At 43.6% G+C, this 288,358-nt stretch overlaps 4 protein-coding genes and 1 pseudogene across 10 annotated transcripts; 4 read left to right on the top strand and 1 right to left on the bottom strand.

The window, feature by feature from the left end:
* The first annotated feature begins 6,128 nt into the window (after positions 1–6,128).
* Positions 6,129–24,385, top strand: LOC139392400 (Src like adaptor 1a). 2 transcript variants are annotated; one of them, XM_071140363.1, is made up of 8 exons: positions 6,129–6,295; positions 9,217–9,307; positions 9,593–9,692; positions 11,097–11,183; positions 11,325–11,428; positions 14,647–14,778; positions 19,898–20,030; positions 20,216–24,385. In XM_071140363.1, the coding sequence occupies exons 2-8, from the start codon at positions 9,235–9,237 to the stop codon at positions 20,430–20,432; spliced, it is 846 nt and encodes a 281-aa protein (XP_070996464.1). In that variant the 5' UTR covers positions 6,129–6,295; positions 9,217–9,234; the 3' UTR covers positions 20,433–24,385. The 2 variants fall into 2 exon arrangements, with proteins under 2 accessions (XP_070996464.1, XP_070996465.1); XM_071140364.1 differs by having other exon boundaries at positions 6,156–6,295; positions 9,596–9,692; positions 20,216–23,724.
* Positions 24,386–55,540: 31,155 nt separating this feature from the next.
* LOC139392056 (actin binding transcription modulator) lies at positions 55,541–58,979 on the top strand. The gene is made up of 6 exons (XM_071139723.1): positions 55,541–55,734; positions 56,029–56,080; positions 56,303–56,432; positions 57,839–57,915; positions 58,051–58,120; positions 58,273–58,979. The coding sequence occupies exons 1-6, from the start codon at positions 55,665–55,667 to the stop codon at positions 58,441–58,443; spliced, it is 570 nt and encodes a 189-aa protein (XP_070995824.1). The 5' UTR covers positions 55,541–55,664; the 3' UTR covers positions 58,444–58,979.
* On the bottom strand, positions 58,968–198,383 carry LOC139392055 (catenin (cadherin-associated protein), alpha-like 1). 6 transcript variants are annotated; one of them, XM_071139716.1, is made up of 19 exons: positions 198,084–198,383; positions 126,166–126,355; positions 116,655–116,842; positions 114,710–114,829; positions 111,145–111,234; positions 109,070–109,240; positions 108,275–108,475; positions 102,693–102,782; positions 91,464–91,622; positions 91,060–91,152; positions 86,063–86,228; positions 81,901–81,938; positions 81,728–81,778; positions 77,460–77,614; positions 75,604–75,652; positions 74,956–75,012; positions 66,133–66,252; positions 61,619–61,702; positions 58,968–61,443 (listed from the first exon to the last, which is right to left on the bottom strand). In XM_071139716.1, the coding sequence occupies exons 1-19, from the start codon at positions 198,177–198,179 to the stop codon at positions 61,279–61,281; spliced, it is 2,283 nt and encodes a 760-aa protein (XP_070995817.1). In that variant the 5' UTR covers positions 198,180–198,383; the 3' UTR covers positions 58,968–61,278. The 6 variants fall into 6 exon arrangements, with proteins under 6 accessions (XP_070995817.1, XP_070995821.1, XP_070995819.1 ...); XM_071139720.1 differs by having other exon boundaries at positions 86,078–86,228; XM_071139718.1 differs by having other exon boundaries at positions 102,693–102,779.
* Positions 97,820–101,548, top strand: LOC139391590 (octapeptide-repeat protein T2-like; the record flags this gene model as incomplete). The annotated part of the gene is made up of 2 exons (XM_071138968.1): positions 97,820–97,942; positions 101,486–101,548. Coding segments are annotated over 2 exons (186 nt in total), but the record flags the coding sequence as incomplete, so codon positions are not given.
* Positions 198,384–218,419: 20,036 nt separating the features above from the next.
* Positions 218,420–255,876, top strand: LOC139391912 (elongator complex protein 2-like; annotated as a pseudogene).
* The last annotated feature ends 32,482 nt before the right edge of the window (positions 255,877–288,358 follow it).

Below are 288,358 nucleotides of genomic sequence, written 5' to 3'. Positions count from 1 at the left end.
AATACCCGTAAGCGGCTACATTGTGTAAGTGGTCACCTGATGGCTCTGAGAGTGATTCTCGCGTAAAATACAGAGGTAGCCATTTTTCCAATCGGTCCTACTGAAAAACCAATTGTCCCGGTGGATATATTATCGAATAGATATTTGAAAAACACCTTGAGGATTGATTATTAACAACGCTTGCCATGTTTCTGTCGATATTATATAGCTAATTTGGAATATTTTTCGGCGTTGTTGTGACCGAAATTTCCAGTCGATTTCTCAGCCAAATGTGAAGAACAAACTGAGCTAATTCGCCTACAAAAACAATATTTTTGGAAAAAAAGAACATTGGCTATCTAACTGGGAGTCTCGTGAGTGAAAACATCCGAAGCTCATCAAAGGTAAACTATTTAATTTGATTGCTTTTCTGATTTTCGTGACCAAGTTACCTGCTGCTAGCTGGACATAATGCTATGCTAGGCTATCGATAAACTTACACAAATGCTTGTCTTGCTTTGGCTGTAAAGCATATTTTGAAAATCTGAGATGACAGGGTGATTAACAAAAGGCTAAGCTGTGTCTCAATATGTTTCACTTGTGATTTTCATGAGGAATATTTTCTAGTAATATTTATGTCCGTTGCCTTATGCTAATTAGTGTCAGTCGATGATTACGCTCCCTGATCCGGGATGGGGTGTCACTAGAGGTTAAATCTCCATCTTGTGTAACACGTGTCATATTGTGTTGGTCCGCTAGGGACCAATAACCTAGATTGTTTGTATATGTGTATCTTATGTTATCATTTGGCTTGTTAGTAAATAAATAATCAACTAAATTTGTGTGGTACGAAATTATTAGTGAGACCCGGGTTTGTGCACATTTACGAATTATGTTACGTTCAGAATGAGACTGATGAGGAAATTAATTAATTAGTGACTGCTTTGAAATTGATATATTCTGATATTCTTTGAGTTAAACAAACTTTTCACGTGGTGCCCCAGCTTACTGAGTTAATTGTTACATGATTAATTTAATCACATAATAATAATAATAATAATTAATAATTATTCAATAAATAGCATGTCATCACATTAACGATAGCAATTTCACGACAACGTCATCATAGCTGAAGGCTTGGATACAAACAGCAATACAAAAATAAAGCTACGTAAACCCTCTCTATTTAACATGTCTTGCTGGTAGTGATGGCAGAGGCCGATGATGCAGCTAGCCAATTAACCACATTGCTAACGCAAGAATAGCTCATCTCCATAGGGCCTACAGTATATGTGTCTGAGAGCGAGACAGTAGGAGTGTCACACCCTGATCTCTTTCACCAGTCTTTGTGCTTGTCTCCACCCCCCTCCAGGTGTTGCCCATCTTCCCGTGTGTATTTATGCCTGTGTTCTCTGTTTGTCTGTTGCCAGTTCGTCTTGTCTTGTCTTATCAGCGTTCTTTCCCGCCTTCCTTTTTCCTAGTTTTTCCCGGTTCTGACCATTCTGCATGCCCTGACACTGAGCCTGCCTGCCGTCCTGTCCTGTACCTGCCTGACTCTGACTTGATCACAAACCTTTCACGAACAAAATCATCTGAGAACTGTACTATCCGCATCCCGTTTCTGCATCTGGGTCATATCCTGAGTCGTGATAAAGAGAGAGAGAGAGAGAGAGAGAGAGATGAAAGCAGGGTCTAACATAAAATAGCTAAAAAGGAAGACAAATAAAAACAAAAAATAAAAACAGTGAATAATTAATAAAAATAACATGGCTATATATAGGGAGTACCAGAACTGAGTCGACATGCAGGGGTACGAGGTAATTGAGATAGCTATGTGTAACAGTATAACTTTAGACCGTCCCCTCGCCCATACCCGGGCACGAACCAGGGACCCTCTGCACACATCAACAACAGTCACCCACGAAGCATCGTTACCCATCGCTCCGCAAAGGCCGCGGCCCTTGCAGAGCAAGGGGAACCACTACTTCAAGGTCTCAGAGCAAGTGACGTCACCAATTGAAACGCTATTTAGCGCGCACCGCTAACTAAGCTAGCCGTTTCACATCCGTTACATATGTACTGTACATAAATGTAGGGGTCAAGTGACTTGGCAACAGGATAGATAATAGACAGTAGCAGCAGCGTGTGTGGTAAATGCGAGTGTGGGTGTGCGGCGTCAGTATGCATGTGTGTGCATGTTATGTTTGTGTGGGCTTACGTAGAGTGAGTGTGTGTGTGTGTTGGGGTGTCAGTGCAAGTACTGTATATTTGAGTGTGTGGCAGTGGAGGCTCCTCAAAGGAGGAAGGAGAGGACCATCCTCAGTGAATTTCTTAAAAATAAAAACATCATTTTTTACATAGAACTATACTAAATATATTCATGTCACCAAATAATTAATTAAAACACACAGTAGCCTCAGCAGCACTCTGTAGGGTAGAACCATGGTGTAGCTGGAGCTAGCTTCTGTCCTATGCTTATATTAACTTAAATACAAAACCTAGGAGGCTCATGGTTCTCACCCCCTTCCACCCCTAGCTAGCACAGCAGTGCATAAAATGTTGTGAGTAGTTGACTCAAAGAGAGAGAAAGACAATAGTTTAACAGTTTTGAACAAATATATTTCTTCCAAAATTAAGGAGAAGCAAAAGAGAGAGAGCTAGCTTTATTTCGTAGTATATATTTTTTTACTTTTACTTTCACTTACTTAGCTAGCATCAAATGCAGCTAGCTAGTTTAGCCTACTCAAACACCAGGCTCAAACAGAGAGGGATGCTATGTTAGCTAGCCTGTTGAGTGTAGGGGGCAGTATTTTGATGTTTGGATGAAAAACGTACCCAAATGAAACTGCCTATTTCTCAGGCCCAGAATCTAGAATATGCATATAATTGTCAGATTATGATAGGAAACACTCTAAAGTTTCCAAAACTGTCCAAATATTGTCTGTGAGTATAACAGAACTGATATTGCAGGCGAAAACCTGAGGAAAATGCAACAAGGAAGTGCCTAAGAGAAACAAATCGCCCTGCTCCATTGCATGCCTTCCCTTCATTTAAAGGGATATCAACCAGATTCATTTCTCTGTGGCTTACACATGGTGTGAACAGTCTTTAGACATAGTTTCAGGCTTTTATTCTGAAAAATGAGCAAGAATTATCACATCGCGTCAGTGGATGGCTGGGTGAGAGCAGAGTTTTGCATGCGCAACAGCTTGGAGCAGACATTTTCTCTCTCTCTCCTATTGAAAAAGCTACGGTCCGGTTGAAATATTATCGATTATTTATTGTAGAAACAACCTGACGATTGATAATAAAAAACGTTTGACATGTTTCTACGAACTTTACGGATACTATTTGGAATTTTGGTCTGCCCGTCATGACCTGCACGAGCCTGTGGATTTCTGAACAAAACGCACCAACCAAATGGAGGTTTTTGAATATAAAAATAATCTTTATTGAACAAAAGGAATATTTCTTGTGTAACTGGGAGTCTCGTGAGTGCAAACTTCCGAAGATCATCAAAGGTAAGCGATTCATTTTATTGCTTTTTTGACTTTCGTGACCAATCTACTTTGCTGCTAGCTGTTTTGTCTGCTGAGAGAGATGTCCTAACATAAACGCTTGGATAGCTTTTGCTGTCAACCTTTTTTGAAATCTGACATGCCAGGTGGATTAACAACAAGCTAAGCTGTGTTTTGCTATATTGCACTTGTGATTTCATGAAAATTTTATATTTTAAATATTAAATATTGACAAATGATCCCGCTAATGGGATGGGTGCACCAAGAAGCTAGCTGACTATGGCTATCAAACACTTGAACTCTTCCAAGTCAAGGTAAGCTTTTGGATTTATAAATGTACTGCCACCGGGGCGCGCCAATGTATCTGCTAAACTGCTTGCTGCTGACTGTACACTGTACTGCATGATTGTAGCGGGTTTACTAACGCGTTAGTTATAGTAGAGCTATGGTGAATGACTGTTATGTGACAATGATGTGTAGCTCTTAGTGGTCATGATATGAAGGTTTCGTAAATCTGAGCGTTGTCAGATTGTCTGTTCATAAATTCAGAGCGTGTCGCTTTCGGGAGCGTTCAGTAGGGTTGATCCGAGCATTTGGACCTCATAAACTACAGTCAAGCACCAAAGCTAACTGGCTAAAGTTGGCTAGCTACTTCCAGACACAAACCTCAATCTGACCTTTTTACTCGCCCTAACAGAGCTGGTTAGGCTGTTATCATGTTATCTAGAGTGTTAGTGACTTTAACTGTGCAGCTAGCAACAATGTAATTATATATTTTTTGCCAACGTTTACTGACACCAGTTAAATTCAACGGGTGTTGCGCATTCATAAATTCATCAGTTATTCTGCACTCAAGCACACAGACGAGAGTGCTCTGAAATCGAAGTAGATAGCCGGAGTGAATTTACAAATGCACCTCTTGATTAGTCTAATATTTCTCTCGACCTTTGCACCTACATTGTAAACTTTCTTTCATAGGCTAGGTTGTAGGTATAGGGAAAATTCTAGTATCATATAGTAGCCTAAACCTGGCGATGTTACATTGAGCTGGGTGAATGGAATATGAATGACTGTCATCGAATATGCTGTAATAGAAATAAGGCCATGCTCAAAAATAATCGTCCTCCCTCATCTTAAACGTCTCCGACCGCCACTGGTGTGTGGGTAGAGTTCAGTGTGTGTGCATAGTCAGTGCAAGAGAGTTAGTGCAAAAAAGGGCCGATGCAGGAAGACCGGGTAGCCATTTTATTAACTATTTATCAATCTTGTAGGAGTCTGTTGGCTTGGGGGTAGAAGCTGTTAATGGTCCCGTTGGTTCCAGACTTGATGCATTGGTACCGCATGCCGTGCGGTAACAGAGAGAACAGTCTGTGGCTTGGGTGGCCGGAGTCTTTGACAATATTTTGGGCCTTCCTCTGACACCGTCTGGTATAGAGGTCCTGGATGGCAGGGAGCTCGGCCACAGTGATGTACTGGGCCGTACTCACTACCCTTTGTAGCGCCTTGCGGTCGGCTGCCAAGCAGTTGCCATACCAATCGGTTATGCAGCCAGTCAAGATGCTCTTGATGGTGCAGCTGTAGAACTTTTAGAGGATCTGAGGGCCCAGGCCAAATATTTTCAGCCTCCTGAGGGGGAAGAGGTGTTGTCGTGCCCTCTTCACACCTGTGTTGGTGTGAATGGACCATGATAGGTCCTTAGTGATGTCTACACCGAGGAATGTGAAGATCTCAACCCACTCCACCACAACCCCGTAAATGTGAATGGGCCGTGCTCGGCCCTCTGTTTCCTGTAGTCCACGATCAGCTCCATTGACTTACTGACATTGAGGAAGAGGTTGTTGTTTTGGCACCACACTGACAGGTCTCTGACCTCCTCCCTATAAGCTGTCTCATCGTGGTCGGTGATCAGCCCTACCACCGTCGTGACGTCAGCAAATGTAATAATGGTGTTGGAGTTGTTAGAGGCCACGCAGTCAAAATTAAATTTTTATGGGTAGTGCAAGTGTGTTGCCTAATGTGAAAACAGTGTATTTACAGTACTATACCATATTACATTCAAAGGGCAATGTTGAAACATGTATTGTATCTTACATTTTCTGCTATTCGATTAACTGGTAGTTAAAATAACTAAATTGAGAAGATGTAATTGTAATGTGTTTTGGTGATTAAACCAATGTATTCATTGTATTGTACAGTAAACATATATTTTGGAACAATGTTTGTGTGGTAAAAAATGACTACAAACAAAATGACTGGCTGTGTTACAATTGTTTCGAACATTCACCACATAAAAAACTGTAACTGATCAATTTTAGTAAGGAAATTACTATCTATGTAGTTCAAATTTAATCTATGTATGTGATGCGTACAGCATACATATTCGCATGGAAATAACCTTGCTCTTTTGTGTCATTTCTGAAAGCTAAAACCAGTATGTACTTTTAGCATTCTCATTGGTCTCTTGTTCTGGTTCTCTTCCCCTTCCTCATTTCTTCATAGGAAGTGTGTGTGTGTGTGTGTGTGTGTGTGTGTGTGTGTGTGTGTGTGTGTGTGTGTGTGTGTGTGTGTGTGTGCGCGCGTGTGTGCGCAAATGTTTGGCCAGAGGAAGTGCTCTCGCCTCACTATGCATGCATCAGTTGAGGGTGTGAACTGTGGAACTCTTACGGTCATTAGTAATAGTGTAGCTGACATGCTTCCTCTGGCTGATCTTCAACACACAGAGCCAAACACCACACTCAACTAGAATCCCCTGCTACTGGCCTTCCAAGCCTGACGACTCCACACGACTCAGCAGCTAGGTGAGTTTTCGAGGCTGTCATACATTTATTGCAGTATGTGTCTGGTAAAAGTGCAATAAGCCTATATATAAATGCAAAATGCAACAATTTCAAAGATTTTACCGAGTTACAGTTCTTAGAATGAAATCAGTCAATTGAAATAAATTCATTAGGCCCTAATCTATGGATTTCACGACTGGGCAGGAGAGCAGACATGGGTGGGCCTGGGAGGGCATAGGCCCAGTCAATCAGAATGAGTTTTATTAGAGACATAACAAGGGCTTTATTACAGACATAAATACTCCTCAGCACCCACTTTCAAGGAGCGGGACACTAATCCGGACACTTATAAGAAATCCCGCTATGCCATCAGACAAACCATCAAACAAGCAAAGTGCCAATACAGGATTAAGATTGAGTCCCACTACACCGATTCTGACACTCGTCGGATGTGGCAGGGCTTGAAAACTATTACGGACAACAAAGGGAAACTCAGATGTGAGCTGCCCAGTGATGCAAGCCTACCAGACGAGCTAAAAGCCTTTCATGCTCGATTTGAGGCTAGCAACACTGAAGCGTGCATGAGAGCACCAGCTGTTCTGGATGACTGTGTGATAACGCTCTTGGTAACCGATGTGAGCAAGACCTTTAAACAAGTCAACATTCACAAAGCCACGGGCCCAGACGAACTACTAGGACGTGTACTCAAAGCATGCGCTGACCAATTGGTAAGTGTCTTCACTGACATTTTCAACCTCTCCCTGACCGAGTCTGTAATATCTACATGTTTCAAGCAGACTACCATAGTCCCTGTGCCCAAGAAAGCAAAGGTAACCTGCCCAAACGACTACCACTCCGTAGCACTCACATCAGTACCCATGAAGTGCTTTGAAAGGCTGGTCATGACATCAACAGCATCCACCCGGAAACCCTAGACTCACTCCAATTCGCATACCGCCCCAACAGATCCACAGATGACGCAATCTCAATCACACTCCACATTGCCCTTTCCCACCTGGACAAAAGGGACACCTATGTGAGAATGCTGTTCATTGACTACAGCTCAGTGTTCAACACCATAGTACCCACAAAGCTCATCACTAAGCTAAGGACCCTGGGAATAAACAGCTCCCTCTGCAATTTGATCCTAGACTTTCTGATGGGCCGTCCCCAGGTGGTACGGGTAGGCAACACAGGTGTCCCTCAGGGGTGTGTGCTCAGTCCCCTCCTGTACTCCCTGTTCACCCACAACTGCGTTGCCAAACATGACTCTAACACCATCATTAAGTTTGCTGACGACACAACAGTGTTCACCTGATCACCGACCACGATGAGACAGCCTGAGGAAGTCCGAGACCTGGCAGTGTGGTGCCAGGACAACAACTTCTTCCTCAATGTGAACAAGACAAAGGAGCTGATCGTGGACTATAGGGAAAGGCGGCCCGATCAGGCCCCTATTAACATCAACGGGGCTGTAGTTGGGCGAGTCCAGAATTTCAAGTTCCTTGGTGTCCACATCACCAGCGAACTATCATGGTCCGAACACAGCAAGCCAGTCGTGAAGAGGGCACGACAACACCTTTTCCGCCTCAGAAGACTGAAAAGATTTGGCATGGGTCCACAGATCCTCAGAAAGTTCTACAGCTGCACCATTGAGAGCATCTTGACCGATTGCATCACCGTCTGGTATGGCAGCTACTTGGCATCTGACCGTAAGGTGCTGCAGAGGGTAGTGTGTACGGCCCAGTACATCACTGGGGCCAAGCTTCCTGCAATCCAGGACCTATTTAACAGGTGGTGTCAGAGGAAAGCCCAAAAAATAGTCAAAGACCCCAGTCACCTAAGTCATAGACTGTTTTCACTACGACCGCACAGAATGCGGTACCGGAGTGCCAAGTCTAGGACCAAAAGTCTCCTTAACAGCTTCTCCCCCCAAGCCATAAGACTGCTGAACAATTCATCAAATGGCCACCTGACTATTTACATTGAACCCCCCCCCCCCCCCCCACCCTCCATTTGTTTTTGTACACTGTTGCTACGCTGTATATTATCTATGCATTTTCATTTCACCCCGACCTACATGCACAAATGACTTAGACTAACCTGTAACCCTGCACATTGACTCGGTACAGGCATCCCCTGTATATATCCTTGTTGTTGTTATTTTATTGTGTTACTTTTGATAATTTTTTTACTTTAGATTATTTAGTGAATATTTTCTTGAACTGTGCTGTTGGTTAAGTAAGCATTTCACAGTAAGGTCTACACATGTATTCAGCGCATGTGACATAACATTTGATTTGATTTGCTGGTCACATTTGGTCAAATCAACATTTTTACTCTGACTATAAGTAGCATTAACACACAGCATGATAAATATTTGCCGACATATTATGCAAATTAACCACAATATTATCTTCTGATTGTTTCCACTGTGTCACTGTTTCCTGTGTTCTCTTATTAGTTCAGCAGAGTGACAATTGGACACTACAGTTTTAATGTAGCATCTACTCCAGAAAACTAGATAGAAACCTGGAAATGCTGAATTTAATCAGGATTCGACAAAACATTTGGAAAACCAGGAGTTTTCACTGTGCGTTATGGTTGAGGTAAAAACATAGGCTACACAATATAGCCAACTGCTGTACACACAAATGGACCTTCCAATTAATTAACACATTTTGCAACTTGAGTTATACAGTCTTTTCATTATTTACAGAGCCACCTCTCAGGTTTTGCAGTCTACTGCGTGTCCTGGTCGAGATAGCACTCTGGCTGTTAATAGAGAAGTTACAACATGCACACATGCACATGCATGACAGGGACGCAGGTGCTGGATGGGGCCTTCACTGGCCAGCCAGATTACTCTCTGTCTACTATCGGAAGTTTGTGTTGATGACTAGTTTGAGGACCAGCTATACCGTATGTTCGTCTGTCCTCAGACCCATTAGAGTGCCGCTATGGGGAATGTGATGTGGGGACAGGGAGCTGGGAACAAAACAAATTCAAACTGCCATGAGAGTGCATTAAAGGGTAAGACTTCAATATTTTTTGAGATATTGAGCAGTTATTTGCCGTTTCTTTGTGATACTGCAGTTTTTGACACTGTTTCGGCTTTACAAAATATATGATGTTCACACAGCTTTGAAAGATGACTCAGGACTTTTTAGATGACATACTGTTTACCCATTTGTCCAAGTGTTTCATATAATTCATTGGAATTAGAAGTTACAATGAGACAATTATTTCCTATATTTCTGGCAAATTGTGTCTCTGTGTTAACGTCTATCTAATTGTGTAACATTGGCGGTTCCTCAGCAGGAGAAGACGAGACGCTTGTCGTTCTCCATGACTATCCTTCTCCAGACATCAGTGAGCCGATCTTTAGGATGGGAGAGAAGCTGAGGGTCTTGTCTCAGTAAGTAGAGTCAGTACTTTGTCTGTCAGAACAATTATAAACCCAGTCTCTGCACTAGGATTGCAAAGGGAGGGTATATTAGAGGGAATGATATATATATATATTTCTATTATATATATATATATATATATTATATATATTATATTATTATATATATATATATGTATATATATTATAACTTTCAAAGTTATACCAGAATTTCTGAAACTTTCAAGGTCTTTGAAGAATTTTATCACATGACCTCTAGTAGCCTTTTTGGGTAATTCAGATTATCCCAGGTGTCTGTAATTATATCTGGCCCTCTGTGTGCCCTTATCACATGTAACATGTCTAAAATGATCAAATAAGATGATTTTGAAACACAAAATAGAATGACAAACCTGGAAAACGTTACCCGAAATATAAACCATACAACTTAGTGAATACCATTGGTGATTTAATATGAAGGTTTCAGCATGAAATATCCTTTATTTATTTTTTGATGTCAATATGTCTTTCTTGTAAAAGTTTTGCCACCAAACTGAGGGCAATTGTGAAAAAAGCTGCAGAGTTTATTTTACAAATGTCATTGTTGTCACGTTCTGACCTTAGTTCCTTTGTTTTGTCTTTGTTTTAGTATGGTCAGGGCGTGAGTTGGGGTGGGCAGTCTATGTTCTTTTTTACTTAGGTAGCCTGTTTTCACCCTTGAGTTGTGGATGATTATTTTCTGTTCTGTGTTTTGCTTCACCGTTCAGGACTGTTCGTTTTTGTCGTTTTATTGTTTTTGTTCAAGTGTTCAGTATTCATATTAAATACAATATGGACACCTACAATATGGACACCTACAATATGGACAACAATGGACACCTATTTCTTACTCCTCGTCAGAGGAGGACGAAGACAAGCGTTACAATTGTTGATTAGATGCTTTCCTCATTAATTATGATATTTGAACCATATGGCCTATCTATCCACTAGAAACTCATGGACACATATATAAAAAAGCAATATAGTGTGCATATATTTTTTGTAAAGTTATTTGAGTAAAAATTACCATAGATTACAGTAACTTTGGTAAATTACCGGTAGTTTTGCAACCCTACTCTGTACTAAAAGCTTCCTAGGGCAGAAATTGATAGATGCAGTTACAGATATAGATACCGAGACAACAAAAGAGGACAGATACAGTCCTTTCCAAAACAAAATGGAACACTCTGCATACAAGTATAACTACTAAGCATGCAATAATACAAAACAACAGTACACAATCAATAACATTTTGCACACAACAAAGAATGAACACATTGGGGGAAATCTGATGCATAACACTTAACACTTATACAAATAGGGGAGAACTACAATTTCAGATTTTGTTTCCGTTACAGTGTAGCCTATTGAAGTTCTCCTTTAATCTGTGTTCTTCAGGGAAGGCAACTGGTGGAGAGTTCGGTCTGTCCAATCAGGAAGTGAAAACTACATCCCTAACAACCATATTGCCAAAGTCTACCATGGGTAAGCAATGTTAAAATTATGTTCTGTATTGTCATAAATAAAGCCTGTGTTGACTTGATTCTGTACAGTGATATAATGTATACCGTGTGTGTGTGTGTGTGTGTGTGTGTGTGTGTGTGTGTGTGTGTGTGTTGTTTTAAGATGGCTGTTTGAGGGAGTAATGAGGCAGAAGGCAGAGGAACTACTTAGTCTCCCTGAAAACAGAGTGGGTTCCTTCATGATCAGAGAGAGCACCCAGCAGAGAGGTGAGTCCATGAACATTTAATGCCCTACCAAGTTATTCCATAAGAGTCTAAGCCGGGTGGGTATTTTTTTGATGCCTCTAAGTATAAAACAAATATATATATACAAATTATTGGATGAAACATTTAATTTGGCCTTACTACTATTAGCCCATAGAAACGTGTTAAATACCAGATTCATACACGGAAAAGCAGATAGAAAAATATTTTATCAAAAGGAAGATTGTTTTAAAATTATTTAAAACAATCTTCCTTTTGATAAAATATTTTTCTATCTGCTTTTCCGTGTATGAATCTGGTATTTAACACGTATATATATATATATGTACACACACACACAGTTGAAGTCGGAAGTTTACATACACCTTAGCCAAATACGTTTAAACTCAGTTTTTCACAATTGCTGACATTTAATACTAGATAAATATTCTCTGTCTTAGGTCAGTTAGGATTACCACTTAATTTTAAGAATGTGAAATGTCAGAATAATAGTAGAGAGAATGATTTATATCAGATTTTATTTCTTTCATCACATTCCCAGTTGGTCAGAAGTTTACATACACTCAATTAGTATTTGGTAGCATTGCCTTTAAATTGTTGTGTGAATTGTGGCCCATTCCTCCTGACAGTGCTGGTGTTACTGAGTCAGGTTTGTAGGCCTCCTTGCTCGCTCACGCTTTTTCAGTTCTGTCCACAAATTTTCTATAGGATTGAGGTCAGGACTTTGTGATGGCGACTCCAATACCTTGACTTTGTTTTCCTTAAGCCATTTTGCCACAACTTTGCCATCTATTTTGTGAAGTGCACCAGTCCCTACTGCAGCTAAGCACCCCCAGAACATGATGCTGCCACCTCCGTGCTTCACGGTTGGGATGGTGTTCTTCGGCTTGCAAGCCTCCCCCTTTCTCCTCCAAACACAACAATGGTCGTTATGGCCAAACAGTTATATTTCTGCTTCATCAGACCAGAGGATATTTCTCCAAAAAGTACGATCTTTGTCCTCATGTGCAGTTGCAAACCATAGTCTGGCTTTTTTATGGCGGTTTTGGAGCAGTGGCTTCTTCTTTGTATATACTTTTGTACCTGTTTCCTCCAGCATCTTCACAGGGTCCTTTGATGTTGTTCTGGGATTGATTTGCACTTTTCACACCAAAGTACGTTCATCTCTAGGGAATGCGTGTCCTTCAAATCAAATCAAAGTTTATTTGTCACGTGCGCCGAATACAACAGTGAAATGCTTACTTACAGGCTCTAACCAATAGTGCGGTTAGCGGTATGACGGCTGCGTGGTCCCATGGTGTTTAAACTTGCGTACTATTGTTTGTACAGATGAACATGGCACCTTCAGGCATTTTGAAATTGCTCCCAAGGATGAACCAGACTTGGGAAGGTCTACAATTGTTTTCTGAGGTCTTGGATGATTTATTTTGATTTTCCCATGATGTCAAGCAAAGAGGCACTGAGATTGAAGGAAGGCCTTGAAATACATCCACAGGTACACCTCCAATTGACTCAAATTATATCAATTAGATAATCAGAAGCTTCAAAAGCCATGACATAATTTTCTGGAATTTTCAAAGCTGGTTAAAGGCACAGTCAATGTAGTATATGTAAACTTCTGACACATTGGAATTACAGTGAATTATATGTGAAAAAATCTGTCTGTAAACAATCATTGGAAAAATGTATTGTCATGCACAAAGTAGATGTCCTAACCGACTTGCCAAAACTATAGTTTTTTAACAAGAAATTTGTGGAGTCGTTGAAAAATGAGTTTTAATGACTCCAACCTAAGTGTATGTAAACTTCCGTTTTCAACTGTATATATCTAAATATCCGCTACCGTTCAAAAGTATGGGGTCACTTAGGAATTTCCTTGTTTTTGAAAGAAAAGCTAATATTTTGGTCCATTAAAATAACATCAAATACAGTGTAGACATTGTTAATGTTGTAAATTACTATTGTAGCTGGAAATGGCTGATTTTTTAATGGAATATCTACATAGGCATACAAAGGCCCATTATCAGCAACCATCACTCCTTCTGGGCAGAGTTGCAAAGAAAAAGCCATATCTCAGACTGAACAATAAAAAGAAAATATTAAGTTGGGCAAAAAAAGACAGACACTGGACAGAGGAACTCTGCCTAGTAGGCCAACATCCCTGAGCCGCCTCTTCACTGTTGACGTTACTATTTAATGTTGACGGTACTATTTAATGAAGCTGCCAGTTGAGGACTTGTGAGGCGTCTATTTCTCAAACTAGACACTCTAATGTACTTGTCCTCTTGCTCAGTTGTGCACCGGGGCCTCCCACTCTTCTTTCTATTCTGGTTAGAGCCAGTTTGCACTGTTCTGTGAAGGGAGTAGTACACAGCGTTGTGCGAGATCTTCGGTTTCTTGGCAATTTCTCGCATGGAATAGCCTTCATTTCTCAGAACAAGAATAGACAGACGAGTTTCATAAGACATTTCTTTATTTCTGGCCATTTTGAGCCTGTAATCGAACCCCCAAATGCTGATGCTCCAGATACTCAACTAGTCTAGAGAAGGTCAGTTTTATTGCTTCTTTAAATAGGACAACAGTTTTCAGCTGTGCTAACATAATTGCAAAAGAGTTTTCTAATGATCAATTAGCCTTTTAAAATTATAAAAACATAATTCCACTTTGACATTATGGGGTATTGCGTGTAGGCCAGTGACACTAATATAAATGTAATACATTTTAAATTCACACTGTAACACAACAAAATGTCAAGGGGGGTGAATAATTTATGAAGGTACTGTTCTTACATTCATTTTTTAACTGGTACATAGCTACCTGCAGACACGTAAGTCTTGTGATGGTCAAAACGGAGTACAGCATCGTGAGAGTCTCATCTTTGGTCCCATCATAGAATGCCAATTATTATTAGTTTGTAGGCAAACCATTCGGAAGCTACAAACGTTTTAGTGAGAAGACCAATTTTCGGGATGTCCCATGTTCTGACAAACATTACTGTAGCTCAGCCACCTTCCACCTCAGATGTAGAAGGCCGCCATTGGTGGAGGATTGAATAGACAGGTCTTTTTTTAAATGTATTATGCTAATTCGATTTTCTGGGTGCAGACATCAACTCAAGGGGGTTATTAAACTGGACGTCAGTAGGATGATAGGAGATGGGTATCTATTAAGATCTATCTAGGCCTATACCTAATGCCTTTTATGTTATATTATATTTGCAGGTGTCTACTCCATGTCTGTAAAGCACAGGTCCATCCAGCACTATAAAATATTTCGCCTGGAGAACAGCTGGTATTATATCTCTCCTCGTCTGACTTTCCAGTGCTTGGAAGAGATGGTAAACCACTACTCTGGTGAGTCCAAGACAGACACACACACACTGAAAATAACCTCAAGCATTTTTAAATAGCTTTGTTCTTATCAGATGCTAACCATCTTTCCACTGTGTGTTGGCCTAGCTCTGAGAGTACACACACTAAGAACAAAACAGGAAGTAATTATTGTTGTCCATTTTAACATATTTGTGCTGAGACTATGACTTTCATATTGACTGTCACACTGTTTTACTTTTGTTTATTTTCTCAAACAATAACCATACAAAAGACAAACAAACACACACACATTTCTCACAATCCCACTCCCTCTCATCCTTCATCCCCTGGAACATTCCAGTGCTTGTAGCACTCTATGCCATATGGCCTCAAATTGCATCGTTCTTTTTTTTCCTGTAGCCCACACTCAATATTCAATATTTAAATAATAATACATAATAATAATAAATAATAATACTTTGGAGTCATCCACTGTCGTAGTGATGAAGGATCATTTGATTTCCAGTTTTTGAGAAGAGATTTTTTTTCAAAATAATTGACGATTAAAGTATGGTCCACCCCATTGGTTCTCTCACTACACCCCCATATGTCATGTCTTGAAATATGCAGATAGATTGTTTAAAAGTAAGTTTACATTGGAATACTTCTGACAGCCAACTTTCCAACTCCGCCCACAACTTCCAGACTTCATAGCATTCCAAGAAAGCATGGATTTGAGTCATTAGTTATACACTTAAGACATGACTCTGCCATTGTGCTGTAGAATATTTTTTATTTTGTATAATAAATTCTAGACATTAGTTTATACTGGATTAAGCATACATTTGTTACCTGTAATTTCGTTAGTTATGTTCCAACACTCCCTCCATCTTGTGTCTATCAGTTACTTTTAAGTCTTGATTGCAATAGTTCATATTTTTTTCGAAGAGATTGTCAGTTAGATGGGCTTTCTCCATGGTTTTGTATATATTACCTATCATATAAGTTTCCTTTTCTGATTCAAATAGGATTCCCTCAACATTGCTCGGATGTCCAAAAGACAAACTTTTCAGTTACATATATTTGAGTTTTCAATATTGGAGACGGTGCCAAGAATGTGCAAATCTGTCATCAAGGCAAAGCGTGAAGGATCTGAAATATATTTTTGTAATAATGGAGCTGTGAGTCAGGAAGCAGGTGCAAGTGAAAAGTTCAATAAAACAACAAAAACGAGAGAATTTCATGATGCAACACGCTGTTAACTTTTTATGGCTGCAGGGGCAGTATTGAGTAGCTTGGATGAAAAGGTGCCCATTGTAAATGGCCAGCTCTTCAGTCTCAGTTGCTAATATATGCATATTATTATTAGTATTGGATAGAAAACACTCTAAAGTTTCCAAATCTGTCAAAATATTGTCTGTGAGTATGACAGAACTGATATTGCAGGCGAAACCCTGAGGAAAATCAAAGCAGGAAGTGGCTTCTATTTTGAAAACTCCATGTTCCATAGCCTCCCTTTGCTCCATTTAAAGGGATATGAACCAGATTCCTTTTCCTATCGCTTCCTCAAGGTGTCAACAGTCTTCAGACATAGTTTCAGGCTTTTATTTTGAAAAATGGTTCAGAACGATAACATCGCATTAGGTGGTCACATGAGTTTTGCTTGCACAACAGAGTTTGGATAGGTATTGCTTTTCACTCTCCCACTGTGAAAGACATTTGCGGTTGATATATTATCGAGGATTGATTATAAAAAACGTTTGACATGTTTCTGTGGACATTATGGAAACTATTTGGAATTTGTCTACGTTGTCGTGACCGCTCTTTCCTGAACATAATGCGATAAACAAACGGAGGTATTTTGGATCTAAAAAATAATCTTTATGGAACAAAGGGAACATTTGTTGTGTAACTGGGAGTCTCGTGAGTGAAAACATCTGAAGATCATCAAAGGTAAACGATTAATTTGATTGCTTTTCTGATTTTCGTGACTGAGCTACCTGATGCTAAGTGTACTTAATGTTTTATCGTGCGATCGATAAACTTACACAAACGCTTGGATTGCTTTCGCTGTAAAGCATAATTTCAAAATCTGACACGACAGGTGGATTAACAAAAGGCTAAACTGTGTTTTCCTACATTGCACTTGTGATTTCATGAATATAAATATTTATAGTAATATTTATTGTATGTAGCACTATGCTATTCAGCGGTTGTTGATGACACTTATCCCGATATCGGGATTGCAGCCATAACAAGTTAAACAAGAACAATACCAACTGGTGAGTGAAGATAAGAGAGTGACATAAAGGGGAGGAAATGATGAAGGTAATGAAGCCCAGGTGTGAATTATAATGATTAACAGGTGTGCATAATGATGAATCCCAGGACCTCCACCCCCCTCGATGTCCAGGGGGGGTGGAGGTGTGTCATGGGGGACAGTATCAGCTAGGGGACCTGGAACCACTGGCCTGAGAAGGGAGACGTGAAAAGAGGGTGAGATATGATAGTAACTGGGTAGTTGTAACCTGTACGTCACCTCGTTGACCCTCCGGAGAACCTTGAATGGCCCCACAAACAAGGGGATTCAGATTCTTGCAGGGCTTGTGGAGTGGGAGGTTCCTGGTAGAGAGCCAGACGCAGTCCTCAGAATGGAACACAGGGGTCTCACTGCAGTGGCGGTCTGCCTGTTCCTTCTGACGATGGACGGCGCCCTGGAGTCTCACGTGCGTGTCGCTCCACACCTCCTCAGCACACCGGAACCACTCATCTACCGCAGGAGCTGCGATCTGGCCCGGGGTCCAAGGCCAGCTGGAAACCTAAAACACACTGGAAGGGGATCAACTCAGTGGAGGAGTGAAGTAGGGAGTTCGGAGTTCCTTCCCAGGGAAGGAATTGTGCCCACTCACCCTACCGGTCCTGACAGTGACTCCTCAGGAACATCCCCAGCTCCTGGTTCATCCTCTCCACCTACCCGTTGGACTGAGGCCGATACCCAGAAGTGAGGCTGACCGTGAGGCTGACCCCAAGCTTCTCCAAGAAGGCCCTCCAAACTCGTGATGTGAATTGGGGGCTACGGTCGGAGGAGCTTCCCTGCTGGAGCATTCCGGGGGGACTTGGTTTGAGCACATACGTGCCCAGGTCAGCAGCCTATCCCTTATCCCTGTGGGAATGTAGATGCGCTCGGGAGGACAATTCCGGGGTGCAGGCTCCCTCTCCAGAGCCTGTCGGATGTCCACGTCGACGTCCCAAACCACTGGTCTCCTCACTGTCCGTATGTACTCTAGGTTCCAATGGTCGGTGAGGATGACGAATGGTTCCTCTGCGCCCTCAAGCTAATGTCTCCACTCCTCTAATGCTAACTTCACTGCCAGGAGCTCTCAATTGCCAATGTCGTAATTCCTCTGCGGAGGACAGTTTCTTGGAGGAAAAAGCACAAGGATACCATTTCAATGGGTTACCCTGTCTTTGTGACAAAACTGTCCCCACGCCCATCTCAGATGCGTCTAACTCAACCACAAAAGGTAGCATGGGATCTGGGTGTTTTAGCAAGGGAGCAGAGCTTGTGCCCTCCTTGCCCACAGTAGAGACATAGCCCCAGCTGTATCCATCTGTGTCGTTCTGCCGTGAAATGGCGTGTGACTCATACCTCCATGGGTTCAGGCTCTGATCCCGAGTACTTGCAGAAGGAAAGAGAGAAGCGATGAGAATGCAAACGCTCCTATAGAAGGTTATCCAGTCGGATGGCCATCGCAATGAGTGCGTCCAGGATAAGGTTGTCATCCCGACAGGTCAATTCCGTCTGGACCTTCTCGCAACCTCTCCTAAATAGCGTGCGAAGCGCCGGCTCATTCCATCCACTGGAAGCTGCTACTGTCCGGAAGGTGAGCGGATACTCAGCAGCCGTCTGATTCCCCTGCTGTAGCTGAAGCAGACACTCAACTTCCTCTCTGCCCTCCGCGGGATGATCAAAAATGCATTTAAACAGAGCCATGAAACCATCATAAGAATCTAGCTCCTCCTCTCCTATCCTCTCTCCCAGACGGATGTAACACATTCCAATGCCAGCCCGGTCAGCAGAGATATAATCATGGCAACCTTAGACCTCTTGGTGGTGGGGGCTCCCAACTGGTGTGAAAAATTGAGGGAGCACTGAAAGAGGAAGCCACGGCATTTGGATGGTGTACCGTCGTATTTCTCTGGGAGGGAAAGACGAGCTTCGCTGTCCTGAGCGGGTTGCTGAATGGGCCGTTTTGCTGGCTCGCTGGGTAGACTGGCTCTAGAGTATCCTCTGCTGCTGGTCTGCAACGTCTCTCGAGACGCTGCAAACTTTGGAGAACCTCTTCCATGGCCATCCCCAGTTGAGCCAGCTGGTGATGGTGTTGACGTAGAAGGTACCCTTGCTCGATGACCATCTAAAAGATATCCGATTTACCTGCTGCTTCCATAGTTTGAGTTGGTATTCTGTAATAACAGAGCTGAGTCGGGAAGCAGAAAAGTTGAATAAAACAACAAAAACAGGAACAAGATAATTCTATGAGGCAACATGCCGTTAAACAAGAACAATACCAACTGATGAGTGAACATAAGACAGTGACATATAAAGGGGAGGAAATTATGAAGGGGTTGAGGGTAGCTGAAGGATAGGACTAAAAACAAACAAAAGATAACTAATGTACAATATACTGTGTCCGTAAAATGTATATAGTATGTATAAGCTGGAAGTAGAAGCCCAAGTGTTGTTGTCCATTATTTTACTCCAATTAGGGGAGGGGTGGTAGGGTTAGGCGAAAATAAAAAACTGATTGGTTTGTTGTTGTACATAACTGACCGCTCACTCTCTCCCAGTTGCTTTGGGATATATTGATATATGGATTTTAAAGGTTTAATTGTCTGGCTTTTACCTATAACCACAGTTTTGTCAGTACAAAACGGAGCGACTCACACCCAATGCTTCTTATTGGTATGCGCATGCACCTCCTAACTACACCATATGAATGTTTTAGAAGGCAGAGGTTTGTGTGTATGTGTGTGTTTGTGCTTGTAAGGTAAAATTCATGTCATGAGCGCTTGTGAAAATACAGTATGTGTTTGTTTTTGATTACATACAGTGTATGTGCATGTGTCTTGTTTCTAACCCAGTCCATCTCTGGTCTCCAAGACTCTGCAGATGGTCTGTGTTGTGTTCTCACTGGCCCGTGTCTGTCTGGGACTATCAGCCCCATAGACATCACCTCTCAGCCACCCCCTGTAAGGATGCGACACAACAACTTTGACTGGAAAAAAATAGACAGGTATAGACACCCATAGTTTAGTATCATTCGTTGCAGCTCTCATATCTCTGCAATCAAATTGTAGTCCTGCTTTTTGGCCAATGGAAAACATGGCTTGTTGGAAAACTGGGAAGATGTGACTCTGCATGATTGGCTCAAACATGTTCTAATCACCCCTCTCTCTATATATATGAACCAATCAACAGGAACGATCTGATCAGTGCAGGGGCTGCCCAGGGCCAGGAGAACAGGAATGCCATGGTGAGCTACGGTGTCAGAAACAGCATGGCCTCTTACCTCTCTCTGGTCGGGGATCATGACCCAGGACAGCAGAAGAAGAACCGCAAGAAGAAGAGCAAATCTGTCTGTGTGACAGACCACAGCTTCAGCCATATGGACTTGGATGAGGACTATGATACGTAGTAGCCTGGATGGTGCAACACTTAGTTCTGCGAACCCCAGTACACATATATAGCCTAGGCTAGTGGTTCCCTTTCAGTCAGTCTTCGGTACAACATATTACAGGGGAGTTGCACTCTCGCTTCTTCGGCTGAAGGATGTACAATCACGCCGGACAAGGCCAATGAAATCCACACCTCACTGGAAGTCCCATCTTCCACAGGTGATAAACGTGAGGCTCAGATTCATTCCTTCAATTCAATACCATTCTTCACCGAGCCCAGGAACAGGCGGTGCGGGGCCAAACAGGTGTTGTACCTCATTTCCCTCCTTCGGGGAACAGTAGTTATAGTCATAATGTTACATTTTCTTTCAGTCAGTCAACATACTATGGGGAAATATTATTACACCCCAAGCCGAGACGAGCTAGCTATTACTAGCTATTCCTGCCTCCCCACGATGGAGTTGCTGGGGTAGCTCTCTATTGTATGGTATATATACTGTTAAGTTGCTTGGTGATTCTAAATGGACTCGCTGCTATCAAAGAGGCTAGCTAACTTGGCTTAAGCTAAGTCTCTGTCCACAAGGGGGTGCCCCTCCCCTCATTACCGAGATGCATTACTGATTCCTGCCTGAAGCTCACTAGTCCCTATGAGGTGTCTAGTAGAGGTGCAGATCTTTTATCCAGGTGGGGCCCTCTCTCTCAGGAGTGGAGGGTACACCCCTGGGTGGTCTCCCTAATATGGGAAATGTTCGGTAGGGCCGACATAGATCTTTAAGCATCACGAGAAAATGATGAGGGATCCGAGTGACCTGTTGGAAACGGGCGCTCTGGCACACCAGTGGTCTTAGATCCTGGCCACTGAGAGGGCTGATCTGATGGCTAGAAGTTTACCTCTGAATGTTATTGCTACCATTCAGTCAGCAAGTGCTCCCTTCATGAGAGGCTGTATGAGTATAAGTGGCAAGTGTTTGAGCTCTGGTGCCAAGATAAAGGGCTGGTTCATTTTCAGTGCTCTGGGAAATACTTGTTTCTACAGGAGCTTTAAAAGCATTCTCCACTTTAAAATGATATATGGACGCTATCTCAGCATGTGGGAAGTGACTGAGCCTCCAGGGGCTCACCCACTGGTGTTGCAGTTACTGAAAGGTGTACACCCTTCCTGTACTCAGTTCGCCCCGGGCGACTCTAAGGTGACTTTGTGTCCAAATGTGGCCTTTGCCCCAAAAGTAATGGCCATGCCCTACAAGTCCTTAGCTTTTGAGTTGTTTCCCTTTTTGCCTCCTCCATTTGCTTCTGAAGAGCAACAGAGGTTACATGCCCTGTGTCTGGTGCAAGCTCTACGCACATACATTGAACAACCTGGGTTTTCCGGTTGTGTGACCAGCTTTTTGTCTGTTTTGCTAATCCAGCTCAGTTTCAGGGCACTTTGAGCAGTGTCTCTCCCACTGGATTGTGGAGGCTATCTCCTGCCATAAAACAGCAAGGGACAAGGGTTACCTAGTGGAGTATGCACCCACTCCACCAGGGGGCTGGCAGCATTTTGGCCGTTGTTTAAAGGGTTGACTATAGGAGATATTTGTGCTGCGGCGAGTTGGGCATCAGCACACACTTTTGTAAGGTTTTATCACTTGGATGTCACTTCTCCCAGTGTAGCCCACAGGGTGCTTACAGCTGGGACAGGGGAAAGTCACTAAGCGGGTCTTCCAGCGAGGTGCAGATTTCATTGGCCTTGTCCGGTGCAATTGTCTATACGTCAACCAATGTCGAGAGAGTGAGACTCCCCCTTGTATGTTGTACCTTGTTTCCCTCCTTCAGGGAACAGTAGTTATAGTCATAACGTTACACTCTCAAACTTCTCCTCAGGGACCCCCAGACTTTCCATGTATTTGATCTATTCTAGATGTCATGACTGTCCTGATCAGGTCAGGTTACAGGAGACCACAACCCTACAGATTATCTCTCAACCCCAACAGAGGAGGAGAGATCTAGAGGTCTGAAGATGGGGGAGTTTTATGACCCTCACACCCCTGGTAAATCTCAGGTCACAGACAAATTCCTTTGTCCTGTTACTATGGAGAACCAGCCTCATTAAACATGAAATAAAGGGACTTTGGAACAATGGTTTCCGTCAGGCACAATGGTGGTCATGACGATAGATGGAATATGAAAATGTATGTCATTTTTGTTTTGTTATTAAAGGTTAATAAATTACGTTATTACGAAAACATTGTAACGTGAAGACTTTTCCTAGTATATGTTTGATGTTTATACATTGTACGTTGTATGGAAAATATCAAAATCAAAGAGAATGTTTTGGGGAAGATGAACTGTGAAGTTAGTTGTCTAAAATTGTGTTTAAGTAAAATCTAGACCTTGCCTCATTAACTTGGTACGCCCAGAGAATTGCCCTAAAGGCGGTTACGCCCACTTCTGACCCAAGGGTATAAAACCTGTGAGTTTAGAATTTACGGGAGACTATGTGACCCAAGCTGCAGCCAAGGTCTAAAACGTCAACAAACCCAGAACGCAACACAAGTTTGAAGACAAAGAAATCCTTTTCTACCCAAGCTACGGATGAGTAGCTGTGTCTAAGGGGGTGAATTCAAGCCGGACCCCCTTAGCATCCAATCCCAGCTAATCATGGTACCTAAAGGGTTTCATTTCTATGCTGTGAGCTCTGAGCTGCATAGCTGTCTGTCCTCAGAAGACGCCTTCCAGGGTGAGGGAACAGACTCCTAAGCCAAAAGGACACTGACATCGGGAGGACAATCAGAGAGGTGCGCAGGAGAAGTGCGTCATCGAGCAGCTGAACGGTCCCCTGAACGGTCCACGCAGAGAATCCTCGGAGATCTACCCCACATAATTACATCATTATATTCTGACCTATAAGAGCGGCAGTTTGGGGCAAGGCTAAGGTTAGAATAAGCATAGCTGACAAATTCACCCAAATGTATATTTCTCTCGTGTACTTTCTCTTTTTCTCTCTCTTTGAAATCCCCATTTTGGGTAACACGCGCCATAGTGTGTTGGCCCGTTATACTAAGTTCTAATCAATAGCCTATAATGTGTTTTGTCTATGTGTATCTTTTATCATCATTTTAGCTTTTTAGTAAATAAATATTCAACTAAGATTGGTGTGGTACGAACTCATTGGTGAGACCCGGGTCCGTGCAGATTCACGGGCTATACGACGTTCAGAACGAGATTGTAAGAGGTAACTGGTTAATTAGCGGCTGTTGTAAAATCGATATTCTGATATTCTTTGAGTTAATTTGGGAAATAGAAACTCAATAAAAACTAGTTTTCCCATGGTGCCCCAGGTTGATTCAGTTAATCACGCAATTAGAAACTTGTAATCATTCGATGAGCAACAGTCGTCACATTAACTAATACAACGTCACGACATAGAGCTAGCACACCTGATTAAACGTTTTAACTTATCAACATGCCCTTGACTAGGTGAATCATGTGAGTTAGTTCAGGGCTACAACTAAATTGTGAAACATCTGGGGGTCCCAGAGGAGAGATTTGAGAAGTGCCAGCTACTCTATTTAGGATATTAACATCTGTTACGAGATATTATTTTTCCTCCAAAGCCCACATTGGTTCTCATCATCTGTTACGAGATACTATTTTTTCCTCCAAAGCACACATTTGCCCTTTGGGATTGATCTGAGAAGGAATTTCCCGTGGGGTAAATCAACAGTGAATTTGAAGTCCGTCTGGAATCCAGAGCCCTGACCGAGTGTCATGCCAGAGTACAAAACATGTTAGCGCCATGACAGTTGATCGATGTAAGACTTGAATGCTATGTTATGGATGTTTACTGTGTGTTAATGTGTAATTTGTGGATGTGTGTGTCTGTCAGCATGTCAATGTCAATTATTACAGTTTCAGAACCTTTAGCCTAACCCTTGCAAACTGATTTCAGTTGAGTGTACAAGTTGCTCATATAAATAAAAGTTAACTATCATATAATCTCGGCACCCAGAACCAAATATTGTGTGGGCGCTGGTCGGGCGCTGGTCGGGCCATCTCGTCTGTCACGAGAGACTAGCCATAACATAAGGTTCATTCTGGAAGGGATATGGGGAGTTATGTCCAGAGAAGCCATAATAAGTTGATAAAACATCACGTTAGAAGATGACTGCTGAGAATAATTTGTCCTCTTGAATGTATCCCAGGGCTTCAAGTATGCACCAAATTGAATAGGAATCAACATAGCATTCCTGAATCCTAGCAAACATTGGGGAAAACAGCACAGTGAAAATACTCTGGTCTACCTCATGAGTCTCAGTGTATTGTGTCATGTGCTGTTGTCTCGCCAATGCCTCATGGCGGCCATATGCGAGGCTGATAGGTTCATTGTGACTGTGAAAGCTGCCCACTGGGTACACTACATATTTTCAACGTGGATAATTGGATAATAATTTGTTAGAGACGTTGATCAATGAGATTACAACCTATATTCACCCACTTAAAAAGACAACCAAAGGTTAGTTGAATTTCCAATGTGTTATCACTCTGATTTCAACCATCTAAAAGCACAACCAAATTCCAATGGAAAAACAACATCTGATTTTTGGTTTAGTTTCACCCGAATGTCTATCAAAGCACATTCAACCATTTAAAATCACAGCAAAATTCAAATGGGAATACAATGTCAGATATTTTGTTTATTTATACAACAGATTACTGTGATATCACTGTACTTCATCCACAGTAATAGCAGAACCACATGTCCTTGATTGCAGTAGAGATTACATTAAAAGTGCATGCTGCAAGTGATCAATGCCGTTCGAGATTCTGCGCAGATTTTTACAGCAATTGTGAAGATCTCCACAGATCTGCGATGACCTCTGCATGCTATCGTGAAGATGCACGCTTTTTATGGTTACGTAAGAAGAAATGTATAGTTATAGTAACCTCCAAATGTGGCCATGGATGTGTTACTCACCCAAACATCAACATTTAAAGGAGATGTATCTACTGCTTGGATAGTTACATTTGAGCCCCTGGCTTAATCCCATAATTTAACTTTTATTTTTGGTTGAGTTGGAGACGTTGATGCACTTTAAATAAAGTTTGACTTGAATTTGCCCAATTCTTTAACTTAGATTTTTGGTGGAGATGGAAACGTGAATCCAACATACGCATTTTTAATTTGTAGACAAACTGGAATTAAAGCCAGACTAAGTCAGTGGCACAGATGGAACTATCCAAGCAGAAGATACATCTCCTTCAAATGTTGATATTTGGTTGCGTTGACAACCAAACACAATTCAATATCACTTAATATCATTACATTTCAAATCAACCATAGCTTCAAATCCTAGGTATATTGTATTGTCTATTATTTAGTTGAATTCTGGTTTGAATTCTAACAATTGCTGTTGATAACGTTGCAAATGTTATATAGGCCTAAATATCATAGTTAATCAGGGCTGGGTTTGGTTAAAACCTTGAATTGGGAGACCAAAGGGTAGCTGTACATAGATCAATTCTCTAGCTGAAGGTCCTGCACAGAAAACAGTTTTTTTTTTATCTGATAGTGGATATAAAAAAGCCGGATGTTGGCTTGTCTATGTTGACATTTGGTTACCATGATGACATAATCCTCTGGTTGAAATTTCAAGCTCAAAACAACAGTTTACGTTGATTACTTAAAATATATATATATATATTTTCCAAACAGATTCTATGTCACAATATGTTGACAAATTACATTGAAACAATGTTGATTCAACCAGTTGTGCCCAGTGGGTGCTGTCTGATATCTGAAGATGTTATCTAATCAATTCTCTGATGCAATTATCTTACATACAATGTTGTGATCTCTATACATTTCTATCTGTCTCAATGGCACTGCCCGTGCATTCACTCACAGATACAACGGTGCGATCTCGACAACTGGACAGAACGAGGAAGTGGATTGAATCTTGATTCTTATGATTATCAGTCAAATTAACAAATGTATAAGGATTGATTACTATGTATAGCTTTGTAAAACTATAAATGACCATCCACTCAGCTTTCAAGTAGTTAAAAGGTTTATTTCCCTGATTTTGAAAGGGGAGCTGGCTATTGTACTGGGAGACAACCAGCAATTACAATAGATTTACGATATGCTAACTTCAATCATCTCCAAACTGCGCGCAGAGACATCAAAATGGTATCTGAAAAAAACGGGTATCTCAAAATCTCGCAATATCCCTTTAAGTACTTCCTGTATGGCTCTATCTCTGTGTGTAACTATAGAAGACAGCAATGATAACCATGTCTGACAATGCAAACTGTGTAGTCATGTAATTCTCTAAGGAACCTTATCCATGCTGATCAGATTGCTAAAAATGACTAAATAAAGTTTGTACAGTGAACTTTTCCAGTATAACCCAAAATAGTTGATATTTTAGACATTGTTAAAAAGTTTACCAGCAACCTTATGACTGTTCGTTTTTCCACTTTCCTCAAGACAATCACCAGTGAAAGCCAGAAAAGACCAAAAGCTTGGCAGGCTGCAAATGTTGTTTCTGGAGCACGTTGGTGTAACAAAGTCAGCAACATGGCCCATATGATTAATTACATTTCATGAGATGTTTTAGTCACCTGTAGGAACTCTGACTCCTTGAGACAAACTAAGCACATTTTCATTATTGAATTCATAACAGGATCAAATATTTGTTTTCTCTGCTTTTAATATCCCCATTAAACATCTGCAAGGCAAATAAATTCAGCTTATTTTGTGTGTGTGTGTGTGTGTGTGTGTGTGTGTGTGTGTCCATCAGCGGCTGTACTTTGCATTATGAGCGAGGCATAAAACACAATGCATTAGCTAGCGTCACTGCTAAAGCATCGTCTGCCTCGTGATGCAGACTCAAGCTGATCTCTGAACCTTGAAATACAGGCTTGATTTCATATAAACTTCCAATATGAGTTTATAGGTGTGGTAGCACCCAGAGTAAATAGACTTATATTTATTACATTTATACTTGGAGTTATTTAGAAACAAATGTCCTTGTAATGTGCAAATAGGCCAAGCCCTTTCCCATGGATTTCACATTTTCACAAGCAAACATCTAACAAGAAATTACTGCATTTCCCAGAAATCACGGAAGTGTTGAAGTGTTTAACAAATGCAGATTTGTAAAGGAATACCTCGCTACTCTGCCAACGATCACACGGCCTTGAGAATGTGTCAACCAAAACAAAGGCACACAACGGGGAAGAGAGCGGAAGAGAATCAGTTCAACATTAACAAACTGAAGAACTGGACACCCTCACAGGAGAACACGTTCTCTTCTATCCCGGAAAAACCGCAAGGTCGACCCTGTTTCAGATGTGACTAGAAAGGCTGTGGAGACATAACAAACTACACTCTCTCCTGTCTTACAGTTCTGATTCCACCGTTCCATTCCTGAGGTCTGTTTTATGTTACACTGGATCTAAGGCACCAAGGAAAACATGGTGGAACAATACACGACGGATTTTCCCTGAATGAGAAGGAAAACAAAATAGTGCTGATGGAGCCAGTGTCACACCATAAATCTCCATCTTTACCCCCCCCCCCCCCCTCTTTCTCATCTCTTTAGACCCTCTCTCTTCCAGAGGCAGTGAGAGCTGTGTTGAGCTTGCAACAGTTATCGTTATATAATCAGACCTTTCTAATCTAGCCACATCATCAGCTCAAAAGCCCCAGAGCAGAGCAGAGCCAGAGCAGAGCCAGAGCAGAGCCAGAGCAGAGCCAGCTGTCCAAACGTCTGACAACATCAGGCTCTGGATGCTCAACCCTGACGTCCCTTGACAAAATCCGGATAAATGTTTGCTTTCCTCAATCATGAAGAGGGGCGCTGTGTTTCCTCTTTTCTTAATTACATCAGGTCCTATACTGTGACACAAATGGCACCCTGTACCCTACATGCACTACTTTGACCGAAGCCCTAATGTGTGGGCCATGGTTAAAAGATAGGGTGCCATTTGGGACTTTTCCTTTTCACATGAGAAAGGTACGCAACAAATTGGTTTAGACATACCCTGGCTGAGCATATACAGAAAGGTGGTGGCTGCTATTGCCCTGGAAGAGGGGGTCTTCACTGATATGTCCCTTAAACAATTTCAATTTGCCGCAAAATTGAAAAACAATGTAACTGGGAATAAAAATGGCACGACCATACTCCAATATTTCACAATAATGCCTTGCGATCTGGAAGGCGGCCTTTTGCATCACCCCAATGCTCCAGATGTGGAATCCGTACCCTTACCGATATCCTGGACAGCAATGGTTTGAGAACATTCCAAAATCTAAAGATGCAAACACATTACCAGGCAACTCCTTTTTTCTATATTTACAATTTAGAACAGCTATGCTGGTCTATGGAGTCCCCTGGGACACCCAATTACTGAAACATCCAATGATGGGATTTATAAATTAACTATCTGGGCTCCTAAAACACTGATCACTATAATATATAAACCTCTTTCGGAAAACTCATATTTTGAACTAGCCATTAAAAAAGTGTGGTCCACAGATATAATTGAATCTGAACCTTGCTTTAACTGGAACAGAATATGGAAAAATATGACCTTGGCATCCCGAACCAACAATTTATACATTTTAAGTTTGTTCACAGATTGTATTTAAGACAAAGGAAATGTTTTACGATTAAATTGGCCCCAACTCCAAACGGTTCACTGTGCCTAAATCAGTCAGACACATTCCTTCATATTATGTGGGAGTGCACTGCAGTTAAATGCTTCTGGGGCAAAGTTACAAAATTAATCTAAATATTCAATGCTTTTCATCTATTTTGTCACATAACAATAACAGCCCCTTGAATCTCTCAATCAATCAGAGAAGATTACTGCTGGCAGACAGCACTGCTATTAACTCTCTCCCATTTAACCAGTAGATGCAGTTACTATTAGAAGTTATACCATTAGATGTAGCGACAGAGAGAATTAATGGTGCTAGTCAAGGAACAATTGAGGCCTGGACAAATATACTTGACTCTGTAAAGAACAATCTCAGCTGAAGTCCTGCATGTACAAAACAATGATATATATATATATACATACAGTGGGGCAAAAAAGTATTTAGTCAGCCACCAATTGTGCCAGTTCTCCCACTTAAAAAGATGAGAGAGGCCTGTAATTTTCATCATAGGTACACTTCAAATTTGACAGACAAAACGAGAAAAAAAATCCAGAAAATCACATTGTAGGATTTTGTATTAATTTATTTGCAAATTATGGTGGAAAATAAGTCACCTACAAACAAGCAAGATTTCTGGCTCTCACAAACCTGTAACTTCTTCTTTAAGAGGCTCCTCTGTCCTCCACTCGTTACCTGTATTAATGGCACCTGTTTGAACTTGTTATCAGTATAAAATACACCTGTCCACAACCTCAAACAGTCACACTCCAAACTCCACTATGGCCAAGACCAAAGAGCTGTCAAAGGACACCAGAAACAAAATTGTAGACCTGCACCAGGCTGGGAAGACTGAATCTGCAATAGGTAAGCAGCTTGGTTTGAAAAAGACCAAGTCCATATTATTGCAAGAACATCTCAAATAAGCAAAGAGAAACAACAGTCCATCATTACTTTAAGACATGAAAGTCAGTCAGTCCAGAAAATGTCAAGAACTTTGAAAGTTTCTTCATGTGCAGTTGCAAAAACAATCAAGCGCTATGATGAAACTGTCTCTCATGAGGACCGCCATGGGAAAGGAAGACCCAGAGTTACCTCTGCTGCAGAGGAACAGTTCATTAGCCTTAGAAATTGAAGCCCAAATAAATGCTTCACATAGTTCAAGTACAGACACATCTCAACATCAACTGTTCAGAGGAGACTGCATGAATCAGGCCTTCGTGGTCGAATTGCTGCAAAGAAACCACTACTAAAGGACACCAATAACAAGAAGAGACTTGCTTGGGCCAGGAAACACGAAAAATGGACATTAGACCAACCGCCGTATCTTTGTGAGACGCAGAGTTGGTGAACGGATGATCTCTGCATGTGTGGTTCCCACCGTGAAGCATGGAGGAGGAGGTGTGATGGTGCTTTGCTGGTGACACTGTTGGTGATTTATATAGAATTCAAGGCACACTTAACCAGCATTGCTACCACAGCATTCTGCAACAATCGCCATCCCATCTGGTTTACGCTTAGTGGGACTATCATTTGTTTTTCAACAGGACAATAACCCAACACACCTCCAGGCTGTGTAAGGGCTATTTGATCAAGAAGGAGAGTGATGGAGTGCTGCATCAGATGAACTGGTCTTTACAATCACCCGACCCCAACCCAACTGAGATGGTTTGAGATGAATTGGACCGCAGAGTGAAGGAAAAGCAGCCAAGTGCTCAGCATTTGTGGGAACTCCTTCAAGACCATTGGAAAAGCATTCCAGGTGAAGCTGGTTGAGACAATGCCAAGAGTGTGCAAAGCTGTCACCAAGGCCTATTTGGAGTTGGTGGCTACTTTGAAGAATATAAAATATACCTTTTTTGGTTACTATATGATTCTATATGTTATTTCATAGTTTTGATGTCTTCAGTATTATTCTACAATGTAGAAAATAGTAAAAAAAAAAAAAGAAAAAGCCTGGAATGAGGAGGTGTGTCCAAAGTTTTGACTGGTACTGGTTATATATATACAGTGGGGAGAACAAGTATTTGATTCACTGCCGATTTTGCAGGTTTTCCTACTTACAAAGCATGTAGAGCCTGTCATTTTTATCATAGGTACACTTCAACTGTGAGAGACGGAATCTAAAACAAAAATCCAGAAAATCACATTGTATGATCTTTAAGTAATTAATTAGCAAATATACAGTACCATATATACAGTACCATATATACAGTGCCTTGCGAAAGTATTCGGCCCCCTTGAACTTTGCGACCTTTTGCCACATTTCAGGCTTCAAACATAAAGATATAAAACTGTGTTTTTTTGTGAAGAATCAACAACAAGTGGGACACAATCATGAAGTGGAACGACATTTATTGGATATTTCAAACTTTTTTAACAAAGCAAAAACTGAAAAATTGGGCGTGCAAAATTATTCAGCCCCCTTAAGTTAATACTTTGTAGCGCCACCTTTCGCTGCGATTACAGCTGTAAGTCGCTTGGGGTATGTCTCTATCAGTTTTGCACATCAAGAGACTGACATTTTTTCCCATTCCTCCTTGCAAAACAGCTTGAGCTCAGTGAGGTTGGATGGAGAGCATTTGTGAACAGCAGTTTTCAGTTCTTTCCACAGATTCTCGATTGGATTCAGGTCTGGACTTTGACTTGGCCATTCTAACACCTGGATATGTTTATTTTTGAACCATTCCATTGTAGATTTTGCTTTATGTTTTGGATCATTGTCTTGTTGGAAGACAAATCTCCGTCCGAGTCTCAGGTCTTTTGCAGACTCCATCAGGTTTTCTTCCAGAATGGTCCTGTATTTGGCTCCATCTATCTTCCCATCAATTTTAACCATCTGCCCTGTCCCTGCTGAAGAAAAGCAGGCCCAAACCATGATGCTGCCACCACCATGTTTGACAGTGGGGATGGTGTGTTCAGGGTGATGAGCTGTGTTGCTTTTACGCCAAACATAACGTTTTGCATTGTTGCCAAAAAGTTCAATTTTGGTTTCATCTGACCAGAGCACCTTCTTCCACATGTTTGGTGTGTCTCCCAGGTGGCTTGTGGCAAACTTTAAACAACACTTTTTATGGATATCTTTAAGAAATGGCTTTCTTCTTGCCACTCTTCCATAAAGGCCAGATTTGTGCAATATACGACTGATTGTTGTCCTATGGACAGAGTCTCCCACCTCAGCTGTAGATCTCTGCAGTTCATCCAGAGTATCATGGGCCTCTTGGCTGCATCTCTGATCAGTCTTCTTCTTGTATGAGCTGAAAGTTTAGAGGGACGGCCAGGTCTTGGTAGATTTGCAGTGGTCTGATACTCCTTCCATTTCAATATTATCGCTTGCACAGTGCTCCTTGGGATGTTTAAAGCTTGGGAAATATTTTTTGTATCCAAATCCGGCTTTAAACTTCTTCACAACAGTATCTCGGACCTGCCTGGTGTGTTCCTTGTTCTTCATGATGCTCTCTGCGCTTTTGACGGACCTCTGAGACTATCACAGTGCAGGTGCATTTATACGGAGACTTGATTACACACAGGTGGATTGTATTTATCATCATTAGTCATTTAGGTCAACATTGGATCATTCAGAGATCCTCACTGAACTTCTGGAGAGAGTTTGCTGCACTGAAAGTAAAGGGGCTGAATAATTTTGCACGCCCAATTTTTCAGTTTTTGATTTGTTAAAAAAGTTTGAAATATCCAATAAATGTCATTCCACGTCATGATTGTGTCCCACTTGTTGTTGATTCTTCACAAAAAAATACAGTTTTATATCTTTATGTTTGAAGCCTGAAATGTGGCAAAAGGTCGCAAAGTTCAAGGGGGCCGAGTACTTTCGCAAGGCACTGTATATATACCAGAACCCTATAGCTATAGCCTCACTAGCTAAATAAGCATTAAGTGTTTTTTTCCAATCTTAATTTAAACCTCACCACTTCCTCTCTGCTGAACTGGTTGAATCAACATTGTTTTCGAATAATTTCAACAACAAAAATGATATGTGACGATGTTGAGTCAAAGTCATCAGCGTAAGGGAATTTCATATTGTTTTCATGCAATGACATGATTTCACGTTGAATTGACATTTGTTGATAACTCAAACAAATGTAAATCAAAACTAGAAGTTGAAATGGCGTCTATGTCCAGTAAGTAGGGCTAATTGGAAGTCAACATACTTCCTGTCCTCTACTCTTGACATTGAAAGGAATAATATTGACAAACAAACAGAATAAACTCTCAGTGTGGAAGGCTATTGACTGTTAGCTGACCTAAGATATACTGTACATAGCAACCTTAGAATAATCTTCAACATTCATCAACAGTATGTATTTGGAACTTGCAGCTGCTAGTGAGTTCAAATATAGTTCATTGTTCAATCATTGCCCAATACAGATGTAGGATCTTAATTCGATCAACCTGTTGCAGGATGACTTTCCTGCAATGTACAACATTTTAAACTCTTTCAGCAACACATGACAAGCTGTATTTTCAAATCAAACAAAAAGCTTTAGCCAACACATACAACCATGTCCAACTCTGTCAAGAGAGTCAGAGGAAAACTAACAAAAAAATTCCAGACACCAGAAGAGCCGTTGTAATTCCAGAACCTCAACAGAGTTTGGGGAGTTCTAAACGAAACCCCTGGGTGTCTTTTCTCATTCCATTAAACATGTAAGGATCACCCTGAAGCGTGGGCTACATATGTAAAAGTTCAGTTTCTATTCATGTGACTGTTACTTATGTAGTGAGAACACCTTTAGCTCTACACAGAGAACTAATAGCCATCAGCTCAGCGTGGTCAGTGGAAGTCAGCCTGCTGTCTCTTATTGGGTTTCTATGGCCCTTTGTAGTGTCGCCTGAGATGTCTCAAAAACAGGCCCGTTCTGTAGTGCTGAATACACACACACACAATTGACAAGACAGTGAATGCATTTACACCCCAGCCATCTACAAAACAGTGATATCACACTCTCCGAAAGAAAATAATCAAATAAATAATCAAATCAATCAAATGTATTTATAAAGTCCTTTTTACATCAGCAGATGTCACAAAGTGCTTATACAGAAACCCAGCCTAAAACCTGCAAAAATTAACAATGCAGATGTAGAAGCACTATTAAGAATACAGATTTGTACCTAAAGGAATACGCCAACGCTCGTCACTGGGGAGAATGTCAATAAGGTTTCCTGTAAACGGCTCAGTTCACACTCAGAGAGAGAAGGAAATTAGATGCAAATGATCCTGCGGTGTGGTTTAAATGTTGCAGCATACTCCCGGCAATGAAATTGCTTGCAGGTTCTGCTTTCAAGTTCCACTTATGTAAGAAAATAAACCAAAAAATAAAAATAAACCAAGATAACTACCAAGAACTACAAACACCACGTAAAAATAAACTCAAAGGGGACAAACAATGAGTCATTCCTTTAATTGTTTTAATTGTTCCTCACTGAGAGAAATAAACTATTTAAATGTGCTTTATATTGTGTGACCATGACATCACTCACCATATGTTTGGTCACAACAGTTCAAAATATAGAAGGCCTATTCGACTATTTGTATCGAGCTAAGTGCATTCAATATGGAAGAAAAATAATTCAACTAAAAGACAAAAGAGAGACCATGTCAAAAAGAGACCATTTAAACATGGAATACGTTTCCACAGGGAAAGTCAAGACATATGCAGGTTTCTAAGAACATCTGAGATGGGCTGATTACGGGAGGATGTTTTAGGTTCCAACGAACCAGAATGACCTGTCTGGGTCGGATAGTACGTGGTACCGTCATTCAAACGGCACTAGAGTTATGACCTGTAACATCCCAGACAGCACGCAGACTACAGGTTATCAAGAAGATGGAGTCTCCTGGAGACACTCACTCTTTCCATAAAGAGTACATAAACAGCTGTGCTCCAGATGGGTTGCAAATGAAGAAAGAGATAAATGAACATGAGCAGAACATGTGGCCAGCTAATTCATTGTTTAGCTTGTACCTACTGTATATGAATACACACATACTGAACATTCTGTACTAAGCATAATGTTTTATAGTTTATATAAAGCATACTCAAGGATCAGATGTTAGGTTTGTGTTTGTAGATACACTCTTAGAGAAAATGGTTGCAAAATAGTTATTTGGCTGTCCCCATAGAATAACCTTTTTAGGTTCCAGGTAGCTTTACCAAAAGGGTTCTACCTACAACCAAAAATGTTTTTTCAAAGGATTCTTCTATGGGGACAGCCGAATAACCTTTTACGGTTCTAGATAGCAACTTTTTCTAAGTGTGTACATGATGATCCCAGCAGGTAGTTTGTGCCTTATGGTACCTGGTACATACTGTTAGTTTTCATAGCCCACATCCCATTTATCTTCACAAAATACGGCAGAAAGATAGGATTGACTTGAAGCTTTTCAGATAATGCAAAGAACGGATGGAGCGTCAAAGCAGTGAGCCTACCTCAGATCAGATTGGGTGAAAATCAGTGAAGATATCGTCATAGGATGCCACCTGTTATCGAATCTGAGAATTAATGCATCTGCATCCAAATCTTAGGCGCTGGGGTTAGTGTGTGGTGTCTGTGTGTGTGTGTCCCACCAGCGACAGATAAGCACATTGACTGACAAACAGATCTTTCTTCTTGATGAAAACCAGGTGTGAAGAGGAATAAAATGGCGCCGGAGAAGAAGGCAGACGTTTTACGTGCCCCCAACCAATTGTTTTTTTGTTTGCTTATTTGCGTTGTTTGTAACTTCTTTTTTTACTTATTTTGTACATAATGTTGCCGCTACCGTCTCTTATGACCGAAAATAACTTCTGGACATCAGGACTGCGATTACTCACCACGGACTGGCAGAATAATTATTTTCCTTTAACGAGTCTGACGAGCCCGATGCGAACAATATGCTGCTTTCCCGGGAACAGGCCCAGATCCCTGTGATTTGAATGAAGAGGAGGCAGAGAAAAGGGGATCGGAGGGTAGGCTGCCTTCTGAGAATTCGAAGGCAATCGAATAAACCCCGCTTCCTTCCATTCTGCTAGCAAACATGCAATCTTTGGTCAATAAAATAGACGACCTACGCGGAAGATTAAACTACAAACGGGACATTCAAAACTGTAAAATCTTATGCTTCACGGAGTAGTGGCTCAACGTCAACACTATCAACATACAGCTGGCTGGATATACGTTATACGCAGGATAGAACAGGTAAGGTAGGAGAGGGGCTCTTTTACTTTCTTTGCTTTGGTTCCGTCCAGCCCCCTTTTCCCCAAATTACTGTGTGAAGGAATAAATTCACTGTTAACAGTAAAATTCTCTGCCTCTGGCATCCTTACCCGCACCTACAGTCACATACCTCTTTCACTCCACCGGGAGTTGAGTGTAGCAGGGTGTTGCGTTCCCTCCTCCAAGAGGTGTGCGTAACAAACACCAACATAATTTAAGCAGACCAGCATAGTGCCTGTGCCCAAGAGCACTAAGGTAATCTGCCTAAATGACTACTGGCACCCATAGCGCTTTGAAAGGCTGGTCATGGCTCACATCAACACCATTATCCCAGGAACCCTAGACACACTCCAATTTGCATACCGTCCCAACAGATCCACAGATGATGCAATCTCTAATGCACTCTACACTGCCCTTTCCCACCTGGACAAAAGGTACACTTATGTGAGAATGCTATTCACTGACTACAGCTCAGCGTTCAACACTGCTCATCATTATGCTAAGGACCCTGGGACTAAACACCTCCCTCTGCAACTGGATCCTGGACTATCTGACGGGCCGCCCCCAGGTGGTAAAGGTAGGTAAAAACACATCCGCCACACTGATTCTCAACACAGGGGCCCTTCAGGGGTGAGTGCTCAGTCCCCTCCTGTAGTCCCTGTTCACTCATGACTGCACGACTCCAACACCAGTTTGCCAATGACACAATAGTGGTAGGCCTGATCACCGACAATGACGAGACAGCTTATAGGGAGGAGGTGAGAGACCTGGCCGTGTGGAGCCAGAACAACAACCTTTCCCTCAACATTATCAAGACAAAGGAGATGATTGTGGACTACAGGAAAAAGAGGACAGAGCACTCCCCCATTCTCATCGACAGGGCTGCAGTGGAGCAGGTTGAGTGATTCAAATTCCTTGGTGTCCACATCACCAACAAACTAACATGGTCCAAGCACACCAAGACAGTCATGAAAAGGGCACAACAAAAACTATTCCCCCTCAGGAGATCCTGACTGGTATAGCATCACTGCCTGGTATAGCAAATGCTCGGCCTCCGACCGCAAGGAGCTACAGAAGGTAGTGCAAATGGCACAGTACATCATCGGGGCAACGCTTCCTGCCATCCAGCACCTCTATACCAGGCGGTGTCAGAGGAAGGAGACACAGGCCAGAGGAGGATGGATGAGATACAGACCAGAGGAACATAGAGAGGATACAGAATAGGACAGATGAGGATATAGGGGACACAGACCAGGACAGAGGAGGATAGAGGAGATACAGATTAGAGGAGGATAGAGAGGATACAGACCAGGACCGAGGAGGATATAGGGGATACAGACCAGGACAGAGGAGGATCTAGGGGACACAGACCAGGACAGAGGAGGATATAGGAGATACAGACCAGGACAGAGGAGGATATAGGGGACACAGACCAGGACAAAGGAGGATATAGGGGACACAGTCCATGACAGAGGAGGATAGAGAGGATACAGACCAGAGGAGGATAGAGAGGATACAGACCAGAGGAGGATAGAGGGGTTACAGACCAGGACAGAGGAGGATAGAGGGGATACAGACCAGGACAGAGGAGGATAGAGGGGATACAGACCAGGACAGAGGAGGATAGAGGTGATACAGAACAGGACAAGAGGAGGATAGAGGGGATACAGACCAGGACAGAGGAGGATAGAGGTGATACAGAACAGGACAGAGGAGGATGGAGGGGTTACAGACCAGGACAGAGGAGGATAGAGGGGATACAGACCAGGACAGAGGAGGATAGAGGGGACACAGACCAGGACAGAGGAGGATAGAGGGGTTACAGACCAGGACAGAGGAGGATAGAGGGGATACAGACCAGGACAGAGGAGGATAGAGGGGACACAGACCAGGACAGAGGAGGATAGAGGGGTTACAGAACAGGACAGAGGAGGATAGAGGGGATACAGACCAGGACAGAGGAGGATAGAGGGGATACAGACCAGGACAGAGGAGGATAGAGGGGATACAGACCAGAGGAGGATAGAGAGGATACAGACCAGAGGAGGATAGAGGGGTTACAGAACAGGACAGAGGAGGATAGAGGGGATACAGACCAGGACAGAGGAGGATAGAGGGGATACAGACCAGGACAAAGGAGGATAGAGGAGATACAGACCAGAGGAGGATAGAGGGGATACAGACCAGGACAGAGGAGGATAGAGGGGATACAGACCAGGATAGAGGAGGATATAGGGGATACAGACCAGGACAGAGGAGGATAGAGGGGATACAGACCAGGACAGAGGAGGATAGAGGGGATACAGACCAGGACAGAGGAGGATGGAGGTGATACAGACCAGAGGAGGATAGAGGGGTTACAGACCAGGACAGAGGAGGCTATAGGGGACACAGACCAGGACAAAGGAGGATAGAGGAGATACAGACCAGAGGAGGATAGAGGGGATACAGACCAGGACAGAGGAGGATAGAGGTGATACAGACCAGAGGAGGATAGAGAGGATACAGACCAGAGGAGGATAGAGAGGATACAGACCAGAGGAGGATAGAGGATCTACAGACCAGAGGAGGATATAGGAGATACAGACCAGGACAGAAGAGGCTATAGGGGACACAGACCAGGACAAAGGAGGATAGAGGAGATACAGACCAGAGGAGGATAGAGGGGATACAGACCAGGACAGAGGAGGATAGAGGTGATACAGACCAGGACAGAGGAGGATAGAGGGGATACAGACCAGGACAGAGGAGGATAGAGGAGATACAGACCAGAGGAGGATAGAAGGGATACAGACCAGGACAGAGGAGGATAGAGGGGATACAGACCAGGACAGAGGAGGATAGAGGAGATACAGACCAGAGGAGGATAGAGGGGATACAGACCAGGACAGAGGAGGATAGAGGTGATACAGAACAGGACAGAGGAAAAATCCACAATTTATGGTTTATCTTGAACTATCAGACTGGGGTTCCCATTCTATAAAAACTGGTAACCAGGTTTTCACCAAACTTTAGAGAAAGTCTTTAGACCAGGGCTTTCTACCCTGTTCCTGGAGAGCTACTGTCCTGTATGTTTTAACTCCAACCCTGTTCCCAGAGAGCTACCATCCTGTAGGTTAACTCCAACCCTGTTCCTGGAGAGCTACCATCCTGTAGGTTAACTCCAACCCTGTTTCTGTAGAGAAGCCGTCCTGTAGGTTAACCCATATCCTGTTCCTGGAAAGAAACCGTCCTGTAGGTTTTCGCTCCAACCCTAATCTAGCGCTCCTGATTCTAATAATATCTGGTTGATAAACTTAATCAGGTTAGTTACAATTGGGGTTGGAGTGAAAACCTGCAGGGTTGGAGAGCCCTGCTCTAGATTCTAGAATCAGTACTAACATGACTAGAGCTTTTGTAGCATCACACACAGAAGCACTAGGTTTTTGGCTTTTTCTGTCACAATAGATGTGTGATTATCTGTTTTAAGGTCATCAACAGAGCCATAGATTTAGATACATGGCTCTGGTCATCAGAGACGTGTGGCAGCTGTCTCATGCTGCTGTCTGATGTGTGAACGAGTCACACTGTCATTTTCAGGAAAATGCACTTTTGATAGTGGAACATACACTACATGACCATAAGTATGTGGACACCTGCTCGTTGCACATCTCAGTCCAAAATCATGTCAATAATATGGAGTTGGTCCCCCCTGTCACGACTCCCACCGAAGGTGGCTCCTCTTCCTGTTCGGGCGGCGCTCGGCGGTCGTCGTCACCGGTCTACTAGCTGCCACCGATCCCCTTTTCCTTTTCTGTTGGTTTTGTCTTATTGGCTACACCTGTTTCTTGTTTAGGTTTTGGTTAGGGCTATTTAAGCCGGTTATGCCCGCCTGCTTTTGTGTGGGATTGTTCCTCTGTTAGTTTTGTGGATGTGCATTTTTATCGTATTTTCTCCGGACTGTTTGGGTCCTGTTTTTGGGCCGGTCAGTTGTTGCGCCTGGTGTTTTTGGCGTGACCGTTTCTGTACCGGAATAAATACGATTGTCCTAAACCCTCTGCTCTCTGCGCCTGACTCCACACCCACTACTCCTAGAAGTCCTGACACCCCCATTGCAGCTATGACAGCCTCTGCTCTTCTGGTAAGGCTTTCCACTAGATGTTGGAACATTGCTGCGGGGAATTGATTCCATTAACCATAAGAGCATTAGTGAGATCGGGCACTGATGTTTGGAGATTAGGCCTGGCTCGCAGTCGGAATTCCAATTCATCCCAAAGTTGTTCGATGGGGTTGAGGTCAGGGCTCTGTGCAGGCCAGTCAAGTTCTTCCACACCGATCTCAACAAACCATTTCTGTATGGACCTTGCTTTTCCATGCTGAAACAGGAAAGGGCCTTCCCCAAACTGTTGCCACAAAGTTGGAAGCACAGAATCATCTAGAATGTCATTGTATGCTGTAGCGGCGCATGTGACAAATAAACTTTGATATGATTTGAGCATTAAAATTTCCCTTCAGTGGAACTAAGGGGCCTAGCCAAAACCATGAAAAACAGCCCCAGACCATTATTCCTCCTCCACCAAACTTTACAGTTGCCACTATGCATTGGGGCAGGTAGTGTTTCCCTGGCATCCGCCAAACCCAGATTTGTCAGTCGGACTGCCAGATGGTGAAGCGGAATTCGTCAATCCAGAGAATGCGTTTCCACTGCTCCAGAGTCCAATGGCGGCGAGATTTACATCACTCCAGCCAACGCTTGGCAGTGCGCATGGTGATCTTAGGCTTGTGTGCGGCTGCTCGGGCCACGGAAACCCATTTCAAGAAGCTCCCGACAAAAAGTTATTGTGCTGTCGTTGCTTCTGGAGGAAGTTTGGAACTTGCGCTTCAGCATTCAGCGGTGCCATTCTGTGAGCTTGTGTGGCCTACCACTTCGTGGCTGAGCCGTTGTTGCTCCTAGACTTTTCCACTTCACAATAACAGCACTTCCAGTTGACCAGGGCTGGGCAGAAATCTGTTGGAAAGGTGGCATCCCATGAAGGTGCAATGTTGAAAGTCACTGAGCTCTTCAGTGAGCCATTCTACTGCCAATGTTTGTCTATGGAGATTGCATGGCTGTGTGCTCAATTTTGTACACCTGTCAGCAACAGTTGTGGCTGGAATTGAAGAATCCACTCATTTGAAGGGGTGTCCACATACTGTTGTATATATAGTGTATTTTTGTGACACTGACAACAGAACAAGAGCGAAGTGTGGCTTGTTTGTTCACACTTCAGTAGTGCTTTCCTCCTGTGATGTCATCAGAGAGAGACATTCTTGATCTGGTTTGTTTGGAGCTTAATCAACCCAGAGATCAGAACCCTAATGTCCCCATAATGTTTCCACATGGTCTGAGCACACACTGAGCCAATACAACATTGACACGGACACATCTCTACAACCAACCACCAACCTCAATCATATGAGACAATCTCCAACTTCATTGTGTGAGCAGACGTCACACAACTGTAGTCGTTCTCATTTTATACCGTATGTTTTCATGGGAACTGGACTAAACAGACGTGCCCAATCATTCACATAAGTGCTTAAGGTTGTGAGAACTGAGGTTGAATCCACTCCTGAGATATGAGTGGTCTATCAATCTACTTAGTATAACATCTTGACTTGTGGAATGTAAAGTGGAACCTCTAGCTGGCAGTGAGAATGTTTAATGTGTTCCTTTCTATCAACCCAAATACAACATGACAATTCCCCATGGTTGTTCTTGGTGCCCCAGGCAACCATGGTTGGTAGCAACTTGTTTCAGGTGTTCCTTTGGAGAGGATCCAGAAATAAGGCCCATGAAAGAGAGAGTGGTGCTTGAACGGCCTAGACCGGTATTAACGCATCATTTTATAATACCGGCACCACATCAATTTGAGCATTTAATAGTATAAATATTGTTGAAAGAGGAAAGAAATATCCTGGATTCTCTCAATAGTGGATTTTCCCATCTGGGAATAACAATCTTTTGGTGATCAAATGATGTCTTCCCGTAACTCTATGTAATGGAATAACTCTACGTAATGGAATAACTCTACGTAATGGAATAACTCTACGTAATGGAATAACTCTACGTAATGGAATAACTCTACGTAATGGAATAAGCTCCTACATGCACAGAGATGTGCAGGTGCCAACATGAAATAATCCAAAAGCTTTAACTGAAATATTCAAGTGAATAAAGCGTCTCTTAACTTTGAATGTACACCTTAGCATAGTAACTATATTGTCCTTTTGTTAGAGTCTATATGCAGGCGTCTCTCTTTTCTTTTCCAACAAGAAAAGTCAATAAAAAACAGAGTTGTTCTTCTGGAAGGATGAAAAATCTATTTTCTCAGGTTTCAAAGAATGTTTGGGGGTCTAGAACTTCGGAATGTTGACCTTTCAAGATACTGATTGTTATTTATGTATAGTACAACAAGTAGGGACACACCGGCCATATCAAACACATAGAAGTCCAACAATTGACTTTATGTTCCAGCAGTTCTCAATTGCCTTTCCTGGTAAAGAATAGAAAAATAAATAAAATAACTATAATAATAAATTGATCAAATCAGTGCCTGATGACCGGGCGACAGGTCTTCTACTCGCAAATAACTCCTCAGAGACTTCTGATCTAAACCATATTTCAGATGATTACTGACTAAGATTAGGAAAGGATTGTTTTCCACTGAGCAGCTTTATTGAATTAACCAGACCGTGAAAAGACTCTGCGACCAGCTGGTTATGATCATCATATTGATTACTACATTGTTGGACTTAGAGCTTGCGAGAAAGGCATTTCACTGTACTTGTGCACGTTACATTAAAACTTGACAACCACAGAAACTGTACTCTGTTCCCTTGATGATAAAGCTCTGCTGATCCCTTATCAGGCAAGTGTTTAGCTGGGTGTATGAGGTATGTACACTAGAGTACTGGCTGGCTTATAAAGAGCCAGGGAATATCACTCCATCTAGGGAACAAGGCAAACAAGGAGACAACCATGTTGCAACAGTAGCTGACGTGGAGCTGGAGGAAGAAGCCTTGCCGGCTGCTGCAAGTCTGCAGCTGCAGCCGCTTGAGGTTTGAGTCAACTCATCATCATCATCATCATTATCATCAGTCGATTACACATTTGAGTGATTGGTGTGTGTGTAAATATATATAGTACCTGTCACGTTTTGACCTTAGTTCCTTTGTTTTATCTTTGTTTTAGTATGGTCAGGGCGTGAGTTGGGGTGGGCAGTCTATGTTCCTTTTTCTATAATTTGGGATTTATGTGTTTGGTCTTGTATGGTTCTCAATCAGAGGCAGCTGTCAATCATTGTCCCTGATTGAGAACCATACTTAGGTAGCCTGGTTTCACTTTTGAGTTGTGGGTGATTATTTTCCGTGTCAGTGGTTGTGCCACACGGGACTGTTTCGTTTGTTCACGTTGTTATTTTGTACTTTTCAATGTTCTATTAAAAGTAAGCAATATGAACACGCGCTGCGCATTGGTCCTCCGATCCTTCCTACTACTCCTCCTCGTCAGAGAAACAATCGTTACAGTACCAGTCAAAAGTTTGGACACACCTACTCATTCAAGGGTTTTTCTTTATTTTTAACATGAAATAACACATGGAATCATGTAGTAACCAAAAAAGTGTTAAACAAATCAAAATATATTTATATTTGAGATTCTTCAAAGTAGCCACCCTTTGCCTTAATGACAGCTTTGCACACTCTTGGTATTCTCTCAACCAGCTTCACCTGGAATGCTTTTCCAACAGTCTTGAAGGAGTTCACACAAATGCTGAGCACTTGTTGGCTGCTTTTCCTTCACTCTGCGGTCCAACTCATTCCAAACCATGTCAATTGGGTTGAGGTCAGGTGATTCTGGAGTCCAGGTCATCTGATGCAGCACTCCATCACTCTCCTTCTTGGTCAAATAGCCCTTGTACAGCCTGGAGGTGTGTTGGGTCATTGTCCTGTTGAAAACAAATGATAATCACACTAAGCGTAAACCAGATGGAATGGCGTATGGCTGCAGAATGCTGTGGTAGCCATGCTCATTAAGTGTGCTTTGAATTCTAAATAAATCACTGACAGTGTCACCAGCAAAGCAACCCCTCTTCCTCCATGCTTCTCGTGGGAACCACACATGCGGAGATCATCTGTTCACCAACTCTGCGTCTCACAAAGACGTGGCGGTTGGAACCAATGTTTTAAAATTTGGACTCATCAATCAAAACAGATTTCCACTGGTCAAATGTTCATTGCTCATGTTTCTTGGCCCAAGCAAGTCTCTTCTTATTATTGGTGTCCGTTAGTAGTGGTTTCTTTGCAGCAAATCGACCATGAAGGCCTGATTCACACAGTCTTCTTTGAACAGTTGATGTTGAGATGTGTCGGTTTCTTGAACTCTGTGAAGCATTTATTTGGGCTTCAATTTCTGAGGCTGGTAACTCTAATGAACGTATCCTCTGCAGCAGAGGTAACTCTGGGTCTTCCTTTCCTGTGGCGGTCTTCATGAGAGTCAGTTTCATCATAGCGCTTGATGGTTTTGCGACTGCACTTGAAGAAACTTTTAAGGTTGGTGAAATTTTACGAACTGACTGACATTTATGTCTTAAAGTAATGATGGACTGTCGTTTCTCAATGCCTATTTGAGCTGTTCTTGCCATAATATGGTATTTTACCAAATAGGACTATCTTCTGTATACCACCTCTACTTTATCACAACTCAACTGATTGGCTCAAACACATTAAGAGGGAAAGAAATTCCACAAATTAACTTTAAACAAGGCACATCTGTTAATTGAAATGCATTCCAGGTAACTACCTCATGAAGCTGGTTGAGAGAATGGCAAGAGTGTGCAAAGCTTCCATCCAGGCAAAGGGTGGCTACTTTGAAGATATAAAATATATTTGGATTTGTTTAACACTTTTTTGGTTACTACATGATTCCATGTGTTATTTCATAGTTTTGAAGTCTTCACTATTATTCTACAATGTAGAAAATAGTAACAATAAAGAAAAACCCTGGAATGAGTAGGTGTGTCCAAACTTTTGACTTGACCTTTTCCACATTTTGTTAGGTTACAGCCTTATTCTTTATTTATTTTTGAAATGTTTATCTTTTTTTAACTAGGCATGATAGATTGTTATTTACAAAGACGGCCTACCACAGCCAAACCCTAACCCGGGACGACGCTGGGCCAATGGTGCGCCGCACTATGGGACTCCCAATCACGGCCTGTCGTGATACAGCCTGGAATCTAACTAGGGTCTGTAGTCAATCAATCAAATGTATTCATAAAGCCCTTTTTACATCAGCCAATGTCACAAAGTGCTGTACAGAAACACAGCCTAAAACCCCAAACAGCAAGCAAAGCAGATATTTAGGCACGGTGGCTAGGAAAAACTCCCTAAAAAGGCAGGAACCTAGGAAGAAACCTAGAGAGGAACCAGGCTCTGAGGGGTGGCCAGTCCTCTTCTGACTGTGCTGGGTTGAGATTTTTACAGAACATGGCCAAGATGTTCAAATGTTCATAGATGACCAGCAGGGTCAAAGAATAATAATCACAGTGGTTGTAGAGGGTGCAACAGGTCAGCACCTCATGAGTAAGTGTCAGTTGGCTTTACATAGCATAGGTAGAGAGAGAGATCCGAAAACAGCAGGTCCGGGACAAGGTAGCACGTCCAGTGAACAGGTCAGGGTAGTGACGTCTCTAGCACTGAGATGCAGTGCCTTAGACTGCAGCGCCACTCGGGAGCAATTGTTTTTTTTTACCTCATTAATCTACAGACAATACCCCATAATGACAAAGCAAAAACAGGTTTTTATATATATTTTTGCTAATTTATTACAAATAAAAACCTAAAATATCACATTTACATAAGTATTCAGACCTGCAGATCCTCTCAAGCTCGGTCAGGTTGAATGGGGAGCATTGCTGCATAGCCATTTTCAGGTCTCTCCATAGATGTTAGGTCAGGTTCAAGTCCGGGCTCTGGCTGGTCCACTCCAGGACATTCAGAGACTTGTCCTGAAGCCATTCCTGCATTGGCTTGGCTTAGGATTGTTGTTGGAAGGTGAACCTTCACCCCAGTGTGAGGTCCTGAGCGCTCTGGAGCAGGTTTTCATCAGGGATATCTCTGTACTTTTCTCCGTTCATCTATCCTTCGATCCTAACTAGTCTCCCAGTCCCTGCCGCTGAAAAACACCACCATGTTTCACCGTAGGGATGGTGCCAGGTTTCCTCCAGATGTGACTCTTGGCATTCAGGCCAAAGAGTTGAATGTTGGTTTACTCAGGTCTGCGAGTCTTTAGGTGCCTTTTGGCAAACTCCACGCAGGCTTTCATGTGCCTTTTACTGAGGAGTGGCTTCCGTCTGGCCCCTCTACCATGAAGGCCTGATTGGTGGAGTGCTGCAGAGATGGGAAAACCTTACAGAAGGACAACCATGTCCACAGAGGAACTCTAGAGCTCTGTCAGAGTGACCCTCGTGTTCTTGGTCACCTCCCTGACCAAGGCCCTTTCCCTTGATTGATCAGTTTGTCCGGGTGGCCATCTCTAGGAAGAGTCTTGGTGGTTCCAAACTTCTTCCATTTAAGAATGATGGAGGCCACTATGTTCTTGGGGACCTTCAATGCTGCAGAAATGTTTTGGTACCCTTCCCCCGATCTGTGCCTCGACACAATCCTGTCTTGGAGATCTACGGACAATTCCTTCGACCTCATGGCTTGGTTTTTGCTCTGACATGCACTGTCAACTGTGAGACCTTACATAGACAGGTGTGAGCCTATCCAAATCATGTCCAATCAATTGAATTTACCACAGGTAGACTCCAATCAAGTTGTAGAAACATCTCAAGGATGATAAATGGAAACAGGATGCACCTGAGCATAATTTCGAGTCTCAAAGCAAAGTATCTGAATATTTATGTAAATAAGGTATTTCTGTATTATATTTTTTATAAATTAGCTAAAATGTCGAAAAACAGTTATCTCTTTTTCATTATGGGGTATTGTGTGTAGACTGGTGAGGATTTATTTTATTTGATCAATTTTAGAATAAGGCTGTAACGTGACAAAATGTGGAAAAATTCAAGGGGTCAGAATACTTTCCGAAGGAACTATATACACTGAGTATACAAAACATTAGGAACCCCTTCCTAATATTGAGTTACACCCCCGTTTGACCTCAATTTGTCGGGACATGGACTCTACAAGGTGTTGAAAGCGTTCTACGTGGATGCCGACCCATGTTGACTCCAATGCTTCCCACAGTTTTGTCAAGTTGGCTGGGTGTCCTTTGGGTGGTGGACCATTCTTGATACAAATGGGAAACTTTTGAATGTCAAAAACGCATCAATGTTGCAGTTCTTGACACAAACCGGTGCACCTGGCACCTAATACCATACCCCGTTCAAAGGCACTTAAAAATGTTATCTTGCCCTTTCACCCTCTGCATGGCACACAAACACAATGCATGTCTCAATTGTCTCAATGCTTAAACATTCTTATTTAACCTGTTTCCTCCCCTCCCCTACAGTGATGGAAGTGGATTTAACAAGTAACATCAATAAAGGATCATAGCTTTCACCTGGATTTACATGGTCAGTCTGTCATGGAAAGTTTTGTACTGTCGGTGTATATACATGTGTGTTTGTGTGTGTGTGTGTGTGTGTGTGTGTGTGTGCGTGTGTGTGTGTGTGTGTGTGCATGTGCTGAGATGTCTCAGGAATTCTCCAATGCTCCAAGCACCATGTCGGCACCTGCCAGTTAGGATAACAAACACACGCACTTCAACTTATTTTTCAGTGTGTAAAACTAAGCAACTCAATCCGTTCAGGAACTTTTGTCAGGCTGTGGCTTCATCCCCATCGTCCCCCTAGACAGTGCGAATGTAAGAGGTGACTAAACTATGCCTTCTCAATACAGGATTCTCTAGGACCTAAGCACTTCCACAGAGCACTCGAAGACAATAATCGTTGTTCCTGTAGTGACAGATGTCTTTGTAACGCACCTTGTTGAGCAATTGACTTACAGCCAGTCGAGAGATGAGCATCATCATCCTCTCACAGAGACTAAATACAGTCCTATTTCTGTAACACCAACCCAGACTAGGAGACTTGGAGGGAAGTATTGTAGAATTTCAGTCTTTGGATGTAACCGTTTTTTGTTATTGTTTTTTAAACCAGATCCAATGCATTATTTATATTTATGTCCACTGTCTCAACTGCAGTTTTGTATTTTTTTTCTGAATAAATTATAGACTACACACTACCACAGGGAAGAGTAATGGAAAAGTGTATTAGTAGGCACTTTTCAGCCACAGTTTCCTGTTAGCCGATACATGGAAAAACTATATGTACTGTACCTCTCTTCCTCTCTCTCTATTCTCCACCCCCCCCCCCCCCCTCTCTCTTGTGGCCAAAGTGAGTACATTTCACTTAAGCTGCATTGTGCAAGAAAAAAAACAACTGTTCCCTCCAAATGGTCCACATAGCCAAACAGCCACGTCCGATATGCCTGGAATCTCAATTTCTCAAAGTCAGGAAGGGTTCATTCCCATGGTCCCTCTGTCCCACCCCTAGCCCTTAGAAATCATTACGGAATCGCTGACAATCATTTGCATGGAGGAATATTTATACGAGGCCTGTGAGAAACATTAAAGCTGAGTATAAAAAGTTTTATTGGTATTGATAAGAACGTCCAGGAAATAAAACAGATTGAGATCCAACATTTTTATTGTAATACCGTTAACAGGATCAGAGCAAAACACATCATTCAGTAGGAGCCTGATCAGGAAGATTAGCCGGGATGAATCATCAATTACAACTGTAGAGACTGCGATTAACTAGCATGTGCATGGCTTGTGTTACCCTGATGGATTTGCCATGAACTAACCTCTCCAAGGTTGTACTACAGTGACATCTAGTGGCATTATAACAGAGAGTAAAAGTCACAATAATTATCCAAGCACACTTTGCTGGAGGAGAGAGGTCAGGGGTTGCACAAGTTGAAAGCTATCCTTTCAGACATCTCCGGAAACGTCAATCAAACGGCTGGCTGCCCTTATGGGCTATTACACAGTAGACCTACTCTACAACAAAACCAGCTGAATGTACAGAAAACTTTACCAGAAAATTAGAAAAGTGTGAGTGTTCGCTCAGATAGAACATTCTAAAGAGCTTGACATTGATTTGAGAAAAGAGGTGAAATTGCAAAACCTTAATTACCTAACTGTCCATGTGGGATCTGGCATCCTCATTTATCATGATGTAAAATGGATGGACCTTGGAAGTTTTAAAAGGTTGTTCTATACTGTATCTTCTCAGGAGAATACTGATGGAGATTTGAAATAGAGTCAGCAGTTTTACCCTCTGCTAAGATTCTCTGCATCAGCCTTCCCTAGGGAAGAAGTGAAGAAAAAGTTGTAGATATATGTTGAAATATATTATGTAATAGCCACTGATTGATAACTATTGGGAAGTGTTGATTGTGAAGGAATGTATTAATTGATGAAACACCTGTATAGGTGCATTTTGGATTTAACCCAGTTTTAGGGGTTGGATTCATTAGCAAGCACATCAAGTTGAGCTTGAAGGGCATGAGAAACTGACAGCTTGTTTGAGGGATCATGTAGGAAACTGCACTGCAGCAACATCGAACCTAAGGGTGTTTTCACACGGTCCCTTTCAGGTAATTTTTATGAATTTAGTGCGGTTCGGTTCATCTTGAGAGGTGGTCTGTGTTCGGTTCGCTTGAATTCCACGGTCTGTTTGCCTTTTTTAGGTCAATTCGAACACAAAGCTCCCAGGATCGCTGTAGGTGTCTCTTGTGTGTGTTCGCACGTGGCAAGCATTTATACATTCACTCTGCCAAAACAGCACACAGCTACAGTCACTCACCCTTCTAGAAAACTTGAAACAGTCCAACCAGGTCTTGTGCCTTGAAGTCGCCCAGGCTAGCTGTTGCTAGCCAACTTCTTTCACCAATTTGCTTCAGCTGGCTGGTGTGCGACTGTGGCAAAATTGGTTTGACATTTGATAGCCTGTCTCTGGGGCTAGTTAGGGACCATCAATAAATTACACAATGCAAATCAAATCAAACGTATTTATAAAGCCCTTCTTACATCAGCTGATATCTCAAAGTGCTGTACAGAAACTCAGCCTAAAACCCCAAACAGCAAGCAATGCAGGTGTAGAAAGCACGGTGGCTAGGAAAAACTCCCCAAAAAGGCCAAAACCTAGGAAGAAACCTAGAGAGGAACCAGGCTATGAGGGGTGGCCAGCCCTCTTCTGGCTGTGCCAGGTGGCGATTATAACAGAACATGGCCAAGATGTTCAAATGTTCTTAAATGACCAGCATGGTCAAATAATAATAATCACAGTAGTTGTCGAGGGTGCAACAGGTCAGCAACTCAGGATTAAATGTCAGTTGGCTTTTCATAGCCGATCATTCAGAGTATATCTACCGCTCCTGCTGTCTCTAGTGAATTGAAAACAGCAGGTCTGGGACAGGTAGCATGTCCGGTGAACAGGTCAGGGTTCCATAGCCGCAGGCAGAACAGTTGAAACTGGAGCAGCAGCACTGCCAGGTGGACTGGGGACAGCAAGGAATCATCATGCCAGGTAGTCCTGAGGCATGGTCCTAGGGCTCAGGTTCTCTGAGAGAGAGAAAGAAAGAGAGAAAGAGAGAATTAGAGAGCGCACACTTAAATTCACACAGGACACCGGATAAGACTGAAGAAAAACTCCAGATATAACAGACTGACCCTAGCCCCCCGACACATAAACTACTGCAGCATAAATACCGGAGGCTGAGACAGGAGGGGTCAGGAGACACTGTGGCCCCATCCGATGATACCCCCGGACAGGGCCAAACAGGCAGGATATAACCCCACCCACTTTGCCAAAGCACAACCCCCACACCACTATAGGCATATCTTCAACCACCAACTTACCATCCTGAGACAAGGCCGAGTATAGCCCACAAAGCCACGAAACACAACCCAAGCGGGGGCGCCAACCCAGACAGGAAGACCAAGTCAGTGACTCAACCCACTCAGGTGACGTACCCCTCCTAGGGACGACATGGAAGAGCACCAGTAAGCCAGTGACTCAGCCCCTGTAATAGGGTTAGAAGTAGAGAATCCCAGTGGAGATGTAAATGCGACAATATTTTCATGTTGCAAATCTTTTAGTTGTCTTATTTAATGCTTTCAATATTTGTACGTGAATTTCTGCCATTTATAGTTGGTTTGAGGTTTTTTAAGTCATTGAAATTTGGAGCTATTGACATTTAAAAATATTGTCCCATGTACATCGGTGGGCTTGTGAGCAGGATTGGAAGTAAACCCAACCCAATGAATGTTACGGTAGCCTACCCTTCATTCCGTGACATACTATTTTTTTCCTATCATCTCGCAAATCTCAGTTTTTGATGAGACTGACTTTATGACCAAAATTATCCCATTTACACGTTGTAGTCAATTTTTACAGTAGAATAAATGTTTCTGACTCATTTCAATGCCACATAGGCTGATTTCAAAACGAGAAGTTGCTTTTAAGGGGCAGTCGATCTTTAAGATTATAACAGGTAACATCAAGATAACACCTGTTGACATCAATGATGTATATAAATAAACCCTGGATTGCTGATGTTATGTATTGTCCAATGAGAGGCTTTGAAGCCACCGGTCGGCCATATTGGCACTCCCCAGAAAAAGCAGTCATCCATACGAATGAATGGAATTGTACAATATTTCAATTAAATGTTTCAAGGACAAATTACATGTATTTAAGTATGTTTTGTTGTAGTGGGGACTGTAAAATTAACTTTCAAAAAAATATACATTAAGGAAAATGTTTTCAGATATTTTTATGTTTAGCTCACATAATATAATTTAAAAGTATGCATTTAAGTGTCTGTAATAGAATAAAAGTGGCAAAAACAAATGTAGACATTAATAAATGCATTTCCATAACTTCCTAAATATTTTTTACAACGGTGGGGGAGTGCCAAGATGGGAGCGCAGTGGCTTCAAAACAGCTCCCCTGTTAGTCATCTAGGGCAGGTATTCCCAAACTGGCAATGCCGTCGGGGATACGCCAAATAAAAATGTGATTCAAAAACATTTTTATATATGTATTTTTTATTTTATTTTAAACTTTTTTTTCCTTCACATTTTCAAACAGTCCATTTATATTTTCCAACGGGGCTACACATTTGGGTGAGGTTTTTTTCTCGCCTGAGTATCCTTGTTTCAATGCCATAAACAAAATCTAGTGTTCAGCGAAATAACAACACAATGTCAAATACAGGTAGCCTTGTCAAATAATTAACATCCAATCACATTAACCGTTACTTGGTCACGGGAATTTCACTAACGTTCTGTTTGTAGCCAAACGTAGCTGCTGCTCATGTTGGTATCTGTACTGATGGCGCAAAAGCCATGACAGGGAGACATAGTGGAGTGGTAACGCACGTGCAAGCAGTTGCTCCCGACGCCACAGATGATTTTATTTTATTTTTGGCAGTGAAACGAGGCTACGAGGCGAGAGAAAACAAGAGAACCTCATCGAAATTGCAACAAGTAGTTCTGTGAAAATGTAATTTAATCAGAAGCCACTGACAGATTTATTGTATTGTATAGTGTGTGTGTGTGGCAGGCTTACAATGATGGCAAAAAAACAACATTTGAGAGTGCGCTGACCCTGGTGCTAGAGGGGATACGCAGCTAGAGGTTGAACGTTTGAAGGGGTATGGAACTATAAAAAGTTTGGGAACCACTGAGCTAGGGTATATATGGGGAGTAACATATTACATGTAATCAGTTACATGTAACAGATTACAAAAAAACTGTAACTCTAATCCATTACTTACCAGCAAAAATATTGTAATCATATTACAGATACTTTTGAAAAAATTGATGATTACCTTTAGGATTACTTTTAAATTAAAAAACAATGTTTGCAAACAAATTATTTGACACTTTTCTGTTTTCTCAAAAAAATCCAAATCAGCATTGAAAAAAGTTTACATTTGTTCAGCCTGAGCAAGTCTGGCCGCAAGTCAGAGACCACTATGATAACACACCAAAATAGTTTGATGGATTGCGGGAAAAGAGCAGGAATAGGCTTTTGTAGGCTACAGTCCAAGTCATGTCTTCCAACGGTGCGACTGCTGTCAGTATCCAAAGATTATCCAACATGAATAAACACTTGGAGGTAAGGAAGACAGCAGTGGTGTAGCCTACGGGCGATACGGATATCACTTACTGATATCTATTGCACTCCACACTGCCCTTTCCCACCTGGACAAAAGGAACACCTATGTGAGAATGCTATTCATTGACTACAGCTCAGCGTTCAACACCATAGTGCCCTCAAAACTTATCAATAAGCTAAGGACCCTGGGACTAAACACCTCTCTGTGCAACTAGATCCTGGACTTCCTGACGGACCGACCCCATGTGGTAAGGGTAGGTAAAAACACATCCGCCATGCTGATTCTGAACACAGGGGCCCCTCAGGGGCACTACAGAGGGTAGTGCGAATGGCCCAGTACAACACTGGGGCCAAGCTTCCTGCCATCCAGGACCTCTATACCAGGCGGTGTCAGAGGAAGGCCCTAAAAATTGTCAAAGACTCCAGCCACCCTAGTTTAAGACTGTTCTCTCTGCTACAGCACGGCAAGTGGTACCGGAGCGCCAAGTCTAGGTCCAAGAGGCTTCTAAACAGCTTCTACCCCCAAGCCATAAGACTCCTGAACACCTAATCAAATGGCTACCCAGACTATTTTCATTGCCCCCCCCCCCCCCTTTTACACTGCTGCTACTCTCTGTTGTTATCATATATGCATAGTCACTTTAAGAACTCTACCTACATGTACATATTACCCCAATTAACCGGTGCCCCCGGACATTGACTTGTACCCTGTATATAATCTCACTATTGTTGTTTTACTGCTGCTCTTCAATTACGTAGTTGTTACTTTTATTTCTTATTTTTATCAGTATTTTTTAACTGCATTGTTGGTTAGGGGCTAGTAAGTAAGTATTTCACTGTAAGGTGTAACCCGTAGTATTTGGAGCATGTGACTAATACAATTTGATTTGATGTCTACATAACGCATTGAGGTGAATCACACTGCTGCTCTCTCATTTAGCTATTTACGCCTTACAGATTGTGGTTGTTGTGGATGGCTGTTCACAAATGTAGGCTATATGAGTATTTTAACCCAATAATGGTTGAATTGAACAAGTTTAAACTGCCTATCTAGCATTGTTTTTGCAACCAGTAGACAGCCAGTGAAAAATGCGCTCTCGCAACAGCTGCATAGTGCAGATCCCATCCTTTGGAATACAATTTTGACAGAGGTTCTCCCAACTCCTCCATGGTATTGTTCTCCATACTGTGGGGCTTTTATTGCTCATTCTAATTCGTGCTGATTCAAAAACGTAAGTCCATAGGCCTTAACGGACACATCCTCAAACTCGCGCCCTTTTTATAGACACATTTCTGCAAATTATTGAGTATTCAAAGTGTCACCAACAAACAATATAAACAATAGGCCTATAGCAGATGCAGACTATGGCATACATGTTTCACATGCAAATAGCACTTTTCAGTAGTGCTCAAAGCATGCCATTCTATAAGAGCAGTATTTCTCTAAACAATGACCCCAATCAACAAAATCAAAATCATAAACAACAGAGGAGGCTAATTACAATTTGGCTAATCTATATTTCCATATTTCCAAGTGCTATTCTTGAATATAAAGGGGTAATAAATTAATTGTAATTAATGGAAATCTGACCGAGTTTGGTTTTTAATGTAAAGATATAGCCAAATCATATTAATATCTGTAGTAAAAAAAGATGACTTAGAAGAAGCCTACATAACCATAAAGTAAAATGCAACATACGTTTATGACAAGCTATGTACACTCTAACATTGACTTATTCTACAATAGATGTCGTTCAATTGGTAATATTAATTTTTGTCTTCTAATGCATTTTACGGGGAAAGTAATCTAAAAGTAACTGAAAGTAATCCGATTACGTTACCGAGTTTGGGTAATCCCAAAGTTACTTTACTGATTACAGTTTTGGACAGGTAACTAGTAATTGTAACGGATTACATTTAGAAAGCAACCTACCCAACCCTGGGTATATATAAATATTTGGTTGACATCAAGTAATTTCATAACTGATTAAAAGGTTCTCGGAACGTTTGAAATTTCAATTTGAAAGTCTTCCGGATTTTTGAAAGGGACGGACCCGAAGTGTGTAACAGTGTTTACACTCCGTCACGAAATCGAAGCATTTGTATATTTATCTGTCAAACATTTGTCTTTTATTTAGCTAGCTAGCTAATGCCCTTTAGTACTTGTATCAATGGAAGACATGGAGCATAATAAGGCACCCTCTGTCATCGATCGGTATTACACTCGATGGTATAAAACAGGTAACTTATTAGCTAACTAGACATATTTTAGCTAACGTAACCAGTGTTCACCACTGACACTGGGTGTCGACATGAGACCAACACGTGTGTTTTGGCTTTGGGTATGGTAGCTAGCCTGACAGCTTTTGCGATGTATTTTCATAGAATTTGCAGTTGACTAATTTCTTTAAGAACTGGCTGGTCCCAAAAACCTCAAATCCGTATCCCTCCTTGTTCATGGTTGCGGACCACTGGCGTATTTTTTTTATGAATGAATAAAGTTGTAACGAACGATGTATTCTTCTTTGTGCTTAGATATCAAGGGCAAGGATTGTGAAGACCAGTGCGTTCTTCAGCATTCCAACAGGTAGCTGGCTAAGATAATGTGTTCATTTCCTACTTAAAATTGCCAATGTGCAGCTCATAAACAAAACTGCAGCTCATCAACGCGTTACTTTGGGACACAACACTCCCGATGTTGTCCCAAAGCTAATCAACAATTTGCTTTACTACCTCCACAGACAACATTATTTATTTTCTGTAAATTTAAACATGGCGCTAATGTCTTCCTGTGGATCTCTTTTGACAGAATCTGTGTCATCACCCTGGCAGAGAGTCACCCTATCCTTCAGAACGGGAGGTCAATCAAGAGCATCAACTATCAGATCAGCGCTGGCTGCAGTCGCCTGCATAACAGAGTGTCTGGAAAGTCAAAGAGAGTATGTACCAATGTTTATAAATCCTGGTTTTGAAGATGCTGTGTTTTGGCCATGGAGAGGTTTTGAATCAATGGGTTGGCCATATTGGCACTCTTCAGAAAAGTAGTCTTCTATATTTCATTAAAATGTAGGCTATTTAATGTATTTATTTATTTTTATAGTGGGGAGGGTAACATTAGTACCAAAAAAAAAAACTTTAAGGAAAGTGTTTTAATATACACTTTCATTTAGCATTTAAAAAAAATGTTTAGCTCACCTATAATTTAAAAGTATGCAATAGAATAAACCAGGCCCCAAAAAGTGCTGAGCGATTAGTGCTTCTTGAGGTCTGTTCGGTTTTGATTATTTAGGTTGAATGCTGTAACAATACAGAGTAAAACAATTAACCAACAATTAACTGCTTATCACTTATTCACCATAAATATTTTAAAGTAAAGTAATGTAAATAAATTAAGTTGTGTATATTACATTTTTTATTTTATAACTTTATTTAATTCCAAGTCATCATCTCATCTCTATAGAGCTGCTGCCTGACAAAATCAACATTTTTGTAGTTCTTCAAAGGTAATAAGGCATACTTTTATGACTGCTGAATACCAACTGTTATTCACTTAGATCATGTATTTTCAGGTAGAGGTGCCTTGCGAAGCAACAGCTGCTCTCTATATCCCCTCACAATTGCCATTCTGCTCTCCAGGCTGCAGCACACTAACCTAATGTAGCAGGCCGGACAAGTAGATGCACAATGGATTATGGGTATTGTAGTTAATTACCAAGTTATGTGCGTTAATATTGGCCTGTTGGAAACTACAACTCCCTCGGACATCTCACAGTTCAGGCTGGATCTGATTTATCTCTTGAGAAACTGAAATGTGAGCATCGAGCTCACATAAAAAAATAGAATTCAAATTAATGAAACCTACTTTTCAATTAATCGATCAGCACTACTAAAAACAAATGTAGACATTAGTAAATGTCTTCTATAGTTAAATATTTTATACAATGGTGTGGGAGTGCCAAGTTGGAGGTGTGGTGGCGTCAAAACAAATCATTGGTATGTACTGCTAAAACTGAAGTGATGTTTTGTTGTTGTTGTTAATATAGTCTGGTATATTATTACATTTTAGTCATTTAGCAGACACTCTGCAACTTACAGAAGAAATTAGGGTGAAGTGCCTTGAGCAAGGGTACAGACTTTTCACCTAGTCTGCATCAGGATTTGAACTAGCGACCTTTCGGTTACTGGCCCAAAGCTCTTAACGGCGAAGCTACCTGCCGTAAGGATACTCTGCCATATTAGGACTATTATTATATTTTACACTACTATTACATATACTGTGGTATTGACATCCTTTGATTTTCTGACTTGTGATGGTCAAACTAACACGTGTCTTCTTCATTTCCAGGGAGGACAGTTCCTCACAGAGTTTGCTCCTTTGTGTAGAATAACATGTACAGATGGTGTGGAGTACACCATTTACAGGTCATTACAACCTTTGCTGCTCTTGTATTATGATTTTCACCTCTGCAGATAATCTACCCTTTATGGTTAGTGCCAGTCACTACTCTAAGATCTTTTTAAATTAGCCTGAATTATAATCCTGGTTAATCTTTTCAGCTGCATAAGGGGTCGGCTATTGGAGGTCAATGAGGATATTCTTGAAAGACCAGAACTTTTACTGGGAAAGGTGAGAAACATTTCCATAAGCTTCCTACCAGTTAAAATACATTTTTGGTCAATCTAATGTTCTCCATTTGCATATACCCCATTGAGATGGTAAATCACATTACCATTAACATGGCTAACTGTCCTACCTGTCTTTCATGTGTCTTTGACCAGCCTTCCACTGAGGGATACATTGCGGTCATCCTCCCTAAAATAGAGGAGAGCAAGACGGTCACTAATGGTCTCCTTAGCAGAGAGGAGTACGAGAGCGTTGTCTCTAAACGGACCAAAAGCACCCAGCCAGAGCCACAGCCGGAGCCACAGCCAGAGCCAGAGCCATGCTGAGGAATGAGGTCACAGGGACTCCTCACACTCTCCTCAGCCCAGCTGGAGTGACCTTTCCTGGGGCAGCTCTGTTGGAGGGGGTCCCTCGTCTCAGGCCCAGCCAGACCTAGGTACTTACATCACAGCATAGTGCATGCCCCTGTCCAGATATGGACTTATGCCCGTGGTGGATGACAGTGCAGATATCTGGGGTGCTGGAGGTAATGCACTGTGCCTTTAAGTTCTCTAGCCTCTACCTTACCTGTAGGCAGTCCAGGGCAAATACTGTTTTGTTTGCTTTGATGTAACATGAAGAAATTCAGAGCCAGTTAAGTTTTATGAGATACCTTTTTTAAAATGTTTTGCTCTTTATTATGATCGTTGATGGAACATGACATTTATTTTCAAAGGAGGAAGTCTAAGATAATTCCATTATGTCAGTTATTAAGTGACTATGTACCAAATAAGCCCGCGTTTTTGTTCTGTTAGAAAAATGTATTTTTTGTTTACTGTACATACCTTAATAAATTACACAATCAAACCTGTTTTAAGAAAAATAATGTTTATTTAGATTTGTGTTCTGTTTATCAATCATTCAACTGTCAAAAGGATAGATGGTCTAAAAGTACATCTGTTTCTGCACATCTGTGGTTTCTTTACTCAACAGAAGATGACATTAGCTACAGCCATACACAATCAACTCTAAAGCTTTATATGGTTATGCAGTCTTCACACTAACCATTCAGGTTTAGTAGTAACAGAATCGTCACCTCAGTGGCTATAGCTACAGGTAACTGCCAAAATAAAGGAAACGCCAACATAGTGTCTGGAACTCAAAACAGCTTCAATTCACCTTGGCATAGTGTCTGGAACTCTATTGGAGGGATGCGACACCATTCCTCCACTAGAAATTCCATAATTTTGTGTTTTGTTAATGGTAGTGTCGCTCCAAAATCTCCCATAAGTGTTCAATTGGGTGGAGATCTGGTGAATTTAAAATATATATATATATTTTTTAACCTTTATTTAACTAGGCAAGTCAGTTAAGAACAAATTCTTATTTTCAATGACGGCCTAGGAACAGTGGGTTAACTGCCTGTTCAGGGGCAGAACAACAGATTTGTACCTTGTCAGCTTTAAAGGGTGTGAGACACACACACCCCTTAAACCCCCTGTGCTCCTTTGAGACCCCTCTTATAAAGTCACAGATCTCTTCTAGCCATGGTAGCCAAAATACTGGGCAACTGGGTGTTTTTATACATATCCCTAAGCATGATGGGAAGTTCATTACTTTATCAACTCAGGAACCACACATGTGTGGAGGCACCTGCTTTCAATAGAGTTTGTATCTGACTTTTACTCAAGTGTTTCCTTTATTTTGGCAGTTACCTGTATATATCTATGCTTCAAGTACCATAATAATACACAATAGCCCACAAGGCAGTCTTAGCCTGCATCCCAAATGACACCATTTTCTAGTGTTTTCCAAACTAGGGGTCACGAGAGAAACTGGAAAAAAAGAAAATAAATTGCGCTTGGTTCATAGAACAGGTCATCATCAGTAACTTCCGGTAGCCACTAGATGCAGTTATAATAATGTTTCTGTTTTCTTCCTACAGATGTGGCTCAGTCTTTTGAATGGTTTAAGCTATACAATATTATGACCCCATCACTGAAAGATAAGACTCTCAGGAACACCTACAATGCCCACAAGCCACACAGGACTAATTAGAACAGGCACTACATCAGGGGGGAAAATAACATGTTCTTCTCTACACAGAAGATGCACTTCAGTCACTTCAAACCATTCTTTAGATTGAAATACTGTCAAAAGTAGTGTCAGACTGATTTGTAATACTGTCGTTGCCCCAATTAAAAAAGTAAACAGACATTGATTACATACATCAAAATTCTGACCAAAATGGGGTCGTGGGCCAAAATATTTTGCGAAACTAGGTGCACTACTTTTGACCAGAGACCTATGAGCGCTGGTCAAAAGTAGTGCACTGAATAGGGTGCCATTTGGGACATAACCTTAATTACAAGTACACTTCATAAGGAACAGCTACTAAACCACAGTTGATTTGACTCATGCGCTAGGCCAGCAATCTTTTACATGTCTTCTGAAAAATGCATAAAACAGTATACCACAAACACTGAATGTGATTCAATACTCTAAAGACAGTAGAAAGTCAATTGGATAAAATTGTCTCCGCCTCTGCTGAAATGGAGCAATAATAAGAGCCTTATTTTTCAGTCTATTAGCAAGCCAAGTGTCATAATACCCTGATTAAACCATCCATTTACTCTCTTATTTGGCATCAAAGTGAGAGCATTGATTTCACTCAATAATTACTAAACCATGATGGGATTTGGTTGGCGTACAACAGTGAGAGAAACAGCAGAAAGCTGGTCTGCTACCAGATCTGTTTGGGCTGTCCTGCCAACTCCTCATGACAATGGCCATAGGAGTTGATAAGACAGCCAAAACTGATCTGGGACCAGGCAATCAGAAAGCTGGTTTAACAGCCAAAATCACAGGGATTGATAAAAGGAGATTAAAAGACCTGTCAGGTGATGGCATCATGCACTGGCGATGGATTTCATTACAGCATATTTTTAAAAAATATTTGTTCTTACATCTGCTGTATTTGGCTGAGATGTGCTACAGGTAACAGTTACACCACAAAGCAAATGGGCTGATTACACTGACAGAGGCGCGTGTGAGTGGTGGGTGCACTGCCATTATGTCTGCGTGAGTGACGTTTCATGTATGTCGCCCCCTGGTGGTCGACAATGGTACGCTCCAACTCTGATAGGTGATACAGGTTAGGGATCAAAGGTCGCTGGACTGGACTACTTGCTCTCCAGGAAGGTGAGGTTGGCCATATGCTGCTCAAGGGATTTGACCCCGAAGCCGTTGCTGTTCTTGCCGTTGAGCACGTCGTCTTTGACGGCCGTGGACGACTGCCTGTCCCTCCAGCTTTGTGGAGAACCCAGACTGCTTCTCTCTGACTTATACTGGACACACAGACACAGGATAAGGTAGAGTAATAAAACATTGGAAAATGACCACCATTGATTGATATATTCATCTGTACTTAAAAAAAAGTGTACTCAAACCCCAGTAAACATTGCTAAGAGGGTGCACTTGAACCACTTGGTAGATGAGCTGATGTCAACTGTGACCTCTCACCTTTCTGACAATCTTGTTACAGACTGGCAGGAGGTAGATCACCACAGTAATGATGGCTCTAGTGTTCTGAATGGAGGAATCCACCTAGAGACAGACAGAGAAAGATTTCAAAAACATGTCAAGGATGGTGGTCTGATAGAATGTAATAATTATGATTACAACATAAAGATATAGATAATGGTAAAACAAATAATGGTATGTATACATGGAAAAGCTGATGTATACATGGGACACTAGTAAGAATCTAAGAATTGCCATCTAAGTTGTCTCACTACAGTGTTTCTAAACCTCTCACTACAGAGTGTTTCTAAACCTCTCACTACAGAGTGTTTCTAAACCTCTCACTACAGAGTGTTTCTAAACCTCTCACTACAGTGTTTCTAAACCTCTCACTACAGAGTGTTTCTAAACCTCTCACTACAGAGTGTTTCTAAACCTCTCACTACAGAGTGTTTCTAAACCTCTCACTACAGAGTGTTTCTAAACCAACACTAGACACACCAAACACACACAACCTCCATCTCCTGCTCCATTTAAAAATACTTTTCAGCAATGACCTTTGCCTGATTAAAACACCCTTAATTCCCTTGTGACAGACAGAGTGGACCGATCTGTCTGGCTAATGACAACTTGAGGGGAAAGCCAATGCCAATCTAACAGATCCACATTAATCAGAGAAGCCCAATGGTTGTGTCCCAAATGGCACCCTATTCCCAACATAATGCACTACTTTTGACCAGAATCCTATGGGCCCTGTTCAAAGCAGTGCACACTATATAGGGAATAGGATGCCATTTGGGATGTACACCATGTTATTCTCTATTCTCTCATCCTGATTGTAACCTTTCCCATTAGTACAAGGTGACCAGTGTCAGTTCATCACTGTCCAAAAGATTTTAAGAGGTTCATTAAGCTCAGTGTCATTATAGGGTTTAATTATACAATAATGTTTTTATGATTGACCTCTGTCTGTAAAGCAGTAACAAATGTTTGCCCAATGCTGCCAATGCTGTATTAAGAATGGGTTGACTGTCTCTTATCATTGCAGTTCATCAATACTCCTTTGCCAGGTTTCTTTTCAGTGCATTCTCTCACGCTCCCTATAACCATGGCCATGTCTGAATACCCATACTTGCGTTCTAAATAGTAGGCATTTTAGTTATGCGAAAAAGTTAGTTTTATAGTATGTGCATTTTAGAACATTTTGTACACTTTAAATGCCAGGATGTCGTACTGTATTTTGAGACACGTGTGTATGACAACAGCTGATAATCAGCTGAAGGGACGCGCTGTACCAAAACGAACGAATGGCGGGAATCAACAACATTTTTTATTTTTTTTATTTCTCCTGTATTTAAGCAGGTAGGCTAGTTGAGAACAAATTCTCATTTGCAACTGCGACCTGGCCAAGATAAAGCAAAGCAGGTCGACACATACAACAACACAGAGTTACACATGGAATAAACAAACATACAATCAAAAATACAGTAGAAAAATCTATATACAGCATGTGCAAATGAGGTAGGATAACAGAGGTAAGGCAATAAATGGGCCATGGTGGCGAAGTAATTACAATATAGCAATTAAACACTGGAATGGTAGAATGTGCAGAAGATGAATGTGCAAGTAGAGATACTGGGGTGCAAAGGAGCAAGATAAATAAATAAATACAGTATGGGGATGAGGTAGATTGGATGGGCTATTTACAGATGAGCTATGTACAGGTGCAGTGATCTGTGAGCTGCTCTGACAGCTGGTGCTTAAAGCTAGTGAGGGAGGTAGGAGTCTCCAGCTTTAGTAATTTTTGCAGTTCGTTCCAGTCATTGGCAGCAGAGAACTGGAAGGAGAGGCGGCCAAAGGAAGAATTGGCTTTGGAGGTGACCAGTGAAGTATACCTGCTGGAGCGCTTGCTACGGGTGGGTGCTGCTATGGTGACCAGTGAGCTGAGATAAGGTGGGGCTTTACCTAGCAGAGACTTGTAGATGACCTGGAGCCAGTGGATTTGGCAATGAGTATGAAGCGAGAGCCAGCCAACGAGAGCGTACAGGTCACAGTGGTGGGTAGTAAATGGGTCTTTGGTGACAAAACGGATAGAACTGTGATAGACTGCATCCAATTTGTTGAGTAGAGTGTTGGAGGCTATTTTGTAAATTACATCGCCAAAGTCGAGGATCGGTAGGATGGTCAGTTTTACGAGGGTATGTTTGGCAGCATGAGTGAAGTATGCTTTGTTGCGAAATAGGAAGCCGATTCTAGATTTAATTTTGGATTGGAGATGTTTAATGTGAGTCTGGAAGGAGAGTTTACAGTCTAACCAGACACCTAGGTATTTGTAGTTGCCCACATATTCTAAGTCAGAACCGTCCAGAGTAGTGATGCTGGACGGGTGGGCAGGTGTGGGCAGAGATCAGTTGAAGAGCATGCATTTAGTTTTACTTGCATTTAAGAGCAGTTGGATGCCACGGAAGGAGAGTTGTATGGCATTGAAGCTCGTCTGGAGGTTTGTTAACACAGTGTCTAAAGAAAGGCCAGAGGTATACAGAATGGTGTCGTCTGCGTAGAGGTGGATCAAAGAATCACCAGCAGCAAGAACGACATCATTGATGTATACAGAGAAGAGAGTCGGCCCGAGAATTGAACCCTGTGGCACCCCCATAGAGACTGCCAGAGGTCCAGACAACAGGCCCTCCGAATTGACACACTGAACTCTATCAGAGAAGTAGTTGATGAACCAGGCGAGGCAGTCATTTGAGAAACCAAGGCTGCTGAGTCTGCCAATAAGAATATTGTAATTGACAAAGTCGAAAGCCTTAGCCAGGTCGATGAATACGGCTGCACAGTAATGTCTCTCATCGATGGCGGCTATGATATCGTTTAGGACCTTGAACGTGGCTGAGGTGCACCTATGACCAGCTCTGAAACCAGATTGCATAGCGGAGAAGGTACGGTGGGATTCAAAATGATCGGTGATCTGTTTGTTAACTTGGCTTTCGAAGACCTTAGAAAGGCAGGGAAGAATAGATATAGGTCTGTGGCAGTTTGGGTCTAGAGTGTCTCCCTCTTTGAAGAGGAGGATGACCGCGGCAGCTTTTCAATCTATGGGAATCTCAGACGAGGCTAGTAATAGGGGTTGCAACAATTTCGGCAGATCATTTTAGAAAAAGAGAGGGTCTAGATTGTCTAGCCCGGCTGATTTGTACGGGTCTAGATTTTGCAGCTCTTTCAGAACATCAGCTATCTGGATTTGGGTGAAGGAGAAGTGGGGGAGGTTTGGGCGAGTCGCTGTGGGGGGTGGAGGGCTGTTGATCGGGGTAGGGGTAGCCAGGTGGAAAGCATGGCCAGCCGTAGAAAAACACTTATTGCAATTCTCAATTACTGTGGATTTATCTGTGCTGACAGTGTTTCCTAGCCTTAGTGCAGTGGGCAGCTGGGAGGAGGTGCTCTTATTCTTCATGGACTTTACAGTGTCCCAGAACTTTTTTGAGTTTGTGCTACAGGATGCAAATTTCTGCTTGAAAAAGCTAGCCTTAGCTTTCCTAACTGCCTGTGTATATTTGTTCCAAACTTCCCTGAAAAGATGCATTTCACGGGGGATGTTCAATGCTAATGCAGAACGCCACAGGATGTTTTTGTGCTGGTCAAGGGCAGACAGGTCTCTAGTGAACCAAGGGCTATATCTGTTCCTGGTTCTACATTTTTTTGAATGGGGCATGCTTATTTAAGATGGCGAGGAAGGCACTTTTAAAGAATAACCAGGCATCCTCCACTGACGGGATGAGGTCAATATCCTTCCAGGATACCCGTGCCAGGTCGACTAGAAAGGCCTGCTCGCTGAAGTGTTTTAGGGAGCATTTGACAGTGATGAGGGGTGGTCGTTTGACCGCAGACCCATTACGGATGCAGGCAATGAGGCAGTGATCTCTGAGATCTTGGTTGAAAACAGCAGAGGGAGAGGGCAAGTTGGTTAGGATGATATCTATGAGGGTGCCCATGTTTACGGATTTGGGGTTGTACCTGGTGGGTTCATTGATAATTTGTGTGAGATTGAGGGCATCAAGCTTAGATTGCGCATTAGATGACGCATTCTCTGTAGGATGGGCCTTGTATGCTGATATTTGTTGCTTACCACATTTGTTTTTTACTAAACAGTACGTTCTAAACCGTATGTAGTACAATTAGTATACACAGTATGCAGTTTAAGTGAGTAGTAGGCAAGCTAGATTTTGGACAATGGTTTATTTCAACATGGTAGAACCCTATTTTAGTCATGTGCTCTCCTGGCAATATTTGTATTGTATTCTGTATGACAAATCTAATGAATAAACTAATCCTTGGCAGACTATTGTAACATAGAACTTTAAATAAAAGTGGATTTCATTACAAAAACAAATCCAGTCATTGACAACAACACCATAGTTCAACATATTATGTACAGCTAGTATATCAATAATAGTAATCAATCAATCAATCAATCAATCAATCAAATGTATTTATAAAGCCTGTATTTATAGTACCTTCTGGAAGGTGGCAGTCTTGCCCTGTACCGGCGTCCTCACCCCCATCTGCAGCTGCTGGCATAAGCCCATAAGCTTCTCCATCTCCGACAGCACTATCACCTTCTCTTCATCCATCAGCTGTTGAAGAGGGATCAGGAGAGAAATATTTAGTATATCAAAACACAAGTCAAAATTTGATGACAAAATAAAGACATTAAGTTATATGAAAATAAAAGTACAAATGTGATCACCAAAAATGAAATGTAGTTTTAGAAAAAAGTGAAAATGTGATCATAAAGACACATCTAGTTATATAAAAATACAGGTAAAAATGTGATCATAAAGACACGTCTAGTTATATAAAAATACAGGTAAAAATGTGATCACAAAAATAAAAAAGCACAGCAAAGGTATAGGAGGTTAGGATGGAGTAGATGCATTCAAATCTAACAGTGCCTAAAGTCTCTTATTTGGGCCAAAAAAAGTGAATGATATTATTGTACATTAGAATAGATCTCTGTAGTACCATTCACATCCTCTGGTAATAATACTAATAAAAGTGTTTCAATTGAAAACATTACGGCTAATTAGCATAAATAACTTGTGCAGCTGCACAAGCCTGCTTCATTCCAGAGTGGTGGGGAATCGATTAGCCAATGTTTGTTTGAAGTAATTAATCAAAGGCTGCTGAGCTGAAGTGCTGGATGTGTTGATTATGTATTAGTAGTTTGTGTGTGTGTGCATATGCACATTTGCCTGCACACGTGTGTGCGTGTGTGTATTAGTGTTTGGGTGCCCTCTCCAGAGAATAGGGTTAGCCAATGCTGATAACCACATTGCCACTTTCCCCAGAGACGGATGGCAGTCATTAATGTCTGTCAGAGGGGGGCATTTAATTAAACTCCAGGACCTGGGCACTTTGGAGAGAGGGAGGCATGCTAACTTGTTTCTTTGATTTGAGTACAGAGGAAACTGAAACTGGTTAACAGGATTAATTCCCTGCCCTGTGTATGTGATTTACAGTCGTGCAGTAGGCTACCTGGGTGGAGAATCAAATCAAATGTTATTTGTCACGTGCTGAATACAACTGGTGTAGACTTGACCGTGAAATGCTTGTTTACGAGCCCTTCCCAACGATGCAGAGTAACATAAGAGGAAATAGTAACACAAGCAATAAAATAACTTGCAAGAATGGAGGTACACTGAACAAAAATATAAACGCAACATGTGTTGATCCCATGTTTCATGAGCTGAAATAAAAGATCCCAAAAATGCACACAAAGCTTATTTCTCTCAAATTGTGTAAAAATGTGTTTACATCCCTGTTAGTGAGCATTTATCCTTTGCCAAGATAATCCATCCAACTGACAGGTGTGGCATATTATAAGATGATTAAACCTCATGATCATTACACAGATTCACCTTGTGCTGGGGATAATAAAAGGCCACTCTTAAAATGTGCAGCTTTGTCACACAATGCCACAGATTGCTGCAGTCAGATGCAATTGGCATGCTGACTGCAGGAATATCCACCAGAGCTGTTTCCATATAATTTAATGTTCATTTCTCTACCATAAGCCAACTCAAATGTCGTTTTAGAGAATTTGGCAGTACATGCAACCGGCCTCACAACCGCAGACCACGTGTAACCACGCCAGCCCAGGACCTCTGGCTTCTTCACCTACGTCCTACGGGATTGTCTGAGAACAGCCACCTGAACTGATTAAACTGTGGGTTTGCACAACCAAACCATTTCTGCACAAACTGTCAGAAACTGTCTCAGGGAAGCTCATCTGCATGCTCGTTATCCTCACCGGGGTCTTGACCTGACTACAGTTCGGCTTACCTTCGACGGCCAACGGGCCGCTGGAGAAGTGTGCTCTTCATGGATGAATCCCGGTTTCAACTGTACCGGGCAGATGGCAGATCTGGCGTTGTGTGGGCAAGTGGTTTGCTGATGTCAATGTTGTGAACAGTGTGCCCCATGATGGCATGATAATGTGCAGCTTCATGTCACAAGGATCTGTACACAATTCCTGGAAACTGAAAATATCCCAGTTCTTCCATGGCCTACAAACTCAGACATGTCACACATTCAGCATGTTTGTGATGCTCTGGATCGATGTGCACGACAGCATGTTCCAGTTTCTGCAAATATCCATCAACTTCGCACAGCCATTGAAGAGGAGGGGACAACATTCCACAGGCCACAATCAACAGCCTGATTAAATCTATGCGAAAGAGATGTGTCACACTGCATGGGGAAAATGGTGGTCACAACAGATACAGACTGCTTTTCTGATCCACACCCCTACCTTTTTTGTAAAGTATCTGTGACCAACATATGCATATCTGTATTCCCAGTCATGTGAAATCCATAGATTTCCATTGACTGATTTTCTAATATGAACTGTAACTCAGTAAAATCTTTGAAATTGTTGCATGTTGCGTTTATATTTTGGGTCAATATATACAGGGAGTACCAGTACCAGATCAATGTGCAGAGGTACGAGGTACTTGAGGTAGATATGTACATAAAGGCAGGGTTAAGGGATTAGGCATCAGGATAGATAATAATAATAAGGTATTTAAGGTAGATATGTACATAAAGGCAGGGTGAAGTGACTAGACATCAGGATAGATAATAATAAGGTATTTGAGGTAGATATGTACATAAAGGCAGGGTAAAGTGGCAGGATCAGGATAGATAATAATAAGGTATTTGAGGTAGATACAGTGCCTTGCGAAAGTATTCGGCCCCCTTGAACTTTGCGACCTTTTGCCACATTTCAGGCTTCAAACATAAAGATATAAAACTGTATTTTTTTGTGAAGAATCAACAACAAGTGGGACACAATCATGAAGTGGAACGACATTTATTGGATATTTCAAACTTTTTTAACAAATCAAAAACTGAAAAATTGGGCATGCAAAATTATTCAGCCCCCTTAAGTTAATACTTTGTAGCGCCACCTTTTGCTGCGATTACAGCTGTAAGTCGCTTGGGGTATGTCTCTATCAGTTTTGCACATCGAGAGACTGACATTTTTTCCCATTCCTCCTTGCAAAACAGCTCGAGCTCAGTGAGGTTGGATGGAGAGCATTTGTGAACAGCAGTTTTCAGTTCTTTCCACAGATTCTCGATTGGATTCAGGTCTGGACTTTGACTTGGCCATTCTAACACCTGGATATGTTTATTTTTGAACCATTCCATTGTAGATTTTGCTTTATGTTTTGGATCATTGTCTTGTTGGAAGACAAATCTCCGTCCCAGTCTCAGGTCTTTTGCAGACTCCATCAGGTTTTCTTCCAGAATGGTCCTGTATTTGGCTCCATCCATCTTCCCATCAATTTTAACCATCTTCCCTGTCCCTGCTGAAGAAAAGCAGGCCCAAACCATGATGCTGCCACCACCATGTTTGACAGTGGGGATGGTGTGTTCAGCTGTGTTGCTTTTACGCCAAACATAACGTTTTGCATTGTTGCCAAAAAGTTCAATTTTGGTTTCATCTGACCAGAGCACCTTCTTCCACATGTTTGGTGTGTCTCCCAGGTGGCTTGTGGCAAACTTTAAATGACACTTTTTATGGATATCTTTAAGAAATGGCTTTCTTCTTGCCACTCTTCCATAAAGGCAAGATTTGTGCAATATACGACTGATTGTTGTCATATGGACAGAGTCTCCCACCTCAGCTGTAGATCTCTGCAGTTCATCCAGAGTGATCATGGGCCTCTTGGCTGCATCTCTGATCAGTCTTCTCCTTGTATGAGCTGAAAGTTTAGAGGGACGGCCAGGTCTTGGTAGATTTGCAGTGGTCTGATACTCCTTCCATTTCTATATTATCGCTTGCACAGTGCTCCTTGGGATGTTTAAAGCTTGGGAAATCTTTTTGTATCCAAATCCGGCTTTAAACTTCTTCACAACAGTATCTCGGACCTGCCTGGTGTGTTCCTTGTTCTTCATGATGCTCTCTGCGCTTTTAACGGACCTCTGAGACTATCACAGTGCAGGTGCATTTATACGGAGACTTGATTACACACAGGTGGATTGTATTTATCATCATTAGTCATTTAGGTCAACATTGGATCATTCAGAGATCCTCACTGAACTTCTGGAGAGAGTTTGCTGCACTGAAAGTAAAGGGGCTGAATAATTTTGCACGCCCAATTTTTCAGTTTTTGATTTGTTAAAAAAGTTTGAAATATCCAATAAATGTCGTTCCACTTCATGATTGTGTCCCACTTGTTGTTGATTCTTCACAAAAAAATACAGTTTTATATCTTTATGTTTGAAGCCTGAAATGTGGCAAAAGGTCGCAAAGTTCAAGGCGAATACTTTCGCAAGGCACTGTATGTACATAAAGGCAGGGTAAAGGGACTAGACATCAGGATAGATAATAATAAGGTATTTGAGGTAGATATGTACATAAAGGCAGGGTAAAGTGACTAGACATCAGGATAGATAATAATAAGGTATTTGAGGTAGATATGTACATAAAGGCAGGGTAAAGTGACTAGGCATCAGGATAGATAATAATAAGGTATTTGAGGTAGATATGTACATAAAGGCAGGGTAAAGTGACTAGTCATCAGGATAGATAATAATAAGGTATTTGAGGTAGATATGTACATAAAGGCAGGGTAAAGGGACTAGGCATCAGGATAGATAATAATACGGTATTTAAGGTAGATATGTACATAAAGGCAGGGTAAACTGACTAGACATCAGGATAGATAATAATAAGGTATTTGAGGTAGATATGTACATAAAGGCAGGGTAAAGTGACTAGTCATCAGGATAGATAATAATAAGGTATTTGAGGTAGATATGTACATAAAGGCAGGGTAAAGGGACTAGGCATCAGGATAGATAATAATACGGTATTTAAGGTAGATATGTACATAAAGGCAGGGTAAACTGACTAGACATCAGGATAGATAATAATAAGGTATTTGAGGTAGATATGTACATAAAGGCAGGGTAAAGGGACTAGGCATCAGGATAGATAATAATACGGTATTTAAGGTAGATATGTACATAAAGGCAGGGTAAAGGGACAGGATCAGGATAGATAATAATACGGTATTTAAGGTAGATATGTACATAAAGGCAGGGTAAAGGGACAGGATCAGGATAGATAATAATAGGCGTAAAAAAAAGAACAGCGTAGCAGCAGCAAATGACAAGTCTAAAAGTGAGTGTGTGCATGTGTGTGTGTAATGATCTTAATGTTTTTCCTCATAGTCCTGGACTATCGGACCACCATTTTATTACGTTTGCAATCGCAACAAATAATCTGCTCAGACCCCAACCAAGGAGCATCAAAAGTCGTGCTATAAATTCTCAGACAACACAAAAATTCCTTGATGCCGTTTCAGACTCCCTCTGCCTACCCAAGGACGTCAGAGGACAAAAATCAGTTAACCACCGAACTGAGGAACTCAATTTAACCTGCACAATACCCTAGATGCAGTTGCACCCCTAAAAACTAAAAACATTTGTCATAAGAAACTAGCTCCCTGGTATACAGAAAATATCCGAGCTCTGAAGCAAGCTTCCAGAAAATTGGAACGGAAATGGCGCCACACCAAACTGGAAGTCTTCCGACTAGCTTGGAAAGACAGTACCGTGCAATATCGAAGAGACCTCACTGCTGCTCGATCATCCTATTTTTCCAACTTAATTGAGGAAAATAAGAACAATCCGGAATTTATTTTTGATACTGTCGCAAAGCTACCTAAAAAGCAGCATTCCCCAAGTGAGGATGGCTTTCACTTCAGCAGTAATAAATTCATGAATTTCTTTGAGGAAAAGATCATGATACCGAGAGAGCAAATTACGGACTCCTCTTTAAATCTGCGTATTCCTCCAAAGCTTAGTTGTCCTGAGTCTGCACAACTCTGCCAGGACCTAGGATCAAGGGAGACACTCAAGTGTTTTAATACTAAATCTCTTGACACAATGATGAAAATAATCATGGCCTCTAAACCTTCAAGCTGCATACTGGACCCTATTCCAACTAAACTACTGAAAGAGCTGCTTCCTGTGCTTGGCCCTCTTATGTTGAACATAATAAACTTGAAAAATCCAAACCTTGACCCAGAAAATATAAAAAACTATCGGCCTATATCGAATCTTCCATTCCTCTCCATTTTTTTTGAAAAAGCTGTTGCGCAGCAACTCACTGCCTTCCTGAAGACAAACAATGTATACAAAATGCTTCAGTCTGGTTTTGGACCCCATCATAGCGCTGAGACTGCACTTGTGAAGGTGATAAATGACCTTTTAATGGAGTCAGACCGAGGCTCTGCATCTGTCCTCGTGCTCCTAGACCTTAGTGCTGCTTTTGATACCATCGATCACCACATTCTTTTGGAGAGATTGGAAACCCAAATTGGTCTGGCCTGGTTTAGGACAAGTTCTGGCCTGGTTTAGATCTTATCTGTCGGAAAGATATCAGTTTGTCTCTGTGAATGGTTTGTCCTCTGACAAATCAACTGTAAATGTCGGTGTTCCTCAAGGTTCCGTTTTAGGACCACCATTGTTTTCACTATATATTTTACCTCTTGGGGATGTCATTCGAAAAATAATGGTAACTTTCACTAGCTGTACATTTCAATGAAACATGGTGAAGCCCCAAAATTGCCCTCGCTGGAAGCATGTGTTTCAGACATAAGGAAGTGTATGGCTGCAAACTTTCTACTTTTAAACTCGGACAAAACAGAGATGCTTGTTCTAGGTCCCAAGAAACAAAGCGATCTTCTGTTGAATCTGACAATTAATCTAGATGGTTATACAGTCGTCTCAAATAAAACTGTGAAGGACCTCAGCGTTACTCTGGACCCTGATCTCTCTCTTTTGACGAACATATCAAGACTGTTTCAAGGACAGCTTTTTCCATCTACGTAACATTGCAAAAAATCAGAAACTTTCTGTCCAAAAATGATGCAGAAAAATTAATCCATGCTTTTGTTACTTCTAGGTTAGACTACTGCAATGCTCTACTTTCCGGGCTACCCGGATAAAGCACTAAATAAACTTCAGTTAGTGCTAAATACGGCTGCTAGAATCCTGACTAGAACCACATTTTTTTATCATATTACTCCAGTGCTAGCCTCCCTACACTGGCTTCCTGTCAAGGCAAGGGCTGATTTCAAGGTTTTACTGCTAACCTACAAAGCATTACATGGGCTTGCTCCTACCTATCTTTCCGATTTGGTCCTGCCGTACATACCTACACGTACGCTACTTACAAGACGCAGGCCTCCTAATTGTCCCTAGAATTTCTAAGCTAACAGCTGGAGGCAGGGCCTTCTCCTATAGAGCTCCATTTTTATGGAATGGTCTGCCTACCCATGTGCGAGACGCAGACTCGGTCTCAACTCTTCAGTGGGTCTTATGATTGAGTGTAGTCTGGCCCAGGAGTGTGAAGGTGAGCGGAAAGGCTCTAGAGCAACGAACCGCCCTTGCTGTCTCTGCCTGGCCGGTTCCCCTCTCTCCACTGGGATTCTCTGCCTCTAACCCTATTACAGGGGCTGAGTCACTGGCATACTGGTGCTTTTTCATGCTGTCCCTAGGAGGGGTGCGTCACTTGAGTGGGTTGAGTCACTGACGTGATCTTCCTGTCTGGGTTTGCGCCGCCCTTTGGTTGTGCCGTGGAGATCTTATTGGGATATACTCGGCCTTGTCTCAGGATGGTAAGTTGGTGTTTGAAGATATCCCTCTAGTGGTGTAGGGGCTGTGCTTTGGCAAAGTGGGTGGGGTTATATCCTTCCTGTTTGGCCCTGTCCGGGGGTGTCATCAGATGGGGCCACAGTGTCTCCTGACCCCTCCTGTCTCAGCCTCCAGTATTTATGCTGCAGTAGTTTATGTGTCGGGGGGCTAGGGTCAGTTTGTTATATCTGGAGTACTTCTCCTGTCTTATCCGGTGTCCTGTGTGAATTCAAGTATGCTCTCTCTAATTCTCTCTTTCTCTCTCGGAGGACCTGAGCCCTAGAACCATGCCTCAGGACTACCTGGCATGATGACTCCTTGCTGTCCCCAGTCCACCTGGCCGTGCTGCTGCTCCAGTTTCAACTGTTCTCCCTGCGGCTATGGAACCCTGACCTGTTCACCCGACGTGCTACCTGTCCCAGACCCGCTGTTTTCAACTCTCTAGAGACAGCAGGAGCGGTAGAGATACTCTTAATGATCGGCTATGAAAAGCCAACTGACATTTACTCCTAAGGTGCTGACTTGCTGCACCCTCGACAACTACTGTGATTATTATTATTTGACCATGCTGGTCATTTATTAACATTTGAACATCGTGGCAATGTTCTGTTATAATCTCCACCCGGCACAGCCAGAAGAGGACTGGCCACCCCTCATAGCCTGGTTCCTCTCTAGGTTTCTTCCTAGGTTTTGGCCTTTCTAGAGAGTTTTTCCTAGCCACCGTGCTTCTACACCTGCATTGCTTGCTGTTTGGGGTTTTAGGCTGTTTTTCTGTACAGCAATTTGACATATCAGCTGATGTAAGAAGGGCTATATAAATACATTTGATTTGATAAATTGTAAGAATGTGTGTTCGTGTGTGTGTGTGTCCGTATGTAGTGTACATGAATGTGTGTGGGTTTTGTGTGGGCCGTGTCAATGTAGTATGTGTGACTGAGTGTGTATACGGTGTGTATATATAAGTCTAGAGAGAGTGCGTAGGGTCATTGCAAGATAGAGTCAGTGCAGTTTGGGTACCATTAATTGACTATTTAGCTGACTGGCTATTTTGCAGTCTTATGGGTTAGGGGTAGAAGCGGTCTCGGACCCTGTGTATTTTTTGTGTGGTTGCGTGCGTGCATGTGTACCTGGGTGGAGAAAGTGTGTAGTGAAGAACACAGCTGGAGTCCCTCCTCAGAAAGCACCTGCAGAAAGAGAAAGAGAGAAAAAGAGAACGAGAAGTCAAAAAGCATGACTCACTTCACTGGCAGAACATTCTGAACACTGGTCTGGCAAATCTATCAGCCAAGTATTGTCAATTACACTCAATGGCTGTATGGTAAGTAGCCGGGAGGATGTGAACAAGACCAGCACACACTGTAAGTTTTCAAATTCAAAAGGTGCATTTCAATCAGCCGATCAGTGAGCAGCCAATTACGATAATTGCAGGTTACATTTTGCTGTGTGAAAGGGTAGAGTTATATAAAGTATAGTTGCGTCTCTATGATCTCTCTCTCTCTCTCTCTCTGCCTCTCTCTCTCTCTCTGCCTCTCCCGCTCCCTCTCTATATTAAGCGCAGGCCACTCTGCTCCTCTAGTCATCCTCTCGTTACCACAGACAAATTATTGTCTTGGGCCTTTTAATACAGTATTGATTCTGTCTTCTCCCAGGGACGTGGTTGTCCTTAATGGAACCTGGGACAGATCCAATTAAAGCCCTGTACGAAGTAGACGAGGATGAAGGGAGAGGAGAGGGATGAATGGAGTGGAGGACAGGGGGCATGTACAGTACTTTACCTCAGCCTGATGGAAAAGATCCGTGGTTGTCTTCAGTAGGCCCTCCCCCCTACACAATCGATACAGGAAATGAACGAAAAATGAAACAGAGTGAATTATATATTACCTGATGATAACAACTGATGAAGCACACTACATGGTCAAAAGTATGTGGATACCGGCTCGTTGAACATCTCATTCCAAAATCATGGGCATTATTATGGAGTTGGTCCCCATTGCTGCTATAAAAGCCTCCACTCTTCTGGGAAGGCTTTCCACTAGATGTTGGAACATTGCTGCATGGACTTGCTTCCATTCAGCAACAAGAGCATTAGTGAGGTCGGGCACTGATTTTGGGCGACTAGGCCTGGCTCAGGTCGGCGTTCCAATTCATCCCAAAGGTGTTCGATGTAGTTGTGTGCAGGCCAGTCAAGTTCTTCCACACCGATCTCAACAAACCATTTCTGTATGGACCTCACTTTGTGCACGGGGGCATTGTCATCCATAGCCCAAACCATGACTGCCCCAGACCATTATTCCTCCCCCAACAACAATTAACAGTTGCCATTATGCATTGGGGCAGGTAGCGTTTTCCTGGCATCCGCCAAACCCAGATTAGTCCGTCGGACTTCCAGATGGTGGAGTGTGATTCATCACTCCAGAGAATGCGTTTCCACAGCTCCAGAGTCCAATGGCGGTGAGTTTTACACCACTCCAGGCGACTCTTGGCATTGTGCATGGTGATCTCAGGCTTGTATGCGGCTGTTTGGCCATGGAAACCCATTTCATGAAGCTCCCGACGAACAGTTATTGTGCTGAAGTTGCTTCCAGAGGTAGTTCGGAACTCAGTAGTGAGTGTTGCAACTGAGGACAGATGATTTTTACGCGCTACGCACTTCAGCACTCGGCAGTCCCGTTCTGTGAGCCGTTGTTGCTCCTAGATGTTTCCACTTCACAATAATAGCACTTACAGTTGACCGGGGCAGCTCTAGCAGGGTACATACAGTATTTGATTAACTGACTTGTTGGAATGGTGGCATCCTATGACAGTGCCAAGTTGAAAGCCACTGAGCTCTTCAGTACGGACCATTCTATGGCCAATGTTTGTCTATGGAGATTGCATGGCTATGTGCTTGATTTTGTACACCTGTCTGAACGGTCTGGCTGAAATAGCCAAATCCACATACTTTTGGCCATGTAGTGTATATTGACTATGCACATCATTTCAACAAGATTTGTGATGGCATCTGTGTCCTCTACTTCTATATCCATACAGAGGTGGTCAATACCTGGCTGGTGGTCAATACTTGGATGGTGGTCAAAACCTGGATGGTGGTCAATACCTGGCTAGTGGTCAATACCTGGATGGTGGTCAATACCTGGTGGTCAATACCTGGCTGGTGGTCAATACTTGGCTGGTGGTCAATACCTGGATGGTGGTCAATACCTGGCTGGTGGTCAATACTTGGCTGGTGGTCAATACCTGGCTGGTGGTCAATACTTGGCTGGTGGTCAATACCTGGCTGGTGGTCAATACTTGGCTGGTGGTCAATACTTGGCTGGTAGTCAATACCTGGCTGTTGGTCAATACCTGGATGGTGGTCAATACCTGGCTGGTGGTCAATACTTGGCTGGTGGTCAATACCTGGCTGGTGGTCAATACTTGGCTGGTGGTCAATACTTTGCTGGTGGTCAATACCTGGCTGGTGGTCAATACTTGGCTGGTGGTCAATACCTGGCTGGTGCAAAGTACCTTGCGGTAAAAGGAGTTGCAATCTTCTGTCACACAAAAGCAACCAGACAGACAGACAGACAGACAGACAGACAGACACACAGGCAGACAGACAGACAGACACACAGGCAGACAGAAGGTCTACCTGGTGAAGAGGTACATGGAGTAAGCCATGCTGGACAAGCTCTGGCCCTGGCGGACGATGTCATGCTCCTGGTCCTCCCACTTCTCCACCTCCGTGTCCATGTCTGAAGTCAGAAGACGCAGCTCTAGACCCAGCTTGGCTATGGTGCTCTGCTCCTGAAGAAAGAAAGAAAGATAACGGATCCCTTATTTGTTAATAGTTAATAATCCCATTTGAAAGTACTGAACAAAGTAGGACTCAGTTTCCCAATAGTGATGGAACATACAGTACCAGTCAAAAGATTGGAAAGTCTCATTCCAGGGTTTTTCTTTATTTTGACTATTTTCTACATTGTAGAATAATAGTGAAGACTTCAAAACTATGAAATAACATATGGAATTATGTAGTAACCAAAAAAGTATATATTTTATATTGGAGATTCTTCAAAGTAGCCACCCTGTGCCTTGATGACAGCTTTGCACATTTTTGGCATTCTCGCCACTGGAGGCTCTGGACTGCCAACCGTCGCTGGAGGCTCTGGACTGCACACCATTGCTGGAGACTCCGGACCTTGGATCATCACTGGAGGCTTCGTGCCATGGATCCTCACTGCAGGCTCCGGGCCGTGGATCGTCACTGGAGGCTTCAGGCCGTGGACAGTCTCAGGAGGTTCCGGACTGTGGACCGCCCCAGGAGGTTCCGGACTATGGACCGCCTCAGGAGGTTCCGGACTGTGGACCGCCTCAGGAGGTTCCGGACTGTGGACCGCCTCAGGAGGTTCCGGACTGTGGACCGTCGCCGGAAGCTCTGGACTTGGAACTGTCGCCGGAAGCTCTGGACTGGGAACTGTCGCAGGAAGCTCTGGACTGTGGAGGCTTCACTGGAGGTCTGATGCGTGGGACCTGTACAGGTGGCACCGGGCTGATGACAGGCATCTCAGGGCGAGTGTGGGGAGGAGGCATAGGACGTACTGGACTGTAGAGGCGCACTGATGGTCTGGAGCGTAGAGCTGGCACAACCCGTCCTGGCTGGATGCTCACTTTAGCCCGGCAAGTGCGGGGCGTTAGAGACAAGGTGCGTAGAACCGCATAACATGGTGCCTGAACGGCGACACATACCCCAGGGCGAGTGCGCAGAGGAGACACAGGACGCACCGGACTGGTGAGGCGCACCGGAGGCCAGATGCGTGAAACCGGTGCACATGACACCGGACTGGTGTCACGCTCCTCAGCACGCCTGCTCTGCAGCGCTCTCAACGCCAGCACCTCTCTCCGTAATCTTGCGACGAGATCCTCACTTGACTCCCTGACTGTCTCTGGTTCAACCCTCAGCTCCGCCGACCACCCCGGGTGCCTCTCTTGCTTGCGTCGTGTCCAAGATTCCTGATCTCGTCGCCGTTCCTCTCTCGCTGCCTCCGCCTGCTTCCATGGCAGGGTCATGTCCCCTGCCATTACCTCCTCCCAGGTCCATGATGTCCTCCATTCCTGGGCACGCTGCTTGGTCACTTGGTGGTGGGATCTTCTGTTAAGTCCATCGTCGGAATGAGACCAAAGTGCAGCGTGGAAAATGTACATCTTTCTTTATTTTAGATGAACAACAAAAAACAACCAAAGATAAACGAATGCAACGTTCTGCAGGCTACACAGTAACTGAACACAGACAAGATCCCACAAACTTAGGTGGAAAACAAGCTGCCTAAGTATGATTCCCAATCAGAGACAACGATAGACAAATGCCTCTGATTGAGAACCATACCCGGCCAACAAAGAAATAGAAAACTAGAATGCCCACCCAAATCACACCCTGACCTAACCAAATAGAGAAATTAACAGGCTCTCTAAGGTCAGGGCGTGACATTATCAGTTTGAATATAAACTCAGTTCTGCTCTTCACCTTTAAATATCATGCATTATCAATCAGCCATAATATTTCCTAATTATTTCCAATTATTGATTATCACTTTGTGTACTAAGTTACTCATAAAATGCTCTCGACCCTGCATGCCCAGTCATGACTGACAGAGTCCTGTTAAAATCTAGCAGACCATGGTTCCTGCAATATCGGCATAATTCCCCAATAGTGTGTTTGAACAGTTATTCATTTCCTGCAGAATTAATTCACCTGTCAGGGTGAGAAAGTAGAGGTAATGGATGTGTCCCAAATGGCACCCTATCCCCCATATAGTGCACTTATTTTGACCAGGGCACCTGGGGGAATAGAGTACCACTGGGGCACAGCCTATATGAGGTGTATTAGGACACAGCCTGTGTGAGGTGTATTAGGACACAACCTGTGTGAGGTGTATTAGGACACAACCTATGTGAGGTGTAATAGGACACAGCCTGTGTGAGGTGTATTAGGACACAGACTATGTGAGGTGTATTAGGACACAGACTATGTGAGGTGTATTGGGACACAACCTATGTGAGGTGTATTGGGACAACCTATGTGAGGTGTATTGGGACAACCTATGTGAGGTGTATTGGGACAACCTATGTGAGGTGTATTGGGACACAAACCTATGTGAGGTGTATTGGGACAACCTATGTGAGGTGTATTGGGACACAAACCTATGTGAGGTGTATTGGGACACAACCTATATGAGGTGTATTGGGACACAGACTATGTGAGGTGTATTGGGACACAAACCTATGTGAGGTGTATTTCGACACAGCCTATGTGAGGTGTATTGGGACAACCTATGTGAGGTGTATTGGGACACAAACCTATGTGAAGTGTATTGGGACACAAACCTATGTGAGGTGTATTGGGACACAACCTATATGAGGTGTATTGGGACACAAACCTATGTGAGGTGTATTTCGACACAGCCTATGTGAGGTGTATTGGGACAACCTATGTGAGGTGTATTGGGACACATTCCTATATGAGGTGTATTGGGACAACCTATGTGAGGTGTATTGGGACAACCTTTGTGAGGTGTATTGGGACACAGTCTATGTGAGGTGTATTGGGACAACCTATGTGAGGTGTATTGGGAAACATCCTATGTGAGGTGTATTGGGACACAGCCTATGTGAGGTGTATTGGGACACAGCCTATGTGAGGTGTATTGGGACAACCTATGTGAGGTGTATTGGGACAACCTATGTGAGGTGTATTGGGACAACCTATGTGAGGTGTATTGGGACACAGCCTATGTGAGGTGTATTGGGACAACCTATGTGAGGTGTATTGGGACAACCTATGTGAGGTGTATTGGGACAGTCTATGTGAGGTGTATTGGGACAACCTATGTGAGGTGTATTGGGACAACCTATGTGAGGTGTATTGGGACACAGTCTATGTGAGGTGTATTGGGACACAGACTATGTGAGGTGTATTGGGACAACCTATGTGAGGTGTATTGGGACAACCTATGTGAGGTGTATTGGGACACAGCCTATGTGAGGTGTATTGGGACAACCTATGTGAGGTGTATTGGGACAACCTATGTGAGGTGTATTGGGACACAGTCTATGTGAGGTGTATTGGGACAACCTATGTGAGGTGTATTGGGACAACCTATGTGAGGTGTATTGGGACAACCTATGTGAGGTGTATTGGGACACAGCCTATATGAGGTGTATTGGGACACAGCCTATATGAGGTGTATTGGGACAACCTATGTGAGGTGTATTGGGACACATCCTATGTGAGGTGTATTGGGACACATCCTATGTGAGGTGTATTGGGACACAGTCTATATGAGGTGTATTGGGACAACCTATGTGAGGTGTATTGGGACAACCTATGTGAGGTGTATTGGGACACAGTCTATGTGAGGTGTATTGGGACAACCTATGTGAGGTGTATTGGGACACATCCTATGTGAGGTGTATTGGGACACAGACTATGTGAGGTGTATTGGGACACAAACCTATGTGAGGTGTATTGGGACAACCTATGTGAGATGTATTGGGACACAGCCTATGTGAGGTGTATTGGGACACAGCCTATGTGAGGTGTATTGGGACACAGCCTATGTGAGGTGTATTGGGACAACCTATGTGAGGTGTATTGGGACAACCTATGTGAGGTGTATTGGGACACAGTCTATGTGAGGTGTATTGGGACAACCTATGTGAGGTGTATTGGGACAACCTATGTGAGGTGTATTGGGACAACCTATGTGAGGTGTATTGGGACAACCTATGTGAGGTGTATTGGGACAACCTATGTGAGGTGTATTGGGACACATATGTGAGGTGTATTGGGACACAGCCTATATGACGTGTATTGGGACAGCCTATGTGAGGTGTATTGTGTAATTGATGATCAAGTTATACCTCTGCATCTAGCTTGACTGCCTTCACCGTCTTCAGGTTGGCTGAATGTTTCTGGCGGGAGAAACGTTTTGACAGGATGAGTGATATTAAAGGAGGAAATGATGGAAAGTAATTTGAATAAAATGAAATAAGAAATATCCACCAGTCATAACATTGTATATTCCGATACTCACCCCTGGTCTGGGAAGCGACACGTAGGCTCTCTTATCACCTGTAATTAATCAGAAAGAAAGAAAGTATTTTGAGGAAATATTTTTTTAAAGTCATATTTTGGGCATTGGTCACAAGGTAAGTTTGGTAAGAATCATTTTCCAGTGAAAGTATTGTGTACCTTTTGAAATGACCCACGCCAACCCATGAAATTATATTAAAAGGGAGGGATTCAGTTGATTATCCCTAACACATCATCTATCATACTACAGTTGATTATCCCTAACACATCCTCTATTATACTACAGTTGATTATCCCTAACACACCCTCTATTATACTACAGTTGATTATCCCTAACACACCCTCTATTATACTACAGTTGATTATCCCTAACACATCCTCTATTATACTACAGTTGATTATCCCTAACACATCCTCTATTATACTACAGTTGATTATCCCCAACACACCCTCTATCGTACTACAGTTGATTATCCCTAACACATCCTCTATTATACTACAGTTGATTATCCCTAACACATCCTCTATTATACTACAGTTGATTATCCCTAACACATCCTCTATTATACTACAGTTGATTACCCCTAACACACCCTCTATTATACTACAGTTGATTATCCCTAACACATCCTCTATTATACTACAGTTGATTATCCCTAACACACCCTCTATTATACTACAGTTGATTATCCCTAACACATCCTCTATTATACTACAGTTGATTATCCCTAACACATCCTCTATTATACTACAGTTGATTATCCCCAACACACCCTCTATCGTACTACAGTTGATTATCCCTAACACATCCTCTATTATACTACAGTTGATTATCCCTAACACATCCTCTATTATACTACAGTTGATTATCCCTAACACATCCTCTATTATACTACAGTTGATTACCCCTAACACACCCTCTATTATACTACAGTTGATTATCCCCAACACACCCTCTATCATACTACAGTTGATTATCCCTAACACATCCTCTATTATACTACAGTTGATTATCCCCAACACACCCTCTATCGTACTACAGTTGATTATCCCTAACACATCCTCTATTATACTACAGTTGATTATCCCTAACACATCCTCTATTATACTACAGTTGATTATCCCTAACACATCCTCTATTATACTACAGTTGATTACCCCTAACACACCCTCTATTATACTACAGTTGATTATCCCCAACACACCCTCTATCATACTACAGTTGATTATCCCTAACACATCCTCTATTATACTACAGTTGATTATCCCTAACACATCCTCTATTATACTACAGTTGATTATCCCTAACACATCCTCTATTATACTACAGTTGATTATCCCTAACACATCCTCTATTATACTACAGTTGATTATCCCCAACACATCCTCTATTATACTACAGTTGATTATCCCTAACACATCCTCTATTATACTACAGTTGATTATCCCTAACACATCCTCTATTATACTACAGTTGATTATCCCTAACACATCCTCTATTATACTACAGTTGATTATCCCTAACACATCCTCTATTATACTACAGTTGATTATCCCTAACACATCCTCTATTATACTACAGTTGATTATCCCTAACACATCCTCTATTATACTACAGTTGATTATCCCTAACACATCCTCTATTATACTACAGTTGATTATCCCTAACACATCCTCTATTATACTACAGTTGATTATCCCCAACACATCCTCTATTATACTACAGTTGATTATCCCCAACACATCCTCTATTATACTACAGTTGATTATTCCTAACACATCCTCTATTATACTACAGTTGATTATCCCTAACACATCCTCTATTATACTACAGTTGATTATCCCCAACACATCCTCTATTATACTACAGTTGATTATCCCCAACACATCCTCTATTATACTACAGTTGATTATCCCCAACACATCCTCTATCATACTACAGTTGATTATCCCTAACACATCCTCTATCATACTACAGTTGATTATCCCTAACACATCCTCTATCATACTACAGTTGATTATCCCTAACACATCCTCTATTATACTACAGTTGATTATCCCTAACACATCCTCTATTATACTACAGTTGATTATCCCTAACACATCCTCTATTATACTACAGTTGATTATCCCTAACACACCCTCTATTATACTACAGTTGATTATCCCTAACACATCCTCTATCATACTACAGTTGATTATCCCTAACACATCCTCTATTATACTACAGTTGATTATCCCTAACACATCCTCTATCATACTACAGTTGATTATCCCTAACACATCCTCTATCATACTACAGTTGATTATCCCTAACACATCCTCTATTATACGACAGTTGATTATCCCTAACACACCCTCTATTATACTACAGTTGATTATCCCTAACACATCCTCTATCATACTACAGTTGATTATCCCTAACACATCCTCTATTATACTACAGTTGATTATCCCTAACACATCCTCTATCATACTACAGTTGATTATCCCTAACACTTTCTCTATCATACTACAGTTGATTATCCCTAACACATCCTCTATTATACTACAGTTGATTATCCCTAACACACCCTCTATTATACTACAGATGATTATCCCTAACACATCCTCTATTATACTACAGTTGATTATCCCCAACACACCCTCTATTATACTACAGTTGATTATCCCTAACAAATCCTCTATCATACTACAGTTGATTATCCCTAACACACCCTCTATTATACTACAGTTGATTACCCCTAACACATCCTCTATTATACTACAGTTGATTATCCCTAACACATCCTCTATTATACTACAGTTGATTATCCCTAACACACCCTCTATTATACTACAGTTGATTATCCCTAACACATCCTCTATTATACTACAGTTGATTATCCCCAACACACCCTCTATTATACTACAGTTGATTATCCCCAACACACCCTCTATTATACTACAGTTGATTATCCCTAACACATCCTCTATCATACTACAGTTGATTATCCCTAACACATCCTCTATTATACTACAGTTGATTATCCCTAACACACCCTCTATTATACTACAGTTGATTATCCCTAACACATCCTCTATTATACTACAGTTGATTATCCCTAACACACCCTCTATTATACTACAGTTGATTATCCCCAACACATCCTCTATTATACTACAGTTGATTATCACTAACACATCCTCTATCATACTACAGTTGATTATCCCTAACACATCCTCTATCATACTACAGTTGATTATCCCTAACACATCATCTATTATACTACAGTTGATTATCCCTAACACACCCTCTATTATACTACAGTTGATTATCCCTAACACATCCTCTATCATACTACAGTTGATTATCCCCAACACAACACTCACCAATCAAGTTTGGAATAAAGGGACATTTCAGTAGAATTTCCAGTGGCGGTGAAGGTGTGATAAACATCACTAACATGTTCAAGGAGCATTACTTCACATAAAAGTACAGGCAGCTTTTTGGAGGGCCTGTCTGTGTCGCTTGAGTAACACACCCCCTCCACAAGCGCGAGCACACACACAAACAGAAAGGTAAACACACACCCATACCAGCTTTACCAGAGAAAAAATAGCTCTTTTACTATGTGAGAGCCACGACTCGAGGGCACAGTGTGAACTTCATCGTTAAACTTCCACCAGGGAGGGAGATTTATCCCTATTCCTCCTCTATTCAATTGGTTTGGTAGGGAGACGTCGTCTCTCTCGCTGCTTGTCATTGGGATCGTAGCCCATAAATACTGGCACCGTGACACGCCACAGAGGTTACGGATGACAGGACTCACGCTGCATGCTGGGAGAGAGCTCTGAGAAACGTCTGGCATCACCACGCTGGGACACACACTGGCTATCAGGCCTGTAACAGAACGGTTTGCATCTCCAACTCAATGAGAGGTATCCTGCTGATGGTGCTTTAATCTGACATCCCCTCCCTGATAGAGCTTGTGTCAGATAATACAAACAACTACGGTTATAGAGATTTAACTGTCTATGAATAGGATCAATACATTTTAGTCTACCAAAGCTCAGCGAGAGACAGAGAGTAAAAACAACCACGGCTTGTGGTGAGCTGTCCTACGACAACCCTCTCCTGCGACTGCCCATAACACACACCCATCCCTCTCCCCCTCTCCTACCACTGGCAGCCCCACCTCGGCGGCCCTCGAACACGTCGTTGATCTCCCTTAGCAGCACTGCCATGTCACAGAGCTGGGACTCCCAGGCCTCACAGAACACATCCAGGTTCTCCTTGGCAATCTTACTGGATGGGTGCAGGGCCAGCGTCTGGGCTGCAGAGATGATCTGACAGGAGAGAGGAAGGGGGGAGAGAGAGAGGGAGGGAGTGAGCAGATGGAGTAGCTATGTTTTACACTATATTGGACTGTGAAAGTGTTTTGATAAGGTGCACAGTTCTACCTTAAGTCAGGGGATCCCAAACTTTTTGACCCCCGACCCCATTTTGATATCACATTTGTTTCATGACCCCACCATATAACAAAAATTATGTAATCATTTTGTATTTGACAGCCTATTACAAATGAGTCTGACAGTACTTTTTACAGTATTTCAAAAGTACTGGTTTGAAGTGATTGAAATGCATCAGAAAGCTATTGGGAAGTTCAGAATGTTCTCAGCTAATAATTATGTATGATCTTTTCCTCCCAGTCTGACTTAGTGCCTGGTATTGTCCACTCTGTTCTAATGAGGCTTGTTGGCATTGTAGAAGGAAACAGACACATGCATGTTCCTGAGTCTTTCAGTGATGGGGTCATAATATTTTATAGCTTAAACCATTCAAACGACTGAGCCACATCTGTAGGAGGAAAACAGTTTCATTATTTTATATTTTTGCTTCAAAATTTTATTTCACCATTTCTCTCGCGACCCCATTTTCAAAATCAGGCAACCCCACATGGGAAACGTTACCTTAAGTGGAGCTATTACTATGTACCTATCCAGACCAGTTGACTCTTTGAGGGAAGACCAACAAGGGGCCCAAGAAAAGGAGAGGGTGATTTGAATGGAAACAGGCCTCAGTCTTGTACAATGTTGACAGCAGAGACACCGGAGTTACACCGGATCATTACCTTTCAGTGTGGGGGTGGATTTGTTCCATTTCACACAATCTTCAGTGGGCAGGCATTAGTTTTGTTCCCCACTTTTCTAATTATGTTTGGTCTTCCAGGCCGTCGGGAAGGTCTTTATCTGCTGCTGGGGGTATAGTGTGAAATGTGATGATCCTCCCACGGTAACGTCAGACGCTGCATGACCCCGCAGTAATGACTGAGCTCATAAGCTCAAAGGTCAACCAATCAATAAGGTCACAGAGAGGGAGCCACCGCCCAGCAGGGAGGGATGATACTGGTGTGTGTGTGTGTGTGTGTCTGTGCGTGTCTTTCAATGATAATAAAGGGACTCCTGCGGGTAATTGCCAATTAAATGCAGCACACTGGGGGTGATGCACTCTGACTTGTGTGCATGTGGTTGTCTGAGTTATTTCCCCATGTATCAGATGAAGTCTTCTTAATGTCTTTTTCTGCAATGGTTGGCTGTGTTTAATGTATGGTGTGGAAGCTATAAGGGATCTAGATGACAGGGGATGTGTTGGCTGTGTTTAATGTATGGTGTTGAAGCTATAAGGGATCTAGATGACAGGGGATGTGTTGGCTGTGTTTAATGTATGGTGTTGAAGCTATAAGGGATCTAGATGACAGGGGATGTGTTGGCTATGTTTAATGTATGGTGTTGAAGCTATAAGGGATCTAGATGACAGGGGATGTGTTGGCTGTGTTTAATGTATGGTGTTGAAGCTATAAGGGATCTAGATGATAGGGGATGTGTTGGCTGTGTTTAATGTATGGTGTTGAAGCTATAAGGGATCTAGATGACAGGGGATGTGCTGGCTGTGTTTAATGTATGGTGTTGAAGCTATAAGGGATCTAGATGACAGGGGATGTGTTGGCTGTGTTTAATGTATGGTGTTGAAGCTATAAGGGATCTAGATGACAGGGGATGTGTTGGCTGTGTTTAATGTATGGTGTTGAAGCTATAAGGGATCTAGATGGCAGGGGATGCGCTGAAAAACTGAACCTTGACAATGGAGAGGTTATACAGATTATCAAGTTTCTGTCGCAACATGGACTGTATCAGACATGATCAGGACTATGCCATCTCATGTGTCTTGTTTTGGCCCTTCAGGGGCCCATTCCCAGTGTGAGTGTGATGCGTATGTGTGGGTGTGCGTTACCTGTCAGTGTGTGTCTTACCTGTCAGTGTGTGTGTTTTACCTGTCAGTTTGTGTGTTACCTGTCAGTGTGTGTTTTATCTGTTAGTGTGTGTGTTACCTGTCAGTGTGTGTTTTACCTGTCAGTGTGTGTGTTACCTGTCAGTGTGTGTTTTTTTCTGTCAGTGTGTGTGTTTTACCTGTCAGTGTGTGTGTTACCTGTCAGTGTGTGTGTTACCTGTCAGTGTGTGTGTTTTACCAGTCAGTGTGTAAGTTTTACCAGTCAGTGTGTGTGTTTTACCAGTCAGTGTGTGTGTTTTACGTGTCAGTGTGTGTGTTTTACCTGTCAGTGTGTGTGTTTTACCTGTCAGTGTGTGTGTGTTACCTGTCAGTGTGTGTGTTTTACCTGTTAGTGTGTGTTTTACCTGTCAGTGTGTGTGTTACCTGTCAGTGTGCGTGTTTTACCTGTCAGTGTATGTGTTTTACCTGTCAGTGTGTGTGTTACCTGTAAGTGTGTGTGTTTTACGTGTCAGTGTGTGTTTTACGTGTCAGTGTGTGTGTTTTACCTGTCAGTGTGTTTGTTACCTGTCAGTGTGTGTGTTTTACGTGTCAGTGTGTGTGTTACCTGTCAGTGTGTTTGTTACCTGTCAGTGTGTGTGTTACCTGTCAGTGTGTGTGTTTTACCTGTCAGTGTGTGTGTTTTACCTGTAAGTGTGTGTGTTACCTTTCACTATGTGTGTTTTACCTGTCAGTGTGTGTGTTACCTGTCAGTGTGTGTGTTACCTGTCAGTGTGTGTGTTACCTGTCAGTGTGTGTGTGTTTTACCTGTCAGTGTGTGTGTTACTTGTAAGTGTGTGTTTTACCTGTCAGTGTGTGTTTTACCTGTCAGTGTGTGTGTTACCTGTCAGTGTGTGTTTTACCTGTCAGTGTGTGTGTTACCTGTCAGTGTGTGTTTTATCTGTCAGTGTGTGTGTTTTACCTGTCAGTGTGTGTTTTATCTGTCAGTGTGTGTGTTACCTGTCAGTGTGTGTTTTACCTGTCAGTGTGTGTGTTACCTGTCAGTGTGTGTTTTACCTGTCAGTGTGTGTGTTACCTGTCAGTGTGTGTTTTATCTGTCAGTGTGTGTGTTTTACCTGTCAGTGTGTGTTTTATCTGTCAGTGTGTGTGTTACCTGTCAGTGTGTGTTTTACCTGTAAGTGTGTGTTTTACCTGTAAGTGTGTGTTTTATCTGTCAGTGTGTGTGTTACCTGTAAGTGTGTGTGTTACCTGTAAGTGTGTGTTTTATCTGTCAGTGTGTGTTTTACCTGTCAGTGTGTGTGTTTTACCTGTCAGTGTGTGTTTTACCTGTCAGTGTGTGTGTTTTACCTGTCAGTGTGTGTGTTACCTGTAAGTGTGTGTGTTACCTGTAAGTGTGTGTTTTATCTGTCAGTGTGTGTTTTACCTGTCAGTGTGTGTTTTACCTGTCAGTGTGTGTTTTACCTGTCAGTGTGTGTTTTATCTGTCAGTGTGTGTGTTACCTGTCAGTGTGTGTGTTACCTGTCAGTGTGTGTTTTATCTGTCAGTGTGTGTTTTTTGCCTGTCAGTGTGTGTGTTACCTGTCAGTGTGTGCTTTATCTGTCAGTGTGTGTGTTACCTGTCAGTGTGTGTTTTATCTGTCAGTGTGTGTTTTATCTGTCAGTGTGTGTTTTACCTGTCAGTGTGTGTTTTACCTGTCAGTGTGTGTGTTACCTGTCAGTGTGTGTTTTATCTGTCAGTGTGTGTTTTATCTGTCAGTGTGTGTTTTACCTGTCAGTGTGTGTGTTACCTGTCAGTGTGTGTTTTATCTGTCAGTGTGTGTTTTATCTGTCAGTGTGTGTTTTACCTGTCAGTGTGTGTTTTACCTGTCAGTGTGTGTGTTACCTGTCAGTGTGTGTTTTATCTGTCAGTGTGTGTTTTATCTGTCAGTGTGTGTTTTACCTGTCAGTGTGTGTGTTACCTGTCAGTGTGTGTTTTATCTGTCAGTGTGTGTTTTATCTGTCAGTGTGTGTGTTACCTGTAAGTGTGTGTTTTATCTGTCAGTGTGTGTGTTTTACCTGTCAGTGTGTGTGTTACCTGTCAGTGTGTGTTTTACCTGTCAGTGTGTGTGTGTTACCTGTCAGTGTGTGTTTTATCTGTCAGTGTGTGTGTGTTACCTGTCAGTGTGTGTTTTATCTGTCAGTGTGTGTGTGTTACCTGTCAGTGTGTGTTTTACCTGTCAGTGTGTGTGTTACCTGTCAGTGTGTGTTTTATCTGTCAGTGTGTGTTTTACCTGTCAGTGTGTGTGTGTTACCTGTCAGTGTGTGTTTTACCTGTCAGTTTGTGTGTTACCTGTCAGTGTGTGTTTTATCTGTTAGTGTGTGTGTTACCTGTCAGTGTGTGTTTTACCTGTCAGTGTGTGTGTTACCTGTCAGTGTGTGTTTTTTTCTGTCAGTGTGTGTGTTACCTGTCAGTGTGTGTTTTATCTGTCAGTGTGTGTGTTACCTGTAAGTGTGTGTTTTATCTGTCAGTGTGTGTGTTTTACCTGTCAGTGTGTGTGTTACCTGTCAGTGTGTGTTTTACCTGTCAGTGTGTGTGTTTTATCTGTCAGTGTGTGTGTGTTTTATCTGTCAGTGTGTGTTTTATCTGTCAGTGTGTGTGTTACCTGTCAGTGTGTGTTTTATCTGTCAGTGTGTGTGTTACCTGTCAGTGTGTGTGTGTTTTACCTGTCAGTGTGTGTTTTATCTGTCAGTGTGTGTGTTACCTGTCAGTGTGTGTTTTATCTGTCAGTGTGTGTGTTACCTGTCAGTGTGTGTTTTACCTGTCAGTGTGTGTGTGTTTTACCTGTCAGTGTGTGTTTTATCTGTCAGTGTGTGTGTTACCTGTCAGTGTGTGTTACCTGTCAGTGTGTGTTACCTGGGGGCCGATGACGTGGAAGGTCTCCTCAGCGTGTATACAGGTGATCTCCAGAGGCTCTGTCCCCGAGACGTGACACAGCAGACGACAAGTCTGGAACAGGACAAAGAACATCGACGTCTAACATCAATATGACTGGATATGAGCAGCAGACACAGACCTACATGTTGATGCCAACAACAGATCAAGATACTTATCCAAAAGTTTCAATTGAAAAAATACATACAGGCTTCCAAAGCCAGTATCCCACATCACACATGTCCATATACCTCAGATATAGAGATGGATACGAGGTTGGATTGCTGTGGATTGAATTGAATACTTTATTGTGCTTCAATGGTGACTTGATCAAGGAGACTCAACAGACTTAAGTCAACCTCCCCAGCACAGTGAGCTTCTCTCACCTCCACCAGCTGTTCTTTCTGCTCGCCGAGCGTGCGGGCGTACTCTGCCACAGCCTCCAGGTTGCCCTCGCCCCCCGAGGCCTTCAGGGCCCGCAGAGGCAGGTGTTCCGCGTGCAGCTTCAGCAGGTCCGCCGCCCGCCCCACCGCCACCTTATGAAGCTGGACAGAAGGGAGAAGGGAAGAGAGGGGGTGAATATGTGTGTATGTTTTGTATCTTTTCTATGCCTGGCTGCACAATGGTAGCAGAAAGAGAAAACAAGAGTAAGACAGAAGGAGAACACGGCAGAGAGAGAAAGAGCAAGTCAGAGAGAGAAAGAGCAAGACAGAGAGAGAAAGAGCAAGGCAGAGAGAGAAAGAGCAAGTCAGAGAGAGAAAGAGCAAGTCAGAGAGAGAAAGAGCAAGGCAGAGAGAGAAAGAGCAAGTCAGAGAGAGAAAGAGCAAGTCAGAGAGAGAAAGAGCAAGTCAGAGAGAGAAAGAGCAAGTCAGAGAGAAAGAGCAAGGCAGAGAGAGAAAGTGCAAGTCAGAGAGAGAAAGAGCAAGTCAGAGAGAGAGAGAGAAAGAGCAAGTCAGAGAGAGAAAGAGCAAGGCAGAGAAAGAAAGAGCAAGGCAGAGAGAAAGAGCAAGGCAGAGAGAGAAGAGCAAGTCAGAGAGAGAGAGAGAAAGAGCAAGGCAGAGAGAGAAAGAGCAAGGCAGAGCGAGAGAGAGCAAGTTAGAGAGAGAGAGAGAAAGAGCAAGGCAGAGAGAGAAAGAGCAAGTTAGAGAGAGAGAGAGAAAGAGCAAGGCAGAGAGAGAAAGAGTAAGTTAGAGACAGAAAGAGCAAGTCAGAGAGAGAAAGAGCAAGTCAGAGAGAGAAAGAGCAAGGCAGAGAGAGAAAGAGCAATGCAGAGAGAGAAAGAGCAAGTTAGAGAGAGATAGAGAGAGAGAGAGAGAGAAAGAGCAAGTCAGAGAGAGAGAGAGAAAGAGCAAGGCAGAGAGAGAAAGAGCAAGGCAGAGAGAGAAAGAGCAAGGCAGAGAGAAAGAGCAAGGCAGAGAGAGAAAGAGCAAGTCAGAGAGAGAGAGAGAAAGAGCAAGTCAGAGAGAGAGAGAGAAAGAGCAAGGCAGAGAGAGAAAGAGCAAGGCAGAGCGAGAGAGAGCAAGTTAGAGAGATAGAGAGAAAGAGCAAGGCAGAGAGAGAAAGAGCAAGTTAGAGAGAGAGAGAGAAAGAGCAAAGAGAAAGAGTAAGTTAGAGAGAGAAAGAGCAAGTCAGAGAGAGAAAGAGCAAGTCAGATAGAGAAAGAGCAAGGCAGAGAGAGAAAGAGCAATGCAGAGAGAAAAAGAGCAAGGCAGAGAGAGAAAGAGCAAGGCAGAGAGAAAAAGAGCAAGTCAGAGAGAGAGAAAGAGCAAGTTAGAGAGAGAAAGAGCAAGTTAGAGAGAGAAAGAGCAAGGCAGGGAGAGAGAGAGAAAGAGCAAGTCAGAGAGAGAGAGAGAGAAAGAGCAAGGCAGAGAGAGAAAGAGCAAGGAAGAGAGAGAAAGAGCAAGGCAGAGAGAGAAAGAGCAAGTCAGAGAGAGAAAGAGCAAGTTAGAGAGAGAGAGAAAAAGAGCAAAGCAGAGAGAGCAAGAACAAGTTAGAGAGAGAGAGAGAAAGAGCAAGGCAGAGAGAGAGAGATCAAGTTAGAGAGAGAAAGAGCAAGGCAGGGAGAGAGAGACAAAGAGCAAGGCAGAGAGAGTAGAGCGAGCAAGGCAGAGAGAGAAAGAGCAAGGCAGAGAGAGAGAGAGAGAAAGAGCAAGGCAGGGAGAGAAAGAGCAAGGCAGAGAGAGAGAGAGAAAGAGCAAGTCAGAGAGAGAGAGAGAAAGAGCAAGGCAGAGAGAGAAAGAGCAAGGCAGAGAGAGAGAGAGCAAGTTAGAGAGATAGAGAGAAAGAGCAAGGCAGAGAGAGAAAGAGCAAGGCAGAGAGAAAGAGCAAGGCAGAGAGAGAAAGAGCAAGTCAGAGAGAGAGAGAGAAATAGCAAGTCAGAGAGAGAGAGAGAAAGAGCAAGGCAGAGACAGAAAGAGCAAGTCAGAGAGAGAAAGAGCAAGTTAGAGAGAGAGAGAAAGAGTAAGTTAGAGAGAGAAAGAGCAAGTCAGAGAGAGAAAGAGCAAGTCAGAGAGAGAAAGAGCAAGGCAGAGAGAGAAAGAGCAATGCAGAGAGAGAAAGAGCAAGTTAGAGAGAGAAAGAGCAAGGCAGGGAGAGGGAGAGAAAGAGCAAGTCAGAGAGAGAGAGAGAAAGAGCAAGGCAGAGAGAGAAAGAGCAAGGCAGAGAGAGAAAGAGCAAGGCAGAGAGAGAAAGAGCAAGTCAGAGAGAGAAAGAGCAAGTTAGAGAGAGAAAGAGCAAGTCAGAGAGAGAAAGAGCAAGGCAGAGAGAGAAAGAGCAATGCAGAGAGAGAAAGAGCAAGTTAGAGAGAGAAAGAGCAAGGCAGGGAGAGGGAGAGAAAGAGCAAGTCAGAGAGAGAGAGAGAAAGAGCAAGGCAGAGAGAGAAAGAGCAAGGCAGAGAGAAAGAGCAAGGCAGAGAGAGAAAGAGCAAGTCAGAGAGAGAGAGAGAAATAGCAAGTCAGAGAGAGAGAGAGAAAGAGCAAGGCAGAGACAGAAAGAGCAAGTCAGAGAGAGAAAGAGCAAGTTAGAGAAAGAGAGAAAGAGCAAGGCAGGGAGAGGGAGAGCAAGTTAGAGAGAGAGAGAGAGAGAGAAAGAGCAAGTTAGAGAGAGAGAGAAAAAGAGCAAAGCAGAGAGAGCAAGAACAAGTTAGAGAGAGAGAGAGAAAGAGCAAGGCAGAGAGAGAGAGATCAAGTTAGAGAGAGAAAGAGCAAGGAAGGGAGAGAGAGACAAAGAGCAAGGCAGAGAGAGTAGAGCGAGCAAGGCAGAGAGAGAAAGAGCAAGGCAGAGAGAGAGAGAGAGAAAGAGCAAGGCAGGGAGAGAAAGAGCAAGGCAGAGAGAGAGAGAGAAAGAGCAAGTCAGAGAGAGAGAGAGAAAGAGCAAGGCAGAGAGAGAAAGAGCAAGGCAGAGAGAGAGAGAGCAAGTTAGAGAGATAGAGAGAAAGAGCAAGGCAGAGAGAGAAAGAGCAAGGCAGAGAGAAAGAGCAAGGCAGAGAGAGAAAGAGCAAGTCAGAGAGAGAGAGAGAAATAGCAAGTCAGAGAGAGAGAGAGAAAGAGCAAGGCAGAGACAGAAAGAGCAAGTCAGAGAGAGAAAGAGCAAGTTAGAGAGAGAGAGAAAGAGCAAGGCAGAGAGAGCAAGAGCAAGTTAGAGAGAGAGAGAGAGAGAGAAAGAGCAAGGCAGGGAGAGAGAGAGAAAGAGTAAGTTAGAGAGAGAAAGAGCAAGTCAGAGAGAGAAAGAGCAAGTCAGAGAGAGAAAGAGCAAGGCAGAGAGAGAAAGAGCAATGCAGAGAGAGAAAGAGCAAGTTAGAGAGAGAAAGAGCAAGGCAGGGAGAGGGAGAGAAAGAGCAAGTCAGAGAGAGAGAGAGAAAGAGCAAGGCAGAGAGAGAAAGAGCAAGGCAGAGAGAGAAAGAGCAAGGCAGAGAGAGAAAGAGCAAGTCAGAGAGAGAAAGAGCAAGTTAGAGAGAGAGAGAGAAAGAGCAAGGCAGAGAGAGCAAGAGCAAGTTAGAGAGAGAGAGAGAAAGAGCAAGGCAGAGAGAGAAAGAGCAAGGCAGGGAGAGAGAGAGAAAGAGCAAGTCAGAGAGAGAGAGAGAAAGAGCAAGGCAGAGAGAGAAAGAGCAAGGCAGAGAGAGAAAGAGCAAGGCAGAGAGAGAAAGAGCAAGTCAGAGAGAGAAAGAGCAAGTTAGAGAGAGAGAGAGAAAGAGCAAGGCAGAGAGAGCAAGAGCAAGTTAGAGAGAGAGAGAGAAAGAGCAAGGCAGAGAGAGAGAGAGCAAGTTAGAGAGAGAAAGAGCAAGGCAGGGAGAGAGAGACAAAGAGCAAGGCAGAGAGAGTAGAGCGAGCAAGGCAGAGAGAGAAAGAGCAAGGCAGAGAGAGAGAGAGAGAAAGAGCAAGGCAGGGAGAGAAAGAGCAAGGCAGGGAGAGAGAGAAAGAGCAAGTCAGAGAGAGAGAGAGAAAGAGCAAGGCAGAGAGAGAAAGAGCAAGGCAGAGCGAGAGAGAGCAAGTTAGAGAGAGAAAGAGCAAGGCAGGGAGAGAGAGACAAAGAGCAAGGCAGAGAGAGTAGAGCGAGCAAGGCAGAGAGAGAAAGAGCAAGGCAGAGAGAGAGAGAGCAAGTTAGAGAGATAGAGAGAAAGAGCAAGGCAGAGAGAGAAAGAGCAAGGCAGAGAGAAAGAGCAAGGCAGAGAGAGAAAGAGCAAGTCAGAGAGAAAGAGAGAAATAGCAAGTCAGAGAGAGAGAGAGAAAGAGCAAGGCAGAGACAGAAAGAGCAAGTCAGAGAGAGAAAGAGCAAGTTAGAGAGAGAGAGAGAAAGAGCAAGGCAGAGAGAGCAAGAGCAAGTTAGAGAGAGAGAGAGAGAGAGAAAGAGCAAGGCAGGGAGAGAGAGAGAAAGAATAAGTTAGAGAGAGAAAGAGCAAGTCAGAGAGAGAAAGAGCAAGTCAGAGAGAGAAAGAGCAAGGCAGAGAGAGAAAGAGCAATGCAGAGAGAGAAAGAGCAAGTTAGAGAGAGAAAGAGCAAGGCAGGGAGAGGGAGAGAAAGAGCAAGTCAGAGAGAGAGAGAGAAAGAGCAAGGCAGAGAGAGAAAGAGCAAGGCAGAGAGAGAAAGAGCAAGTCAGAGAGAGAAAGAGCAAGTTAGAGAGAGAGAGAAAGAGCAAGGCAGAGAGAGCAAGAGCAAGTTAGAGAGAGAGAGAGAAAGAGCAAGGCAGAGAGAGAAAGAGCAAGGCAGGGAGAGAGAGAGAAAGAGCAAGTCAGAGAGAGAGAGAGAAAGAGCAAGGCAGAGAGAGAAAGAGCAAGGCAGAGAGAGAAAGAGCAAGGCAGAGAGAGAAAGAGCAAGTCAGAGAGAGAAAGAGCAAGTTAGAGAGAGAGAGAGAAAGAGCAAGGCAGAGAGAGCAAGAGCAAGTTAGAGAGAGAGAGAGAAAGAGCAAGGCAGAGAGAGAGAGAGCAAGTTAGAGAGAGAAAGAGCAAGGCAGGGAGAGAGAGACAAAGAGCAAGGCAGAGAGAGTAGAGCGAGCAAGGCAGAGAGAGAAAGAGCAAGGCAGAGAGAGAAAGAGCAAGGCAGGGAGAGAGAGAGAAAGAGCAAGTCAGAGAGAGAGAGAGAAAGAGCAAGGCAGAGAGAGAAAGAGCAAGGCAGAGCGAGAGAGAGCAAGTTAGAGAGATAGAGAGAAAGAGCAAGGCAGAGAGAGAAAGAGCAAGGCAGAGAGAAAGAGCAAGGCAGAGAGAGAAAGAGCAAGTCAGAGAGAGAGAGAGAGAAAGAGCAAGTCAGAAAGAGAGAGAGAGGGAAAGAGCAAGGCAGAGAGAGAAAGAGCAAGGCAGAGCGAGAGAGAGCAAGTTAGAGAGATAGAGAGAAAGAGCAAGGCAGAGAGAGAAAGAGTAAGTTAGAGAGAGAAAGAGCAAGTCAGAGAGAGAAAGAGCAAGTCAGATAGAGAAAGAGCAAGGCAGAGAGAGAAAGAGCAATGCAGAGAGAGAAAGAGCAAGTTAGAGAGAGAGAGAGAAAGAGCAAGGCAGAGAGAGAAAGAGCAAGTCAGAGAGAGAAAGAGCAAGTTAGAGAGAGAGAGAGAAAGAGCAAGGCAGAGAGAGCAAGAGCAAGTTAGAGAGAGAGAGAGAGAGAAAGAGCAAGGCAGAGAGAGAAAGAGCAAGGCAGAGAGAGAAAGAGCAAGGCAGGGAGAGAGAGAGAAATAGTAAGTTAGAGAGAGAAAGAGCAATGCAGAGAGAGAAAGAGTAAGTTAGAGAGAGAAAGAGCAAGGCAGGGAGAGAGAGAAAGAGCAAGTCAGAGAGAGAGAGAGAAAGAGCAAGGCAGAGAGAGAAGAGCAAGGCAGAGAGAGAAAGAGCAATGCAGAGAGAGAAAGAGTAAGTTAGAGAGAGACAGAGCAAGGCAGGGAGAGAGAGAAAGAGCAAGTCAGAGAGAGAGAGAGAAAGAGCAAGGCAGAGAGAGAAAGAGCAAGGCAGAGAGAGAAAGAGCAAGTCAGAGAGAGAAAGAGCAAGTTAGAGAGAGAGAGAGAAAGAGCAAGGCAGAGAGAGCAAGAGCAAGTTAGAGAGAGAGAGAGAAAGAGCAAGGCAGAGAGAGAGAGAGCAAGTTAGAGAGAGAAAGAGCAAGGCAGGGAGAGAGAGACAAAGAGCAAGGCAGGGAGAGAGAGAGAAATAGTAAGTTAGAGAGAGAAAGAGCAATGCAGAGAGAGAAAGAGTAAGTTAGAGAGAGAAAGAGCAAGGCAGGGAGAGAGAGAAAGAGCAAGTCAGAGAGAGAGAGAGAAAGAGCAAGGCAGAGAGAGAAGAGCAAGGCAGAGAGAGAAAGAGCAATGCAGAGAGAGAAAGAGTAAGTTAGAGAGAGAAAGAGCAAGGCAGGGAGAGAGAGAAAGAGCAAGTCAGAGAGAGAGAGAGAAAGAGCAAGGCAGAGAGAGAAAGAGCAAGGCAGAGAGAGAAAGAGCAAGGCAGAGAGAGAAAGAGCAAGTCAGAGAGAGAAAGAGCAAGTTAGAGAGAGAGAGAGAAAGAGCAAGGCAGAGAGAGCAAGAGCAAGTTAGAGAGAGAGAGAGAAAGAGCAAGGCAGAGAGAGAGAGAGCAAGTTAGAGAGAGAAAGAGCAAGGCAGGGAGAGAGAGACAAAGAGCAAGGCAGAGAGAGTAGAGCGAGCAAGGCAGAGAGAGAAAGAGCAAGGCAGAGAGAGAGAGAGAGAAAGAGCAAGTTAGAGAGAGAGAGAGAAAGAGCAAGGCAGAGAGAGCAAGAGCAAGTTAGAGAGAGAGAGAGAAAGAGCAAGGCAGAGAGAGAAAGAGCAAGGCAGGGAGAGAGAGAGAAAGAGCAAGTCAGAGAGAGAGAGAGAAAGAGCAAGGCAGAGAGAGAAAGAGCAAGGCAGAGAGAGAAAGAGCAAGGCAGAGAGAGAAAGAGCAAGTCAGAGAGAGAAAGAGCAAGTTAGAGATAGAGAGAGAAAGAGCAAGGCAGAGAGAGCAAGAGCAAGTTAGAGAGAGAGAGAGAAAGAGCAAGGCAGAGAGAGAGAGAGCAAGTTAGAGAGAGAAAGAGCAAGGCAGGGAGAGAGAAACAAAGAGCAAGGCAGAGAGAGTAGAGCGAGCAAGGCAGAGAGAGAAGGAGCAAGGCAGAGAGAGAGAGAGAGAAAGAGCAAGGCAGGGAGAGAAAGAGCAAGGCAGGGAGAGAGAGAGAAATAGCAAGTCAGAGAGAGAGAGAGAAAGAGCAAGGCAGAGAGAGAAAGAGCAAGGCAGAGCGAGAGAGAGCAAGTTAGAGAGAGAAAGAGCAAGGCAGGGAGAGAGAGACAAAGAGCAAGGCAAAGAGAGTAGAGCGAGCAAGGCAGAGAGAGAAAGAGCAAGGCAGAGAGAGAGAGAGAAAGAGCAAGGCAGGGAGAGAAAGAGCAAGGCAGGGAGAGAGAGAGAAAGAGCAAGTCAGAGAGAGAGAGAGAAAGAGCAAGGCAGAGAGAGAAAGAGCAAGGCAGAGAGAGAGAGAGAGAGAGAGAGAGAGAGAAAGAGCAAGTCAGAGAGAGAGAGAGAGAAAGAGCAAGGCAGAGAGAGAAAGAGCAAGGCAGAGAGAGAAAGAGCAAGGCAGAGAGAAAGAGCAAGGCAGAGAGAGAAAGAGCAAGTCAGAGAGAGAGAGAGAAAGAGCAAGTCAGAGAGAGAGAGAGAAAGAGCAAGTCAGAGAGAGAAAGAGCAAGGCAGAGAGAGAAGAGCAATGCAGAGAGAGAAAGAGCAAGTTAGAGAGAGAAAGAGCAAGGCAGGGAGAGAGAGAGAAAGAGCAAGTCAGAGAGAGAGAGAGAAAGAGCAAGGCAGAGAGAGAAAGAGCAAGGCAGAGAGAGAAAGAGCAAGGCAGAGAGAGAAAGAGCAAGTCAGAGAGAGAAAGAGCAAGTTAGAGAGAGAGAGAAAGAGCAAGGCAGAGAGAGCAAGAGCAAGTTAGAGAGAGAGAGAGAAAGAGCAAGGCAGGGAGAGAGAGAGAAAGAGCAAGGCAGGGAGAGAGAGAGAAAGAGCAAGTCAGAGAGAGAGAGAGAAAGAGAAAGGCAGAGAGAGAAAGAGCAAGGCAGAGAGAGAAAGAGCAAGGCAGAGAGAGAAAGAGCAAGTCAGAGAGAGAAAGAGTAAGTTAGAGAGAGAGAGAAAGAGCAAGGCAGAGAGAGCAAGAGCAAGTTAGAGAGAGAGAGAGAAAGAGCAAGGCAGAGAGAGAAAGAGCAAGGCAGGGAGAGAGAGAGAAAGAGCAAGTCAGAGAGAGAGAGAAAGAGCAAGGCAGAGAGAGAAAGAGCAAGGCAGAGAGAGAAAGAGCAAGGCAGAGAGAGAAAGAGCAAGTCAGAGAGAGAAAGAGCAAGTTAGAGAGAGAGAGAGAAAGAGCAAGGCAGAGAGAGCAAGAGCAAGTTAGAGAGAGAGAGAGAAAGAGCAAGGCAGAGAGAGAGAGAGCAAGTTAGAGAGAGAAAGAGCAAGGCAGGGAGAGAGAGACAAAGAGCAAGGCAGAGAGAGTAGAGCGAGCAAGGCAGAGAGAGAAGAGCAAGGCAGAGAGAGAGAGAGAGAAAGAGCAAGGCAGGGAGAGAAAGAGCAAGGCAGGGAGAGAGAGAGAAAGAGCAAGTCAGAGAGAGAGAGAGAAAGAGCAAGGCAGAGAGAGAAAGAGCAAGGCAGAGCGAGAGAGAGCAAGTTAGAGAGATAGAGAGAAAGAGCAAGGCAGAGAGAGAAAGAGCAAGGCAGAGAGAAAGAGCAAGGCAGAGAGAGAAAGAGCAAGGCAGGGAGAGAGAGAGAAAGAGCAAGTCAGAGAGAGAGAGAGAAAGAGAAAGGCAGAGAGAGAAAGAGCAAGGCAGAGAGAGAAAGAGCAAGGCAGAGAGAGAAAGAGCAAGTCAGAGAGAGAAAGAGCAAGTTAGAGAGAGAGAGAGAAAGAGCAAGGCAGAGAGAGCAAGAGCAAGTTAGAGAGAGAGAGAGAAAGAGCAAGGCAGAGAGAGAAAGAGCAAGGCAGGGAGAGAGAGAGAAAGAGCAAGTCAGAGAGAGAGAGAGAAAGAGCAAGGCAGAGAGAGAAAGAGCAAGGCAGAGAGAGAAAGAGCAAGGCAGAGAGAGAAAGAGCAAGTCAGAGAGAGAAAGAGCAAGTTAGAGAGAGAGAGAGAAAGAGCAAGGCAGAGAGAGCAAGAGCAAGTTAGAGAGAGAGAGAGAAAGAGCAAGGCAGAGAGAGAGAGAGCAAGTTAGAGAGAGAAAGAGCAAGGCAGGGAGAGAGAGACAAAGAGCAAGGCAGAGAGAGTAGAGCGAGCAAGGCAGAGAAAGAAGAGCAAGGCAGAGAGAGAGAGAGAGAAAGAGCAAGGCAGGGAGAGAAAGAGCAAGGCAGGGAGAGAGAGAGAAAGAGCAAGTCAGAGAGAGAGAGAGAGAAAGAGCAAGGCAGAGAGAGAAAGAGCAAGGCAGAGCGAGAGAGAGCAAGTTAGAGAGATAGAGAGAAAGAGCAAGGCAGAGAGAGAGAGAGCAAGGCAGAGAGAAAGAGCAAGGCAGAGAGAGAAAGAGCAAGGCAGGGAGAGAGAGAGAAAGAGCAAGTCAGAGAGAGAGAGAGAAAGAGCAAGGCAGAGAGAGAAAGAGCAAGGCAGAGAGAGAAAGAGCAAGGCAGAGAGAGAAAGAGCAAGTCAGAGAGAGAAAGAGCAAGTTAGAGAGAGAGAGAGAAAGAGCAAGGCAGAGAGAGCAAGAGCAAGTTAGAGAGAGAGAGAGAAAGAGCAAGGCAGAGAGAGAGAGAGCAAGTTAGAGAGAGAAAGAGCAAGGCAGGGAGAGAGAGACAAAGAGCAAGGCAGAGAGAGTAGAGCGAGCAAGGCAGAGAGAGAAGAGCAAGGCAGAGAGAGAGAGAGAAAGAGCAAGGCAGGGAGAGAAAGAGCAAGGCAGGGAGAGAGAGAGAAAGAGCAAGTCAGAGAGAGAGAGAGAAAGAGCAAGGCAGAGAGAGAAAGAGCAAGGCAGAGCGAGAGAGAGCAAGTTAGAGAGATAGAGAGAAAGAGCAAGGCAGAGAGAGAAAGAGCAAGGCAGAGAGAAAGAGCGAGGCAGAGAGAGAAAGAGCAAGTCAGAGAGAGAGAGAGAGAAAGAGCAAGTCAGAGAGAGAGAGAGAGAGAGAAAGAGCAAGGCAGAGAGAGAAAGAGCAAGGCAGAGCGTGAGAGAGCAAGTTAGAGAGATAGAGAGAAAGAGCAAGGCAGAGAGAGAAAGAGCAAGTTAGAGAGAGAGAGAGAAAGAGCAAGGCAGAGAGAGAAAGAGTAAGTTAGAGAGAGAAAGAGCAAGTCAGAGAGAGAAAGAGCAAGTCAGATAGAGAAAGAGCAAGGCAGAGAGAGAAAGAGCAATGCAGAGAGAGAAAGAGCAAGTTAGAGAGAGAGAGAGAGAGAGAGAGAAAGAGCAAGGCAGAGAGAGAAAGAGCAAGTCAGAGAGAGAAAGAGCAAGTTAGAGAGAGAGAGAGAAAGAGCAAGGCAGAGAGAGCAAGAGCAAGTTAGAGAGAGAGAGAGAGAGAAAGAGCAAGGCAGAGAGAGAAAGAGCAAGGCAGAGAGAGAAAGAGCAAGGCAGGGAGAGAGAGAGAAAGAGTAAGTTAGAGAGAGAAAGAGCAAGTCAGAGAGAGAAAGAGCAAGTCAGAGAGAGAAAGAGCAAGGCAGAGAGAGAGAAAGAGCAAGGCAGAGAGAGAAAGAGTAAGTTAGAGAGAGAAAGAGCAAGGCAGGGAGAGAGAGAAAGAGCAAGTCAGAGAGAGAGAGAGAAAGAGCAAGGCAGAGAGAGAAAGAGCAAGGCAGAGAGAGAAAGAGCAAGGCAGAGAGAGAAAGAGCAAGTCAGAGAGAGAAAGAGCAAGTTAGAGAGAGAGAGAGAAAGAGCAAGGCAGAGAGAGCAAGAACAAGTCAGAGAGAGAAAGAGTGAAAGGAATAGGGAGAGTGGCAGTGTACCCTAGAGGATAAAGAGAGAACAGAGAGAGAAACAGAGAGAGAGTGATGTGGGCAAATCAAAGATAAAAAAAGAGCAAGAGATACAGACAAACTGTGATGGAGTACAGAAAACTACAGACATTTCTGCTCTAGGACTGAACCCCTTGGCATGCCAAACAAATCAAATCAAATTCAAATTTTATTTGTCACATACACATGGTTAGCAGATGTTAATGCGAGTGTAGCGAAATGCTTGTCGAGTGTAGCGAAATGCTTGTAGTGAAGCATTCTGGGTAGGAGCATGGGGTTACAGGACTCACCTCTCTGCGGAGTTCGTAGACACTTTGGCAGGTCTTCAGTATAGACAGCTCCATCTCCTCCGTGGCCTCTTTAGCATTTAGAGACTGCTTCTTGAAAGAAAGATACAAACAAAAAGAAAGGAGGGAGGGAGTGGGAAAAGATAAGAGTTGTCACATAAATCATGGACTGCTGCCTTGGACGTGTCCTGTCTCTGCAGAGGAAGGAGAAGTCAGTTTCTGACCCACACCAGATCACACAAACCTGTTCAGTCCCTATCAGAGAGACAGAGAGGGGAGAGAGAGAGAGAGAGAGAGATCGCTCGATTGCTTTGGCAATATTAACATATGTTTCCTATGCCAATAAAGCCCCTTGAATTGAATTGAGATCCCTTCTGCTTCACCAACACAGAGACACCAAAAACGATTAAAACATAATCCTTTCAGACACAGGTTCTTAGGCCAAGGAGGCAGGTGGGCAGTACCAACCTTGCACAGACAGGATTAAAGCAGGGTGTCAAAACACTGTCAAACAAGCAAGAGGCATCAGATGATTTGTCTTTGACCCACTCACCACACCCCCTCATATCACTCTCTCGGTTTCCACTTAAATGAGTGGAGTAACACCTTCTCACACCCTCTCTGTTTCTACTGAATTGAGTGAGAAACACAAACAGACCCTGGGATCCAGCTAGTGACGCACGTTGTGGAAATGTGTCTCACCAGGGAATCAATCCTTCAACGTGTTGTAGCTCTGATTCCATTCAATCTGTCAGTGGAACTGTGGCCTCTACTTTCACATCGTTATACCAGCTTAAACCAAAAACACATTGTATAAAACCTCCAAGTTTCGGTATCCAAGGAGAATCTTTTGAGCGAGGTGTCAAGAGAGAGACAGAGAACACAATGTGTCCGTGTTATCAGTGTAGTCAAGTGGATATCTTTTCATACAACGAGCCTGACTTCAAGTTAGATCTTACTCCTATATACTGCAACACCAGTGTTACACTAGTGCATACACCCTTATGTTACACTAGTGCATACACCCTTATGTTACACTAGTGTACACACCCTTATGTTACACTAGTGCATACACCCTTATGTTACACTAGTGTATACACCGTTATGTTACACTAGTGCATACACCCTTATGTTACACTAGTGCATACACCCTTATGTTACACTAGTGTATACACCCTTATGTTACACTAGTGTATACACCCTTATGTTACACTAGTGTATACACCCTTATGTTACACTAGTGTATACACCGTTATGTTACACTAGTGTATACACCCTTATGTTACACTAGTGTATACACCCTTATGTTACACTAGTGTATACACCGACCGTTATGTTACACTAGTGTATACACCCTTATGTTACACTAGTGTATACACCGTTATGTTACACTAGTGTATACACCGTTATGTTACACTAGTGCATACACCGTTATGTTACACTAGTGCATACACCCTTATGTTACACTAGTGCATACACCCTTATGTTACACTAGTGTATACACCGTTATGTTACACTAGTGTATACACCCTTATGTTACACTAGTGTATACACCGTTATGTTACACTAGTGTATACACCCTTATGTTACACTAGTGTATACACCCTTATGTTACACTAGTGTATACACCGTTATGTTACACTAGTGCATACACCCTTATGTTACACTAGTGTATACACCATTATGTTACACTAGTGTATACACCATTATGTTACACTAGTGCATACATCCTTATGTTACACTAGTGCATACACCCTTATGTTACACTAGTGTATACACCCTTATGTTACACTAGTGTATACACCCTTATGTTACACTAGTGTATACACCCTTATGTTACACTAGTGTATACACCCTTATGTTACACTAGTGTATACACCCTTATGTTACACTAGTGTAACGGTTTTCTTGATGAGAAGGAGAGTCGGACCAAAATGCGGCGTGTAGATTGCGATCCATGTTTATTGTGACTATAGCAACACGAATCTAAATACAAACAGTGCAAAATAATAAACGTAATGAAAACCGAAACAGCTTAAACTGGTGCAAACTAACACTAAGGACAATCACCCACCAACACACAGTGAAACCCAGGCTACCTAAATATGGTTCCCAATCAGAGACAATGACTAACACCTGCCTCTGATTGAGAACCATATCAGGCCAGACATAGAAATAGACAAATAAGACATCCAACATAGAATGCCCACCCAGTTCACGTCCTGACCAACACTAAAACAAGGAAAACACACACGAACGATGGTCAGAACGTGACAGTACCCCCCCTCCAAGGTGCGGACTCTGGACGCACAACTTAAACCTATGGGGGAGGGTGTGGGTGGGCATCTGTCCGCGGTGGCGGCTCTGGCGCTGGACGTGGACCCCACTCCATAACAGTTTTAGTCCACCTCCTTAGCGTCCCTAGATAGGTTACCCTCCTTAAAGACCGCTCGGGACAGAGGGGCAGCTCGGGACAGAGGTAGCTCGGGACTGATGGGTAGCTCAGCACTGAGAGGAAGCTCAGCACTGAGAGGAAGCTCAGCACTGAGAGGAAGCTCAGGCAGGTGGTTGGATCCGGCAGATCCTGGCTGGCTGGCGGTTCTGGAAGATCCTGGCTGACTGGCGGATCCGGAAGAGTCTGGCCGACTGGCGGATCTGGAAGAGTCTGGTCGACTGGCAGATCTGGAAGAGTCTGGTTGACTGGCAGCTCTGGCTGCTCCATGCTGATTGGCTGCCCCATGCTGACTGGCAGCTCTGGCTGCTCCATGCTGACTGGCTGCTCCATGCTGACTGACAGCTCTGGCTGCTCCATGCTGACTGGCAGCTCTGGCTGCTCCATGCTGACTGGCTGCTCCATGCTGACTGGCAGCTCCATGCTGACTGGCAGCACCTTGCAAACTGGCAGCTCTATGCAGACTGGCAGCTCCTTGCAAACTGGCAGCTCCTTGCAGACTGGCAGCTCCTTGCAGACTGGCAGCTCCTTGCAGACTGGCAGCTCCTTGCAGACTGGCAGCTCCTTGCAGACTGGCAGCTCCATGCAGACTGGCAGCTCCATGCAGACTGGCAGCTCCATGCAGACTGGCAGTTCTGAACAGGCGGGAGACTCCGGCAGCGCTGAAGAGAAGGAAAGCTCTGACAGCGCTAAACAGGCGGGAGACTCCGACAGCGCTGAAGAGGAGGGAGGCTCTGGCAGCGCTGGACAGGCGAGGCGCACTGTAGGCCTGATGCGTGGTGCTGGCACTGGTGGTACTGGGCCGAGGACACGCACAGGAAGCCTGGTGCGGGGAGCTGCTACCGGAGGGCTGGGGTGTGGAGGTGGTACTGGAAAAACCGGACCGTGCAGGCGCACTGGAGCTCTTGAGCACCGAGCCTGCCCAACCTTACCTGGTTGAATGCTCACGGTCGCCCTGCCAGTGCGGCGAGGTGGAATAGCCCGCACTGGGCTATGCAGGCGAACCGGAGACACCGAGCGCAAGGCTGGTGCCATGTAAGCCGGCCCAAGGAGACGCACTGGGGACCAGCTGCGTAGAGCCGGCTTCATGGCATTAGGCTCGACGCTCAATCTAGCCCGGCCGACACGCGGAGCTGGAATATACCGCACCGGGCTATGCACCCGCACTGGAGACACCGTGCGCACCACTGCATAACACGGTGCCTGTCCGGTCTCTCTAGCCCCCCGGTAAGCACAGGGAGTCTGCCCAGGTCTCCTACCTGGCGTAGCCATACTCCCTGTTAGCCCCCCCCCAAGAAATTTTTGGGGCTGCCTCTCAGGCTTCCATCCGCTACGTCGTGCTGCCTCCTCATATCTGCGCCTCTCAGCTTTCGCCGCCTCCAGTTCTTCCTTGGGGCGGCGATATTCTCCAGGCTGAGCCCAGGGTCCTTTACCTTCTAATTCGTCCTCCCATGTCCATACCTCCTCTTTGGGCTGCTCCTGTTGCCTCTTCTCCTGCTGCACCTTTGGGCGGCTACACTCCCCTGGTTTAGCCCAGGGTCCTCTCCCGTCGAGGATTTCCTCCCATGTCCAGAAATCCTTATTGCGCGTCTCCTCGCGCTGCTCCTGCCTGTTGACACGCTGCTTGGTCCTTTTGTGGTGGGTGATTCTGTAACGGTTTTCTTGATGAGAAGGAGAGTCGGACCAAAATGCGGCGTGTAGATTGCGATCCATGTTTATTGTGACTATAGCAACACGAATCTAAATACAAACAGTGCAAAATAATAAACGTAATGAAAACCGAAACAGCCTAAACTGGTGCAAACTAACACTAAGGACAATCACCCACCAACACACAGTGAAACCCAGGCTACCTAAATATGGTTCCCAATCAGAGACAATGACTAACACCTGCCTCTGATTGAGAACCATATCAGGCCAGACATAGAAATAGACAAACAAGACATCCAACATAGAATGCCCACCCAGTTCACGTCCTGACCAACACTAAAACAAGGAAAACACACACGAACGATGGTCAGAACGTGACAACTAGTGCATACACCCTTATGTTACACTAGTGTATACACCGTTATGTTACACTAGTGTATACACCCTTATGTTACATTAGTGTATACACCGTTATGTTACACTAGTGTATACACCCTTATCTTACACTAGTGTATACACCGTTATGTTACACTAGTGCATACACCCTTATGTTACACTAGTGTATACACCGTTATGTTACACTAGTGTATACACCCTTATGTTACATTAGTGTATACACCGTTATGTTACACTAGTGTATACACCCGTATGTTATATTAGGGACATTGTGTTTCCAAAGCTGGGGATGACAGTGAAGACTTGTGAAGAGCAGAATCAACAACCTCTGCATAATCAAAACAGTTGCTTTGTGAGGTGTAACAGTTCACAGTTATCCACTGTTATGTAAATGCAAGCTGAAAAGTACCAGGGGCCTGGCTTTGGCCCCAAGTGAGAGCAGGTCTGCCAGAGACACGGGTACCGGCCCGCGTAGATGGAAACAGACAAGTCTCAGCCTTTTGGGTAAAACACTAGGGTAAATCCTGTATGGAAACACAACCATACTGAAAGAAGGAAAATAGTACTGCATAGTAGCATCCAGGAGGGTAGTGTGAAAAGGCTGGATATTCTATACTTCTCCTCCACATTATCTGTAAACCTATCAACAGTACACAAGGTCATGCAACTACACTCCTGCAGTGTGATTCATTTGTCACCCAGAGAATCACTTGACAGCTCAAGGACATTCACTGACAATATAGAAAGGAGATACAGAGAGAAGGTGAATGTGTGTGTTCCAGGTCTCTCTTGAAAAACAGATTTTTATCTCAACGAGACTAACCTGGTTAAATAAAGGTTGAATAAAATGCGCGTGAAAAGGAAAAGAGGTCTGTGGGTATTTGCACGTGTAAATGTGCATATGCATGTGTTAAATCATAACATGCTGGATGTGTGCTCTTAACCATGTAGAAGTATGAGTACATATCTATCACATATCTGTGTGAGTACTTGTATACGTGTTTGTGTGTCCCTGTGTGTCTCTGTGCTTGTGTGTATGCATGTGAGTGTTTATATGGGCGTGTATGCCCTGTGAACGGCCACATACTGCCTCCATCCAGGCTGTGATGAGCTGGTCAGTGTCCTGGCGGGCGAGCTGGCAGAGCTGCAGGATGCCCTCTCGGTGCTCGTGGCTGGTGTAGGCCGAGTCAGTGAAGTCCTCTGTCCTCTCCACCACCGCCTCCAGCTGGCCAGACAGAGCCTGGTGGGGCAGCAAGTACAGACCCTCACGCAGACCTTCCACGTTTGACTGGGATCACAGACATACACACAGAGAAAAACACAGAGACAGAGACACAGACAGGGAGGCACAAACAGAGAGAGACACAGCGACAGAGACACAGACAGAGACATAGAGACAGAGACACAGACAGAGAGATGGAGAGAGACACAGAGAGAGACACAGAGACACAGACAGAGACACAGAGAGGGACACAGACAGAGACACAGAGAGGGACACAGACATAGAAACACAGAGACAGAGACAATAGTGAATACAAAAACTATTTGTCATGCCAAAAATTGAATTGACACAGGCAGAGACAGAGACACAGGCAGAGACAGAGAAGATCATTAGAAAGCGCTATGATCTCTGTTGCAGTCTATTATCCAATTCAAAGCTAGGATAATTGACTTATTCTAAAGAACTTGCACAGAACTCCTAGCATACTTCATCTTTGTATGTAGAGGCCATAAGCGGCATACTGTATTAACACAGGCAGGTACAGTGTTATAACACATTGTTGCGTGGTACTTAGAAACGTGTTTTTCCCCCACAAACTGGCACAAAAAACAACAACATATGGAAGGAGCCCCCAGGCTCGGTCCTCCCCTGTCGTCCCACCTTGAAGTCCTTGATGCCGGTGTAAATGCTGAGGGGAAGGACCTTGGTCTCCCCGCAGGGCCGAGCGTCCGTCACGATCTCCATGACCTGCTCCAGGGCGAAACGCATGCGGTGAAACACGGCGTCTTTGTTGATACGTGCCGACTCGCAGTCAGGGTGTCTGAGACAAGTCTGCAGGGAGGAGAGAGACTCATGGTTTTATAAGTATCTGGCACATGATTTGAAAACCAAGCAGCAGATGAAGAAACAGTCCATGTTTGAAATCAATTGTAGTAATACAGTCCCTCTACCTCGTATATACAGTTGAAGTCGGAAGTTTACATACACTTAGGTTGGAGTCATTAAAACTTGTTTTTCAACCACTCCACATATTTCTTGTTTAACAGACTATAGTTTTGGCAAGTTGGTTAGGACATCTACTTTGTGCATGACACAAGTAATTTTTCCAACAATTGTTTACATACAGATTATTTCACTTATAATTCACTGTATCACAATTCCAGTGGGTCAGACGTTTACATACACTAAGTTGACTGTGCCTTTAAACAGCTTGGAAAATTCCAGAAAATGGTGTCATGGCTTAATGATGCTTCTGATAGGCTAATTGACATCATTTGAGTCAATTGGAGGTGTACCTGTGGATGTATTTCAAGGCCTACCTTCAAACTCAGTGCCTCTTTGCTTGACATCATTGGAAAATCAAAATAAATCAGTCAAGACCTCAGAAAAAACAATTGTAGACCTCCACAAGAATGGTTCATCCTTGGGAGCAATTTCCAAATGCCTGAAGGTACCACGTTCATCTGTACAAACAATAGCACGCAAGTACAAACACCATGGGACCACACAGCCGTAATACCGCTCAGAAAGAAGATGTGTCTCCTAGAGATGGAACGCACTTTGGTGCGAAAAGTGCAAATCAATCACAGAACAACAGCAAAGGACCTTGCGAAGATGCTGGAGGAAACAGGTACAAAAGTAGTTATATCCACAGTAAAACGAGTCCTACATCGACATAACCTGAAAGGCCGCTCAGCAAGGAAGAAGCCACTGCTACAAAACCGCCATAAAAAAGCCAGACTACGGTTTGCAACTGCACATGGGGACAAAGATCGTACTTTTTGGAGAAAGGTCCTCTGGTCTGATAAAACAAAAAAAGGACTGTTTGGCCATAATGACCATCATTATGTTTGGAGGAAAAAGGGGGAGGCTTGCAAGCCGAAGAACACCATCCCAACCGTGAAGCAAGGGGGTGGCAGCATCATGTTATGGGGGACTTGTGCACTTCACAAAATAGATGGCATCATGAGGAAGAAAATTATGTGGATATATTGAAGCAACATCTCAAGAGTCCAGAGCTTGGTAGCAAATGGGTCTTCCAAATGGACAATGACCCCAAGCATACTTCCAACGTTGTGGCAAAATGGCTTAAGGACAACAAAGTCAAGGTATTGGAGTGGCCATCACAAAGCCCTGACCTCAATCCTATAGAACATTTGTGGGCAGAACTGAAAAAGTGTGTGCGAGCAAGGAGGCCTACAAACCTGACTCAGTTACACCAGCTCTGTCAGGAGGAAGCGGCCAGAATTCACCCAAATTATTGTAGGAAGCTTGTGGAAGGCTACCCAAAACATTTGACCCAAGTTAAACAACTTAAAGGCCATGCTACCAAATACTAATTGAGTGTATATAAACTTCTGACCCACTGGGAATGTGCTGAAAGAAATAAAAGCTGAAATAAATAATTCTCTCTACTATTATTCTGACATTTCACATTCTTAAAATAAAGTGGTCTTTCTACTTGACCTAAGGGAATTTTTACTAGGATTAAATGTCAGGAATTGTGAAAAACAGAGTTTAAATGTATTGGCTAAAGTGTATGTAAACGTCTGACTTCAAATGTATATTTAACACAGAAACTATGTTTTAGGTGAGAAGTTAGACTGGTTTGATTCCAAAAAAGAATGAAAATTCACATGACCACCAAAAGGCCTAATTTCACCCATGCAGTACTAAGGTTTTCCAGCTCACAGCTTTGACCTACTACATTAGCAGTAGTGGTAGGATGTACATACCTTGGACGCAGTGAGCAGCATCATGGTGCATTTCTCCAGCACTGCTCTGGCTGCTGCCATCCTGGCCTTCTTATTCTCATCCTTCAGGTCCTAAATGACAGAGACCAACACTGGACAGTTGAGCTGTGTTCACATTGACAGTTTCAAGTCACTCAAATCCTATTTATTTGCATATCTGATTTGAATCTGTTCTTTTTCCTGCAGCCTGAACAGAACAGATACCTTCATAGGTGGTTTGAAGTCAGATACAAATCTGATTCCTGCCCATGTGACTTGTGTCTGAAAGGTCAAATGTGATGTTTTTGTCCTCAAGTGGTTCTTTGGAATATCTTGTTGCTTGCTAGCTACTCTGTTAACAGTTTGACGAGAACATGTGGCAGCTAACTAGTTTGTTAATTGTTTACAAACAAATGAGTGAATGTGACAGAAAGCTAAACAGCTACCTAGCTAGCTAGTTGACTGCTGTTGCTAGCCAAAAATGATTCATTTTGAACGTTTGATCATCTTATCCTTTGAGGCTTTAACCTCTCTTGGGTAGGGGGCAGTATTTTCACCTCCGGATGAAAAGCATGCTCAAAGTAAACTGCCTGTTACTCAGGCCCAGAAGCTAGGATATGCAAATAAGTGATAGATGTGGATAGACAACACTCTAAAGTTTCTGTTAAAATAATGTCTGTGAGTAGAACAGTAGAACTGATATGGCAGGTGAAACCCAGAGGAACCATCCAGGGGAACTGAAAATTAAGGTCATAGAATTTTTCTATGGGATACCCTTATTAATAGGAATCTGGTTGCAGTTCCTATGGCTTCCACTAGATGTCAACAGTCTTTAGAAATGGTTCGATGTTTTTCTTTTGAGAAATTAAGAAGTAGTGCTATTCATTGTAAGTGTCACTCCATATGGACTCTACTGTTTTGGTGCGAGTGAACTGGAGCGCGCTTCACATTGTTTTTATCTGGTATTAGAAACAGTTTATTCCGTCTTAAATTTGATCGATTATTTACGTGTTAGTGAATGTTAGATTAGGTTGGATTAGGAACGTTGTTTGAAATGTTTGGACCAAGTTTACAGGTAATTTATTAGATACTTTGTAGGCATGTTGGGTGAGTTGAAACTGAATCAAACGCGCCAAATAAATTGAAATTTTTTGGGACAAAAAGAAGGACATTATCGAACAAAAAGACCATTTGTGATGTTTCTGGGACATTTTGGAGTGCCAACAGAAGAAGATCTTCAAAGGTAAGGCATTCAGGTTATCGCTATTTCTGACTTTTGTGGTGCACCTGCCTGGTTGAAATATGATTTTCATGTGTTTGTATGCAGGGCGCTGTCCTCAGATAATCGCATGGTTTGCTTTCGCCGTAAAGCCTTTTTAAAATCTGCAGCTGGATTAACAAGAAGTATTTTGATGTATAACACATGTATACAAGAATGTTAAATATTTTAATTTGGTATTTTTGAATTTCGCGCTCTACAATTTCACCGGATGTTGGCCAGGTGGGACGCTACCATCCCACCTGCCCATAAGAAGTTATAAGTGTTTAAAACACGCAGATTTTGAACATTCAAAGCACCTGGGAAACGTCCATGGCAGACACTGTTGTCACCTTAGCATGCTACATAACTTCTGAGTGATAGGAAGCACGTGCATCACCACCAATCAGTCTTTACCAGTACACCCATTGTTACTATTGTTACTGCTGTCTGAACAAACACAAATCCAATTTGGTAACGTAACTTGCTGTTTGGACAGTCAGTAGTCCAAAACTGGTTTTCAATATTAAGGCATACAGTGTGAACATAGGTTTAAGAGAAGAAGCTTCCCTTCAGGTCCAAAAGGACAGAGACCAACACTGGACAGTTAGAGAAGTAGCAGGTTCCCAAACTTCGCTGATTTGTGAGTGGGACCCAGTTAAAGCCCTTTGAATGATCTTGTGAGCCACCGAATAGACAGAACCATTTCTCAAGATTAAATACAACACGACTGACAGTGACCTAACAGCACCAGTGGGATCTGAAGCAAGTCTCAAACCCACTCTGACTCAGTGGGGTCTGACCCTACCAGTGGTCTGGACTAGTGGACCAAGGCCACATCCCAAATGGCACCCTATTCACCTTATAGTGCACTTCCTAAAGAGCATGCTGAACACATATGGACCACATTCCTATGATGGGAAAGATATGTCAGAGTTATTAGGCTATGTTAAGTTAAAGCCTAGTTCTCAGGCCATCAGAGTTCTTACTCATAGACCAACCTGGTGAAGCACGACTCAATGCAGTAGATAACATTACGCAGTCGGCAGGAGACTAGATATCTCAGTTACATCCATGGACTCTCTCTCCTCTCTCTGTGTTTCAAAGACTTAGCCTCCAGTAGGGATTTAGTGTGTGTGTGTGTGTGTGTGTGTGTGTGTGTGTGTGTGTGTGTGTGTGTGTGTGTGTGTGTGTGTGTGTTTTTCAGGAGAGGCTGAATCGACTTCTCGAGGCGCAGAGCCATGGATTACTAAGGAGATGTGATGATGTGTTATTATATTCCCCTGCTCTTCGCTAGGTTAGTCTCTCAATAGAAGAGCCAGGAGATTTCCAGACGGAGAGAGAGATGGGGACGTGGCATGTTTGTGAAACACCCCTTTAAACAAAAAGAAGGGAAGGAAAGCTGAATATTATCCGTTCTCTCCCTACAGCACAGCGATAACACTTTTCAACAGCTAGTTAACGCAGTTGGATAAACCTTATCCATTATCCCAAATGGCAACCTATTCCCTGTCTAGTGCATTAGCCATTGGGCTTTGGGAACAGGGAATAGGGAGCCATTAGGGATGCATGCAAAGAGACTGTGTATGAATCAAAGCATGATTAGCAGACGCTGACACTACAGGGGAACACCAGAGTTTTTCTGGCCTCATTATTTCTGTAAAACTTTTTTTTTTATATATAGAACATGTTGCACTTGATATATTTCAAATAGAGAGTTTGTTTGATTTGACGGTCAAAATGTTTCAAGGCATATCAACATTCTGCTTTCATGATGTAAACGCTCCTTTGATATGCGAGTCAGATCTGACCCATTTTTCATGCCGTTTGTCTAAACACACACACACACACACACACACACACACACACACACACACACACACACACACACACACACACACACACACACACACTCCTAGCCTGTGCAGAAGCCCTGGAGTGTATCTGTGTGTATCTGTGTGTGTGTGTGTGTGTGTGTGTGTGTGTGTGTGTTTAGACAAACGGCACCTGTGTCTGGGTAGCAGGGGCTCGTCACACACACCCTGCTATCTGTGTCATCTTGCTGTCTGAGTGGATGTGGAGCCAACAGCACACGGCACTGTACACAATCTGAAGGGTCTCACACCCCCCCCCCCCCCCCCCCCCCCCTCTCTGGACAGACTGTGTTTATCAAGAGCTGATGGGGAGTGGAGAGGCACATAGTGTTTGGTAGGATGACATAGTGTTTGGTAGGATGACAGTGTGTTTGGTAGGAAGGGGGAAAGAAGGAAGACTTTGCCCAATATATGATCAGAGAGGATTGATACTCACATTCTGTCTGTCCCCGGTCAGGTGGGCGAACTCCACCATCTGATTCCCGAACTGGCTAAAGATCTGGACAAACTCCTGGAAGGTGCTCACTCTCTCCAGCTGCTCCAAGGTTACTAGCACCTGGGAAGATCAGGAACACTATTACAGTAACTACCATTGGCTCCCACACCTACACATTACACACAACAACTCTTGAATTAAACACCACATGCTGAACTCAAAGATGGCACATTTCTTTCTGCCAGAACCATGTCTTGAGGGAGCAAAGTTGCTGTGAGAGATATTACTACTTTGACATCTCAGACTGCCTTTGCTGCTGGCAAAATGCTGCTTTAAGATATGTGAACGAGGTAGCAAAGCAAATTCTTAATGTTGGCCTCGCCATACAAATGATGGCCATTCATTTCACTTTCCACGCTTTCCAGCTGCAGTGTTCAGTAGAGCAGTTTGTCATGACTGATTGACTGAGACGACACGAAGGACCTGTCTGTCGAAACAGGAAAAGGTCATTGTGACAAGAAGTGGTATTGTCTTCCAATCGTCTGGTGAACGGGGAAATAGGAAGGAGGATTAATGTTGGTGTCACCATGTCTCAGGAGTTATCGCAATGGCCTTGGGGCTGAGTGGGGCATCTGAAAAACCAATCAGATCACAATGATTTACCCAAATCACCTCTACTGTACACAATGGAACACACTCCGTGTTGCATGAAGGTGTGTTAAAAGGGTAACCTGGGATCTGTCTGCAATACAGACGGAACTCTGTGTTGCATGAAGGTGTGTTAAAAGGGTAACCTGGGATCTGTCTGCAATACAGACGGAACTCTGTGTTGCATGAAGGTGTGTTAAAAGGGTAACCTGGGATCTGTCTGCAATACAGACGGAACTCTGTGTTGCATGAAGGTGTGTTAAAAGGGTAACCTGGGATCTGTCTGCAATACAGACGGAACTCTGTGTTGCATGAAGGTGTGTTAAAAGGGTAACCTGGGATCTGTCTGCAATACAGACGGAACAGAACCCATGATGTATGAAGGTGTATTAATGTATACAATAGTTACAGGAATGACTATTGTCATGAAAATGTAGAAATCATTAGCTTACTATGTCTTCAGCTACTTTATAAGACACGTACCTTGATAACATGCTACTAGTGAACTGTATTGCATTTAGATGCATTTTGTCTGACATGCAACACTGAACAAAATCAGCCGATGCATAATGCATCAAACCTTCAACACCTCTCAGACCCCCCCAAAACATCATGAAATATGGATCTATTATAAAACAGCGTGATCCATCCATCCGGAGCAGTGTGTGTGTGTGTGTTCATGTGTGTGTGAGAGAGTGGCTTGGCTCTAGGAGGGTAAACAGTAGTGACATCCTGCAAGCCAGGCATGAGCTCTATGCTGTTATCAGACAGACACAGGGTTCAAAATTGAATTGTGTTTGCCAGTAATGGGAGCAGACCTGTCGCCCGTCTGTCCAAACAGGCCTTACTGGACGTGATTAGGCCCTTACACTCTGTGTATGTGTGTGTGTGTGTGTGTGTGCCCCCTCGCCTCTAGGAGCCACACACGCACACACACAGCACATCCCGTTCCTGAAAGCAGCAGGAATAGAAACAGGGCCTGGTCCTTTTATGTGAATGTGCTGCTACTCCCCCACCATTATCTCCACAGCAGCAGAGGAGTTCTCCTGTACTGTGTCATGGAGCTCAGATAGGATCGGAGAGACTGGAAGGAGGATGGAGTTGCCAGTGCTGGGTGCTGTGTGTGTGTGTGTGTGTGTGTGTGTGTGTGTGTGTGTGTGTGTGTGTGTGTGTGTGTGTGACTCTGTCTGTACCTACTTCGTTCTGTGAGTCTGTGTGCATCTAAAGCCCTATATCTATACTGTGTGGTCGGAAGCGGTAACTACTTAATGATCTGTTAGATGACGATGGGACCTACTTTGTTGCGTGAGGTGATGATCTGTTTGATAACGATGCGGTCTGCGAGGACCAGGACTTTGGTGACGGAGGAGAGGAGCATGCGGGCGGCCTTCACCATGCCTGTCCGGTCACTGAACACTGTTGTGCGTCCGTCCACAGGGGGAGTCACCGCAGTCCCAACGTCTGTCAGCTGGGCTATGGCATCCCCTAGAGGACAAAAAGGACGGAGGATGATAATGGTTTTTAGAGCCCGACCGATAGGTTTTTGGGGTCTGATACCAATTCCGATTGTTGGGGGGACAAAACTTACCGATACCAATATATCTGCTGATATACTGTTTTACAGCGGAAATGAAAAAGTGTAATTTTCCCGCAATGAATTCTCATAAATTGCCATTCAGAAGAGCAACTGTCCTAAGACATATGCTTCAAATGTTGATTTCTTACATTGTGAAATGAATGACACATCATGAGAATGGCTGCAAGTGTTCAGATAAGCATGAAATTCCCTTTTTTCATCCTATTTATAGAATATTGGTTATCTGTGGAGGAGGTGAAAGAGGAGAAGGGGGAGGGGTGATGATGATGATCAGGAGGAGTAAGAGGAGAATGGGGAGGGTGATGATGATGATCAGGAGGAGTAAGAGGAGTAGGGTGAGGGTGATGATGATGGTCAGGAGGAGTAAGAGGAGTAGGGTGAGGGTGATGATGATGATGGTCAGGAGAAGTAAGAGGAGAAGGGGGAGGGTGATGATGATGGTGATCAGGAGGAGTAAGAGAAGGAGAAGGGGGAGGGTGATGATGATGATGATGATCAGGAGGAGTAAGAGGAGTAGGGTGAGGGTGATGATGATGGTCAGGAGGAGTAAGAGGAGTAGGGTGAGGGTGATGATGATGATCAGGAGGAGTAAGAGGAGAAGGGGGAGGGTGATGATGATGATCAGGAGGAGTAAGAGGAGAAGGGGGAGGGTGATGATGATGGTCAGGAGGAGTAAGAGGAGAAGGGGGAGGGTGATGATGATGGTCAGGAGGAGTAAGAGGAGAAGGGGGAGGGTGATGAGGATGATGGTCAGGAGGATTAAGAGGAGGAGAAGGGGGAGGATGATGATGATCAGAAGGAGTAAGAGGAGAAGGGGGAGGGGGAGGGTGATGATGATGGTCAGGAGGAGAAAGAGGAGGAGAAGGGGGAGGGTGATGATGATGATGATCAGGAGGAGAAAGAGGAGGAGAAGGGGGAGGGTGATGATGATTATCAGGAGGAGTAAGAGGAGAAGGGGGAGGATGATGATGATCAGGAGAAGTAAGAGGAAGAGAAGGGGCAGGGTGATGATGATCAGGAGGAGTAAGAGGAGAAGGTGGAGGGTGATGATGAAGGTCAGGAGGAGTAAGAGGAGGAGAAGGGAGAGGGTGATGATGATGATGATCAGAAAAAGTAAGAGGAGGAGAAGGGGGAGGGTGATGATGATGATGATCAGAAGGAATAAGAGGAGGAGAAGGGGGAGGGTGATGATGATGATGATGATCAGGAGGAGTAAGAGGAGGAGAAGGGGAGGGTGATGATGATGATGATCAGAAGGAGTAAGAGGAGGAGAAGGGGGAGGGTGATGATGATCAAATCTTTTGGAATTGTTCTATATCATTCAGCATAGAAACACCATACAACATTTTCAGAGGTACAATGTATCGTACATTATCACTTTATCTAAATGTTCTAATACTTGGTCATATTTCTTCACAGTGGTTTCATGCAAACCCCATTATCCAAAAACGTGTTCAAAGTTGCATAAACTAAAAAGTGACATCCAGAATTCAGCTCCACTTTGTTAGAGATAAAACCCTTTAGGTTCCCTTCCCATGGTGCCCTATGTGACAGTTGAGAGGCTCCTCCCCTCCTTTCTCTTCTCTTCTCCTCTGCTCTCCTGTCAGTCAACGGTAGCACCATAAACCCCAGTGGGAACATCTCATCCTGGACAGGCTTATATTCAGCTCGGTGGCACTGCAGCAATGTGATGCCAGCCAATGCTAAGGCCAGCTGGCACGCCCTCTGAGCGGCATGACCAGGCCATTTCAAACTGAGAGGCTGGTGCACTGGAGGGTCGCTAATTCCTTCACGAAACTCCAAAACAACCCTGGGTGCACAATGGAAAAGGAAAACCAACATATAAATATTGGGCTGAAGAACCATAACTAAAATAGTCTCGGGCAGTAGAGAGAGAGCGAGAGAGAAAGGTGGGGGGGGGAGACTTGTATCACGTTGGCTGCATGGTTTGGCTCCTTGTTTGGGTTGGCTTGCAATCCAAAATAAAGTGCACCGACGCACTGATTGCATTCGCAGCCCCTTGTGGATGCCAGAATCCCCCAAACCAGCTGAAACATTCAGCATAGCTCACAAATAATATTGCTGAACATCAGAATACGGTCCAGAAGCTGCATGGAGTTTGATTAAGCTATGCCAAATGTCCCCCTCCATGCTTCCCAAGAATGTGGTAACAGTGTTGCTCATTCGTCTTCTTCTTCGTCTCATTCGTTCTCTTTATCGCTAAGATCTCTTTTTATGGGAATTGTTTGTTTTCTGCTGCTTGCTATTGGAATGGGATGAACACTTGAAATTATTAAAACCTGTGGAGTCTTGTAACTGGCCGAGTTCTGACCATAAAAAGAGCCTTGTAACAGGGTGATTGTGATATTATGTAGTCTACAGCCTGCATGTTGCACTGACATACACCGTTTGAGAGATACAAGACCGTGGTGCCCTTTTACACACTCACTAAACTCTCAATACAGTATCTGCCTCCTAAAACCTTAGCTAGCGGCATAATATGTTAGGTCTGGTCAAGAAGTACAGATTGAAGCCAACAACTATGCCTCATTGCCCCCTCTCTACGACATCGCCCCATGATGGAGATCACCAAATGAAAGTAACGTAATCACCTTTTTTATTAATTTCATTACGCTTCCTGCCTGCATGCCTTCCTGCCTCCATCCTCCTTGTTTGCTTCCCTCACTCCCTGCCTGTCTCCCTGTGTCTTTGCCTGCCTTCCTGCCTCCATCCTCCTTGTTTTCTTCCCTCACTCCCTGCCTGTCTCCCTGTGTCTTTGCCTGCCTTCCTGCCTCCATCCTCCTTGTTTGCTTCCCTCACTCCCTGCCTGTCTCCCTGTGTCTTTGCCTGCCTGCATGCCTTCCTGCCTCCATCCTCCTTGTTTGCTTCCCTCACTCCCTGCCTGTCTCCCTGTGTCTTTGCCTGCCTTCCTGCCTCCATCCTCCTTGTTTGCTTCCCTCACTCTCTGCCTGTCTCCCTGTGTCTTTGCCTGCCTTCCTGCCTCCATCCTCCTTGTTTGCTTCCCTCACTCTCTGCCTGTCTCCCTGTGTCTTTGCCTGCCTTCCTGCCTCCATCCTCCTTGTTTGCTTCCCTCACTCTCTGCCTGTCTCCCTGTGTCTTTGCCTGCCTTCCTGCCTCCATCCTCCTTGTTTGCTTCCCTCACTCTCTGCCTGTCTTCCTGTGTCTTTGCCTGCCTTCCTGCCTCCATCCTCCTTGTTTGCTTCCCTCACTCTCTGCCTGTCTCCCTGTGTCTTTGCCTGCCTTCCTGCCTCCCTGCGCTGGAGGAGGTTCGCCTCGTCTCTTCCTCCCTCTGGCTACACTTTAAGAGGCCGTCAATCCTTCTCCTCTTCCCGCAGATTTAAAGCTTTACCTTCCTTTCCTTTCCCCTTCTTTCTTTCTTTCTTTCTTTCTTTCTTTCTTTCTTTCTTTCTTTCTTTCTTTCTTTCTTTCTTTCTTTCTTTCTTTCCATCACAGAGAAGACAACTTCATTCCGTCCCAGAACGACGGAGGGAAAAGTTCACTTTCTGTCTTTTTAACGGTAAAGGTAAAATATTCCCTCAATAGAGTGAAGAAGGTAAGACAACGGAAGAAAGGAGGAGTGGAAGGAATAAAATTGGCTACAGTGGGCCACTCTGGCTGACGCTCCCCACCAGCTCGCTTTTGTTTGGGTTCAGCGCTTTTCAAATCAGCACACTGGGAGATTAAACACACTGTTACACATGCCTCTTCTCCCCACATTAACCTATTATCCCGTGTTGGCTTCTAAATTCTTACCCTGTGAGATTTTGTTTTGGACTTCATTATTCAACAGGATAAGACTTTGATTGGGCCTCAAGGCTTTGACCCCCTATTCATCCTGCTATTTTTCACTTGATAAGAGTTGCAAAGCCGGCTCAAAAATATATTACTCTGTTTCTTTTAAAAGAGTGTTGATAGCTGCGGTGTAGATATCCTCCTCCCACGGCATGTGGTAGTTATTCGAAGAATGACTGGACAATTATGATGAAGAGATAAAAGGTCGGCGTTTGTAGGTATATTTAGTTGCATGGGCTCATGGAAAAGTGTTGAAAGAGGGGGGCACAAGGTCACACGTCCCAGTTTCTCTATTTGTCTCTCTAAGCAAAGGATTCAACTGCCGACAGCTGAGAACAGGCGAGATTCTCTCTCTCTATATCCCTCTGAGCGAGAGAAGATACTGAAGATGAGTGAACTCTGTCCAGAAGACAGAGCAAGCAAACCTCAGAATACCCTTCATTACGCCTGCAGCCCTGCCTGCCTGGTACACAAACACTTCAGCCTCAAATTACACAGCTCTCTCCTTTTCCAAACCTTACTCATACTATTCTGTTCTCTGTCTCTGCATTTCCCCCCTCAGGAAAGAACATAACCAACGTCACTTCCCTGTAGCCTCTAGTCTTGCAAACTTAAACTAAACTTCACTCAAAACTAACAAAAACAACAGTATTTGACTTCTGAACACCTCCAGTGCAAATATGTTGAATAGGCAGAGTTAGGGTTGCACATTTTGGGGAATATTCAGAGGTGGAAACTTTCTGTGGGAATATATGGGAATTAACGGGAATATATGGGAATTAACGGAAATATATGCAAATTAATATTAATACTGTTTAAACGTAGATGTTTTTTTGCATTGGATATACAGTGCCTTGCGAAAGTATTCGGCCCCCTTGAACTTTGCGACCTTTTGCCACATTTCAGGCTTCAAACATAAAGATATAAAACTGTATTTTTTTGTGAAGAATCAACAACAAGTGGGACACAATCATGAAGTGGAACGACATTTATTGGATATTTCAAAATTTTTAACAAATCAAAAACTGAAAAATTGGGCGTGCAAAATTATTCAGCCCCCTTAAGTTAATACTTTGTAGAGCCACCTTTTGCTGCAATTACAGCTGTAAGTCGCTTGGGGTATGTCTCTATCAGTTTTGCACATCGAGAGACTGACATTTTTTCCCATTCCTCCTTGCAAAACAGCTCGAACTCAGTGAGGTTGGATGGAGAGCATTTGTGAACAGCAGTTTTCAGTTCTTTCCACAGATTCTCGATTGGATTCAGGTCTGGACTTTGACTTGGCCATTCTAACACCTGGATATGTTTATTTTTGAACCATTCCATTGTAGATTTTGCTTTATGTTTTGGATCATTGTCTTGTTGGAAGACAAATCTTCGTCCCAGTCTCAGGTCTTTTGCAGACTCCATCAGGTTTTCTTCCAGAATGGTCCTGTATTTGGCTCCATCCATCTTCCCATCAATTTTAACCATCTTCCCTGTCCCTGCTGAAGAAAAGCAGGCCCAAACCATGATGCTGCCACCACCATGTTTGACAGTGGGGATGGTGTGTTCAGCTGTGTTGCTTTTACGCCAAACATAACGTTTTGCATTGTTGCCAAAAAGTTCAATTTTGGTTTCATCTGACCAGAGCACCTTCTTCCACATGTTTGGTGTGTCTCCCAGGTGGCTTGTGGCAAACTTTAAACAACACTTTTTATGGATATCTTTAAGAAATGGCTTTCTTCTTGCCACTCTTCCATAAAGGCCAGATTTGTGCAATATACGACTGATTGTTGTCCTATGGACAGAGTCTCCCACCTCAGCTGTAGATCTCTGCAGTTCATCCAGAGTGATCATGGGCCTCTTGGCTGCATCTCTGATCAGTCTTCTCCTTGTATGAGCTGAAAGTTTAGAGGGACGGCCAGGTCTTGGTAGATTTGCAGTGGTCTGATACTCCTTCCATTTCAATATTATCGCTTGCACAGTGCTCCTTGGGATGTTTAAAGCTTGGGAAATCTTTTTGTATCCAAATCCGGCTTTAAACTTCTTCACAACAGTATCTCGGACCTGCCTGGTGTGTTCCTTGTTCTTCATGATGCTCTCTGCGCTTTTAACGGACCTCTGAGACTATCACAGTGCAGGTGCATTTTTTCGGAGACTTGATTACACACAGGTGGATTGTATTTATATTTATCATCATTAGTCATTTAGGTCAACATTGGATCATTCAGAGATCCTCACTGAACTTCTGGAGAGAGTTTGCTGCACTGAAAGTAAAGGGGCTGAATAATTTTGCACGCCCAATTTTTAAGTTTTTGATTTGTTAAAAAAGTTTGAAATATCCAATAAATGTCGTTCCACTTCATGATTGTGTCCCACTTGTTGTTGATTCTTCACAAAAAAATACAGTTTTATATCTTTATGTTTGAAGCCTGAAATGTGGCAAAAGGTCGCAAAGTTCAAGGGGGCCGAATACTTTCGCAAGGCACTGTATTTACCATATCATATGGAGACAGAAACATAAACCTAGACATAATTGCAAATGATTAAATCCTTCCAATAGAAAAAAACAAAAAACATTTAGTTACGAATTGAACTTTAATTAAATGAGTTGACTCTTCACATGGGATGATTTCACTGAACAACAAAAGAAAGGGAATATTGAGTGATCCCCAATGATCCATCGCATCTCCCAAAAACGTTTTCAACATACAGTACATCTGTAAAATGATAGTCTAGAAACTAAAGCTTTGGTTGTCTTCCTCTCAGGCTTCCATGTCTTCTCCCTGGACCTCCTCAATGTCCACCTCTTGAACATCAGACTCTGAGGCCTCATTTTCACTGTCACTTTCCAACCTTGTTGAGGATGGCTCGTTGTCGGGCTCAAAAAGCCTCAAATTTGCCCAGATGGCCACCAATTTTTCAAGCCTTGTATTGGTCAGCCTGTTGCGTGCTTTGGTGTGTGTGTTCCAAAACAAGGACCAGTTGCGCTGTTCGTGGGATTTGGAGGCTGATGGAGGCAACAGGGGAAAGAGCCTCAGATCCACAACGTCCCTTCCACCAGGTGGCTGATGAGATATGTTGGCACGATTGCCATATTGCATCTCCATCCCAAAGCCCTTGCTTGGAAGTGTACTTCACCAGACTGCCAAGAACCTTTCCCTCAGCCAGGCCAAGGTGGCGAGACACAGTAGTGATGAAACCATAGGCCTTGTTGATCTCTGCACCAGACAGGATGCTCTTGCCAGCATACTTGGGGTCCAACATGTACGCTGCGGTGTGTTTGGGCTTCAGGCAGAAGTCTTCACGCTTTTTGATGTATTTAAGAACTACAGTTTCCTCTGCTTGGAGCAACAGTGAAGTGGGCAGGGCAGTATGGATTTCTTCTCTTACATCTGCAAGCAGTCTGAATATTAGTCAGGATGGCATTGTCTCCCTAAATCCGTGCAATGGCTACTGCTATAGGTTTCAGGAGTTTCAGGCTGCTTACTACTCTCTCCCAAAATACATCATCCAGGAGGATCCTCTTGATGGGGCTGTCCATATCAGCAGACTGTGATATGAACATTTATTGGAGAGACTCCTTCCCCTCCAGGAGGCTGTCAAACATGATGATAACACCACCCCAACGGGTGTTGCTGGGCAGATTCAATGTGAGGCGCTTATTCTTCTCACTTTGCTTGGTAAGGTAGATTTCTGCTATGACTTGATGACCCTTCACATACCTAACCATTTCCTTGGCTTTCTTGTAGAGTGTATCCATTGTCTGTCACCAGTGCAAATACCTTCTGTTGTCCAAGGTCATTGATGACTGCCTTCAACTCATCTGCAATGTAGAGACCGGTGTGTCTGGTGTACCTTGTGTCTGTGCTCTTGTAGAATACTGGTTGAGGGGTGGAGATGATATAGTTAATTATTCCTTGCCCACGAACATTCGACCACCCATCAGAGATGATTGCAATACAGTCTGCTTTCTCTATGATTTGCTTGACCTTCACTTGAACGCTGTTGAACTCTGCATCCAGCAAATGAGTATATAAAGCATGTCTGGTTGGAGGGGTGTATGCTGGGCGAAGAACATTCAGAAATCTCTTCCAATACACATTGCCTGTGAGCATCAGAGGGGAACCAGTTACAGACACAGCTTGAGCAAGACATTCATCAGCATTTCTCTGACTACGTTCCTCCATTGGGTCAAAAAAACTTCTGATTACAGGAGGACCATGAGTTGTTGCTATCAATAATGTTATGACGCTGGCCTGGGGGTAGGTTTATGACAGTCATAAATACCTCTCCCTCCCTTTTTCCTCTCTCTACCCTACTGATGTAACTATTGGAAATCCCTTGGTTAACATATAGAGTCTGGGAACATCAGGTGGGGGGAAATTAACCACTTTTCGTCCAACGCTATAACCACCATCCGGCATAGCCAAAAACACGACAATAAGGTGTCTGATTCATAATTTTCACCTTGAATAGAAGTAGAGGGACTTTTGTCAGAGGTTGCTTGTTGTGAGTGCTGAGGGAACGTTATGCACTTGGTCAGATGATTCTGCAGCTTTGTTGCATTCTTCACATATGATTTGGCACAGTATTTGCAAATGTACACAACTTTTCCTTCTACATTAACTGCAGTGAAATGTCTCCACACATGAGATAGTGCTCGTGGCATTTTCCTGTAAAGATTAGATTTTTATTTTATTTTTTAATCTGAATACAATTCCCTGTGCAGATAAATAGTTAAGCAGTTAGATTAAACAAGTCCTTTGTAAGACAAATGTTTTAGAATGAAACATGTATGGAAATAAATGAACTACCACTCCTCGGCAAGCTAAAACCCACATCGTAGCAAAAACGAACTAGCAGAAATGGTTAATATATTAGAAATGATTTAAACGCACTTTGCTATAGGGTACTATTTACCAGTTAACAAAAAATAACGTATGTCATATAAAATATATTCACCCCACCCAGTATTGTAATCAAAACTTCCCAGAAAGCATGTAGTCCTTGGTTCATATAATATGTAGCGCAGGCTCGATAGCATCTCATTAGGGTGCAAGATCTTGAGAATCAGCTGTACATGTGATGGAAGAATGAACTGTGCATGCAGAGGGTTGCAATTCCATTGAACTGGGGATAGTTTAACCACAATATGCCACAAGACCTAGAATGGCCTTCTCTGTATCCCACAAAAAAGGTTCCCTGTTATAAGCTCATTTCTGTTGTGAATTTAAGCACAATTCGCCAAATTCAAGGGCTTAACTTCCCATGGAAAGTTTCCGACCCATTTTAAACATTTATTTATGATGAAAACAGCAAAAACACTCCCTTCGTTGGACTGCATTTAAAATTCTTCCCTATAGAGTGTACTAGGATGCCATTTAGGATGTAATTCAGACGCAGATCCAGTTACCTGCTCTGCGGGCCTCGAAGCAGGCCATGCCCATCTCCTCCTTCAGCTCCTCATTCTCCACGGCAATGGCCTCACCCACGGCAACGAAGCGACCCACAGCAACACTAACAGCCTGGCCCACCCTTTGTATGGCCTGCTGCGTCCTCTCAGACTTCTTTGGTTTGTCTTTGTGATTGATCAGGGTGGTGATCTAGAAGGATACAGAGACAGAGACTAGTCAGTGAGGTGTGCCTTGTGTGTTTGTAATATAGGTGTACAGCAGTGGTCGCCAACCGGTCGATCGCGATGAATTTCTGTGATAAACCCAACAATAAAGCCGTGCGTTCCTATTCTTTCAGTTTCCTGCTGTTGACGGTAGGTGCACTTGATTCAGCAGCCCTAGCGCCGGGAAGGCAAAGTGTTCCCATTTTAAACCATTTCATGTGTCTGAAGGTAGAACTCCGCCTACCCGGCAGGCCCAGAGAGCACATCAAGTGCACCTATAGGCCTAATGCTAGTCAATCAGATATTTCAGATCACCGTGTCTACACAGTTTCCTCGCTCCATAGACTGTAAAAAGAAGCCTTGAACTCACAGCAAAGTTGATCCTGTGAGATTTCAGAACATTTAAAACCATGAGTAGAGAGAAATTCAACGAATACAGCAGAGAGGTGCTGTTTTTATGAGTGAGTTCATGTTTAAGTTGTTATTCAGCACTGTCAACACTTAGTTCGTCAGTTTTATAAGCCATAAAATGTGAGTGTTTCGATAAGCTTGCGTCGTTGTTATTTCTCTGGTCATAGGAGTAACAACATTAATTGGTTCATGAGGCAGAAGTAATGCAGTGCAACTTAAGCCTCACAATCAGCTGGAAGACTGTGTCCCCTTTTCTCAGTTGAGGGAGGGAGAGAGGAGGGACAGTGAGTCGGGTGAGAGGCAGCCTCCCCTCAGACTGACCATCAGATGCAGGCCATCAGCACAGTAAACAAAACAAGCTAATTATTATGCTCACTCAGCTGTGCCTCACAAGTAATAGAACAAATGATCTATTACCAGTGTGATCATATACCTACAATTTTGAAATATAATTTAAAAAGATGGTCTGAGAAGAACAACATCGGCTGGGCAATTCAAGCGTAGCCAATATGCAGTGATAATGTTTTGGGCCTATAGCCTACTGCACAAACCTCATTGCTACAGAACTGTTTTTAATTAGTTAATGTTGCATAGGCTCATGTTGTTGAAGTCATGTTTAAATAAATCTGAGTGGTAGATCTCGGCTTGCATTTTGACTCAGAAAGTGATCTTGACTCAGAAAAGGTTGTTGACCACTGGTGTATAGGAACCGTGTAAAGGAATCATATTTTGAAGTACCCGAGAATGCTGTCATAGCTGGTGAGGAAATGGTTAAGTCATTTGAAGATTGCTGCTGTCCTCAACCTGACAGCATACCAACCAGTTTCCCTAAAACAAATCACTGTCTTGTCATGGAACATTTCTAAATTAGACATACTATGATATTTTTACTTAGAGAATTGTCCATTGTATATGCTTGTGATTTTTTTTGCTGATGTAGGCTTGTTGTCTTGTGTGACTTAGTTAGCCTGGGTATACAGATAAGAGCTGGGTGCGACCGCAGTATGTATCATGACTCAAGGCGAGACCCAAATGCAGACACAGGAGGCAGATGGTTGGAGTTTAAGATGTTTAATACATCCAAAGGGGAGGAGGCAAGAGAATGGTCGTGGACAGGCAAAATGTCAATATCAGTTCAGAGTCCAGGAGGTCCTGAAGGGCAGGCAGGCTCGAGGTCAGGGCAGGCAGAATGGTCAGGCAGGTCGGGCATAGAGTCCAGAAAACAGACAATGGTTCGAACCGGGAGGACTAGCAAAAGGAGAATAGAAAAAGGAGTACGGGAAAAAATATGCTGGTTGACTTGATAAACATACAAGACGAACTGGCACAGAGAGATAGGAAACACAGGGATAAATACACTGGGGAAAATAAGTGACACCTGGAGGGGATGGAGACAATCACAAGGACAGGTGAAACAGATCAGGGTGTGACAGTTTGTGACATCCTGTTTGAACTATCTGCAGGAACTCCTCTGTGTGGAAACTTGCAGGAAAGATCAGACAATGGTGGCAACATCAGCTATCTTAATCTACAAAGACAAGCTAAATGCCTTTTTTATACACTATGTTCCCCACCCCTGTTTACACACATCTGCTAACTGCCACATAGACAAAAAGATTGAACCTTTTTATAAAAGCTGAGAGACAACTCTGTTCGTTGGGCCTTAACTTAGTACTGTTGAAGAGCATAGTTGACTGCTCCATTTTTTCAAATCTTATAATAAAGTTGTTGTTTGAAGATTCTGCAGTCTCTCTTCTCTTCGAACAGTTAAAATCCCCTACAGTCTACACAGTAACAGTGAGTGGGTTAAATCACTGGGGGAAAAAGCCATATTACAAAGCCATTATTATGTGTTGCGATAATTGCGTTGTTTGCTCTATAATCAGTTAGTTCATATGCCTTGACGCCATTATATATTGGCCTATAGGCCCAGAATAAATTCAGCCACACCTTTGTTTCATCACAAAACCGGAGAGCAACATCTGTCCGGTGAAGTCCACAAAACATATTGCATGTAACAAACAGTTACATTACCTGCAGCATGGTCAAGCAAGTTACCATTTCCAACATTTTCGGACTACTAAACAACTATTGATTTAGAACACCAGAGAGTTACTGCAAGTTGCAAAGAAAACAGGAGCTGCCACCACTATTTCAGCACCATTTCAACTTTAACATTTCAACATCTTCAAATCACATATGATTAGTCTAATACAGTGACAACTAAAAGATACCAAAAACAATTTAGTCCAATCAACATAAGCTAAATATGATGTGGCTGTCCATAGTACTAATTTGTGTGTGTGTGTACGTGTGTGTGTGTGCGTGCGCGCTCGCAAGTAGAGAAAACATGTGAACTCACCCTACTTTTAGAGAAACGCCAATGCCATCCCCCTCTCTTTCATGTTGCCAAAATGGTATATGATTCTGTATGATTCTGATTGGCTACCTGGCTAAAATGCTTTCTCACTAGCCTAACTTCATGGGCAACGATGAGCCAGCTAGTTAACACTAGCCTTCTACATCAGGCAAGGGGCACAATGTATGAATTTATGGTTGGATCAGAATCACCGTTATAATCATTGGCCAGTACTGAGAATTAAGTAAAACCACAAGACCAAATCCCTATTTCCATCCATTACTAATTTAGGAAACGGTCAATTTGAGTTAGCTAGCCACTGGAGGACAACAACAATATCGAGATGCAACAATTCAAGTTTATTCTGTCAATGGCGTTTGGCTTGATGTGATGTGATTGGTGTGAAGCCAAATCCAAACTGGCTTCCCTTGACACTTTTTTTTGGTGGACCAGGACCATTCACAGTTGAGCTCGCTCAGTTTAGCTCAACATTGATTGGCTATTATTTCATAATTTGTTTATTAAGGGCGGCCAAATGCTCACTGGCTTCTCTTGCATTCAATGCTGCGGGCGGCAACAATATTATCCTCTTTTTGACCAGACAGCATCAGTACGGGCGGCAACAATATCATCCTCTTTATGACAAGACAGCATCAGATACATGGGCTATCCATACAGAGACAGAGGTGCTCTGTTTCATTCGCTCGGCTACTTTCTCTGGTGAGATACATTCAGCCTTTTGCAAATTGAACGACAATTATGAAACAAAGAAAGATACATAATTTATTTATATATATAAATATATATATTAATTTTGGGGGGAAATCCTGGTTTCCTTAGGCATCCATCCAGCCTCAGGACTACCTGGCATGATGACTCCTTGCTGTCTCCAGTCCACCTGGCCGTGCTGCTGCTCCAGTTTCAACTGTTCTGCCTGCGGCTATGGAACCCTGACCTGTTCACCGGACGTGCTACCTGTCCCAGACCCGCTGTTTTCAACTCTCTAGAGACAGCAGGAGCGGTAGAGATACTCTTAATGATCGGCTATGAAAAACCAACTGACATTTACTCCTGAGGTGCTGACTTGCTGCACCCTCGACAACTACTGTGATTATTATTATTTGACCATGCTGGTCATTTATGAACATTTGAACATCTTGGCCATGTTCTGTTATAATCTCCACCCGGCACAGCCAGAAGAGGACTGGCCATCCCTCATAGCCTGGTTCCGCTCTAGGTTTCTTCCTAGGTTTTGGCCTTTCTAGGGAGTTTTTCCTAGCCACCGTGCTTCTACACCTGCATTGCTTGCTGTTTGGGGTTTTAGGCTGGGTTTCTGTACAGCACTTTGAGATATCAGCTGATGTAAGAATCAATTTGAGTCTACCCCGTCCACTGTACAGCACGTAAACACAGGCCGTGTTTCTACCTCTTTCCCCAAGTGAATACACGGAAGAAAAGTCGAAATGATAATTATTTTTTTTTCACGGAGAGACAGAGAACTGTTTGCTGATTTCCTATGGAGTAACAGGTGGAGAGCCGGCAGTGAGACAGCAGGAGAGAAGAGGTGTGTCCTATAGCTCAGCATCTACACCCACACACACACACACCCACACAGTCACACGCACTGACACTAGGGCTGTGAACGTTTAAACAAAATTAGAATCGTTAACGTTTAGAAAAAACGTTTTCCCTTTACAAAACAAAACAAAAGTCACAAAACTACCACTAACAGGTCCCGATCATCATCATAAAGACAAAAATACAAATTATACAAATACCTAATGCAACAATGCTGTAACGCTACTTTTTGCCACAGACATAAAACGCTCAGCACGTCTTCGTTGTTAACAGTTGAAAAAATGGCAGTGAGACAGGGAAGCAACCGCAGTGAAGTCCTGTATGACAATACTTTGACAAGTTAAACGAGAAGGTGGTGAAATACACAGTGGAACTGAGCTAGAGTGGCAGTACAGATGCAATACTTAACCATCTAAAAAGGGGGGCACCGTGAGACCCCGAAACTGTGCAGGCCACTAACAACAGACATTAGACAGGTTCACGTAAAAGAAGTGCAAGAAGGGACGGAGTGAAAGAAATCACAGCACTGATTACAGAAACGATTCCAGTTGATATGCAGCCATGGTCAATGGTAGAGGATGTCGGCTTTACTGCTCTGACGGCACATCTAGAAGAACCAAATTGTACAATGATTGCTCTGCAAGTACAAAGTGCAAGCTTTAAAACCCCCCATGCATGGCGTTAAAAACAAATGGTTGGATGTCTATGAACACGCTGTCATACATCACTGCAATGAGTCATCACATTGATGAGAGGTGGGATATGAACTCCCATGTACTGAAGACCAGTAGCAGTCAGTGCCGTTTAAGATGATGGATGATTTCAGACTTTTTTTTTCATGAGCATGGCCTTATTTCTATTTTTGCATATTGGATGACTGTCATTCATATTCCATTCACCAGTTCAATGTAACATCGAAAGGTTTAGGCTACTACATGATACTCAAATTTTCCCTATACCCATCATGAGGGTACTACAATCTAGCATATGAATGAAAGTGTACAACGTAGGTGCACACAGGTCGAGAGAAACATTTGAGATGACAGACAGTGACACATGGACAGACAGTGACACATTCAATACTGCCTTGTATACAATACCGCCTTACCTGCATCTAGCTTATCTAGGGTGTGATCATTAGTCCAACAGTTGTAAATAAGAGTTTCTATTAGACAAATTCTAGTATTTTTATCCATGTTTCTTTGCTTCCAGAATCGGCGGAATGAATACACCCTTGATCACGAATAAACACAGTTCACATTGTATTCCTTCTCGCCTTTATGCACTCTCCTCCTCTCACCTTTTCTCTTTGTTTGTGGACTCCAATGAACAACACATCAGCTGTATGTGACTAGGCATTGGACTAATAACCGAAAGGTTGCAAGATCAAAACCCCGAGCTGACAAGGTACAAATCTGTCGCTCTACCCCTGAACGAGGCAGTTAACCCACAGTTCCTAGGCCGTCATTTATTGAAAATAAGAATTTGTTCTTAACTGACTTGCCTAGGTAAAAAAAGTAACAATTCCCTGTTTTAGGTCAGTTAGGATCATCACTATATTTTAAGAATGTGAAATGTCAGAATAATAGTAGAGAGAATGATTTATTTCAGCTTTTATTTCTTTCATCACATTCCCAGTGGGTCAGAAGTTTACATACACTCAATTAGTATTTGGTAGCATAGCTTTTAATTTGTTTAACTTGGGTCAAATGTTTCGGGTAGTCTTCACAAGCTTCCCACAATAATTTTTGCCCATTCCTCCTGACAGAGCTGGTGTAACTGAGCCAGGTTAGTAGGCCTCCTTGCTCGCTCACACCTTTTCAGTTCTGCCCAAAATGATCTATAGGATTGAGGTCAGGGCTTTGTGATTTCTCCAATACCTTGACTTTGTTGTCCTTAAGCCAATTTGCCACAATGTTGGAAGTATGCTTGGGGTCATTGTCCATTTGGTAGACCCATTTGCGACCAAGATTTAACTTCCCGACGGATGTCTTGAGATGATGCTTCAATATATCCACATCATTTTCCTTCCTCATGCTGCCATCTATTTTGTGAAGTGCACTAATCCTTCCTGCGGCAAAGCACCCCCACAACATGATGCTGCCACCCGCTTGATTCACGGTTGGGATGGTGTTTTTCGGCTTGCAAGCATCCCCCTTTTTCCTCCAAACATAACAATGGTCATTATGACCAAACAGTTCTATTTTTGTTTCATCAGACCAGAGGACATTTCACCAAAAAGTACGATCTTTGTCCCCATGTTTAGTTCCAAACCGTAGTCTGGATTTTGGAGCAGTGGTTTCTTTCTTGCTGAGCGGCCTTTCAGGTTATGTCGATATAGGACTCATTTTACTGTGGATATAGATGCTTTTGTACCTGTTTCCTCCAGCATCTTCACAAAGTCCTTTGCTGTTGTTCTGTGATTGACTTGCACTTTTTGCACTAAAGTATGTTCATCTCTAGGGGACAGAATGCGTCTCCTTCCTGAGCGGTATGACAGCTGGGTGGTCCCATGGCGTTTATACTTGCGTACTATTGTTTGTACAGATGAGCGTGGTACCTTCAGGTACCTTGTACAGATGAATGTGGTACCTTCAGGTTTGGAAATTGCTCCCAAGGATGAACCAGACTTGTGGAGGTCTATAATATTTTTCCTGATGTCTTGGCTGATTTCTTTGATTTTCCCATGATGTCAAGAAAAGAGGCACTGAGTTTAAAGGTAGTCCTTGAAATACATCCACAGTTACACCTCCAATTGACACAAATGATGTCAATTAGACTTTAAGAAGCTTCTAAAGCCATGACATCATTTTCGTGAATTTTCCGAGCTGTTTAAAGGCACAGTCAACTTAGTGTATGTAAACTTCTGACCCACTGGAAATGTGATGCCATGAATTTAAAGTGAAATAATTTGTCTGTAAACAATTGTTGGAAAAAGTAGATGTCCTAACCGATTTGCCAAAACTACAGTTTGTTAACAATACATTTGTGGAGTCGTTGAAAAATGAGTTTTAATGACTCCAACCTAAGTGTATGTAAACTTCCGACTTCAACTGTATGTACAGTGCCTTGCGAAAGTATTCGGCCCCCTTGAACTTTGCGACCTTTTGCCACATTTCAGGCTTCAAACATAAAGATATAAAACTGTATTTTTTTGTGAAGAATCAGCAACAAGTGGGACACAATCATGAAGTGGAACGACATTTATTGGATATTTCAAACTTATGTGCAAATCAAAAACTGAAAAATTGGGCGTGCAAAATTATTCAGCCCCCTTAAGGTAATACTTTGTAGCGCCACCTTTTGCTGCGATTACAGCTGTAAGTCGCTTGGGGTATGTCTCTATCAGTTTTGCACATCGAGAGACTGACATTTTTCCCATTCCTCCTTGCAAAACAGCTCGAGCTCAGTGAGGTTGGATGGAGAGCATTTGTGAACAGCAGTTTTCAGTTCTTTCCACAGATTCTCGATTGGATTCAGGTCTGGACTTTGACTTGGCCATTCTAACACCTGGATATGTTTATTTTTGAACCATTCCATTGTAGATTTTGCTTTATGTTTTGGATCATTGTCTTGTTGGAAGACAAATCTCCGTCCCAGTCTCAGGTCTTTTGCAGACTCCATCAGGTTTTCTTCCAGAATGGTCCTGTATTTGGCTCCATCCATCTTCCCATCAATTTTAACCATCTTCCCTGTCCCTGCTGAAGAAAAGCAGGCCCAAACCATGATGCTGCCACCACCATGTTTGACAGTGGGGATGGTGTGTTCAGCTGTGTTGCTTTTACGCCAAACATAACGTTTTGCATTGTTGCCAAAAAGTTCAATTTTGGTTTCATCTGACCAGAGCACCTTCTTCCACATGTTTGGTGTGTCTCCCAGGTGGCTTGTGGCAAACTTTAAACAACACTTTTTATGGATATCTTTAAGAAATGGCTTTCTTCTTGCCACTCTTCCATAAAGGCCAGATTTGTGCAATATACGACTGATTGTTGTCCTATGGACAGAGTCTCCCACCTCAGCTGTAGATCTCTGCAGTTCATCCAGTGATCATGGGCCTCTTGGCTGCATCTCTGATCAGTCTTCTCCTTGTATGAGCTGAACGTTTAGAGGGACGGCCAGGTCTTGGTAGATTTGCAGTGGTCTGATACTCCTTCCATTTCAATATTATCGCTTGCACAGTGCTCCTTGGGATGTTTAAAGCTTGGGAAATTGGGAAAACTTTTTGTATCCAAATCCGGCATTAAACTTCTTCACAACAGTATCTCGGACCTGCGTGGTGTGTTCCTTGTTCATGATGCTCTCTGCGCTTTTAACGGACCTCTGAGACTATCACAGTGCAGGTGCATTTATACGGAGACTTGATTACACACAGGTGGATTGTATTTATCATCATTAGTCATTTAGGTCAACATTGGATCATTCAGAGATCCTCACTGAACTTCTGGAGAGAGTTTGCTGCACTGAAAGTAAAGGGGCTGAATAATTTTGCACGCCCAATTTTTCAGTTTTTGATTTGTTAAAAAAGTTTAAAATATCCAGTAAATGTCCTTCCACTTCATGATTGTGTCCCACTTGGTGTTGACTCTTCACAAAAAAATACAGTTTATATCTTTATGTTTGAAGCCTGAAATGTGGAAAAAGGTCGCAAAGTTCAAGGGGGCCGAATACTTTCGCAAGGCACTGTAGATATCCCATTTAACAAATCACCTGTTTCCAGCTACAATAGTCATTTACAACATTAACAATGTCTACACTGTATTTCTGATCACCTTGATGTTATTATAATGGACAAAAAAATAGCTTTTCTACCAAAAACAAGTACATTTCTAAGTGACCCCAAACTTTTGAACGGTACTGTATATATTTTTTAAAGTCAGTTAAGAACAAATTGTTATTTACAATGACGGCCTACCAAAAGGCAAAAGGCCTTCTGTGAGGACGGAGGACTCACCAATCAATGAGAAACTTGACCCTGTCTCTCACTCATAAACTTTGCCAGTCTTGGGGTCAGTGTGGCAACAGCAGTGATCATGCTTTTCTCCAAGTCGAGTCTGTACCTGTTCTTGGTCTTGATTAGAGTCATGGATGAAAATGTCATTTCACATACATATGTAGATCCAAAGGGTAGCAGTTCATTCAGTGCTTGCTTCCCCAAATCAGGATATTCCTTCTCCACATCCCACCAGAACTGTGACAGTCTTGTCTCTGAGTACCTCATCTTCATGCCATGGCCTGAGGACACATCCAGAAGATTATCCTGCAGTCTGGTAGGAATGTTGTTGTTGGTACTGTAAGTCATGAAAGGATTTACACACCCAGTCAAGTTTGGCAGACTTGTTTTCAATGTCAGGGAAGTAGGAGTAGAACTCACTGTTGAGATTGGGTAAATGTGAGCTAACTATTTGCACGATAGGAGCTCTGTCAACATCGTATGTAGAAAGGTAGGTGTCAAGCTGCTTGAAACAACTTCTATCCCCATCTTCACATTTATTCTCCCATAGTTTGATCTTCTTGATCTTACATGTTTAGAATGTGTGTGTCAAATACAAATTACATCTAGACACTGTTTCCCTAGTAGAGCACACAAAAAACTATACATACCTTGGCCTAAACATCAGAGCCACAGGTAACTTCCACAAAGCTGTGAACGATCTGAGAGACAAGGCAAGAAGGGCATTCTATGCCATCAAAAGGAACATAAGATTCGACATACCAATTAGGATCTGGCTAAAAATACTTTAATCAGTTATAGAACTCATTGCTGTTCATGGTTGTGAGGTCTGGGGTCCGCTCACCAACCAAGAATTCACAAAATGGGACAAACACCAAATTGAGACTCTGCATGCAGAATTCTGCAAAAAGATCATATGTGTACAGCGTAAAACACCAAATAATGCATGCAGAGCAGAATTAGGCCGATACCCACTAATTATCAAAACTCAGAAAAGAGCCGTTAAATTCTACAACCACCTAAAAGGTAGCGATTCCCAAACCTTCCATAACAAAGCCAGCACCTACAGAGAGATGAACCTGGAGAAGAGCAAGCTGGACCTGGGGCTCTGTTCACAAACACAAACACACCCCACAGAGCCCTAGGACAGCAACACAATTAGACCCAACCAAATCATGAGAAAACAAAAAGATAAGTAATTGACACATTGTAAAGAATTCACACAAAAAACAGAGCAAACTAGAATGCTATTTGGCCCTAAACAGAGAGTACACAGTGGCAGAATACCAGACCACTGTGACTGACTGTGACTGACTCGTCGGATATGGCAGGGCTATTACAGACTACAAAGGGAAACCCAGACGTGAGCTGCCCAGTGACGCAAGCCTACCAGACGAGCTAAATGCCTTTTTAAAATGTATTTACATTTATTTAACCAGGTAGGCTAGTTGAGAACAAGTTCTCATTTACAACTGCGACCTGGCCAAGATAAAGCATAGCAGTGTGAACAGACAACAACACAGAGTTACACATGGAGTAAACAATAAACAAGTCAATAACACAGTAAGAAAAAAAAGAGTCTATATACATTGTGTGCAAAAGGCATGAGGAGGTAGGCGAATAATTACAATTTAGCAGATTAACACAGGAGTGATAAATGATCAGATGGTCATGTGCAGGTAGAGTGTGCAAAAGAGCAGAAAAGTAAATAAATAAAAACAGTATGGGGATGAGGTAGGTAAATTGGGTGGGCTATTTACCGATGGACTATATACAGCTGCAGAGATCGGTTAGCTGCTCAGATAGCAGATGTTTAAAGTTGGTGAGGGAGATAAAAGTCTCCAACTTCAGCGATTTTTGCAATTCGTTCCAGTCACAGGCAGCAGAGAACTGGAAGGAAAGGCGGCCAAATGAGGTGTTGGCTTTAGGGATGATCAGTGAGATACACCTGCTGGAGCGCGTGCTACAGGTGGATGTTGCCATCGTGACCAGTGAACTGAGATAAGGCGGAGCTTAGCATGGACTTGTAGATGACCTGGAGCCAGTGGGTCTGGCGACAAATATGTAGCGAGGGCCAGCCGACTAGAGGCATACAGGTCGCAGTGGTGGGTGGTATAAGGTGCTTTAGTAACAAAACGGATGGCACTGTGATAAACTGCATCCAGTTTGCTGAGTAGAGTATTGGAAGCTATTTTGTAGATGACATCGCCAAAGTCGAGGATCGGTAGGATAGTCAGTTTTACTAGGGTAAGTTTGGCGGCGTGAGTGAAGGAGGCTTTGTTGCGAAATAGAAAGCCGACTCAAGATTTGATTTTAGATTGGAGATGTTTGATATGAGTCTGGAAGGAGAGTTTACAGTCTAGCCAGACACCTAGGTACTTATAAATGTCCACATATTCTAGGTCGGAACCATCCAGGGTGGTGATGCTAGTCGGGTGTGCGGGTGCAGGCAGCGAACGGTTGAAAAGCATGCATTTGGTTTTACTAGTGTTTAAGAGCAGTTGGAGGCCACGGAAGGAGTGTTGTATGGCATTGAAGCTCGTTTGGAGGTTAAATAGCACAGTGTCCAAGGAAGGGCCAGAAGTATACAGAATGGTGTCATCTGCGTAGAGGTGGATCAGGGAATCGCCCGCAGCACGAGCAACATCATTAATATATATACAGAGAAAAGAGTCGGCCCGAGAATAGAACCCTGTGGCACCCCCATAGAGACTCGCTACGAGGCAAGCAACACTGAAGCATGCAATGAGAGCACCAGCTGTTCTGGATGACTGTGTGATAATGCTCTCGGTAGCCGATGAGAACAAAACATTTAAACAGGTCAACATTCACAAAGCCACTGGGCCAGACGGATTACCAGGACGTGTACTCAAAGCATGCGTGGACCAACTGTCAAGTGTCTTCACTGACATTTTCAACCTCTCCCTGACCGAGTCTGTAATACCTACACGTTTCAAGCAGACCACCATAGTACCTGTGCCCAAGGAAGTGAAGGTAACATTCAACACCATAGTGCCCACAAAGCTCATCACTAAGCTAAGGACACTGGGACTAAACACCCCCCTCTGCAACTGGATCCTGGACTTCCTGACGGGCCGATCCCAGGTGGTAAGAATATGCAACAACACAGGGGCCCCTCAGGGGTGTGTACTTAGTTCCCTTCTGTATTCCCTGTTCACACATGACTGCGTGGCCAAACATGATTCCAACACCATCATTAAGTTTGCTCAAGACACAAAAGTGGTAGGCCTGATCACCGACAATGATGAGACGGCCTATAGGGATGAGGTCAGAGAACTGGCAGTGTGGTGCAAGGACAACAACCTCTCCCTCAATGTGAGCAAGACAAAGGAGATGATCGTGGACTACAGGAAAAGGCGGGCCAAACAGGCACCCATTAACATCGACAGGGCTGTAGTGGAGCAGGTCTAGAGTTTCAAGTTCCTTGGTGTCCACATCACCAACGAACTATCCAAACATACCAAGACAGTCATGAAGAGGGCACGACAAAATCTTTTTTCCCTCAGGAGACTGAAAAGATTTGGCATGGGTCCCCAGATCCTCAAAAGGTTCTACAGCTGCACAATCGAGAGCATCCTGACCGGTTGCATCACCGCCTGGTATGGCAACTGCTCGGCAGCTGACCGTAAGGGGCTACAGAGGGTAGTGCGAACGGCCCAGTACACCATCCAGGACCTATATAATAGGTGGTGTCAGAGGAAAGCCCATAAAATTGTCAGAGACTCCAGTCATGTTATAGACTGTTTTCTCTGCTACCGCACAGAAAGCGGTACCGGAGAGCCAAGTCTAGGACCAAAAGGCTCCTCAACAGCTTCTTTCCCCAAACCATTAAGATTGCTAAACAATTCATAAAAATCGCCACCGGACAATTTACATTGACCCCTCCCCCCCACACTTTTGTACACTTCTGCAACTCGCTGTATGTTTGTTACCTATGCATAGTCCCTTTGCCCCCACCTACATGTACAGATTACCTCAACAAGCCTGTACCCCTGCACACTGACTCGGTACCGGTGCCCCCTGTATATAGCCTTGTTATTGTTATTGTGTTACTTTTAATTATGACTTTTTATTTTAGCCTACTTGGTAAATACTTTCTTCTTCTTGAACTGCACTGTTGGTTAAGGGCTTGTAAGTCAGCATTTAACAGTAAAGTCTACACTTCTTGTATTTGGTCCATGTGGCAAATAAAGTTAGATTTTATTTTATTTGACCGACAAGCTTTGACTATGTACAGACTCAGTGAGCATAGCCTTGCTATTGAGAAAAGCCGCCATAGGCGGTTCTGGCTCTAAAGAGAAAACAGGCTATGTGCACAATGCCCAAGAATGAGGTGGAAACTGAGCTGCACTTCCAAACCTCCTGCCAAATGTATGACCATATTAGAGACACATATTTCCCTCAGATTACACAGATGCACAAAGAATTTGAAAACAAACCCAATTTTAATAAACTCCAATATCTACTGGGTGAAATACCATAGTATGCCATCACAGCAGAAATATTTGTGACCTGTTGCCACAAGAAAAGGGCAACCAGTGAAGAACAAACACCATTGTAAATACAACCCATATTTATGTTCATTTATTTTCCATTTTGTACTTTAACTATTTGCACATCGTTACAACACTGTATATTGACATAATATTATTTTGGAACTTCTGAGTGTAATGTTTACTGTTCATATTATTGTTTATTTCACTTTTGTTTGTTATCTCCTTCACTTGATTTGGCAATGTTAACATATGTTTCCCATGCCAATAAAGCCCCTTGAATTGAGAGAGAGAGAGCGAGAGAGAGAGAGAGAGAGAGAACAGAGCCACAGCCCACTCTTCAACCCACTCTTCAAACAGAACAGAACCACAGCCCATTCTTCAGTCAGAACAGAACCACAGCCCACTCTTCAGTCAGAACAGAACCACAGCCCACTCTTCAGTCAGAACAGAACAGAAGCACCAGGCACATTAAGTGGAAGGGGGGCGGCGGGTGAGTATGTGACGCCACAGGTAACCGAGTGGAACGTGATGGTCGGTTTAGTGACGTGTCCCTGAACAGGAGGATAATCGGGAAACTACAGAACATGTAACAGAGCAAATCTCTGTGTTTCTCTCTCTCTCTTTTTCTTTCTCTCTCCCCATCTCTGCCTTTCTCCCTCTCTCTCCTTCCCTCTCTCTTTCCATGTGTGACAACAGCGCTGCCTGGTCAGGATTAGAGCCACTAGTTATGCTGCCATCAAACCAAGGAGCTCTTGCTGACTCACCCACAGAAAGAAATAGGCATTCTATAGGAAAAGGGAAATGTTATTTATGTCCTGAAGCCTGAATACTGGATAAGTTATACTACAGTATATGACAGTATAGGCCCATGGTGACTCAGTGATAGAGTTACCATATGTCACACTGTACTCAACCTCTGTAAAAGGTTAGAATGTTTGGCCTGAATTTAAATCAACAACATGACAGTGACATTTACATAAAAGTCATGGGTTCAAAGTCTCTGCCCCTGTGTATGGTGTGTGTGTGTGTGTGTATGGTGTGTATGGTGTGTGTGTGTGTGTGTGTGTGTGTGTGTGTGTGTGTGTGTGTGTGTGTGTGTGTGTGTGTGTGTGGTGTATATGTGTGTATGTTGTGTGTGCGTGCATGCATGTGTATGTGTGCGTGTGCATGCATGTGTATGTGTATGTGCATGCATGTGTATGTATGTGTGTATGTGCATGCATAAATGTGTATGGTGTATCTGGCAGGATTAGGGCTGCCTGGGGCTGTCTGTAAACAGGAAACTGGAAGGGTTAGGGCTGCCTGGGGCTGTCTGTAAACAGGAACCTGGCAGGGTTAGGGCTGCCTGGGGCTGTCTGTAAACAGGAACCTTGCAGGGTTAGGGCTGCCTGGGGCTGTCTGTAAACAGGAACCTGGCAGGGTTAGGGCTGCCTGGGGCTGTCTGTAAACAGGAACCTTGCAGGGTTAGGGCTGCCTGGGGCTGTCTGTAAACAGGAACCTGGCAGGATTAGGGCTGCCTGGGGCTGTCTGTAAACAGGAAACTGGAAGGGTTAGGGCTGCCTGGGGCTGTCTGTAAACAGGAACCTGGCAGGGTTAGGGCTGCCTGGGGCTGTCTGTAAACAGGAACCTGGCAGGGTTAGGGCTGCCTGGGGCTGTCTGTAAACAGGAACCTGGCAGGGTTAGGGCTGCCTGGAGCTGTCTGTAAACAGGAACCTGGTCAGGGTTAGCGCTGCCTGGAGCTGTCTGTAAACAGGAACCTGGCAGGGTTAGGGCTGCCTGGGGCTGTCTGTAAACAGGAACCTGGCAGGGTTAGGGCTGTCTGGGGATGTCTGTAAACAGGAACCTGGCAGGGTTAGGGCTGCCTGGAGCTGTCTGTAAACAGGAACCTGGCAGGGTTAGGGCTACCCGGAGATGTCTGTAAAGAGGAACCTGGCAGGGTTAGGGCTACCTGGGGCTGTCTGTAAACAGGAACCTGGCAGGGTTAGGGCTGCCTGGAGCTGTCTGTAAACAGGAACCTGGCAGGGTTAGGGCTGCTTGGGGATGTCTGTAAATAGGAACCTGGCAGGGTTAGGGCTGCCTGGAGCTGTCTGTAAACAGGAACCTGGCAGGGTTAGGGCTACCTGGAGATGTTTGTAAAGAGGAATCTGGCAGGGTTAGGGCTATCTGGGCTGTCTGTAAACAGGAACCTGCCAGGGTTAGGGCTACCTAGGTCTGTTTGTAAACAGGAACCTGGCAGGGTTAGGGATACCTGGGGATGTCTATAAACATGAACCTGGCAGGGTTAGGGCTACCTGGGGCTGTCTGTAAACAGGAACCTGGCAGGGTTAGGGCTACCTAGGGCTGTTTGTAAAAAAGAACCTGGCAGGGTTTGGGCTACCTAGGGCTGTTTGTAAACAGGAACTTGGCAGGGTTAGGGCTACCTAGGGCTGTTTGTAAACAGGACCCTGGCAGGGTTTGGGCTACCTAGGGCTGTTTGTAAACAGAAACCTGGCAGGGTTAGGGCTACCTGGGGCTGTTTGTAAACAGGAACCTGGCAGGGTTAGGGCTGCCTGGAGCTGTCTGTAAACAGGAACCTGGCAGGGTTAGGGCTGCCTGGGGTGTCTATAAATAGAAACCTGGCAGGGTTAGGGCTGCCTGGAGCTGTCTGTAAACAGGAACCTGGCAGGGTTAGGGCTACCTGGAGATGTCTGTAAAGAGGAACCTGGCAGGGTTAGGGCTATCTGGGGCTGTCTGTAAACAGGAACCTGGCAGGGTTAGGGCTGCCTGGAGCTGTCTGTAAACAGGAACCTGGCAGGGTTAGGGCTACCCGGAGATGTCTGTAAAGAGGAACCTGGCAGGGTTAGGGCTACCTGGGGCTGTCTGTAAACAGGAACCTGGCAGGGTTAGGGCTGCCTGGAGCTGTCTGTAAACAGGAACCTGGCAGGGTTAGGGCTGCCTGGGGATGTCTGTAAATAGGAACCTGGCAGGGTTAGGGCTGCCTGGAGCTGTCTGTAAACAGGAACCTGGCAGGGTTAGGGCTACCTGGAGATGTCTGTAAACAGGAACCTGGCAGGGATAGGGCTACCTAGGGCTGTTTGTAAACAGGAACCTGGCAGGTTTTGGGCTACCTAGGGCTGTTTGTAAACAGGAACTTAGCAGGGTTAGGGCTGCCTAGGGCTGTTTGTAAACAGGAACCTGGCAGGATTTGGGCTACCTAGGGCTGTTTGTAAACAGGAACCTGGCAGGGTTTGGGCTACCTAGGGCTGTCTGTAAACAGGAACCTGCCAGGGTTTGGGCTACCTGGGGCTGTTTGTAAACAGGAACCTGGCAGGGTTTGGCCTACCTAGGGCTGTTTGTAAACAGGAACCTGGCAGGGTTTGGGCTGCCTGGAGCTGTCTGTAAACAGGAACCTGGCAGGGTTAGGGCTACCTGGAGATGTCTGTAAAGAGGAACCTGGCAGGGTTAGGGCTATCTGGGGCTGTCTGTAAACAGGAACCTGGCAGGGTTAGGGCTGCCTGGAGCTGTCTGTAAACAGGAACCTGGCAGGGTTAGGGCTGCCCGGAGATGTCTGTAAAGAGGAACCTGGCAGGGTTAGGGCTACCTGGGGCTGTCTGTAAACAGGAACCTGGCAGGGTTAGGGCTGCCTGGAGCTGTCTGTAAACAGGAACCTGGCAGGGTTAGGGCTGCCTGGGGATGTCTGTAAATAGGAACCTGGCAGGGTTAGGGCTGCCTGGAGCTGTCTGTAAACAGGAACCTGGCAGGGTTAGGGCTACCTGGAGCTGTCTGTAAACAGGAACCTGGCAGGGATAGGGCTACCTAGGGCTGTTTGTAAACAGGAACCTGGCAGGTTTTGGGCTACCTAGGGCTGTTTGTAAACAGGAACTTAGCAGGGTTAGGGCTGCCTAGGGCTGTTTGTAAACAGGAACCTGGCAGGGTTTGGGCTACCTAGGGCTGTTTGTAAACAGGAACCTGGCAGGGTTTGGGCTACCTAGGGCTGTTTGTAAACAGGAACCTGGCAGGGTTTGGGCTACCTAGGGCTGTTTGTAAACAGGAACCTGGCAGGGTTTGGGCTTTCTAGGGCTGTTTGTAAACAGGAACCTGGCAGGGTTTGGGCTTTCTAGGGCTGTTTGTAAACAGGAACCTGGCAGGGTTAGGGATACCTAGGGCTGTTTGTAAACAGGAACCTGGCAGGGTTAGGGATACCTGGGGCTGTTTGTAAACAGGAACCTGGCAGGGTTAGGGATACCTAGGGCTGTTTGTAAACAGGAACGCGGCAGGGTTAGGGATACCTGGGGCTGTCTGTAATCAGGAACCTGGCAGGGTTAGGGCTACCTGGGGCTGTCTGTAATCAGGAACCTGGCAGGGTTAGGGATACCTGGGGCTGTTTGTAAACAGGAACGCGGCAGGGTTAGGGATACCTGGGGCTGTCTGTAATCAGGAACCTGGCAGGGTTAGGGATACCTGGGGCTGTTTGTAAACAGGAACGCGGCAGGGTTAGGGATACCTGGGGCTGTTTGTAAACAGGAACCTGGCAGGGTTAGGGCTACCTGGGGCTGTTTGTAAACAGGAACCTGGCAGGGTTAGGGATACCTAGGGCTGTTTGTAAACAGGAACCTGGCAGGGTTAGGGATACCTGGGGCTGTTTGTAAACAGGAACCTGGCAGGGTTAGGGATACCTAGGGCTGTTTGTAAACAGGAACCTGGCAGGGTTAGGGATACCTGGGGATGTTTGTAAACAGGAACGCGGCAGGGTTAGGGCTACCTGGGGCTGTTTGTAAACAGGAACCTGGCAGGGTTAGGGATACCTAGGGCTGTTTGTAAACAGGAACCTGGCAGGGTTAGGGATACCTGGGGATGTTTGTAAACAGGAACGCGGCAGGGTTAGGGATACCTGGGGCTGTTTGTAAACAGGAACCTGGCAGGGTTAGGGATACCTGGGGATGTTTGTAAACAGGAACCTGGCAGGGTTAGGGATACCTGGGGATGTTTGTAAACAGGAACGCGGCAGGGTTAGGGATACCTGGGGCTGTTTGTAAACAGGAACCTGGCAGGGTTAGGGATACCTGGGGATGTTTGTAAACAGGAACCTGGCAGGGTTAGGGATACCTGGGGATGTTTGTAAACAGGAACCTGGCAGGGTTAGGGCTACCTGGGGATGTTTGTAAACAGGAACCTGGCAGGGTTAGGGCTACCTGGGGATGTTTGTAAACAGGAACGCGGCAGGGTTTGGGCTACCTGGGGCTGTCTGTAAACAGGAACGCGGCAGGGTTTGGGCTACCTGGGGCTGTCTGTAATCAGGAACGCGGCAGGGTGGAGAAACATATCACTGATACGTTGAGCCATGAGTGAAGAGGCTACCGTGTGTGTGTTGGGGGGTGTGTGTGTGTGTGTGTGTGTGTGTGTGTGTGTGTGTGTGTGTGTGTGTGTGTGTGTGTGTGTGTATGAGAGAGAGCTGCTATATGGGTCTAAACCCAAGGTCTAGACTATTGACCATAGATGGGCCCTGGGCCCTGGTCAAAAGTAGTGCAATTTAGGAGGCAGTCTATGTCCAATCTAATTAAGCAGGCCATTCAGTGGATGCTTTTTCTTGTTCAACAGCAGCAGAATTTGTGGTTGTCAGAGGTCAGGAAGAAGCACTGCAGAGTGTTATTCGTAGCTGGGAGCACACAGACTTAGATTTGAGTGTGACAAGCTGCAGACAGCACATATAGACAGACAGACAGACACTCACACACACACACACACACACACACACACACACACACACACACACACACACACACACACACACACACACACACACAGACACACACACACACACACACACACATCCCCCATGCATCCCAATGAGAACAGAACAGCCTCAGAGCATCAGAGCTGTGCTGCCTGCTGATGAAAATAAAAACCTGTCAAGGATTCAAGGTTTTAGAAAAAAAACAAGACTTCAAAGAACAAACAAAAACAAATGTTTACGACACATCAAAGCACCTCACCTGTACACAGATACACACACAAACACACACAAACACACACACAAACACACACAGAGAGCTTTGTCGTAATCAGCACAGAAGTGGACAGCTTACCGTTCCCTGCTTTTGACCAGACACAGACAATCAACTCAGTTGCAGCCACTCAGCTAAATCCATGCTGTTATCCATAATGGCATCTACAATTACACACACGTCACACTGCTGCAACAACAACAACCCACAATGGAAACAGAGGAGGATAGAGAATAGGCAGTGCTGTGTACGGTTTATGTTTGGGCTTACAGGAAGCATATTCCTGAAGGACACACTGTCTGACTATAAATCTGACTTTTAACAAAAGCTGGAAACACTTGTGGCAACCTCCTGTGGTTACTGACAGGTTGTGCTAAAAGACAGCTCAACAAAAGACTCCGTTTGGCATTTTGTCTTTCTCCCCTTGGTGTATTTCTTTCTTTGTGTAGTGTGTGTGTGTGTGCCTGTCTGTGTGCGAGTGCGTGGGTGTGCGCATGTGTATGTGAGTGTGTGTGTGTGTGTTTTTCTATTGTATTCTCCAAACGTAACATGTTTCTGAGAAGCAATCTTGAGACATTCCAGTTATTGGTAAATCCCATTGGGAAAATCCAGTCACTGCTTCTTAACACTGTGTCTCTGTCCCAGATGACACCCTATTCCCTACGTCGGGAATAGACAGAGCCTGTGTAATAGACAGAGCCTGTGTAATAGACAGAGCCTGTGTAATAGACAGAGCCTGTGTAATAGACAGAGCCTGTGTAATAGACAGAGCCTGTGTAATAGACAGAGCCTGTGTAACAGACAGAGCCTGTGTAATAGACAGAGCCTGTGTAATAGACAGAGCCTGTGTAATACCCAGCAAGTGTGAACAAGAGTAGCTTTGAAGCTCGTTATTTAAGCTCTTTATTTAACACACGTCTCAATAATTTCATCACATTTAATCACTTTTTATTAGAACAGATTACTTCGGCCCTGCTATTTCATTTGGAATCTCTTAATAATATAATATAATCTTATAGTAAAGTCGAGTACATTGCCAGAAGATAAACCCCAATACTTCTCCAGCTGAAATGATTTGCTTGTTATGAGGCGCATAATAATGACTATTCAACCAGAACAGAACCACAGCCCACTCTTCAGTCAGAACAGAACCACAGCCCATTCTTCAGTCAGAACAGAGCCACAGCCCACTCTTAAACCAGAACAGAACCACAGCTCACTCTTCAGTCAGAACAGAACCACAGCCCACTCTTCAGACAGAACAGAACCACAGCCCACTCTTCAGTCAGAACAGAACAGAAGCACCAGGCACATTAAGTGGAAGGGGGGCGGTGAGTATGTGACGCCACAGGTAACCGAGTGGAACGTGATGGTCGGTTTAGTGACGTGTCCCTGAACAGGAGGATAATCGGGAAACTACAGAACATGTAACAGAGCAAATCTCTGTGTTTCTCTCTCTCTCTTTTTCTTTCTCTCTCCCCATCTCTGCCTTTCTCCCTCTCTCTCCTTCCCTCTCTCTTTCCATGCGTGACAACAGCGCTGCCTGGTCAGAATTAGAGCCACTAGTTATGCTGCCATCAAACCAAGGAGCTCTTGCTGACTCACCCACAGAAAGAAATAGGCATTCTATAGGAAAAGGGAAATGTTATTTATGTCCTGAAGCCTGAATACTGGATAAGTTATACTACAGTATATGACAGTATAGGCCCATGGTGACTCAGTGATAGAGTTACCATATGTCACACTGTACTCAACCTCTGTAAAAGGTTAGAATGTTTGGCCTGAATTTAAATCAACAACATGACAGTGACATTTACATAAAAGTCATGGGTTCAAAGTCTCTGCCCCTGTGTATGGTGCGTGTGTATGGTGTGTGTGCGTGCATGTGTGTGTGCTTGCATGTGTATGTGTGTGTGCGTGCATGTGTGTGTGCTTGCATGTGTATGTGTGTGTGCGTGCATGTGTGTGTGCTTGCATGTGTATGTGTGTGTGCGTGCATGTGTGTGTGCTTGCATGTGTATGTGTGTGTGCGTGCATGTGTGTGTGATTGCATGTGTATGTGTGTGTGTGTGTGTGTGCATGCGTGTGCGCACGTATGTGTGTGCGTGTACATGGTGTGCATAAATAGCATGCAGATAATAAAAACAAGGAGACAGTATCTTTCAGGGCAGGAGTCTCTTACAACGTATGATTTAGAAGGAGTGTGTGTGTGTGTGTGTGTGTGTGTGTGTGTGTGTGTGTGTGTGTGTGTGTGTGTGTGTGTGTGTGTGTGTGTGTGTGTGTGTGTGTGTGTGTGTGTGTGTGTGTGTGTGTGTGTGTGTGTGTGTGTGTGTGAGAGAGTGTATTTCTGTTCGAGAAAGATAGAGAACCTGTAAATGTGAGAATGTACTGACGGTCAGTGTGTGCGTGCTTGCGTTAGGTAGAGATAGAGGAGAGCAATGTTGCCATTAACTTCCTCCGGGGGGATCAACAGAACACATGACTACATTGGGCTGTCTATAAACATGAACCTGGCAGGGTTAAGGCTACCTGGGGTTGTCTGTAAACAGGAACGAGGCAGGGTTAGGTTGCCTGTAAACATGAACCTGGCAGGGTTAGGGCTACCTGGGGCTGTCTGTAAACAGGAACGAGGCAGGATTAGGTTGCCTGTAAACATGAACCTGGCAGGGTTAGGGCTACCTGGGGCTGTCTGTAAACAGGAACCTGGCAGGGTTAGGGCTACCTGGGGCTGTCTGTAAACAGGAACGAGGCAGGGTTAGATTGCCTGTAAACATGAACCTGGCAGGGTTAGGGCTACCTAGGGCTGTCTGTCAACAGGAACCTGGCAGGGTTAGGGCTACCTGGGGATGTCTGTAATCAGGAACCTGGTAGGGTTAGGGCTACCTGGGGCTGTCTGTAAACAGGAACCTGGCAGGGTTAGGGCTACCTGGGGATGTCTGTAAACAAGAACCTGGCAGGGTTAGGGCTATCTGAGGATGTCTGTAATCATGAACCTGGCAGGGTTCGGGCTACCTGGGGCTGTCTGTAATTAGGAACCTGGCAGGGTTAGGGCTACCTGGGGTTGTCTGTAATCAGGAACCTGGCAGGGTTAGGGATACCTGGGGCTGTCTGTAATCAGGAACCTGGCAGGGTTAGGGCTACCTGGGGCTGTCTGTAAACAGGAACCTGGCTGGGTTAGGGCTACCTGGGGCTGTCTGTAATCAGGAACCTGGCAGGGTTAGGGCTACCTGGGGCTGTCTGTAATCAGGAACCTGGCAGGGTTAGGGCTACCTGGGGCTGTCTGTAATCAGGAACCTGGCAGGGTTAGGGCTACCTGGGGCTGTCTGTAATCAGGAACCTGGCAGGGTTAGGGCTACCCGGGGCTGTCTGTAATCAGGAACCTGGCAAGGTTAGGGCTACCTGGGGCTGTTTGTAATCAGGAACCTGGCAGGGTTAGGGATACCTGGGGCTGTCTGTAATCAGGAACCTGGCAGGGTTAGGGCTACCTGGGGATGTCTGTAAACAGGAACCTGGCAGGGTTAGGGCTATCTGAGGATGTCTGTAATCATGAACCCGGCTGGGTTAGGGCTACCTGCGGCTGTCTGTAATCAGGAACCTGGCAGGGTTAGGGCTACCTGGGGCTGTCTGTAATCAGGAACCTGGCAGGGTTAGGGCTACCTGGGGCTGTCTGTAATCAGGAACCTGGCAGGGTTAGGGCTACCTGGGGCTGTCTGTAATCAGGAACCTGGCAGGGTTAGGGCTACCTGGGGCTGTCTGTAATCAGGAACCTGGCTGGGTTAGGGCTACCTGGGGCTGTCTGTAATCAGGAACCTGGCAGGGTTAGGGCTACCTGGGGCTGTCTGTAATCAGGAACCTGGCAGGGTTAGGGCTACCTGGGGCTGTCTGTAATCATGAACCTGGCAGGGTTAGGGCTACCTGGGGCTGTCTGTAATCAGGGACCTGGCATAATAATAATGAGATCTAGGCCTGCTTTGCTATTACAGCTAATTACAGTGTAAATAGAAACCCGGCCTACTAAATGACAAGCACATTTACCCCGTTGTGCTGTAAGGTGTTATTTTATCTGGTTTTATTGCTATTTTGAGTTACCAGGGCTGGCAGAGTGGCTCTTTAATACTATATTTAATACTGTGCGTTTCCCAGACTTTGTTCTAGACCTGGGTACTGTGTAGAGGCCTCAGATTGCATGTCTTGTGTTGTTCCGATGAGTGTCCGGACTGTGTGCCAACTGCTTGAACAGACAGTTCGGTACTTTCAACACTTTGAGCCAGGAGAGATGGAAATGCATGTTACTGACATTCGCCCTCCGTGTACATCTGAGTGCAATACGAGCCACGTACATCCAACAGCAATTTACCTACACTAACGTTCAAAGGTTTGGAGTCACTTAGAAATGTAAAGCAAATCTGTTGTCCATTAAAATAACATCAACATGATCAGAAATACAGTGTAGACATTGTTAATGTTGTAAATGACTATAGTAGCTGGAAACTGCTGATTTTTTTAATGGAATATCTACATAGGCGTACAGAGGTCCATTATCAGCAACCATCACTCCTGTGTTCCAATGGCACGTTGTGTTAGCTAATCCAACGAGATCTTCAGTTTCTTGGCAATTTCCAGCATGGAATAGCCTTCATTTCTTCAGAACAAGAATAGACAGACGAGTTTCAAAAACAAGGACATTTCTAAGTGACCCCAAACTTTTGAACGGTAGTGTATGTCCCTCTTTCCCACACATGACCACACAACTGGGAAGTAGTCCAGGTGCGACAAAACTAGTGCCTGTAGGACCTGTCTGGTCGATGTCAAGAAAGCAGAGCAACGCCTTACCATGGACAGACCTCTTCCTATTTTAGCAACCATTGAGTCTAGATGTTTTGACCATAACAGCTTGCAGTATCTAGGGTTCACCCAGCAGTTTAGTCTCCTCAACTTGGTCAATCGCATACATTAGTTGAGCAGATGGAAATGTACTTTAGCTCAACGGGCTAACACAGTCTCGTGGTGGTTGCAGCAGACTTAGTTTTGCACCCCAGTCAGTTACATAATGACAATAGGGATGGTCTATAGACTGTTTAGACTGTAGACGATTAATGACTATAGGCTGTGTAGACTGTTTAGACTGTTTAGACTGCAAGACTGTTTAGACTGCAAGACTGTGTAGACTGCAAGACTGTGTAGACGGCAAGACTGTTTAGACTGCAGACTGCATTGTTTTCATTGTTCCCCTCTAACCAAGGACTGATTTAGACCTGGGACACCAGGTAGGTGCAATTAAATATCAAGTAGAACAGAAAACCAGCAGGCTCCGGCCCTTGTAGGGTAAGAGTTGAATACACCTGGTTGTAGACTGTACAGCAAACCTCTCTTTCAGTTGAGCAGATGGCCATCAACTGAAAAAAGGATTGTGGGGCTGCTTTGGCAAAGTGGGTGTGGTTATATCCTGCCTGTTTGGCCCTATCCGGGGGTATCATCGGATGGGGCCACAGTGCCCCCGACCCCTCCTGTCTCAGCCTCCAGTATTAATGCTGCAGTAGTTTATGTGTCAGGGGCTAGGATCAGTCTGTTATATCTGGAGCATTTCTCCTGTCTTATCCGGTCTTATAGGACCATGCCTCATGGCATGATGACTCCTTGCTGTCCCCAGTCAACCTGGCCGTGCTGTTGCTCCAGTCTCAACTGTTCTGCCTGCGGCTATGGAACCCTGACCTGTTCACCGGACGTGCTACCTGCTGCTACCTCCCAGACCTGCTGTTTTCAACTCTATAGAGACAGCAGGAGCGGTAGAGATCCTCTGAATGATCGGCTATGAAAAGCCAACTGACATTTATTCCTGAGGTGCTGACCAGTTGCACCCGCGACAACCACTGTGATTATTATCATTTGACCCTGCTGGTCATCTATGAACATTTGAACATCTTGGCCATGTTCTGTTATAATCTCCAGCCGTCACAGCCGGAAGAGGACTGGCCACCCCTCATAGGTGGCTCCAATTTAGACCTGGTTCCTCTCTAGGTTTCTTCCTAGGTTCCTCTCTAGGTTTCTTCCTAGGTTCTGGCCTTTCTAGGGAGTTTTTCCTAGCCACTGTGCTTCTACACCTGCATTGATTGATTGATTGTGTCTCTAATTGGGGGATAGGCATTTAAAAAACAGGAGCACTAATCAACACAGTAATTAAAATATGCTTTGAAACCTTGGTAACAAGCAGCACTTTTTCTCCACTGAAACAAAGGTCATTAAAATGAATTAGCCAGTGACACAGACACTACTGTAACCAAGGGCTGTAGCTTTGCACTCTGCTGTAAAGCTCACAGTCCCATACCATCACAGACATAATTTTGTCACAGAAACTCTACCCTCTTCCATCTCATCTAATTATATGGCAGGTTAAGGTAGCAGAAAAGACCTGGGTACAGATTGTTATAGGACATTGCCCCAAAACTGGCAACTGGCTGGATGCTTTTATTTTCATCACTTAACCAATATAATGTTTTCTGCAGGGTTTGACTTCTTTTTCTGGAACCTGAACCGAGGTGCCCTTGAAACACAGGTCTTTCTGCTGCTATGTGATGCTGCTGAGGTGAGGCTGCTCTGTTCGCAGGGGGATGGGGGGCGAAAATATGAAAGTTGTGCTGAATGTGCACTTTAATGGAAGAACAAATTAATTCCAAATAGTCTGCGAGCAGATGAGGCTCAGTACAGTGCGCTGGTCGCTAGCCAGAGAGAGAGAGAGAGAGAGAGAGAAAGAGAGAACAAAAAAAGAGAAAAAAAGAGCGAGCGAGGGAGAGGGCAGATAATTAAGATCAGAGAGTGGAACGGGGACAGTATGTCAGGCTTAGGAGAGGACACATTTACACAAGGGCCCCTGCCCTGCTACTGTCTATGGGTAAGAGAACACATATCTCCTCTCAATTTTCCAATTCAAAGGGGCTTTTTTGGCATGGGAAACATACACTACATGACCAAAAGTATGTGGACACGTGCTCGTCGAACATCTCATTCCAAAATCATGGCCATTAGTATGCCACAAATATGCCACAAAGTTGGAAGCACAGAATCGTCTAGAATGTCAATGTATGCTATAGCGTTAAGACTTCCCTTCAGTGGAACTATGGGGCCTAGTCCAAACCATGAAAAACAGCCCCAGACCATTATTCCTCCTCCACCAAACTTTACAGTTGTACTATGCATTGGGGCAGGTAGCGTTCTCCTGGCATCTGCCAAACCCAGATTCTTCCATCAGGCTGCCAGATGGTAAAGCGTGATTTATCACATCAGAGAACATGTTTCCACTGCTCCAATCGCGACGAGCTTTACACCACTCGAGCCAACGCTTGGCATTGCGCACGGTGATCTTAGGCTTGTGTGCGGTTGCTTGACCATGCAAACCCATTTCATGAAGCTCCCGACAAACAGTTATTGTGCTGACGTAGCTTCCAGAGGCTGTTTGGAACTTGGTAGTGAGTGTTGCAACTGAGGACAGTATCTCTCTTTATAGAGATACTCATATTTCCCGCCAAAACACCTCTAGTCACAGTCGTTTAATGTGCGGACCGCAGCTGAACCAAACCCGTGGGGCGTTCCTGTTCAGAGCAGAGCTAATGAGAACCATGGGCGTGGTATCTGATTCTGAGACAAAAGTATTGCTCTTGTACACCAGGGCGGACTTTACCGACACAAAGCATAAGTGAGTGAAACATACCGGGCTGCCAGCCAGGCATACAAACTCCCCTCCACCCTCTACTCTCTGCAGGCAAAACCCAGCGCATGAACCACAACCATTATCCAGGAAACATACTTGAATCGTTTCATGCTGATTGAAATGGCTACAGAGACAAAGAAGGGGTCATGGAGTCAGCTAATAGGACAAGAAAGGGGTTTCTACCTTACTAAATTACAACAACAAGCGCCATATAATATGGCAGCTTCTTCATGTGTTTAAAGACTGAACAGAGCTGAACGGAGTCGTGCCACATGTGGTGCTCTCTGTCCATGCATTCTTAACAATTACTGTGAACATACAGGCCTACCTTTCATTCAGCTCTCAGAGTGAGGCCTCGCTAGGTTTCATTTCCCATCCTCTGGAGGAACTGTGAGCTTAATCTCTTTACACTACTCCTAAAACCAACAGGCGCAGCACACAGTTAACGCACCACTACCAACATATTGAGCTTTTTCAGTTCAGTTATAACAACTTATTAAGGAAGAATTTGAGAAGAAACTCCTAGCATTCAGTAAACTTTGAACACCCCTTGCAAGTAAACATAAAATCTTTTCACTTTCAAAACTGAAAATGGACATCTTGCATCTTCCAAAGACACTAGTCTGCGGCTGTAGTGGCAGTCCATAATCTCCTAAACAAGTGGCACACTGAGAGTAATACATCGGCGGTATGAAGGAGCTGGGCACTGGGCACAAGATAAGATGGGCAGAGTGAGGTTGCCTCTTATCAGCATGGGCAGACTGGTACTGGGCTGATGAGCCTGGTGGAGGACTGTAGAACTATTGCTTAACACAGTACATACACACACACACAATTTTACTTACGCAGTACACACATACTTTTACATGTTAGTCAATTAGCAGACACTCTTATCCAGAGCGACTTACAGGAGCAATTAGGGTTAAGTGCCTTGCTTAAGGGCACATCGGCAAATGTCTCACCGCCTTGGCTTGGGATTTGAACAAGCGACCAGATGGCTCTGGGCTGCATTACAAGACAGCTGCACAACGGATGGCTCCAGAGAGAGGGCAGACTCAAAGCCGTGCGGTGCCCATAAAATACCCAGTATCTCATTACTGATGTTGGGCGATTAGGACTGGCTCGCAGTTGACATTCCAACTCATCCCAAAGGTGTTCGATGGGATTGAGGTCAGGGCTCTGTGCAGGCCAGTCAAGTTCTTCCACACCGATCTCGACAAACCCTTTCTGTATGGATTTCACTTTGTGAATGGAGGCATTGTCATACTTAAACAGGAAAGGGCCTTCCCCACACTGTTGCCACAAAGTTGGAAGCACAGAATTGTCTAGAATGTCATTGTATGCTGTCATGTTCCCTTCAATGGAACTAAGCGGCCTAGCCCAAATCATGAAAAATAGCCCTGGACCATTATTCCTCCTCCACCAAACTTAACAGTTGGCACTACGCATTTGGGCAGGTAGAGTTCTCCTGTCATCCACCAAACACAGATTAGTCCGTCGGACTGCCAGATGGTGAAGTGTGATTCATCACTCCAGAGAACACGTTTCCACTGCTCCAGAGTCCAATGGCGGCGAGCTTTACACCACTTCAGCCAACGCTTGGCATTGCGCATGGTGATCTTATGCTTGTGAGTGGCTGCTCGCCCACGGAAACCCATTTCATGAAGCTCCCGACGAACAGTTATTGTGCTGACATTGCTTTCAGAGGCAGTTTGGAACTTGGTAGTGAGTGTTGTAACCGAGGACAGATCATTTTTACGTGCTACGTGCTTCATTGTTGCTCCTAGATGTTTCCACTTCACAATTACAGCACTTTCAGAAATTTGACAAACTGACTTGTTGGAAAGGTGGCATCCAATGACGGTGCCATGTTGAAAGTCACTGCGCTCTTCAGTACGGGCCATTATACTGCTAATGTTTGTCTATGGAGATTGCATCGCTGTGTGCTCAATTCTTTACACCTGTCAACAACGGGTGTGGCTGAAATATAGCTGAATCCACTAATTTAAAGGGGTGTCCACATACTTTTGGCCATATAGTGTAAGTCATGTGTGGAGCATTTCATATAACAACCACTGTGTAGGCTAGGCCTATTATAGTTTACATTATAAAAATCTATAAAAAAATAAAAACATGTAATTTCCCCCTACTGCCAGCCCTCTCTCACGCCTCACTCCAGTTGTAGCCAGCCCATAGGCTACCTCAGATGCCAACCTACATCAGTAGGCTAAACGATGAAGCTTTCAACAGAGGAATTGCAACGTCTTGTTGCAGCCAAGGACCCATCCCTAACATGAACATTTTTGCTACATTTGATGGAGTTGTCTTTGACAAAGAAGGAACCGAGTACACGGCTTGTAAAAAAATGCTGCGGTTTAATCAAATAGGCTACCAAACAGAGAGTGGCCTGAAGCGGCATAGCTGCTCATTCTCGCAACAACTTTACCGTCAAGCCCAATTGTTTGAGTATTTAACTAAACCCGTGCAATCTGAGGTGAAGAGTGAAATACAAATAGATTGACTTATGCAGTACTGCCACTCAGGTTTTTGTTCATGTTTATGTTCATGTTGTAAAAGTGAATGTGTTGTAGAAGTTCATATGTGCACAGTGCTCAGCTGTAAGCTACAGATTTATGTCGGTGCTGTGCTGAGCAGACCATCCTGCTGGGTCTCTGTCATCCTCCAGCCTTAACCCATCTACATCCAGGTCATTTAGAATATGTTCTTATCCACAGCAACTTTGGCCTACAGTCAGTGCATTTAAGTATTATAGGTAAGAGGACCACACAGTCACATAATGCATTAATGACATTATTATCAATACTTCCTAAACAAACACAATAGCCTTCATATGTCTGTGCTCAAAAATTTTCACAGGACAGAAAGGTTCTCGGGTTATAGAACAGTACAGGAAAATAATTTACAGGACAAGATGGGACAGGAATGAATTTTCACTCCAGTGTCAACCTGTAGTGTGTGTGTGTGTGTGTGTGTGTGTGTGTGTGTGTGTGTGTGTGTGTGTGTGTGTGTGTGTGTGTGTGTCGCAGGCAGTTGTTCCACTCTGTATTATCAGATCTGACCCATCACAGCACTGAGAGAAAAGGCGTATGTTTTTTTTGTTCAATTGGCGCAGCAATCAGTTGACATTAATGCAGCAGTAAACAGAGTGAAACCGTGGTGACCTCCAGAGCCAAGGAGACAGAGATCGAAGGAAGCATTCTACTACGGTACTCTTACATGAATGGGGGGGGGGGTCTAAAGCCTTCATAAACCATTCATTAAGCCTTCATAATCCCTGAACATGACATGCATAAGCATACATGCATGTGTGTTTACTTCCCATGCATAGGATCTTCCTAATGGAAACATTAGTTAACATAAGTCCATTAAACGTGTCGCTCCTCTCCGGTGAGAGCTGAAAGGGGAGATAGGCATCTGAAGGCTGTGTCCCCAAAGCACCTGAGGGCTGGCGTGCCATACGGTTGTATGCTCGTCATCGCATTCCAGTGAGTCCTCACTGCACAAACACACACACACACACACACACACACACTGCGCTCACATTCAGCACATTCAGCAGAGCACAATACCTTCCTTTCATTCTGTCCTGTGCGTGTGATTATTGGGGTGGGGGGGTTGGGGTTGGTAGACAGCCTAGAATGCAACGTGAATGACTATTTACTGTATCCAGTGAAACTCACTCTTTCTCTGCCTGCTGCATGAATGATTCCAGGAGGATCACTGTTCGTTGGTTCACCTGACCTTTCCATGAATGTAGATCCATCAGAGATTAGCGTGTGAGAGAGTACCAGAGGCAGGTATGCAGTCCACCTGTCCTGGGAGATTTGAGTTATATAAATCCCGCCTTGACAGCTTTCTGAACCTGGTGCGTAGACGTAACGTTGCTATGTCTGCAGTGCCTCAGTTTCAAACTGAGGAGCTGTAATCTCAGGCAGTGAGGGAGCACTCTGAACTCATTCTATGTCCCCAATTTACACAGCACTCCCACTTTTGGAGGCAGCGGTAGCCTTGAGGGTAGAGAGGCAGGCTTTTAACCAGAGGGTTGTTGGTTTGAATCTATGGACTGACACAGACTAGCGGGATTCTGTGTCCTCTCCTTCCATATCCCCAATTACGCTCTCCTTTGCCCTGAAAGAAGATGATAGTAGAGTTTCTCTGGACGAGACTGAAACCTCCACTTCTAATCCATGTCTTCATCCCACAGGAGGACAGACAGAGCTGAGAACTCATCTCTTCAGGCTCCAGTCGCTGAGCCCAGAGTGTGAGGTTGAGTGATGAACAAGCTCCTCCTCTATAGCACCATGTCTGTTTTCAGCTTCTATCGCCGTGGACAGATGACAGTTATAACCTTAAGCCGAGGGAACAAGAAATCCCTTGGCGGCAGTCAGAAGCAATATCTGTTCCTGGCTTGCCGTGTGTGCCACACAGTGTGGTACCCATCAAACAATGTCACTGTCATCTTCTGTTCCACACATCGTGAGACAACATGATTCGTGACAGGCCACTCGAAGCTGGCCAGTTGAGTCTCAGGGACGAACGTTAATCCAGCTGAATCTACCCTTCTTGCACCAAAGGATTCCCTCCCTCGGAATCAAAATCTGATTAAATATGTAGACTATATTATGTTAGGCAAGACTTTTGTTGTTGGTCCACAGATGTTCAGTACACTTAAAGGCCCCATCCCTGAACTGTTTACCAAAACAAGTGGCTGGGTGACCTCTTTGTTGTTTTCTGAATTCCAGATTTCCCCTTTAACCAGTGAAAATCCCCAAGCACCTCAGTCTCTGCAATTAGGCTTCTTATGGGCTTCTTATCTGTAATTGCTGCCTAAGTGTCGATTACTTGAGGTCTCACTCAATACACGTCTCTGTCTGAACATGCCAGGACACAGCAAGCAGACACATGCCAACCCCTACCAGACTGACAGCCAGGCAAGCACACTGCAAACCAACCTCTAAACACAGCACTTAGGTTTTACATAGCACCATTCAGTGTCAAATCACCGTAAAATACATCCGTATTACGATATGCTTCCTTTGCATTATGGCCTGACATCGTGCATGGTGCTCTATGCCACAGTTCAAATGTCCATAGACATTAATGGAGGACTGATCAAAAAGGGAGCGCAAAGGAGCCCAGAGGGAGAGCAAAGAAGGAAAAACCTCCCTTCCGGTTCTATGTTGCTCAGTTGGTAGAGCGATTCCAGTTGGGGCCACTGATATGAAAATGTGTTCACTCACTGATAAAATAATATATGCCAATTATCAGCTGCTTTTATCCAAAGCATACATTTTACGTATGGGTGGTCCCGGTAATCAAACCCACTACCCTGGCGTTACAAGCACCATGATCTACCAACTGATCTACCAAAGGACCATGTAAGTCTTAGGGCTGACGTAAGTCGCTTTGGCTAAATGGCAGATGTGAGCAAAGAAGGAAAAACCTTGCTTCCGTTTTCCATATAGCTTTCCACACTAAACTACTAATTTGTCTCATGGATGGTAGTAGAAGTCTCGTCGTTCATTCTCTTGAGTGGCGGGGAGTTGATCAAAAGAGCAGTGGTAAGAGCAGGAGAGAGAGGAAACGGCTGGTTTACCTGGTGCTCCATCACTGCTGTCTGAGCCGTAATGGGAAATCTATCAGGTATTAAGTGGAGGCTGTGGAGCATGGCTAAGCAGCAGGCACTCTTCATGAGTCACTCTGACAGAAGCAGCATATATATATTCTGCGTCCAAAATGGCACCCTATTCCATAAGTAGTGCACTACTTTTGACCAAGGCCCATATGGAGCTGGTCGTAATAGGGAATCCATCAGTTATTAAGTGGAGCCAGTGGACTACATAGGGAATCCTTTTTTTAAGTCCAAACAATCCAGTTTCTTCAGCATATACCCTAACAGAGGTCTATACAGAAAGGCTTATATGCTACCCTCACAGACTACTAAGCAGAGCACACTCAATACAGTGAAGACGGAGAACATCACTATCACTGTGTAATGTTACTGTAAGCACTGCACAACAGCATACAGCAGATGATGAGACTGGGTGATAACTGCACAACAGCATACAGCAGATGATGAGACTGGGTGATAACTGCACAACAGCATACAGCAGATGAGACTGGGTGATAACTGCACAACAGCATACAGCAGATGATGAGACTGGGTGATAACTGCACAACAGCATACAGCAGATGATGAGACTGGGTGATAACTGCACAACAGCATACAGCAGATGATGAGACTGGGTGATAACTGCACAACAGCATACAGCAGATGATGAGACTGGGTGATAACTGCACAACAGCATACAGCAGATGATGAGACTGGGTGATAACTGCACAATAGCATACAGCAGATGATGAGACTGGGTGATAATTGATCGTTCTGCCCCTGAACAAGGCCATTAACCCACCGTTCCTAGGCCGTAATTGAAAATCAGAATGTGTTCTTAACTGACTTGCCTAGTTAAATAAAGGTGTAAAAAAATTATATATATATTTTTTTTAATCGGCGTCCAAAATTACCGATTTCCGATTGTTATGAAAACTTTAAACCGGCCCTAATTAATCGGCCATTCCGATTAATCGGTCGACCTCTATTTATGGAACGTCTGGGGTCTCAGTCAGCCTCACCTCGGGTTTTCACCCCGAGAGTAACAGGCAGCTGGAGAGAGTAAACCAGGATGTGGGTAGGTTTCTGCGGTCATATTGCCAGGACCGGCCGGGGTAGTGGGCGGCGTTCATCCCCTGGGCAGAGATGGCCCAAAACTCACTCCACCACTCCTCCACTAACCTCTCTCCTTTCCAGTGCGTACTGGGGTATCAGCCGGTTCTGGCACCGTGGCATCAGAGCCAGATCGAAGCTCCTGCGGTGGACGAATGGTTCAAGCGCTCGGAGGAGACCTGGGACGCCGCCCATGTGCACCTACAACGGACCGTGAGGTGGCAAAAAGAGGGCGCTGACCGCCACCGCAGCGAGGCCCCGGTGTTCGCCTGCCCTGCCGGAAGCTGGGTCCGTGGTTTGTGGGGCCATTTAAAGTCCAGAGGAGACTGAACGAGGTATGCTACAGGTTACAGCTTCCCCCAGATTGCAGTATTAATCCCTCGTTCCATGTGTCTCTCCTCAGGCCGGTGGTGGCTGGTCCACTCCAGGAAGCTGAGGTGCGGGAGGTTCCTCTGCCCCCTCTGGACATCGCATGCTATTCGAGCTATCCTGGACTCGAGGCGTCGGGCGAGGGGCCTTCAGTATCTCGTGGAGTGGGAGGGGTACAGTCCGGAGGAGATGCTGGGTGCCGGTGGAAGATGTCCTGGACCCTTCGTTGTTGCGGGATTTCCACCATCTCCATCCAGATCGCCCTGTGCCTCGTCCTCCGGGTCGTCCCCGGGGGGTATGGGTACTGTCACAACTTCCGCCGAAGTCGGTCCCTCTCCTTGTTCAGGCGGCGTTCGGCGGTCGAAGTCGCCGGCCTTTTAGCCACCGCCGATCCACTTTTCAATTTCCATTTGTTTTGTCTTTGTTTTACACACCTGATTTCTGATTACTGTTTCATTATTTAACCCTCTGTTCCCCCATGTTTTTTTGTGAGTGGTTGTTTTATTGTATTTTTGGCCTGTCATGGTGTGCGTGTATTTGTTACTTTGAATATTAAACATTTTGAGTAAAAGTACGTTGATTACTCATATCTGCTGTCCTGCGCCTGACTCTCTACACCAGCTACACATAGGACCCATTACAGGGTGATAACTGCACAACAACATACAGCAGATGATGAGACTGGTTGATAAACAAGGGAAGAGCAGAGTGTGAGCCAGGTGTGATGAAGAGATATACTGTCAGAACAGATTAGTGTAAACAGAAAAAAGGGGAGTTTAGAGGACAAGAAAAATAACAAGCTGTCACTTAACGAGGCTATAACCAGGAAGACTTGCATCCAGAGGCTGCTTTTCTGGTTGTCGGGGTATTTAATGCCGCGTCATTAAGAGACACAATGCTCAACTTCCATCTACACATCTCCCTCTCTACTAGGGGCAATAAAGTCCCCCTTGACGTTTTTTTTCATATTCTGTTGCATTACAACCTGCAATTTAAATGGATTTTTATTTGGATTTCACGGAATGGACATACACAAAATAGTCCAAATTGGTGAAGTAAAATAAAAAAAAATGACTTGTTTCAAAAATTTTTACAAAAAAACCCAACAGAAAAGTGGTGCGTGCATATGTATTCAGCCTCTTTACTATGAAGCCCCTAAATAAGATCTGGTGCCACCAATTACCTTCAGAAGTCACATAATTAGTTTAGTAAAGTCCACCTGTGTGCAATCTAAGTGTAACATGATCTCAGTATATTATATACACCTGCTCTGAAAGGCCCCAGAGTCTGCAACACCACTAAGCAAGGGGCACCACCAAGCAAGCAGCACCATGAATACCAAGGAGCTCTTCAAACAGGTCAGGGACAAAGTTGTGGAGAAGTACAGATCAGGGTTGGGTTATAAAAAAATATCTGAAACTTTGAACATCCCATGGAGCACCATTAAATCCATTATAAAAAAATGGAAAGAACATGGCACCACAACAAACCTGCCAAGAGAGGGCCACCCACCAAAACTCACAGACCAGGCAAGGAGGGCATTAATCAGAGAGGCAACAAAGAGACCAAAGATAACCCTGAAGGAGCTGCAAAGAGATTAGAGTATCTGTCCATAGGACCACTTTAAGCCGTACACTCCACAGAGGTGAGCTTTATGGAAGAGTGGCCAGAAAAAAAGCCAATACTTCAAGAAAAAAATAAGCAAACATGTTTGGTGTTCGCCAAAAGGCATGTGGGAGACTCCCCAAACATATGGAAGAATGTACTCTGGTCAGATGAGACTCAAATTTAGCTTTTTGGCCATCGAGGAATACGCTATATCTGGAGCAAACCTCTCATCACCCCGAGAATAGCATCACAGTGAAGCATGGTGGTGGCAGCATCGGCGGGGACTGGGAAACTGGTCAGAATTGAAGGAATGATGGATGGCGCTAAATACAGGGAAATTCTTGAGAGACCTGCTTCAGTCTTCCAGAGATTTGAGACTGGGACGGAGGTTCAGTCAACAAAGCAACACCCGAGTGGTTTAAGGGGTAACATTTAAATGTCTTGGAATGGCCTAGTCAAAGCCCAGACCTCCATCCAATTGAGAATCTGTGGTATTACTTAAAGATTGCTGTACACCAGCGGAACCCATCCAACTTGAAGGAGCTGGAGCAGTTTTGCCTTGAAGAATGGGCAAAAATTCCAGTGGCTAGATGTGCCAAGCTTATAGAGACATACCCCAAGAGACTTGCAGCTGTAATTGCTGCAAAAGGTGGATCTACAAAGTATTGACTTTGAGGGGGTGAATAGTTATGCATGCTCAACTTTTCTGTTTTTTTGTCTTATTTCTTGTGTGTTTCACAATAAAACATATTTTGCATCTTCAAAGTGGTAGTCATGTTGTGTAAATCAAATGATACAAACAAAAATCTATTTTAATTCCAGATTGTAACGCAACAAAATATAAAAAATGCCAAGGGAGTGAATACTTTCGCAAGCCACTGTATCCTGATGCCTAGTGACCTTACACTATATATATATATATATATATATGTGGACACCCCTTCAAATTAGTGGGGCGGCAGGGTAGCCTAGTGGTTAAAGCGTTGGACTCGTAATCGAAAGTTTGCAAGTTCAAATCCCCGAGCTGACAAGGTACAGGTGTCGTTCTGCCCCTGAACAGGCAGTTAACCCACTGTTCCTAGGCCGTCATTGAAAATAAGAATTTGTTCTTAACTGACTTGCCTAGTTAAATAAAGGTTAAATAAAAAAATCACACATCATACGCTATTTCAGTGGGATAGGTGTATAAAACCGAGCACTCTCTATAGACAAGCATTGGCAGTAAAACGGGTTAACTAAAGAGCTCAGTGACTTTCAACGTGGCACGGTAATAGGATGCCACCTTTCCAACAGGTTAGTTCGTTACATTTCTGCCCTGCTAGTGCTTCCCCAGTCAACTGTAAGTGCTCTTATTGTGAAGTGGAAACGTCTAGGAGCAACAACGGCTCAGCTGTGAAGTGGTAGGCCACAAAAGCTTACAGAATGGGACTACCAAGTGTTGAAGCGCGTAGCTCATAAAACTCGCCTATCATCGGTTGCAACCCTCAATACCGAGTTCCAAACTGCCTCTGGAAGCAAAGTCAGCACAATAACTGTGTCGTTGGGAGCTTCATGGAATGAGCAGCCACACATAAGCCTAAAATCACCATGCACAATACCAAGCTACGGCTGGAGTAGTGTAAAGCTTGCCGCCATTGGACTGTGGAACAGTGGAAACGCGTTCTCTGGAGTGATGAATCACGCTTCACCATCTGCCAGTCTGACGGAGAACGCTACCTGCCCCAATGCACAGTGCCAACTGTAAAGTTTGGTGTGGGGCTGTTTTTCATGGTTTTGGCTAGGCAGCTTAGTTCCACTGAAGGGAAATCTTTACATAATACAGTGACATTATAGGCTATTTTGTTTTTCCACATTTGTAGCAACAGTTTGGAGAAGGCCCTTTCCTGTTTCCGCATGACAATGCCCCTCGTGCACAAAGTGAGGTCCCGTACAGAAATGGTTTGTCGAGATCTGTGTGGAAGAACTTGACTGGCCTGCATAGAGCCCTGACCTCAACCCCATTGAACACCTTTGGGATGAATTGGAACGCCGACTGCAAGTCAGGCCTAATTGCCCAACATTAGTACCCGACCTCACGAATGCTCTTGTGGCTGAATGGAAGCAAGTCCCTGCAGCAATGTTTTAACATCTAGTGGAAAGCCTCCCCAGAAGAGTGGAGGCTGTAATAGCAGCAAATGGGGGACTAACTCAATATTAATACCCATGGTTTTGGAATGAGATGTTTGATGAGCATGTGCCCACATACTTTTGATGATGTAATGTATCAACCTCTATCGATCCAGTATCACTGCACATTGTAAATATTGTATTGGAACTGACTGTGAACTGACCCTGTATACAGCTTACTTACTTTATCGTGTTCTTCTTATTTCTTATTTTTATATCTTGTGTGTTTTTGTTCTACCTTGTTATTTTTGTATTGTAATTGGTTACTGCATTGTTGGGGTCGGAGTTTGCATTTCACTGTACTTGTGCATTAAAACTTCAAACTAGATAGAGGGGAGTGCTGGAGAGAGAGAGAGAGAGAGAGAGTGAAGAGAGAGGAGAGAAAATGGAGAGGGAAATAGCAGAGAGTTTGTGTGTGTGTGTGTGTGTGTGTGTGTGTGTGTGTGTGTGTGTGTGTGTGTGTGTGTGTGTGTGTATGAGACAGAGAGCGATAGAATGATAGAGCGAGAGAAAGAGAAAAGCCATGTCACTCAGATCATCTCAGCGTGGTCTCTGCTCCCTGTCTTTGCTGTGAAGAGATGAGAAGACATTATACTTCAGATAGTCTTCTACGGTTCACCACCAAAGCCGGAAGAAAGAGCAAAACACTGATACACTGATCTCCTCTGTTAAAGGCCTACCGTCCGTGTTCCAAATGGCACCCTGTTCCCTACATAGTGCACTTCTTGTGAGCGTTTGGGATGCACTTCAGTCATTGGTTAACCTTTTACTGCAATGGGCTAAATCAGGGTCACACAGAGTGTTTCTTTGTAGTCTTAAACAAATCTACTTTAAAACAAAAGTATACACCTCACACACATGGTTATGAGCTTAAAAAAAGAAGACCCCTGTACCATGTCAAATATAGTTTTGAGTTTACATCCCAATAGTGAGGTAGCCTGGCGGATAGGAGCGTTGGGCCAGTAACCAAAAATCCTGGATTTAAATGCAGAAAGACACATTTGACTAGATATCCCCATTCCCTTCCCTTTATATACATTACAGACTGAAATATAACAAAATCGTTTGGCATAGAAACCCTGGACATTCAGCATAGAAAAAACAAACATTTCATTCATTAGGAAATTAGGAAAAAATAAGAATAACATTCCACCTATGTGGCCACTAGGTCACAGGAAATGGCTACAAGAGTGGCGAGCCATGACTCAACCCCCCGTTGTGGTTCACCAACCCACCCTGTTAATCTTAGCCTACAATGCCATGATTGTCAGCCCTGCCGAGTTCGTGGGAAAATACAGAATCAGATTCTGAAAGACCTCGGGAAGAAATTCCTGTTTTGTTTCAGTGGCTATTGGGGAAGAATGCGAGGTCCTCATTGAATTCATTGTACTGAAATGTAAGTAAATACAGTATGTTAATATCATCGAGTACATTCGATTATGTTTATAACCGTGTTATCATATCCAGGTAAACAGAAAAATCTCCCCCATCAACATAATCTACTACTATCTAAATGTGATGATGATCATGGTTTCATTGACTTGGAAATGGGCCAACTGAATGATCTAGGCCAGGCTTGTCTTGTGTAAGCAAACATCATCATCATTGGGGGGAAAGATTCCATGAGTTATCCTTCTTTTTCCATCAGAGTTCTTCCGCGTTTTCTTAGCATCAAGGTCAAACGAGTCAAAAGGTTAAAAGCTGGTGTTTTCTAGAACAGGTTGAGTAAATACAGGGGAAAGCCCTGCTGAAGAGCTGGTCATTTATTGATTGGCAGGTACTTATATACATATAGCTTTACATTCATATTTAATGTGGTGTATAAATTATGGAGGACAGTTTGATTTATGCAGATGATGCACCGCAACTGTTATATGCATCAACTGACATGAGTCGTGTGCATGTGTGTGCATGTGTGTGCATGGTGCGTGCATGTGTGTGTGTGTGCATGTGGCAATGAGTCACAATCACTCTCAATAAAGTACCTTGACAATTTCAGAGGCGTATTTCCTTCGAAGGCCCAAGAGGAAAAACAAATCTCAGAATACATTGAAATAGAGGTAGGTAATCAGTTCCTTCACATCGTTGTTCCCAGTCCAAAGTAATGATGGTGGTGTTCTATAACAGGCCGAACACCTCCCTACTGGTTATCTTGCTTCCAGTGTAGAGCACACAGCAGAAACATTTTGCAGAGACATGTAGAATGTCCCAAATGGTACTCTATTCCTGACTTAGTGCACTACTTTTGACCAGGGTCACCAACAATGATTTAGTGCACTGCTTTTGACCAGGGTCACCAACAATGATTTAGTGCACTACTTTGACCAGGGTCACTAACAATGATTTAGTGCACTACTTTTGACCAGGGTCACCAACAATGATTTAGTGCACTACTTTTGACCAGGGTCACCAACAATGATTTAGTGCACTACTTTGACCAGGATCACCAACAGTGATTTAGTGCACTACTTTTGACCAGGGTCACCAACAATGATTTTGTGCACGACTTTGACCAGGGTCACCAACAATGATTTAGTGCACTACTTTTGACCGGGGTCACCAACAATGAGCCTTGAGGTCACACTCACACATTTGACTTTCCTAACTAGCACTGACTTTACAGATAGCTGCTTTATTGAGGAACAATGTGCTTCCTATGACGCAGATACGTGGATGTCTCACCATGAAGAAGCCACAGTGATGCCGAAACGTTGGTGGTTTACTCGATAAATTACTGGGAGCTTGTATATAGAGTGTGCGACTCTATTTATTTATTTTTACGTCTCACCTTATGATGAATATACTAAGTGGCATTGGATAAGAGCGCCTGCTAAATGACTAATATTTTTCAAATGTAAAAAGTCAGTAGAACACAATAAACACACATTGACAGAGAATAAATGATATTGAAGGTGGACATTTCAGGACAAGACTGAGTTCCATCCCACCGCTTTTAAATGTACACTGAGCTCATTTCTATAGCGTAGTGGTGGTGGGGTATACTGTACAACATACTGCCTCTTCGGTTTTAACTGTTATGTTATGTCTCTAACAGCATGCTTATGGCTCTGGCTCATACCCCCCCCCCCCCCCCCCCCCCATCCTCTCCCCAGATGAACTATTATTTTACAGGGAGATGGCAGTTGTTTAACCTGGCCAGAGAACACAACCTGGAGAGGCGAACAGTACATGCAAACAGCAGGACAGGACACATTACATCTAAGTGTAAGGGGAGGCGGAATTCAGCAGTGTGGGGCAGTCTGCTGCATTCTGTGAAATATTAAGTGTGTGTGAAATGAATGAAGCAGTTTACTGAAATAGCCTACATCTAAAATGAATTTAAAAAACTCTGCTGCATTCATTTCAGATACACTTTCAGATTCACGGTTCATGGTGGCTGGGGCACTTGTTCAGGCCAAGGCCTACATATGATTGAACTTACTGCATTATTCAAAAGGTCAAGGTCTTTTGTTGGAGATGAGGGGAAATAAGATCTTCCAAATTACGCTGGAAAATAATATTTTCCCTCAGAGTTTAACATTGTAAATCAGTTATAACCTGTTATATGCAGCTGGTGAGATCAAGCATCCCAAATCAATATAGAGAAAAAAAACTGTCCTGAATTTACATAGGGTGTAACAAATCTCTTTCTTTGAAAGCTTTGAAGTGGAGAAAAAAGCACAGGGCCCAAGGCGAACTCTTTGTTGTTCAACATGACTAGCATGAGCCCAAATTTTGATTATCCCCTTCCTTGATTACCTTTTGAAGAGGAAACAAGGTATGAGACTCCCTCCCCTGCCTGATGAGGCTTCATTGTACCTCTCCACTTATCTCAGAGAGAAGGATCCTTTGGCAGTGAGCAAGCAGAGCGGTGATGGAAACCAACCTTCCACCCCTCTCGGCCCGAGATCGTACACACGCACATACCCTCTCGGGTGGGTCGGCGCATCGCTGAGCGTGTAAATCAATCCGGTCTACCGTGGTAACTACCTCAGGTACCATTATCATCCAACAGGGTGGACGGGGACCATGCTGGGAGCAAAGCGAAGATCAGTCACTGTAATTAGCAGCTCTGCATCTTTTCATCATCATTATCTTAGAGTCATCTGACTGATGCCTCACACAACAATGACTCCGATGAGAATAAACTGTCTGTTTAAACTCCTGTGGCGTTTTGGCCCCAGAAATGGGCCACAAGGAATATTGCTCAAGCTGCTGCTGAGGTGCACAGTAACGGTTGACAGAATGGAACCAGGGACCGTATGGATCAAGCTTCTCACAGCAGGATTGCTGGTAGGTGGTCCTTTGTAGCTCCGTTAGTAGAGCATGGCACTAGTCATTTTTCTGATTGCCGGGACCACCCATACATAAAATAAAAGTGTCTGCTAAATGGCATATACTATTATGTAGGATCAGTAACATGGTCAGGGGCTGGTCCTGATCCTACATAAAGTGTAGTGGATGTGAGTTAGTCTACTTTAGCCTACTTGTATTTGCCATTCAGCATCACACCGAAGTATTAGCAAGACAGGAAACCCATGTATGAGCCATCTTGTTCAGGAAAATAACTTCCATAAGTGATTTTGATTTCCAAAAAGCAAGTTGGTTGGTAGCTAATGCTAAACCAAACTGGGGATCCTAAGGGGAACCTGTCCTCTGGCAAAATCACCCATTTTTCTAATATTGTTTCACCCAGAGCTCTGTCTGATGATTTGGTAATTACACCAACCCTTACGGGAGGATAATCCCATATCACAGCCAAGTCAGTGGCAGAAATTCCATCAGTCTTCATGACCAGTAATTAATTACAAGTAATGGACAAATAATACAGAGCTGGGGAACAGTGTGTAAAAGTAGCTTAACTCGCTTTGTGACAGCTTCAAATAGCTTCACATAGCATCACATAGCGTCACATAGCTTCACATAGCTTCACATAGCTTCACATAGCATCACAGAGCGTCACATAGCTTCACATAGCTTCACATAGCGTCACATAGCTTCACATAGCGTCACATAGCGCCACATAGCGTCACATAGCATCACATAGCGTCACATAGCTTCACATAGTTTCACATAGCGCCACATAGCGTCACATAGCGCCACATAGCGCCACATAGCGCCACATAGCTTCACATACCATCACATAGCGTCACATAGCTTCACATAGCGCCACATAGCGCCACATAGCTTCACATAGCATCACATAGCATCACATATCTTCACATAGCTTCACATCTATCCTCAGAGTTCGTTCTGTTGGGTGACATAAACTGGGATATGCTTAACACCCCGGCAGTCCTACAATCTAAGCTAGATGCTCTCAATCTCAAACAAATTATCAAGGAACCCACCAGGTACAACCCTAAATCCGTAAACATGGGCACCCTCATAGATATATCGGGGTGGCAGGGTAGCCTAGTGGTTAGAGAGTTGGACTAGGAACCGGAAGGTTGCAAGTTCAAACCCCGAGCTGACAAGGTACTAATCTGTCGTTCTGCCCCTGAACAGGCAGTTCCTAGGCCGTCATTGAAAATAAGAATTTGTTCTTAACTGACTTGCCTGGTTAAATAAAGGTAAAATAAATAAAAATAATAAAAAAATATTATCCTGACCAACTTGCCCTCCAAATACACCTCTGCTGTTTTCAATCAGGATCTCAGCGATCACTGCCTCATTGCCTGCATCCGCTATGGGTCTGCGGTCAAACAACCACCCCTCATTACTGTCAAACACTACCTAAAACACTTCTGCGAGCAGGCCTTTCAAATCAACATTGCCCGGGTATCCTGGAAGCATATTGACCTCATCCCATCAGTCGAGGATGCCTGGTCGTTCTTTAAAAGTAATTTCATCACCATCTTAAATAAGCATGCCCCTTTCAAAAAATGTAGAACTAAGAACAGATATAGCCATTGGTTCCCTCCAGACCTGACTGCCCTCGACCAGCACAACAAAAAATCCTGTGGTAGACTGCACTAGCATCGAATAGTCCCCGCCATATGCAACTTTTCAGGGAAGTCAGGAACCAATACACGCAGTCAGTCAGAAAAGCAAAGACTAGCTTTTTCAAACAGAAATTTTGATCAATTTTCAAAAAGTTCAAGTCCATGGAGAATAAGAGCACCTCCTCCCAGCTGCCCACTGCACTGAGGCTAGGTAATACTGTCACCACCGATAAATCCACAATAATCGAGAATTTCAATAAGCATTTCTTTACGGCTGGCCATGCTTTCCTCCTAGCTACCCCAACCCCGGCCAACAGCTCCGTACCCCCTGCAGCTACTTGCCCAAGCCTCCCCAGCTTCTCCTTCACCCAAATCCAGATATCAGATGTTCTGAAAGAGCTGCAAAACCTGGACCCGTACAAATCAGCTGGGCTAGACAATCTGGACCCTCTCTTTCTAAAATGATCTGCCGCAATTGCTGCAACCCCTATTACCAGTCTGTTCAACCTCTCTTTCGTATTGTCCGAGATCCCTAAAGATTGGAAAGCTCTTCAAAGGGGGTGACACTCTAAACTAGAGGTCGACCGATTAATCGGAATGGCCGATTAATTAGGGCCGATTTTAAGTTTTCATAACAATCGGAAATCGCCGATTTGCCGATTTTGTTAAAATATACCTTTATTTAGGGCCTCCTGGGTGGCGCAGTGGTTAAGGGCGCTGTACTCCAGCACCAGCTGTGCCACCAGAGACTCTGGGTTCGCGCCCAGGCTCTGTCGTAACCCGCCGCGACCGGGAGGTCCGTGGGGCGACGCACAATTGGCCTAGCGTAGTCCAGGTTAGGGAGGGGTTTTTACTTACTTTTCTGCTGTTTTGCACACAAGTATTTCTACTTGCACATCACCATCTGCTATCATTCCAGTGTTAATTTGCTAAATTGTAACTACTTCGCTACTATAGCCTATTTATTGCCTTACCTTCTCACGCCATTTGCACACACTGTACATATAGACTTTATTTTTTCTATTGTGTTATTGACTGTACGCTTGTTTATTCCATGTGTAACTCTGTGATGTTTTTTGTGTCGCACTGCTTTGCTTTATCTTGGCCAGGTCACAGTTGTAAATGAGAACTTGTTCTCAACTAGCCTACCTGGTTAAATAAAGGTGAAAAAATAAAATAAATAAATAATAATAATAGGTTCACATAGCGTCACATAGCGTCACATAGCTTCATATTGTGTGACATAGCTTCACATTGCGTGACATAGCTTCGCATAGCGTCACATAGCTTCACATAGCGTCACATAGCGCCACTTAGCTTCACATAGCTTCACATAGCGTCACATAGCTTCCCACAGTGCTAACAGGGTTAATGACCACGGCCCTCAGCCACATGGCTGCAGTCAAAAGCTACATTCATTTGGATGCTAATCGAATAAAAGGGGCTGTGTAACTTCTGAATGGAAGGCAAAGTAAAGGGGAAACACAGTTTTCAGTCAATGAGAGAGAAACACCATTGAGTTGAAATCAATTACAAAAGCTCAAGTGTCACACGAAAGAGTTAGTCTTGACTTTCTCCGGGGGTAGGCCTGACAGCCAACTGAATTACACTCATGAGTATGTGAGCTGTGGTGTGGTTTTCGCGTGAGTCACAATCGCTCTGCTTTCAAATGATTCTTCAATGATCAAACGAAGAGATTGTATTGAAGATGTCAGGTGTGAAAACAAGTCAACACGACTACGTGTTCTATCCTGAGGAAAAGAAGAACTGAGATTGCTTTTTATCATGCTGTGTTGTCAGTGACTTTTGAGAAGAAGAAAAAACTTACAAAATTGAAAGGTTACATCAATAAATCACTTTAAAAGTGGTGTCATGCCAAACATCAACCATCAAGCAGAAGCTTATGTGAGGGCAAGTGGGATGATTCATTGATGAATTCAGGCAATGATTTCATGCAGACTGGAGAGGCCTGTGTGAATCCTGTGTGTGTCTCGCCCTATGAGACTCTGGCCTTTGACCTCACTGGAGACGCCCCCTCCTCTCACTGCACACACACACACTCATACACTCACACAAGCATACACTCACACAAGCATACACACATGCACACACAGACACATGTGAACACACACACACACTCTCGCAAAAACAAGCACAGGCAAGCATTAGCGCACACACGCAACACAACACAGCAAAACACACACACATGCACATATACTTCTCTGGAGGGTGGAAACACAAGCCCTGTCTCTGGAGGAATGCTGGCCCCCCTGCCAGTCTACACAAAGGAATGTGTCTTGTCACACCACACACACTGCAACCTGTTTTCACTACATGACACACAATCATGTTCTCCAGTGTTCTAAAGTACTGTCCAGTGAAAATCTCACTTTTAAAAGTTAATATTCTGTTAACTCATACCCAAATAATGTTCTTGACTCATTCTATACTCGTATTGGTGGCCAAAGCATAAATTGGAGGAAAAAAAACACTTCAAAACCCCCACCTCAAACTTGTATCTCAAACAGACCGTTTAAAAAACCCTTGCTATTTCCTCATAGAGGATGCTGTCATCCTCAAGAGGAGGATGAGCTGGCCAATCAGCAGTCTACTGCCATTAATATTTTTAATGACCAGTATACACACACACCATTCCAACACAGAAAAACTGCTTTTTCAAATACTTAATTAAAATAAATTGTAAGGAAAAAATGTTCAGTCATATTGTAATTAATTTATCTGCTGCCAATGACTGGAACGAATTGCAAAAATAACTGAAGTTGGAGACTTATATCTCCCTCACTAACTTTAAGCATCAGCTATCTGAGCAGCTAACCGATCGCTGCAGCTGTACACAGCACATCTGTAAATAGCCCATCCAATCTACCTACCTCATCCCCATATTGTTTTTATTTACTTGTTTGCTCTTTTGCACACCAGTATTTCTACTTGCACATCATCATCTGCACATCTATCACTCCAGTGTTCATTTGCTAAATTGTAATTACTTCGCTACTATGGCCTATTTATTGCCTTACCTGCTCACGCCATTTGCGCACACTGTATATAGGCTTTTTCTATTGTCTTATCTTATTTTTTTTTTCAATTATAAGTCATATTTGATAGAAATCTGGACACACTGGACAGTTACTTTAAGCACCCATATTTCCTTCAAGGCCATAGCTATCTGCAGTCAATCTGTAACCCAAGCCTGACACTGAAGCCTCTATATGTACACAGTGCTTGACTTGGTGTAGGAGCTGTCTTTTTCTAAGTCGGTCCATTAGTCGGTCCATTCACAGAAATTCACAAATGACATTATGCTATAGAGACCTCTGATTATTCACTGTTAATGGTTTATACACATGTTCAATGACTTACTTCTCCATAACTTTTACCCACATTCCTATTGTTATAGCCTACATGAAAAGTAAGCATTACTGACACTGGAAGGCTGCTGTGTCTGATCCCATGTAGAACTACCACCTCCTGCCATTGTGCCCTTGATCTAGGCACTTAACACCCCACATAGAACTGCACTGATAGCACCATGTTGTCAACATGTGGTCAACCCTCCATCTGGAGAACTCCTGGTTGTGCAGGCTTGGCCTTTTCAACATTACAACTAAATACTTTATTCCCTCATTCAATAAATCAGGGATCAACGGATAAGATAGGCTACTTCAAAGCAAGGTATTTAACTAGACATGTTTATTTATTAGGCTCAAACATTCATGTTTCAGGGGAGATCTATGCACAGAAAATTATTTGTTCATTAGGCTATTCTTAGAACATTTTGTACGTTGTTGCAATTACATGTCTCCTGCCTAATCGAGGGGATTCCCTGCTTTCCAACAGTGCAGATTTATTTAGGCTCTACAGTGCCGGTAGAAAGGCAACAACAAAATTAATGTTTAGTTAGCTTTAGTTAAGTAGCGAGATAACCGCTACATGTTTTGTTTTTAATTGGTGATGTAGTTTGTCTGTCTGTTATTATTTTATACCTGCTGCTTTCAATAGCCTGTGTTCTCTCTCCTCGGGCAACAGCCCAGTCGCACTGGCAGACACACGCAGCACCACAGACGTGCACTGAAGAGTCATTCTGATAACGACTGACATGTCGTGTTCTCTCTCCTCGGGCAACGGCCCAGTCGCACTGGCAGACACACGCAGCACCACAGACGTGCGTGCACTGAAGAGTCATTCTGATAATGACTGACATGTCGTGTTCTCTCTCCTCGGGCAACGACCCAGTCGCACTGGCAGACACACGCAGCACCACAGACGTGCACTGAAGAGTCATTCTGATAACGACTGACATGTCGTGTTTTTTATTGATTGATCATATTTAAAAGTGCGCTTTCATGACTTAATTTAACAACAATTATGAAACTAATTTCCATGACGTTTCATGACCTTACAAACCCTCATTTAACAATTTGGAGCAGCGCATCATGACATTCAGGCTGGCACATTTTCAATCTGCACAATCTCAAACAGGCTACTGTCATTCACAGATTCACAAACTAGAGGCAAATGAATTTGAACAAAACTGAATCAGGAAATGAATGCCCACCCCCATTGCTATTCAATGAAGATCCCGCCTTCATTCCGCTTTGATCAATCTTTTCTGCCTCAGTGTGTGAGAAACCAGTCTAAAACATCTTTACAGTTAGAATCCCATACCCACCAGTCCATTACTCACATAAGGCTACATGCGAATACATTTAAATAACGGACGTGATCTTTCCTCTTGGAAGCAGTGTTTATTTATAGTGGTCAGCGGTAGGGCTAACGCTAACTTATTAATAGGAAGTTTCATCACTGTGTAAAAGTCACCTTACTGTCACTCTCACTCACCACCACCTGTCACCACACCGGCTACAGCCACCCAGAAGCACTAAGGCCATAAAAGGCACAACACACTGTCCCTTCTGGCCGGTCAATGCTGCCACACACACACACACACACACACACACACACACACACACACACACACACACACACACACACACACACACACACACACACACACACACACACACACACACACACACACACACACACACACACACACACACACACACACACACACACACACACACACACACACACACCCTTTCTCCCTGTCCCCCAAGACGCTGCCATCAGATAACCCACCCGCAGCAGAACAGAGATAGTTAGCTGACCCTCCTCCACGTATGTGGACCAAAGACAGATACCCTGTTGAAAACTTTCACACAAGTTTATGTGGTGAGGACAGTCATTCATTTTTGTAAACAACAATTAAAGTTAAATATGTGGTAATCTTTTCTGTATTGAACTGTAAACAAAGGTTTACTGTTGGAGTGAGTCCAATAATGCATTCTCGTCATCTACACCAATGCTTTCTTTTGTTATACCTGCCAACAAACCTGGATACGCTATCGATTTTGATGGAGTAAGCACAATCCATTCCAGAAGCTAATGTTTTAGCGGCTAGCTTTCACTAGCGTTAGCTTCATCTGTTCTTATCTGTCTGACAAAGGGGCACTGAGTGCTAGGCTATTCCATGGGGCCCAGACCAGGGACATGATTGATGGAACTAATTACTCTGGGAAGCTGCTTTAGGAAACCAACTCTGCAGGAAGGAAGCATAGAATGTACATACTGGAACAATTAAAGGAGGAGTCACACTGGTGTGACTTCTCTTCTCTGAGCTGCTAGCTGACATTTTATCTGTTTTTTACATCTCCCTTTGGGGTCTGTCTCTTTTTGAAAAGTCGCTTGTGGGTTTTTTCCCAAACATTTTTGCAGTGTTAGCTGAAATGTAGGTGTGGAAAGTTGTTTTGAAAGCGACAGAATGTAGCCAAATCTCAAATACGCCAGGCTCATCAATCTCATTCTCATAACTGTCATACAGACAATCATTATCAATGAAAACTCCTCAGTATTGAACGTTGATCTTTTGCTTGGCGAGGACCTTCAAATCTATCAAAATGACATATCTGTCCCCTTCCTATTCAAATGAGGTTTCTGTGAAGTAAATACTGCTCTGACTCGCCACGTGACAACAGCAACATTACGCACAAAACATGATCAGAATACCGCAAGCTCCTACTTGGTTCCATGTAGGCTACTCAATCCAGAGTGAGAAGAGTTTGTAATGTGGACGGTTCCATCCTAAATGGCACCCCTATTCACTTTACAGTGGACTACTTTTAGCCTAGTTCAAGTTGCATTGTCACATAACCAAGTACAGAGAAATACTTAACTTTTACACTCTGCCCAACAGTGCATGGGGTGCCATTTGGGACCCACCCAGCGACTTCGTTACAGACTTCCAGGCCAGCTCTGTTCTTTAGAAGGGATGGGTGGGTATTATCAAGTCTCAGTTTACACATTCGACTCACAGAGAAAGGGTAGAAGAAGTAGGAGCTGGGTCATTGTGGACACAACAGGTTCATTTTACCTCAGTGTGCTAGCTGCCTTTAAGCCTGGGGCTAAGCTTCCAATAGCCTGTATAATTAATGAAGCTGTGAGTCTGGGACACGGGGTTCTCAGGTGAGAGAGAGAGAGAGTGTCACGTTCTGACCTTAGTTCCTTTATTATGTCTTTGTGTTAGTTTGGTCAGGGTGTGAGTTGGGGTGGGTAGTCTATGTTCTTTTTTCTTTGTTGTATTTCTGTGTTCGGCCTGGTATGGTTCTCAGTCAGAGGCAGCTGTCGATCGTTGTCTCTGTTTGAGAATCATACTTAGGTAGCCTTTTCCCACCTGTGCTTTGTGGGTGATTATTTTCCGTGTCAGGGTTTTCATTTTTTCTCTTGTTCCTTTTGTTTTCTGTGTCCAGTGATATTTCATGAAACTATATTATGGACACTTACCACGCTGCGCATTGGTCCGATCTTGTCTACTCTTCCTCAGATGACGAGGAGAACCGTTACAGAGAGAGAGAGAGAGAGAGAGAGAGAGAGAGAGAGAGAGAGAGAGAGAGAGAGAGAGAGAGGCACAGAAGAGAAGTACAAGGAGAGAGAGAGAAGAGAAATGGGGGGAGAGAGACAGAAAGAAAGAGCGAGAAGTAAAATCCCCTAACAAAGAGTTCTGCCGACACATAGGTATCAGGTAATCTATTAACCCACCAGTGATCATCCCCCTGCAATCACAGGAACAGTATGGGATCCATACCTACAGTTACATCCGGCCTGACAAGCAACCTCTGCAGCAGGCCCCAGACCTGGTACAGCCAGGGGCACTGTCCTGCCTGTGGTGTGAGGGCAGAGGGCTGTGAACACTATCAAAAGGACACTTGGGACACCTGCCAGAGGTAAAAACTCAACAACACCTCAACTCAACAGCAATTGAGCGATTGTCTGTCTGTCTGTCTGTCTGTCTGTCTGTCTGTCTGTCTGTCTGTCTGTCTGTCTGTCTTACTCCAACTGTGTGTGGTAGGCTGACACAAATGAAGACTCAGTCGGCGTGCTTGGGGTCTACAAATGGCATGTCATAAGAGGTGGGGGGAGGGAGAGATAGAGCAGAGAGATAGAGCAGAGAGATAGAGCAGAGAGATAGAGCCACTGTGATTATTATTTCTCCCTCCTGGTCATCTACGAATGTTTGAACATTTTGAAGAACGATCTGGCCTTAATGGCCATGTAATCTTATAATCTCCACCTGGCACAGCCAGAAGAGGACTGGCTACCCCTCAGAGCCTGGTTCCTCTTTAGGTTTCTTCCTGGGTTCCTGCCTTTCTAGGGAGTTTTTCCTAGCCACCGTGCTTCTACATGTTGCTGTTTGGGATTTAGGCTGGGTTCTGTACAAGCACTTTGTGACATCTGCTCATGTAAAAAGGGCTTCATAAATACGTACATTTGATTGATTGACTGAGAGAGAGAGGGAGGGAGAGAGCAGGAAGAGAGAGTGTGAGAGAGCACGACAGAGAGAGAGAGGGAGAGAGCAGGAAGAGAGAGTGTGAGAGAGCACGACAGAGAGAGAGAGGGAGGGAGAGAGCAGGAAGAGAGAGAGGGAGGGAGAGAGCGGGAAGAGAGAGTGTGAGAGCACGACAGAGAGAGAGAGGGCGGGAGAGAGCAGGAAGAGAGAGTGTGAGAGAGCACGATAGAGAGAGAGAGGGAGGGAGAGAGCAGGAAGAGAGAGTGTGAGAGAGCATGACAGAGAGAGAGAGGGAGGGAGAGAGCAGGAAGAGAGAGTGTGAGAGAGCACGACAGAGAGAGAAAGAGTGAGTGCGCGAGAGAGAGCGAGAGACAGAGAGAGACCGAGAGAGACAGAGCGAGAACATCAACTGCTTCTCAATACTGCACTTCACCAAAGCCCAGAGATCATAGGCAGCACCAGTGACAAGACAGTGGATGTTTTGTTTTCTCTATTCATAGAGTGCTCCTCTTTTCTCCCATGCTGGACTGAAAATTAGGCAGGGGGGGAACCCAACACGACAAGCCCCACCAAAACCAACAGAGATCGCTTCCTGCTCCCAGCACGCTAACAGATAGAGATATTACGCCACCATGACATTAATACGGTTTACTGGAAGTGAACCAAGATGCTACCTGATCCTGGAACCCAGTGCAGGTGCAGGGCTGGTCAGGTCTGAGAGGGACAAGGAACCTCTCATCAGTGCTCACCTCCCACCACATCAGTCAGACTCCCAAGGTTGGTATTCACAAACCGTCTCAAACCGTGCTGATCTAGGACCAGGTTATCCCTGTCCATATGATTGTATTCATTAACACCTAAAAGGGAAAATTGACCCTAGGTCAGCACTCCTACTCTGAGACTTTTTGTGAAAACTGGCCCAGGCCCCCAGGCTTGGGTCTCCTCTCACCGGCTTGGGTCTCCTCACCCTGACTTGGGTCTCCTCTCCCTGGCTTGGGTCTCCTCTACCTGGCTTGGGTCTTTTCTCTCTGGCTTGGGTCTCCTCTCCCTGGCTTGGGTCTCCTCTACCTGGCTTGGGTCTCCTCTCCCTGACTTGGGTCTCCTCTACCTGGCTTGGGTCTCCTCTACCTGGCTTGGGTCTCCCCTCCCTGGCTTGGGTCTCCCCTCCCTGGCTTGGGTCTCCTCTCCCTGACTTGGGTCTCCTCTACCTGGCTTGGGTCTTTTCTCTCTGGCTTGGGTCACCTCTCCCTGGCTTGGGTCTCCTCTCCCTGGCTTGGGTCTCCTCTCCCTGACTTGGGTCTCCTCTCCCTGACTTGGGTCTCCTCTACCTGGCTTGGGCTTTTCTCTCTGGCTTGGGTCTCCCCTCCCTGGCTTGGGTCTCCTCTCCCTGACTTGGGTCTCCTCTCCCTGGCTTGGGTCTCCTCTCCCTGGCTTGGGTCTCCTCTCCCTGGCTTGGGTCTCCTCTCCCTGGCTTGGGTCTCCACTCCCTTGTATGGGTCTCCTCTCCCTTGCTTGGGTCTCCTCTCCCTTGCTTGGGTCTCCTCTCCCTGGCTTGGGTCTCCTTTCCCTGGCTTGGGTCTCCTCTCCCTGGCTTGGGTCTCCTCTCCCTGGCTTGGGTCTCCTCTACCTGGCTTGGGTCTCCTCTCCCTTGCTTGGGTCTCCTCTCCCTGGCTTGGGTCTCCTCTACCTGGCTTGGGTCTCCTCTCTCTGGCTTGGGTCTCCTCTCTCTGGCTTGGGTCTCCTCTCCCTGGCTTGGGTCTCCTCTCCCTGGCTTGGGTCACCTCTCCCTGGCTTGGGTCTCCTCTCATCTCGCAGTCTGAGGCAGCAGGCATTCAGTTTGCTCCACTCCAGATAATGAGTCTGGCTATCAGCCACCACTGGCCAATAGATAACCACCAGTGAGGGTGAGAGACACTCCACTTACCTCCCGATTCTCTCAGGCGAGAGATCCCTTCTGGGTAATGACTCTTTCTCCTCTTATCTCTAAAACCAATGAGAAGGAGGAGGGTGAAATGGCACCACACACACACACACACACACACACACACACACAAGCTGTGGATGGATGGGCTGGACTCCATCCCCCATTCCTCTCCTCCCCAGATCTCTGGTGTTGGACTCTGTGTTGGACTCTTATCATGCAGTATATTAGCAGAGGAGAAGTCCTGATCCACATCTGGGAGAGAACAACTGATGGACACCCAATTATCGCCTCTTAAAAAGACATGGAGTGGTAATGGCTCACTTGATAGCCGGAGAGGGAAGAGGGGAAGAGGAGGAAGATGCGAAGAGACTAGAAGTCGACCGATTATGATTTTTCAACGCAGATACTGATACCGATTATTGGAGGACCAAAAAAAGCCGATACCGATTAATCGGACGATTTTTGTTTATTTATTTGTAATAATGACAATTACAACAATACTAAATGAACACTTATTTTAACTTAATATAACCAATACAAATCTATTTAGCCTCAAATAAATAATGAAACATGTTCAATTTGGTTTAAATAATGCAAAAACAAAATGTTGGAGAAGAAAGTAAAAGTGCAATATGTGCCATGTAAAAAAAGCTAATGTTTAAGTTCCTTGCTCAGAACATGAGAACATATGAAAGTTGGCGGTTCCTTTTAACATGAGACTTCAATATTCCAAAATAAGAGGTTTTAGGTTGTAGTTAATATAGTATTTATAGGACTATTTCTCTCTTTACCATTTGTTTTTCATATACCTTTGACTATTGGATGTTCTTATAGGCACTATAGTATTGCCAGTGTAACAGTATAGCTTCCGTCCCTCTCCTCGCCCCCACCTGGGCTTGAACAAGGAACACATCGACAACAGCCACACTCGAAGCAGCGTTACCCATGCAGAGAAAGGGGTTCAACTACTCTAAGTCTCAGAGCGAGTAACGTTTGAAACGCTATTAGCGCGCACCCTCTGCTAACTAGCTAGCCATTTCACATCGGTTACACCAGCCATTAGGCTGATAGGCTTGAAGTCATAAACAGCGCTGTGCTTGCGAAGAGCTGCTGACAAAATGCACGTAAGTGCTGTTTCGATGAATGCTTACGAGCCTGCTGCTGCCTACCATCGCTCATAGACTTAATTATAACATAACACACAGAAATACGACCCTTTGGTCATTAATTAATATGGCCGAATCCGGAAACTATCATATCGAAAACAAAAAGTTTATTATTTCAGTGAAATACGGAACCGTTCGGTATTTTATCTAACGGGTGGCATCCCTAAGTCTAAATATTCTTGTTACATTGCACAACCTTCAATGCTACGTCATAATTACATAAAATTCTGGCAAATTAGTTCGCAATGAGCCAGGCTGCCCAAACTGTTGCATATACCCTGACTCTGCGTGCAAGAGAAGTGACACAATTTCACCTGGCAAATATTGCCTGCTAACCTGGATTTCTTTTAGCTAAATATGCAGGTTTAAAAATATATACTTCTGTGTATTGATTTTAAGAAAGGCATTGATGTTTATGGTTAGATACAGTCTTGCAACGATTGTGCTTTTTTCACAAATGCGCTTTTGTCAAATCATCCCCTGTTTGGCGAAGTTGGCTGTCTTTGTTAGGAAGAAATAGTCTTCACACAGATCGCAACGAGCCAGGCGGCCCAAACTGCTGCATATAGCCTGACTCTGTTGCAAGAGAAGTGACACAATTTTGCTAGTTAAAATAAATTAATGTTAGCAGGCAATATTAACTAAATATGCAGGTTTTAAAATATATACTTGTGTATTGATTTTAAGAAAGGCATTGATGTTTATGGTTAGGTACACATGGTTAGGTACACGTTGGAGCAACGCGAATGCGCACCGCATCGATTATATGCAACGCAGGACACTCTAGATCACATATGTCAGAGTCAAGGCCCGCGGGCCACATCCGGCCCGCAAGAAGGTTTTTTACGGCCCCTGGGATGATCTTGATTTATTATTAGAACCGGCCCGCAGCAAGCCGGCAGCCCGCAGATCTTTTACACGCACCAATACTACATTTCCCACAATGCAAAGGTGACGCACCGAGCAGTAGGCTGCTTCATTTCAATATTTATTGGCACAGCAGTCGTCAGCATCACAGTAAAATTAACTTTCAGATACCCATCAAAAATGGCAAAACGGAAGGTGGATACTGAGAACCGGGGGTTTCAAACAAGGTGGGAGTCGGAGTATATGTTCACGAAGGTAGCTGGAAAACCTGTGTGTCTTCTGTGTGGAGAAAGTGTGGCGGTACTGAAAGAGTATAATCTGAGACGACATTATGAAACGAAACACGCGGACAAAAACAAGAATATGGACATGGAACAAAGGCTACAAAAGGCAGAGGAATTAAAACGAGGCCTCAAATCTCGACAGGCTCTGTTCAAAAAAGCCAAATCACAAGGCCAGGCTGCTGTCAAGGCCAGTTTTATTTTGGCAGAAGAGATCGCTAAATCAGCCCGGCCATTTACGGAGGGGGATTTCATCAAAAACTGCATGATTAAAGTTTGTGACGAAGTTTGCCCAGAAAAAAGGCAACTCTTTTTAAATGTGAGTCTGAGCAGAAACACCATTGCCGAGAGAGTAGACCAGTTGTCCATCAATCTAAAAGAGCAGCTTGTGAAAAAGGGAAAAGATTTTATTGCATATTCCTTGGCTGTGGATGAGAGCACCGACATTTCTGACATTGCCCAGTTGTCAATTTTCATCCGCGGAGTGGACTCCAACCTAAGCGTGACAGAGGAGTTTTTGGCTTTACGTCCTATGCATGGCACAACTACGGGGCATGATTTGTATGAAGAGGTGTCAAGATGTGTAAATGAGATGGAGCTGCCTTGGGAAAAACTCGTGGGTTTGACAACCGACGGAGCACCTGCGATGTGTGGACACAGGAGCGGACTGGTGGCGAAGATACGGGAAAAGATGCAAGAGGAAAACGCGACAGGTGAGCTGACAGCTTATCATTGTATCATACACCAGGAAGCGTTGTGCGGTAAAGCCTTGAAAATGGAGCATGTAATGAGCATCATCACGCGCACAGTTAACTTTATCAGAGCCAAAGGTTTGAATCACCGCCAGTTCAAGGCATTTCTGACGGAGTTAGAAACGGAGCATGGTGATTTGCCTTATCACACAGAGGTGCGATGGCTAAGCCAGGGAAAGGTGCTTCAAAGATGTTTCGAGCTTCGTGAGGAGATTTGTCTGTTCTTGGACAGCAAAGGGAAAGACACAACACAACTCCGAGACGAAATGTTTCTGTGTGAAATGGCTTTTCTGTGTGACATTACGAGTCATCTGAATGCAATAAACTTGCAGCTGCAGGGTCGGGATCGTGTCATCTCTGATATGTACAGTACAGTGAAGGCATTTAAAACCAAACTGACTCTGTGGGAGACGCAGATGCGGAAAGAAAATTTGAGCCACTTTCCCAGCTGCCAGACCATGAAAGAGAAGCTCTCTACCAGTGCGTTCCCGAGCACACAGTTGGCTGATAAAATAGGTATGCTTGCCGCTGACTTTCGACGCCGATTTGCTGACTTTGAAGCACAAAAAAGCAGGTTGGAACTGCTCGGTAACCCATTTGCTGTTGACGTGGAAAGCTCACCACCAAACCTCCAAATGGAGTTGATTGACCTCCAATGCAATGATGCACTGAGGGCAAAATATGCGGCAGTGGGTGCTGCGGAGTTCGCCCGTTTCCTCCCCGGCACAATGCCCCAGCTGCGCATCCAGGCTGCTCAAACGTTGTCTATGTTTGGCAGCACATACCTGTGTGAACAACTGTTTTCTTTGATGAACCTGAACAAAACATCACACAGAAGTCGACTTACTGCTGAACACCTCCACTCAATTCTGAGGATTTCTTCAGCTCAGAGCCTTACCCCGAACATTGATGAACTTGTGGAAAAGATGGGACACCACCAAGTATCACCCTCAACCTCAAACAAGTGAACATTACTGTGCAATCACATATTTAGAGTTTTTACTCAGTTCAAGTTTAAAAGTTAAAATTTAATATTTGTTTTCACTGCATGTTACTTCTCCTTAAACAAAGTGTTGTTTTTGATTAATAGATTTTTGCACTTTATTTTTTTGTATTTCAATCCAATTATATTTTAAAAATATTTCAGTTGAGTGGATGATAGAAAATTGCTATTATTGTTTTTTCTTTGAAGTAAATTTAGCCCACTTTTGCTAAAATAGAAAATATAGTCTACTGATGGTGCCTTGAATACCGGTTTCTTTCATTTAATGTTCATGTTATGGGGATATTTATATAAAGGAAATTTGTCTTTTGTGTCTGTTGAAAATTAAAGATTACTGACAGAGCCATAAGAAAATATTGCTTTATTTATCTGATCATATTGTAATATATTTGTTAGGTTTTCAGTAGGTTCAATTAGGTTCACTAGACTATATGCGTCATTTAAAAAATTTTCAATGAACATTCGAACAGTCCGGCCCTCGTCTTGTAGCTGATTTTTTTATTTGGCCCTCCGTCCATTTGACTTTGACACCCCTGCTCTAGATAAACTAGTAATATCATCAACCATGTGTAGTTAACTAGTGATTATGATTTATTGATTTATTGTTTTTTTATAAGATAAGTTGAATGCTAGCTAGCAACTTACCTTGGCTTCTTACTGCATTCGTGTAACAGGCAGGCTCCTCGTGGAGTGCAACGTAAGGCAGGTGGTTAGAGCGTTGGACTAGTAACCGGAAGGTTGCAAGATTGAATCCCCGAGCTGACAAGGTAAAAATCTGTCGTTCTGCCCCTGAACAAGGCTGTTAACCCACCGTTCCTAGGCAGTCATTGAAAATAAGAATGTGTTCTTAACTGACTTGCCTAGTTAAATAAAGGCTAAAATTATTTTTTTTAAATAAAGATCAGCCAAATCGGTGTTCGGATTAATTCCGATTAATCGGTTGACCTCTAGAAGAGATGTAAGGGAAGAGACGGAATAAGGCAAGAGGGGAAGAGACGGAAGAGGGGAAGAGGGGAAGAGACGGAATTAGGGCAAGAGGGGAAGAGACGGAAGAGGGGAAGAGGGAAAGAGACGGAAGAGGGCAAGAGGGGAAGAGACGGAATAGGGCAAGAGGGGAAGAGACGGAAGAGGGGAAGAGACGGAATAGGGCAAGAGGGGAAGAGACGGAAGAGGGGAAGAGACGGAAGAGGGGAAGAGGGGAAGAGACGGAATAGTGCAAGAGGGGAAGAGACGGAATAGTGCAAGAGGGGAAGAGGGAAAGAGACGGAAGGGGGCAAGAGGGAAAGAGACGGAAGAGGGAAAGAGACAGAAGAGGGCAAGAGGGGAAGAGACGGAAGAGGGAAAGAGACGGAAGAGGGCAAGAGGGGAAGAGACGGAAGAGGGAAAGAGACGGAAGAGGGAAAGAGACAGAAGAGGGCAAGAGGGGAAGAGACGGAAGAGGGCAAGAAGGGAAGAGACGGAAGAGGGAAAGAGACGGAAGAGGGCAAGAGGCGGAAGAGGGGAAGAAACGGAAGAGGGAAAGAGATTGAAGAGGGAAAGAGACAGAATAGACGGAAGAGGGGAAGAGTGGAAGAGATGGAATAGTGCAAGAGGGGAAGAGACGGAAGAGGGGGAGAGGGGGAAGAGGGGGAGAGACGGAAGAGGGGAAGAGACGGAAGAGGGAAAGAGACGGAAGAGGGAAAGAGATTGAAGAGGGAAAGAGACAGAATAGACGGAAGAGGGGAAGAGACGGAAGAAGGGAAGAAACAGAAGAAGGGAAGAAACAAATAGTGCAAGAGGGGGAGAAACGGAAGAGGGGAAGAGACGGAAGAGGGAAAAAGACGGAAGAGGGAAAGAGATTGAAGAGGGAAAGAGACAGAATAGACGGAAGAGGGGAAGAGACAGGAGGGAAAGAGACGGAAGAGGGGAAGAGACAGAAGAGGGGAAGAGATAAAAGAGGGGAAGAGACAGAAGAAGGAAAGAGACAGAAGAGGGGAAGGGACAAATAGTGCAAGAGGGGAAGAGACGGAAGAGGGAAAGAGACGGAAGAGGGGAAGAGACGGAAGAGGGAAAGAGACGGAAGAGGGGAAGGGACAAATAGTGCAAGAGGTGAAGAGACGGAAGAGGGGAAGAAACAGGAGGGAAAGAGACGGAAGAGGGGAAGAGAGAAGAGGGGAAGAGATAAAAGAGGGGAAGAGACAGAAGAGCGATAGAGGTATGATAGCGGGAAATTGTGGTCATAGGAAGGGGGTCCAAGATTCCCTAATATGACCAAACCACCTGACCAACTACTACATGTAACATAAACAAATTCTTATTTACAACGATGGCCTAGAAATGTGGTGCATCGAAACAAAATACATTGTTGACAGATCTGGGTTTCAAATTAAATCTTTGGTGATGGCCTGCACTAGCCATCTCATGAGTAATCAAATCAAATCAAATTGTATTTGTCACATGCGCCGCATACAACAGTGAAATTATTACTTACAAGCCCTTAACCAACAGTGCAGTTTTAAGGGAAATACCTAAAAATAAAAAATAGTTAAGTAACAAATAATTAAAGAGCAGTAAGGCAGTATTGTTTAAAATGTTCATTCACACAACACCGAGTCAGCTCCAGGCTAGCGCATGTGTTTTTATAGCTGATCTGATGTTATCTTACATTTGCTCTGCCTGTTCTGTGCCTCATGGTTCATGGTGTGTGATGCACACTGGCTGACTGCATCATTCTCCACAGTGCAGAGCAGAGCAGAGTTTGCTTTGGCCTCACACAGAAGCCTATGATGAGGAAACCAAAAAACAGAGGCCTCAACTCACATAGTTAGCCTGAAGTCGACTGTGAAATAATTGATCAGATATGGCCCTGGTCCTGGTCACCCGTGTTGAGCTATAGCTAAACAAACATCATGCTGAGAGAATACAACCGCTTACCACAGGCAAACACGCTTGACCACACTGCACACCACCACACACACATTTCCCTCCTATCCCAGAAGGTGTTTGGTGTGGTAATCCTCTGTGGCTTGCCTTTAAGCCGTGGAGTCATTCATCTTCATTACAGTCATGGCTAGAAGAAGCAGATCTGTTATGCTCTCAAACTAGGTTAATGCCTCTACTGTCTGTCTGGGAATAAAAAACGACTTTTCCACCTGGGTGTTTATCATGTCATTCCGTTGCTGGGATGGGTACATTACTAGCCTGGAATCCACACTGATATGCTGGTGAAACAGAGTATATCCCGTTGGATTCTAGACTAGGACATTACTGCACAGGGTGGTTAGTTCCTCTCTAAAACTACGTTTTCATTTTAGCATTAAACATTCAGAAATAGATGGTACAGGAGCACTCAGACACCAGAGAAAACGTTATGCAGCATTTTCTCGTTATTCTGAGGTGTTGTCAGAGTGGTTATTTGACAAAATAGGTAACGTTATCAACAATTGACTGAAAGCCTATCACTGAGGTGTTGTTATGGTAATACATATTTGATTTTATTCCAGACTGTGAGCAAAAATAACAAACTCCTCCCTTTCTCAGACCTTTTGACCGTTCAGAAAAACTGCAAGTGGCGCAGAAGTTACGCAAGCATGCCAACTCAACTTAACCAACTTGGACAGAGAAAGGATTTCACAGCCCCAATTATAAGAGAACATATTTTAAGAAACTGTGCTTAGTCTGGCAGAAAAACAACAGAGCCAGCACAAATATGTTATAACAAGGCTTTGGGTGTCACAGGAGTTTAAATGTTTCCAGATGAGATCAAAGACTCGGGTGTAATTTATTAGCCCTGTTTTCTTCCCACAAGACCCAAACCTCCAGACAACACCACCACCTCCACCCACGTTTCCAGTTAAGACACAGACCCCCGTGTCAGACCTATACTCTACACGGGAACGTTTCACTAAATGAACACCTCAATTATATAGCCAAAGACCAGAACTATTATTTGACTAATCGTGGCTTCAAAACAGTAATCGGATGTGAAAAGGAAGCACAAAAGCAGAACTAGATGATCCCTAATTGCCCACCAGCCTACTGTGTGGACCACATCATAGGTAAGGCTGCACATAGGGCTGGTTGAGACACATTTAGGGCTGTTCCCGACAAAAGAAAATCTTGGTCGACTAAGAGACGTCTATTCTTTTGACCAATTGATTGGTCGGAATTTTAAAACGTGTATTTTTCCATATATAGACACATCCTATGAGTTTTAATCAAATCAACTATATGCACTGAGCTTGTCTGATGCTTTAAGCGAACTGTTTGATGAAATAATTAAGACACACAAATGACAAGAGGGAGTGCCGAGCCTGGCTCAGACTTGCTGCGCGGTGTTTAAAAAAAGACAGCGATTGACTGTGACTAGCACCCGCTCTCTCTTCCCTGCATCAACAGTGTGTATCACGCTGTCAGTGTTGCTGAAGCGGCAACATAATTACAGACATTTCTGACTGAAAAGTTATGTTACCGAAATCTCTCATTTGTTTAGGAAAAACATTCCCTATACCCTCAACTAGGGCTGGGCGATATGGCAAATTAATTATCACGATATATATATATATATATATATATATATATATATATACAGTGCCTTGCGAAAGTATTCGGCCCCCTTGAACTTTGCGACCTTTTGCCACATTTCAGGCTTCAAACATAAAGATATAAAACTGTATTTTTTTGTGAAGAATCAACAACAAGTGGGACACAATCATGAAGTGGAACGACATTTATTGGATATTTCAAACTTTTTAACAAATCAAAAACTGAAAAATTGGGCGTGCAAAATTATTCAGCCCCCTTAAGTTAATACTTTGTAGCGCCACCTTTTGCTGCGTTTACAGCTGTAAGTCGCTTGGGGTATGTCTCTATCAGTTTTGCACATCGAGAGACTGAAATTTTTTCCCATTCCTCCTTGCAAAACAGCTCGAGCTCAGTGAGGTTGGATGGAGAGCATTTGTGAACAGCAGTTTTCAGTTCTTTCCACAGATTCTCGATTGGATTCAGGTCTGGACTTTGACTTGGCCATTCTAACACCTGGATATGTTTATTTTTGAACCATTCCATTGTAGATTTTGCTTTATGTTTTGGATCATTGTCTTGTTGGAAGACAAATCTCCGTCCCAGTCTCAGGTCTTTTGCAGACTCCATCAGGTTTTCTTCCAGAATGGTCCTGTATTTGGCTCCATCCATCTTCCCATCAATTTTAACCATCTTCCCTGTCCCTGCTGAAGAAAAGCAGGCCCAAACCATGATGCTGCCACCACCATGTTTGACAGTGGGGATGGTGTGTTCAGCTGTGTTGCTTTTACGCCAAACATAACGTTTTGCATTGTTGCCAAAAAGTTCCATTTTGGTTTCGTCTGACCAGAGCACCTTCTTTCACATGTTTGGTGTGTCTCCCAGGTGGCTTGTGGCATACTTTAAACAACACTTTTTATGGATATCTTTAAGAAATGGCTTTCTTCTTGCCACTCTTCCATAAAGGCCAGATTTGTGCAATATACGACTGATTGTTGTCCTATGGACAGAGTCTCCCACCTCAGCTGTAGATCTCTGCAGTTCATCCAGAGTGATCATGGGCCTCTTGGCTGCATCTCTGATCAGTCTTCTCCTTGTATGAGCTGAAAGTTAAGAGGGACGGCCAGGTCTTGGTAGATTTGCAGTGGTCTGATACTCCTTCCATTTCAATATTATCGCTTGCACAGTGCTCCTTGGGATGTTTAAAGCTTGGGAAATCTTTTTGTATCCAAATCCGGCTTTAAACTTCTTCACAACAGTATCTCGGACCTGCCTGGTGTGTTCCTTGTTCTTCATGATGCTTTCTGCGCTTTTAACGGACCTCTGAGACTATCACAGTGCAGGTGCATTTATACGGAGACTTGATTACACACAGGTGGATTGTATTTATCATCATTAGTCATTTAGGTCAACATTGGATCATTCAGAGATCCTCACTGAACTTCTGGAGAGAGTTTGCTGCACTGAAAGTAAAGGGGCTGAATAATTTTGCACGCCCAATTTTTCAGTTTTTGATTTGTTAAAAAAGTTTGAAATATCCAATAAATGTTGTTCCACTTCATGATTGTGTCCCACTTGTTGTTGATTCTTCACAAAAAATACAGTTTTATATCTTTATGTTTGAAGCCTGAAATGTGGCAAAAGGTCGCAAAGTTCAAGGGGGTCGAATACTTTCGCAAGGCACTGTATATATTCATTTTCATTCGATACCGATAACTAACATGATATTAATCAAATCATGTTTAAAAGGGCCATTTCTGCTTCAAACTCAAGACTGTCTAAACAAACCAAAGGCTTTAATGATTCTTATTTATTGTCAGATGTAGAACTCACAAATAACATTAACTCCACTTTTCATAAAGGTATAAACCCTTACAAGTTATGAACAAGAAATACAAAATAAAAAAAACAAATAGTGCAAGTCAATATGCATTTAGGCTGTTAGCCTAATAGCACATCACAGTTGAAGTTGGGGTAGTTGTTGTCTTACAGGTTACAAGAAAGAAAGAAATGTATGTCTACTGTCTCTGGCTTTAAAGCTGCCCTATGGCAGGCCACAATGTTGCCACCTGTGCTAAAAACACAATTCTGGGCGGGAGCTAGTCGCAGGAATGCACAGGTAGCGCTTTCCAGGTGGCTGACTTTGGGAAAGTGTTTTTGGTGGATCTTCCACCAGTCCAGTGAATTGGTTTCACTGTTAGCATCAGGAGACTGAAGGTAGCAGCTGAGTTCGTTGGATGTGGCAGGGCTTGCAAACCATTACAGACTACAAGGGGAAGCACAGCCGAGAGCTGACAAGTGATACGAGACCCTAACCAACAATGCAGTTTAAAAAAAAATATGGATAAGAATACGAGATAAAAGTAACAAGTATCAGCAGTAAAATAACAATAGCGAGACTATATCCAGGGGGGTACCAATACAGAGTCAATGTGCTGGGGCATCGGTTAGTTGAGGTAGTACGTACATGTAGGTAGAGTTATTAAAGAGACTATTCATAGATGACAACAGAGAGTAGCAGCGGTGTAAAGAAGGTGGGGGGGGGGGGGGGGGGGGGGGCTGCAAATAGTCTGGGTAGCCATTTGACTAGATGTTCAGGAGTCTTATGGCTTGGGGTAGAAGCTGTTTAGAAGTCTCTTGGACCTAGACTTGGCGCTCCGGTATCGCTTGCCGTGCGGTAGCAGAGAGAACAGTCTATGACTAGGGTGGCTGGAGTCTTAGACCATTTTTAGGGCCTTCCTCTGACACAGCCTGGTATAGAGGTCCTGGATGGCAGGAATCTTGGCCACAGAGATGTACTGGGCCGTTCACACAACCCTCTGTAGTGCCTTGCGGTCAGAGGCCGAGCAGTTGCCATACCAGGCAGTGATGCAACCAGTCAGGATCCTCTCAATGGTGCAGCTGTAGAACCTTTAGAAGATCTGAGGACCCATGACAAATCTTTTAAGTCTCCTGAGGGGAATAGGTTTTGTTGTGTCCTCTTTACGACTGTCTTCATGTGCTTGGACTATGTTAGTTTGTTGGTGATGTGGACACCAAGGAACTTGAAGCTCTCAATCTGCTCCAAAGCAGCCCATTGATGAGAATGGGGGCGTGCTACGTCCTCTTTTTCCTGTAGTCCACAATCATCTCCTTTGTCTTGATCACATTGAGAGAGAGGTTGTTGTCCTGGCACCACACGGCCAGGTCTCTGACCTCCTCCCTATAGGCTGTCTCGTATTTGTCGGTGATCAGGCCTACCACTGTTGTGTCAAATTTAATGATGTTGTTGGAGTCATGCCTGGCCGTGCAGTCATGAGTGAACAGGGAGTACAGGAGGGGACTGAGCACACACCCCTGAGGAGCCCCTGTGTTGAGGATCAGGATGTGTTGTTACCTACCCTTACCACCTGGGGGTGACCCGTCAGGAAGTCCAGGATCCAGTTGCAGAGGAAGGTGTTTAGTCCCAGGGTCCTTAGCTTATTGATGAGCTTTGAGGGCACTATGGTGTTAAACACTGAGCTATAGTCAATGAATAGCATTCTCCCATAGGTGTTCCTTTTGTCCAGGTGGGAAGGGGCAGTGTGGAGTGCATAATGATTGCATCATCTGTGGATCTGTTGGGGAGGTATGCAAATTGGAGTAGGTCTAGGGTTTCTGGGATGATGGTGTTGATGTGAGCCATGACCAGCCTTTCAAAGCACTTCATGGCTACAGACGTGAGTGCTACGGGTCATTTAGGCAGGTTACCTTAGTGTTCTTGGGCACAGGGACTATGGTGGTCTGCTTAAAACATGTTGGTATTACAGACTCGGTATTACAGACCCTACCCCAACTTGCGCTGGGTAGTAGCAAAATACGTCAAATCTGTCTTGAGCTGTTCCTCAACGTTTTCCCTACACTCGGCGTAGAGTTTAGGCAGTGCGGTGTGAGAGAAATGTTTGTGGCCAGGGAGCACATACCTGGGGTCAATTAAATTGATAAACCTCTTGAAACCTTCCTTTTTGACTGTGCTAATTGGTAGCATGTCCTTAGAAATGCAAAGCATAATAGCATTTGTGATGTCTTTGTGTCTTTTCGATGTTTGCTCGTAGGGCATAAACGCTGTCAGTGTTGACTGCTTCGGGGGAACATCCCTATATTGGCTGGTGTTTGAGGGGCGTTTATCAATACCGTGGCACAAACTCAAACTTCCTGCATGTTCCAAAGAGTGATTTTGCTTCAGATGGTGAAAAAGGTTTGTCGTATTACCAGACTTGGTAGCCACCGGTCTACGACACAATTTGCACCGAACATTGCTTTGCTCTTTGTCGGACTTCAAAAAGCCAAACCACTTCCAAATAACTGAAACAGTTGAACCCTTTTTTTACCAATAATTTATTTGTTGGAAGCTGCTCCTTCTCCATGATTATCACTGCCACTGTTTTCACCTACATCACTAATTTTTTGTGGTTAATAGTGTTTTTTAGTGGGCGTATATCTCTCCACGTGCATATTGTCACTTCTCCGCACGTTCCTGCTGCGTCACAGAGGTGAAATGGACCTAATTATTCTATTTCAACATAATCTAAAAGTATTCTAAACGTTTTTGTATTGTTATTGAGTGAAGTAATTACCTCGATAATTATTGAGATTGATTTATCGCCCAGCCCTACCCTCAATGCGTTCTCTCCTTATGTGACACATGTACGCATCACATGCATGTGACCAATAGGGCCTTTGCATATCATAATCACATCAATAAATTGGTACATCGTAACACATGATAGCAAAATCAATGAAGAGTATGTGACAAATAAACTTGAAAAGGGAATGTTTACTGATTGCTCAGGTGGTAAAGGGGAAGTCAGATATGTGGAATAAATGTGACTAGTTGTGGAAAATACTGGAGCTCAAGAAAAGCAAGGTAAGGAGCAAGTGTTGCATGCATATTAGGCCTATGTGTGACAAACAGGTTCTGTTAGAATACAATCTACTTTTTCTGACCGTTTGGAACAATGTAGACAACATTAGATAAATTATAAGTGTACCAGAGAGTCTGTGGTAAAGTTTTTTTGTTTTTTGTAAAGCCGCATTCCTGAATGCAATTTCCGAAATGGAATGGTTTAGTCCTATTTATTGTTTACGCTAATTATTCAATGGTCGCTTTATTTTATGTTCAAACTAAAATGCTTGAATGCATTTCACATCATGAATGACTCGTATGATGTGTGATGACATGAACAAATAAATGATTGATTGATACAGTAGCCTATATACTGTAAGTATTAAAATAAAGGCATAAGTAAGTTACGGTATTAAGAATAAACAGGATGCTCTCTTAGACTTACAGCTCGATGGTGGTGATACAAGGCTGCTATAATAAACCTACTAAAGATGATAATAATAATAATAGTAATAATAACAATAAAAAGGAGATTTGCTGCCTCCACCACATTGTTCTCAAAAACAATATGCTGGTTAACTTTGCTATTATGCACATAGCAACATGGTCTAGGAAAAGGCGCCAATTCATCAGCGCAGTGATGTGTTTCAGAACCGCGGACAGCGACCACTATCCAACGCTGGAGAAAGCGCATTTGTTGTAAAATAATATTCTTTTTTATTTGTGTTACACCATTGCTCTTACATAATTTAACCATATACAATTTCAGTAGCACATGTTTTTTAGACTGATAGACTGTGCCATCCCCACAGCCTCCACAATGGATCAGTCCACTCAGACTGGCACCAATCAGACAGGTGTCTTGTACACCATGATTTGTAAAAACAAATGTGGCTACTGCTCGACTAAAGAAATATTTGACCAGATCCTGAGAGTGGCCACAGTGACGGAGGGTGCAAAAAGACAGGTGAACGGACGGACAGACAGACAGGCAGGTAGACAAACAGATAGCCAGGCGGTCAGACAATCAGACAGGCAGGCAGGTAAACAAACAGATAGCCAGGCGGTCAGACAAACAGATAGCCAGACGGCAGACAAACAGATAGCCAGATGGGCAGACAAACAGGTAGACAAACAGATAGCCAGGCGGGCAGACAAACAGATTGGCAGGTTGTTGTAACCTTGTGTGTGCATACATGGTGCGGGACCATAGAGATAGAATATTGTAGCCATAGAGACACAATATGACAATGTTCTATATTATGTTGTTCTGAGCGTGTATAAAAGTGTTCCATTTCATTCTGTGGTTGTAGAGGTGAGCAAGCCCAGCAGTACATCTCCCTCCCATCTACTAGAGATTACATGCTGATGGGAGTAGAGCTGATAACAGAACAGAGGCTGTGAGAAGATCAATGTCACAGTGTACAGACAGGGGTGGAATCTGCACCAGAATAATCTTCCCAGGACTTTTCTCAGTGACACAGACTTTTCATCCACCACCCCCCCCCTCTAACCACCCCAGTCCCAAAGGAAAGCCCACACAATGCAGGCAGTCAGATAATCATCCAGAACCCCCTTCTCCAACCCCCCAACCCCACTCCCAAAGGAGAACCCACACAATGTAGCCAGTCCCTCACAATCTACTTCTGCCCTCTATACAACAGAAGCCTCACTGCAGGGAAACTTGTGTATTACATTTACATTGTATCATCAACACTGTCTGGTTGCATGATTATCTCCAATGACATCATGTCTTTAACAACAACAACAAATATGGAGAAAACATTTAGCAGAGATTATCTGCATCGCAAACGATTGCTATGGGGATTCTTACAAGGGGAGAGAAAATGTAATTGTTGAGCAAACATTTTGTCCTTGACGCTTTTGTTACATCTAAAACAGCAAGAATGTGAATGTCATTATAGCACGCCCACACGATGATCTTCCTCACCACCAGAGAGAATATAGGAAACTTGAAACAGACCATACAGCTTGATTTTGCAGCACTATAGCCTTACATTCAGTAAGTTGGCTGTGCAAAGTGCATGAATGACACAATAACAACTCTGCTAGTTTTTCAAATGAGTTGCTATGAAAAGTTAAGCTAGAAAAGGACTTTTCAGCTTTCCTTGAGAAAGGCAGAAACATTGATTTTACAGCTCATGTACAACCTGCTTCTTCACTTCAGATACATGGAATTAAAAAGCACACAGCCCAGTGCTAAATGAATGCATTGGAATGACAAGAGTATCCTAGACCTACGTCATGCAGCTCTCCTCTTGAGAGGGGTATCCACAAGGACCACACTAGTGGCCTTATCTTTCAAATGAGCCAGTGCCAATAGAGGGAGGACCCAGGCTTTGACACCCCTCTGAGGGGGAAGGGTCCTGGACAGAGACCCCCCTCACCACTGTATTGTCTGGGACTCTGTAAACCCTCATTGGAGAGGTGCCCCACTGCCTCTCTTTCCACTGTAGATGAATAGAGACACACCAGTAGATATTACATGTCTCTCTGAACCTTCTCCAATAGCCACTACCTCTTAAACAAGAAAACATTAGCATTTATGTGATTCTCTCTCTCTCATTCCCCCCATTGATGTGATACAATGCAAGCTGGCCATGTGACTTGCTGGAATTGGAAATCAGCCTAGAGGTCACACAAGAGCATAATGGGTTAGTTTTACACATGCTGACACAGGAGCTATTTGTGAAAATCTGATTATGTTGTTCATCTGAGCTGGACAAATCCTATTTCTCAATGGGGATAATAGACATACATTGCTTATAGCTTAATCTATAGAACTGTAATAGGCTATGATTTTAAACTGCAGAAGAGCAGGCACTTTTTGTTATGTGATGAACCCCTATTAATCTAAGACTAGGCAGGGTAGCCTAGTGGTTAGAGCGTTGGACTAGTAACCGGAAGGTTGCAAGATCAAATCCCAGAGCTGAGATGGTACAAATCTGTCGTTCTGCCCCTGAACAGGCAGTTAACCCACTGTTCCTAGGCCGTCATTGAAAATAAGAATTTGTTCTTAACTGACTTGCCTAGTTAAATAAAGGTAAAATTTTAAAAAAATAATTAAATGGTTGGTTGGTATGCCAAATTAGAGTTATTGATTGAAAAACAAAACAAGTATGTCAAAGTAATTAGAGGGAAGTCAGATTGCTGGGGCAAACTGGGTAAAACTATTGATATTCAGAGAAACTTGCATGTCTTGCATGGGTATAGGCTCATGCAAGTTAACATAAATTCTGAGAATATAGGCTATTTGTAACTTTTCTTCTACATTTTGGGGTCAGCCCCGTTGTGCACTAATTAGAAGGGGAAGAAACAAGGAGAAATGTTCACAGACAATTTGATACATGAAATGTACTGAAAATAAACAGTTTCCACAATAGTTCATCAATGAGCAAATTACACATTGTAGCTTTAGTAGGCCACCCTTTGAAACTTCCTTGTGATCATGTCCCCACATTCTTTCCCAAGTTGAGCCCTATGCAATTAAATAATTTGAGACTTTCACAATAGAATTAGACCATATATAAATAAAAAAAAATGTGGAGCCCTTACAGCAGTTGGATATTTCACTGGGTACAAATTCCACCCTTAAAAAAAGATTGCAGTTTTGAAACAGCTGTAAAAGTGCAATAACTGCGGTCAACTGTGGGTTTATTGACGCAGTAATTACAGAATACTACACTCTAACTGCAGTTACACTGCAAAATTACTACAGTAACAAAAAACGGTTATTTTGGACGCAGTAGTTGCTGCATACTGCAGTTATACTGCACTCTAAATGCAGTTATACTGCAGTGTACTGCCGTTATACTGCACTCTGACTGCAATCTTTTTTCGTCAGGGCAAAACTTCTCAACAACATGAACATGCGGCGGCCTCCGCGTAAACAAACGGGAACAACGCAGTTATTCCAATGCACCGTCATTCAATCACATCTATCAAACTTTCACATTTACAGAAATGTCTGAATAGTTTAAACAATCGACGACTTGAGAGTGAAAGTGCAATGCAGTCTCCTTCAATCCACAACACACAGCGTTAGCTTGGTAAATGAAACAAAATAACAATTCGTCCTTTAAGAATGTTCATGGACAAAGTTTCACTCTTTCGTTCTGGCGCACAACAACTCACCTGCGAGACCAATGGGATAAGTGTTTGTTCCACCGACCGAGTTTTGATTTCCAGTCCGGAATCAAAGTTAACACTGCTGCAAGGAGATGAAGCCATTCCAGCCGATCTCTCTTTATTACACAATGCACTACTGGGTTACCGCTACCTGGCTTAACGTTTCAGTAAATTAGCGTAAAGTAATGTGTGAAAGTATTTGGGGTTTATTCCTCTAGTTACACGGTCGACTGACTGACTCTAAAGAAGCATACCGTTTTAATCCACTCGTGTTCGGCTGTGCTGCATTCTGTGCGCCCGCTAATATCTATGTAGTTTACTCAACTACGACAGGCAGAGGAGTCTGCAGCAACTAGCTAGAGAGTGGGTTGGCTCTCCAGGACTATAGCCGTACGAGTAGGAACTGACAGGCACGCACATACACGCACACAAAGGTTGTAACGATCGCTCGAGAGAGAGAGCAGGGGGACTGGGGACATGGACGTTTTAGTCTCTTATTTACAGAGCTCATTTCAGTTTGTCTTAAACTCGTACAACATGGTTTATTGTCCGCATAGCCTTTAGCCTACCCTAGTGTTTTGTTTACATGGTAGTAACCCTTGACTAGTTTATGTAATATTCCATGACTCTCTCACCCGGACAGTTTTACGGGACAAGCATCGAAGACAGCTCTCTCTATACCTTCAAATTTCACAAGTAAACTTCATAACAGGCGTTTGCTCAAGCTTATTGGAAGAATGAAGACATGTATGTAACAAGGTGTTTGCAGGAATGTGAGTCTTTGATGTGTGTTAGCCATCTCTTTAGTGATTGGCAGCCTGATAGACTATACAGTATATTAAAAAATAATAATAATAATATAATAATAATAGTAAAAAATTAAGAAAAACCCTTGAATGAGTACTTTTTTGTTGTTGACTGCTACTATATATATATATATATATATATTTTTTTTTCTACATTGTAGAATAATAGTGAAGTCATCAAAACTATGAAATAACGCATATGGAATCATGTAGTAGCCAAAAAGGTGGTAAACAAATAAAAATCTGTTTTATATTTGAGATTCTTCCAAGTAGCCACCCTTAACCTCGATGACAGCTTTGCACACTTTTGACATTCTTTCAACCAGCGTCATGAGGAATGCTTTTCAAACAGTCTTGAAGGAGTTCCCACATATGATGAGCACATGTTGGCTGCTTTTCCTTCACTCTGCGGCCCAACTCATCCCAAACCATCTCAATTGGGTTGAGGTCGGGTGATTGTGGAGGCCAGGTCATCTGAGGCAGCATTCCATCACTCTCCTTGGTCAAATAGCTCTTACACAGCCTGGAGGTGTGTTTTGGGTCATTGTCCTGTTGAAAAACAAATGATAGTCTCACTAAGCCCAAACCAAATGGGGTGGAGTATTGCTGCAGCATGCTGGTTAAATGTGCCTTGAATTCTAAATAAATCGCAGACAGTGTCACCAGCAAAGCACCCCCACACCATCACACCTCCTCCTCCAAGCTTCACGGTGGGAACCACACATGTGGAGATCATCCGTTCACCCACTCTGCATCTCACAAAGACAAAGTGGTTGGAACCAAAAATCTCAAATTTGGACCCATCAGACAAAAGGACAGATTTCCACCGGTCTAATGTCCATTAACCATGTTTCTTGACTCAAGCAAGTGTCTTCTTATTATTGGTGTCCTTCAGTAGTGGTTTCTTTGCAGCAATTCAACCATGAAGTCCTGAATCACGCAGTCTCCTCTTAAAAGGTGTTGTTGAGATGTTGATGTTGAGATGTGTCTGTTATTAGAGGCTGGTAACTGTAAAAAATTATCCTCTGCAGCAGAGGTAACTCTGGGTCTTCCTTTCCTGTGGCGATCCTCATGAGAGCCAGTTTCATCATAGCGCTTGATGGTTTTTGCAACTGCACTTGAAGAAACTTGAAAGGTTCTTGAAATTTGCTAGATTGACTGACCTTCATTTCTTAAAGTAATGATGAACTGTAGTTTCTCTTTGCTTATTATTTATTTATTTTTTAACCATTATTTAACACGGCAAGTTAGTTAAGAACATTAAGAACAAATTCTTATTTACAACGAAGGCCTACCCTGGCCAAACCCTAACCCGGATGACGCTGGGCCAATTGTGCGCCACCCTATGGGACTTCCAATCACGGACGGCTTTGATACAGCCTGGAATAACACCAGGGTCTGTAGTGATGCCTCGGTCACTGAGATACAGTGCCTTAGACCACTGCGCCACTCTGGAGCAGCGCTCTAAGGAGATGTTCTTGCCATAATATGGACTTTGTCTTTTACCAAATAGGGCTTCTTCTTCTGTATACCACCCTTACCTTGTCACAACACAACTGATTGGCTCAAACACATTAAGAAGGAAAGAAATTCCACAAATTAACTTTCAACAAGGATGTTGATTGAAATGCATTCCATTTCCAGCTGTCATCAAGGCAAAGGGAGGCTACTTTGAATAATATTTGTTTAACACTTTTTTGGTTACTACATGAGTATTATTTCATAGTTTGATGTCTTCACTATTATTCTACAATGTAGGAAATAGTAAAAATAAAGAAAAACTCTTGAATGAGTAGGTGTGTCCAAACCTTTGACTGGTACTGTATGTATTTTTTACTTTTACCCCTTTTTTGTGATATCCAATTAGTAGTTACAGTCTTGTCCCTTCTATGCAACCCCCCTACGGACTCGGGAGAGGCAAAGATCGAGAGCCATGCATCCTCCGAAACACGAACCTGCCAAGCCTCACTGCTTCTTGACACACTGCTCGCGTAACCCGGAAGCCAGCCGCACCAATATGTCAGAGGAAAAACTGTCCAGCTGGCGACCGAAGTCAGCGGATGGCCAAACCCTCCCCTAACCCGGACGACGCTGGGCCAATTGTGTGCCGCCTCATGGGTCTAACCCTCCCCTAACCCGGACGACGCTGGGCCAATTGTGTGCCGCCTCATGGGTCTCCCGGTGACCGCAGCCTGGGATCAAACCTGGGTCTGTAGTGACGCATCAAGCACTGCAATGCAGTGCCTTAGACCGCTGTGCCACTCTGGAGGCCCTGTTTTTATTGTTTGTCAGACATATTTTCTGAGGAAAACAATCAGACTCTATTTGTTTTGTGTAAGCGTATCCACACTGTCCTAGCATGTCTAGGCAATGTGTGATTTTCTTGCTTACAGCTGCCTCTGAAGTTTTTATACTCTGCAGAAATACAGACTGCTATTTCACTCTCTGTATCTTTCCTCTTGGCCGTGTGGCTCTTGGGAACAGAACTGCTGAGCTGAATGTAAAGATTGTGAATCGAGGGTGATTTTGTGCACAGTGAAACGTGGAATAAGCTGCATACTCAGTCATTTCCCTGGGATATGCAGATTAAAGGATGACTTGCAGTGGGATTTTGAAGTATTTTCTCAGGCATATTGGGTTCATGGGCGGCATATGATGATTCCAATAATCCACCAACAGTTTGATTGGTAGTTTTCCCTAAAAATAAGTAATGGTGTCATATCTTTTCTGAAATAAATTCTATAACTCTAAGTTCAAGAAATGTACAACAGATTTCATATAGCATTTCCTGGAACACCAATGCCTTTTGCGTTCCAGAGGCATTCGGGTTTTGAGCTAATGACACTGGACTGCAATAACTATAAATTATAAAAACATAGTTGTTTTTCTGCTTCCAGAGAGTGGACCTTCAAAAAGGGCATGGTGGAAAGATTCCCTTACCTCTACCATTAAACCCCTTTGACCTTGCATTTGAGACCACAGGTGCAAACTGATGCTCCTTCTGGACATCAGTGATTGTGACTGCCAGTGCCATATGCTCAATATGCCTATACCACTGCTGGCCAGCCTACCAGAGAGAGGCCCTCAGGGGCTAGGATCATTTAATTGCCTGTAAACAAAAACAGGCTGCAGAAAGTGACACAGAGGCAGCTGCCATTAATCTTGCTGCCATGTTTTGTTATAGTATTTCCCCTGTCGTGACATAATCATGGATATTTAAATCCCACATACGCTCATTAATACTCTCCGAGCCTCTCTCTTTATCCTGCACCTTAAACTACAGATTGTCTGTCTGCTCTGTAAGCTGATGCATGCAGGTAGGGATAACATTACACACACATACACACACTTCAGGGGTTGTGTCTTCCTTGTGAATGCAAGGGGGTTGACCTCTGCTGGACATAGTGATTAGCTGGACCTGCTCACCAATCTGTCCGGTGCTGGGAGAGATAATGAGTTGATCATTTCTGATGCAGAATGTGTTTGTGACTTACATCAGAGAGCAAGCACAACAAAGCCTTCAGAATGGTGGGTGCGGTAGTTTGTGGCTGTGGGAAATAGCAGGGGGAGTTAGTACTTACTGCTAGTACTGGACTAGAGTTGTGAATAGGCCATACACACATGGCGAAATTGCCACTGAACAGGTTGATTTGTCCCACCCAATCATTAGCTTTAAAGATGCATTATGCAGAAACCGCTCAGCCTTTCCCTGGTTGCTAAAATTCTAATAGTTTCAGTTTATGTGACAAAATAAGCAACTATAATGTAGAGAATCGTTGTACCATATAAACAGCTGTGAAATATATTTTCTATAACAAAATATATTTTATTTTCAGCTGTTTGAAGCTGGTGTACGAAACTGAAAGATGCAACAACGAAATGTAAGAATGGGAAGCATAGCAATATTGCATATAGAACAGATTTACTGCTTCTTACACTTGCTTTTAACGAGAATGACAACTCTGTAAACACATTTTCTATTTGAATTTTGTTACGTCGCCCAAAAAGTTACATATTGCAGCTGTAAAAAAAAAAAAAAAAACACAACATAAATGTGCGTATGAAAACGTCATATTGAATGGCAAAATGTGTAGAATTGCAAGACATTAGCTTCAACGGTCAACTTTGGACACTAAAAACTGTCCAATTCCTGCCTTTTCTCAATTTTCAAACAGAAATGGGGTTGTGCCCTTTGATGGTTCATCGATGTAACATTCTGGTCATGCGCGCCGTGACTGAAGTAGTTAGTTTGTTAGCTAAGATAGCTACTTATAGCTAGCCAGTAACTCCTCCGGTATGTGTTGACGTAATTTCACAGGACTTGTTTTTGGACGGAAGCTGTAGAGATCGGTAAGAAATGGCACTTCTGTAGCCAATTATTTATTCGTATTTTTTAAAGCATCATGACCTAGTATGACGGTGCATTGATCAGTTCTACAGTTTAAAGCTGTAATTTTTGCGTTTTTGCCCAAAGTTAACCGTTAAAGTAACTGTCCGGTGTTTCCAGATTTCTACATAAAAATGGTAAAAAGCATGTTTAAAAAAAAGCAGCTTTTCTGTTTTGGAATAGAGTGTGCGTACCCTAACAACAGAATAGTGTGGGTATATTCCAGTCATTAAAAATATTCGTGTGACTAGACCGCTGATTGGCCATTTCATCCTGCTCAGAAGGATTAAATAATATCAAGCATTTTTTTAAACAGTCTTTTTGAGGTGGGATATATATATATATATATATATATATATATATATATATATATATATATGTGCTTTGGCCACCAATACAAGTATAGAATGATTCAACAACATTATTTGGGTATGGGTTAACAGAATATGAACTTCTCAATGTGAGATTTTCAGACAGTTAGTTTAACTGCAAAATGTCCTCTCATCCTCATGGCAAAATGTATAGAATGGCATGAGATGAGCTATAAAACAGCACATTTTTATCTCTGCCCCATGGAAAAATGTGTAGCATTGCAGGAAATTAGCTTTAAAACTGCAAAATTTTCTCTGAAATGCACAGGTGTTTCAATGTAAGCTACATAAAAACAAAACATCTGTCCGTTTAAGATAGAGATATCTGTTATGCATTGGATGTGTCTCAATCCACCGCATACGCCACTGTCGCACTTTCACATCTGCGGTGAAAGGTGGCAGAGCTAGAGCCATGTTTGTCAGACAATGAGACATCCCGAAAATCGGCCTTCTCATGAAAACATCTGTAGTGTCAGAACGGTTTGACCTACAAACTATTATGACCACTCCATGGAAAGGGGAGACTCCCACAATGACGTTTTGCTCGACGACCCCCAGAAGTGTCACAGGACTCGGCTGAAGGTAACCGGTACAGGTAAAAAAACAAACTAATGGAAGTATGAAGGTGGTTTCGTGCCTACCCCCAAAAATGTGTTAAATATGTGTAAAATAAATCTAGATTTAGGAAAGACACTTCAAAACCTTGTTTTGTCACTGATGTGATCTTCCTGTCTGGGTTGGCGCCCCCCCCCTTGGGTTGTGCCGTGGCGGAGATCTTTGTGGGCTATACTCGGCCTTGTCTCAGGATGGTAAGTTGGTGGTTGAAGATACCCCTCTAGTGGTGTGGGGGCTGTGCTTTGGCGAAGTGGGTGGGGTTATATCCTTCCTGTTTGGCCCTGTCTGGGGGTGTCCTCGGATGGGGCCACAGTGTCTCCTGACCCCTCCTGTCTCAGCCTTCAGTATTTATGCTGCAGTAGTTTATGTGTCGGGGGGCTAGGGTCAGTTTGTTATATCTGGAGTACTTCTCCTGTCCTATTCGGTGTCCTGTGTGAATTTAAGTGTGCTCTCTCTAATTCTCTCTTTCTCTCTTTCTCTCTCTCTCTCGGAGGACCTGAGCCCTAGGACCATGCCTCAGGACTACCTGACATGATGACTCCTTGCTGTCCCCAGTCCACCTGGCCGTGCTGCTGCTCCAGTTTCAACTGTTCTGCCTTATTATTATTGGACCATGCTGGTCATTTATGAACATTTGGACATCTTGGCCATGTTCTGTTATAATCTCCACCCGGTACAGCCAGAAGAGGACTGGCCACCCCACATAGCCTGGTTCCGCTCTAGGTTTCTTCCTAGGTTTTGGCCTTTCTAGTGAGTTTTTCCTAGCCATCGTGCTTCTACACCTGCATTTCTTGCTGTTTGGGGTTTTAGGCTGGGTTTCTGTACAGCACCGAGATATCAGCTGATGTACAAAGGGCTATATAAATACATTTGATTTGATTTGTTTCTTATTATATATTTTTTTACTTTCCTTTTTGCCATTTACAAATGTGTTATTTAATGCATTTCTATTAGCTTTAGTAGTAATGTCCAAAATAAATATTTTATCAAATAATTTGTTTATATATTTTTGGTATACCTAAAGGAGACCTAAAATTCCACATCGAATAGCTAAATTATCTATAGTATGACCATCTTAAAACAATTCCATATGTCATCTTAGCACCGCCCCCAATATATTTGAATAGGGATTTACCATCACAAAATGGACAGACTGAAATTAACACCTAAGAGTGAGGGAGAGGAAACACTATGTCTGTTTAACTCATACTATATATTGCTGTGGATCTGTTGGGGAGGTATGTGAATTGGAGTGTGTCCAGGGTTTGAGGCTGTAGTCAGAGATGTGAGTGTTACGAGGCGGTAGTCATTTAGGCTGGTTACTTTGGCAATCTTGGGCACGGGACTATGGTGGTCGGCTTGAAACATGTAGGTATTATAGACTGGGTCAGGGAGTCAGCACATGCTCTGAGTACACATCCTGGTAATCTGTCTGTCCCTGTGGCCTTGTGAATGTTAACCTGTTTAAAGGTCTTACTCACATTGGCTACGGAGAGCGTGATCACACAGTCGTCTGGAACAGCTGGTGCTCTCATGCTTGGCTCAGTGTTGCATGCCTTGAAGCGAGTATAGCGGGCTTTCCTTTAGTTCAATATGGATGTTGCCTGTAATCCATGGCTTCTGGTTGGGATATATACATACGGTCACTGGGAGAACAACTTCGTCAGTCCACTTATTAATGAAGCCGGTGACTGATGTCGTATACTCCTCAATGTCATCGGATGAACCCCGGAACATATTCCAGTCTGTGCTAGCGAAACAGTCCAGTAACTTCATCTGACCACTTCCGTATTGAGCACTGGTACTTCCTGTTTGAATGTTTTCTTGAAAGCAGGAATCAGGAGGATAGAGTAATTGTCAGATTTGCCAAATGGAGAGCGAGGAAGAGCTTTGTATTTGTCTCTATGTGTGGAGTAAAGGTGGTCTCGATTTTATTTCCTCTTGTTGTACATGTGACTTGCTGATAGAAATTAGGTAAAATGAGGTAAAATGGATTACAGTTTTCCGGCGCTGCGTCTGGAAGAGCATTTTCTTGTTTACTTATGGCCTTATACAGCTTTTTGAGTGCGGTCTTAATGCCTGCATCGGTTTGTGGTGGTAGATAGACCGCTACGACGAATATAGATTTAAAAAAACTATCTTGGTAAATAGTGTGGTCTACAACTTATCATAAGGTACTCAGGCGACCAAAACCTCAAGACTTCCTTCATATTAGAGGTTGCGCACCAGCTGTGGTTGACAAAAAGACACAAACCACCCCCCTTGATCTTACCGGAGGTTGCTGTTCTGTCTTGGGGATACCTATCGGGCCGGCCGGACCTAGCTGTATGGCTTGCAGGCCAGACCTACTTATCTGGCCAGCCGGACGGACCTATCTATTTGGCTGGCTGGACCTACCTCTCTGGCCGGTTGGCCCGACGGACCTAGCTATCTGCAAGCTGGGGGCCGGACCTTGCCACTTGGCCGGCCGGACTAAGCTATCTGGCTGGTTGGCCGGACCTAGTTATCTGGCCGACCGGTCAGACCCACCTGTCTGGCCGACTGGACCTATCTGTCTGGCCATCCGGACCTACTTACCTGGCCTGACCGAAATACTTCACTCTGACCCACAAAACGTATTTGCTAGATTCATGATAATGTTGTTAGACAAATAAAGGAAAGTGAACTTCAAAACGTGATGTGTTTTAATTTTTATTTGCAGCTGTTGTTAAATAATGAATCTGCTAGCTTCTGACATGACTAACTGCAGCTAGAAAGAGAGCAGTTAATGGGTTACTAAAACATCTACAGATTGGTAGACACTATGACTAATCCGTTTTGGGATTTTAAAAGCAGAGAAGGAGATGAAGATTTCATACCCTCTATATTTTTGTCTAACTTGTTGGGGCAGAATGTCAGAATTGAGTAGCAGAGAAGTAGACAAAGATTTATACACTAACTTTCTGTCTAAGTTGTTGCAAAGTGGTCAAAGTAGCTGATTTGTGTCAAAAGTTGTATTAATACATTTACAGTAAATGGAAGATGGACAAAAAAATGACAAAAAGTGTAATATTTTTAAAAGTATAGATGATATCAAAACGTTTTATACAATTCTGCACGTTTTGAAGTTAACTCAGTTTCTAGCTTAAACGGTGTAGGAGGAGTAGTGTGCTACAGAATAATAATAAGAAGAAGAAGAAGTAGTATGTTTACGTCCAATGGCCGATGAGCACCGATACCATTTACTGTATCTATAATTTCTCTTCATATGACAAGGATTGAAAAGGATTTACCAGTAGATTGTCGACTTGATTCATGATGATGACTGCTTGTCTAGCTTGTTACCTAAGATTTTGAAAGTATGATGTTGACATCAGTCCAGCTACGGTAGATATAACGTGATTTGACGTAATTTTATCTGTGGCCAATAACCTTTTACCTTCTTTTTTATTTTATTTATTTATTTAACCTTTATTTAACTAAGTAAGTCAGTTAAGAACAAATTCTCATTTACAATGACGGCCTACCAAAAGGCCTCCTGCGGGAACAGGGGCTGGGATTAAAATAAATAAATAAAATATAAGTATAGGACAAAACACACATCACGACAAGAGAGACAACACAACACTATAGAGAGACATAAGACAACAACATAGCAAGGCAGCAACACATGACAACACAGCATGGTAGCAACACAACATGACAACAATATGGTAGCAACACAACATGGTAGCAGCACAAAAGATGGCACAAACATTGGGCACAGACAACAGCACAAAGGGCAAGAAGGTAGAGACAACAATACGTAACGCAAAGCAGCCACAACTGTCAGTAAGAGTGTCCATGATTGAGTCTTTGAATGAAGAGATTGAGATAAAACGGTCCAGTTTGAGTGTTTTTTGCAGCTCGTTCCAGCTGCTAGCTGCAGCGAACTGAAAAGAGTAGCGACCCAGGGATGTGTGGGGACCTTTAACAGAATGTGACTGGCAGAATGGGTGTTGTATGTGGATGATGAGGGCTACAATAGATATCTCAGATAGGGGGGAGTGAGGCCTAAGAGGGTTTTATAAATAAGCATCAATCAGTGGGTCTTGCGACGGGTATACAGAGATGACCAGTTTACAGAGGAGTATAGAGTGCAGTGATGTGTTCAAATCTGATGGCCGAATGGTGAAGAACATCTAGCCGCTCGAGAGCACCCTTACCTGCCTATCTATAAATGATGTCTCCGTAATCTAGCATGGGCAGGATGATCATCTGAATCAGAGATAGTTTGGCAGCTGGGGTGAAAGAGGAGCGATTACGATAGAGGAAACCAAGTCTAGATTTAACTTTAGCCTGTAGCTTTGATATGTGCTGAGAGAAGGACAGTGTACCTTCTAGCCATACTCCCAGGTACTTGTATGAGGTGACTACCTCAAGCTCTAAACCCTCAGAGGTAGTAATCACACCTGTGGGGAGAGGGGCATTCTTCTTACCAAACCACATGACCTTTGGAGGTGTTCAGAACAAGGTTAAGGGTAGAGAAAGCTTGTTGGACATTAAAAAAACTTTGTTGTAGAGCATTTAACACAAAATCCACTGAGGTGCCAGCTGAGTACAATACTGTATCATATAAATGGATGAGAGAGCTTCCTACTGCCTGAGCTATGTTGTTGATGTAAATTGAGAAGAGCGTGGGGCCATACCTCCCCAAGCCTTGGGGTACTCCATTGGTGACAGGCAGTGGCTGAGACAGCAGATTTTCTGACTTTATACACTGCACTCTTTGAGAGAGTTAGTTAGCAAACCAGGCCAAAGACCCCTTAGAGACACCAATACTCCTTAGCTGGCCCACAAGAATGGAATACCATATCAAAAGCTTTGGTCAAATCAATAACAATAGCAGCACACCATTGCTTAGAATCAAGGGCAATGGTGACATCATTGAGGGCCTTTAAGGTTGCAGTGACACATCCATAACCTGAGCGGAAACCAGATTGCAGACGAGAGAGAATACTATAAACATCAAGAAAGCCAGTCAGTTGACTATTGACAAGTTTTTCAACACTTTTGATAAAAAAGGCTGTTTCAGCACCCAAGGGGCTTACATTTTCGAGCTCTCCCTAAAGATTTTGAGGTGACTAGTGTCCCCATGAGTGACAGAACACTGAGCCAATCATGGAACAACTAGAGAACATTACCAACCCCTACGCTCTGTTTTTTCCGCATTTTGGAGCTGCCTTACTCAAGATCATGTTTGTATATGTCTTTATTAACTCAATTATTATTATTGTTTTTTTTACATTGTTTGCAAACTGATATGTGACAAGTATTAATGCCAAAATAACATGCAAAACAGGATTTTTTTTTTACTGAACAGGGAGGCCCAAAACAGGCCCTGAATGATGGGTCGCCTCTGAGTATGTTGAAGACTTAGCTTTACAAGTCCCATTAAGAAGTACTAAAAAGACGTTTGCTTCGCAAGTCCCATTAATAAGAAGAACTGTATGTCGAAGATTGAAACTGGTGCTTTTGATGCGCAAGGCCCACAATGGGTCTATTGCACCACCTAGTGGATTCTACCCAATAACGCAATCAGAAGAGTTTAGAGATTGTTCGAGATCATGTAGGCTACGATGAAGCGTGTGTAATGTTTTATTGTAAAGGTAACAATGCCACCAATAAAATTCAAGCAACTGTCCCCTTAAATTGCAGTCTTGTGAAACACAAATATACAGTTTTCCAGAGTGTGTTCAACTTCATTTTACCCATTAAGCTCTGTGAGCGGAATGTTTGTAGAATTATTTGCCATGTATACCCGTATTTACGGTAACTCTGCTGCGGGGTAGAATTCAGAATGGCAGCGGCCATAATAGAAACATGCCATGTCTCATGTAGTGCTAATCGAACCCAAAATGTTCTTTCATGGGGTCATTGCATGTAGAACATGTAATTACGCCGCTCTCCATGAACCAAAAGTAATATATATATTTCACAATTTAAATGTACTCATGTCACTACATCATCAGTCTTGTCAATGTTGACAGCTTCTTGGAGTCCTTGGGTATAAGGCATATTTGCTGTGACAGTCAGCTTTACAGGAGAAAGGTGTTGTTGCTGTCCTGAATGGACATCTGGGAGGGTGAACACAGTCCAGTGAGCCCACAGAGAGGACTGTGGTGAGTAGCTACCTGCATGCTTCATCCAATGCTTTGATAAACTGTTTATGACAGTTGGTTGTCTTCCTCCCTGATGATGGCACAGAAACTCACCTGGTGTCAGGAGGATCTGACAATCTACTGATTGTGTGGGAGGCCCTAGATGGGAAGGTGTGTTAACACTACTAGAAGCAGGAATTGGTCTCATCCGATTGGCACTTCATCAATCTACACTACTAGAAGCAGGAATTGGTCTCATCAGATTGGCACTTCATCAATCTACACACAATACCCCATAATGACAAAGCAAAAACAGGTTTATTTTTTAAATAAGTATTCAGACCCTGGACACACTGGGGGCACTCGGAGCACTGAGCAAATTTTAGGTCTTGTGAGCGGAAACTTGTGAGCGGATTATTGAGGATTTTGTTCAACTTCCGGCGTGTTTACAGTGAACACTGAGGCTGTTTCCTTACAGTTTTAGACAGTAGCCAATTGGCTATTGTGGCTATTCAAGCATAATGTAGGCTTACCAACAAATCCAATGGAGCAAATCCCATAACATTTTCACATGGAAATAGCTTTTGATTTCTGTGATATAGCCTACAGTAGCCTATATGTGGTGTTCAATGCAGGCTACATTGCATGAGACTTTTAATAACGTTTTAACACTAGGGGGCACTATTTTCATTTTGAGAAAAATAACATTCCCAAAGTAAACTGGCTATTTCTTAGGACCAGATGCTAGAATATGCATATCATTGACAGCTTAGGATAGAAAACACTCTAAAGTTTCCAAAACTGTAAAAATATTGTCTGTGAGTATAACAGAACTGATACTGCAGGCGAAAGCCTGAAAAAAATCCAATCAGGAAGTGACTCTTATTTTGAAACCCCTGTGTTCCTATGCATCCCTATTGCCCATTGAAAGGGATATCAACCATATTCCTTTTTCTATGGCTTCCCTAATGTGTCTACAGCCACTAGACATAGTTTCAGGCTTTTATTTTGAAAAATGAGTGTGAACGACAACATTGTGTCAGTGGTCAGGTGGTGGCTCTCAGAGTGATTTGTGCGTAATAGACAAAGGCGGCCATTGTTCCTCTCGCTCGGCATTGTCGTGACCGCAATTTCCGGTGGATTTCCGATCAAAACGTGGACAAGAAACTGAGGTATTTCGGCTATAAAAATAATCTTTATGGAACAAAAGGAACATTTGCTGTCTAACTGGAAGTCTCGTGAGTGAAAACATCCGAAGCTCATCAAAGGTAAACAATTTAATTTGATTGCTTTTCTGATTTTCGTGACCAAGCTTCGTGCTGCTAGCTGGACATAATGCTATGCTAGGCTATCGATAAACTTTCACAAACGCTTGTCTTGCTTTGGCTGTAAAGCATAATTTAAAAATCTGAGATGACAGGGTGATTAACAAAAGGCTAAGTAAGCTCTGTTTCACTATATTTCACTTGTGATTTCATGAATATGAATATTTTCTAGTAATATTTTTTGACTGTTGCGCTATGCTAATTAGTGTAGTTGATGACAATTGTCCCGGATCCGGGATGGGTAGTTCTAAGAGTTAATGATTTTTTTTACTTGGTCTGCAAAACCATGGACTGTAAATTGCATTGTGTTGTATGATGCAAGAAACCACTTTACAAAATCAAATTAATTATTACCATACAGAGAATTATACAATGTAGACTACCCCTTTGCCTGTTGGCTTATTTGCATATTCAACAACCTAAATTGCATTTCAAAGACAGATTGAAATGTAGCGTACATGTTTTGTGCTCTTGTAGGAAGCAGTAACTCCTCATTGCTGAACTATTCTTAACTGGGCGAATTACTCTCTAACTAGTAAATAATATAATTCGCACCTCTGTGCACATACACTCGCGGGTGATTGAAAGACGGATCGTGGGCTACCCCGCCAATAGAATTCTACTCCGTTTTGTGCTCTGGCTCTGCCTACAACAAAATCACAGACTCAATCTTGCAAAGTTGGATTTGTTTTGTTTTGTTCGATTGAAAAGGGGCTGATATAATGTTGATTCGATCACAGAAGAAATGTTAATCTATACAGTGCAAACTAATGGGGCGAACTAGCTGAAGTTCAATCTCTCATCTCTGTGCTGCCTGGCATTTCTTCTGCGTCGCAGTCCTGGAGGAGGTGCGAGGCCGTGCACGTGTGCAGTTCAGCTGGAACATTGCTCATAGGCCGGCCAGCTATGTTGATTTGTATTTTGTAACTTCAGAAGTACTCTCAAGTACTCTTATCTCAATATAATAAGGATACACAAACCACAATGCTCACCTAAAGTGGGCATATTTCTACCTAAGTACGGTGAAGTTGCCTCTAGATGCTGATCTTGGGTCAGTTTTGCATTTTCCCCACTAATGGTTGAGGGGTCGCTGATCCTAGATCTTTACCTAAGGGAAACTTCACCCCAGATCTATAAAACCCTGCATTATAAAAGGACTATAAGTGTTCCTTGAATCCTGCTCTGAGATGCAGGCAGTGTGTTTGTTTACAGGGGAAACTTCACCCTGTAGCAAAAGGGGCATTTTTGAGTTAATCTGTGCTGAATTCTCCACCTACCCTGACATCTGCTGGCATGCTGTGGTAGTAGAAACACAGAGGGAACAGTCTGATCATTTGAGTCACAGAATTTAATGAGTCATCACTTCACGATTGTCTCAAATCATTGTAATGGCCTATTGTTACCGCTGTGGTTTCCACTTTGTCGTGAAACCAGGATTGTATCAAGGTATTTCTATTTAGTATTTTATTAGGGATCCCCATTAGCTGTTGCCAAGGCAGCAGCTACTCTTCCTGGGGTCCAAACACATTAAGACACTTATATTACACATAAAAGAAAAAGATAAAACATTACATCATATGACACTGTCACACCAACACATATCCACTGCACAAAATCTATGATACCACTATACAACAATACCACAATGTACATGTGTGTAGAGTGCGTGTGCGTATGCGTGTGTCTGTACCTGTGTGTGTCTCTTCGCTGTTCTATTAGGTGGAATAAAGTTCCATGTAGTCATGGCTCTATGTAGTACTGTGCGCCTCCCATAGTCTGTTCTGGACTTGGGGATTGTGAAGAGACCTCTGATGGCATGTCTTGAAGGATATGCATATGCGTCCGAGCTGTGTGCTAGTAGTTTAAACAGACAGCTTTGTGCATTCAGCTTGTCAACACCTTACAAAATCAAGTAGGGATGAAGTCAATATCTCCTCCACTTTGAGCCATGACAGATTGCCATGTAAACTCAGCAAAATAAGAAATTTCCATTTTTCAGGACCTTGTCTTTCAAAGATAATTTGTAAAAATTGAAATAACTTCACAGATCTTCATTGTAAAGGGTTTAAACACTGTTTCCCATGCTTGTTCAATGAACCGTAAACAATGAATGAGACAAGACGGACAGCTGATCGTCCTCCCAGTGGCAGACCACGTGTAACAACACCTGCACAGGATCGGTACATCCGAACATCACACCTGCGGGACAGGTACAGGATGGCAACAACAACTGCCTGAGTTACACCAGAAATGCACAATCTCTCCATCAGTGCTCAGACTGTCCGCAATAAGCTGAGAGAAGCTGGACTGTTGTAAGGCCTGTTGTAAGGCAGGTCCTCACCAGACATCACCGGCAACAACTTTGCCTATGGGCACAAACCCACCGTCTCTTGCAGGTGCCTTGGTGGAAGATTGGGGTAACATCTCACAGCAAGAACTGGGAAATCTGCTGCAGTCCATGAGGAGGAGATGCACTGCAGTACTTAATGCAGCTGGTGGCCATACCAGATACTGACTGTTACTTTTGATTTTGATCCCTTAGTTCAGGGACAGATTATTCCATTTCTGTTAGTCACATGTCTGTGGAACTTGTTCAGTTTATGTCTCAGTTGTTTAATCTTGTTAATTACTCTCTAACTAGTAAATAATATCATTCGCACCTCTGTGCACATACACTCGCGGGTGATTGAAAGACGGATCGTGGGCTACCCCGCCAATAGAATTCTACTCCGTTTTGTGCTCTGGCTCTGCCTACAACAAAATCACAGACTCAATCTTGCAAAGTTGGATTTGTTTTGTTTTGTTCGATTGAAAAGGGGCTGATATAATGTTGATTCGATCACAGAAGAAATGTTCATCTATACAGTGCAAACTAATGGGGCGAACTAGCTGAAGTTCAATCTCTCATCTCTGTGCTGTCTAGCATTTCTTCTGCGTCGCAGTCCTGGAGGAGGTGCGAGGCCGTGCACGTGTGCAGTTCAGCTGGAACATTGCTCATAGGCCGGCCAGCTATGTTGATTTGTATTTTGTAACTTCAGAAGTACTCTCAAGTACTCTTATCTCAATATAATAAGGATACACAAACCACAATGTTCACCTAAAGTGGGCATATTTCTACCTACGTACGGTGAAGTTGCCTCTAGATGCTGATCTTGGGTCAGTTTTGCATTTTCCCCACTAATGGTTGAGGGGTCGCTGATCCTAGATCTTTACCTAAGGGAAACTTCACCCCAGATCTATAAAACCCTGCATTATAAAAGGACTATAAGTGTTCCTTGAATCCTGCTCTGAGATGCAGGCAGTGTGTTTGTTTACAGGGGAAACTTCACCCTGTAGCAAAAGGGGCATTTTTGAGTTAATCTGTGCTGAATTCTCCACCTACCCTGACATCTGCTGGCATGCTGTGGTAGTAGAAACACAGAGGGAACAGTCTGATCATTTGAGTCACAGAATTTAATGAGTCATCACTTCACGATTGTCTCAAATCATTGTAATGGCCTATTGTTACCGCTGTGGTTTCCACTTTGTCGTGAAACCAGGATTGTATCAAGGTATTTCTATTTAGTATTTTATTAGGGATCCCCATTAGCTGTTGCCAAGGCAGCAGCTACTCTTCCTGGGGTCCAAACACATTAAGACACTTATATTACACATAAAAGAAAAAGATAAAACATTACATCATATGACACTGTCACACCAACACATATCCACTGCACAAAATCTATGATACCACTATACAACAATACCGCAATGTACATGTGTGTAGAGTGCGTGTGCGTATGCGTGTGTCTGTACCTGTGTGTGTCTCTTCGCTGTTCTATTAGGTGGAATAAAGTTCCATGTAGTCATGGCTCTATGTAGTACTGTGCGCCTCCCATAGTCTGTTCTGGACTTGGGGATTGTGAAGAGACCTCTGATGGCATGTCTTGAAGGATATGCATATGCGTCCGAGCTGTGTGCTAGTAGTTTAAACAGACAGCTTTGTGCATTCAGCTTGTCAACACCTTACAAAATCAAGTAGGGATGAAGTCAATATCTCCTCCACTTTGAGCCATGAGAGATTGCCATGTAAACTCAGCAAAATAAGAAATTTCCATTTTTCAGGACCTTGTCTTTCAAAGATAATTTGTAAAAATTGAAATAACTTCACAGATCTTCATTGTAAAGGGTTTAAACACTGTTTCCCATGCTTGTTCAATGAACCGTAAACAATGAATGAGACAAGACGGACAGCTGATCGTCCTCCCAGTGGCAGACCACGTGTAACAACACCTGCACAGGATCGGTACATCCGAACATCACACCTGCGGGACAGGTGCAGGATGGCAACAACAACTGCCTGAGTTACACCAGAAATGCACAATCCCTCCATCAGTGCTCAGACTGTCCGCAATAGGCTGAGAGAAGCTGGACTGTTGTAAGGCAGGTCCTCACCAGACATCACCGGCAACAACTTTGCCTATGGGCACAAACCCACCGTCTCTTGCAGGTGCCTTGGTGGAAGATTGGGGTAACATCTCACAGCAAGAACTGTGAAATCTGCTGCAGTCCATGAGGAGGAGATGCACTGCAGTACTTAATGCAGCTGGTGGCCATACCAGATACTGACTGTTACTTTTGATTTTGATTCCTTAGTTCAGGGACAGATTATTCAATTTCTGTTAGTCACATGTCTGTGGAACTTGTTCAGTTTATGTCTCAGTTGTTTAATCTTGTTATGTTCGTACAAATATTGACACATGCTAAGTTTGCTGAAAATAAACTCAGTTGACAGTGAGAGGACGTTTCTTTTTTTGCTGAGTTTTTATCATTCGTGTTAGCTCTTCGTGTACATTTAAGGGCCAGGCACGCTGCCCTGTTCTGAGCCAATTGCAATTTTCCTAACTCCCTCTTTGGGGCACCTGATCACACAACTGAAGTAGCCCAGGTGCGAAAATAGGGCCTGTAGGACCTGCCTTGTGGACAGTATTGTCAAGAAGACAGAGCAGCACTTTACTATGGACATACTTCTACCACTCTTAGTCTCATTTAATCTCCTCAACTTGCTCAATTTCCACATTATTCATTACAAGATTTAGTTGAGGGTTTGGGTTTCGTGAACGATTTGTCCAAATATAATGCTTTTAGTTTTTGAAATATTTTGGACTAACTTATTCTTTGCCAACCATTCTGAAACTAACTGCAGTTCTTTGTTAAGTGTTGCAGTTGCTGTAGTAGCTGAAGTAACTGACTTGTACAGTGTTGAGTCAGCCGCATACATAGAGACTGAAGATTGAAAGATTTAAAGATTTAAAAAAGTAAGGGGCCTAAACCGTTGCCCTGGGGAATTCCTGATTCTACTTGGATAATGTTCGAGAGGCTTCCACTAAAGAACATCCTCTGTGTTCTGTTTGACAGGTAACTCTTTATCCACACTATAGCAGGGGGTGGAAAACCATAACACATACATTTTTCCAGCAGCAGACTATGATCGATAATGTCAAAAGCCACACTAAAGTCTAACAAAACAGCCCTCACAATCTTTTTGTCATCAATTTCTTCCAGCCAATCATCAGGCATTTGTGTAAGTGCTGTGAATGTGTGCTTGTTGAATGTCCTTCCCTATAAGCATGCTGAAAATCTGTTTTTAATTTGTTTACAGTAAAATAGCATTGTATCTTGTCAAAGTTTACTAAGGGTTGGTAACAGGCTCTTTGATCAGCTATTTGAGTCAGTAAAGGAGGCATTACTTTTTCTTCTTTCCAGGCCTGAGGGCACACCGTTTCTAGTAGGCTTAGATTGAAGATATGGCAAATAGGAGTGGCAATATCGTCCTCTATTATCATCAGTAATTTTCCATCTAAGTTGTCAGACCCGGTGGCTTGTCATTGTTGATGGACAACAATCATTTTTTCACCTCTTCCACACTTACTTTGTGGAATTCAAAATTACAATGCTTGTCTTTCATAATTTTTTCAGTTATACTTGCAACTTGGCACCGTCAAAGGATGCCACCTTTCAACAAGTCAGTTTGTCAGATTTCTGCACTGCTAGAACTGCCACTGTCAACTGTAAGTGCTGTTATTGTGAAGTGAAAACATCTAGGAGCAACAACGGATCAGCCGCAAACTGGTAGGCCACACAAGCTCACAGAACGGCCCGCCGTGTGCTGAAGTGTGTAGCACGTAAGAATTGTATTTTCTCTGTTGCAAGACTCCCTACCGAGTTCCAAACTGCCTCTGGAAACAACGTCAGCGCAATAACTGTTCGTCGGGAGCTTCATGAAATGGGTTTCCATGGCCGAGTGTAACGGATGTGAAACGGCTAGCTTAGTTAGCGTGGGCGCTAAATAGCGTTTCAATCAGTGACGTCACTTGCTCTGAGACCTTGAAGTAGTAGTTCCCCTTGCTCTGCAAGGGCCGCGGCTTTTGTGGAGCGATGGGTAACGATGCTTCGTGGGTGACTGTTGTTGATGTGTGCAGAAGGTCCCTGGTTCGCGCCCGGGTATGGGCGAGGGGACGGTCTAAATTTATACTGTTACATTGATGCTGTTGACCCGGATTACTGGTTGCTGCGGAAAAAGGAGGAAGGTCAAAAGGGGGGTGAGTGTAACGGATGTGAAACGGCTAGCTTAGTTAGCGTGGGCGCTAAATAGCGTTTCAATCAGTGACGTCACTTGCTCTGAGACCTTGAAGTAGTAGTTCCCCTTGCTCTGCAAGGGCCGTGGCTTTTGTGGAGCGATGGGTAACGATGCTTCGAGGGTGACTGTTGATGTGTGCAGAAGGTCCCTGGTTCGCGCCCGGGTATGGGCAGCCGCCCGGGCACGAGCAGCCGCACATAAGCCTAAGATCACCATGCGCAATGCCAAGCGTCGGCTGGAGTGGTGTAAAGCTTGTACATATGGGATTCTAGAGCAGTGGAAACACGTTCTCTGAAGTGATGAATCACGCTTCACCATCTGCTAGTTCAACAAACAAATCAGGGTTTGGCGGATGCCAGAAGAACGCTCCCTGCCCCAATGCATAGTGCCAACTGTAACGTTTGGTGGAGGAGGAATAATGGTCTGGGGCTGCTTTTCATGGTTTGGACTAGGCCCCTTAGTTCCAGTGCAGGGAAATCTTAAAGCTACAGCATACAATGACATTCTAGACGATTCTGTGCTTCCAACTTTGTTGCAACAGTTTGGGGAAGGCCCTTTCCTGTTTCAGCAAGACAATTTCCCAGTAAACAAAGCGAGGTCCATACAGAAATGGTTTATTGGTGTGGAAGATTTGACTGCCCTGCGCAGAGCCCTGATCTCAACCCAATCGAACACCTTTGGGATGAATTGGAATGCCGAGCCAGGCCTAATCGCCCAACATCAGTGCCAGACATCACTAATGCTCTTGTGGCTGAATAGAAGCAGGTCCCCACAGCAATGTTCCCACATCTAGTGTAAAACCTTCCCAGAAGAATTGAAGGCTGTTATAGCAGCAAAGGGGGTTCAACTCCATATTAATGTCCATGATTTTGGAATGAGATGTTTCATGAGCAGGTGTCCACCTACTTTTGGTCATGTAGTGTATCTTATCTCATGCATCTCTTCCCAGAACCTAATCAAGCATCTGATGCATTTGCGCATTATTTTAGTTCTGGGTTTCTTAGATTAGGTGTTTTTGTGGCATTGGTTGGTATTTCCTCTCTGTATGTTAGCTGGTGTGGGGAGGGAGTGAATGTTGATGTTACATGACAGTCATGGAGATGAGCATGTGGCTGGGGCTGCGTCCCATTTGGCACCCTATGCCCTATTGGCCCTGGTCAAAAGTAGTGCTAAATATAGGGAATAGGGTGCCATTTGGGATGCAGTCTGGGTCTGTCCTCAGGGTGTGTTGTCTTATGTAGGCCAGACGGAGCTCTGCTGCTAGTGCCTGGAAGACCCCTGGGTTTCTGGCGAAAGGAGAGAAGAAAAACATGTCACCGTTTGACAAATGTCTCTGTAGCTTGCCTCAAAAGAACTAGCCTAGCGATTAGCCATCTCACTTCTCTAGGATGAGTTAGTGAAAAAATCTGGGAGCAGTTGATTTAGGAATGCTTGTCAGTGATGTATGGAACCCAATGTTTTTGTGTAATTTTCGTGCCCGTTTTGTACAAGTATGACTCACACCCTATTTTAAAGGCTAATTTTGTTGTTCTTTCTTCCCTCTCTCTCCCTGAAGCGGAGTGCACACAAACCATATCGTTTGGGAGAGGCTTCATGATGGATGTCTCGCTAGCGTTCTTGCCAGCCAGCAGAAGTAAGCTATTTCTACGGCGGCCGTTGCCGGTTGGAGATACCCCCCACCCCATATTAAAAATGCAATTTGTGCATGAAGTGTCCCGCACGTCATCTCTCCTCCCTTTCACATGCCTGTTCTCTGTTTGATGCTTTGTCCCCCTGCCCTTCCACCCCTTCACTCAATCTGTCTGTGTTATAATGCAGCCTGGCTTCAGCAGCAAGTGTTCCCATACTGGCCTGCTGTGGCGAGATTGCAGAACACAAGTGCAGTGCAATGGACAGGTGAGCGAAATCAAATAGCTGGCATTGGCCAACAAATTAATGGACAGTAATGTAAAAATCAATAAATCGAGTATGTTGTATTCATATTCATAAACATATTAATTTACATTGATGCTGGCCTTTTCTCCCAAGTGTCTCTGACAGTTCATGAAAGTCTTCTCCTTGCAAGGGTATGAGGATTGGATCTGTGGTGTAGAGTGGGTGTATTTAGGTGAGGACCACACCAGTGTTTAGCGATCTGTTTCCTCATTGCCTTATTTTACATTTACATTTTAGTCAAAAATCTGTCTAATAATCAGAGATGTTATGACAAAATATGTGGAAGTATTTCTGGTATATGTGTATTCAGCTGCCTACTTGAGGTGTGCAACCCACTCCAGATGTACTCCAGCAGGAGTACAGCAGGAGTTCAGGCCTACATCACAAATGGCACCCTAAGGGCTTAATATAGTGCACTAATTTTGACTAGAACCCCATGGGTCCTGGTCCAAAGTGGCGCACTATAATAAGGAATGGTATGCAATTTGGGTTTCAGCCCAGGGTTAGTAAAAGCTATTTCATCTCCTTCACCAGCCCTCTCCACTGGACTCATCCCACTCAGTCAATGAACTACTCCAAGCTGGGCGGCCATTAGAGGTGGAGAGATGTGTGTCCCAAATGGCACCCTATTTCCTTCATAGTGCACTACTTTTGACCAGAGGCCTATGGGATGCAGTTAGAGATTAATTTATATGTACCAGCCCCATAGGCTTTGCAAAAGTCCTCTCTCTCCAGTCTCTCTCTACTATAAAACAACATTAAAATCCATCCTTTTATGACTGGGGCATTTGTTTAATTTGATTTGCATTTGCAAACTGAAGTCTTTCTATAATGCATGAAATGGGTGCAGCAGGGCCTAGTCAATGCTTTCGTTCCACCCCTCTCTCTCAGATATATTGTATCCTTCAAGCAGCATGGCTCCGCAGCCCTGTCTTTGAGTTCAGCTGGGGTCTTTTTAATTCCAACTTTTGGAAGACACGGTTCAACCAAGGTTCTGACACTCTGTGGTCACTGAAGATTCCCTCTTGTTGCAGGAATAGGGGTGTTAACCCTGGTGTCCTGGCAAGTCCCAACCTGGCCCCCTTATACTACCATGGCCACCTAATCACCCCCTTCCTTTCAACCCCCTCCTCTCCCTGTTACTCTTCCCCAGATGGCCTTAGTTTTAAGAAGTTGTGTGTTCTCTTCTCAGCCATCTTATCTAGAGTGAATCTGAAATGGCACCTTATTCCCTCTGTAGTGAACTCCTTTTGATCAGAGCCCAAATGTGATGCACTAGGCCTATATAGGGAATATATACAATTAAAGTGATCATACAGTGATCATACACTGTTTACCAGGGGGCAAGGCTACCGACGTTAAGGCTAATCTGAAGATGGTGCTGGCTAAAGCTAAAACTGGCGAGTGTAGAGAGTATAGAGATATTGTTATCCACGTCGGCACCAATGATGTTAGGATGAAACAGTCAGAGGTCACCAAGCGTAACATAGCTTCAGCGTGTAAATCAGCTAGAAAGATGTGTCGGCATTGAGTAATTGTCTCTGGCCCCCTCCCAGTTAGGGGGAGATCTACAGCAGAGTCTCACAACTCAATCGCTGGTTGAAAACTGTTTTCCGCCCCTCCCAAAAGATAGAATTTGTAGATAATTGGCCCTCTTTCTGGGACTCACCCACAAACAGGACCAAGCCTGGCCTGTTGAGGAGTGACGGACTCCATCCTAGCTGAAGGGGTGCTCTCGTCTTATCTACGAACATAGACAGGGCTCTAACTCCCCTAGCTCCACAATGAAATAAGGTGCAGGCCAGGCAGCAGGCTGTTAGCTTAGTGGAGTCTGCCACTAGCACAGTCAGTGTAGTCAGCTCAGCTATCCCCATTGAGACCGTGTCTGTGCCTCAACCTAGGTTGGGCAAAACTAAACATGGCGGTGTTCGCCTCAGCAATCTAACTAGAATAAAGACCTCCTCCATTCCTGCCATTATTGAAAGAGATCGTGATACCTCACATCTCAAAATAGGGCTACTTAATGTTAGATCCCTCACTTCAAAGGCAGTTATAGTCAATGAGCTAATCTGATCATAATATTGACTGAAACATGGTTTAAACCTGACTAATTTACTGTGTTAAATGAGGCCTCACCTCCTGGCTACACTAGTGACCATATCCCCCGTGCATCCCGCAAAGGCGGAGGTGTTGCTAACATTTACGATAACAAATTTAAATTTACAAAAAAAAAAACAGACGTTTTTGTCTTTTGAGCTTCTAGTCATGAAACCTATGCAGCCTACTCAATCACTTTTTATAGCTACTGTTTACAGGCCTCCTGGGCCATATACAGCGTTCCTCACTGAGTTACCTGAATTCCTATCGGACCTTGTAGTCATAGCAGATAATATTCTAGTCTTTGGTGACTTTAATATTCACATGGAAAAGTCCACAGACCCACTCCAAAAGACTTTCGGAACCATCATTGACTCAGTGGGTTTTGTCCAACATGTCTCTGGACCTACTCACTGCCACAGTCATACTCTGGACCTAGTTTTGTCCATTGGAATAAATGTTGTGGATCTTAATGTTTTTCCTCATAATCCTGGACCATCGGACAACCATTTTATTACGTTTGCAATCGGAACAAATAATCTGCTCAGACCCCAAACAAGGAGCATCAAACGTCATGCTATAAATTCTCAGACAACCCAAAGATTTCTTGATCAAATCAAATGTATTTATATAGCCATTTTTACATCCGCTGATATGTTGATGCCCTTTCAGACTCCCTCTGCTTACCCAAAGACGTCAGAGGACAAAAATCAGTTAATCACCTAACTGAGGAACTCAATTTAACCTTGCGCAATACCCTAGATGCAGTTGCACCCCTAAAAACTAAAAAGATTTGTCATAAGAAACTAGCTCCCTGGTATACAGAAAATACCCGAGCTTTGAAGCAAGCTTCCAGAAAATTGGAACGGAAATGGCGCCGCACCAAACTGGAAGTCTTCCGACTAGCTTGGAAAGACAGTACCGTGCAATATCGAAGAGCCCTCACTGCTGCTCGATCGTCCTATTTTTCCAACTTAATTGAGGAAAATAAGAACAATCTGAAATGTATTTTTGATACTGTCACAAAGCTAACTAAAAAGCAGCATTCCCCAAGAGAGGATGGCTTTCACTTCAGCAGTATTAAATTAATGAATTTCTTTGAGGAAAAGATCATGATCATTAGAAAGCAAATTAAGGACTTGTCTTTAAATCTGCGTATTCCTCCAAAGCTCAGTTGTCCTGAGTCTGCACAACTCTACCAGGACCTAGGATCAAGGTAGACACTCAAGTGTTTTAGTACTATATCTCTTGACACAATGATGAAAATAATCATGGCCTCTAAACCTTCAAGCTGCATACTAGACCCTATTCCAACTAAACTACTGAAAGAGCTGCTTCCTGTGCTTGGCCCTCCTATGTTGAACATAATAAATGGCTCTCTATCCACTGGATGTGTACCAAACTCACTAAAAGTGGCAGTAATAAAATATTTTTTTTAACTATCGGCCTATATCGAATCTTCCATTCCTCTCAACAATTTTAGAAAAGCTGTTGCGCAGCAACTCACTGCCTTCCTGAAGACAAACAATGTATATGAAATGCTTCAGTCTGGTTTTAGACCCCATCATAGCACTGAGACTGCACTTGTGAAGGTGGTAAATTACCTTTTAATGGCGTCAGACCGAGGCTCTGCATCTGTCCTCGTGCTCCTAGACCTTAGTGCTGCTTTTGATACCATCGATCACCACATTCTTTTGGAGAGATTGGAAACCCAAATTGGTCTACACGGACAAGATCTGGCCTGGTTTAGATCTTATCTGTCGGAAAGATATCAGTTTGTCTCTGTGAATGGTTTGTCGTCTGACAAATCAATTGTAAATTTCGGTGTTCCTCAAGGTTCCGTTTTAGGACCACCATTGTTTTCACTATATATTTTACCTCTTGGGTATGTCATTCGAAAACATAATGTTAACTTTCACTGCTATGTGGATGACACACAGCTGTACATTTCAATGAAACATGGTGAAGCCCCAAAATTGCCCTTGCTAGAAGCCTGTGTTTCAGACATAAGGAAGTGGATGGCTGCAAACTTTCTACTTTTAAACTCGGACAAAACAAAGAGATCTTCTGTTGAATCTGACAATTCATCTTGATGGTTGTACAGTCCCTCAAATAAAACTGTGAAGGACCTCGGCGTTACTCTGGACCCTGATCTCTCTCATTTGACGAACATATCAAGACTGTTTCAAGGACAGCTTTTTTTCATCTACGTAACATTGCAAAAATCAGAAACTTCCTGTCCAAAAATGATGCACAAAAATTAATCCATGCTTTTGGTTAGACTACTGCAATGCTCTACTTTCCGGGTACTCGGATAAAGCACTAAATAAACTTCAGTTAGTGCTAAATACGGCTGCTAGAATCCTGACTAGAACCAAAAAAAATTGATCATATTACTTCATTGCTAGCCTCCCTACACTGGCTTCCTGTCAAGGCAAGGGCTGATTTCAAGGTTTTACTGCTAACCTACAAAGCATTACATGGGCTTGCTCCTACCTATCTTTCCGATTTGGTCCTGCCGTACATACCTACATGTACGCTACGGTCACAAGACGTAGGCCTCCTAATTGTCCCTAGAATTTCTAAGCAAACAGCTGGAGGCATGGCGTTCTCCTATAGAGCTCCATTTTTATGGAATGTTCTGCCTACCCATTTGAGAGACGCAGACTCGGTCTCAACCTTAAAGTCTTTACTGAAGAATCATCTCTTCAGTGGGTCATATGATTGAGTGTAGTCTGGCCCAGGAGTGTGAAGTTGAACGGAAAGGCTCTGGAGCAACGAACCGCCCTTGCTGTCTCTGCCTGGCCGGTTCCCCGCTCTCCCCACTGCGATTCTCTGCCTCTAACCCTATTACAGGGGCTGAGTCACTGGCTTACTGGTGCTCTTCCATGCAGTCCCTAGGAGGGGTGCGTCACTGACGTGGTCTTCCTGTCTGGGTTGGCTCCCCCCCTTGGGTTGTGCCGTGGCGGAGATCTTTGTGGGTTATACTCGGCCTTGTCTCAGGATGGTAAGTTGGTGGTGGAAGATATCCCTCTAGTGGTGTGGGGGCTGTGCTTTGGCAAAGTGGGTGGGGTTATATCCTGCCTGTTTTGCCCTGTCCGGGGGTATCGTCGGACGGGGCCACAGTTTCTCCCGACCCCTCCTGTCTCAGCCTCCAGTGTTTATGCTGCAGTAGTTTGTGTCGGGTGGCTTGGGTCAGTCTGTTATATCTGGAGTACTTCTCCTGTCTTATCCGGTGTCCTGTGTGAATTTATGTATGCTCTCTCTAATTCTCTCTTTCTTTCTCTCTTGGAGGACCTGAGCCCTAGAACCATGCCTCAGGACTACATGGCATGATGACTCCTTGCTGTCCCCAGTCCACCTGGCCATGCTGCTGCTCCAGTTTCAACTGTTCTGCCTGCGGCTATGGAACCTTGACCTGTTCACCGGACGTGCTACCTGTCCCAGACCTGCTGTGAACTACTGTGATTATTATTATTTGACCATGCTGGTCATTTATGAACATTTGAACATCTTGATCATGTTCTGTTATAATCTCCAACCGGCACAGCCAGAAGAGGACTGGCCATCCCTCATAGCCTGGTTCCTCTCCAGGTTTCTTCCTAGGTTTTGGCCTTTCTAGGGAGTTTTTCCTATCCACCGTGCTTCTACACCTGCATTGCTTGCTGTTTGGGGTTTTAGGCTGGGTTCCTGTACATCACTTTGATATATCAGCTGATGTAAGAAGGGATATATAAATACATTTCATTTCATTTGAAAGGGATAGTTCACTCAAATATTTTTTGTATTTTGTTCATTAGTCCACCCACAAAATTGTGCATGTCAGCAATCAAGTTTACAAGATAGAGCACTTTGAGTACAGTGCAAAAGCTGTAGTGATGATGATGCAGTTTGAATTGAGTGAACGATCCCTTTAAATGAAAAATATATACGAAATAAACAAACTCATTTCTACCTCCATGCTGTACAGAGGGGGATCTGTTACTGGCCAGCTGTGCTCAGGATTGTCTGATCCATGTGTGGATGCTGGTTGCCAAATCTGGGACCGAGGGAAACACGCAGGATGAACACACCATTAGGATGACTGAGGACGTCTTTAAACTGACAGACACCGGTGAGTAGACATTTGTTATCAGGCTTCATTAGAACATTTCTGTTTAATTAAATGAATGATGAAATAAAAACATCAGGTTTTTGTGGAATTCATAGGACAATAGGACAATGAATCTGTTAACAAGATCTGCGTTACTGTATTAATAAACAGTCACGTGATCATTAATGTTAATGTCATCATTGCCAAATTCATTGGATTTATGTTTTATTTTAATCGGGAATGTGGATTGTTCAATCCCTGGCAATAACCGTATAATTCTAAAAATGTAGTTGACTGACTAAGTTATCACACATATGTGGATGGAGTTTGTGATTGTACAATCACACCATTTTACTAAAGATTAATGTACACTATATATACAAAAGTATGTGGACACCTCTTCAAATTAGTGGATTGGGCTATTTCAGCCACACCGTTGCTGACAGGTGTAAAAAAAAGAACACACAGCCATGCAATCTCCATAGAAAAACACTGGCAGTAGAATGGCCTTACTGAAGAGCTCAGTGACTGTCAACGTGGGACCGTCATAGAATGCCACCTTTTCAACAAGTCAGTTTGTCAAATTTCTGCCCTGCTACAGCTGCCCCGGTCAACTGTAAGTGCTATTATTGTGAAGTGAAAACGTCTAGGAGGAACAACGGCTCAACCGCGAAGTGGTAGGCCACATAAGCTCACAGAACGGGACCGCCAAGTGCTGAAGCGAGTAACACGCAAAAATGTCTGTCCTCGTTTGCAACACTACAGAGTTTCAAACTGCCTCTGGAAGCAACGTCAGCACAAGAACTGTGCATGGCCAAGCAACCGCACAAACAAGCATAAGATCACCAGGCGCAATGCCAAGTGTTGGCTGGAGGGGTGTAAAGCCCGCTGCCATTGAACTCTGGAGCAGTGGAAACGCATTCTCTGGAGTGATTAATCACACTTCACCATCTGCCAGTCCCATGGACTAATATGGATTTGGGAGATGTCAGGAGAACGCTACCTGTCTCAATGCCTAGTTCCAACTGTAAAGTTTGGTGTTGAAGGAATAATGGTCTGGGGCTGTTTTTCATGGTTCGGGCTAGGCCCCTTAGTTCCAGGGAAGGGAAATCTTAACGCTACAGCATACAATGACATTCTAGAAGATTCTGTGCTTCCAACTTTGTGGCAACAATCTGGGGAAGACCCTTTCCTGTTTAATCATGCCCAAAGCGAGGTTCATACAGAAATGGTTTGTCGAGATCGGTGTGGAAGAACTTGACTGGCTTGCACAGAACCCTGACCTCAACCCAATCAAACACATTTGGGATGAATTAGAATGCCAACATCAATGCAAAACCTCACTAATGCTCTTGTGGCTGAATGGAAGCATGTCCCCGCACTTCCTTCCATCAGCAAGGGCATTGAAGATGAAACGTGGCTGGGTCTTTCAGCATGACAGTGATCCCAAACACACCGCCCGGGCAACGAAGGAGTGGCTTCGTAAGAAGCATTTCAAGGTCCTGGAGTGGCCTAGCCAGTCTCCAGATCTCAACCCCATAGAAAATCTTTGGAGGGAGTTGAAAGTCCGTGTTGCCCAGCAACAGCCCCAAAACATCACTGCTCTAGAGGAGATCTGCATGGAAGAATGGGCCAAAATACCAGCAGCAGTGTGTGAAAACCTTGTGAAGACTTACAGAAAACGTTTGACCTCTGTCATTGCCAACAAAGGGTATATAACAAAGTATTGAGATTAACTTTTGTTATTGACCAAATACTTATTTTCCACCATAATTTGCAAATAAATTCATAAAAAATCCTACAATGTGATTTTCTGAATTTTTCTTCTCATTTTGACTGTCATAGTTGAAGTGTACCTATGATGAAAATTACAGGCCTCTCTCATATTTTTAAGTGGGAAAACTTGCACAATTGGTGGCTGACTAAATACTTTTTTGCTCCACTGTATGTTGTCTCCTTGCCCCAGATGCCTCCTCAGTGTTTGCAGTGACGCTAGAGTCAGTCCTGGCCTGACATGAGAACAATGTCTATGGAGTCCACTGGCACACCCTTGTCATAAAAGGCAAGGGTGTACTGTACTGTCAACCTATACACCATTCAGTCCCCAGATCAGACTTTTATTTTTTCACTGTGATGTGGTGGTGCCATTACCACTCAATGATTCCATGGTGTTGGAGGGAGTGACTTGTTTGATGGGCCTACCATACACCCATGAAATCAGAAAGGGTGACCCCTAAACTCTTTTATTAGTTCACATCACTCACTGTCTGTCTACCTGCTGCAGTTCTGTCATGTTTTTTTTACCCATACAACCTGCATATGCTGTATTGTGGTTCCAGGGGGTTTCCCCTAGGTACAAGTCTAGGATCCACTTTCCCTGCCCCAATCCTAAACTTAATCATTAGTGGGGGAAATGCACAAACAGACCCCAGATCAGCTTCTAGGGGAAATTCCCCCTATAGGATGCGACCAGCATCAGTCTCTGAGCCTGCTCTCTGTGTCCATTAACATGACCATGATCTTGTGGGCTCCAGAGGAGGGCTAGGAGTGTGGGTGGAGCAGGTCAGTGTCAACGGGAGGCTTTGAGCTGTGTCCCAAATGGCACTATTCCCTATATAGTGCACTACTTTGGCCTCTGGTTTTAAGTAGTGCACTCTATAGGGAATAGAGTGCTGTTTGGGACACAACCATCTTTCCATTCACAGCTTTGTCGTTTTTCAAATCCTACACTGTTAAAGGTCAACACCCCTGTCTCTGTCTCTTGCTGTCTGTCTCTCTGTCTCATCTGTCTTCAGCAGCTGATGTGATGAAATGAAATGTTGAAATGTCATCAAGGCCCCGCTCACTTTTCTCTCTGTCCGTCTCTCTCTCTCGTCATCATGCCCCCGTTGTGTTTCAATAGTGTGCCTGGATACAGAAAACAAGTAGTATTGTGTCATACCTGTGGTATATTGTCTGTTATCCAGGACCCAAACTACCCGGTTTATAATTTGATTATGTCACTGATGTGGTGTTGGATTGTAGAAATGGCATTGTTAGAGGCTGATGCCATTAGCCGACAGTTCTACACTGTAGGTTGGGTTTGTATGGGTTTGTTTTCTCCCTGTCTCTTTGCCATCAGTCACAAGCCAGAGAGAGCCAACAGGGGAAGAAGGGATAACGAAAGACATACCCCCCCCCCCCCCCCGAACCCCTCTCTTGGAGTGCAGAACATCTGCTGTTTTCATCAGTGCTGTGCTAAATTTAAGACAAGTGTGGAAGTTGTAAATTCCTCCCCATCTGCCCTGAGTTTCAGGAGTGACAGGTGTATTCTGGTAGAGACCTTAGATAACCTTCCCCAGTAACAGCAACACTGTCCACCCCACGGTCACTGTTATGGAGCTCTCCAACTCCTAAAAAACAGAAATGAGTTCTCTCTGGTTCGTTCAGCTATTCCTGTGGGGAAAGAATAGGGTTTTTGGATATATGCTGAAAATAAGGTCAGAGGTTAACACAGGCTTAGGAGATCTTATGTTTTGTTTTATGATATAATATCAGTCAGTTAACATGACCTTTAGCAATTATGAAACTTTTATGTGCTTTGTGCTTTTTTAAATGACATAAATATAAAAAAAATCACAAAAAGTGATGTTAGCTGTTGAAGATTATCTCATAGACCAAAATGTATAAGATCTCCTAAGCCTGTGCTTACCACAGACAGATTTTCAGCTTTCTCCAAAAACCCTACAAAAACTCCATTCATTTCCCCATAGGCTTTTTCCAGCGAACCATGGCGCTGGACGTGCCTACAAAAAGACAGCATTACTATTTCTCTCTTTTTTTCATTTTGTTTGACGAAGCAAATACGGGTAGCTTGGGGGGGCGCTAGAGAGTGTGCTATGGAATATATGTGTTTTGTTAGAGCGCCGCTCAATTTTTAAATGATTTCATATTTATCTTAATCTCTCACAACCTATAACTTCAAACATTGTCTGACAATATGACAAAAGGAAAAGGCATCAGAAAAGGGGGCGCTAAACAAGATAATTTGGATGAGACAGAAAACAAACCAATGTCAACATTGCCAACCCACGAGCTCCCCACAGAACCTACTCCAAGTGACCGACTGGCCGCTATAAACTCACTAAGAGGAAAGGTGGACACATGGTTGGCTGTTATCTCAAAGAGTATTAGGACTTTGTCTGAAACTGTGAAGGCAACCAAGGGCAGGGTGCATGAGGTTGAGCAGACAACAGTTCATCACGAGGCCAGGCTACAGGACATTGAGGAACAGTGCACAACAAAACACTGAAAGTCCGACAGGAAATGCTTGAATCGCATTCAAGACGCCCGAACATCTGAATATTTGGGATCCAGGAGGACACTGAGAAAGGGAAACCAACTGAATTTGTCTCGGAGCTGATACCGGCACTGCTGGGGAGTGAACACTTCAAAACTCCCATCCTGATCAACCGTGCACACAGATCACAGGCAATGAAGCCAGCCAAGGCCATTCATCGCACGGCTGCACTATCCCCAGACCAGGGATCTCATCCTCAAGCTGGCTAGTCAAAGGTTCCCCTTTACTACAACAGAGCTAGAGTGTCTTTCTACCCAGATCTTACTTTGGAGGAACCAACGGAAAGATACAAGTTGCAGGGCAAAATGCACGGCGGCCAACATCCTATATGGATTCCTCTTTCCAGCTCAGTTTAAGGTGACAGTCGACAGATCAACTGTACGTTTGACAACCCAAAAGAGGCCGAACTGTTCTTGTCAAGCAAGCTCCCTGGCTGAGGATACTGAACTGCTGTGTTAGCCGGCTAAGTGGCCAAATACAGGCCAGGAATGTGTTTTGAATTTTCTGCCAATGTCTTTTCGATCAGAAATGGGGACTTATAATGATGGGTGAGATGTTAGGCTAAACAATGCTACATAAGCAATATCATGTTTTAGTCCCACTCACCCCCTAACGTGAGAGTTATGTGTTATTTAATCTTTGTTTATATGCAGAGCATCTATAGGTGCTGAGTTTAAGTGTTATGTCTAGGCACCCTAAGGTTTGTGTGTTAGTTCAGGAGTGCTTCATTTGGGGAAGTCACTCAGTAATGAGACGGGAAGGGGGATGGTGTCTGTTTTATGTTCACTGTTAGTACAGGCGGCACGAAAAGTTCCCGCACGGCGGGACGTTTTTCTTTTGGGTTTTATATGACAGAAACAATTTGCTAAGAAATGCCACATAGTGACCGAGCACAGAGTAGACCTGGTGGATTAAAGATAGTCAGTTGGAACTGCAATGGCTTAGGTCATGTTGTGAAAAGAGCCAAGGTTTTTTCTCATCTTAAATCACTGGCCACTGACATAGTGCTTCTTCAAGAAACTCATATTAAACGCTCGGCTTAGGCCAAACTACGAGTCGGCTGGATCGATCAGATATACCAGTATAATTTTGATGCGAGAGGGAGAAGAATCCTGATAAGGAAAAACATTCCTTGTATTTACTCATCCTCGATTTCAGATCCTAATGGTCGGTATATTATTGTGGCTGGTACACTGAATTCGATACCAATAACCTTGGTCAATTTATATGGACCCAACTTCGATGATCCAAACTTTTTTCAAAGCGTATTTAAAACCATACCAAATATGTTGGATACAAGTGTTATTGTTGGAGGCGACTAGATCCTCTTTTAGATTAACAGCTATCAATGTCACTCCAACAATCAAATGCCAGTGTCTGTCTAAATATATTGATGACAAACCTTAACATTGTCTATATTTGGAAGCTAACAGATAGGGATTATTCTTTCTTCTTGTCAGTTCATAAGTCATATTCCAGAATTTACTATTTTTTGTTGGACTCAACTAATTTCAGCAGCTGTCACCCGTTCGTTACCTGTCACCCGATTCTACTTACAGACCACTCTCCTCTGTCCATGGTGCTGAAACTGGACAATATGTATGCAGGTCGTCAACCGTGGCGCTTAGACGCTCACTTATTGAAAGATGATGCCTTGTCAGTATTTGAAGGAGCAGATAATGTTTTTCCTTGGAGCTAATGACATGGGGATGTCGACGACTCTACCCTTTGGGAATCTCTCAAGGCTGTGATTAAAGGTCACATTATTTCATATACATCGGAGAGGAGGAAACGCACCAATACTAGGCTGAAAGAAATTATAAGAGTTAGGCGAACAAGAGATTTCCTCGAATGCAGTCCTTGAGAAGATCACAAAGTTGAAATATGAATACAATACCATCCTTTCAAAACGGGTGAGCTCTTTACTTGCTAGAACACAACAAAGTTATTTTGAACTGGGTGACAAACCACATAAAGTGAAACCACCTGTGAAGCCCTTTTTGTGCAAAGCAATGATGACGGCACATGTTTCCTTGCAGGTAACCATGGTTGACAGAGGAAGAACAATGATTCCAAGCACCACCCTCCTTTTGAAACTTCCAGCCTGTTATTCGAACTCAATCAGCATGACAGAGAGATCTCCAGCCTTGTCCTCATCAACACTCACACCTGTCTTAACAAGAGAATCACTGACACAATGTCAGCTAGTCCTTTTGTGGCATGGCTGAAATGCAGTGGAAATGTTGTTTTGGGATTCAGTTCATTTGCATGGCAAAGAGGGACTTTGCAATTAATTGCAGTTAATCTGATCACTCTTAATAACCTTCTGGAATATATGCAAATTGCCATCATACAAACTGAGGCAGCAGACTTTCTGAAAATTTATATTTCGTCATTCGCAAAACTTTTGACCACGCCTGTATATACTACAAATTGAGACTCCTTTTCAACATATTTCAAAAAAAAAATGTTTTTATTTAACCAGGTAGGCCAGTTGAGAACAAGTTATAATTTACAACTGCGACCTGGCCAAGATAAAGCAAAGAAGTGCAACACAAACAACAACACAGAGTTACACATGGAATAAACAAACGTACAGCCAATAACACAATAGAAGAAAAAAAGTATATGTACAGTGTGTGCAAATGAGGTAAGATAAGGGAGGTAAGGCAATAAATAGGCCATAGTGGCAAAATAATTACAATTAAGCAACCAAACACTGGAGTGATCGGTGTGCAGAAGATGAATGTGCAAGTAGAGATGGGGTGCAAAAAAGTAAATAACAGTGTGAGGATGAGGTAATTGAATGGGGTATTTACGGATGGGCTATGTACAGGTGCAGTGATCTTTTTAGCGGCTCTGACAGCTGGTGCTTAAAGTTAGTGAGGGAGATATGAATCTCCAGCTTCAGTGAATTTTGCAATTCGTTCCAGTCATTGGCAGCAGAGAACTGGAAGGAGAGGCGGCCCAAGGAGGAATTGGCTTTCGGGGTGACCAGTGAAATATACCTGCTGGATCTCATGCTACGGGTGGGTGCTGCTATGGTGACCAGTGAGTTGAGATAAGGCGGGGCTTTACCTAGCAAAGACTTATTGATGACCTGGAGCCATTGGGTTTGGCGACGAATATGAAGCGAGGGCCAGCCAACGAGAGCATACAGGTCGCAGTGGTGGGTAGTATATGGGGCTTTGGTGACAAAACGGATGGCACTGTGATAGACTGCATCCAATTTGTGTTGGAGGCTATTTTGTGAATTACATCGCCAAAGTCCGTGATCGGTAGGATAGTCAGTTTTACGAGGGTATGTCTGGCAGCATGAGTGAATGATGCTTTGTTGCGAAATAGGAAGCTGATTCTAGATTTAATTTTGGATTGGAGATTCTTAATGTGAGTCTGAAAGAAGAGTTTACAGTCTAACCAGACACCTAGGTATTTGTAGATCTCCACATATTCTAAGTAAGAACCATCCAGAGTCGTGATGCTGGACGGGCGGGCAGGTGCTGGTAGCGATCGGTTGAAGAGCATGCATTTCGTTTTACTTGAATTTAAGAGCAGTTGGAGGCCACGGAAGGAGAGTTGTTTGGCATTGAAGCTTGTCTGGAGGTTAGTTAACACAGGGTCCATAGAAGGGCCAGAGGTATACAGAATGGTATCGTCTGCATAGATGTGGATCAGATAATCAACCAGCAGCAAGAGCGACATCATTGATGTATACAGAGAAGAGAGTCGGCCCGAGAATTGAACCCTGTGGCACCCCCATAGAGACTGCCTGAGTTCCGGAGAACAGGCCCCCCGAATTGACACACTGAACTCTGTCAGAGAAGTAGTTGGTGAACCAGGTGAGGCAGTCATTTGAGAAACCAAGGCTGTTGAGTCTGCCAATAAGAATGTGGTGATTGACAGAGTCGAAAGCCTTGGCTAGGTCTATGAATACTGCTGCACAGTAATGTCTCTTATGGATGGAGGTTATGATATCGTTTAGGATCTTGAGCGTGGCTGAGGTGCACCCATGACCAGCTCGGAAACCAGATTGCATAGCGAAGAAGGTACTGTGGGATTCAAAATGGTTGGTGATCTGTTTGTTAACTTGGCTTTCGAAGACCTTAGAAAGGCAGGATAGGATAGATATAGGTCTGTAGCAGGTTGGGTTTAGAGTGCCTCCCCCTTAGAAGAGGGGGATAACCGCGGCAGCTTTCCAATTTCTGCAATCTACCCCATTTAGAACTGCGATGGACAAATTGTAGTGACAAGAACATTTGATCAGCTATTGAAAACATATTGGGACATGAAAATTTATCATGAAAATTAAACAAAATATAGATTTTGGGAATATTTCCTTGGTTGGTGGTATGAACACTATTAAAATGGTTGTCCTTTCCCCAGGTTTCTTTACCTCTTCCAATGTCTACCCAATTTCATACAACAAAGCTATTTTAAGAAACTGGATTCAATAGTAGTTGCATTTTTATGGGATAACAAGGCAGCCAGAATTTCAAAGAAGCATTTATGCAAGTACAAGAAAGAGGGGGGCTTTGGCCTTCCTCACTTTAAACTGTATTATTGGGCTGCTAATCTGAACATTGTGTCTTTCTGGAGGGAAAGTTTACCTGGGATCCGTCAGAATGATATGCCTTTTGATTGAGTAGGCCTCCTGTCGACGCTCACCACTCCCTGCACTTGTTAATACCCCAGAATGTGTGAAAAAAGCCTCTTATGACTCTAACCCAGTAATTTGTCACACTCTTAGGATCTGGAAACAGATAAGGTATTTTCTTAACATACCCAATATATACCTTGACTGCCCAATTTGATTCATTCTTTCCACCCTGCATTGGATGATATGGTGTTTTCACAGTGGAGGGAGAAGGGGCTCACAACAATCAATAACTTTCATACATTGATGGTCATTTAGCTTAATTTCAACAGTTACAGGGTAAACCTTCTTCTGGATCGGTGGGAACCCCATAAGACGGTTGAGCTAACGTAGGTTAATGCGATTAGCTTCAGGTTGTAAGTAACAAGAGAATTTCCCAGGACATAGACATATTTGATATTGGCAGAAAGCTTCAATTCTTGTTAACTAACTGCACTGTCCAATTTACAGTAGCTATTACAGTGAAATAATACCATGCTATTGTTTGAGGAGAGTGCACTGTTATGAGCTTGAAAAGTTTTTAATAAACCAGTTAGGCATATCTGAACAGTTTTAATGTAAAACAAATTGAAGATAAATGCAATGGTTCATTGGATCAGTCTAAAACTTTGCACATACACTGCTGCCATCTAGTGGCCAAAATCTAAATTGCACCTGGTCTGGAATAATACACTATGGTCTTTCTCTTGCATTTCAAAGATGATGGTGCAAAAAAAATGTTGGTATTGTCTTTGTTTTATTTTACCATATCTAATGTGTTTTATTCTCCTACATTCATTTCACCTTTCCACAAACTTCAAAGTGTGTCCTTTCAAATGGTATCACAAATACGCATATCCTTGCTTCAATGCCTGAGATACAGGCAGTTAGATTTGGGTATGTCATTTGAAAATTGAAAGAAAAAAAAGGGTTGGATCCCTAAGATGATTTATTTTAACATGCCAGCAACACATTTTTTCAGATACCTCCAAATCAGGAATTTCTCAAGGATACATGTCCCACAGTATGGCATTAAGACAAATAATCCTACATTAGATATCCTTGTCAAACCCCATTCAAAAGGGTCGGTCTCTAGACCTTTGATATGCTACAGACCCACATAGAGGGATCTACAGACACTATTAAAACTGCTTGGGAGCAGGAATTTGGTTCAGAAATCTCAGATGAGGACTGGGTAGATACTCTCAGGAATATCAACCACACTTCAGTGAATGCCAGACACAACCCTGTACAGTTTAAGGTGATACACAGGTTACATTACTCAAAGGTTATAAAAATATTTCCGGACACCTCACCACAGGATGAGGGGACTTTGACCCACTTATTTTGGACATGTCCTAAGTTACATGCTTACTGGGCTCTCATTTTTGATTACTTATCTAAAGCCTTCGATAGAGTTATAGCCCCAGAACCATTGATCGCTCTGTTTGGTACTGTTGATGGGAATAACCAGGAAGGGAAAGCTGTCTCTCTTTGTACTCTGTAAGCCAAAAGGCTCATTTTGCAATTTTGGAAATTGGAGACTACCTACCTTTTGAAATGTGGTTACGGGATTTAGGGAATGTAATGAATATGGAAAAGATTTGAAACAATACCTCCAATAGAAGTCCAATGTTTTACAAAATATGGCAGCCAATACTGGATAAAGGGTTTGTTCCCCCTTCATAACTGGGTTGATGATCTGCTGCTACTCTGTGCTGTACTCCACTCCATATTTATTTAGGGTTTAACTACACTGCTTGTAATGACTATATGCTGTCTTGTAATATGTTCCACCTAATAGGATTTAGTATTTGTGAGTTAAGTTTTGTTTTGTCCTCTAAATTTGCCTCCCATTCAACACTACAAGGAATGTCAATGTTTGTATCTCTTTTTTTTAATTATATTGGAAAATAATAAAAATATTTAAAAAAATAAAATAAAATGGGGAGCATTGTGAGTCGTAAAAACAAATGATTGCAGTACATGTGCTGCTGTTCTATCGCGTGTGCAATGATGTCAGAGGGGAAAAAACAGGGTTTGTTGTTTGCAGTAACTTCTTTGTTGTAATTTTGTACAACGGCCATGACAGTTACACCATTAAGGATTCCAGCTTTAAATCCCATTGTTGGAGAGAACATATTATACTGTCATTCTGTCATTAGTAGCATGGTCAGATATATGTAGTAACCAAAAACAAATCAAAATAGATTTTATATTCGTCAAATAGCCACCCTTTGCCTTGATTACAGCTTTGCGCACTCTTGGCATTTTCTCAACCAGCTTCACCTGGAATGCTTTTCCAACAGTCTTGAAGGAGTTCCCACATGGTGAGCACATGGCTGCTTTTCCTTCACTCTGCGGTCCAACTTATCCCAAACCATTTGGTTGAGGTCGGGGGATTGTGGAGGCCAGGTCATCTGATGCAGACCTACATCACTCTCCTTCTTGGTCAAATAGCCCTTACACAGCCTGGAGGTGTGTTGGATCATTCTCCTGTTGAAAAACAAATGATAGTCCCACCAAGCGCAAACCAGATGGGGTGGCGTATCGCTGCAGAATGCTGTGATAGCCATGCTGGTTAAGTGTGCTTTGAATTCTAAATAAATCACAGACAGTGTAACCAGCAAAGCTCCCCCACACCATAACACCTCTTCATCCATGCTTTACGGTGGGTAATACACATGCGGAGATCATGGCGGTTGGAACCAAAAATCTCAAATTTGGACTCCAGACCAAAGACCAAATTTCCACCGGTCTAATGTCCATTGCTCGTGTTTCTTGGCCCAAGCAAGTATCTTCTTCTTATTGGTGTCCTTTAGTAGTGGTTTCTTTGCTGCAATTCGACCATGAAGGCCTGATTCACACAGTCTCCTCTGAACAGTTGATGTTGAGATGTGTCTGTTACTAACTTCTTGCTCCTACTTGAGACGCAGATGTCTCAAGTAGACACCTGGAAATGCAAATGCGCTACGCTAAATGCTAAATGTACTCGTTAAAACTCAAACCTTTATCAAAATTCACATGCAGGGTATTGAATTAAAGCTACACTCGTTGTGAACCTAGCCAACAAGTCAGATTTTTAAAATGCTTTTCGGCGAAAGCATGAGAAGCTATTATCTGATAGCATGCAACACCCCAAAATGCCTGAATGCGATGTAAACAAAGATATAGCTTAGCCGGCGCTACACAAAACGCAGAAATAAAATATAAAACATTCATTACCTTTGACGAGCTTCTTTCTTGGCACTCCTATATGCCCCATAAACATCACTATTGGGTCTTTTTTTCGTTTAAATCGGTCCATATATACCCAAAATAGCTTTCTATGGAAGCTGTGTCATTCAGAAAAAAACATTGTTTTTAAACGCTGCGTCATTTTTTAAAATTAAAAAAGTCGACGATAAACTTTCACAAAACACTTCTAAATACTTTTGTAATCCAACTTTAGGTATTAGTAAACGTTTATAATCTATCAAAATGATTACAGGGCGATGTATATTCAATAGCTCCTCGTTTTCAAATCAATGGCTGCCAATGTGCACATTCAAAACATCCTGGTGGAGACCGGAAGAAACGGAATCCAGTTAGTTGGATTTACCAAGAAAAAACTCCCTTGAAAATGACGACAATGGCGACATCGTGTGGAATCTGTAGGAATTGCATGCAGGTCGATAATACATTTTGTGCCCTTTTAACAACCCATGAAAGTGACGCATGGAAATAATTTTTAGCTTTCAGAGAGCAGTTTTTCTTGCGCTTTTCAATGAAACACATGATCTGTTATAGTCACAGCCGTGATTTAACCAGTTTTAGAAACTTCAGAGTGTTTTCTATCTACACATACTAATCATATGCATATACTATATTCCTGGCATGAGTAGCAGGACGCTGAAAAGTTGCGCGATTTTTAACAGAATGTTGGAAAAAGGAGGGGGTAGACTTAACAGGTTTTAACTCTGTGAAGCATTTATTTGGGCTGCAATTTCTGAGGCTGTTAACTCTAATGGACTTCCACATGTCCTGTCTGCACCAGATGGAGACCTATCCCTTTCTAGAGCCAACTCTAAGTTTTTGAAAAGGGAGTGAAACAACCAGATCTCCAATAAGATATGCTAGTTTTCATTTTCCGTTGCGAAACGTATTGCTATAGTGTTCCCTACTGAACACGCCCCAGGACTGAGTTCAGTGAACCAAAGGCAAGACAGTAAACGACCAGCCTTGGCTAGGTCTTAATTAACGCCTTTACAAAGGAAACCTCACCCCCTCTGTGATGATTAGAGTAATTGGTGAAATTTAGCGGAGGGTCGTTGCGAGCAGTGGGGTGGCCAGGCCCACCGCGGAGTTAAGCACCAAGTACTAACAACGAGCCATACTATTAATTAAGTACCGGGGAGGCCAATAGACCAGAGCATCCCTCCCTCCTCAGACGTGACTGATTGTAGTTTACAGTAACCCTGCCTAGACCACAAAGAGCCTTCCTCCCTAGGAGGAAGAAACATAGAGAGCAACCAGGCTGTTTAGTATAAACCTGTTGATGGACAAAGCTGAGCAATGATGTGAACTATCCCTTTACTGTACCTTATGGCCTTCTCTTGTCCGTTTCCACACATTAAGTCGTCGTCTTTCCTCCTTCCTCTTGAGGAATGAAATATGCCATCCCCCTCTTTCCTGTCATTCTTGTTTAATTCTTTCCCCTCTATCCGCTTGCCAGCGATAAGACCCCATGTCGCATCCATATTGTTTTCCCTCTAGTAAACAAGACTAATTAATTTTTTTGTTGTGTGCCTCTGAGTATTGCATGATTTACGGCATGGCTCTTGTGTGCAGAATCAAAATCAATCTGTTTAATGTTCCGTCGCTGTCTCTTCTCGTCATCTATCCCCTGAATGGCTGGGAGATTGGTCTCTCCTCGTTGTCTATGCCCTGAATGGCTGGGGGAGATGGGTGCCACTCAAAGTGAAAGTAGACGGCTTTGTAGATGTCATTAGTTCAGCTTTGGGATCGACAGGAAACGTGTCTTTGAAGGTCATTGATGGCTGGGCCTCTTTAGGAGGGAGAATAATGGAGCTAGCAGCAGCTTGGCAGGGAGGTTGCTAGTGCTAGGGACCCCAGGTTACATAATTTAGTCAGATCTAGAATAAACCTACTATTACAACTAGTCAACTACTACTGCTGCTACTACTACAACTAGTCAACAACTACTACTGCTGCTACTACTACAACTAGTCAACAACTACTACTGCTGCTACTACTACAACTAGTCAACAACTACTACTGCTGCTGCTACTACTACAACTAGTCAACAACTACTACTGCTGCTACTACTACAACTAGTCAACTACTACTACTGCTACTACTACAACTAGTCAACAACTCCTACTGCTGCTACTACTACAACTAGTCAACAACTACTACTGCTGCTACTACTACAACTAGTCAACAACTACTACTGCTGCTACTACTACAACTAGTCAACAACTACTACTGCTGCTACTACTACAACTAGTCAACAACTACTACTGCTGCTACTACTACAACTAGTCAACTACTACTACTGCTACTACTACAACTAGTCAACAACTCCTACTGCTGCTACTACTACAACTAGTCAACAACTACTACTGCTGCTACTACTACAACTAGTCAACAACTACTACTGCTACTACTACTACAACTAGTCAACAACTACTACTGCTACTACTACTACAACTAGTCAACAATTACTACTGCTGCTACTACAACAACTAGTCAACAACTAGTACTACAACTAGTCAACTACTACTACTACAACTAGTCAACAACTACTACTGCTGCTACTACTACAACTAGTCAACAACTACTACTGCTACTACTACTACAACTAGTCAACAACTACTACTGCTGCTACTACTACTACAACTAGTCAACAACTACTACTGCTGCTACTACTACAACTAGTCAACAACTACTACTGCTACTACTACTACAACTAGTCAACAACTACTACTGCTGCTACTACTACAACTAGTCAACAACTACTACTGCTACTACTACTACAACTAGTCAACAACTAGTACTGCTGCTACTACTACAACTAGTCAACAACTACTACTGCTGCTACTACTACAACTAGTCAACTACTACTACTGCTACTACTACTACAACTAGTCAACAACTACTACTGCTACTACTACTACAACTAGTCAACAACTACTACTGCTGCTACTACTACAACTAGTCAACAACTACTACTGCTACTACTACTACAACTAGTCAACAACTAGTACTGCTGCTACTACTACAACTAGTCAACAACTACTACTGCTGCTACTACTACAACTAGTCAACAACTACTACTGCTGCTACTACTACAACTAGTCAACAACTACTACTGCTGCTACTACTACAACTAGTCAACAACTACTACTGCTACTACTACTACAACTAGTCAACAACTACTACTGCTACTACTACTACAACTAGTCAACAACTACTACTGCTGCTACTACTACAACTAGTCAACAACTACTACTGCTACTACTACTACAACTAGTCAACAACTACTACTGCTGCTACTACTACAACTAGTCAACAACTACTACTGCTACTACTACTACAACTAGTCAACAACTACTACTGCTACTACTACTACAACTAGTCAACAACTACTACTGCTACTACTACTACAACTAGTCAACAACTACTACTGCTGCTACTACTACAACTAGTCAACAACTACTACTGCTGCTACTACTACAACTAGTCAACAACTACTACTGCTGCTACTACTACAACTAGTCAACAACTACTACTGCTACTACTACTACAACTAGTCAACAACTACTACTGCTACTACTACTACAACTAGTCAACAACTACTACTGCTACTACTACTACAACTAGTCAACAACTACTACTGCTGCTACTACTACAACTAGTCAACAACTACTACTGCTGCTACTACTACAACTAGTCAACAACTACTACTGCTGCTACTACTACAACTAGTCAACAACTACTACTGCTACTACTACTACAACTAGTCAACAACTAGTACTACAACTAGTCAACTACTACTACTGCTAGTACTGCAACGAGTCAACGACTACTACTGCTGCTACTACTGCAACATGTCAACTACTACTACTGCTCCAACTACTGCAACTAGTCAACTACTACTACTGCTGCTACTACTACAACTAGTCAACAACTACTACTGCTACTACTACTACAACTAGTCAACAACTACTGCTGCTACTACTACTACAACTAGTCAACAACTACTACTGCTGCTACTACTACAACTAGTCAACAACTACTACTGCTGCAACTACTACAACTAGTCAACAACTACTACTGCTACTACTACTACAACTAGTCAACAACTAGTACTACAACTAGTCAACTACTACTACTGCTAGTACTGCAACGAGTCAACGACTACTACTGCTGCTACTACTGCAACATGTCAACTACTACTACTGCTCCAACTACTGCAACTAGTCAACTACTACTACTGCTCCAACTACTGCAACTAGTCAACTACTACTACTGCTGCCACTACTGCAACTAGTCAACTGCTACTATTGCTGCCACTACTACAACTAGTCAACTACTACTGCTGCCACTACTGCAACTAGGGGCGGCAGGGTAGCCTAGTGGTTAGAGCGTTGGACTAGTAACCGGAAGGTTGCAATTGCAAAAAACCCCCGAGCTGACAAGGTACAAAATCTGTCGTTCTGCCCCTGAACAGGCAGTTAAACCACTGTTCCTAGGCCGTCATTGAAAATAAGAATTTGTTCTTAACTGACTTGCCTAGTTAAATAAAGGTAAAATAAAAAAGTCAACTACTACTGCAACTAGTCAACTACTGCAACTAGTCAACTGCTACTACTGCTGCCACTACTACAACTAGTCAACTACTACTACTGCTACTGCAACTGCCCTTGACCAGCACAAAAACATCCTGTGGCATTCCGTGATATGCAACTTGTCAGGGAAGTTATGAAAATATATACACAGACAGTTAGGTAAGGCTAAAGGTAATTTTTCTACGGCTGGGCATGCTTTCCACCTGACAACCGCTACCCCGATCAACAGCCCTCCACCCCCCACTGCAACTCGCCCAAACCTCCCCCACTTCTCCTTCACAAAAATCCAGATAGCTGATGTTCGTTCTGAAAGAGCTGCTAAATCTGGACCCCTACAAATCAGCCGAGCTAGACAATCTGGACCCTCTCTTTCTAAAAATGATCTGCCGAAATTGTTGCAACCCCTATTACTAGCCTGTTCAACCTCTCTCTCATATCGTCTGAGATTCCCATAGATTGGAAAGCTGCCGCGATCATCCTCCTCTTCACAGGGGGAGACATTCTAGACTCAAACTGCTACAGACCTATATCTATTCTACCCTGCCTTTCTAAGGTCTTCGAAAGCCAAGTTAACAAACAGATCACCGACCATTTTGAATCCCACCGTACCTTCTCCACTATGCAATCTGGTTTCCGAGCTGGTCATGGGTGCACCTCAGCCACGCTCAAAGTCCTAAATGATATCATAACCTCCATCGATAAGAGACATTACTGTGCAGTCGTATTCATCGACCTGGCCAAGGCTTTCGACTCAATCACCACATTCTTATTGGCAGACTCAACAACCATGGTTTCTCAAATGATTGCCTCGCCTGATTCAGCAATTGCTTCTCTGACAGAGTTCAGTGTGTAAAATCCGAGGGCCTGTTGTCCGGACCTCTGGCAGTCTCTATGGGGGTGCCACAGGGTTAAATTCTTGGGCCGACTCTCATCTCTGTATACATCAATGATGTCGCTCTTGCTGCTGGTGATTCTTTGATCCACCTCTACGCAGACGACACCATTCTGTATACCTCTGGCCCTTCTTTGGACACTGTGTTAAATAACCTCCAGACAAGCTTCAATGCCGTACAACTCTCCTTCCGTGGCCTCCAACTGCTCTTAAATGCAAGTAAAACGAAATGCATGCTCTTCAACCGATCGCTGCCCACACCTGCCCTCCCGTCCAGCATCACTACTCTGGACGGTTCCGACTTAGAATATGTGGACAACTTCAAATACCTAGGTGTCTGGTTAGACTGTATACTCTCCTTCCAGACTCACATTAAACATCTCCAATCCAAAATTAAATCTAGAATCGGCTTCCTATTTTGCAACAAAGCATCCTTCACTCATGCTGCCAAACATACCCTCGTAAAACTAACCATCCTACCGTTCCTCAACTTCATCTATGTCATTTACAAAATAGCCTCCAACACTCTACTCAACAAATTGGATGCAGTCTATCACAGTGCCATCCATTTTGTCACCAAAGCCCCATATGCTACCCACCACTGTGACCTCTACACTCTCGTTGGCTGGACCTCGCTTAATATTCGTCGCCAAACCCACTGGCTCCAGGTCATCTATAAGTCTTTGTTAGGTAAAGCCCCGTCTTATCTCAGCTCACTGGTCACCATAGCAGCACCCATCCGTAGCACGCGTTCCAGCAGGTATATCTCACTGGTCACCCCCAAAGCCAATTCTTCCTTTGGCCGCCTCTCCTTCCAGTTCTCTGCTGCCAATGACTAGAACGAACTGCAAAAATCAATAAAGCTGGAGACTCTTACCTCCCTCACTAGCTTTAAGCACCAGCTGTCAGAGCAGCTCACAGATCACTGCATCTGTACATAGCTCATCTGTAAATAGCCCATCCAATCTACCTCATCCCCATACTGTATTTATTTATTTATCTTGCTCCTTTGATTGTATGTTTATTCCATGTGAAACTCTGTATTGTTGTATGTGTCGAACTGCTTTGCTTTATCTTGGCCAGATCGCAGTTGTAAATGAGAACTTGTTCTCAGCTAGCCTACCTGGTTAAATAAAGGTGAAATAAAAAAATAAAAAATGGAGTCCACCTGTGGCCAATTCAATTGTTTGGACATGATTTAGAAAGAAACTCATAGTTCCCATAGTTGTCAGAGCAGAAACTATACCATGAATTCCAAGGAACTGTCCGTAGATCTCTGAGATATAATTGAGATCTTGGGAAGGGTGTAAAACAATTTGTTGAAAGTTTCCAAGATCACAGTAGTCTCCATAAAAAATATAGAACTACCCAGTATCAGCTTAGAGCTGGCCGTCCGACCAAACTGAGCTACCGGGCAAGAAGGACTTTGGTCAGGGAGGTGACTAAGAACCCAGTGTCCACTCTGACAGCATTACAGATTTGCTTGGCTGAGATGGGAGAACCTGCCAGAAGGACAACAGTCTCTACAGCACTTTACCAATCTGGGCTTTATGGGAGAGTGGCCAGACACTTGCCAATCCAGAGAAAAAGGCACAGGACATCATGCCTGGAGTTTGCAAAAAGGCACTTGAAAGATTCTGTGGTCTGATAAACATGTTACTCTTAGGCCTTAATGCGTAGCACTATGTCTGGAGAAAACCAGGCACAGCTCATTATCCGTCTAACACCATCTCTACCATGAAGGAAGGTGGTGGCAGCATCATGCTATGGGGATGCTTTTCAGCGGCAGGGAGACTGTTAAGGATAGAGGGAACCATGAATGGAGCCAAATACAGGAAAATCCTTGAAGAGTCTGCTTCAGAGTGCAAACGACCTTAGACTGGGGCGAAGATTTACAGTTGAAGTCGGAAGTTTACATACACTTAGGTTGGAATCATTAATACTCATTTTTCAACAACTCCACAAATTTCTTGTTAACAAACTATAGGTTTGGCAAGTCGGTTAGGACATCTACTTTGTGCATGACACAAGTAATTTTTCCAACAATTTGTTTACAGACAGATAATTGAACTTATTATTCACTGTATCACAATTCCAATGGGTCAGAAGTTAACATACACTAAGTTGACTGTGCCTTTAAACAGCTTGGAAAATTCCAGAAAATTATATCATGGCTTTAGAAGCTTCTGATCAATTGGAGGTGTACCTGTGTATGTATTTCAAGGCCTAACTTCAAACTCAGTACAGCTTTGCTTGACATCATGGTAAAATCTAAAGAAATTAGCCAAGACCTCAGAATTTTGTTTTTAGACCTCCACAAGTCTGGTTCATCCTTGGGAGCAATTTCCAAACACCTGCAGGTACCACAGTAATCTGTACAAACAATAGTACGCAAGTATAAACACCATGGGACCACGCAGCCGTCATACCGCTCAGGAAGGAGACGCGTTCTGTCCCCTAGAGATGAACGTACTTTGGTGCGAAAAGTGCACATCAATCCCAGAACAACAGCAAAGGACCTTCTGAAGATGCTGGAGGAAACGGGTACAAAAGTTTCTATATCCACAGTAAAAATGAGTCCTATATCGACATAACCTGAAAGACCGCTCAGCAAGGAAGAAGCCACTGCTCCAAAACCAACATAAAAAACCCAGACTACGGTTTGCAACTGCACATGGGGACAAAGATCGTACATTTTGGAGAAGTGTCCTCTGGTCTGATGAAAAAAAAAGTGAACTGTTTGGCCATAATGACCATCGTTATGTTTGGAGGGAAAAGGGGGAGGCTTGCAAGTCAAAGAACCATCCCAACCATGAAGCACGGGGTGGCAGCATCATGTTGTGTGGGTGCTTTGCTGCAGGAGGGACTGGTGCACTTCACAAAATAGATTGCATCATGAGGCAGGAAAATTATGTGGATATATTGAAGCAACATCTCAAGACATCAGTTAAAGCTTGGTCGCAAATGGGTCTTCCAAATGGGCAATGAACCAAAGCATACTTCCAAAGTTGTGACAAAATGCCTTAAGGACAAGAAAGTCAAGGTGTGGCCATCACAAAGCCCTGACCTCAATCCTATAGAAAATGTGTGGGCAGAACTGAAAAAGAGTGTGCAAGCAAGGAGGCCTACAAATCTCGCTCAGTTACACCAGCTCTGTCAAGAGGAATGGGCCAAAATTCACACAACTTATTGTGGGAAGCTTGTGTAGGGCTTCCTGAAATGTTTGACCCAAGTTAACCAGTTTAAAGGCAATGCTACCAAATTCTAATTGAGTGTATGTAAACTTCTGACCCACTTGGAATGTGCTGAAAGTAAAAGCTTAAATAAATAATTATTTATACTATTTTTCTGACATTTTACATTCTTAAAATAAAGTGGAGATCCTAACTGACCTAAAACAGGGAATTTTTACTAGGATTAAATGTCAGAAATTGTGAAAAACTGAGTTTAAAGGTATTTGGCTAAGGTATATGTAAACTTCCGACTTCAACAGGACAATGACCCCAAGCATACAGCCAAAGCAACAGTAGAATGGCTTTAGAAAAAGAATGTGAAAGTCCTTGAGTGGTCCAGCCAAAGCCCAGACTTGAATTCCATTTGGAAATCTGTGGAAAGACTTGAAGATTGCTGTTCGCCGCTCCCCATCTAATTTAATAGAGCTTGAGAAAATCTGCAAGGAGAATGGGTAAAAATCTTAAAATCCACATGTGCAAATCTGATGAAGACATACCCAAGATGACTCAAAGCTGTAATCGCCGCCAAAGTTGCTTCTGCAAAGTATTGACTCAGGGTTGTGAATACTTATAGATATTTCTGTGTTTAATTTTCAATAAATGTGCTAAAATGTTTAAACATGTTTTAACTTTGTCATTATGGGTTATTGTTTGTAGATGGGTGAGAATCTATTTAATCAATTTTTAATTTGGGCTGTAACACAACAAAATGTTGAATAAGTCAAGGGGTATGAATACTTTCTGTATGCACTTTACTACTACTAGTCTGCTAACTATTAACTACAAATACTGCTTTATCAATCCAAACAAGGGAAACGGATTAATTCATTGACTATTGTTGAGGCCAGAATAATATTCTGAGTTCTGACTTCTGAACAATTGATTACATTCCATAGAATAGTGGAATGTGCCCATGTATTACTTAACACAGATAGTACATAGCTTTGACTAGATTTGACACAGACAAAGTGCTGAGGGAGCAGAATAAGTTGTTTTCTCTGTCTCCTCTCTCTCCACCCACCCTCTGTGGGGTTAATATCAACCGGATGCATCCAATTTTCAGGTGAAAGGACCCGACTTCTGTTTTTTGACATTAAGAAGGCGACATTGACTCCATCTTAACTCCACCAAATTTACTGGATTGGTTGAACAGTGCAGAAGAGAACCTCCCTCAACCCTTCTCCCCCTCACGTCAGGACCAGAAAGAACGAAACGCCTGCTAAGTTAGGTTATTCTCTCTACTGTCTGGGAGGGGTCTGAGTAGGGAGTGGAAAACTGAAAACTACTGTTATTAACTGAGAGGTTTGGAACAAACACAGACACATGCATACACACACACAATAACATATGCACTATACACAAACGTACACATGGATTTAGTACTGTAGATATGTGGTAGTGGTCGAGGAGGGGTCTGAGGGCACAAGGTGGATTGTGATATCTGTTAATGTATTGTAATGTTTTTTTGTATAAATTGTATAACTGCCTTCATTTCAGACCCCAGGAAGAGTAGCCTTGGCAGCAGCTAATGGGGATCCATAATAAATACAAACCCCTCTTTTTTTATTGGTCTATTAATTCATTTACAGGTGATGTCACCAGCACCAAAACAGGCTGGAATTTGAGGCTGTCTTTTCAAACAGCTCTTACACTAAGGGCATTTTTTTACAGTATTATTCATACCTGGAAATATACAGGTAACTACCAAATAAAGTAAACACCAACATAGTGTCTTAACAGGCCACCAGAAGCCAGAACAGCTTCAGTGCACCTTGGCATAGATTTTACAAGTGTCTGGAACTCTATTCTTCCACAATTCTGTGTTTTGTTGATGGTGGACAACACTGTCTCAGGCGCCGCTCCAGAGTCTTTCATAAGTGCTCATTTGGGTTGATATCTGTTGACTGCACCTGTCATGGTATATGGTTTTTATGCTCATCAAATGATTCAGTGACCACTCGTGACCTGTGGATGGTGGGGGGCATTGTCATCCTAGCCATGGTAGCCAAAATAATGGCCTGCCCAGCATTTTTATACACGACCCTAAGCATGATAGGATGTTAATTGCTTAATTATCTCATGAAACCCACCTGTGTGGAAGCACCTGCTTTCAATATACTTTATATCCCTCATTTACTCAAGTGTTTCCATTATTTTGCCACTTAACTGTATATAAAACACAGTAAAATCACATTTTTAACTTCACTGGGCCTTTAATCCTACCGCAAATGCCACTGGTTACACAACCCACAAGAAACAGTGTTTCTAATGTAGGCTGTCTTGTGTTATTTTGATTCGTTTTTAGTATTGTTTTTCCATGGATATTAGTGTCAGGAACTGGATTAATGCATACATGTGAGGACTTCGTTTGCATAAAATGATCTTTATTTTACGTCGTAATGTTATCACTCAATTATAATCCTCTTTTCCCCCACAATTCTCTCTGCCTGAAATGTACTTGTTTACCACTTAAGTCATCTTAATTTGGTTATTGCTAATTGGCGAATGACTTCATTGGAAAATTGTCAAAATCGAGGCCCTTATTCATAAAGCCTCTCGGAGTAGGAGTGCTGATCTAGGATCAGTTTAGCCTTTCCATTATACTGAATAATATTATATAGACAGAGGGGACCTGATCCTAGATCAGCACTCTTGAATATGGACCCTGATAGACTTAACCCACTCACCTATCCTGTGAAAGAGGTCATTCTGGCTCTAATTTATACATTGAACTACATACTTTCTCTCTACATAATTAAATATAGCATTATTTAAATATGGAGCATGTGGTTGTGATCTTGAAAGAAAATAATTTATTCTCTATTGGCTGTTATAGCTGGGGTTACTGATCATTTTCAAATTAATGTGATTTTCCAATATAGGGTTATAGTCATATAGAGGGTAGACGGGTTAGTGTGCATCCCAAATGACACCCTATTCCCTACAAAGTAGTGCGCTATATAGCAATTAGGATGCCATTTGGAAGTAACCTACTTGTAAGATCTATGGAGCGATTACATTCCCAGGTCAAAGGCTCTCTCACCCGAATCCAATTTAAACAACGCCTAGTCAAGTCTTAATATGTTCTCGAGCTATGCCCTTTTTGGTGCCCATTTCTTTAATGTGATATGGAGCGCTGTGACTGCTTTCATTATCGCATTAGACGATAAATTAATTTCCAAAAATAACTAAATGGATTCCCTTCTAATAATGAGTCTTACAGCTTTGCATAATTACTTCTTCTGGCTTGACTGTCTGATTTGTTTGGGTGTTTGTTAATAAGAGATGGTTGGATGGAGACCTCTGGGATTATCTAGTGGTCATTACTAATTTGTAGAGGCAGGCGTTTTCTCTGACCAGCCTAGAACTAGGGTCCTTGCTAGCTGGGATCCCTGACCAGCCTAGAACTAAGGGTCCTTGCTATCTGGGCTCCTTGACCAGCCTAGAATTAGGGTCATTGCTATCTGGGACCCCTGACCAGCCCAGAACTAGGGTCCTTGCTATCTGAGGTCCTTGACCAGCTTAGAACTAGGGTTATGGTAAGGGTTAAGGTAAGGGTTATGGTAAGGGTTAAGGTTAGGATTAGGGTAAGGGTTAAGGTTAGGATTAGGGTTATGGTAAGGGTTAAGGTTAGGGTTATGGTAAGGATTAAGGTTAAGGTTAAGGTAAGGGTTATGGTAAGGGTTATGGTAAGGGTTAAGGTAAGGGTTATGGTAAGGGTTAAGGTTAGGGTTAAGGTAACGGTTATGGTAAGGGTTAAGGTAAGGGTTATGGTAAGGATTAGGGTAAGGGTTATGGTAAGGGTTAAGGTAAGGGTTATGGTAAGGGTTATGGTAAGGATTAGGGTAAGGGTTATGGTAAGGGTTAAGGTAAAGGTTAAGGTAAGGGTTATGGTAAGGGTTAAGGTTAGGGTTAAGGTAAGGGTTATGGTAAGGGTTAAGGTAAAGGTTAAGGTAAGGGTTATGGTAAGGGTTAAGGTAAGGGTTATGGTAAGGATTAAGGTAAGGATAATGGTAAGGGTTAAGGTAAGGGTTAAGGTTAGGGTTAAGGTAAGGGTTATGGTAAGGGTTAAGGTTAGGACAGCGACGTCCAAAGGATGCGGGAGAGCTCTAACCTTATAACTAGGACCCAGAGTTTTTCCCTGGTTGCAACATCACATGGTCAGTAAAATGTCCTGGCCACACTGCTCTGACTCCCAACAGATTCATTATACACTGTGTGCTTTGGAGGTGACCCAAGAGATGCGACCCAAATAAACTACTTATACAGTCTAAAATAAAAGGCAGAATAATGTGTGCATCCCAAATGGCACCATATTCTCTATATAGTGCACTACTTTTGTCCAGAGCCCTGCAGGTCCGGTTTTAAAAGTAGTGCACTATGTAGGGAATACAGTGCCATTTGGGAGGCAACCAGTGTTGATTTCTATTGGATCTGCGGTGATGCTGCGCTGATGCAAAATTTCTGACCTAAAAAGGGATCGCTCATCACCCAGCTGATGCCAGTGTGTGAGTTTAGGTGGACTGTCTGGAGCCATGGGTTTACTTTAGATAATGTCAGACGACTGCCCCATTTCTCTCATCTGTCTGTCTGTCTGTCTGTCTGTCTGTCTGTCTGTCTGTCTGTCTGTCTGTCTGTCTCTGTCTCTGTCTCTGTCTCTGTCTCTGTCTCTCTCTATTCTACATCTCTGGAGGCAAAAAGGTGCGATTCCTATTATATTATATTCTATAGACTGCTGATTGAGCTGCACTGTGGTGGGTCTATCTCAAATGAGATTTAATCACAGTGAGTTCCCGGTCAGCCACACTGTTCGATTGAGACTGTGCAAAGTGTAATTAGACTGACTAAAGACCCTGATTGTCAGTGTCTGACTGGGAATCAGACCTGACTGATTGGCTGACTACTCTGTTACCCTGGGAACTAGACCTGACTCTGTGTGGCTACATACTCTGTTACCCTGGGAACTAGACCTGACTCTGTGTGGCTAACTACTCTGTTACCCTGGGAACTAGACCTGACTCTGTGTGGCTGACTACTCTGTTACCCTGAGAACTAGACCTGACTCTGAGTGGCTGACTACTCTGTTACCCTGGGAACCAGACCTGACTGTGTGGCTGACTACTCTGTTACCCTGAGAACTAGACCTGACTCTGAGTGGCTGACTACTCTGTTACCCTGGGAACCAGACCTGACTGTGTGGCTGACTACTCTGTTACCCTGAGAACTAGACCTGACTCTGAGTGGCTGACTACTCTGTTACCCCCGGAACTAGACCTGACTCTGAGTGTCAGACTACTCTGTTACCCTGGGAACCAGACCTGACTGAGTGGCTGACTACTCTGTTACCCTTGTTGTTTTACACTACTGAACTGAGCGGAGATGTACTGGCCTGGTTCAATGTGAAAGGAAAATATCTGGGTCAGCACAGTAGGGTTGTCATGACACCGGCATGGCGTTACTAGGGAGTAAGGAAGGAAAGGAAACAAAACGTGAAGCGGACTGAAAAACAGTCCTAATGTTGGAAAAAACAGCCTTAAATTGTCACCCAGAGTTACATTTGTTTATTTTGCAAGCCATATAGCACACAATATTTTACAAAAGTAGGTTTAAAGGACCCTAGATTGAATTTTGGTTAGTGTTTTTTTCTTTCCTCAAAGAAAATGTGACAACACTACAGCACAGTCTGGGTCAGTAGCTGTGCGACAAGGTTATGTCTGTGTGCGGTCCCAGGTGGAGTGGAGTCCAGGGGTGGTGATATCGGGTCACTTCATCCTCAGTGTGTGGTCAGACCAGACCACCAGGTTATTAACACCCTGGAAGAGGAAAGACCAAACACAGTGCAAAAAGTCCTGGTAGCCATTTGATTACCTGTTCAGGAGTATTATGGCTTGGGGTTAAAAACTGTTGAGAAGCCTTTTTGAATTAGGTGCGCTAGATCAGGGTTGGAGAGGCTTTCAAGGAACAGAGTTGGAGAGCCCTGATGTAACCCTTTCACTCCTATAGGCAGACCCACAGATGCACTGTAGACAGAAAATAGAGGCGTATGCATAAGTACCTATAGACATCACATTGAGCAAGTGGACTTTAGTGTCATTAGTCTTGTCTTGAAGGCAGATCTGAAAGATTTCCCCTTAAATAGGTCAACTGCAGAGTCAAAATTGGCAAGCTTTTTGGTCGTAATTTAAGGTTCGGGTTAGGCATTAGGGTTTGCAGTGTGGATAATGTTTAGGTTAAGATTAGATTTAAATCAGATTTTATGACTGTGGTTATGCCAGCTAGTGACCAATCTGCAGAGTTGCCTCCAGAACAAGATGCATGATGAAAAACCCTAACCTGCCCATGTTGATGCCCCTACCGTGCCCTACTAATAAAACCATACTGCAATTCTATTTGACCACAGGAACATTTTTTATTTTGTTTACTACTGCATGAACACTTGTAAGTTGATTGAATTGAGAATGTTTTAAGGCCTTTAACCAAACTACTGGCTACGTACCGTGGTCCTAAAACTCAAAGTACTTTCATTTTTCAAAGTGTTTATTCCTCTTGGTAATGGCAAGTTTTCAATAAGGCAGAGTTATATTGTGGGCTGCGTCTTTTTGCATTTACAGTAAAATATGAACCGTTTGTGAAGATTAAGGAGTTTTACTACATTTTCTCATGGAGGACTTGTTAAGATTCCAAGGAGTCAACAATTTGTTGTTTAAGTTTATACTGTAATATGTCTGTCTGGCAGGAAAACCTTGTTAAGAAGGGAAAATGTGTTTTTCTGTCTCGTATTTAGGCACGTAACCACATTAAAATGGCTTATTTCTCTCTGAGGTGGTTTTTGAAGGGAAAAGTGCATTTTAGATCAGTACTACTTTGAATAATACCTATTGTTGGGGGAAAAATTCCCAGGACTACATAAAACTGATTTTTTAAAAATATTTATCTGAAGATGGATTCTGTCGAAGTCATGCGCATGTATTTGTTACCGACACATTTCCTAACTGTGGGCCCTGGACAATTGGCCCTGGTATTACACTATAGGGAATAGGGATGCCATTAGAGACACAGCCACAGGAGACCTCTTCTAACATTTCCTTTACTACCTTTAACTCCCCTGTCCTCCCCCAGCCCACCTGGCACCAGATCTCTCACTATAATACTATACCTCAGTATCTCTTTACTACCTCTAACCCCCCCTGTCCTCCCCCAGCCCACCTGGCACCAGATCTCTCACTATAATACTATACCTCAGTATCTCTTTACTACCTCTAACCCCCCCTGTCCTCCCCCAGCCCACCTGGCACCAGATCTCTCACTACAATACTATACCTCAGTATCTCTTTACTACCTCTAACCCCCCTGTCCTCCCCCAGCCCACCTGGCACCAGATCTCTCACTATAATACTATTCCTCAGTATCTCTTTACTACTTCTAACCCCCCCTGTCCTCCCCCAGCCCACCTGGCACCAGATCTCTCACTATAATACTGTACCTCAGTATCTCTTTACTACCTCTAACCCCCCCTGTCCTCCCCCAGCCCACCTGGCACCAGATCTCTCACTATAATACTATACCTCAGTATCTCTTTACTACCTCTAACCCCCCTGTCCTCCCCCAGCCCACCTGGCACCAGATCTCTCACTATAATACTATACCTCAGTATCTCTTTACTACCTCTAACCCCCCTGTCCTCCCCCAGCCCACCTGGCACCAGATCTCTCACTATAATACTATACCTCAGTATCTCTTTACTACCTCTAACTCCCCTGTCCTCCCCCAGCCCACCTGGCACCAGATCTCTCACTACAATACTATACCTCAGTATCTCTTTACTACCTCTAACCCCCCTGTCCTCCCCCAGCCCACCTGGCACCAGATCTCTCACTATAATACTATACCTCAGTATCTCTTTACTACCTCTAACCCCCCTGTCCTCCCCCAGCCCACCTGGCATCAGATCTCTCACTATAATACTATACCTCAGTATCTCTTTACTACCTCTAACCCCACTGTCCTCCCCCAGCCCACCTGGCACCAGATCTCTCACTATAATACTATACCTCAGTATCTCTTTACTACCTCTAACTCCCCCTGTCCTCCCCCAGCCCACCTGGCACCAGATCTCTCACTATAATACTATACCTCAGTATCTCTTTACTACCTCTAACCCCACTGTCCTCACCCAGCCCACCTGGCACCAGATCTCTCACTATAATACTATACCTCAGTATCTCTTCAGTATCTCCAACCCCCCCTGTCCTTTGTATCTTAACTACAGCCTACCTGACACCAGATCTCTCACCCCCAGATCCACAGCTATGACATGCAGTTTCTGGCCATGGTGGGGCGTTCCCAGTACGTCTCCGGGGCCGACGAGAAGGTCCTGTGGGTGTTCCGTGCCCCCCCCCGTAACTTTATGGAGAACTTCGGCAACATCTCTGGCACTCCTCTTACGACCAATGACATCAGCTCTGAAAACGATCTGATGTGAAAAGATCTGATGTGATTGGTCAAAAGACCAATTAATGGAAAAAATATCACAATGGGCTGCCTGTGTAAGTGCAGCCTATGTATATCCTTAACTTGGTCTTTCTGCATGTAACAGTCAATGTCTCGATACATCTGAATGATTTAGGATAGTTTCTCCTTTTTTATTGACTAGTGATCTTGCTCCCAATAAAGTGGAGGGAACCGGGTTCAACAGTGTTTCTGACCAATGCCAAGAGTCCTATGTCCACCCTCTCACTATAGTATTGCATACTAAAAAAGTATTATGTCTAAGGCTTTACTCCCACAAAACATCAGACTTACATAAACCATTTTTTTTGTTTATTCGGAAGGGATATGTTTCCCTTCCCTATACACTCCCCCAAGTGCAGCCCTGAGTCTCTTTCTCTCGCTCTCTCTGCTTCTCCCCCTCCCTGTCTCTGTTTATTCCTGTAAGGGACAATGATATCCAGCCTTCATGACAACTAGTTAGTAGACGTCGCTGCTCTGCTCTGCTCTCCATGCCTGCGTGTTAGAAGAGGGGGATGAATCTGAGAAGCTGGAGACAAATGTTATTACTGGAGATAGGAGGAAGGGAAGGATGTTGTGATGAGGGAGGGGGAGAAAAAGAGAGAGGCAGAAAGAGAGTAGTAGTGTGTAGAGGGGAGGGAAGGATGGTGAGAGGGATGAATGGAGAGCGAGTCGGGGGTGGTGGAAGCTTAGGGTACCTTTGCTCTAGGCAATCGGTGTCAGGCGTTGTCATTCACTGTGATTGTAAAAAGCTCCTTATTTAAAGTCTGAGATCATAGTCAGAATAAAGGCTTACAGTTTCTTCGTAAAGTATTCATACCACTTGACTTATTCCACATTTGGTGGTGTTACAGCCTGAATTCAAAATGTATTAAACATGTTTTTTTTCTCACCCATCTACACACAATAGCCCATAATGTCAAAGTGAAAACATGTTTTTAGAAATGTTTGCAAATTTATTGAAAATTAAATACAGAAATATCTAATTTACATACAGTACCATTCAAGGTGGGGTTTTTTATTTGGTTTTTTTTGTACTATTTTCTACATTGTAGAATAATAGTGAAGACATCAAAACTATGAAATAACACATATGGAATCATGTAGTCACCAAAAGAGTGTTAAACAAATCTAAATAGATTTGAGATTCCTCAAAGTAGACACACTTTGCCTTGATGACAGCTTTGCACACTCTTGACATCAGTTGTGTTGTGACAAGGTAGGGGTGGTATACAGTCGTGGCCAAAAGTTTTGAGAATGACACAAATATTAATTTTCACAAAGTCTGCTGCCTTAGTTTGTATAATGGCAATTTGCCTATACTCCAAAATGTTACGAAGAGGGATGTCAATGGTGTATTATAGTTCTTAAAACGAGAGCACTACATAAATCAAACGCACTCAAAAAACGGAAAATGAAAGTAAAGCGCGTAAACTAACACCACATAACATGAAACAATTGCACACAAAACATGATGGGAAACAGAGGGTTAAATACACGTAGATTGATTGGGGAAATGAAAACCAGGTGTGTATGGAAACAAGACAAGACAAATGGATATATGAAAAATGGAGCGGTGATGGCTAGAAACACTGCGAATATTGACTCTTTGCATCAACTTCATGTAATTGTCAATAAAAGCCTTTGACACTTATGAAATGCTTGTAATTATACTTCAGTATTCCATAGTAACATCTGACAAAAAATATCTAAAGACACTGAAGCAGCAAACTTTGTGGAAATTAATGTTTGTGTCATTCTCAAAACTTTTGGCCACGACTGTACATAAGATTGCCCTATTTGGTAAAATACCAAATCCATATTATGACAAGAACAACTCAAATAAGCAAAGATAAATGACAGTCCATCATTACTTTAAGACATAAAGGTCAGTCAATCCACAACATTTCAATTACTTTTTTTTTGCAGTTGCAAAAACCATCAAGTGCTGTGATGAAACTGGCTCTCACGAGGACCGCCCCACAGACAGGGAGACCCAGCCTCAGAAATTGCAGCCCCAAAAAATGCTTCACAGAGTTCAAGTAGCAGACACATCTCAACATCAACTGTTCAGAGGAGACTGCATGAATCAGGCCTTCATGGTTTCATTTCTGAGAAGAAACCACTGCTAAAGGACACCAATAAGAGGAAGAGACTTGCTTGGGCCAAGAAACACGTCATTAGACCAGTGGAAATCTGTCCTTTGATCTGATGAGTCCAAATTTGAGATTTTTTGTTCCAATCGCTGTGTCTTTGTGTGACGCAGAGTAGGTGAATGGATAATCTCTGCATGTGTGATTCCCACCGTGAAGCATGGAGGAGGAGGTGTGTGGGTGCTTTGCTGGTGACACTGTCAGTGATTTATTTAGAATTCACGGCACACTTAACTAGCATGGCTACCACAGCAATACGCCTTCCCATCTGGTTTGTGCTTAGTGGGACTGTCATTTGTTTGTCAACAGGAAAATGTCCCAACACACATCCAGGCTGTGTAAGGGCTATTTGACCTAGAAGGAGAGTGATGGAGTGACCTGGCCTCCACAATCATCAGATGACCTGGCCTCCACAATCAACCGACCTCAACCCATTTGAGATGATTTGGGATGAATTGGACCGCAGAGTTTAGGAAAATCAGCCAACAAGTGCGTAGCATATGTGGGAACTCATTCAAGACTGTTGGCAAAGCATTCCAGGTGCAGCTGGTTGAGTGAACCGTTATCCCCTGTATATAGCCTCGTTATTGTTATTTTCTGTTACTTTTTATAATTTTTTACTTTAGTTGTTTTGGTAAATATTTTCTTAACTCTTCTTGAAATGCACTGTTGGTTAGGGGCTTGTAAGTAAGCATTTCACAGTAAGGTCTGCACTTGTTGTATTGATATAGAAAAAAAACCTTGCCTTTAAATTGCATTGCCTTTTCATTGTTTAACTTGGGTCAAACGTTTCGGGTAGCCTACAAACCTGACTCAGTTACACCAGCTCTGTCAGGAGGTATGGGCCAAAGTTCACCCAACTTATTGTGGGAAGCTTGTGGAAGGCTACCTGAAATGTTTGACCCAAGTTAAACAATTTAAAGGCAATGTTACCAAATACTAATTGAGTGTATGCAATCAAAAAGAAAGGAGGACCAGGGCACTCTTCATATAATTGATTAAAATGCTTTTATTAGTATGGCATGTTCAATAGAAACAACGTTTTTAAAAACCGACGCGTTTCGGCTGCCTGGCCTTCGTCAGGGAGTAAAAAAAAGAAGGAATACAATGTCCTCTTTTGAACAGCTTTTCAATTAGCCCTAATTGGTAGAGGGAGTGGTTACACAATTGATTGGACATGCCGAGTAAGCAATACTATCCACATTAAAAGGTGAAATACTGTAGCTATGTTATCATAAAAATACACCTCCAAGCTAGAAGTATCAGAACAGTAAAAGGTAGTTCTAACCTTAAATATGACTGGAAGAAGTGTCAAGAATAAGAAAGCAATATATTCCATAGTACACTATACACACTATACACTTCCATAGTGAGTGTATGTAAACTTCTGACCCACTGGGAATGTGCTGAAATAAATAAAAATTTAAATAAATCATTCTCTCATTATTCTGACATTTCACATTCTTAAAATAAAGTGGTGATCCTAACTTACCTAAAACAGGGAATTTTTACTAGGATTAAATGTCAGGAATTGTGAAAAACTGAGTTTAAATGTATTTGGCTAAGGTGTATGTAAACTTCCGACTTCAACTGTATTGTCACGAACGTTGTCTTGAAAATGACCTGACCAAGGTGCAGCGTGGTGAGCGTACATTTCTCTTTATTTTTTAATGTCGCCAACAAAACAATAAACAACCTAAACGAACGTGAAGCTCCTTAAGGCTATACATGCATTAAACGAAGACAACAACCCACAAATGAGAAAAGGAAAAAGGGCTGCTTAAGTATGATTCCCAATCAGAAACAACGATAGACAGCTGTCCCTGATTGAGAATCATACCCGGCCAACAACAAAGAACCAGAAAGCATAGACTTTCCCACCAGTCACACTCTGACCAAACAAACATAGAGAATAAAAGGATCTCTACGGTCAGGGCATGACAGTACCCCCACCCCACCCCAAAGGTGCTGACTCCGGCCACAAACCTGACACTATAGGGGAGGGTCTGGGTGGGTATCTATCTTGGTGGCGGCTCTGGTGCGGGACGCAGACCCCGCTCCACCTCTGGCTCCCCCCACTTTGGTGAGGATCTCACCGGACTGAGGAGACATACTAGAAGCCTGGTGCGTGGAGCTGCCACAGGGCTTACCAGGCTGGGGAGACATACTGGATGCCTGGTACGTGGAACCGGAACAGGTCTCACCGGACTGAGGAGATGCACTGGAAGCCTGGTGCGTGGAGGCGCACTGGAGGTTTCAAGCGTAGAGCCGGCACAACCCGTCCTGGCTGGATGGTTACTTTCGCCCGGCAAATGCGCGGGCGCTAGCACAGGACGCACTGAGCTGTGCAGACGCACCGGAGACGCAGTGCGCAGAGCCGGCGCAGGATATCCCGGGCCGAAGAGACGCACAGGAGGCCAGGAGCGCTGAGCCGGCACCATCCGTCCTGGCTGAATGCCCACTCTAGCCCGGCCAATGTGAGGAGCTGGAATATAGCGCACCGGGCTGTGAACGCGCACTGGAGACACTGTGCGCTTCACCGCATAACACAGTACCTGACCAGTACCACGCTCCCTACCGTGAGCACGGGGAGTTAGCTCCGCCAACATTTGTTTTGGGAATGGCCTCCCGGTCTTCCTTGCCCTGTGTAACCCTGGGCCCCTTTACTAGCTGCCTCCGCCTTCCTTGATGCTTCCACCTGCTTCCATGGCAGGCGATCCTTTCCAGCCAGGATCTCCTCCCACGTCCAGGATCCCTTTCCTTCCAGAATGTCTTCCCATGTCCACTCTGTCTGCTCCTCCCGGCCACGCCGCATTGTCCGTTTGTGGTGGGTTGTTCTGTCTCGAACGTCGTCTTGAAAATGACCGGACCAAGGTGCAGCGTGCAACATTTCTCTTTATTTTTTAAATGTCTTTCCCATCCATGTATTTTTGAACTCTTTGGCCTGAAAGCAAAGCACTATGTCTGGAGAAAACCAGGTACATCTCATCACCCTTCTAACACCATCCATACCGTGAAGCAAGGTGGTTGCAGCATCATGCTATGGGGATGCTTTTCAGTGGCAGGAACTGGGAGAATGGTAAGGATAGAGAGACCACTGAATGGTGCCTAATCCAGGCAAATCCTTGAAGAGAATCTGTTTCAGAGTGGAAATGACCTTATACTGGGGCAAAGATTTATGTTCCAACAGGACAATAACCCCAAGCATACAACCAAAGCAGTGCTGGAATAGCTTCAGAACAGGAATGTGAAAGTCATTGAGTGGCACAGCCAAAGCCCAGAATTGAATCTCATTTAGAAATCTGTTTAAAGACTTGAAGATTGCTGTTTACCGCCGCTCCCCATTTAACTTATCAGCTTGAGAAAATCTGCAAGGAAGAATGGGATAAAATCCCCAAACCCAGATGTGCAAAGCTGATGCAAACATACCCAAGACGACTCAAAGTAGGTGCTTCTACAAAGTATTATCTTGGGTGTGAATACCTATGCCAATTATATTTTTCTGTATTTAATTGTCAATCAATATGCATTTCTAAACATTTTGAATTCAGGCTGTGACGCAAAAAACAATTGAATAAGTGAAGGGGTATTAGTACTTGCTGAAGGCACTGTAGATGATTTCAGAGTTATGACATTGATGACTAGGCTACTGAGCTGCATGTGTGTGTGTGCATATGTGTGTTTCTGTACAGAGCGAAGTTATAATATTGATGACTAGGCTACAGGGCTACTTTTGTGTGTGTGTGTGTGTGTGTGTGTGTGTGTTCGTAGAGGGCTATGGGGAGAGGGAAATGACGCAGACACAGAGTTGTTAACAGTATAATGAGTTAACAGAATAATGCCATGTCTCTGATTCACTACTAGAGGGGGTAAAGGGAGGGAACAATTAGGGAGACACGGGAAGCCTGGGACAAATTCAAAAAGAGGGGGAACGAGGATTTCAATTTCATGTGTAATGAAGGAGAGGATGGGTTGCGTAAGTCTGTGCGTCCCAAATGGCAACCTATTCCCAAAATAGTGCACTATTTTTGACCAGGGCCTGTCGGACTATAAAGGGAATAGGGTGTCATTTGGGACACACTGTGTCTGAAGAGTAGATGGTGAAGTTATCTTGCTATGGGTTGAGAATGAGAGCGGGGATACATTTGATTCTCATTTTGCAGCACCCCTCAAAGCTAACAGACGTTGAAAATTCGGAGATAAAGCCTTGTTCAAAATAGCTTTTCAGAAATCACAAGTTGAAGGTTACATATTTGAGCTAAATGCTAACCATGAGCACTGTGAAGAAAATTAGAGAACCTTGTCTTGAGGCGGTCAATTCTGTTCTTCGTTCTGTTTCGTGTCTCCAGTGTGTCTCTCTTGTCTTTAATTCCCTTTTTCTTTTAACTCCCTCTCTCCCTCCCTGCTTAATATTAGGGGGGTTGTTAAACAAGAAAATCACAACAGCCAGCCAATTAGATACAATCTTCATTTAGTCAATCGGAAAATGGGTCCCATTTATTAGAATTTTAAAACAAGCGAATGTTGAATATATTGAGTAGTTATGTAAGGATTGTGAAATTGACTTTCTTTGTTATTTTGTGTGTGTGTGTGTGTGCGCTCGGTATCCACAGAGCTCCCTCCAGAGGACCACCTGCTCCAAAATACAATATGAAAAACTGTAAGTGTCTCATGATCCTTCTAACGAGTCCTTTCCTTTCCATCCTCATATGCACGCATGCGTGCACACACAATAAACCTCGTTATTTTATTGTGTTACTATTTTATTTTCATCTATATGTTTATTTTCCTACTTTGTAGTGACATTGTTGGGAAAGTGTTCGTAAGTTAGCATTTCACTGTAAAGTTTACACCAGTTGTATTCGGCGCATGTGACAAAAACTATTTTACTTTATTTGACGCTCGTTTTCTGTTTCAATGGCTACGTTTTCACAGGCAGCCTAATTCTGATATTTTTCCACTAATTGGTCTTTTGACCAATCAGATTAACTCTTTTGCCAAAAGACCAGAATTGGGCTGCTTGTGTAAAGGCAGCCAATGTCAGCGAGTACAACTTTTGCATCCGCTTTATCGACTACAGAATCAGCTGGGGCTTGACAGAAAAATTGTTTTAGCACTGTTTCCTACTGTATTGGAATGCATACGAGGTATGTGTGATTTCAATCATGTGTGAGCAATAACGTTTTGACTAGTTTCTCATATTTATAGAATTTAGAATTTAGAAATGTTGTTTCTAAACCCCCTTCAGAGACAGCCATGCAGCCAGTCAGCCAAAATGCAGACCCCCCTCCTCCCCATGAGCATCTTCTCTCCCCAGCAGAATATATCCCTTCCATTTGTGGCTAATATTAATTCCATTTACCAGTCAATCCTGCATTAACATGCCATCATACAACCATTGTGTTTTTGAATAGCACTTTTCTTACTCCCATTTGGCAAGGAATGCATTGTATAATTGGACACATAATAGCAACATGAAAATAGATAAGTGCCTTATTATTTTTGCGGTACAATGATTGACTGGTGGTGTATATATTTTGAGTATATTTCTGAATATAAAATGTTTAGGTTTGATAGGTTGAAAGGAAGAGATGTTTCTCCCACCAGGCTGATAATCTATGGTTGGGTGTTTGCTGACTTTTAAAACATGAAGTAGGAATGCACTGACATTGAATTTTTGTCCGATACCGATATTCGATATTTTCCTTGCCCAAAAACCCGATACCGATAATCGATATAAACAATTTTAGTGGCCTTTTAAGCATTAGTACAGTTAAATAGTTAACACACACACACACACACACAGGGACGCAACGGTCTAAGATACTGGATCTCAGTGCAAGAGGCGTCACTACAATCCCTGGTTCGATTCCAGGCTGTATCACATCTGGCCGTGATTGGGAGTCCCGGTGCACAATTGGCACAGTGTCATCCGGGTTTGGCCAGGGTAGGCCATCATTGAAAATAAGAATTTGTTCTTGACTGGCTTTCCTAGTTAAATAAAGTTTACACACACACCACACTGACCAACAAGTTATTTAGTTGGCATTTACGTATGTCCCCATTACCAGTAAAGCATAATCAAATTTCTTTCACTTACTTGCTGTGCTGTTTCATTGTTCATTTGTTCAGTCGTTCTCAACCAGGATTTCATCATACATGTCAAGAAGTGTTTCAGCTCTATCTGTCCGTGGCCTCTCTTCCCCGGTGTGCACTGTTACTGTGTCCGTTTCCATCTTGTCCAGCTGTCTGTGTAACATTTCACGTAAACCCTGTTTCTTGTCTGCATCGAAGTAGCGGTTATTGTACCTAGCATCGAGCGTGGTGGTGACACAGTAAAGAGGCTCAGAGAGAATACCACCGAATCGCTTGTTCACAGCCTCAAGTACTTTTGTAAGTTTTAACCCCATGGTCTGTGTCGGCAGTTTTCTTGAGCGTTTCAATGCCATGACAGAGGGTATCACGTCTGCTGCAGACGCAGTTGATGAGCTTATTTCTCGAGTCAATTGTTCGAATGGCACTAGGAGTGTGTTTATGTTTCCACATTTCAAACATGTTTTCAAATGCCATTGAAATGGCAGCAGCAGTATGACAACCAGCACATTCTTGAGCAATACAGCTTTCCTCAGTACGAAATCCTTGTCGACCCACTGTGCTGTTAGACTCAGCATGCTCATGGGGCTGACATCGCTGGTCCAAATGTCAGTCGTGAAGCTAATAGCAGTGACGCCCATAGCAAGTAGCTCATGGATGTGTTTCAACAATACTGTGTAACTCCAGTAGGGCAACATCTAAAAAATAGCGCCTACTTGGTAGTGTGTACTAGTGCTCGACCAGTTGGCGAAAGCCAACATCATTCACGACAGAGAACGGTTGATTGTCAAGGGCAATGAATTCCATTATATTGGCATTAATGGATTTCACCTTTGAGTTGTCTTGACATTTTTAGCTAATATCGGCCAATTCTGATATGCTCTCCGATATATCGTGCATCCCTAACATCACGTTGTTTTTCCGCAAACTGAAAGCATTTAGAGGTTGAATAATTAGCCAGTGCATAATCACTGTGTGTGTGTGTGTGTGTGTTAATTCCAGTCTAAATATCTCCAGCAGTTTAAGGTATCTGTGTTTTCTTAAGCTTTCCAGCCTGACTGGGGGCCATCTCCATATTGCCAGGCAGAAAACCTCCCACTCTCTGGGTTGTGTTTCAAATGTCACCCTAATCCGTATGGGTCCTAGTAAAAAGGTAGTGCACTACATAGGGATTAGGGTGCCATTTGGGACTTGGCTTCTGTTCCAAATGCATCTGTTTAGAACCTGGCAGCTCTGACACGAGAAGTGAGATTCTACTGAGATTGCTAGATGCAGCATTTTAAGTATTTCAGGACGATTCTTTGTGCTTCAAGTTTGACAACTTGGCTTTTATAACTGTCTTATTAGTGACTGAGCACTCTCTCTTTATTGTTCTCTCTTTCTTTTTTCAGCTCCCTCCCTCCATCTCTCCCTGCCTCGGTCCCTCTCTCCAGGAACGGACACGGCTTTGAGATGTTCTGTCTAGCGTCTGACAGCGCGACGACGGTGGACGATGTCTGCATATAAGGTAGCGTGATAAACTGGGGGGCCAAAAGCTACATGACTACCTGAAACTACCACATACGCACACACACACACACACACACACACACACACACACACACACACACACACACACACACACACACACACACACACACACACACACACACACACACACACACACACACACACACCTCAGATCCTTCCTTGTCACAACACAACTGATTGGCTCAAACGCATTAGAAGGAAAGAAATTCCACAAATTAACTTTTAACAAGGCACACCTGTTAATTTAAATGCATTCCAGGTGACTACCTCATGAAGCTGGTTGAGAGAATGTCAAGAGTGTGCAAAGCTGTCATCATGGCAAAGGGTGGTGTAGTGGCTTCCTTTCCTCTTGACCATTGCCACTGCCCAAGCCTGAAGCGGGGTTGTTTGGTACGCATACAGTCCACACTCAAGGTTTCCAAAAGGCCAAACATTCAATGACATCCAGCGATATGGTGCAACAAAAATGTTTAATCCTCTTATATCCAACAAAGAAATGATTCTCCAATCAACTTAAAGCATAGATTACTTGATATGGAAAATACATAATATGACCTGTCTTTATGTATGTCTGTGTGGTCAAAAAACTATACCGCTCCCGCATCTAGCGAGGAAGGCCCAACTTCCTGCCTTTATTCTAACACACTTACCACAATACAATGAAAGAGGGGGGGCAAATATAATATCAGGTAAATATAAACCATAAAGGTACGTACCTAATATTTCATCATGGACATTAATATTTAATATATTTACACAAATGTACATGGAGCTCGGTATGTTCAGTCTTTAAAACAAATATGTCCAAATCGGCTCTAACAGGTGGAATATAAAATATATATTTTTTTGTTTAACACTTTTTTGGTTACTACATGATTCCATATGTGTTATTTCATAGTTTTGATGTCTTCACTATTATTCTACAATGTAGATAATAGTACAAATAAAGAAAAGCCATTGAATGAGTAGGTGTGTCCAAACTTTTGACTGTTACTGTAAATATACTGAACAAAAATATAAATGCAACATGCAACAACCCGTCGTCCGGTTTAGGGAGGGTTTCGCCGGCCGGGATGTCCTTGTCCCATCGCGCTCTAGCGACTCCTTGCGGCGGGCCAGGCGCATGCATGCTGACTTCGGTCGCCAGCAGTACGACACATTGGTGCGGCTGGCTTTCGGGTTAAGCGAGCAGTGTGTCAAGAAGAAGTGCGGCTTGGCGGGGTCATGTTCGGGGGGCGCATGGTTCTCAACCTTCACCTCTCCCAAGTCCGTATGGGAGTTGCAGCGATGGGACAAAACTGTAACTACCAGTTGGATATCACGAAATTAGGGAGAAAAAGGGGTAAAAAGTACCCCCCCAGAAATGTTTTTAAAAATGGGCCTCACAATGAGCCTCATGATTTCATCACGGTATTTTGTGCATTCAAATTGTCATCAATAAAATACAGTTGTGTTCTTGTCCTTAGCTTATGCCTGCCCATACCATAATCCCACTGCCACCATGGGGCACTCATAACGTTCATAACGTTCATAACGTTCATAACATTCACATTGGCAAACTGCTCACCACCATGGGGCACTCATAACGTTCATAACGTTCATAACATTCATAACATTCACATTGGCAAACTGCTCACCACCATGGGGCACTCATAACGTTCATAATGTTCATAACGTTCATAACATTCACATTGGCAAACTGCTCACCACCATGGGGCACTCATAACGTTCATAACGTTCATAACGTTCATAACATTCACATTGGCAAACTGCTCACCACCATGGGGCACTCATAACGTTCATAACGTTCATAACATTCATAACATTCACATTGGCAAACTGCTCACCACCATGGGGCACTCATAACGTTCATAATGTTCATAACGTTCATAACATTCACATTGGCAAACTGCTCACCACCATGGGGCACTCATAACGTTCATAACGTTCATAACATTCATAACATTCACATTGGCAAACTGCTCACCACCATGGGGCACTCATAACGTTCATAATGTTCATAACGTTCATAACATTCACATTGGCAAACTGCTCACCACCATGGGGAACTCTGCGGTTGTGAGGCTGGTTGGACGTACTGTAAACTTCTCTAAAACAATGTTGGAGGCAACGTATGGTAGAGAAATTAACATTCAATTCTCTTGCAACAGTTCTGGGGGTTATTCATGTAGTCAGCATGCCAATTGCACGCTCCCTTGACATCTGTGGCATTGTGTTGTGTGACAAAACTGCACATTTTAGAGTGGCCTTTTATTGTCCCCAGCACCAGATGCACCTGTGTAATGATCATGCTGTTTAATCAACATCTTGATATGCCACACCTGTCAAGTGGATTGATTAGCTTAGCCAAGGAGAAATGCTCAATAACAGAGATGTAAACGAATAAGTGCACCACATTTTAGAGAAATACATTTTAGAGACATTTTTGTGCGTATGGAACATTTCTGGGATCATTTATTTCAGGGACCATTTATATTTATACATTTTTCAGTATGAGAAACACTGTGTTTATGAATGACTGAAAAACACACGTCTGTTTTTAATTGTTAATGTCAGTGCCAGTTTGGCTGCACATAGCTCTGTGACACAAAAAACGACAAACGTGATCAGATGACACAGACAGACACTGTGATGGTTAGAGTATGTTGTTATACAATACAGCTGTCCTGGCCTGGTCTGCAGTGCAGCTTAGCCCCACTGACACGGACACATCACTCTTAGACACACACACACAGCCACAAATCACTCAGGGCCCTGTGAAGGGAAGCACATTCTCCCTGTCCCCTGCCAAGAACCTCCCTGTCGCTGCCATCCCTCATCACTCCTACACACACACACGCACACGTACACGCACACACACGCACACAGGCGCACTCACGCACGCACACACACACACACACACACACACACACACACACACACACACACACACACACACACATAGCCAGGGTTACTGTCTGCTCTACTGTCAGTTTGCCTTGGCCAGGCGTAGCGCTAGTGCTCTGGGCAACAGGTACGCACACACACAAAATATGACATCTACACACACACACACACACACACACACACACACACACACACACACACACACACACACGCACAATTGGGCATGCACACACTGAAAGAGGCACACAAATATACACATAGACAGACAGATGGACACACACGTTAGCGAACAAAGGAAGGCAGATGTCACGTGACCTGGGTGGTCGAGTGGGCAATCAAATTCAATCAATCAAATGTATTTATGAAGCCCTTTTTACATCAGCCGATGTCACAAAGTGCTTATACAGAAACCCAGCCTAAAACCCCAAACAGCAAGCAATGCAGAAGTAGAAGCACGGTGGCTAGGAAAAACTCCCTAGAAAAGCAGGAACCAAGGAAGAAACCTAGAGAGGAACCAGGCTATGAGGGGTGGCCAGTCTGGCTGTGCCGGGTGGAGATTATAACAGTACATGGCCAATATGTTCAAACGTTCATAGATGACCAGAAGGGTCAAATAATAATAATCAAAGTCAGCACCTCAGGAGTAAATGTCAGTTGGCCTTTCATAGCCGATCATTCAGAGATAGAGACAGCAGGTAGAGAGAGAGAGTCGAAAACAGCAGGTCCTGGACAAGGTAGCACATCCGGTGAACAGGTCAGAGGTCCCTAGCCGCAGGCAGAACAGTTGAAACTGGAGCAGCAGCAAAACCAGGCGGACTGGGGACAGCAGGGAGTCATCAGGCCAGGTAGTCCTGAGGCATGGCCCTAGGGCTCAGGTCTTCCGAGAGAAGAGGGAAAGAGAAAGCAGGTTTGCTGTGGTTTCCAATTCGGCCCATTATCTTTCCTACTGTCTCTCCTTTATCCAATAAAAACCATAGGCCAACAGAATGTAAAGAAATATATATTGTATTATTATTACGCCAGTAGACTAGACCAGGGTTGCTAGTACATGTTGTTTAAGTCAAAGCTTAAAATAAGTGTTCACCAAACACAGGGTGAGGAGAACAGGGTGGGACCTAAGTTGGGGAAAGCCGAACTTTATGCAAATACTCGCCGATATCGCGGCACGATTGACCAATCAAAGCTCACGGTAGCTTCCAGTCTCTACTGGAATTGAAATTGTTGATAACATGCGCTACCTAGCACTGCTTCTCTTCTCTGGTTCTAGGCCTCGAGGCTGAGCACGCAGCCATGCTGCTCTGGAGCACCACCTGCTGGCGCCAGCTGCAGGTGCTGCCCTGCCACAGCCTCACCGTCACCCAGATGGCCTTCTGGGACAGAACAACCCAGCTGTTACCCATACAGACACAGGTGAGCTGAGGGGTCATGTCGTGTCATGTCTGTATCCTTCGTTGTTGATTTAATTTTTTTACTGGTCACAGGATTTTTGTTTTCATTTTGTTTTCTCCCTGCTTGAGGAGTTAGCTTAGGTTAATATCAAGGTTTTAAGCAGCCAAGAGCTAGTTTTGTTCAAGTTAACCTAGGGATAGTTCAAATCAAATTAATGAGATAAAATGTTATTAGTCACATGCGACGAATACAACAGGTGTAGTAGACCTTACAGTGAAATGCTTACTTACGAGCCCGTACCCGACAGTGCAGTTTTAAAAATGCAAATAGTCTGGGTAGCCATTTGACTAGATGTTCAGGAGCCTTATGGGTTGTGGGTAGAAGCTGTTTAGCAGCCTCTTGGACCTAGACTTGGCGCTCTGGTACCGCTTTCCATGTGGTAGCGGAGAACAGTCTATGACTAGGGTGGCTGGAGTCTTTGACAATTTTTAGGGCCTTCCTCTGACATCGCCTTGTATAGAGGTCCAGGATGGCAGGAAGCTTGGTGTACTGGGCCGTTCGCACTACCCTCTGTAGTGCCTTGCGGTCGGAGGCCGAGCAGTTGCCATACCAGGCAGTGATGCTACCAATCAGGATGCTCTCGATGGTGCAGCTGTAGGACCTTTTGAGGATCTGGGAACCCATGCCAAATCTTTTCAGTATCCTGAGGGGGAATAGGTTTTGTCGTGCCCACTTCACAGCCGTAATGGTGTGTTTGGACCATGTTAGTTTGTTGGTGATGTGGACACCAAGGAACTTCAAGCTCTCAAACTGCTCCACTGTAGCACCGTCAATGAGAATGGAGGCGTGCTCGGTCCTCTTTTTCCTGTAGTCTACAATCATCTCCTTTGTCTTGATCACGTTGAGGGAGAGGTTGTTGTCCTGGCACCACACGGCCAGGTCTCTGACCTCCTCCCTATAGGCTGTCTAGTTGTTGTCGGTGATCAGGCCTACCACTGTTGTGTCAGTCGTGCCTGGCAGTGCAGTCATGAGTGAACAGGGAGTACAGGAGGGGACTGAGCACGCACCCCTGAGGGGCCCCTGTGTTGAGGATGAGCGTGGAGGATGTGTTGTTACCTACCCTTACCACCTGAGGGAGGCCCGTCAGGAAGTCCAGGATCCACTTGCAGAGGTAGGTGTTTAGTCCCAGGGTCCTTAGCTCATTGATGAGCTTTGAGGGCACCATGGTGTTGAACGCTGAGCTGTAGTCAATGAATAGCATTCTCACAAACTCAGCAAAAAAATAAACGTCCTTGCACTGTCAACTTGGTTTATTTTCAGCAAACTTAACTTGTAAATATTTGTATGAACATAACAAGATTCAACAATTGGGACATAAACTGAACAAGTTCCGCAGACATGTGACTAACAGAAATTTAATAATGTGTCTCTGAACAAAGGGGGGGGGGTGGTCAAAATCAAAAGTAACAGTCAGTATCGGGTGTGGCCACCAGCTGCATTAAGTACTGCAGTGCATCTCCTCCTCATGTACTGCACCAGATTTGCCAGTTCTTACTTTGAGATGTTACCCCACTCTTCCAACAAGGCACCGCAGTTCCCGAACATCTCTAGGGGGAATGACCCTAGCCCTCACCCTCTGATCCAACAGGTCCCAGACGTGCTCAATGGGATTGAGATCCGGGCTCTTTGCTGGCCATGGCAGAAGACTGACATTCGTGTCTTGCAGGAAATCACGCACAGAACGAGCAGTATGGCTGGTGGCATTGTCACGCTGGAGGTTCATGTCAAGATGAGCCTGCAGGAAGGGTACCACATGATGGAGGATGATGTCTTCCCTGTAACGCACAGCTTTGAGATTGCCTGCAATGACAACAAGCTCAGTCCGATGATGCTGTGGCACACCGCCCCAGACCATGACGGACCCTCCACCTCCAAATCGATCCCGCTCCAGAGTACAGGCCTCAGTGTAACGCTCACTCCTTCGACGATAATCTCAAATCCGACCATCACCCCTGGTGAGACAAAATTGTGACTCGTCAGTGAACAACACTTTTTGCCAGTCCTGTCTGGTCCAGCGACGGTGGGTTTGTGCCCATAGGCGACATTGTTGCCGGTGATGTCTGGTGAGGACCTGCCTTACAACAGGCCTATAAGTCCTCAGTGCAGCCTCTCTCAGCCTATTGCGGACAGTCTGAGCACTGATGGAGGGATTGTGCGTTTCTGGTGTAACTCGAGCAGTTGTTGTTGCCATCCTGTACCTGTCCTGCAGGTGTGATGTTCGGATGTACTGATCCTGTGCAGGTGTTGTTACACGTGGTCTGCCACTGCGAGGAGAATCAGCTGTCCGCCCTGTCTCCCTGTAGCACTGTTTTAGGCGTCTCACAGTACGGACATTGCAATGCATTGCCCTGGCCACATCTGCAGTCCTCATGCCTCCTTGCAGAATTCCTAAGGCACGTACACGCATATGAGCAGGGACCCTGGGCATTCTTTTGGTGTTTTTCAGAGTCAGTAGAAAGGCCCCTTTAGTGTCCTAAGTTTTCATAACTGTGACCTTAATTGCCTACCATCTGTAAGCTGTGTCATGACGTGGCCCTCATTGGATATAGGAAGCACCAACTCTCTCTCTCTCACCACCTCTCACCACCTCTCTCTACCCCCTTCACCCAGGCTCTGTTATCTCAAGTCGTAAATTCCTAGAGGAGACTCTCTCCTCATGGCCAGGCAGTATAGTCAGAGAGGGTTTCTCAGTAGAACAAAGGAACTTCTTCTACATTACAGAACTTGAGAAATGAGCAATATCCATGTTTTGGAGAATGTGGAAACGGTCGGTGGAGAATCCAGCTGCGACCTGTTCGTTTTGTCTAAGGTTTGTGACCTCATGAGAGACAATACAGCCACATTACCATAACTCTGTTTATACATGAGTCTCCGTTAGGAGATTTGCATCTAATTATTGTTTAAAATGAATGAGTAAAGATGAAACTATTTGTGAAATTATGTAATGTGATTTTAAACTGTTTAATGAAAGAGAATCCAATTCCCTTTAAAGTTGAACTAAATCCTTGGCCCGCCACATGAGCACAGACATTGATCTGGCGTCATGGGACAGCCCCTTTCTACTGTTACGAATATAACCCCCACCTGGAGGAAGTCCCTTCAGACCAAGCGCACCTCGATTACCGAGAGGGCTAAGGTTTGAGTAGAGACCATGCATTCCTCGGTTGCTGAATTATTAACCATACCACGTGATTAAACTTTGAGACAGAATAAGAGCAAATCTTTGATAGTAATTACTAGTCTGCAGCTAGGAATTATGTACCATTGAATGCGAAGACCGACAACCGCCGAACATCTATTCTATAAGAACATTTCTGAATGTTACTCGGAAGTATCCATTCTACCAAAGACTCCAGGGACGCAAAGAGAATCTCGGATGAACTTTCCAACAGAAAAGGATGATTCCAACAGAGATCACGACGACACACTGAGCATAAATATATACATTGATTGCAATTATTCCCGAATGAGTGAGCGTTCATGTGCAAAGGATTAGTATTTCAATTATTATAATTATCAACTGTGTAGTGTCTTTTGTCTTTCGCACCCTTCTCAGTCCCTTTGTCTACCAAGCCGCCATACCAGTTTAGCCCACTAGGGAACATCCCCTATCATTTCCTTGTAACCATACCTACTGTTTGTTTGTTTGTTATGCATTTAGTTACTTAGTTGTTATTTTTTAGTATGTAAGTAAATAGATGATTGAGACAATTGATGTATGGATGATTCATAGCAAAGACTTGGTTCCTGCAGATAACCAACCATTTATGACGTTTGGAATGAGACTAACGTTACGTTACGTAAAGAATAATTCATTAATTAGAAGACCAATTGAGCAGATATTAAAATATCTGAAAAGTTATATTAGGAAAATTATAACTTTGTAAGCTGAAGATTTTCCTTGGTGCCCCAACTTCCTAGTTAATTACATTTACATGAATAGTTTAATCACGTGATAATAATTACAGAGAATTGATTTGATAAAATAACAGTCTTCACTTTAATGATGCCAAAGACACGACAGCTGTTAGTGTCTTAATGACCGTTCCACAGGTGCATGTTCATTGATTGTTTATGGTATATTGAACAGGCATGGAAAATAGTGTTTAAAACCTGTTATGGCTGCGATCCCCGTACAGGGACCAACATCAGGGGAAATTTCAGAGTGACAACTAAAAATACAACTTCGTAACATTAAACATTCTTGAAAATGCAAGTGTCTTACACCCTTCAAAAGATTAGAATCTTGGTAATCAAACTACGTTTTCCAATTTAAAATAGCCATTACAGAGAACAAATACCATGCTTTTGTTTGAGAAGAGCAATCAACAACAAAAACATTTCCCGCCATGACAGTTTTTACACATTCACATCTGAAGGTAAAATTATGACTTACATTCTGATATTATGCTCTTATTTCTCTTCCTGGGTGTCCCATTGATCAAATGAAGTGCCGTTTTCTTTGATAAAATCCATTTTTATAGCCTAAATCTAAACATTTTGTAAACCGCTTGTGCCGTGAATTCCATCTCTATTAATTTTTTACGGAGCATTCGGCGTGATTCGCCCCTGTAAACAATCGTTTATCTAGTCATGGTGGGTTTCAGTGCATTCCTCTGGATGTTTGCAACACAGCCAAACATCATTGTTTTTTTTGCAGGGAGAATTGACCGAAGTGAGCTGATTTGAAGACAACGATAAATGACTACCTTACGCACCAATAATTTTAGCGAAGCTTCATTGATTGACTATATTTCTGCCCAATGACCACTGATCTTCCTGAAATCTAGCTGGGTAGATAGCCAATGAGCTGAGGTAAACGCCAGTATGTAATGGTTTGGGGTTGGACCACAATTCCTTGTGGGTAATCGCACGCGCAGGCAACTCCATTCTCGCCTTGACGATCAGAGGAGTTGCTGTAAGGCTTTTTATGCTGTATTTCGGAAAGTTGTAGTTTAAACGATTTCATTGAAGATATCATGGCGAATAAATCAGGTAAAGAGAAGTCAAACTCTAAAGTGAAAAAGTGAAAGTGAGACAGATTTTTAGTTTGAGGAATCTTGGAGTGTTATGATTCAAACGAACTGAGGAGCTGTTTATGCAAGGAAAGGACATACTTCTGGACGGGTAAGTGCTAATGCCATTTTATGAAATATAAAAATATATATTATATATAATAAAAAATACAAATAAATTTGCAATGAAATGTGTAGTTTGTTTGTGTGTGTGTGTGTGTGTGTGTGTGTGTGTGTGTGTGTTGGTTTGTTTGGGTGTGTGTGTAATATATATATATATATATATATATACAACAATGGCCGGCGTTGAATGGAACACCTTAGTGACTGTTCCCTCTGCTCTATACAATACATATCTGTTTATTTTATGTGATGATAAAAGGCTCATACAATACAAATATTTTTTAAATGTTTTCTTTCACAGTGATAGCGACTCCGACTGGGAGGCCCCGGTGCCAAGCTGCCCGCTCTACCTGTGCCCCCAGTGGTGTTCATATGCCACAGTTCATTACTGCAGGCATGACTGTGCCTCAGGGCCAAAAGGGCACAGCATGGAGGCGTCGTTGTGTTCTGTGTCGCATGAAATGCACCACTTGTTCAGTTTGCCTCTGCTTTACATCAGAAAGAGACTGCTGTGGGACATGGCACAGGCAGCAAAATATTATGACGAGGACTTCCACGGGGTGTACTGTTTTTTTAAAAATATTTATTTGCTAATATTTTTTAAAACATTTTTGTGTGTGTGTGTGTGTTAGAATTGCTTTTTGATATGTTGTATATAGTTATTTGCACTGCTGTATATAGTTATAGGTCATTTCACCAATTCGGCCACTTGGGTACATTTGGGCAACTTGTGTGGGACACCTGGGTGACTTCATGCTAAATGTCATGTAGCTCACCCATTCCTGAAGTTATCAGTCTGAAACTTTGCACACCTACAGTTGCCCTCTTGTGTTATCCATCAAAATTATCTCCAGCATCCTATCTGACTGTGTGGCTATTCTAGTACACGTGAAAGATGATACTACAACAATAAAAACAGAAAACGTATGCTTCTCTCTTTCTCTTTTCTTCCGGATTAGAGTCCTGCTCCTTGAAAGTGGCAGCTCTAGTCTCTAGGTCAGTGCGGATGCTGCCTATAATCCATGTGTGTGGAGTATAGGTAGTCCAGATTTATTTTCCTTCTGGTTGCACATTTAACATGCTGATAGAAATCTGGTAAAACTGATTTAAGTTTCCCTGCATTAAAGTCCCTGGCTACTAGGAGCACCGCCTCTGGGTGAGCGTTTTCTTGTTTGCTTATGGCGGAATACAGCTCATTCAATGCTACCTTAGTGCCAGCCTCTGACTGTGGTGGTATGTAAACAGCTACAAGGAATATAGATGAAAACTCTCTCGGTAGATAATGTGGTCTGCAGCTTATCATGAGAAACTCTACCTCAGGCGAGCAATAGCGCGAGACTTCCTTAGATATCGTGCACCAGCTGTTGTTTACAAAAATGCATAGACCGCCGCCCCTTGTCTTACCAGACAACGCTGGTACATCGTATAACCAGCCAGCTGTATGTTGACATTGTCGTCGTTCAGCCCCGACTCTGTGAAGCATAAGATGTTACAGTTTTTAATGTTCTGTTGGTAGTTTAACCTTCCCAATAACTCGTCCATTTTATTGCCCAAAGATTGCATGTTTGCTAGCAGAATTGAGGGGAGTGGGGGTTTATTTGATTGCCTCCGACTCCTCAGAAGGCAGCCTGCCCTCCGGCCTCTCTTTCTTCGCCTCCTCTTCACGTAGATAACTGGGTTTGGGGCCTGTTCCCGAGGGAGCTGTATATCCTCCACCTCGGGCTCGTTAGAGTCGTGAAACAAGAAAAAGGATTCTGCTAGTCCGTGGTGAGTAATTGCAGTCCTGATGTCTAGAAGTTATTTTTGGTCATAAGAGACGATAGCGGCAACATTATGGACAAAAATAGTTTAAAAAAAGAAGTTACAAACAACGCAGGTAAACTAACAAAAAAACACAATCGGTTGGGGGCGCGTAAAACGTCTGCCTTCTGCTCTGGCGCCATCTCACTATCAAGTGGTATCAATGACCCTGTAAAGAGACTTAAAAACTCAGAAAGGCTAGTACAGGAGAACACAACAAACACAATAGCAAAATGAGCTGAACCACCACATATTTTAAGACTGATGTGTTCCTCTAGCACGATACAACCAACGTCTTCAATCCCCATTTTAACCCAGTCAGGTAAATCACCAGTGACATGGCCCAAACCGACGGTGCGATTGTTTTTCTTTACCTGAGCCTCGGTGGTTTCCCCTGTGCCCGGTGGACTGGCAGTCTATTCCAGTTGAGCCATGAATTACTCACAGGCACGCACGCACGCACGCACGCGCACGCACGCACGCGCACACACACACACACACACACACACACACACACACACACACTAGCTTAGCAGTGTCCAGGGGAGTTTAGAGAGTGTCAGGTGTGATCAAACGCCCTACTTTCCCAACGCTCCCTGTCCTCCCTTGTCACACGCTCACAAATCTTTATCAACCTGATGTGGATGTGCTCCCCCCTCTCTTTCCCTCCCTTCCTTGCTTTCCCTCTCTTCCTCGCTCTGGCTGTCCTAAACTTCCCTCGCTTGCTCTGTCGGTCTCTCTCTCTGTCTCTCTGCTCAACCAGTCCAGACTTGCCAGTCGGGGGGCTGGTAAGCAAAGGACAGGGAAGGAGAGTGGCTGGAGTTGGAATTAGAGAGAAGACAGAGAGTTCCAAACAGCGTGTATTTGTGTGTGTGTGTGTGTGTGTGTGTGTGTGTGTGTGTGTGTGTGTGTGTGTGTGTGTGTGTATGTGTGTGTGTGATATAGACAGACAGACATACAGAGCGACAGAACCAGCCTTATGCTGTCTGTGTATGTGCAATAATGTGAAAACAATACTGTGGCTGGCTGCTGGAACTACACAGACAGCAATGTCTCTCTAGAGGGGAAGCTGCTGGAACTACACAGACAGCAGTGTCTCTCTAGAGGGGTGGCTGCTGGAACTACACAGACAGCAGTGTATCTCTAGAGTGGTGGCTGCTGGAACTACACAGACAGCAGTGTCTCTCTAGAGGGGTGGCTGCTGGAACTACACAGACAGCAGTGTCTCTCTAGAGTGGTGGCTGCTGGAACTACACAGACAACAGTGTCTCTCTAGAGTGGTGGCTGCTGGAACTACACAGACAAAGGTGTCTCTAGAAGGGTGGCTGCTGGAACTACACAGACAACAGTGTCTCTCTAGAGTGGTGGCTGCTGTAACTACACAGACAACAGTGTATCTCTAGAGAGGTGGCTGCTGGAACTACACAGACAGCAGTGTCTCTCTAGTGGGGTGGCTGCTGGAACTACACAGACAGCAGTGTCTCTCTAGAGGGGTGGCTGCTGGAACCACACAGACAGCAGTGTCTCTCTAGAGTGGTGGCTGCTGGAACTACACAGACAGCAGTGTCTCTCTAGAGGGGTGGCTGCTGGAACTACACAGACAGCAGTGTCTCTCTGGAGTGGTGGCTGCTGGAACTACACAGACAACAGTGTCTCTCTAGAGTGGTGGCTGCTGGAACTACACAGAAAAAGGTGTCTCTAGAAGGGTGGCTGCTGGAACTACACAGACAACAGTGTCTCTCTAGAGTGGTGGCTGCTGTAACTACACAGACAACAGTGTCTCTCTAGAGGGGTGGCTGCTGGAACCACACAGACAGCAGTGTCTCTCTAGAGTGGTGGCTGCTGGAACTACACAGACAGCAGTGTCTCTCTAGAGGGGTGGCTGCTGGAACTACACAGACAGCAGTGTCTCTCTAGAGTGGTGGCTGCTGGAACTACACAGACAACAGTGTCTCTCTAGAGTGGTGGCTGCTGGAACTACACAGACAAAGGTGTCTCTAGAAGGGTGGCTGTTGGAACTACACAGACAACAGTGTCTCTCTAGAGTGGTGGCTGCTGTAACTACACAGACAACAGTGTATCTCTAGAGAGGTGGCTGCTGGAACTACACAGACAGCAGTGTCTCTCTAGTGGGGTGGCTGCTGGAACTACACAGACAGCAGTGTCTCTCTAGAGGGGTGGCTGCAGGAACCCCACAGACAGCAGTGTGTCTCTAGAGGGGTGGCTGCTGGAACTACACAGACAGCAGTGTGTCTCTAGAGAGGGTTGCTGCTGGAACTACACAGACAACAGTGTCTCTCTAGAGGGGTGGCTGCTGGAACTACACAGACAGCAGTGTCTCTCTAGAGGGGTGGCTGCTGGAACTACACAGACAACAGTGTGTCTCTAGAGGGGTGGCTGCTGGAACTACACAGACAACAGTGTCTCTAGAGGGGTGGCTGCTGGAACTACACAGACAACAGCTTCTCTCTAGGGGGGTGGCTGCTGGAACTACACAGACAAAAGTGTCTCTAGAGGGGTGGCTGCTGGAACTATACAGACAGCAGTGTCTCTCTAGGGGTTGGCTGCTGGAACTACACAGACAGCAGTGTGTCTCTAGAGGGGTGGCTGCTGGAACTACACAGACAACAGTGTGTTTCTAGAGGGGTGGCTGCTGGAACTACACAGACAATAGTGTCTTTCTAGAGGGGTGGCTGCTGGAACTACACAGACAGCAATGTGTCTCTAGAGGGGTGGCTGCTGGAACTACACAGACATCAGTGTGTCTCTAGAGGGGTTGCTGCTGGAACTACACAGACAACAGTGTCTCTCTAGAGGGGTGGCTGCTGGAACTACACAGACAGCAGTGTGTCTCTAGAGGGGTGACTGCTGGAACTACACAGACAACAGTGTGTTTCTAGAGGGGTGGCTGCTGGAACTACACAGACAATAGTGTCTTTCTAGAGGGGTGGCTGCTGGAACTACACAGACAGCAATGTGTCTCTAGAGGGGTGGCTGCTGGAACTACACAGACAGCAGTGTGTCTCTAGAGGGGTTGCTGCTGGAACTACACAGACAACAGTGTCTCTCTAGAGGGGTGACTGCTGGAACTACACAGACAACAGTGTGTTTCTAGAGGGGTGGCTGCTGGAACTACACAGACAACAAGTACTTTGTGACATCAAGTTGAGACAAGTAGGTAAATATTCTACACCAGAAAAACCTTAGTGTTATTAGCAGAGGTAGCTTGTATTCTTCGGACTTCAACGTCTGTTCACTTAGGTCTCGGCGTGTGTTCACAAAGCAAGGATCAGTCTTGCCTTTTAAATCATAATGAATAAGAGGGGGGTTCTGAACCTAGATCAGCACTCCTACTCTATGACCCTTTGTGATACAGGCCCTGAACTCTAGCTTAAGACTCCTTTGACATCAATACAAGATTCACATTACATGTAATGATGCTAATTGCAAGTCAGGATTCAGCCTTTAAAGGTTGTTAGTTACAAATGAGCTCCTCAGTAAGTAAAGGTCACAATGATAAAGAAGAAGTAGTACAATGCAGTTATTCGTAGTCTGCGTCCCAAATGGCACCCCATTCCTTTTAGGCTTGACACTCCTGTGAAGGGACGCATTGTGAACGGATTTCTGCTCAGTCTGGACGGAATCAGGCTACCAAAAGTTCATACAGTGGGCTACATCATCAGCACTTTCTCCAGGGAGCGAGGAGCACCTTTTTAAATGTTGGTGGAAATATGTTCCTAGCTGTGAGGAATGTGTTTGCTCGCTTCATAAATGCTAGCCAGTTAGTTTATTAAAAACACTTTTTTTTGTTTGGCTAGAGTTATACTAACCTGTTGTCAATCTTTTTAGCTTTGCTAGCTAGCTTGCTGGCTAGTTACAGAGGAAGATCACACCGGATAAGACAGGATAAATACTCCAGATATAACAAACTGACCCTAGCCCCCGACACATAAACTACTGCAGCATAAATACTGGAGGCTGAGACTGGAGGGGTCAGGAGACACTGTAGCCCCATCCAATGATACCCCCGGACAGGGCCAAACAGGTATGGTACCTGCTTTGGATTATTCCTCTACTACTGCAGAACACAACATGGTGTAGCTCAAAATAAACATGTTTACATTGTATATGAGAAAGTCTATTCTCCCTCAGCTTTTTATACAGTATTTAGTATTTTTTGTAATTTAGACTTTTTGCAAATGTATAAAAAATAAATACAGAAAAAACGTATTTACGTAAGTGTTCAGACCCTTTGCTATGAGACTCGAAATTGATCTCAGATGCATCCTGTTTCCATTGATCATCCTTGAGATGCTTCTACAACTTGATTGGAGTCCACCTGTGGTAAATGTAATTGATTGGACATGATTTGAAAGGCACACACCTGTCTATATAAGGTCCCACAGTTGACAGAACATGTCAGAGCAAATACCAAGCCATGACATCAAAAGAATTGTCCGTATAGCTCTGAGACAGGATTGTGCCGAGGGACAGATCTGGGGAAGGGTAGCAAACTGATCAATTGGAGGAGAAGGGCCTTGGTCAGGGAGGTGACCAAGAACCAGATGATCACTCTGACAGAGCTCCAGAGTTCCTCTGCGGATATGGGAGAACCTTCCAGAAGGACAACCATCTCTGCAGCACTCCGCCAATCAGGCCTTTATGGTAGAGTGGCCAGATGGAAGCCACTCCTCAGTAAAGGGCACATGACAGCCCGCTTGAATCTTCGCTTGGAGATTGCCAAAAGGCACCTAAAGACTCTCAGACCATGAGAAACAAGATTCTCTGGTTTGATGAAACCAAGATTGAACTCTTTGTGTCACGTTTGGAGGAAACCTGGCACCATCCCTACGGTGAAGCATCGTGGTGGCAGCATCATGTTGTGTGGATGTTTTTCAGCAGCACAGATTGGGAGACTAGTCAGGATCGAGGAAAAGATGAATGGAGCAAAGTACAGAGAGATCCTTGATGAAAACCTGGGGTGAACGTTCACCTTCTAATAGGACAACGACCCTAAGCACACAGACAAGACGACGCAGGAGTGGTTTCGGGACAAGTCTCTGAATGACCTGGAGTGGCCCAGCCAGAGCCCGGACTTGAACCTGTTCAAAAATCTCTGGAGAGTCTTGAAAATAGCTGTGCAGCGCTGCTCCCCATCCAGCCTGACAGAGCTTGAGAGGATCTGCAGAGAAGAATGGGAGAAACTCCACAAATACTGGTGTGCCAAATTTGTAGCGTCATACCCAAGAAGACTCGTGGCTATAATCACTGCCAAAGGTGCTTCAACAAAGTACTGAGTTAAGGGTCTGAATACTTATGTAAATGTGATATTTGAGTATTTAAAAAATATAAAAAATTCTAGAAACCTTTTTTTGCTTTGTCATTATGGGGTATGGTGTGTAGATTGATGAGGGGGAAAAACGATTTAATCCATTTTAGAATAAGGCTGTAACGTTACAAAATGTGGAAAAGTGACGGTGTCTGAATTCTTTCCGAATGCACAGTATTTCCTTGTGCCTAACCATGTCCTTTACATACAGTCTGCCTGAGGGAGACAGAACAACACACTGCTCTACTGCACTATGTCGTCACTCTTTGTCTTGTTTCCTTGACAATGCTTCCCCCCTCCAGTCAGAGTCACGCGTTGACAGTGAAGAGGCTGCGCTGGAGGCCGAGGGCGGGTCAGGCCGGCCAGGGGGGGCGGGGAAGAGGGCGAAGGCAGGGTCACAGCAGCAGACAGTTCCTGGGTGCAGCTGGCCAGCGCCGGGGCAGACCACTGTCAAAATCTTCAACATCAACAGACTGGCTGTGTAGCTAGCGTTGGCTCTGGGACATTGACACCATTAGATAGTAGCATCCTGACACTGCTGACTGAGACTACAGGGCTGTCTTTTTGACCCTGCAGTCATCATCTTCTGTACTCTTAAGGTCTTGGACAAGGGATATTAGGCTCACCGTTTCAGCATACTTTTATGTTGAAATGTATTCATTTGTTAGGGCTCAGTCAAATCATATTTGAAAGTCCTCTGTTTCTTTCATTACCATATGTTCTTTCTTTCTGATGTATTGCTGTCTCTTCATGTCCTTAGAAAATATGACACAGTACTGATACTTTTAATGTAAAAAAAAGTAACTTATCTGAATGAAGCTCCTTTTGTAACCATAGATTGATTCCCGTGTGTTAGAACCAGTTGACCCCAATGACAATGCAACTGCATGACTTTGGTATCTTTCATCACACTGTAGCAAAATGTAATAGCATACTCTTGATATTGATATACCATACAATTTACTTGAAATATACTACTAATACTCAGTAGATACCCTGTAACTTATCTTATGCTTGATACAGCAGTGTACTAGGGTAGAATAGGGTGAAATTCTCACGGACAGAGCCAGAGGAAACAAATGGGCCCTGGTCAAAAGTAGTGCACTGTATAGGGAATAGGGCACCATTTGGGACACAGCACATGGTTAGGATTTACTGTACACGCAGCAGAGTGAGCCATGATTACGTGTTGGACATCAATTTAGTCACAGCAGAGTGTAAGTGTAGCCTGTAACTCTCTCTCTAATCACACAGCATGTATATGGAGACACATTTCAATCTGGGGTTTAAGTTTAAATACACTTTAGGTTGGAGTCATTAAAACTCGTTTTTCAACCACTCCACACATTTAGTGTTAACAAACTAAGGTTTTGGCAAGTCGGTTAGGACATCTACTTTGTGCATGACACAAGTATTTTTTCCAACGATTGTTTACAGACAGATTATTTCACTTATAATTCACTGTATCACAATTCCAGTGGGTCAGAAGTTAACATACACTAAGTTGACTGTGCCTTTAAACAGCTTGGAAAATTCCCGAAAATGATGTCATGGCTTTAGAAGCTTCTGTTAGGCTAATTGACATCATTTGAGTCAATTGGAGGTGTACCTGTGGATGTATTTCAAGGCCTACCTTCAAACTCAGTGCCTCTTTGCTTGACATCATGGGAAAATCTAAATAAATCAACCAAGACCTCCACAAAAAATTGTAGACCTCCACAAGTCTGGTTCATCTGTACAAACGCCTGAAGGTAATTTCAGGCGTTTGTAATTTCCAAACGCCTGAAGGTACCACGTTCATCTGTACAAACAATAGTACGCAAGTATAAACACAATGGGACCATGCAGCCGTCATAGCGCTCAGGAAGGAGACACGTTCTGTCTCCTAGAGATTAACGTACTTTGGTGTGAAAATCAATCCCAGAACAACAGCAAAGGACCTTGTGAAGATGCTGGAGGAAACGGGTACAAAAGTATCTATATCCACAGTAAAACAAGTCCTATATTGAAATAACCTGAAAGGCCGCTCAGCAAGGAAGAAGCCACTGCTCCAAAACCGCCATAAAAACGTCAAATTACAGTTTGGAACTGCACATTGGGACAAATATTGTACTTTTTTGGAGAAATGTCCTCTGGTCTGATGAATCAAAAAATAGAACTGTTTGGCCATAATGACCATCGTTGTGTTTGGAGGAAAAAGGGAGAGGCTTGCAAGCCGAGGAACACCATCCCAACCGTGAAGCACGGGGTTGGCAGCATCATGTTGTGGGGGTGCTTTGCTGCAGGAGGGACAGGTACACCTCACAAAATAGATGGCATCATGAGGGAGGAAAATTATGTAGATATATTGAAGCAACATCTCAAGACATCCGTGAGGAAGTTAAAGCTTGGTCGCAAATGGGTCTTCCAAATGGACATGACCCCAAGCATACATCCAAAGTTGTGGCAAAATGGCTTAAGGACAACAAAGTCAAGGTATTGGAGTGGCCATCACAAAGCCCTGACCTCAAAAATGTGTGGGCAGAACTGAAAACGCAAGTGCGAGCAAGGATGCCTAAAAACCTGACTCAGTTACACCAGCTCTGTCAGGAGGAATGGGCCCAAATTAACCCAACCTATTGTGATAAGCTTGTGGAAGGCTACCCAAAACGTTTGACCCAAGTTAAACAATTTAAAGGCAATGCTACCAAATACTAATTGAGTGTATGTAAACTTCTGACCCACTGGGAATATGATGAAAAAAATAAAAGCTGAAATAAATCATTCTCTCTACTATTATTCTGACATTTCACATTTTTAAAATAAAGGGACCTAAGACGGGGAATCTTTACAATAATTAAATGTCAGGAATTGTGAAAAACTTTAAATGTATTTCGCTAAGGTGTATGTAAACTTCCGACTTCAACTGTAGTTGTTTTGCAAGAGGAAAGGGAATTGGATGACTATGTTAACAGTGTTAACAGTGTTTAATGCTATACATTAGGGGATTTAGACACCGTCATCTCCCATACAAATGACTCTAACTATTTGAATATTTCTGTATTTCCAGAGATGATTCATGATGGTAAAATATGGATATAGTACTAGACATTGTTTTACTATAATTTCATAACGCTAAGGGATCTGTTCAATCTGTATTGCTGAAGCGTTACAAGAAATGTAAAGGTCATTTCCTATTGCGCCGACATCTGCAGCGTATAACGTGAACTCAGTCTCTGCTCTCTAAATTTCAATCGCGCTATAGCGCTGAATTTCCACAATATGGATTGAATAGCCCTAATTTGTATGGGCTGCTGTACCTTCTAGTCTCGGCACTGTCTTCATTAGCACACGTTAGCCTATGCGCTAGCCATTTTGCTTTCACATCTGGGATTTCCACACCTGAAAAAACACATCTAGGCCTACCACATGCCTGATGTCACTTTATTCGTACCCAATCTTCCGTTTATACAGCTTGACCTTTACCGAGACAGTTCAGACTAAACATCTTTCCAGAGCACAGTAGCACCCCCTTCCCCTCCACACCAGTCATATACAGTAACTGCCTAACCAGTATCCAAACAGTATACTGTATCTTCCACACTATCAGTAGTGGTAATAGGCTACTGGGCTAGGCTAGCTGGGCTCACAATCCCTTTCTCACAGTAGTTTTGCAATATGTATGAAGTATCATTTGAATCAGTGCATCCCATTGAGACTTCCTGATCAGATTCCTATCGCCATCGAACAGAAAACAGATTATTACATAATACAAAATTGGCTTTTGAGATCTGAGGTCGGAGCGAGCAGCTTGAAGTCTACAGAGGTCCATAGGTACAGTACAGTAGCCCATGAGGTTGCCTTGCTGTAGCCTCTGCCATACCTCCCATAGGCGACTGTTCTGGGCCTCTGAGCCCTCTGTCTAGAACCGACAAGGTAAATATTTGAGAGCATTATAGAAAGGCCTCTCTTCCTCTGACACGAGGACTCGACACACATTCCTTACTTCCTGTTTGCTGCTGGGCCTTGACAGTTGTATTATTTATCATCCTCTACATACTGGGCTTTTCATTACTAATGTATTAGCCTTTCTGGCTCTCTGTGTAATATGTGCTGATTGTAGACAGCTGAGCTCATATGCTGCAACCTGGCACGATTTCATTTTACCCCCACATCAAGGCTAGTTATCAAATCAAGCTTTATTTATACAGCACATTTCAGACATGGAATGCAACACAATGTGCTTTACAGGAAAAAACAAATAAAAACAATGACAATTCTAACTACACAACAAACATAAGAGGATAAAAAACAAAATAATAACAATAAAAACTGAACAGCTAAAAAGCACACTAGGGAAAATCAAAGCTAAAAAGGTGTTTTAAGATGTGTTTAAAAAATGACCACAGTTTCAACACCCCTCAGGTTCTTTGGCAGGCTATTCCAAAGGCTGGGGTCATAGTAACTAAAGGCTGCCTCTCCATGCCTCTTGGTCCTAGGCTTTGGGATTGTTAAAAGGTCAGTGCCAGAGGACCTGAGGGACCTACTGGGTACATAACTTAAAAGCATATCTGACATGTATTGGGGTGCACTATCGTGGATTGATTTAAAAACCAATAGAATAATCTGAAAATTATACAACTCACAGGCAGCCAGGTCAGAAACCGTAAAACCGGTGTAATGTGTGCTCTCTGCCTGGTCTTGGTCAGTACCCGTGCTGCAGCATTCTGTATGTTTTTCAGTTGACCAATGGCTTTCTTGGGTAGACCATACAGGAGAGCATTACAGTAGTCAAGACTGCTTGTAATAAAAGCATGGATGAGTCTCTCTGTATCAGCCTGAGAGAGAAACGGCAGCACATTGGCAATGTTCCTCATGGTAAAAGCTATTTTGGTCACATTCCTAATGTGTTATTTGAAATTGAGTTCAGAATCTAAAATAACACTGTGTTTTTTTACATGGTGTTTATATTTATTGCCCGTGAATTAAAATGTTAAAATAGTTTATCTAGACTCACAATTTAAAGCAAGAATGACTGGTCTGACATCAAACTCCAGAAATGTAAATTTACCTTTTTTGAGAAAGGACATTGGCAAGATTAGCACCTGTGACCTTCTGGTTCCTATCCCAGTGCCTAGTCCACTACGTCAGCAAAGGGGAGGGCACCAAACTAGTTTTTTTTCACATGTATAAAGCTGTTCAGTAAATTAGTAATTCAGAATGTCAGAAGATTAGAAATATCAGTTAAGTATGTTGGGTAAGGTTGGGCAAAAAAAGCTGCATCAGGATTCGAACTGGCAACCTTGGCCTTTTCTCAATTTGATTTGCTCAGCTCCTGTGTCCTCTCTCCTCCCAAATGTAGCTGGTTGTGCAATATATTTTATAGATAAAAGGATTAGTAGCATATCATTTTTAAACGTTTGCATGCTTTTCTCCTTCGAGAAAACAATAGCTGATTCAATGGGGATGTGGCAGATTTCAAAACTCTTCCACGAGGGACTCCGGCAGGATACACTTGTGCTTCCTCGCCAAAAGGAGGCTTTCGAGGAGGACCGTCTTCCATTTACCTATTAATAAATTGACACACTGTGTCATAACCCGTGTTTAACACCCTCCAACTGGCTCCCTGCAAGCATTTTATTTATTTGACTCTCACCTGTAAACTCATTCCACTAATCTGCCACTAAGCTCTGCCCACTGAGCATTCATCCAACCAATCAATTCGTCCCGGACTACCTCCGGAAGTGTTCAGGAAGATCTGTAAATAATTGCACTCCATTCTTTGTGGTCATGCATTAATTTGGTCTCCTCCTAGAAGGGTTCTGAGGTGAAGAAACAAAGTAGCTCATGAATTCTTAAAGGTTCAATGCAGACTTTTATCTCAATATGAAATCATTTCTGGTTAACAATTACAACCTTACAATTAAAATGGTTAAAAAAATAAACAAAAATAGCTTCTTAGCAAAGAGCAATTTCTCAAGCAAGAATTTTGCTTGGACTGTCTGTGAGTGGTCTGAATGGGGATGGAATAACTGAAAACTAGCTGTTATTGGCAGAGAGGTTTGGATCTTTTTCTTT

Source organism: Oncorhynchus clarkii, chromosome 32, assembly GCF_045791955.1.
Source record: "Oncorhynchus clarkii lewisi isolate Uvic-CL-2024 chromosome 32, UVic_Ocla_1.0, whole genome shotgun sequence".
NCBI lineage: Eukaryota > Metazoa > Chordata > Actinopteri > Salmoniformes > Salmonidae > Oncorhynchus > Oncorhynchus clarkii.
This window is presented reverse-complemented; position numbering and strand designations above follow the sequence as displayed.

Bases quoted from the DNA above. Each gene is read 5' to 3' on its own strand.
- LOC139392400 (XM_071140363.1), top strand. From the start codon at position 9,235: ATGGGGAATGTGATGTGGGGACAGGGAGCTGGGAACAAAACAAATTCA. The intron at 11,184-11,324 runs GTAAGCAATGTT...TGTTGTTTTAAG, and splicing joins ATTGCCAAAGTCTACCATGG to ATGGCTGTTTGAGGGAGTAA. The intron at 20,031-20,215 runs GTATAGACACCC...ACCAATCAACAG, and splicing joins GACTGGAAAAAAATAGACAG to GAACGATCTGATCAGTGCAG.
- LOC139392056 (XM_071139723.1), top strand. From the start codon at position 55,665: ATGGAAGACATGGAGCATAATAAGGCACCCTCTGTCATCGATCGGTAT. The intron at 55,735-56,028 runs GTAACTTATTAG...CTTTGTGCTTAG, and splicing joins CACTCGATGGTATAAAACAG to ATATCAAGGGCAAGGATTGT. The intron at 56,433-57,838 runs GTATGTACCAAT...CTTCATTTCCAG, and splicing joins TGTCTGGAAAGTCAAAGAGA to GGAGGACAGTTCCTCACAGA.
- LOC139392055 (XM_071139716.1), bottom strand. From the start codon at position 198,179: ATGGCTTCATCTCCTTGCAGCAGTGTTAACTTTGATTCCGGACTGGAA. The intron at 91,153-91,463 runs GTGAGAGAAGCT...GTCCTGTTCCAG, and splicing joins AGAAAGAACAGCTGGTGGAG to ACTTGTCGTCTGCTGTGTCA. The intron at 77,615-81,727 runs GTATAACTTGAT...TTCTTTCTTCAG, and splicing joins CAGTCAAGCTAGATGCAGAG to GAGCAGAGCACCATAGCCAA.